General features: G+C 48.0%; 17 protein-coding genes and 3 non-coding genes across 39 annotated transcripts in view; 7 read left to right on the forward strand and 13 right to left on the reverse strand.

The window, feature by feature from the left end:
* The first annotated feature begins 3,119 nt into the window (after positions 1-3,119).
* MRPL41 (mitochondrial ribosomal protein L41) lies at positions 3,120-5,105 on the forward strand. The gene is made up of 2 exons (XM_040405062.1): positions 3,120-3,220; positions 4,369-5,105. Exon 2 carries the CDS (start codon positions 4,379-4,381, stop codon positions 4,784-4,786), a length of 408 nt encoding a protein of 135 aa, XP_040260996.1. The 5' UTR covers positions 3,120-3,220; positions 4,369-4,378; the 3' UTR covers positions 4,787-5,105.
* Positions 5,106-11,143: 6,038 nt separating this feature from the next.
* On the reverse strand, positions 11,144-18,789 carry DPH7 (diphthamide biosynthesis 7). Of its 3 annotated transcripts, none has more exons than XM_040405061.1 (11): positions 18,720-18,789; positions 17,718-17,881; positions 17,496-17,632; positions 16,557-16,644; positions 15,808-15,899; positions 15,558-15,724; positions 15,205-15,277; positions 14,935-15,000; positions 13,057-13,190; positions 12,542-12,979; positions 11,144-11,530 (listed from the first exon to the last, which is right to left on the reverse strand). In XM_040405061.1, the coding sequence occupies exons 2-10, from the start codon at positions 17,856-17,858 to the stop codon at positions 12,588-12,590; spliced, it is 1,290 nt and encodes a 429-aa protein (XP_040260995.1). In that variant the 5' UTR covers positions 17,859-17,881; positions 18,720-18,789; the 3' UTR covers positions 11,144-11,530; positions 12,542-12,587. The 3 variants fall into 3 exon arrangements, with proteins under 3 accessions (XP_040260995.1, XP_040260992.1, XP_040260993.1); XM_040405058.1 differs by having other exon boundaries at positions 13,057-13,223; XM_040405059.1 differs by lacking the exon at positions 11,144-11,530 and having other exon boundaries at positions 12,540-12,979; positions 13,057-13,223.
* Positions 18,790-31,162: 12,373 nt separating this feature from the next.
* Positions 31,163-36,220, reverse strand: ZMYND19 (zinc finger MYND-type containing 19). 3 transcript variants are annotated; one of them, XM_040405776.1, is made up of 7 exons: positions 35,904-36,214; positions 34,928-35,085; positions 34,776-34,835; positions 34,080-34,186; positions 33,856-33,996; positions 32,627-32,807; positions 31,163-31,779 (listed from the first exon to the last, which is right to left on the reverse strand). In XM_040405776.1, exons 4-7 carry the CDS (start codon positions 34,178-34,180, stop codon positions 31,636-31,638), a joined length of 567 nt encoding a protein of 188 aa, XP_040261710.1. In that variant the 5' UTR covers positions 34,181-34,186; positions 34,776-34,835; positions 34,928-35,085; positions 35,904-36,214; the 3' UTR covers positions 31,163-31,635. The 3 variants fall into 3 exon arrangements, with proteins under 3 accessions (XP_040261710.1, XP_040261708.1, XP_040261711.1); XM_040405774.1 differs by lacking the exon at positions 34,928-35,085 and having other exon boundaries at positions 35,904-36,220; XM_040405777.1 differs by lacking the exon at positions 34,928-35,085 and having other exon boundaries at positions 35,876-36,215.
* Positions 36,221-57,450: 21,230 nt separating this feature from the next.
* RPL12 (ribosomal protein L12) lies at positions 57,451-60,539 on the reverse strand. The gene is made up of 7 exons (XM_040442705.1): positions 60,369-60,539; positions 59,012-59,085; positions 58,810-58,908; positions 58,306-58,387; positions 57,981-58,067; positions 57,582-57,694; positions 57,451-57,502 (listed from the first exon to the last, which is right to left on the reverse strand). The coding sequence occupies exons 1-7, from the start codon at positions 60,403-60,405 to the stop codon at positions 57,497-57,499; spliced, it is 498 nt and encodes a 165-aa protein (XP_040298639.1). The 5' UTR covers positions 60,406-60,539; the 3' UTR covers positions 57,451-57,496.
* LOC120978334 lies at positions 58,125-58,250 on the reverse strand. Its single transcript, XR_005774084.1, has one exon. It is a non-coding gene; the product is annotated as a small nucleolar RNA SNORA65 (small nucleolar RNA).
* LOC120978333 lies at positions 58,535-58,661 on the reverse strand. Its single transcript, XR_005774083.1, has one exon. It is a non-coding gene; the product is annotated as a small nucleolar RNA SNORA65 (small nucleolar RNA).
* On the reverse strand, positions 59,164-59,287 carry LOC120978332. The gene has a single exon (XR_005774082.1). It is a non-coding gene; the product is annotated as a small nucleolar RNA SNORA65 (small nucleolar RNA).
* A 249-nt stretch (positions 60,540-60,788) lies between the features above and the next one.
* Positions 60,789-87,446, forward strand: LRSAM1 (leucine rich repeat and sterile alpha motif containing 1). 3 transcript variants are annotated; one of them, XM_040442701.1, is made up of 25 exons: positions 60,789-60,929; positions 66,546-66,653; positions 67,166-67,222; positions 67,862-67,906; positions 68,215-68,292; positions 68,377-68,445; positions 68,580-68,664; positions 71,010-71,131; positions 72,266-72,356; positions 72,434-72,564; positions 72,931-72,960; positions 75,508-75,630; positions 75,709-75,848; positions 76,031-76,075; positions 76,225-76,295; positions 76,617-76,716; positions 77,687-77,774; positions 78,061-78,135; positions 80,379-80,459; positions 84,349-84,444; positions 84,839-84,937; positions 85,018-85,149; positions 85,236-85,308; positions 86,133-86,269; positions 86,693-87,446. In XM_040442701.1, exons 2-25 carry the CDS (start codon positions 66,579-66,581, stop codon positions 86,816-86,818), a joined length of 2,169 nt encoding a protein of 722 aa, XP_040298635.1. In that variant the 5' UTR covers positions 60,789-60,929; positions 66,546-66,578; the 3' UTR covers positions 86,819-87,446. The 3 variants fall into 3 exon arrangements, with proteins under 3 accessions (XP_040298635.1, XP_040298636.1, XP_040298637.1); XM_040442702.1 differs by having other exon boundaries at positions 75,715-75,848; XM_040442703.1 differs by lacking the exon at positions 80,379-80,459.
* Positions 87,447-95,229: 7,783 nt separating this feature from the next.
* On the reverse strand, positions 95,230-114,196 carry FKBP15 (FKBP prolyl isomerase family member 15). Its single transcript, XM_040442700.1, has 31 exons — positions 114,034-114,196; positions 111,558-111,667; positions 111,337-111,415; positions 109,876-109,945; positions 109,686-109,760; positions 109,080-109,178; positions 108,856-109,005; positions 108,556-108,624; positions 107,516-107,659; positions 107,279-107,406; positions 107,136-107,184; positions 106,936-107,055; positions 105,504-105,600; positions 105,305-105,399; positions 104,931-105,036; positions 104,296-104,399; positions 104,109-104,222; positions 103,502-103,596; positions 103,304-103,406; positions 100,926-101,097; positions 100,717-100,853; positions 100,158-100,304; positions 99,974-100,060; positions 99,788-99,889; positions 99,320-99,373; positions 99,143-99,244; positions 98,744-98,851; positions 97,169-97,900; positions 96,912-97,132; positions 96,607-96,694; positions 95,230-96,447 (listed from the first exon to the last, which is right to left on the reverse strand). Exons 1-31 carry the CDS (start codon positions 114,081-114,083, stop codon positions 96,370-96,372), a joined length of 3,885 nt encoding a protein of 1,294 aa, XP_040298634.1. The 5' UTR covers positions 114,084-114,196; the 3' UTR covers positions 95,230-96,369.
* Positions 114,197-114,423: 227 nt separating this feature from the next.
* On the forward strand, positions 114,424-136,985 carry SLC31A1 (solute carrier family 31 member 1). Of its 6 annotated transcripts, none has more exons than XM_040442448.1 (5): positions 114,424-114,531; positions 134,378-134,534; positions 134,734-134,806; positions 135,446-135,614; positions 135,741-136,985. In XM_040442448.1, exons 2-5 carry the CDS (start codon positions 134,415-134,417, stop codon positions 135,940-135,942), a joined length of 564 nt encoding a protein of 187 aa, XP_040298382.1. In that variant the 5' UTR covers positions 114,424-114,531; positions 134,378-134,414; the 3' UTR covers positions 135,943-136,985. The 6 variants fall into 6 exon arrangements, with proteins under 6 accessions (XP_040298382.1, XP_040298383.1, XP_040298388.1 ...); XM_040442449.1 differs by having other exon boundaries at positions 114,431-114,531; positions 134,372-134,534; XM_040442454.1 differs by lacking the exon at positions 114,424-114,531 and adding an exon at positions 115,169-115,187.
* Positions 136,986-139,882: 2,897 nt separating this feature from the next.
* Positions 139,883-151,939, reverse strand: CDC26 (cell division cycle 26). The gene is made up of 3 exons (XM_040405238.1): positions 151,872-151,939; positions 144,568-144,656; positions 139,883-140,348 (listed from the first exon to the last, which is right to left on the reverse strand). Exons 2-3 carry the CDS (start codon positions 144,646-144,648, stop codon positions 140,175-140,177), a joined length of 255 nt encoding a protein of 84 aa, XP_040261172.1. The 5' UTR covers positions 144,649-144,656; positions 151,872-151,939; the 3' UTR covers positions 139,883-140,174.
* On the forward strand, positions 151,940-168,224 carry PRPF4 (pre-mRNA processing factor 4). Of its 2 annotated transcripts, XM_040405240.1 has the most exons (15): positions 151,940-152,017; positions 153,280-153,447; positions 154,330-154,516; positions 154,780-154,867; positions 156,884-156,963; positions 157,666-157,759; positions 158,243-158,337; positions 158,558-158,616; positions 158,824-158,947; positions 161,403-161,492; positions 161,592-161,714; positions 162,056-162,163; positions 162,783-162,901; positions 164,440-164,668; positions 168,212-168,224. In XM_040405240.1, the coding sequence occupies exons 2-14, from the start codon at positions 153,288-153,290 to the stop codon at positions 164,631-164,633; spliced, it is 1,521 nt and encodes a 506-aa protein (XP_040261174.1). In that variant the 5' UTR covers positions 151,940-152,017; positions 153,280-153,287; the 3' UTR covers positions 164,634-164,668; positions 168,212-168,224. The 2 variants fall into 2 exon arrangements, with proteins under 2 accessions (XP_040261174.1, XP_040261173.1); XM_040405239.1 differs by lacking the exon at positions 168,212-168,224 and having other exon boundaries at positions 164,440-164,910.
* A 4,831-nt stretch (positions 168,225-173,055) lies between these two features.
* On the reverse strand, positions 173,056-179,287 carry RNF183 (ring finger protein 183). Its single transcript, XM_040404931.1, has 3 exons — positions 179,151-179,287; positions 176,451-176,504; positions 173,056-173,726 (listed from the first exon to the last, which is right to left on the reverse strand). Exon 3 carries the CDS (start codon positions 173,680-173,682, stop codon positions 173,128-173,130), a length of 555 nt encoding a protein of 184 aa, XP_040260865.1. The 5' UTR covers positions 173,683-173,726; positions 176,451-176,504; positions 179,151-179,287; the 3' UTR covers positions 173,056-173,127.
* LOC120977151 (RING finger protein 223-like) lies at positions 179,234-182,990 on the forward strand. Of its 2 annotated transcripts, none has more exons than XM_040404929.1 (2): positions 179,234-179,360; positions 181,693-182,990. In XM_040404929.1, exon 2 carries the CDS (start codon positions 181,899-181,901, stop codon positions 182,481-182,483), a length of 585 nt encoding a protein of 194 aa, XP_040260863.1. In that variant the 5' UTR covers positions 179,234-179,360; positions 181,693-181,898; the 3' UTR covers positions 182,484-182,990. The 2 variants fall into 2 exon arrangements, with proteins under 2 accessions (XP_040260863.1, XP_040260864.1); XM_040404930.1 differs by having other exon boundaries at positions 179,258-179,360; positions 181,710-182,990.
* Positions 182,991-189,760: 6,770 nt separating this feature from the next.
* On the reverse strand, positions 189,761-208,046 carry WDR31 (WD repeat domain 31). The gene is made up of 10 exons (XM_040404928.1): positions 207,954-208,046; positions 206,243-206,358; positions 205,144-205,273; positions 201,438-201,512; positions 201,206-201,350; positions 200,961-201,061; positions 197,548-197,615; positions 194,418-194,559; positions 192,252-192,414; positions 189,761-191,609 (listed from the first exon to the last, which is right to left on the reverse strand). The coding sequence occupies exons 2-10, from the start codon at positions 206,287-206,289 to the stop codon at positions 191,449-191,451; spliced, it is 1,032 nt and encodes a 343-aa protein (XP_040260862.1). The 5' UTR covers positions 206,290-206,358; positions 207,954-208,046; the 3' UTR covers positions 189,761-191,448.
* Positions 208,047-215,172: 7,126 nt separating this feature from the next.
* BSPRY (B-box and SPRY domain containing) lies at positions 215,173-227,922 on the forward strand. The gene is made up of 6 exons (XM_040405715.1): positions 215,173-215,606; positions 222,241-222,339; positions 224,096-224,326; positions 224,415-224,440; positions 224,764-224,888; positions 226,618-227,922. The coding sequence occupies exons 1-6, from the start codon at positions 215,229-215,231 to the stop codon at positions 227,136-227,138; spliced, it is 1,380 nt and encodes a 459-aa protein (XP_040261649.1). The 5' UTR covers positions 215,173-215,228; the 3' UTR covers positions 227,139-227,922.
* A 1,605-nt stretch (positions 227,923-229,527) lies between these two features.
* Positions 229,528-233,934, reverse strand: HDHD3 (haloacid dehalogenase like hydrolase domain containing 3). Of its 2 annotated transcripts, none has more exons than XM_040405056.1 (2): positions 233,898-233,934; positions 229,528-230,323 (listed from the first exon to the last, which is right to left on the reverse strand). In XM_040405056.1, the coding sequence occupies exon 2, from the start codon at positions 230,305-230,307 to the stop codon at positions 229,594-229,596; it is 714 nt and encodes a 237-aa protein (XP_040260990.1). In that variant the 5' UTR covers positions 230,308-230,323; positions 233,898-233,934; the 3' UTR covers positions 229,528-229,593. The 2 variants fall into 2 exon arrangements, with proteins under 2 accessions (XP_040260990.1, XP_040260989.1); XM_040405055.1 differs by lacking the exon at positions 233,898-233,934 and adding an exon at positions 232,536-232,654.
* A 2,468-nt stretch (positions 233,935-236,402) lies between these two features.
* On the reverse strand, positions 236,403-252,375 carry ALAD (aminolevulinate dehydratase). 2 transcript variants are annotated; one of them, XR_005773846.1, is made up of 13 exons: positions 252,296-252,375; positions 245,883-246,011; positions 245,759-245,809; positions 242,165-242,261; positions 241,750-241,885; positions 241,384-241,467; positions 241,207-241,295; positions 240,139-240,194; positions 239,558-239,645; positions 239,308-239,394; positions 237,317-237,446; positions 236,656-236,921; positions 236,403-236,621 (listed from the first exon to the last, which is right to left on the reverse strand). XR_005773846.1 is itself a non-coding variant. In XM_040405115.1 (12 exons), exons 2-12 carry the CDS (start codon positions 245,993-245,995, stop codon positions 236,860-236,862), a joined length of 993 nt encoding a protein of 330 aa, XP_040261049.1. In that variant the 5' UTR covers positions 245,996-246,011; positions 252,296-252,375; the 3' UTR covers positions 236,403-236,859. The 2 variants fall into 2 exon arrangements, 1 of the variants encoding a protein (XP_040261049.1); XM_040405115.1 differs by having other exon boundaries at positions 236,403-236,921.
* A 9,082-nt stretch (positions 252,376-261,457) lies between these two features.
* The window catches only part of POLE3 (DNA polymerase epsilon 3, accessory subunit), a 22,094-nt gene continuing 657 nt past the window's right edge, over positions 261,458-282,894 (reverse strand). The window contains exons 2-6 of one of the 3 annotated variants that reach the window (XM_040405646.1): positions 267,144-267,159; positions 266,558-266,638; positions 266,154-266,239; positions 265,553-265,671; positions 261,458-261,879 (exon numbers count right to left, since the gene is read on the reverse strand). In XM_040405646.1, coding sequence (XP_040261580.1) covers positions 261,704-261,879; positions 265,553-265,671; positions 266,154-266,239; positions 266,558-266,623 — 447 coding nt within the window. In that variant the 5' untranslated portion in view covers positions 266,624-266,638; positions 267,144-267,159 and the 3' untranslated portion in view covers positions 261,458-261,703. Of the gene's footprint in view, positions 261,880-265,552; positions 265,672-266,153; positions 266,240-266,557; positions 266,639-267,143; positions 267,198-282,894 lie in introns of those variants that run through there. The other 2 variants (XM_040405644.1, XM_040405645.1) reach the window with 2 other exon arrangements.
* C8H9orf43 (chromosome 8 C9orf43 homolog) lies at positions 267,266-280,380 on the forward strand. Of its 3 annotated transcripts, none has more exons than XM_040405641.1 (13): positions 267,266-267,403; positions 268,045-268,216; positions 268,304-268,418; positions 268,700-268,799; positions 268,915-269,015; positions 269,102-269,189; positions 273,859-273,965; positions 274,662-274,857; positions 274,946-275,060; positions 277,891-278,025; positions 278,576-278,685; positions 278,892-279,030; positions 279,492-280,380. In XM_040405641.1, exons 1-13 carry the CDS (start codon positions 267,278-267,280, stop codon positions 279,653-279,655), a joined length of 1,668 nt encoding a protein of 555 aa, XP_040261575.1. In that variant the 5' UTR covers positions 267,266-267,277; the 3' UTR covers positions 279,656-280,380. The 3 variants fall into 3 exon arrangements, with proteins under 3 accessions (XP_040261575.1, XP_040261576.1, XP_040261577.1); XM_040405642.1 differs by having other exon boundaries at positions 268,307-268,418; XM_040405643.1 differs by lacking the exon at positions 267,266-267,403 and having other exon boundaries at positions 267,928-268,216.

Here is a 282,894-nt window from a genome sequence, read left to right on the forward strand (position 1 = left end):
GCTCTATGGATGCTGTCCATAGGGAGGGTATGAGCAGTCTGAAAATGACTGCAGCATAGACTCTGCCTTGGGAGATCAAAGGGTTTCTCCGAGACCGGGAGCTCAGTAGTGACTGACTGCGCTGGACCATGGGTCACCTCTCCTGACATGTCTGTTTTAGTAACTCTGTGTATCATCTTGAGCATCTATTCCTCTATCATTCCTACTAGAAGTTTAGAAATGAATTGCTAGCAGTCTGCCATAAAGGTCCAGCTGGGTGTTACCCGACAATGCCAGCACTGATTGGATGGTGTTGGACAGTGCAGGGACACCCCCTCAACTGGTACCCATTAACTCATGCAAAATCATTTCTAACCTTCTATTAGGAATAATAGAGGAACGGTAGAACATAGAGGCATACGAATAGATGCTCCAGAAAAGTTATTACGTGAGGATGCACAGAGTTATCAAAACAGACATTTCCGGAGAGGGGTCCTCTGAGAGCGTGAACCCATGGTCCGGAGCTGAGCTCGTCGCTGGACCTGATGGGCGGCGTGCCGTCACCGCTGCCGGCCAATCTGTGGTGACTTGTTCCTACACAGGTCACTACTGAGGCCACTGATTGACCTGCATGTAGATGGCAGATTCCGATCCGGCAGCTTGGCGCTGAACCCGAAGCACTCGTAACAGTTTTTCCCCCCAACTTTGGCACCCTGCCACCAACCGTTCCCGGAGAGCCCCTTTAATCCCCCAAGCGATTCATTTGCTCAGGCAGAGTCTATGCTGCCCACCTGCTCAGGCGCTTTTACTGTGGTCACGACGCACGTGTGAACAGAGCCCTGGGGGAGTCCACACCTCGCAGTGAAATCATCTTTTTTGCCACAATTTTGCTATAAAAAAAATGCGATATCACTGAGATATGCCGTAAACCGCAGCAAAACCATAAAAGGCTAAACTATCGGCACAAACCAGATAAAATTCCGTTAACCGTACGGTCATTCACCGCAGCTGACTAATCCGCCCCGGAATCTGCATGTCTTATGTTACACTGCATTGCAAAGGGTGAAATGTACAGGAAAAAATTGATGGCATGCGGATTACGTGTCGGATTTGTCCATCGCAAAAAATATTGTTTGTGCCATGTGACCACGGAGCGTCAGTGAAGCGCTTGCTATTTCTCACGCTCCGTGGTCTCCCGCCGGCCGGCACCGCAATGGATGCTGTCGTCAGGACATAGTGCACATAAGCGCGAACTACGACCTGACGCTCTGTGACATCAGGTCCCAGTGCAGCGCGTGAAGAAGAGGATGGAAGATCTCTGGAGTGTCGGCAGCGCCCCTACAGGAAAGGTAAGTACGGTATTTTAGTTCACTGGCGCTGTGGCTGGGCACTGATGGCTAAGAGGGGGAGTGGGGGAACTGATGGCAGTAGGGGCAGCTGATGGCACTTGGGGGGAACAACTGATGTCATGGGAAGCTGGTGGCACTGGGAGGAGCTGGTGGCATTGGAGGGGGAACTGATGGCACTGGGGGGAGCTGGTGGCACTGCTGCTGGAGGAACTGATGGCATTGTAGGGCGAACTGATGGCACTGGGGGAAGAACTAATGACACTGGAGGGGGAACTGATGGCACTGGGGGAGGAACTAATGACACTGGAGGGGGAACTGATGGCACTGGGGGAAGAACTAATGACACTGGAGGGGGAACTGATGGCACTGGGGGAAGAACTAATGACACTGGAGGGGGAACTGATGGCACTGGGGGAGGAACTAATGACACTGGAGGGGGAACTGATGGCACTGGGGGAGGAACTAATGACACTGGAGGGGGAACTGATGGCACTGGGGGAGGAACTAATGACACTGGAGGGGGAACTGATGGCACTGGGGGAAGAACTAATGACACTGACTGGAGGGGGAACTGATGGCACTGGGGGAGGAACTAATGACACTGGAGGGGGAACTGATGGCACTGGGGGAGGAACTAATGGAACAAGGGAGGGGAAATTGATGACACTGGGGGACGGGATCTGATGGCACTAGGGGGAGCTGATGGCACTGGTGGGGGGGGGGGGAGCTAATTGCACTAGGGGAGGAAGCTGATGGCACCTGGGGATCTAATGGCACTGGGGGGGAGCTGATGGCGCTGGGAGGGGGACTGATGGCACGGCGGGACTGATCAGTTTTGATAGAAAACGTTTTTTTAATACGTTTTTTCTTATTAGAATACTTGATTAATAGTTGGATTAATCAGTAGAATACTTTATTACTAGAATAATCAATAGCTGCAGCCCTAGCTCTCACACATGGGATTTTGGTGGCGTTTTCCGCGCTTTCAGGCTTTTTTTGCGACATTTTTTTTTTTTCGTGGTAAAACGCCAGCTCCACTGAAGGTCTATGGGAAGGACACACAAGCCTTGTTTGTTTGTTTTTTGCAACTGCCATTTTTTTTCATTAGGTGACATTTTTAGTCTTTTTTGCGTATTTTCAAAAATGCAGCATTGCTGGCGCTCTTGGCATTTTTACATCACTTCCTAAAAACGCCATGAAGAAATTACTTGCGTTAAGACGCTGTTGGAAAAAAAAGCCAGAAAAAAATGGCACAAAACAAAAAAAATGCTTGCGCTTATTGTGTTGGTTTTAAAGCCAAATTCATGCGTGTGGGAACCGGGGCGTATTTGCCACGCAGGATTTTGTGTGACAACGGAAGCCATATTTGTTGTCACCCTACTTTCCTTGGGACAGATATAGCTGAGAAACACCTGAAAATTGTTACAAAAAATTTACTGGAATTTTTCCCTAATTTTAAAGAAAAATATAAATTTTAACCAGTCTTTTAGGTCTGTTCTTATGTCCATGGGCACCATTATTTACTATACGCTACTTTATCCGTATTTCTCCTATTTTTCACTTTTACTGAGTTTGTATTATCATGATTTCTATTTTCCCGACTACCGTCTTCGTTTTTTACCTCAGAAAACCCTTGCGCAATTACTCTAGCTTTTCCTTCCCGCCTCTCTTATCAACCGCCTGCCACTCAAAGTCCCTTGACTGGATCGCGCATGCGCCGCTTCCGCCTTCTCCCATAGGCGGTTCGCAAATGGCCAATCAGCGCGTGCCGATACTAATACTGCGCGATGATTGGGCGGATGTTGCGCTCAGAAGGAGGCTTGAAACGCACGGATTTGCTTTGCGGCAGGTTTAGCACGCTGACGTTTTTGCACGGACGGCGCTGTCTGAAGGTGAGAAGTTAACCCTTAACCTTCTTTTCTAGGTGACCCTAAAAATCATCATCTAGGGGCTTATTACGAGTCAGGAGGAGGACGAGGTGATGTGATTTTATCCTGCCCCTAGGATTTGCTCCCCAGACCCTCCATTTATGGTGTGATTAATATCACCCTCTAATAGTCTGACCTTTTTATTTTTTTTCCATTGAATATTGCTCTCTGTTCACATTGGGGCCCCATTCTTGAGAGACGACCTGCAGTTCTCACACATTTATGGCATACCCTATCAACATGCCATGACTGTCCAGATAGGACAACCCCTTTAAGTTTCCAGCTGCCATAGAAATGGCGTGTTTCGGGGGCGACATTGAAATCGCTGAGCCCTGATCTAACTGCTTTGATGCCGCAGTCGTTATTTATTGTGACATCTAAGGGGTCAGCCGCGTAGCTAGCGCTCATCCTGACCATTGCAGTAAAGTTGCAAGAAGTAGTGTAGAGGCAGCACTATGCGGTATCCAGATAATGCGTCTATGTCAATGCAACAGCCTAGCCGTAGGCCCTTGATCCAGGCTTGACAAAGACTGGTGTACAGTCGAAACGTTGCCAATTGTGTCTGGAGGTACGAATAAAGGATCGTTTTGATATTGCGGAATGCTGCCGAAGCCATCTTCTTTTCCATTGCAGTAAAGTGTCAGCTGGACGGTACCTCTCGGGGCTCAGCCAAAACCGTGCGGGGAATGGGCAGTGCATTGCATTAAAGGGGTCCTCCGGGAGTAGAACGCTGATATCCTATCCTCAGGATAGGTCCTCCACATCTGATCAGTGGGGGTCCGACTCGGGGCACTCCGCTGAAGAGGAGGCGGTGCTATGTGAACGCTGCGGCCAATGACGTCACATGGTCAGTCCCATTCAAATAGAAGCACGGCCGCTGTACTGTGAGGAGTCCGCAGCGCTCGCTGTAGCACCGCGGCCTCTTCAAACCGCCAAAAAGTAGGTATGCGGGGCGCCCGATCCCCTACTGATCAGATATTGAAGTTAGGTCATAAATATTGTACTTTTGGTCACCCACCTACGGCAGGAAGGGGGAAGGGGGGTGGTTAAAGGAATTTTTTACGGAAACTTCTTGACATAAAATGGCCGCCCTCACCCTTTTTCTCTTGCAGTAAGCCATTAATGGGGCTGCTTCAGAATCTCGCCCGCGGCTTCGTCCGGGGATCCGACCGAATGGCCGAAATCACTAGCAAAATGGGACCCAAGTCCTTCAACAGGGGTAGAGGAGCCAAGAGGGTGGGCTTCCTGACCTCCAACAAGAAGTTTGTCCGAGTGAAGGAGATGGTGCCCGAATTCATAGTCCCGGACCTGAGCGGCTTCAAGCTGCGGCCGTACGTCTCCTACAAGGTTCCGGCCGTGACCGAGGAAAAAATGACCGCCAAGAAACTGTTCCTGGAAACCGCTGCTCCGGCCATACAGAAGGACATTGAGAGCGGCACCTTCGATCCCAATAACCTGGAAAAGTACGGATTCGAACCCACCCAAGAAGGCAAATTATTCCAGCTGTACCCAAAGAATTACGTCCAGTAGCCGCGATCGGACTGCCATGGTTAACCCCATGTTATAGCGCTGAGTTTGGTAATTAAACGGAAAATACCCAACGCGGCCAACGCCGATTTATTAATGCAGAAACCATAGCAAGCCAGGCATCTCCCCTGGAGCGGCCATGAGTACTACAGCTCTGATCAGGTGACCGGCCGTCCAGAGCGAGAGCCGGTGACTCAGAGAGAGGGCCCGAGCCGTGGCCCCCCCCCGATGGTGTCCACATCCCCTAATACAGGGGTCAGCAGCCTCCTGTTATGAAAGTACAACTCCCAGGATTCTCCTTCCACTTCTATGGGAGAACAGCCACATGCGGACCGCGGACGGTTGAATGGGGTCCGTTCCGCAAAAAGATAGAACAAGTTCTATTTTTTACGGAACCCCACGTTACTCCGGATTTGCGGACCCGTTCGAGTGAATGGTCACAAGGCCGGTGCCATGTGTATTTCTGGACCGCCCTCCATTTGCGGCCCGCAATACGGCCACGGGAGCGCTACGGCCGTGTGAAAGAGGCCTAAGTGTGCATGCTGGGAGTTGCAGTTTTCACAGCAGCTGGAGTGGCGACGTTTGCTGACCCGCACTTATCTCTAGAACAGGGACCCCAAAGTGAACGAGAGCAGGCTGCGCATGCGCTGAATACTCTCCATTCACTATTATAGGAGTTCCGAAATTGCAGAGCAAGCGCAGCCACAGCTCCATTCGCCTGCGCATGCACAGCTGTTCTCCGTTCACTTGGGGGGGGTCCCGTTCTAGAAATAAGTGTGGGTGTCTGAGGTGAGACAACCCCATTAATCTCCCACAGATATAGATAAGGTACGGACATCAGTTTCAGACTGGTGGGGGTCCAACTCTCGGACGCTTGGCTGTCTATATAGCGGCGCCCCCCACTGGTCAGATATTGAGCGCTCATCCCAAGGATCAGCCATCAGCAGTACATGGCTCCTGCACAAAGCTCCGTTATGGCGTCCGGCCAATGAACCTCTATTTCCACACGGCACAACCTTCGGCACTCCAGCTGCTGTGAAACTACAACTCCCAGCATGCAAACATGCTTGGCTGTTCGTCTAACTCCCATAGAAGTGCATGAAGCATTCTGGGAGTTGTAGTTTTAGAACACCTGGAGTGCTCCGCTGCAGATTCGGATATCTGCAATGTATGGTAACTTCAGATCCAATCAATGTCTGCTGCAGTGTGCGGGCAGGAGTTGTTTAACCCCTTCTACCCTGGGCTAGTCTTCACCTTCCTCCCCAGGCCTGTTTTTTTGCTTTATGTGGTAATAACTTTGGAATGGTTTTACTTATCTAACGGATAGTGAGATTGTTTTCTGGCGACACATTGTACTTCATAGTTGATACGGTTGAAAAAAAGACATAAGTCCATCAAGTTCAACCAAGGGATCGGTGGGGACGCGAATCCCAGAAGGAAGTGAGACTCAGATTTCTACACGTTTTCACAAGCATTAGGCCTCATGCACACGAACGTGGTTTGGTTCCGCATCCGAGCCGCATTTTTTGCGGCTCGGGTGCGGACCCATTCACTTCAATGGGGCCGCAAAAGATGCGGACAGCACTCCGTGTACTGTCCGCATCCGTCGCTCCGCAAAAAAAATAGAAAATGTCCTATTGTCCATTTTGCGGACAAGGATAGGCATGGTTACAATGGATCCACAAAATAAACTGATGCCATACAGACGTCATCCGTTTTTTTTGCGGACCGCCTCTGAGAATGAGCCTGTGCGCAGGCGCGATGCGATCCCGGCCAGTGAGGGTGTCGGGCGCATGCGCTGAAGATAGCCGGGGACACTAGTTAGCCGCCCAGCGAAGTGAATATTGATGAGCTGGGCGGCGCTTCAAACGGCAGTTGCGGCGAGGCTGGCTGGGCGCAAGCTGAGGTGAAACACCGCCCCTTGGGCAGATTGAACCCGATTCCAGCAGGTTATAAAACTTCACATTTCTGTAGTTATAAGGTGGACAGGGGGGATACTTACATGATTCTTATACACTTTATAAGACCTGTACGGTCATATATATACCTTAATATGCTTTTTGGCCCTGTCAGTGTCCCTTTAATGTCATTTACTTTTAAGAATTCTTGTAAACCCTTTATAAACCCGTCCCCTGTTCCCGCTGTGACCACGTCCTGAGGAGTCTATCCCACAGATTCATAGTTCTTACAGTAAAGAAGCTTTGACGCTTCCGGAGACTGAACTTCTTCCTCTCCAGTCGGAGGCAGCGCCCCCTTGTCTTTTGAGGGCATTTTACATGGAACAGCTTTTCGCCGTATTTTTTGTACGGCCCATTTATATACTTGTACAGGTTAATCGTGTCCCCCCTTGGACGTCTCTTCTCAAGACTAAATAAATTCAAGTCTTTTAATCTTTCCCCATAACTCAGACCCTCCAGGCCCCTTATCAGTTTAGTCGCTCTCCTCTGTACGTTTTCCAGCTCCAGGGCGTCCTTTCCATGGACTGGTGCCCAGAACTGGACTGCGTATTCCAGATGAGGCCGCACCAGCGCTTTGTAAAGTGGTGATATCACATCCCTGCCCCGCGAGTCCATGCCTCGTCTAATGCAGGACAATATCCTGGTGGCCTTAGAAGCAGCTGATTGACATTGTGCTGTAATATACACCCAAATCCTTCTCTATGAGTGACTCCCCCAGTGTTACCTGCCTTAGGACATATGAAGCACGGAGATTATTACTACCAAGATGCAGAACTTTACATTTGTCCACATTGAACCTCATTTGCCAAGTTGATGCCCAATCACTCAGTGTCCCGGTCAGCTTGTAGTGTATGGACATCTTCCATAGACCGTACAGTACTACACAGGTTAGTGTCATCTGCAAATATAGAGATGGTGCTAGTAATCCCGTCCTCGATATCATTAATAAATAAATTAAATAATAGAGGGCCCAGTGCTGAACCTTGGGGTCACCACTTATAACCTGGGACCATTCTGAATAGGAATCATCGACCACAACTCTCTGGACACGGTCCTTCAGCCAGTTCTCAATCCAATTACAGACTGTACTTTCCAAGCCTATAGAACTTACTTTACCTATTAAATGTCTGAGGGACAGGATCAAAAGCCTTTGCAAAATCCAGAAACACTACATCCACAGCCGCCCCTCTGTCCAGGCTACTACTCACCTCACTACATCCACAGCCGCCCCTCTGTCCAGGCCACTACTCACCTCACTACATCCACAGCCGCCCCTCTGTCCAGGCCACTACTCACCTCACTACATCCACAGCCGCCCCTCTGTCCAGGCTACTACTCACCTCACTGCATCCACAGCCACCCCTCTGTCCAGGCTTCTACTCACCTCACTACATCCACCCCTCTGTCCAGGCTTCTACTCACCTCACTACATCCACAGCCGCCCCTCTGTCCAGGCTACTACTCACCTCACTACATCCACAGCCGCCCCTCTGTCCAGGCCACTACTCACCTCACTACATCCACAGCCGCCCCTCTGTCCAGGCTACTACTCACCTCACTGCATCCACAGCCACCCCTCTGTCCAGGCTTCTACTCACCTCACTACATCCACCCCTCTGTCCAGGCTACTACTCACCTCGCCACATCCACAGCCGCCCCTTTGTCCAGGCTACTACTCACCTCGCTACAGCCACCCCTCTGTCCAGGCTACTACTCCCCTCACTACATCCACAGCCGCCCCTCTGTCCAGGCTACTACTCACCTCACTACAGCCGCCCGTCTGTCCAGGCTACTACTCACCTCACTACATCCACAGCCGCCCCTCTGTCCAGGCTACTACTCGCCTCACTACATCCACAGCCGCCCCTCTGTCCAGGCTACTACTCGCCTCACTACATCCACAGCCGCCCCTCTGTCCAGGCTACTACTCCCCTCACTACATCCACAGCCGCCCCTCTGTCCAGGCTACTACTCCCCTCACTACATCCACAGCCGCCCCTCTGTCCAGGCTACTACTCACCTCACTACATCCACAGCCGCCCCTCTGTCCAGGCTACTACTCACCTCACTACATCTACAGCCACCCCTCTGTCTAGGCTACTACTCGCCTCACCACATCTACAGCCGCCCCTCTGTCCAGGCTACTACTTACCTCACCACATCTACAGCCGCCCCTCTGTCCAGGCTACTACTTACCTCCTCATAAAAACAAATCTGGTCAGTCTGACAACTTCTGTCCTTGGTAAACCCATGTTGGTTGTCACTTATGATATTATTTATAGTCACATACTCCTGTATATAGTCCCTTAAGAGTCCTTCAAACATGTTTCCCACAACAGAAGTTAAACTAACTGGTCTATAATTACATGTAGAGGACCAAGATCCCTTTTATGAATATGGGCACCACATTTGCCTTGCGCCAATCACGTGGCACTGTACCAGTACCTAGAGAATCTTTAAAAATTATAAACAGGGGCACAGCAATGACTGAACTGAGCTCTGTAAGAACTCTTGGGTGTTATCCATCTGGACCTGGAGCCTTGTTCACATTTACCTTATTTAACTTCTCTTGGACCATATCTACAGTTAGTACATCCAGTAATATACTCAACTGTCTAACAGCCCCGGCACCACAGATATCAGCTCCTTACTCTTCATGTTAACGGTAAATTTGGGTCAATATTTTTTTCCTTTTTATTTATTGAAAAAAAAATCTTAATTTTGTAAAATTTTAACTGTTAAGACACAAATACCTCACAATAGTTATTAAACATTCCCGTATGTCTACTTTATGTTGGCATCATTTGGTAAATGTCATTTTATTTTTTAGAATGTTAGAAGCCTTAGAATTTTAAAAGCAATTCTTCAAATTTTCACCACTAATTCAGTTATAAAGTGATTTTGAGGGGGCTCAAGTAATAGAAACCACCCATAAGTGACTCCAGTTTATAAACTGCACCCCTAAAATTATTCAAAACTGTTGGTACCAACTTTGTTAATCCTTGAGGTGTTCCACAAGAAAGGAAAATGCAGGTGAAATTTCAAAATTAAATTTTTGGGGCAGATTTTTTATGTTAATACAGCTTCTTTTTTTTCCTTGCAACACAGCAAGGGTTAACAGCAAAATAAACCTCAATATGCATGACTCTGATTCTGCAGTTTACAGGAACACCGCACATGTGGTCGTAAACTGCTGTATGGGCACGTGGCAGTGCTCAGAAGGGAAGGAGTGGCGTATGGTTTTTGGAGGGAAGATTTTGTTGAAATGGTTTTTGGGGCGCCATGTTGTATCTGAAGAGACCCTGAGGTACCCCTAAAGTGGAATGCTCAAAAGTGACCCCATTTTGGGAACCACCCCTGAAAAAAAAAAATTAAGGGGTATACTCAGCACTTTGACCCCACAGGCATTTATGGAATTTAGAAACACTTGGCTGTGCAAAAGAAAAATTTAATTTCTTCCAATAAAATATCGCTTTAGTCCCAAATTTTTCATTTTTACAGGGGGTAACAGTAGAACAAGCCATTACCCATTTTCTATTGAATACAGCAACACCCCATATGTGGTGGTAAACTGCTATGGGGGCACACCGCAGGACTCAAAAGGGAAGGAGCGCCATATGGCTTTTGATGGATTGGTTTACGGGCACCATGTTGTTAATGAACAGTCTCTGAATCCCCCCCAATCTGATATTGACTGACGGAGGATAGATCATCAATACGGAACTCCAGGAAAATCCCTTTAAGGCTACTTTCACACTAGCGTTCAGGTGTCCGCTCGTGCGCTCCGTTTGAAGGGGCTCACGAGCGGCCCCGAACGCATCCGTCTGGCCCCAATGCATTCTCAGTGGAGGCGGATCCACTGAGAATGCATCCGCCTGCCAGCGTTCAGCCTCCGCTCCGCTCAGTGAGCGGACACCTGAACGCTGCTTGCAGCGTTCGGGTGTCCGCCTGGCCGTGCGGAGGCGAGCGGATCCGTCCAGACTTATAATGGAAGTCAATGGGGACGGATCCGCTTGAAGATGACACTATATGGCTCAATCTTCAAGCGGATCCGTCCCCCATTGACTCTCAATGTAAAGTCTGAACGGATCCGCTCAGACAACTTTCACACTTAGAAAATTTTCTAAGTTTTAATGCAGACGCATCCGTTCTGAACGGATGCGAACGTCTGCATTATCGGAGCGGATCCGTCTGATGAAACATCAGACGGATCCGCTCCGAACGCTAGTGTGAAAGTAGCCTAAGGTTGGTTTGCGGGTGCCCCCTGGGTCATGGGGAAAATTACTTTCAATCTCATCCACTTAGCTTTTCTACAACCAATTTCCCTTTGGAAAATCAACAGCTCTTGAGCCACGCATGGCATGAAATTTTACAATGTGCTCGTCTTCCATGCAGATTTTGCGGTGTATTTGTCCGTGGCTTAAAATTAAGCCACGTGTGGATCCACCCAAAGGCTGTCTGCCTGAGGTCTTCTATCCAGGGGTACTGGACCGAACAAACCACTGCTGGTAACCCCCTTGAACCTTCATGTATGAATCCCGTCCACGGCTCAGGGTTTCATGGACAGAGGAACATTTTTTTTATTTTTTTATTCATATATATATATATACACGTCCGGATGCTGCTGGGTGCTTGGAATATCGCCAGTAACGGCTGCTGGTATACGGCCTCCGATGTTACTTGTCATGCAATCGGATGGCGCTCTCGTCCATGGAGGTAAGTGTCATTATTGCTGATTTCTGTGCGGGGTCCTGATTTACGCTTTCTTTTTATTTTTTTTAAAGGAGACCTAAAGGAACAAATGAAAATGGGAGATAATTAAATGGAGTAGCGCCATACCACACACAACCTTTGGAAGAAGGCAACCAACTTTCTCTAAGGCCTCTTGCACACGAACGTCTTTCCATTCCGTTTTTTATCGGCACGTATACGGAACCATTTCAACGGGTCCGCAAAAAAAAACTGAAGTTACTCCGTGTGCATTCTGTTTCTGTATTTCCGTTCCGCAAAAAAATAGAACATGTTCTATTAGGGGCCCGCTGTTTCGTTCCGCGAAATATGGAATGCACATGGATGTCATCCGTGGTTTTTTGCGGACCGCAAAATACATACGGTCATGTGCAAGAGGCCTAATCCTGTACAACTGACTGCACGAAAGGCTGTTCTACTTAAAACTGCGCTGTAGAATGAATACTTAGACTGTGCTCCCTCCAATAGCTCTCCTCCCATTTTAAGTTTGTTAAAGGCTATGGACACTTTCAGGGCAATCTTTTTTTTCAATTGGTCTTTATTAAAAATGTTCAGCCATTTTTGAGATACAAGGGTTAAAAAATCTGTTTATTTGCAGAATGTCTCAGACTTATGTCAGCTGACGGCTCGTGTGTAGCTCTGATCTCCTGACCTCATAAACACTCATTATGCCTAAACAATACGGCTTACCGTAAATGAGTGTTTATGAGATAAGAGCTACACATGAGCAGTCAGCTGACAGAACTCGGAAGAGACATTCTGCAAATAGTTTTTTTTTTAACCCCTGTATCTCAAAAACGGTGAACATTTGTAATAAAAACAAATTGAAAAAATGTTTTTTTTTTTTTTTTTTTAGCCAAAAATGAGTTTTAAAAAGTTACCCCCCCTCGAAATGTAGTTTTAGCGTGTGACCCCCATCCGTTATCTTAGTGCCCCCAGATTAGACCTCCATAAAACCCTATGGTGATCTAAATTCAGTTCACATAAACCAGGGGGGGGGCTTGGCGGGCCTTAATATGGGTTCTAATATGTGCACAAAACAAAAACGCACCTCAGGAGGTAGCCCATTGTAACGACCGGTGAGCGGCAGTGGACGGTCACTCCGCAGGGTTTAGTCTCTGGGACTGCCACCGCCAAACATGTAAAACGTGGTCATAAAAGGAGCACGTGGCCAGCAGGTCAGTCTGCGCTTGTCCGGGGTCCCCAGTAACCGGACGGTCGTCAGCCGTTCCGCTCGGTTCCGGCACGTATCCTCCAGAGTCGTCCTCCAGGACGACGTCGAAGCTGGCGGTGGGCGACTCGTAGAAGATTTTCAGGTTCTGCATGGATTGCGCCAGCTTCTGACTGCCGACAGGATCCGACTCCACCGCCTTTAAGGACTCCAGTTCTGGACTGGGCACGGAGGCATCCGGAAGAAACGCTCTGGACCAATCGGCTCCGTAGGCCAAGGAGTTGTGGAGGACGTACGAAGACAGGATGTGGCAACCACCTAGAGGGGGCGGCAAAGTGCAATTCATGAAGAATGTGGGGCTAACTGAATCCGGTTCTCCTAATGCTGGGGCTTACCGGAGCCGGAGTCCAGGATGTGGAAGCCACTGTGCATACAAGCGGCCAGCAGGAGGGCGCCGTCTGTGGGGTGCCACTTCAGCCGCCAGACCCCTCCCTGTACATGGGTGTCGGATGTTGGTTGCTTCATTTGCCTTAAGTCCCACACAAGAACGTGCTCGTCATAACTAGGGTCCAAAATGGGACGGGCTTAGAATACAGGCACGTGGGGAGAATTTGCCATTGCGGATTTTACCGTGAATCCGCCATGTATTACTTGTAGATTTATCGCGGGGTGTGAAATCCGCAGCATAAACTGACACGCTGTGGATTTAAAGGCTGTGGACATCTTCGGGGCATTTTTTTATGATTGCATTTTACTCATTTTGGGCTAAAATAGTTCTTTTCAATTGGTCTTCCTCAAACATTTACAGCAGTTTTTGTGATACATGGGGTTTAAAATCAGTCTGTTTGCAGATGTCGCTCCTGAGTTCCGTTAACTGACGGCTCATGTGAAGCCTTACCTCTGATCACCTGACCTCATTATTGGTAAACTCTCTTCAAACTGATTTAAGCCATGTTCTTATGAGGTCAGGGTATGGGAGATAAGGCTTCACATGAGCCATCAGGCGATGGAACTCAGGAACGACAGTTTGCAAAGAGACCGGTTTATAACCTCCATGTATCACAAAAACTGCAGAAATTTTTTAATAAAGACCAATTGAAAGAATTATTTTTTTTTTGTAAGTGACCAAAAGGAGTAAAATGCAACCATAAAAAAATTCCCATAGCCTTTTAATTCTACATCGCAGGTCAATTTCCACCCCTATTTTTCTGCATATTTTTTTGAAAATATCAACCACTTGTTGGTATTGTAATACGCTGCAGATATTCCACGGGAGAAAATCCGCCACATGTGAACATGTGGGTTTCTATCACTTCGTATGCCATAATTAGCTCTCAGACACTAGCGATCCGCTAGTGTCTGCTCTGGCCAACCATCCTAATATAAGAGCTTTTTGGGCAGCCGTTTTGCTAAAAAAATAACTTTTATAAATATGCTAATGAGCCTCTAGGTGCTATGTGGGCGTCATTAGCACCTAGAGGCTCCGTCTACCTTCATACACAGCCACCGCCCAGCGCGTCCCTCCAGCCCGCCCATCTCCTGATGAATGCGATCCTCCGTGTGACGCAACGGACGAATTCTCGCGCATGCGCCGTGCGCGGCTGTATTCGGCGCATGCGCAGAGAATGTCTGACCGCTTCCCTGCTCAGACATCTCCACTGCGCCTGCGCCGATGATGTCATAGTGCTCCAAGGAACAGGCGCAGTGGAGATGTCTGAGCAGGGAAGCGGTCAGACATTCTCTGCGCATGCGCCGAATACAGCCGCGCACGGCGCATGCGCGAGAATTCGTCCGTTGTGTCACACGGAGGATCGCATTCATCAGGAGATGGGCGGGCTGGAGGGACGCGCTGGGCGGTGGCTGTGTATGAAGGTAGACGGAGCCTCTAGGTGCTAATGACGCCCACATAGCACCTAGAGGCTCATTAGCATATTTATAAAAGTTATTTTTTTAGCAAAACGGCTGCCCAAAAAGCTCTTATATTAGGATGGTTGGCCAGAGCAGACACTAGCGGATCGCTAGTGTCTGAGAGCTAATTATGGCATACGAAGTGATAGAAACCCTTTAATGAAACATTGAGCATTTTCTTCCATTCTTCATATTCAATACTCAAGTCATACATCGCCACCTACTGGTCATGTATGACTATGGCATAGCCTGTAACAATTGCAGAACACCAGCAGGTGGCGCTATATATAATATACATTTTTTTTTTTTTTTTTTTTTTAATAGGGCGCATGTCAGCCAACGTGGGGCTGGCAAACACTGCTCACCTTCCTGTAGCCAAAACATGTTCCTGATGAGGGTTACTCTGGATGCTGCACACTCCCATTGAATGCCTGTGAGAAATAAAAACTGATTATATGGGTTGTCCAAGATTAGAAGAACATGGCTGCTTTCTTAAAAACACAAAAACAGCGCCACCCCTGGCCACAGGTTGCGTGTGGTATTGCAGCTCAACCTATTAACTCTAATGGAGCGGAGCTGCCATACCGATCACGACCCATGGTGGACTGGTGTGGCTGCGCTGGAGGGGGTCCTACCTTTTGCTGGTAAATAGTGGGATGTCCGGTGTCGCTCTGGTGTCCCATCCTCTCAGCAAACAGTCATCTCCCCCTGGAATCAGGGACATGCACAGATCGTTAGCCTTGGCGCAAAAGGGAAGGGGTAGCAATTACCTAGAGCAGGGATCAGCAACCTCCGGCACTCCAGCTGTTCTGGGACTACAACTCCCATAATGCCCCATTCACTTTTATAGGAGTTAGAAGAACAGCCAAGCATGTTGCATGCTGGGAGTTGTAGTTTCACAGCAGATCCCCATCCCAGAGCGAGCAGAGGTTGCCATGGGCATCGGCTCTGCGCCCCTTTCACCAATTTCCCTCATATTGGGCCAGACCTGAATAGATGATGTCACAGTTCCAGTAGTTGAAGGCGGCGATCCAGGCCTCGAAGTCGTGTGCCTTCCACTGACACGTGACTTCCACGGACGCCGCCGACTCTTCCACGTGCAGAAGGCTGAGCCGGCCCCGAGAGTCGCTGCAGATGATCTTCACGGGAGAAGTGCTGCGGCGGGAGAAAAATGAGAGACAAACGTTACGACGATTCATCGGCGGCGGCCTCCGGAAAACGGCGGTGCAGGGTCTCACCTCTCTCTCCTTCCTGTGGACCAGTCAAGGGATAGAGCCAGACACTCGTCACCCAAATCCACGCTGCACACGGGCTGCACTCTGGAGCTTTCCTACTGGAAGAACACAGAGACACTGCCGAGGAGAGCCGGCAAGAACAGCGCCACTGCCGTCCACAGGGTACGTGTGGTACTGCACCTCAGGCCCATTAAATTCAATGGAATCTAGTGCACAGTGCCTGATCCTGCTACTCTCAATGGCCGGTTTATGGTACTTAAAGGGGTCCTTACGTATTCTAATATTTCTATATACACCCGTGACACCTATGGATATGTTTTGGCAGATGTTGACAGAAACGTTGTACATTCAGCCTCCTGCAACGTTTAAAGGGGTTAGCCCCTGAACAACATTTATCGGTGGGTGATAAATGCATGATCACTGGGGGTCTGATCACTAGGACAGGGGTGGTCCCTGAGCCCTATGTGTGAATAGTGCCTGCATGACCACCGCTCCATTCACCGCCTATGGGGCGGCCGAGTACAAAGCTCCACCTATAAAAAACGGATTGATCTACGCCACTCAGGGAGCTTAGGACCCTGATCCTCCTGACCAGTGGGGGATCCCACCAATCAGATACCTGTGGCCAGGAGATAAGTGTGTATCCTGAGATGACCCCTTTAAGGACTGCACATCCCCTATAGACTGGCCCTGGACTCCAGTGACGCTTTGCTCCTATATTCCTGCCTGAGGTCTTGATTTCGGGCACTTACCTTTTGGCCTTGTAATCTATACAGCTCCAGGACGCCCTTGGCATTGGCGACACCCAGAACGGGGCTCTCAGAGAGCGGAACGTGGCACCTGAGAAGACAGAATAGCGACCTGGTCATACATAAATCGGATTACATTGCCCTCTATGCTGCTGATAGCCTTAAAGGGGTTGTCCAGGATTTTGATATCGATGGCCTACCCTTCCATTAATATCAGATGGGCGAGGTCTGACACCCCGCACCCCAATCAGGCTGGCGGGGTCCGACACCCTGCACCCCACTGATCCGCTATAAATCTGGTGCCATTTACTTCAATGGCAGGAAAGCTGCAGTTTCCGACTCCGTCCACTGCATGATGGATGGAGCTGTGTAGTTTTGTCGCCGGAGCTGCCCCCAAACAGAAGATCAGCGGGGGTGCGGGGTGTTGGACCCCCACCGATCAGATATTGATGGACTACTTTGAGGAAATCAAAATCCTGGACAACCCATCACCCAAAATCACTCAGGTCCCACCTCTAGAGAGTGGAGCTCCCCCGATCCCATCCAGGCGTCCTCCTATGCATTCAATGGCAGCCTGGATGAGGAGGACCACGACCCCCTTGATGGGATGGGGATGGGGACCTCTGTTTTTGGGATAGGTGCAGTTCCTAAAATTGGGACCTGCATCTATAAGACGTTTAGGCCACAAATGCCTAAAATAGGGAAACCCCTTTAAGCTTGATCATTCTGCTTGCTGTCAGTGAACAGCTGAGAATCCCACCCTGATCCCCTCAGACAATCAGCCGCCAGAGGTAATGAAAGATGTTTTCATTCACTGATAGTGCACAGAGGTCTTAGAGAAATGGATTTTTCACTACACACAGAGAGCCAATCATCAGATTCGGTTACTTGGGGGGGGGGTCTGTGAAAGCGGGGGGGACGTACGGAAGCCGCGCTGCTCACCACTTCATGTCCAGTATGGCGGCTGTCTCTATCTTCTGAACCTCGGTCACTGGAGAAAAGAACTGCTGGGGGTTGTAGTGATAGAGGAGGAGGCGGCCCAGCCGCAGGTGTGGGTTGTCGCTGTCCTCTCCGCTGACCTGGGGGAGGGGAGAGCGGTATGGAGAGGAGACCCGCACGCGGCTTACACTATAGGACGTCATATGGCGTCATGTTCAGACTCACGTCAGGTTCTGGTTTCTTCAGCTGATACGTCCCGCAGGCCAGCACCGTCCCCCAGTCATCCAGCGGGCACCACTCCACCGCGTCCGCGCTGTACTCCGTATCAATCACCTGTAACGTCTGGGTCTTGCAGCGTCCCGCCATCGCTCGGCCTCCACATCACCCCCCTGATAACAACACCGCCGGTTATATACAAGTTATAATTAGAGGTGAGCGAATTTCGTTCACGCTTCGTTTACTGGTAAAAGGTGAATTGCGTTATAGATTCCGTTACCACGGACCACAACGCACTTCTATGACGGAACGCATAACGGAATGGCTTTAGAGGCATTCCGTTATTCATTCCGTCATAATAGAAGTCTATGGGCTGCAAAACGGATCCGTCCCGTTTACGTAATGCAGGAGAGGACTCTAAAGGCATTCCGTCATAGAATTGCGTTATGGTCCGTGGTAACGGAATCTATAACGCAATTCGACTTTTACCAGTAAACAAAGCGTGAACGAATTTCAAAATATGAAATTCACTCATCTCTAGTAATAATGCTGAATATAATGTACAGTGATGACATCACACAGAGGTTATGATACTGTATATAATGTACAGTGATGACATCACACAGAGCTTATGATACTGTATATAATGTACAGTGATGACATCACACAGAGGTTATGATACTGAATATAATGTACAGTGATGACATCACACAGAGGTTATGATACTGTATATAATGTACAGTGATGACATCACACAGAGCTTATGATACTGTATATAATGTACAGTGATGACATCACACAGGTTATGATACTGTATATCATGTACAGTGATGACATCACACAGAGCTTATGATACTGTATATAATGTACAGTGATGACATCACACAGAGGTGTCATGCAGAAGTTATCATACCATACTTATTGCACTAATGACGTCACACTGCCTACCACAGAGCAGTTATAATACCAAACAGAACGTACAATGATGACGTCACAGACAGCCACACTCACCAGCATGCAGCACGTACAGAATCCTGAACTCGACAACTACTTCCGGGTCGACTACAGAAGAGGCTCCGCCTCCACAGAGAAGTTATGGACAAGAGCCTCGTCCAATAGCGTTTCGCCTCTCCTGATTGGCTGATTTTGATCACATGGCTATTATCCGTCTTGACTGAATGAGACGAACCAATTGTCTCCATCCAACAGGATTTCACAGAGAGGTCACTTCACCCGGGCAGGCTGAGCCTTCTAGTTCCACAAGAGTTGACATTTCCAGAAGCAATATTGAAATTGATTCAGATAAACTCTACAGCTCTCCAACAATGACATATCACATCCATTCTCCTTCCCTGTGTATCCATCAGAAAACTTTAACCTCCAGAGCTGCACTCACTGTTCTGCTGGTGGAGTCCCTGTGTACATACATTACATTACTTATCCTGTACTGATCCTGAGTTACATCCTGTATTATCCTCCAGAGCTGCACTCACTATTCTGCTGGTGCAGTCACTGTGTACATACATTACTTATCCTGTACTGATCCTGAGTTACATCCTGTATTATACTCCAGAGCTGCACTCACTATTCTGCTGGTGCAGTCACTGTGTACATACATTACTTATCCTGTACTGATCCTGAGTTACATCCTGTATTATACTCCAGAGCTGCACTCACTATTCTGCTGGTGTAGTCACTGTGTACATACATTACTTATCCTGTACTGATCCTCAGTTACATCCTGTATTATACTCCAGAGCTGCACTCACTATTCTGCTGGTGCAGTCACTGTGTACATACATTACTTATCCTGTACTGATCCTGAGTTACATCCTGTATTATACTCCAGAGCTGCACTCACTATTCTGCAGGTGCAGTCACTGTGTACATACATTACATTACTTATCCTGTACTGATCCTGAGTTACATCCTGTATTATACTCCAGAGCTGCACTCACTATTCTGCTGGGGCAGTCACTGTGTACATACATTACTTATCCTGTACTGATCCTGAGTTACATCCTGTATTATACTCCAGAGCTGCACTCACTATTCTGCTGGTGCAGTCACTGTGTACATACATTACTTATCCTGTACTGATCCTGAGTTACATCCTGTATTATACTCCAGAGCTGCACTCACTATTCTGCTGGTGCAGTCACTGTGTACATACATTACTTATCCTGTACTGATCCTGAGTTACATCCTGTATTATACTCCAGAGCTGCGCTCACTATTCTGCTGGTGCAGTCACTGTGTACATACATTACTTATCCTGTACTGATCCTGAGTTACATCCTGTATTATACTCCAGAGCTGCACTCACTATTCTGCTGGTGGTGTCACTGTGTACATACATTACTTATCCTGTACTAATCCTGAGTTACATCCTGTATTATACTCCAGAGCTGCGCTCACTATTCTGCTGGTGCAGTCACTGTGTACATACATTACTTATCCTGTACTGAGCCTGAGTTACATCCTGTATTATACTCCAGAGCTGCACTCACTATTCTGCTGGTGCAGTCACTGTGTACATACAGTCAGGTCCATAAATATTGGGACATGGACACAATTCTAACATTTTTGGCTCTATTCACCACCACAATGGATTTGAAATGAAACAAACAAGATGTGCTTTACCTGCAGACTGTCAGCTGTAATTTGAGGGGATTTACATCCAAATCAGGTGAACGGTGCAGGAATTACAGCAGTTTGCATATGTGCCTCCCACTTGTTAAGGGACCAAAAGTAATGGGACAGAATAATAATCATAAATCAAACTTTCACTTTTTAATACTTGGTTGCAAATCCTTTGCAGTCAATTACAGCCTGAAGTCTGGAACACATAGACATCACCAGACGCTGGGTCTCATCCCTGGTGATGCTCTGCCAGGCCTCTACTGCAACTGTCTTCAGTTCCTGCTTGTTCTTGGGGCATTTTCCCTTCAGTTTTGTCTTCAGCAAGTGAAATGCTCAATCGGATTCAGGTCCGGTGATTGACTCGGCCATTGCAGAACATTCCACTTCTTTCCCTTAAAAACTCTTTGGTTGCTTTTGCAGTATGCTTTGGGTCATTGTCCATCTGCACTGTGAAGCGCAGTCCAATGAGTTCTGAAGCATTCGGCTGAATATGAGCAGATAATATTGCCTGAAACACTTCAGAATTCATCCTGCTGCTTTTGTCAGCAGTCACATCATCAATAACTACAAGAGAAGCAGTTCCATTGGCAGCCATACATGCCCACGCCATGACACTACCACCACCATGCTTCACTGGTGAGGTGGTATGCTTAGGATCATGAGCAGCTCCTTTCCTTCTCCATACTCTTCTCTTCACTCTGGTACAAGTTGATCTTGGTCTCATCTGTCCATAGGATGTTGTTCCAGAACTGTGAAGGCTTTTTTAGATGTCGTTTGACAAACTCTAATCTGACCTTCCTGTTTTTGAGGCTCACCAATGGTTTCCATCTTGTGGTGAACCCTCTGTATTCACTCTGGTGAGGTCTTCTCTTGATTGTTGACTTTGACACACATACACCTACCTCCTGGAGAGTGTTCTTGATCTGGCCAACTGTTGTGAAGGGTGTTTTCTTCACCAGGGAAATAATTCTTCGGTCATCCACCACAGTTGTTCTCCGTGGTCTTCAGGGTCTTTTGGTGTTGCTGAGCTCACCGGTGCGTTCCTTCTTTTTTAGAATGTTCCAAACAGTTGTTTTGGCCGCGCCTAATGTTTTTGCTATCTCTCTGATGGGTTTGGTGTGTTTTTTCAGCCTAATGATGGCTTCACTGATAGTGACAGCTCTTTGGATCTCATCTTGAGAGTTGACAGCAACAGATTCCAAATGCAAATAGCAGACTGGAAATGACCTCTGGACCTTTTATCTGCTCATTGTAATTGGGATAACAAGGGGAATAACACACACCTGGCCATGGACCAGCTGAGAAGACAATTGTCCCATTACTTCTGGTCCCTTAACAAATGGGAGGCACATATGCAAACTGTTGTAATTCCTGCACCGTTCACCTGATTTGGATGTAAATACCCTCAAATTAAAGCTGACAGTCTGCAGGTAAAGCACATCTTGTCCGTTTCATTTCTAATCCATTGTGGTGGTGTATAGAGCCAAAAATGTTAGAATTGTATCGAGTCCCAATATTTATGGACCTGACTGTACATTACTTGTTCTGATCCTCCATTATACTCCAGAGCTGCATTTACAATTGTGCAGTCTTCTACACTGACATCTGCTGCTATTTGCTGCTTGTTCATGGTCTTTTCTCTGCACGCACACAATCCCCTCTTGATCCTCTGGATCGGGGACTATCAGGCGTAGTGTAGAGCGCAGACTGCAGACTCTGGTTGAGGTTTCTATAACTAAGGGCTCATGCACACGAACGTATTTTCCGTATTATGTCCGTTCCGTTTTTTTTGCGGACAGTACACAGAACCATTCATTTCAATGGGTCTGCAAAAAAAAACAGAAGGTACTCCGTGTGCATTCCGTTTCTGTACTTCCGCTCTGCAAAAATGCATTACGGACAAGGATACGACTGTTCTATTAGGGGTCAGCTGTTCCGATCTGCAAAATACGGAATGCACACGGACGTCATCCGTATTTTTTGCGGATCGCAAAATACATACGGTCGTGTGCACGAGGCCTAAGGATGGATTTTATTCATGAGAACAGAACTTCAATCACTTTCTTCTTTTTCTCCAACACATCTAAAGTGACACGAGCAAAAATGTCCTCCCGTTTTGTGTACACAGCTCCTCTGCAGATCACTGCAAACTAAGGTCACATGACAGTGCAGCTCCTTTATGTCCTCATTCAGACAGCTGTATGTTTTTGATGTACGCAAAAATGCGGATCCGTTTTTTTTTTGTGTACATTTCAGCTTCTCCGCAAAAAACGGCCATATGAATGAGCCCTTACTCTGACGTTCGTGAGACCTCCTGGGTCCTGAGCGCTGTATTCAGTCCCATAGTGATGGACAGAGCGGCAGCGGACATGTCCCATCGCTGCTCCATGCAATCCATGAACATGGGACCTCTGTTCTCATGCAGGTCGGGGGTCCACCGTGTGGATAGGGGGCCCCAGGCGGAGGGGGATCTATACAGTTCTGTGTTGTACAGGTGCCAGATTATCAGACTTCCTGGATTATAGGAATTTCTCCGTGCAAATTGGATTCCTAAGGGGGGGGGGGGGGGGGTGGTTCTAGATTTTACATTGAATTAGACAGTCATGTAGATGGCAGAGAGCGCTGCTCTGCAGGAAAAAAAAAAACGCTATAGTGAACTCAGGACCTACAGCAGGGACGGCCAACCAGCGGCTCTCCAGCTGTTGCAAAACTACAACTCCCAGACTGCCTACAGCAGGGCATTGTAGTTTTGCAATGGCTGGAGAGCCGCTGCTCGGCCGTCCCTCACCTACAGGATATCTGACATTTTTAAAATACACTTTTTTAAGGACTTCTTAAAGAGGAACCCCTCCTGATATTACTAAGTAATTGCATTCCCCGGGACAGTATTATTATAACTGCACTGCATCTGTTTCTGTGTGTCGTTAAAAAATATCGGCAGTCGGGAATTAGAAATAACTGTAGGGGATATGACTAATAACAAGTCACGGGGGGTGACGGTCTACCTGATGAGGTTTATAAAACAGTCTCTTCTGTGCTACTGTAACATCCCAGAGTTATGTTACTAAACTCTTTTTCCTCGCTACTATTTGTTGGTAACATGTGCCTTGTCATCTAATGTGATTTTACATAATATTCCTCACAAATGTGCATTTTCTAAGCCTGTTACATGTATTTGCTGTAATTTCCATGTACACCAGCAGGTGGCAGCAATTTGTTAGCAAGGTCTTAGGTCAGTTTAGCATATCTAGACTGGAATAGTACATTCCGGTTTAGCTCCCCCTCTATGAGCAGAGTGGGCTGGCCCATGTCCTGTCTCATGGGGAGGAAAGGAAGTTAAGTTTAGTGTGTGCCAGCCACCCCGGCTAGGGGAAGGCTGTGCTGGTAGGAGCTCCCAGAAATAGGGATCCCAAACCAGGATCTCGTCTCGGCTGAGACCAAAGATCACCCTTCCCAGTCTGAGCCATTCAGCCTCAACTGGTGACCAGCAAGCAGCATCTCCAGAACTACAGATCTCCAGGACGAGCCATTCCCTGTGAGCAGAACTGTGAGTAACATCCAGAGACCAGGAGAAGCCAAATTCCTCCTCAGCTAGTCAGTCCCATACACAGCAGAAGACATAGATTCCTGCCATATTCTCCAGGCACATGATAGAAGCAGAAGAGATAGTAATCCCTGCCATACATTGCCAATACCTGCTGGGACCCAAGACTATTGCTGTATCTCATGTGGATTAATGCTGCCTCCAGTAAAGACAAGTTGAATTATATTCCAAGTCTGGATCTCATTCATTGCTACCAAGTTCCTCCATTACTCCTACTAGCAACACACTCATTTATTGCAAGTGAGCCAGGAGTCCAGCCGTACCCAGGTAGGAGACACCGTTGACACTATACCCACTACTACACAGAGACATTTCCCCCCTCTGGCATTCCTCACCTGGTATGCGAGTTGCAACACCTTAAAGGGCCCTGAGACTGTACCCTGCGCACGCTGCAATTGGCGTCACGAACAGAAAACAGACTATTATACCCATATCCGGACCCACTGCATATTTTGGCGTCCGGCTCATTGCACTACTACCTCAGCTATTAGAGGTGTTCAAAGAAGCCCAGCGGCTGGGAAGACTCCCTGCCACTATGAATGAAGCGATCGTAGCGGTGATCCCAAAACCGGGAAAAGACGTCCTCGAAGCCGAGTCTTATCGTCCCATTTCTCTATCGCAGGTGGATGTTAAGATTTTGGCGAAAGTTCTGGCCAATTGCCTGAATTCAGTAATAACTTCACTAATACATTTATGCCCAATATGTCGACAGCGGTAAATATTAGAAGATTATACTTTAATATCCAGGCAGGCCAGGTCCACGCCTCAAGTGCGGCGGTCGCATCTTAAGCATTCGACAGCGGGGAATGGCTATACTTAATATTGGGCCAGGATTCATTCACTGGATTAGGCTACTGTATAAGCTTGTCCTACTGCCAAAATCCAAGAGAATGGACAGCTATCGGCCTCCTGTAGATTATATAGGGGGACTAGGCAGGGATGTCCTCTGACGGTGGAACCGTTGGCTGCTGCCCTTAGAAAGGCAAGTCAGGTGGAAGGTATGACATAGGGCACACTAACGGAAAAGGTCGCTCTTTATGCCGATGATCTGTTAGGACTGGTGTTCATCCCTCCCAGCAGCCATGCCGATCATTAACAGTTTTGGGAAGCGATCGGGCTTGACCATTACCGTAATTGGTCAAAGTCGGTGATTATGGCCCTGTCTCCAAATTTAGAAATTGACCCCTGCCACGCAGCAGGTTTACAAGTGGTATCAACATTTAAATACCTGGGCATTCAAGTATCAGCGCAGATTAGTGACTTTGTTAACCTTAATATATTGCCACTCCTAGACTAGTTTAGGCCTCCTGCACACGACCGTATGGCTTTTTCAGTGTTTTGCGGTCCGTTTTTCATGGATCCGTTGTTCCGTTTCCGTTCCGTTTTTCCGTATGACATATACAGTAGTTACATAGATAAAATTGGGCTGGGCATAACATTTTCAATAGATGGTTCCGCAAAAAAACGGAACGGAAATGGAAGACATACGGATACATTTCCGTATGTGTTCCGTTTTTTTTGCGGACCCATTGACTTGAATGGAGCCACGGAACGTGATTTGCGGGCAATAATAGGACATGTTCTATCTTTAAACGGAACGGAAAAACGGAAACTGTTTTTTTTGCGGAACCATTGAAATGAATGGTTCCGTATACAGAACGCAAAAAACGGCCAGTAAACGGGGGAAAAAAGCGGTCGTGTGCAGGAGGCCTTAGGAAGAAAGTTCAGGTTTGGTCTAATTTGCCCTGGACTTTAATTGGTCGCACTAATCTTTTAAAAATGATCCTTATGCCGCAACTTTTATATGTCCTTCATAATGCACCGACTTGGATACCACTAAAAACCTTTTACACTGTTAACGCGATATTCCGTGACCTCATCTGGAAAGAAGGGACACCACGCATAAAGCTACTTTATGTAGATCTACGACCCAGGGAGGTTTGGCTGTTCCAGATCTCAACTACAGCATATTAGAGGTTGGGGTCGACACCGTCGGGGGGGATTGTGCAGCACCTTATTGGCGGTAGATGTAGAACGACAGCTCTGGAGGACGGTGCTTTCTATAAAATGGGAGGACAGTATGGACTGCTGCCTGTTATTCATAAAGTTTGGTGGAAAGCTAGAAACATAGCGGGAATTCGTGGATACACAAGTCTTACTTCAATCTGGCCAAATTATATCTATAAGGAAATAGATAAGGTTCCGAATGCCAGAACCTGGGAAAGATATGGTCTTGACTGAATGTATAAGTTATATACAGAGAAGTCCCTTAAGGCTGGGTTCACACGGGCGTTGCAGGAACATGCACGATTTTTCCGCGCGAGTGCAAAACATTGTAATGCGTTTTGCAAGCGCGTGAGAAAAATCGGCATGTTTGGTACCCAAACCCGAACTTCTTCACAGAAGTTCGGGTTTGGGATCGGTGTTGTGTAGATTGTATTATTTTCCCTTATAACATGGTTATAAGGGAAAATAATAGTATTCTGAATACAGAATTCATAGTACAATAGCGCTGGAGGGGTTAAAAAAAAAAAATATATATATAACTCACCTTAATCCACTTGCTCGCGCAGCCAGCATCTCTTCTGTCTTCATCTTTGCTGTGCACAGGAAAAGGACATGTGGTGACGTCACTCCGGTCATCACATGATTCATCACCATGGTAAAAGATCATGTGACTGACCATGTGATGACCGGAGTGACGTCACCACAGGTCCTTTTCCTGCACACAGCAAAGAAGACAGAAGAGATGCCGGCTGCGCGAGCAAGTGGATTAAGGTGAGTTAAATTTTTTATTTTTATTTTTTAACCCCTCCAACGCTATTGTACTATGCATTCTGTATTCAGAATGCTATTATTTTCCCTTATAACCATGTTAGAAGGGGAAATAATAATGATCGGGTCTCCATCCCGATCGTCTCCTAGCAACCATGCGTGAAAATCGCACCGCATCCGCACTTGCTTGCGGATGCTTGCGATTTTCACTCAGCCCCGTTCACTTCTATGGGGCCTGCGTTGCGTGATAAACGCACAATATAGAGCATGCTGCGATTTTCACGCAATGCACAAGTGATGGGTGAAAATCACAGCTCATGTGCACAGCCCCATAGAAATTAATGGGTCCGGATTCAGTGCGGGTGCAATACGTTCACCTCCCGCGCGGAAATCTCACCCGTGTGAACTCAGCCTAAGGCTCCATTCACACGTCCGTGGTGTGTTGCGGATCCGCAACACACCCGCCCGGCACCCCTATAGAAATGCCTATTCTTGTCCGCAAGCTGCGGACAAGAATAGGACATGTTCTATCTTTTGCGGACCTGAAGATCGGGGCCGCGCTCCGCAAATGAGGTATGCTGACAGCACACTGTGTGCTGTCCGCATCCATTCCGTCCCCTTAGAAAATGAATGGGTCCGCACCCGTTCCTCAAAATTGCGGAACGAACGCGGACCCATTTGCGGACGTGTGAACTCAGCCTCAGAGCTTTGCTTCGCTGCAGCAGGAATACGAGTTACCTAATTCTCTTTTCTATCAGGCAGAGGAAAAGCAGGAGGAGATAATACCTGCTGAAAAACCTCTTATTATAGACCTTACATCTTCTAGAGGGACCACGAAGGGGGTCATTTCGCTTCACTATTGGAGCCTTATGGAAGCGATCCACAAATCTCAACCATTAAAGTTATAGGAGAAGTGGAGGCAAGATGTTACTCACCTATCAGAGGAGCAGTGGGCAGATGTAGTGGAAAACTTTCCAAATGTGGCAGCAAGCGAGGCTCAGAGTCTCTCAACTATTCCTATTACATAGGGCATCGATCGGATGATACATGTCCAGGTTGTGGAGCTCCTAATGCAGACTTGATTCACATGATGTGGAATTGTCCGAGACTTAGACGCTATTGGGTGGATGTCCGGGAATGAATTAATACTGTGTTTCAAGTACAGATTGACTTGTCCCCACTGGTGTGCATATGAGGTCATGTAGGAGACATCCCCATAACTAGCGACTTCAAACCTATACCAAGCCAGGAAGATGATCGCTTTCCACTGGATTGCACCTGATCCCCAACTGGATTGCACCTGATCCCCCACTGGATTGCCCCTGATCCCCCACTGGATTGCACCTGATCCCCCACTGGATTGCCCCTGATCCCCCACTGGATTGCCCCTGATCCCCCACTGGATTGCACCTGATCCCCCACTGGATTGCACCTGATCCCCCACTGGATTGCACCTGATCCCCCACTGGATTGCCCCTGATCCCCCACTGGATTGCCCCTGATCCCCCACTGGATTGCCCCTGATCCCCCACTGGATTGCCCCTGATCCCCCACTGGATTGCCCCTGATCCCCCACTGGATTGCACCTGATCCCCCACTGGATTGCCCCTGATCCCCCACTGGATTGCACCTGATCCCCCACTGGATTGCCCCTGATCCCCCACTGGATTGCCCCTGATCCCCCACTGGATTACACCTGATCCCCCACTGGATTGCCCCTGATCCCCCACTCCTATCACAACTGATAAACTACACATGTAGGTCTATGTATATCAGAAAAGAGGGAACAACTAAAAAAAAATTATAAAATATGGTCTATGTGGATAAACCATTATGATATCCTAGTTTAATGACCTGGGTATAATGGAAATGTAAGACTCCGAAATTTGGGTGATTAATGTCATTATACTGTATAAAACGGCTCCGGATGGTTGCATTGTGTGCACGAGAGGGTAATTTAGGTCAGGATGACAATGTTCGGGGAGCCCGGGGAAGGACCCGCTTCTGCTTTCATGAACAATAAGAAGACGTAAAAATGGACTCTTGAATTCTGATTTATACTGGTCACTATAATGGCTGCAAGATTGGGATGGGGTTACGGGAGGGTCTTGTATTGTAATGTTTACTTTAACTTGCTATAAAATCAATAAATATGATTTGATAAAAAAAAATATATATAATATCGACAGTATCCCCCATAACAGTGACCCCTACAGCACCCCGCCCCTTTAACAGTGACCCCTACAGCACCCCGCCTCTTTAACAGTGACCCCTACAGCACCCCGCCCCTTTAACAGTGACCCCTACAGCACCCCGCCCCTTTAACAGTGACCCCTACAGCACCCCGCCTCTTTAACAGTGACCCCTACAGCACCCCGCCCCTTTAACAGTGACCCCTACAGCACCCCGACCCTTTAACAGTGAAATCAACCCCTTAACACTGACCCCCCCCACTTTAAAATGGGACCTCCCCAGGAGCCCGCTGCCTTAACAGTGACCTCCACAGCAGTTGCCCCTTTAATAGTGGCCCCTTTCACACGAGCGAGTTTTCCGCGCGGGTGCAATGCGCGACGTGAACGCACAGCCCCCGCACTGAATCCTGACCCATTCATTTCAATGGGTCTGTGTACATGAGCGTTGTTTTTTTTCACGCATCAGTTCTGTGTTCTGCATGTTCTATATTTTGCATTTTTTTACGCAGCCCTGGCCCCATGGAAGTGAATGGGGCTTCAGAGAAAAACGGAAGCAAGTGCGGATGCGATGCATTTTTCACGGATGGTTGCTAAGAGATGTTGTTTGTAAACCTTCAGTTTTTTATCACGCGCGTGAAAAACGCATCAAAACGCATTGCACCCGCGCGGAAAAAAACGGAACTGACTGAACTTGCTTGCAAAATGGTGCGAGTTTCACTGACCACATCCGAACCTAATCCATGACGCTCGGGTGAAAGAGGCCTAACAGTGACCTCCACAGCTCCCCGCCCCTTTAACAGTGACCTCCACAGCGCCCCGCCCCTTTAACAGTGACCTCCACAGCGCCCCGCCCCTTTACCAGTGACCTTCACAGCGCCCTGCCCCTTTAACAGTGACCTCCACAGCGCCCCGCCCCTTTAACAGTGACCTCCACAGCGCCCCGCCCCTTTAACAGTGACCTTCACAGCGCCCTGCCCCTTTAACAGTGACCTCCACAGCGCCCAGCCCCTTTAATGCTAGGGCTACATGATGCGTGACATTTTGTCTCAACAACTTTTATAATGATAGTCTATGGTGTTGCACTGCGACATGTGACATGCTGCGACAGTCGCAAAAAATCCACCCGATGTTTTTTTCTGCGACTGTCGCGTCGCGTCACATGTCGCAGTGCAACACCATAGACTATCATTATAAAAATTGTCGCAAGACACATGTAGCAGCGTAGTTGTGCCGTATGTGTGGTGTACCTCCAACCTAAAGCTGACCTGCAGCAGTGAAGATAAATGACTGGGTTGTTATGGAAACCTGGAGTAAAACTGTGTGTATGTGGAGACTAAGGGCCTGCGAGCTTCTATTGGCTGAGAAGGGACATGTGACCGTGTGTATGGAAGTTGGGATATGAAGAGAAAGACTTGCAGGCTTGTAGTGGCTAATGTGGGTCATTTTTTGGGAATATCTCAGGAACGATACGTCCTAGAGAGCTGAGACTCTCTCTCTCTCCCCCCCCCCCCCCCCACCTCCCTCCCCCAAAGATTTCTTTCTATAATCCCTTAATTTTAGTAGGAATAATAGAGCCCAAAATAAGAATAGATGCTCCAGAAATGATATTACATGGGGAATACAAATACTTACTAAAGGGGTTCTCCAAGACCGGGAACCCATAGTCGTTGTTGGTGCAGAGCGTTCCAGAAGCAGCACCGAGGACGTAGAGCCAGTAGCTCGGCACTGGACCGAGACTCTCCTGAGAGGTCTTTCATTTTCTTTTGCACCATGACCTTTGGTTGCTAGTTGTGGAGTGTCCCTTTAATTAGGGATGACCCAGCCTCAGGATCGGTCATCGACATCAGATCGGCAGGGGTCCAACCCTCGGTTAAATGTTGGAAGGGGCCACAGCACTGGGGTGAGGGCTGCGACCTCTTCCTTGACTGGTGACATTATCGGTCACACGGCATACGGGCAGCTCATTCCTAAATGAATGGGCCTGGGCTGCAATACCGACCACAGCCACTATATGAAGGAAGGCGCTGTGCTCGGGGTACTATTATCTCTGCGGAGATTAGGGTTCAGTTATACCCCCTCTTTCTCAACATAGGTGCAATAACAGACTCTGCCACGACAAGAACGGCGCTGTTCCTTCTCCTTCAAAAAAAAGGTCCACTGTGAGCAAGTGATAGGCCCCTCCTCCCCCTAAACCCCCGCCCCAGAGGAAGCACGTGCCAGACCAGACCAGACCAGACAGCGACAGTCTACTTTTCTTTTAATTTACATGCATAATATTCCAGATCCCAAACTTGATGCGTCCACGTGGTTTGTGCCTCGGAGCTGGTAAAGGAAAAATTGGCACAAAATATACGGCAGAACGCCGATCCGGGGAGCGACGGGCGCTCAGACCAAAACATTATAAAAATGGCAAAAAAATAATAATAATAAACAAGAGAACTTTAAATTTACAAACGACATAAATTAGGGGCCCCCGGCCGGAGCGGTCACAGTAGTCAGTGTGTAATACTGGAGGAGCCCCGCTCCACCCGGGGCGGCATTGTCCAGCGTCAGGGTCCTACGCCCCCCAACTCAAGCGTCACAGGATTATCCTCAGTGCCTCTGGGCCTCCGCGACCAGTCACTCGTACGTGTGCAAAAAAACACAACATCCCGGCCTCTATGGACACAGATAATGGATCATGTACAGCAATGGAACAGCCGCGCCGCTCCAGTCACCGCTCGGGGTCCGGCTCGCAGTTCATGATCCGGATCTTCTCCGAACAGTGTTTTTTGTGAGCGGGCCAGTCTTTCTGTTGGCACTGGGTACCACAGTATCTTGCTAGTTGGCATCTACCACATATATTAAATTCACGTAACTGCAAAATAAATAAATACAATTATATTAAAATCCAATTGGGCTGCAATAACAGAGACGGCCATCAATAAGGTGGGGTCGCTGTCTGTGCAGAAAAAACAGCTTACTAACATCACAACTCCGTTAAAAGGGCCAAACAATAACTAGTCAAAACAAATACACTGTATTTTTTAGATTAGGTACCGCAGGGGAGGAGCAAGATAACAAGATTCTTATTTAAGCCCCACCCCTGCAGAACCTGCAATTCGGCATTATACAGCACCATTTAGGTCCCAAGAAGTAAAATCTTGTTTTACCATTAATATTTATAACTCATAACAAAAACAGGTGATAAATGTATGATTGCTGGGGCCCCACCTGTTGACAAGAATTGGGGGCCCCAGAGACCCATGAGTGAATGGATTAGTAGTAACCACTGCTCCATTAACTTCTGCTTGAAAACAACTGGAAAAAAAACTAATGCACTGTGTATTGCCTAGATTAGGTACTGCGGGGGTGGAGCATGACCATAGGGATGTTTTGTAAACCCGCCCCCGCAGAACCTGCAATAGCCATAATGCAGTATAAATGTCAGACAACTTTCAAGGGGATTTCCCCTTCACAATATTTATAACCCATGCACATGACACTTTATAAACATATGATCGCTGGGGGTCTGACTACTGGGGACCCATTAAGAATAGGTGTCTTGAAATAGAGGTGAATAGAGAGGTAGCGATTACTGCTCCATTCACTTCTATGGGCCAAGCACCATCTTGAGTAAACCTGGGGACCCCTGTTCTATTGATCAGTGGGGATTCCTGCTAAAGAGAGACGCGCTCCCCCTATTCCAGGGGCCCTGTACATACCTGCTTCTCCATCATGGTGCATGGGGGGTAGTGACATTCGTAGTAAGTGCAGGAATTCTCCTCTTCCCGGACGACCTCTCCATTGGCGTTGTAGCAGCGGGTGACGTTCAGCAGTGGAAACAAGTCCTCGATTGGGTCGGTGGGGAGCTGCTGTATCGCTAGCCAATAGAGGGACTGCTCCCTAAAAGAGAGTTCACACCCCGTCAGCCACACTGCATTCTCAGGCAGGATTTCCAAAACTTTAACCCCTTCCTGACCTCTGCCATACATGTACAGGCGAAGCCAGGTCTTTAAAAATAGCACGGCAAACATCGTAACCACCGGGATCTGCTGTTTTACACTGCAAACATTTAACCCCTCAGATCCTGTGGTCAATTGTGACCGCGGCATCTGAGAGAGCTTTTCCCTTGAGCGCTGTGTTCCCGAGGACTGTACGTCTTCCCCGCGCTACGTTTGTTCATTGTGGTAGCCTCAGTCTCTAAAGTATTCAAGGCTACCAGAGCAATAGCTTCTATGCATTGTGCATGTGCAAGCATGTAATATATGTACGCAGTAACTGCACCAGCAGAATAGTGAGTGCAGCTCTGGAGTATAATACAGGATGTAACTCAGGATCAGTACAGGATTAGTAATGTATGTACACAGTGACTGCACCAGCAGAATAGTGAGTGCAGCTCTGGAGTATAATACAGGATGTAACTCAGGATCAGTACAGGATAAGTAATGTATGTACACAGTGACTACACCAGCAGAATAGTGAGTGCAGCTCTGGAGTACAATACAGGATGTAACTCAGGATCAGTATAGAATAAGTAATGTATGTACACAGTGACTGCACCAGCAGAATAGTGAGTGTAGCTCTGGAGTATAATACAGGATGTAACTCAGGATCAGTACAGGATAAGTAATGTATGTACACAGTGACTGCACCAGCAGAATAGTGAGTGCAGCTCTGGAGTATAATACAAGCTGCAGAGGGCTCTGTCACGGTCTGGTCCCTGGACTTTTCCCCCTATGGGGCTGGAGGTTCTACAGGGAATTGCTGGCACCATACGTACACCGACTGCGGCACCAGCTATAGCTTTGCTTCCAGTCTCTGGTCTGCAATCTGCAACTCTCTGGCAGTTGCAAAACTACAACTGCCACCTGCAGACGGTCAGTGTGTGCTAGGAGTTTCAGTTTCAGCAGCAGCGCCCTACGTTCAGTGGGGTACATCATGCAGTCATTACCTCTGCTTGCTTGACACTTCTTCCACCTCCGGTTTCCAGCCCCAGGGCGCCAGCTGCAGATTGTCCAGCCTGTTATCCACCGTGATGCCGTTGAGGTGCAGGACCTGGAAGCCGGGAGCGATCCCTCCTTTATGCCTCTGCCTAAAAACAGGAGGAGAAGGTTAAAATCCGATGACAGGGGGAATAAAGTAACCCCCGAAGCGCCAGCATATCCCAGTACTTACCATAATAATTCATGGAGCAGACGCCCAGACCCCCTGCCCTTGTGCTTGTCAAAAGCGTAGGCGAAGATCTTCGCACCGTTCCCGTCAGCGTCCACCTCCATCCGAGCCTGGGGGAGGGGAAAGGAAGGGCAAAATTAGCCGAGTGTTAGAGTGCAGAAGCTCAATGCAACCCCTGCTGGTGAAACGTGGTATTACAGGGCACCCATTAAAATGACTGAGCGGCAGCCGCTGCTCATGGAGGGGAGACCTAGAGGTTCATAACTTAAAGGGGTATTCCGCTAGGTACTAGTTATCCTGTAGCCACAAGGCTATCAGATGGTGGGGTTCCTACAGCTCAGACCCCCACCGATCACAAGAACGGGGCCCAGTAGCCCCTGCTGCTCCCTCAATTGACCATAGCGGCCGGTTACACATGCGCGCGGCCGCTCCATTCATTTCTACGGGAGTTCCGGAGATACTAGAGTACAGCGCTCACCTATCTCCGGAACGCCCATAGAAATGAATGGAGCGGCCGCATACATCTGCAACCGGATGCTCCAGTTATTTTAGGTGAGCAGCAGGGGGTACGGGGCCCCCGTTCATGTGATCGGTGGGGGTCCCAGCGTTAGGAACCCCACCGATCTGATAGTGTGTGGATATGGGATATTTTTTACCTACTGGAATACCCTTTTAAATGACTACAATAAAACTGCTTACTTCAAATGAATAGTTGTCCACCAGCGGGATGTCCTGCTCATCGATTAATGTATACTTTATCTGCAAATAGGAAAAAAAATAAAAAAAATTACAGTTAAAGTCTAGTCACCGGATACCGCAAATTCCCGCCACTTTTTGATTGTCTCTGCTACCTGTCAGTGAATGGAAACATCAATTGATATAATGGATCAGTCAAGACTGGATACAATTGTGACAGATGCTCCGCCGTGCCAATTACTGGGTCTGTGAAGGTTTTCAGCCACTGGAGGCAAACAAGAACGCCCCCCACTCACTGACAGCAAGCAGTGATCTTGAAAAAGATGAGGAATTTGAATATGAAGCGTATCAGAATGCTGCAGTTGGTGTCATGCACTAATGACTAAGGTCCTTAGATGCTGTCAGCTTTGGGTACAGGCACACCCAACATGGGAACAACCTGCGGAGCTTACACAATCTCAAACCTAGCACCACCCAGGGTAACGAGAGGTTAATGAGGCACGAGGACAGCAGCCAAATCATTAGCCAACCCTTCACGATGGGAGTTGTAGTTCTGGAGCCAAATTATACCCCACGGCTCCTGTTGCCCGGCCCTGCTGGGCAGACACAAAGGGCACCTAGCAACTGAATACAAGCTAGTTATCAGCCACTAGGACAGGGTCATGGCCTACAGTGATATAGATCACTAACCAGACAGACGGGGGTGTCAGACCATCCCAAAATCAGATAGGTGTAGACTTACTACCCATCCATTTCCCCCTCCCATCAACAAAAATAATTAAGAAACACATGTACAGAAAGGTAATTCCTGGTGATCAGTGCGCCCCCTGGTGGAGGAGTAAATACATTAATGTATATGCAGTACTCGAGTTGACCACCAGAGGGCGCCCAAGCCTATGCACATTTCCAGTCAGTGCAGGGCGCCACCAAGTGGTGGGTTGAGGTGACAGGCGTCAAAAAAGGCGACATACCCAACTCAAGCCGCTCTGGGGGTGGAGCAAGCTAGACCCCTCCCACCAGCGGGTGTGTCCACACAAGGCGAACGTATCAACGTGTTTAACCTGCCGATTCTACCTCAATAAACCGACAGGTGGGCGACTGACCGTGAGGCGCTCCGACCCCGGCTCTCACCTTGCCGGCCACCCGACCGAGTCGCACGATGCCAAGCTTGAAGTCAGTCATGGTCGGTGTGGTAGGAGGGAGTGACACCACGCACGCCACTGTCCCCCTTCTCGTCCGCCTCGCGCGGTTAAAGCCACGTCTTCGGTAGGCGAAGCCCCTCCCACTTCGACGGTAACGGCCGCCGGCTACGTGAAAGGTCGACCGACCGGGCTCGCCCCGACGCCACACGAGGGAGACCTGGGATGCCACGCACCGCCTCTCCCCCTACCGCGCTCACAGGCGACACCCAGAAGGGGCGGGGCCTGGGACACCGACTGACCAATCAGGGAAGGCAGCGAACGAAAGTCTTCTGCGCGCAGCCGGTATACACCGGCCAATCAGAGCACTCACTGGGCGGAGCCAGTCGCCTGCTTATGACGCCACGAGGGGAAGGGGCGGGGCCGTTTGGAAATCGACGTCAATTTCGCGGGAAAAATAGTTTTTTAAGGCGCCAGCGGGTGACGTCACGGCGGAGGAACAGGTGTCAGGATTTAAAGGGCCAGTACAGGGATAAATCCTTAAAAACATGACTGCAGCCTGTCCAAATTACAACTCCCATCACACAGAGCATGGCCGGAGTTGTGCTTTCAATAGATTTTCAGAGCCTCAGGGTGAGCATTCTGTGTAAGCTTTCAGCCGCTCCCAGACACCGCGACGTACATCCTAAGGTGCTAATATTCGTTAATTTCTAACGATGATTTGTTTTCCCTTAGTCCTAACAGTGGCACAGATGGGGTATTCTGCCCACGTGGACTGGTTAGGACAGGTGGAAATTTTATTGACAAGTGAAAGTAATTAAACAATTAACAAGACCCTCCCATCCCAATAAAGAGGGGGATCAACCCCAGTCCCCTTGTGTAGTTACAAGCAGAAAAAAAGGCAACAATAAAGTATAACTGGGGGGGGGGGGGGTGGATATTTGTGTGCCACTGTTAGGACTGTAAGGCCCCTTTCACACGGGCGAGATTTCCGCGCGGGTGCAATGCGCGAGTTGAACGCATTGCACCCGCACTGAATCCCGACCCATTCATTTCTATGGGGCTGTGCACACGAGCAGTGATTTTCACGCATCACTTGTGCGTTGTGTGAAAATCGCAGCATGCTCCTCTTGCTCATGCTCCTGAGTTCAACATATGGCTTGGTAAATGGTGTCAAGAGCAAGGATTTGGCTTTGTTTCTCATGATAGCTCTACTTGGAATAGAAAGGAACTGTACAAAAAAGATGGTTTGCATCTTTCTCTCAAAGGAACAAATGTACTTAGTGAACAACTCCAAGAATTTGCGAAACAGTATTTAAACTAGGAAGGGGGGGCAAAAGAGTGAAAATAAAAGAGTCCAATTGCCCCCCGAAACAATGCCAGAACAGGTCAGAAGCACAGAGGTTAAGAAATGATAAGCTCAGAGTCCTGTCTACAAATGCTCGCAGTTTAGGTAAAAAAATCAATGAACTTGGGTCAATAATGGCATCTGAGAATGTAGATTTAGTGGCTGTTACGGAGACATGGTTTAATGAAAGAAATGACTGGGACATAACCATACCAGGGTACTCTTTATACAGAAGAGACAGAGAAGGCAAGAAAGGAGGAGGAGTGGCCCTGTATGTGAAAGATAGCATTAAATCTAACCTAATACAAGTTGGTGAGGCCAACATAGAGTCAGTTTGGGTTACCTTGCAGTTTGCTAACCATGCAGTAACTCGTGTAGGTGTGATATATAGACCACCTGGTCAAGTTAAAGAACTAGATGATCTACTAGTTGAAGAAATAGCTAAAATGACAATGAAAGGAGAAGTTATCATTATGGGAGATTTCAATCTTCCAGATATAAACTGGAAAACCAAAATAGCAAGTTCTACCAGGAGTACAGATATTCTAAATTCCCTACTGGGGTTATCTCTACAACAAGTGGTTGAGGAGCCAACCCGGAGGGAGGCCATTTTGGATTTGGTATTCACAAATGGGGATTCGGTATATGATGTCATTGTAGGCGAAACCTTGGGATCTAGTGATCACCAGTCAGTGTGGTTTAATATAAGAACTGTGAAAGAGTCCCACCACACAAAAACAAAAGTTTTAGATTTTAGAAAAACAGACTTTTCAAAAATGAAATTAGTCATAAATGAGTCCTTATCAGACTGGAACGGATTACATGGAGTCCAGGAGAAATGGGACTACTTAAAAGGTGCATTATTGAAGGCAACAGAAAATTGCATTAGACTTGTCAGTAAAAGCAAAAAAAGGAAGAGACCACTTTGGTACTCAGCAGAAGTGGCCCAAATCATTAAAAATAAAAAGCTAGCATTTTGTAATTATAAAAAAACCCAGAGCAATGAAGATAAGGAAATCTACAAGATTAGGCAGAGAGAGGCCAAGCAAGTTATAAGAACTTCTAAAGCACAGGCAGAAGAAAAACTAGCTCAGTCTATGAAAAAAGGGGATAAGACATTCTTCAGATATATAAATGAAAAAAGGAAATTAAAACAAGGAATAACTAAATTAAAAACAAAGGACGGAAGGTATGTAGAAGAGAATAAAGGGCTAGCCGACTGCCTTAATGAATACTTCTGTTCAGTTTTTACAAAAGAAAAAGGAGAAGGACCTCCACTAGAAAGGATGACTAATAAATCGTTTGATGCATGTATCTTTACAGAGGAAGATGTTCTAAGTTTGCTGTCTAAGGTGAAGACAAATAAGTCACAGGGGCCTGATGAGATACACCCAAAATTATTAAAAGAGCTTTGTGGTGAGCTGGCAAAACCGTTAACAGATTTATTTAACCAATCATTAGTAACAGGAGTCGTCCCGGAAGATTGGAAATTAGCAAATGTCGTGCCCATTCACAAGAAAGGTAGTAGGGAGGAATCAAGCAACTATAGACCAGTGAGTCTGACATCAATAGTAGGCAAATTAATGGAAACCCTATTAAAGGATAGGATTGTGGAACATCTAAAATCCCATGGATTGCAAGATGAAAAACAACATGGGTTTACTTCAGGGAGATCATGTCAAACAAATCTTATAGATTTTTTTGACTGGGTGAATAAAATAATAGACGGTGGAGGTGCAGTAGACATCGCATATCTAGATTTTAGTAAGGCTTTTGACACTGTCCCACATAGAAGACTTATCAATAAACTGCAGTCATTGAGCATGGACTCCCATATTGTTGAGTGGATTAGGCAGTGGCTGAGTGACAGACAACAGAGGGTTGTAGTCAATGGAGAACATTCAAAGCAAGGTAATGTTACCAGTGGGGTTCCACAGGGATCTGTACTGGGACCGATTTTGTTTAATATCTTCATAAGTGATATTGCAAAAGGCCTCGATGGTAAGGTTTGTCTTTTTGCTGATGACACAAAGATATGTAACAGGGTTGATGTTCCTGGAGGGAAACGCCAAATGGAAAAGGATTTAGGAAAACTAGAAGAATGGTCAGAACTCTGGCAACTGAAATTTAATGTGGATAAGTGCAAGATAATGCACCTGGGGCGTAAAAACCCAAGGGCAGAATATAGAATATTTGACACAGTCCTGACCTCAGTATCTGAGGAAAGGGATTTAGGAGTAATTATTTCAGAAGACTTAAAGGTGGGAAGACAATGTAATAGAGCAGCACGAAATGCCAGCAGAATGCTTGGATGTATAGGGAGAGGTATAAGCAGTAGAAAGAGTGAAGTGCTTATGCCGCTGTACAGAACACTGGTGAGACCTCACTTGGAGTATTGTGCACAGTACTGGAGGCCATATCTCCAGAAGGATATAGATACTCTAGAGAGAGTTCAGAGAAGAGCTACTAAACTAGTACATGGATTGCAGGATAAAACTTACCAGGAAAGGTTAAAGGACCTTAATATGTATAGCTTGGAAGAAAGAAGAGACAGAGGGGATATGATAGAAACTGCTAAATACATAAAGGGAATCAACTCGGTAAAGGAGGAGAGCCTATTTAAAAGAAGAAAAACTACCACAAGAGGACACAGTTTTAAATTAGAGGGGCAAAGGTTTAAAAGTAATATAAGGAAGTATTACTTTACTGAGAGAGTAGTGGATGCATGGAATAGCCTTCCTGCAGAAGTGGTAGCTGCAAATACAGTGAAGGGGTTTAAGCATGCATGGGATAGGCATAAGGCCATCCTTCATATAAGATAGGGCCAGGGGCTATCCATAGTATTCAGTATATTGGGCAGACTAGATGGGCCAAATGGTTCTTATCTGCCGACACATTCTATGTTTCTATGTTTGTGCCTTTTTCACATAACGCAAGCCCCATAGAAATGTATGGGGTTGCGTGAAAATCGCAAACATCCGCAAGCAAGTGCGGATGCGGTGCGATTTTCACGCACGGTTGCTAGGAGACGATCGGGATGGAGACCCGATCATTATTATTTCCCCTTATAACATGGTTATAAGGGAAAATAATAGCATTCTGAATACAGAATGCATAGTAAAATAGCGCTGGAGGGGTTAAAAAAATATAAAAAATAATTAAACTCACCTTAATCCACTTGTTCGCGCAGCCGGCATCTCTTCTGTCTTCATCTGTACGGGATAGGACCTTTGATGACATCACTGCGTTCATCACATGATCCATCACCATGGTGATGGATCATGTGATGAGCGTAGTGACGTCAAAGGTCCTATTGCTCACAGCACAGATGAAAACAGAAGAGATGCCGGCTGCGCGAACAAGTGGATTAAGGTGAGTTTAATTATTTTTTATATTTTTTTAACCCCTCCAGCGCTATTTTACTATGCATTCTGTATTCAGAATGCTATTATTTTCCCTTATAACCATGTTATAAGGGGAAATAATACAATCTACAGAACACTGATCCCAAGCCCGAACTTCTGTGAAGAAGTTCGGGTTTGGGTAGCAAACATGCACGATTTTTCACACGCGATTGCAAAACGCATTACAATGTTTTGCACTCGCGCGGAAAAATCGCGCATTTTCCCGCAACGCACCCGCCTCTTATCCGGGCCAAAAATATGATGCCCGTGTGAACGAGGCCTAAGGGAAAACAAATTATCGTTAGAAATTAACGATTCCCTTACGTCCTAACCAGTGGCACAGATGGTGATTAGCAAGTAGAAACCCCCATGGGAGGGCTCTCATGCCTGGCGGAGGATAACACTGTCCTGCCAAATGAGGAATAGCTATCTATCCTAGAATCCACTCTATAGTGTGAGATAAAAGTGGAGTGAGAACTCCAAGAAGCCGACTTACAGATGACATCCAGCGGAATCGAGCTTCTTTCCTCAAAGGAAGTAGCCACCGCTCGAGTAGAGTGGGCCTTCACAAACTCAGGTGGCTCCGAACCTTGAGACACATAAGACTCCCGAATTGCCTCTTTGATCCATCGACTGATGGAGGGTTTAGAGGCTTTCCTACCATTGTGGGTACCGGAAAAAAGGATAAGGAACGGTCCAAATACCTTGGACCGTTCCAGGTAAATCTTGAGAAAACTCGAGACATGGAGCCCCTTTCTTCTGAGGAGGGGAGAGGAGCCAAAACTGGAAGAGAAATCACCTGGTTGATGTTACTGAATGAAGGCACCTTTGGAATAAAGGTCGGTAAAAACTTGAGCAGCAGCACCCGGTCTTGCAGGAACTTGGTGTACGGCTCAAAAGCAGAAAAAGCTTGGAGTTCCCCAACTCGCTTTGCAGAAGTGATAGCCAATAAAAAAAAAAGTAATTTTCCAGGTTAGAAACTTGAGCTTCACCTCCTCTAAGGGCTCAAAGGGGGGAGATGATAACCCCCTGAGCACGACCGTTAAATCCCATACCGGGATAGGTTTAACTATCGTAGGCTTTAACCTTGAAGCTCCCCTAAGGAACCTCTTGACAAGGGGTTCTTGAGAAATGGACCTGTTGAGACAGGCCGAGATCGCAGAAGTTTATCCAGACCGTCCTGCAGGAACTGTAGGATGGTAGGTATGGACACATCAGTGGATGACAGTTGACGACTGGAACACCAAGTTGAGAAAATCTTCCAAATTCTTGAATAAGATCTGTTGGTAGCCTCAGATCTAGAGTGCTCTAGGGTTCTCAAGACAGACCCCGATAGCCCTTCTATTCTTGGAAGGGACTGATCAACCTCCAGGCTGTCAGGTTGAAGATTTGAGGAGGTCTGAGTGTCCCCCGACACCAGTACTCTCTCTGGGGGAAGCTTTCAAAATTGCCCCCGACTCATTTGAATGAGTTGGGTAAACCAAGCTCTTTTCGGCCAGTATGGAATGATGGCGATGACTAACGCTTGGTCCTGCCTGATTTTCATCAATACCCTCGGAATCTGGAGGGAAGATATAGGCCAGCCCGAACCTCCATGGGATTGACAGTGCATCTATTGCCACCGGGTTATCCTCCCTGTAAAGGGAGCAATACCTCTCCACCTTGGTGTTGAACCTCGTTGCCATGAGATCGATCTCTGGCATTCCCCACATGAGCGTTATGTCCTTGAAGATGTCTGGATGGAGAGACCACTCCCCGGTTGGAAGACCTCGGCTCAGGCCATCTGCTATCATATTGTGAACTCCGCGAATGTGGACGGCTGATAAGTGGGTGAGGTTCAATTCTGCCCAATCCAATATCACACCTATCTCTCCCCGTAGACTTTGTGACTTCGTGCCTCCCTGCTTGCTGATGTACATTACAGCGGTCATGCTGTCTAACTTTACTCTCACCACTTTGCCTTGAATGCAGGGAGCGAAATGAAAAAGGGCTAGCTTGATCGCCCTGATTTCTAGGAGATTCAATGATAATAACTTCTCCTGAGGTGTCCAGATTCCTTGGACTGTCTTGTCTAGAAGATGTGCTCCCCAGCCTACTAGGGATGCATCTGTGGTAAGTATGATCCAAGAGGGTTGGATCAGGGACTTGCTGTCCTCGAGATGGGTCCACCATCTTAGGGAGGACCGGGCACGATAAGACAAGGAGTGCACGGAATTTAGTCCCAACGGACTGTGATTCCACTTGGCTAGCACCTCCGATTGTAGCGGACGTAGGTGCCATAATGCCGAAGGAACGGCCTCTGCGGTTGATGACATTAGTCCCAACATTCTCATCAAAGTACGAATGGTTACCTTCCGAGGTACTGAGAGAGAGCGGGCTGAATTCTGAACAGATAGCCTTCTTTCGGGAGTAAGATGAATAGTCATTTCCACTGAATCCACCAGGAATCCCAGGAACTTCACTAAGGTAGCTGGTAGGAGCTGGGACTTGTCCCAGTTGATTATCCATCCTAACTGGTGGAGGAAGGCTACAGCCCGCTGAATGTGTCGGGACAGGATCGCTTGGGAAGGGGCTCTGAAGAGCCAGTCGTCCAGGTATGAAATTATGCTCAGACCCTGAAGTCTTAGAGCTGCCACCACGGAAACCACCACCTTGGTAAATGTGTGTGGGGCAGACGAAATTCCAACCGGGAGAGCCACAAACTGAAAGTGTTTTAGGACTCCCCTGATTTGCACCGCGATCCTTAAGAATCTTCTGGACCCAGGATGGATGGGAATATGGAGGTAGGCATCCTTGAGGTCCAAGGTTTCCAGGAAATCCCCTGGCAAGAGAAGATTGGTCACTGACTGGATAGTTTCCATCCGGAAACGCTTGCGTCTGATGAACTGATTGAAGAATCTCAGATTTATGATCATCCGCCAGTCTCCGGTCACCTTGGGTACCAGAAAAATTGGGGAATAGATACCTGCTCCCTGATCTTGAAGAGACACCTACTCTAGTGCCCCTTTCTGAAGATACTCCAGAACGTAGTTCTCCAAAATTCTCTGTTTGCTGGATGGAAGCAATTTTGTTTGAACAAACTTGTCCAAGTCTACCAGGTATCCCTGAGATATAACACGGAGAACCTACAGGTCTTGGATATGAGTCTGCCAAGACCCTAGAAAATGTAGGCGACTGCCTACGGGAATATGGGGAGTTCTGGAAATCCAGTCAGACCGGCAAGGTACCAAGAGCCTCGAGGAGGCCCACAATCAGAGCGTCAAGGACTTCTTGGGGGGCTTAGAGACTCTGGAGGATCTTCCCCCTCTATGGAAGCCCCAATCTCTTTGGGATCTAGGCTGAGGTCCCGAACTGGACCCATACCTCTAGCCCCGACCACGAAAGGACTGTTGGGGAAGGGATTTGCCCTTCTTGTCCGACAGTCCCTCCATTATTTGGTCAAGCTCTGTTCCAAACAGTCTGCCGGCCTTATACGCCATGGCGCAAAGATTGTGTTTGGAAGTAGTATCCGCCTTCCAGGGTTTTAGCCAAAGCGGGCGCCTGCCCGCGGTAGAGAGCGCCATGGACTTAGAACCCAATTTTAGTTGTTGTGGAGCCACACAAAAAATCAATGGCTAGGCCGGCCGTCTTACAAGAGGCCAGAATCTTATCCCTATAGACCCCAGGTCAGACTGATTCTGGGCGAACCTGGTTTTAAGGAAGTTCGCCACTTCAGAAGACGCAATAGCGACAGAGGCAAAAGCCGAGGAGTACACATGCCTAAAGGCACAATCAGCCTTCCTGTCCATCGGATCCTGGAGACTTGAACCGTCGTCCGATGGTACCATGGTCCTCTTGGACAACTTAGAAATGGCCATGTCCACTTTTGGAACTGGCCACCACGAGGACAACTGATCCTCTTTTATCGGGAAGACCGACTTGAACCTATTGGTCAACACGGGACCCTTTTCTGGTTTCTTCCACTCCGTCTTCATTAGAGATAGGAGGGAAGCGTCCACTTTAAAGGCCCCTTAGAGGCGGATGTTGAGGCTTCACCCTGATCAACATCCTGGTCCCCCGACTGGATGGATCTCAGCAGCCGCTGGGCCTTTTCGGGAGGGAAGAAGTAGGCAAAACCGTCTTCATCCTCGGAAGAAGAGGAGAGAGATCAGTCTCTGGTATCCTGACCCGACACCTCCATGGCCCGATGAGGAGAGGAAGGTCTCCGGCGCTTGGATATAAGAGCCTGCTTCAGCTCCTCAATGGAGGAGTTCACTTGACTCATGTTAGACTCCATATAACCCTTTACCCAGTCTACTACATCATGAACCGTAGGTTTCTGCTGGGGAAGAAGCTTCGCCCTACAGGGTGGACATCGGGAATACACATAGTTGTCCTCCAGGACAATCTGGCAGTCGTGGCACTGGAGAAGACGTCTCTTGCCAGGATTCTTCCTGCCAGGATCCCGATCACCGTCCCCGGTAGACGACATGGCTGCCAAAAGAGAAACAGGATTAACTGTTGCGTTAGGCGGAGGAAAGGAAATTTCAAGCAAGAAGGTCTTTTACCCAGAAAAAAAACACGAAATGCTAGAATCAAAAGAAACCCATAAGGGTAATTATAAGCACAAACTGAACAAAGGAACCCGCTGAAAGTGGGAATCCAATACAGCCTAAGCAAAGATAAGCAGAGTAAACATACAACTGCGCTCCAGGAGGCTGACTGACCCTTTAAACCAGCTTTAAATAGCCTGCCTGGCGCCAAAAATAGGCTCCACCCACATGGGGGCAGAGCTAGCGCTAAACCCCCTAAGGCTTTTAAAAATATAATTAATTTATGGGAGGTTAGATCGCCACAGGGGGCGAGAGACGGAAAAGTTATATTATAAAGTAATATAATATAAGGAAAGACGACTGAGACCGGGAGGAAGTGCAAGAGAGGAAGTGACGTCCACTGACGTCACTCCCAATATGGCGGCGCCCACCGGAACAAAGCGGGCCGCCGATACCCGACACAAGCGCACTGCCAGAGGACCGGCAGCGCATGTACCCACGAGGGAGCCCCGCCCCCCGCAGAGAAGAAAAAAGGTACCGCACAGTAGCGCGGCTAGAAAAAAATCACCCTGCACAAGCAAACTGACCCCAACAGGGGTAAGAGCCTGCATAAAGATAGAACAGGGGTCCCCCAGAAAGGGAGGGGGGACCTCCACCCATCCAGAGGACTGAAAAGAACACAAGGGGACTGGGGTTGATCCCCCTCTTTATTGGGGTGGGAGGGTCTTGTTAATTGTTTAATTACTTCCACCTGTCCTAACCAGTCCACGGGGGCAGAATACCCAATCTGTGCCACTGGTTAGGAGGTAAGGGAACCTGCAATTAGTTTATTTATTTATTTTTGTTCTCTACTTAATTGCAGGTTCCTGAAATCCCATAATGACGTCTTATTTCTTATCCTCCCCCCCAAAAAAAAATATTCACCGCGACGAGGCGCGTGGCGATCCCATCTCTATAATAGAGGCTCATATTATCCTCGTGGCGACTGAATCTGCAACAATGTATCATCCTGGAGTTCAGGCTGTTTGGCTTAAATAGAATTGTCTGGATGCGATTGTAGCAAACCTTCAGGTGTGATTATTATTAGGCTACTTTCACACTTGCGTTTCACGGATCCGTCAATAAACTGACTAAACGGAGACAAACGGAAGCCATTCAGATGGATCCGTCTGTATTGCGGATCCGTTTGTCACGTTCGTTTCCATTTTGCCATCCGTTTAGCGGATCCGTTTTTGAATGAGTTGCATCTCTAGGTTCCATCTTCATGTATTCAGATCCCCAGGGTTGACATGCTCCTATATTTCTCCAGGGCTATCTTGTTGAAATTCAAAGCTGGTCCGGCTTTGATAATGGACCACACTTTTCGGACTCTTGTACACGACTACATGCACTTAAAGATGTATAGTGTTCGTTAGCGGGCCATATGTCCCTGATCGTCATTGATCGTGCGTACGGGAGTACAGAGCATCATGATGCTGACCGTGTTGTGCCGCAAACTGGGCTATTGTCCCGCACTCATATGATCTATCAGTGCAAGACTATATTCCCGCGGGCAGCTCGAATTGCACAGAATCATTGTACACTATGATGCTGTGTGCTCTCGTGCGCACGATCAATGCCACTACGGGACATATGGCCCGCTCACGGACCGTATGTCTCTGGGGGCATACAGTCTTGTGCAAGAGGCCTTAAAGGGGTTTTCTCATCTTAGACAATGGGGGCATACCGCTAGGATATGCCCACATTGTCTTGTAGGTGCGGGTCCCACCGCTGGTACCCTCACATATATTGAGAACGGAGCCAAGAAAGTGGATGAGGTCGCACTGCGCCGCCGCCGCCCTCCATTCATTTCTATGGGAGAGGCGTGGTGGACGTACCACGGGAAATTTGTTGTCCTGCAGCAACAGTGCTCCCCGCTCTGTTCTCGATATAGGTGCGGGTCCTACCAATGTTACCCACACCTATCAGACAATGGGGGAATATTCAAGCGAAATCCCCCCATTGTCTATGTGAATACCCCATTAAAAACTGTGTGTCCCTTGTGGTAATCACACTAGTTATATTAGAGCGTCATCGGGAAATCATTAAACGGTAAAATTACAATTTATTAATGAATTCCTGATGATGCTGATGGACCGTGACTCCCACAAGGGCTCATATGAAAGGGCACAAGATTGAACAATGAACAAGCATAATTTCCCATGACCCGTTCTCTAGCATGATCTTAAACTCATGCAACTGCTCGGGCGTCATTGAGTCCATCAAACGATCATGCTTAGCCCATAATGGTCGTTTGGGCTGCGTTGAATCGCCGACTCCGCCCCCTTCCAGCGGCGAATCAAGTCAGCACCAAACTCTTTCTGATGTTCGGCAAAACCTTCTAGAGCGTCGGAAACGACCTCTACAAGGTTCGCATAATCAGTACGATTTGGCCTACCAGATCTCTGCCCGCTCACCAGGGCTCTCAAATTTTGGCGAAAACCTAAGAGCCTCTGTTGAGCGGAGGGATCCGGTAGGGGACCCGGATTATCCTGAGCCGATACATGAGGGACAGGAGGGCTGGCGCTGGCGATCTGTTCTGGTTCCGCCTCAGGAGGTTGTTCAGGCTCCCGAGTGCTCAAAGATGGTTCACAATATCCGTTTGACTGTGGGTGACGCTCATGTTGAGGATATGTCATGTTTTGTCTTAAGCGGATTACCTACTCCTCTAGTGTTGGGGCTACCCTGGCTCACTAAACATAACCCCACCATTGATTGGCAAGCAAGGCAAATAAATGGTTGGAGTGAGTTTTGCAGAGAGAATTGCCTCACGGCGTCTCTTTCAGAGGTTTCTATCATGACTGTGCCATCTTTTCTCTCTGAATTTTCGGATGTTTTCCGAGAGTGGTGTCCAGGAGCTGCCCCCTCACCGGGAGTACGACTGCCCTATTAATCTCATCCCAGGCGCCAAACTGCCAAAATCACGTTTATACAATCTCTCCCAATCTGAAAGAGTCGCTATGCGTACTTATATCTCTGAGAGCCTGAGAAAGGGACACATCCGACCCTCGAAGTCACCTGTTGCCGCTGGGTTTTTTTTTGTTAAGAAAAAAGATGGTTCTTTAAGACCTTGTCTGGATTTCAGGGAGCTGAACCGTATCACGATTTGTGACCCTTATTCGCTTCCTCTGATCCTGGACCTGTTTAACCAGATTGTTGGGGCTAAGGTTTTTTCTAAGTTGGATTTAAGAGGGGCATACAACCTGGTCAGGGAAGGGGACGAATGGAAGACGACCTTCAATACTCCTGAGGGTCATTTCGAGAATTTGGTTATGCCCTTTGGTTTGATGAATGCTCCGGCCGTCTTCCAACATTTTGTGAACAGCATTTTTCATCATTTAATGGGAAAATTTGTACTGGTGTATCTAGATGACATTTTGATATTTTTCTCCTGATTTCAAGACTCATCGGGACCACCTATGTCAGGTCTTGCTGATTCTGCGGGATAATAAATTGTACGTTAAACTGGAAAAATGTGTGTTTTCGGCTCCGGAGAGTCAATTTCTTGGTTTTCTTCTCTCCGCTTCTGGTTTTCTCATGGACCCCAAGAAGGTCCGCACTGTGCTTGATTGGGAGCTTCCTGAGAATCAGAAGGCGCTGATGCGGTTTTTGGGTTTTGCCAATTATAACAGAAAGTTAATTTTTAATTATTCCTCTGTTGTTAAGCCACTCACTGATATGACTAAAAAGGGGGTGGATTTTTCCTCGTGGTCGGTAGATGCGCTTAAAGCCTTTTCTAGTATTAAAGAGAGTTTTGCTTCCGCTCCCATTTTGGTACAACCTAATGTCTCTCTACCTTTTATTGTTGAGGTTGATGCTTCTGAGGTGGGTGTGGGTGCGGTCTTGTCTCAGGGTCCCTCTCCTGCCAAATGGCAACCGTGTGCCTTTTTCTCAAGGAAACTCTCCTCCGCAGAGAGAAATTACAATGTGGGAGATAGGAAGTTGTTGGCCATCAAGTTAACTTTTGAGGAATGGCGCCATTGGCTAGAGGGAGCCAGACACCTTATTACCGTGTTTACCGACCATAAGAATCTGGCCTACTTGGAATCGGCCAAGCGTCTGAACCCAAGACAGGCCAGATGGTCTTTGTTCTTTTCTAGGTTTAATTTTGTTGTTACGGGTTAAAAATGTGAAGGTGGATGCCCTGTCACGTTGTTTTCCGGGAGGGGGGAACTTTGAAGACCCGGGTCCCATTTTGGCTGAAGGGGTGGTCGTCTCTGCTCTTTATCCTGATTTGGAGGCAGAGGTTCAGGCAGCCCAGGCAGAGGCTCCTGATCTTTGTCCCCCTGGGAGGTTGTTTGTGCCTCTCGCTTTACGACACAAGGTTTTTAAGGAGCACCACGATACTGTCCTTGCTGGGCACCCGGGGAGTAGAGCCACAGTGGATCTCATTGCTCGGAGATTCTGGTGGCCGGCTCTTCGTAAGACGGTTGAGGGTTTTGTGGCAGCCTGCGAGACCTGTGCTCTTGCCAAGGTCCCTCATTCACGGCCATCGGGTTCTCTCCTCCCGTTACCCATTCCTTCCTGTCCTTGGACGCATCTGTCCATGGACTTCATTACGGACCTGCCTCGTTCCTCGGGGAAGAGTGTGATTCTGGTGGTAGTCGACCGTTTTAGCAAAATGGCACATTTCATTCCCTTTCCTGGGTTACCCAATGCTAAGACGCTGGCGCAGGCATTTATTGACCACATTGTTAAATTGCATGGCATTCCTTCAGACATCGTTTCTGATAGGGGCACGCAGTTTGTTTCCAGATTCTGGAAGGCCTTCTGTTCTCGCTTGGGGGTTCGGTTGTCTTTCTCTTCTGCTTTTCACCCACAGTCGAATGGTCAGACCGAACACGTCAATCAGAATCTGGAGACATATCTGCGCTGTTTTGTGGCGGAGAATCAGGAGTATTGGTGTTCTTTTTTGTCCCCTGCTGAGTTTGCTTTAAATAACCGTCGCCAGGAGTCCTCTGATAAGTCACCATTTTTTGGTGCATATGGGTTTCATCCGCAGTTTGGGACATTCTCTGGAGAGGGGTCTTCTGGTTTACCTGACGAGGAGAGATTTTCCTCGTCTTTGTCATTTATTTGGCAAAAGATTCAGTGTAATCTAAAGAGCATGAGTGAGAGATATAAGCGTGTGGCGGATAAGAGACGTGTGCCTGGTCCGGACCTGAATGTGGGTTATCTGGTGTGGTTGTCTACAAAGAATATCAAACTGAAGGTTCCCTCCTGGAAGTTGGGTCCTAGGTTTATTGGGCCTTACAAAATCCTGTCTGTCATCAATCCTGTTGCCTACCGTCTTGATCTTCCTCAGACTTGGAAGATCCATAATGTTTTTCATAGGTCCCTATTAAAACCTTATTTCCAACCCACTGTACCCTCCTCTTTGCCTCCTCCTCCGATTGTTGTTGATGGTAATCTTGAATTTCAGGTCTCTAAGATTGTGGATTCTCGCATTATCCGCGGTTCTCTCCAGTACCTCGTTCATTGGGAGGGTTATGGTCCTGAGGAGAGGATGTGGGTCCCAGTGGCGGACATTAAGGCCACTCGTCTCATCAGGGCTTTCCATAGGTCTCATCCTGAGAAGGTGGGCTCTGTGTGTCTGGAGTCCACCCGTAGAGGGAGGGGTACTGTCACCGCCAGCTCTGTGAGAAGATTTGGCAGACGTTCTTCTCTACCTGTTGTATGATGTTCTTTGTTTTGGTTTCACTTTCTCATCTCCTTTCCTTCTCCCAGCTGTCATCTATTTGCACTGATTGTCTCCCTTTATATTCCCTCCCATACTGCCTCACTTTGCGTTTTATACTTCTTCCTGGATTGTGTTCACTGCTGGAGGCTGCTTCTCCTGATTCCTCAGAGAAGTCTGTTTCCTTTATTTGTGTTTCTTGCTGGCTTGACTGTAGGTGACCCTGACTCCGTTCATATTAAGTGCAGGGAGTCGGTGGTCGTGTCCCCTCACTATTATAGGGTTTTCAGGTGTCACATTGTATAAGGTACGAGGGCATGCAATCGTCTACCATAAAGATCTTTGCATGGGCATAGCAGTCAGGGAGAGCTCTAGGGGTTTTATAGGGCTCACCCATATGCTCCTTAGTTTGGAATCAAGCCAGTCGGATGTTTATTTATAAGTTCCAGCTTTCTGCAACACCATCCGCGACAGCAGTGAGTCCCTCCTTGGTGGTTGATGTAGGCCACAGCTGTGGCATTGTCCGACTGCACCCTGATCGGACGACCCTGCAGAAGTGGATTCCAATGGACAAGGGAGAGATAAATGGCCCGGAGTTCCAGTATGTTGATGGGAAGTTTGGACTCCGATGGAGACCAAACACCCTGGACCGTACGTGTGGCGAGAACTCCGCCCCAACCGCGAAGGCTGGGGTTGGTTGTAATGATCGTCCATATCACTGGAAGGAAAAGGATTTCCCCGCCAACAGATGCGCAGACTCTTTCCACCAACCGAGGGCTGTATGCGTTTGGAGGGACAGCCGGATCCGGCGATCCAGAGAATCCGGGGATTTGTCCCAAGATGACAAAATGGCTCGTTGAAAACACCTCGTGTGAAATTGAGCGAAGGGAATGGCCTCGAAGGAGGCCACCATCATGCCCAGCACCCACATGCAATTGCGGATAGACGTATTGCGGCGTTGGAGTAATATGCGTATAGATCTCTGAATGTCCACGCTCTTGTCCAATGGCAGGCGTACCACGGCTGCACCTGAGTCTAGTATCATGCCCAGAAACCTGATTTGTGTGGTGGGAGATAAGCAGGATTTCCGCCGATTGACTATCCACCCGAAGCGGGACAGGGTGCTCAAAGTGATCTGAAGACTCTCCTCGCATTGGGAGACTGTAGATGGTTTGATCAAGATATCGTCTAGATACGGGAGGAGAGTGATGCCCCTGGAGCGCAGAAGACCCAGGAGGGGGGCAAGCACCTTTGTGAACACTCTCGGAGCTGTCGCTAGGCCGAATGGCAGGGCGACGAACTGGTAGTGACATGAATGAATGACAAAACGAAGAAAACGTTGATGAGCGGGTGCGATGGGAACGTGCAAGTAGGCGTCTTGTACCAAAGAGGCAATTACGGAGCGGAGTGACGCCATCTTGAACCGTTGAATGCGGAGGAAGCGATTCACTATCTTGAGGTCCAGCACTGGGCGAACATCGCCTTCCTTTTTGGGTACTACGAAAAGGTTTGAATAGAAACCCGTAAACCTTTTGTGTAAGGGGACCGGAATTATCACGCCCCGTATGAGAAGGGACTGGACTGCTTGGAAGAAAGCAGCCGCCCGACCTGGATCCTTGGGCGGCTGGGAGAGGAAAAAACGGTTGGGTGGGATAGATTTGAATTCTATCTTGTATCCTGATGTCACTACCTCTCGTGCCCAAGCGTCCGATATATGAGTTTGCCACATTTCCTGAAAAAGAAGGAGACGACCCCCCACCTGCAAGGGTGGGGCCGCACCTTCATGCTGAGGGCTGTTTCCCGGGAGCGGAACGAGGCTGTTGCGCTCGCGGACGCCATGCTGGCTCGGGTTTGAATGATGGGCCTTTTCGCTGGTCCTGATTGGGTGGCCTAGATGCAGGTGGGGCCGCCGGACGAGTGCCCGCAAACCTACGAAAGGACTGATAACGGGAAGATGTGACCCTAGGACGAAAGGAACGTTTCGCCTTGGGTTCCGGTAAATGGGTGCTTTTTTCCCCTGTTGCTTCCGAAATAATATCATCTAGCCTGGTACCAAAGAGTTGAGACCCAGCAAAGGGAAGTCTTGAAGGATGAATCCGCCGACCAGACTTTAAGCCACAGTTCTCGGTGGCTAGATACCGCGAGAGCCGAGGAACGGGCGACCATCGTCCCCGCGTCCAAAGCCGCTTCGCAGAGGTACTTTCCTGCCTGCGAAATTTGTACCGCCAAGGACCGGAGTTCCGCCGGAGGAAGATTGGTCACAAAGTCTTGGTTCAAACGGAGGGCCCACTCCGAAACCGCCTTGGCTACCCATGCCGATGCGAAGATTGGGCGTAAGGCTGAACCACTGGCTGCAAAGACCGACTTCGATAGCGAGTCAATGCGCCGATCTACTGGGTCCTGGAGAGAGGAGCCATCCGCCACCGGAATAGTCATGTTCTTTGCGAGGCGAGCGACCGGTGGGTCTACCTTCGGAGGCGAGGCCCATTTTTCCACACAATCAGTTGGAAAAGGGTAGAGCAAGTCTAACCGCTTTGGGACAATGAAGCGCAAATCTGGCTGGTCCCAAGCCTTTGCGACAACAAGGGAAAAGTCGTTGTGTACAGGGAAGGACTTATGGGTCTGCTTTGTACGCAAAAACGACACTCCCTGGTGGCTGGTGGAGGGGAGTTCCTCCTGAACTTGGAAAGTGTCCCGGATAGCTGAAATCAGGCTATCTACCATAGACGCAATCTGGGAAGACTGCTCCAGGTCCATCTCCGTATCTGAATCCGCAATCTCACCATCTGATAGTGCGTCACCTAAAATGGAGGACGTCTGAGATCGGGAACCGGGAGGGGATGCAGAGGCGTCAGCAGAGGAATGACGACCTGATCTGGGACGCTTGCTAGTAAGCCTGCTCCTAGTTTGTGCGCCTTGCGAAGGTGAGGGCTGCACTGTGGGTGATCGCTCTACCAAACGACCCAGTAATGAAAGGGTGGAATGGGAGACTTTGGAGAGGTCTTCTACTGCCCGGGACAGGGACCTTGCCCAGTCAGGTTCTCCACAGACAGAGGGGTCTTGAACTCCTGTGGGTTGTGACAATATGGATCGCTGGAGGGGTCTTCCAGAGTGCCACGGTGGGAAAATAGGCTCCGCCCCCACACAGGTCATGTGAGGAAATGACTGTGAAGAAGCCACACCCCCCCACTCGCATGCTAGGAGCCGCCATGAGACAGGAAGGGGTTAATACAGCGCCAGACATGTTGCCTCAGGAGATGCCTGGAGACTTAAGAAGTGGAGTGGGGAGGAAGAGCGCTGAAGAGGGAGAGATCGGACCGCTCTCCTTGTAGTAGCAGAGCCGCTGCAGCCGACATTAACCCCCGCAGTGCCGTACCGCCGCAGCTGAGGATCGGAGGACGCAGGAGAGAAATCGCTACCCAGCAGACAGGGGTGAGGAGCTAGGGGAGTAATACTCACCTGTCTTCTGTGGACTTCACCCTTAGATGTTCCCAAGCAGGGCCACCCAACGACCGCTGGCAGAAGGCATCAGGGGTCCGGGCAGGATAGGGCTGGTGAGTAGGTGGCCCTATTGCTGGTGGGAAGCAGGGGAGCGAGGCTGCCCTGGTCCACTTGTCTTCTTGGGGGGGAAGGGGGGCAGCAAGGCAGTAGGACAACAGACACCGGCTAGCCTCCCAGGGAGACAGAGACCCCATGCGAATCTGTGCCCCATGAATCTAATAAAATAAAATTTCCAAAAGAGCCATCTAGGGAGGTCTGCCTCCTACAACACTAAGCTAAAAACTGATATGCTATCTCCAGGCTGGAGGGGGTATAGCCTGCAGGGGAGGAGCTAACAGTTTCCCTCCTAGTGGCAGCAGCAAGCTATACCCACGGTCCTGTGTCCACCAATGATATGAGCGAGAAATCTTGCTTTGCATGTAATGAGTCTATATCATGTTAGATTCACCTTTTAAGTTGTATTACTGAAATAAATGAACTTTACACAATATTCAAATTTTTCAAGTTTCACCTGTAGGACGGGTTCTGTGTGCACTCATAGGACGGCAGCCATTTTATTTCTCCTAATGATTGCTCCCCCGACAAAACCAGCCATTATAACTAATGAAAGATATTTGTGTATATACTTATAGTAATATTTAGGTATTTTCTTAATTCCCAGAGAACCCCTTTAAATCGACTGCTGCCCCAACAATCAGGGACCGGTTTCTGAGGTGAACTTATGGAACAGATTGTCACTGCATGGTCCTCAAGAACTTTGTGTCTGGAAGGACCATCAGGCCGGCCAAGGGCTCCGGTAAGGGAGAGTTCACATCACGGTTATTTCTCCGTTGTTCTGATCCGTCAGAAAAGCAAACAAAAAAAAAAAACGGAAAGGAATTCTGTGCATCAGTTGAGCCATTTCCATCACAGATCCGGAAGAAAAAGTGCTGAATGCAGGACTTTTTTCCGTCCTCAGATGGAAACGGCTCAAACAGCTGCCGAATCTGCATAAATGACGCACAGGATCCGTTTTTTCTGACGGATCAGAACAGAAAAATAACAGTGATGTGAAGCCTCCCTAAAACGTCACTCGGTGCTCCTGCTTTGCACTGGACATGGCAGTGCCCGTTCGCTTCTCTACACGTACCACGGTATACCCGACCTGTGCTAGCATGCAGTGTACTCCTATGCACTTCTGGTGGGGGGGTCCTCACACCTTCCTGGCCACAGCTGCTGCAGAACCAGATGTGGACAGCTTCGAGTGTTAATAGAAAATCATAACCCGCTCAGGCGGTGAGGATTTCAGTGCATATGCTTCAGCACCCGTACACTCGGCTCTCCACAATTACTCCCTGAACGCCCAAGTGATGGCCGCTGACCCAGCAGATGTTTTCTGTACAACTCATTCCTGCCAGAGCCCCAAACTGCTGACCGCAGCCGAGGCCGGGAGGAGCAGTCATACACCGCTGAGACACGGACCCATCTCTGGGTGACCCACATATGTGGCGCCTCTAGCTGAACACCCGCTCATTAGTGCACCTGAAGCCTCATGGGTGCATTTTAGAGTCCCTAAGACTAATGATACCCTCGTACAGCGCCAGTCATACGTTGAGGCAGGCGATTAGAACCTTGGGTTTCACACCTATCCTCTCACAATCCAGGACATAAGGCCTGTGTTCCGTATCCTGCAGCTGCAGAAGGACTACAACTCCCAGCCACTGAATACAACATGGCTGAGAGTCAAAGTCAGGGCTACAGGAGCCCCCCGGTGAGGAGACATTTCAATATGGTCAGAGCCTTAGGCCTACTTATCCAGTTAAACCATAAATGGGGGGTACCTGTTACCCCAACAAAACAGGCATGGTATGTGACATTCTCCACCGTGCCCATCCCCATCAGGAGAGAAGATGTTCCCCTGTAGCCCATCAACTCCTACCAGGAAGCAGAACAGATTGTAGGCAGCGCAGAGTATTTAAGCAGTGTATAATTTTGAAGCAGTCATTCATATGAATAAACTAGATTTATGTTAGAGATAATGAGTTATGCAACCTTACAGTCCCTGGACAGAGCACATGCTCGACCACCACTGCATTCAAAGAGTGGACAGGACGCAGGGGCCCCTGGGAGTAGTCACCGGTGAGCTCCGACTTCTCACATCCTGTGGAATGATTGTTAAAGATCTTAATGGGACCCTTAGTAAAATAGGACCCACGTCTATAGCACCCCTAGTAACTTCTGAGCAGAACGTTAAGGACTGGATGTGGGAGTCAAGGCAGCTTAAAAAGGGTTGCAGACCAACTACAGACCGCCGACTGTCGTTACCCACTCTGGCAATACTCGCCCGATCCCTGGCCTCCGCTGCTGGGAGGAGCGGCCATTGACTGGATGGAGCAACAGCAAACCGGAAGAGGGACCCGAGACGAGCGGCAGAGGCCAAGGAGCGAATGAGTCTAGATGATCACCTACGCCCGTCTCCAGTCCACAAAGTAGAGCACAACCCCTTAAAGGGAACCAGTCATCACCTTTATGCTGCCCATGCTAACAGCAGTATAAAGTAGAGACAGGCGAGGCGATTTCAGCGGTCGGTCATTTATAAGTAAAGTGGTTGTCGAGAGCCAACATCACAATCATTGCAGACGGCCTGGAAGAGAGTCCCGGGCACCTGAGAAGAGTCCTGGTTATCCATGATCTCCTGCTGATGACTGACAGTCTTCTAACTAGTTGTCTCCCTGTCTCTCTAGTAGAGAACTGCCAATCACCAGCGGAGAGCAGGAGATTATAATAACCAGGACTCTTCAAGGCCTGGGCTGCAATGATCATGTTGGTTCTCAGCAGCCACTTACTTTTAGCTGAGATCAGCATTTCTGTCACCATCGTAGGCTGCCCTCAGTGAGGTCAGCATAAAGCTGATGACAGGTTCCCTTTAAGCGTCTTACAATTTGGAGACAGTCACTGACAGAAGCCGCTCTGTACGGGCCCCCCCGATCTCGGCCTCGAGATGCCCCATCATATGAACCAAGTCCTTAACCCTTTGTAAATCAAGACAGGACAGATTGTGTGGATCGAAATCTTTTATTGAATGTTTAAGTCCTCTTCATACATTTAGTTCTGTGGGAAAAGAAAAAGAAAAGCCGTCAGGTGACAGAAGTAGCGAGGGTCAGGCGGTGTGTAACAGAGCGACACTTACCGCTGGGCACTCCACTGCGCCGCTGTTAATATCGTCGATGATATCGTGCGGGTGTCTGCCATCCACGTTGCAGCCCACGGACTGTGCTGTGCCCAGGATCTCCTTGATGGTTCCTATGGAGGAGGCAGATTTAAGCGCTCGGTTCTGTGCACCAACTTGCGCTGGGGGCTACGTGGCGACCTTAGCCCTGGCATCCATCACGTGACCAAAGATCGCCACGCAGCAGCGCAGACATCGAACTGAATGGGCTTACAGTGTGACTTGCTGCGACCCCCAGAACCACAAATTGTGATTTTAGGGTTGGAGTAACTGGTGAATCGCTCTGCGACTCCATTCAGCTCGATGGCGGCACAGTTACACCGCAATGCAGCCGTGCACAGACAGTTTGGGGGTCCTTACCTGAAAACTCTCTAGCCAGGGATCGGTGCCTCATCTGACGAGCGATGGCGATCACCTCGTCCATGCCGATGTTGCCGTTGTGTTTGACTGTTAACACAAGCAGAGAGGCGCGGGGTTAGGCGTGGCCCAGACACCACCGGCGTTATGTGTCCCCATCCTTGCGGCACAGAGTCCCTCACAGGTGGAGGGAACCTGTTTCCTAAAGGTGGGATCTTCTCTTAGCTCACCACTGGATTATACACAGTCACATCAGACTGCTATAGTGGCGGGTGGCTGTACAAAGATCTGCGAGGCATGAGGCACCTCGGCGAGTTCATCAACTTACTGTTCTTCTGCTTCTTCCTGTCACGGGGAGGCTCCTTGAGGGCCTTGATGATCAGAGCAGAGGCGGAGGGCACGACCTCAATCTGCAAGAACAAGACGGAGACCTTAGGTTGTGACCAGACGGCTGCATATCACCGGTGACAGCGCCGCACCTGTCCAGTGGTGGTATTGCAGCTCAGCCTATAGAAGTGAATGGGGGTGCTGCACAAGCTGCAGCCCCTCTAAGATGTCCGTGTACCCAGTCTTTCGGCACAAGGTCAATCACATGGGGAAGGACCCTGTTTCCTAAGATGGGGCTTCGCTCTTAGCTTACCACTGGACTATACTAAGTCACTGGAGGACCAGCACAGTGGCGGGTAGCTGTACAAACCCTCCCAAACGTAGTAACCTCTTCATTAACTTATTACCAACCCTAAAAGGGCTAAAATACACCCCCCAGAGGTCATCGCGGGGACTTTAAGACACCCAAAACATGCCCCAGGTCCATCTCGGCTGGACGCGTTACCTGAGCCTGTCTGTTCTGGATGGTCAACTTGATGGTGATCCTCAGGCCCTTCCAGTCACCGGTGGCCTTGGCAATGTCATCACCAACTTTCTTGGGAGACTGGAGAAAGAAACCAAGCATTAGAGTTCATAGCGGAGATCAGCGGTGGCTTTACACATTGGGCGCCGCTTATCCCAGTCCCACATGCACTCAAGAAACTTACCAGACCCAGAGGCCCGATTTTCGGGGCCAGAGCAGAGGTGGCTCCAACTTCCCCACCGGTGCATCTCAGGAAAACTACAACCAAAAAAAAGAAACCAAAGTGAAATAAATGGAGGTTCAGCGCGTCAGGTGCACGCCCCCGACTGGGCACAGACGTGTTCTCCATCTTTCGGCACAGGGCGGTCCACACGCAGAGCAGCCCTGTTTCCTAAGAGGAGGTTGCTATAAGCTCACCACTGGACTACACCAAGACACAGAAGACTGGCATAGTGGCGGGCGGCTAGAGGGCACGACCACCCGAAATACTACTGGGCAGAACCACCTGGTCATCCTAGGATATAATAGGAGTCTCCAGCTATTGTGCAACTACAACTCAAACATGCTGGGAGTTGTAGTCTTATTAACATGCTGCTCAATAGACAAGACATCAAGAGCTGATCTAGTCCTATAAGTGACAACATGGCATTAAAGGGGCGCTCCCTAATCAGGTGATGACTGATGGTCCCACTGCCCCAATCCGGATTTGAACGGCCAGTAATCAGGCGTTCGCAGCCGAGCACTGAACGCCGCCATCTTTGCCAGTCCCATAGACTTTGAATGGAGCCACAGTGAGCACATGCAAACCGGGGACATGAACCCCAGTATTCACAGCTGGAGGGGGTCCCAGCGGTCAGACACCCGGCAGCCACTCACTTATCACCTATCCTGTGGATAACAGAGTATGAGAAACTCATTTAAAGGGGTTTTCCAAGACTTGCGCTGATGACCCATCCCCTGGAGAGGGCCCAAGACCCAGGGACCCCCGTCAATCAGACTGTACCCCCACAGTCTTCTCTCAGCAGTCACATGACCTAGGCACAGGTACAAGTAGTAACCCTAACACCATCAGGAGTAGTAGTAGTGCATCACAATCCTCAACATCCCATATCACTCAGACTACAGGGATACCACTTTCCACGTGTCCCATAGGCTACATTGGAGGACCCCTTGAATAAAGAACCCCCTTTATGTCACCCCCTCTGCCTAAGATATTAATAAGGCCGCCATGTGTTTTACTCTGCCGGTCAGGGGTCTAGAACCCGCGGCGCCCGTCACTCACAATGAGGAATTACCGTATTCTCCTGAGGCGCGGAGCAGGTCACGTGCGCAGCTACTACACCAAATGCGGCATGCGGACAGACGGTAACAACCGGGACTACGGCCCCCTCACTCACCCGCCCGGCGGGATAAGCCTCTGTTCACATTACCCCGGCAGACAAGTACCGTGAGAGCCGCACGCCCAGCTCCTGCGCTGCGGCCTGGCCCGTGGAGGGGGGCTCCGCTCGGCGGCTCACATTTCCCTCTCCCGCCTCACGTACCGACTTTAATTTCGTTGGGATCGAACTTAGGAGGCATGGCTGCGCCGGACTAAAGGCTATCCGCTTCTCTCGGGCCGGTTTCGGTGTCGGATGAACCCGGATTCGGGACGACCGAAGACAAGTTGCACCTCTACCAGCTGGGAAGCGACAAGAGAAAGAGGGTGGAGTTAGCGGGGCGCCGCGTAATCAAGGGCTCGAAGTCTCGCGAGAAGACTCCTTTTGCCCACGCCTGCTGGCGGCCATGTTTGTCGCTGGCAAACCCTTAGTTACGCGACGGGGAGATAAGACGTATAAGTTACGATTATAACCGCCCGGTATCATTAATAATCGCTTATAATGTATCACTTACCCGGTAAATCTACAAATCTTATAACCGGTCTGTTAGAAGCCTTGGAATGCTATGCGCCGACTGAGCGCTAGAGGGAGCCCTGAAAGGGGCGTGCTCTGTGGGTCACGTGACGACGCTTGGACACCCGGAAGAGTCAGATGGCTGGCTGTAGAGCTGGAGGGGCTGACAGGACGGTGAGGGGCTCCGGTGTGACCCTGTAGCGCCCCTCATCGGTGAGTACCGGCCCCCGTCACACCTTACGTGGCGGCTTCTATGGGACTGCTCCTGTCAGTAAAGCTGCTCTGTACTGTGGCTGCTCCGCTTTAGGCTCCTGTATGTCTGGAGGTGGAGGTGGCTTCTTATTCTCGTCATTAGTATTTGTCATGTTTTCTCTATTGATTCTGAGGAGAACTTTTCCCAGTAAAAAAAATAAATAAAAAGCTGAGGGGGAACCAGTTCAAAGAAATGACTGGCACAAAAGTGGGCATCAAAGTGGGCACAGGAGAGTGTCACTTAAAGGGTTAAATGACTTCGGAGAGGGTGACGCCCCGTGTCAGCGGAGTTCAGCCCGGGACAGGTTGTGGGCACAAGAACTGGCATCAAAGTGGGCAGAGGGGCAACTTTTACTGATCTGAATAAGTCTCTGGGGATGAAACGACGTCTCTGGTCTTGGGCCGTGTTCACATCAGGTTTTTGTCCCATGTTTAACGTATACGCATGACGGGCACATTCCAAGGATGCCTCGGACAGCTGCCACACAGCAGCATTCGCCAGCCTAGGGTGGCATTGTAAAAATGCGGTGTAGGTTTTTTTGCCGGTCTGTGCAGGGTGTATCATGGCGGTATTCTACACTTATGCAAAAACGTAATGTGAACACAGCCTTACGCTGCCGATTCACAGAGGCTGATGCCCCACATCGACTTCAGTACAGGTCTATGCCCAGCGCTGGTCCAGGCTGAGCTATTCTGCATGCCAAGTGGGGCGTCACCCTCTTTTTTTGGGCAGCAATAGATCGGTAGGCTGGTGAAGTGCCGAGATAACCCGCCGAATGTCCTCAGTCAACGTTCTCTCTCTAAAAGGTACACTGCCCAAAAATAGCCCCTGAGACACTTTTTTTTTTTTTTTTTTTTTTTTAAAGGGCAGCACTGGCAAGACCCAGTGTCTAATCAGACCTCGCCTTTAAAGGGAACCTGTCACCGGGATTGTGTGCATAGAGCTGAGGACATGGGCTGCTAGATCGCCGCTGGCACATCCGCAATACCCAGTCCCCATAGCTCTGTGTGCTTTTATTGTGGAAAAAAACCGATTTAATACATATGCAAATTAACCTGAGATGAGTCCTGGCCCTGACTCCTCTCACATACAGGACTCATCTCAGGTTAATTTGCATATGCAGCTCTATGCACACAATCCCGGTGACAGGTTCCCTTTAATAGTTTAATGTGAGACGAGTTTTGCAGCAATCCGACATTTCTATGGGGGGGGGGCAGTATTTATTTTTTTCTCGATGAGTGTTTATATCCTGAGGGCAGGCAGCTTAGATACGTGCCGTTTCCCTGCGTGTCCTCATTCTCTGATCCAATCAGATTACCTGCGAACATAACCTCAGGGCTGTTTGTATGTACACCTCCGAGGAATGCGGTATATCTACACGCGTGTACACGTGACACCGGGAGGAAGCTGGAGCTCAGCGGCATGTCACAGGCTAGTTACACAACTCAGCAGACAGTATCACACAGGATAGGATTAGATACACAGCTCAGCAGGCAGTATCACACAGGATAGGATTAGATACACAGCTCAGCACACAGTATCACACAGGATAGGATTAGATACACAGCTCAGCAGACAGTATCACACAGGATAGGATTAGATACACAGCTCAGCAGACAGTATCACACAGGATAGGATTAGATACACAGCTCAGCAGACAGTATCACACAGGATAGTATTAGATACACAGCTCAGCAGACAGTATCACACAGGATAGGATTAGATACACAGCTCAGCAGACAGTATCACACAGGATAGGATTAGATACACAGCTCAGCAGACAGTATCGCACATGATAGGATTAGATACACAGCTCAGCAGACAGTATCACACAGGATAGGATTAGATACACAGCTCAGCAGACAGTATCGCACATGATAGGATTAGATACACAGCTCAGCAGACAGTATCGCACATGATAGGATTAGATACACAGCTCAGCAGACAGTATCACAGAGGATAGGATTAGATACACAGCTCAGCGGACAGTATCACACAGGATAGGATTAGATACACAGCTCAGCAGACAGTATCACACAGGATAGGATTAGATACACAGCTCAGCAGACAGTATCACACAGGATAGGATTAGATACACAGCTCAGCAGACAGTATCACACAGGATAGGATTAGATACACAGCTCAGCGGACAGTATCACACAGGATAGGATTAGATACACAGCTCAGCGGACAGTATCACACAGGATAGGATTAGATACACAGCTCAGCAGACAGTATCACACAGGATAGGATTAGATACACAGCTCAGCAGACAGTATCACACATGATAGGATTAGATACACAGCTCAGCGGACAGTATCACACAGGATAGGATTAGATACACAGCTCAGCAGACAGTATCACACAGGATAGGATTAGATACACAGCTCAGCAGACAGTATCACACAGGATAGGATTAGATACACAGCTCAGAAGACTGTATCACACAGGATAGGATTAGATACACAGTTTAGCAGACAGTATCACACATAATAGGATTAGATACACCTCTCAGCAGATAGTATCACACAGGATAGGATTAGATACACAGCTCAGCAGACAGTATCACACAGCATAGGATTAGATACACAGCTCAGCAGACAGTATCACACAGGATAGGATTAGATACACAGCTCAGCAGACAGTATCATACAGGACAGGATTAGATACACAGCTCAGCAGACAGTATCACACAGGATAGGATTAGATACACAGCTCAGCAGGGAGTATCACACAGGATAGGATTAGATACACAGCTCAGCAGACAGTATCACACAGGATAGGATTAGATACACAGCTCAGCAGACAGTATCACACAGGATAGGATTAGATACACAGCTCAGCAGGCAGTATCACACAGGATAGGATTAGATACACAGCTCTGCAGACAGTATCACACAGGATAGGATTAGATACACAGCTCAGAAGACTGTACCACACAGGATAGGATTAGATACACAGTTTAGCAGACAGTATCACACATAATAGGATTAGATACACCTCTCAGAAGATAGTATCACACAGGATAGGATTAGATACACAGCTCAGCAGACAGTATCACACAGGATAGGATTAGATACACAGCTCTGCAGACAGTATCACACAGGATAGGATTAGATACACAGCTCAGAAGACTGTACCACACAGGATAGGATTAGATACACAGTTTAGCAGACAGTATCACACATAATAGGATTAGATACACCTCAGCAGATAGTATCACACAGGATAGGATTAGATACACAGCTCAGCAGACAGTATCACACAGGATAGGATTAGATACACAGCTCAGCAGACAGTATCACACATGGTAGGATTAGATACACAGCTCAGAAGACAGTATCACACAGGATAGGATTAGATACACAGCTCAGCAGACAGTATCACACAGGATAGGATTAGATACACAGCTCAGCAGACAGTATCACACATGGTAGGATTAGATACACAGCTCAGAAGACAGTATCACACAGGATAGGATTAGATACACAGCTCAGCAGACAGTATCACACAGGATAGGATTAGATACACAGCTCATCAGACAGTATCACACATGATGGGCTTAGATACACAGCTCAGCAGACAGTATCACACAGGATAGGATTAGATACACAGCTCAGCAGACAGTATCACACAGGATAGGATTAGATACACAGCTCAGCAGACAGTATCACACATGGTAGGATTAGATACACAGCTCAGAAGACAGTATCACACAGGATAGGATTAGATACACAGCTCAGCAGACAGTATCACACAGGATAGGATTAGATACACAGCTCAGCAGACAGTATCACACATGATGGGCTTAGATACACAGCTCAGCAGACAGTATCACACAGGATAGGATTAGATACACAGCTCAGCAGACAGTATCACACAGGATAGGATTAGATACACAGCTCAGCAGACAGTATCACACATGGTAGGATTAGATACACAGCTCAGAAGACAGTATCACACAGGATAGGATTAGATACACAGCTCAGCAGACAGTATCACACAGGATAGGATTAGATACACAGCTCAGCAGACAGTATCACACATGATGGGCTTAGATACACAGCTCAGCAGACTGTATCGCACGCAGTCGGTCTGTGGAGCAGTGATGATACTATGTGATCCCCGGGCAGGTTGAGCAGAGGTGAGTTTGTTCTGAGTTCTGGCTGTGAATCACTGGGTGCTGCGGTCACATTAATATACATGTTCTGTGCCGCACCTTCTTCTATGCGATCGCCCTCAATAATTGCAGATTCCAGAATAGTCATTTATTGGGACGTTGTTCTGGTTGATGATTTCTATCTGTCAGGAGAACTTTGTCGGGTTGTTCTAGAAGATTCCCCTGAGGGTCGGTGAGCGGGTGTTCACTTCTCTGCCTTTTCTATCTTACCCCGAGTGGTAGTATATGGTTGCTTCCTCTACATGTTCTAGATTACCCCCGTCTGTTAGTATGCAGCTGTTCCCTCTGCCGGTTCTAGAGTCCCCTGGCTGCCAGAACGCGGTTATCTCCTGTCAGTTCTAGATCACCCCCATATGTTAGTATGCAGTTGTCCCCTCTGCTGGTTCTAGATCCCTCTGTCTGTTAGTATGCAGTTGCCTCCCCTGCCTGTACTAGATAACCCCCCCTCCGGTCTCATAGTATGCAGTTGTCCCTTCAGCCTGGTCTAGATCCCCCTGTCTGTTAGCATGCAGTTGTCCCCCCTGCCGGTTCTAGCTCCCCCTCCCCGTCTCATAGTATGCAGTTGCCTCCCCTGCCTGTACTAAATCCCCCCCCCCTCTTAAAGTATTCAGTTGTCCCCTCTGCCGATTCTAGGTCCCCCCCCCCCCCCGGCTCATAGTATGTAGTTGTCCCCTCTGTCTGTTAGTATGCAGTTGCCTCCCCTGCCTTTACTAGATCCCCCCCCCCCCCCATCTTATAGTATGCAGTTGTCCCCTCTGCCGGTTCTAGGTCCCCCCCCCCCCCCGGCTCATAGTATGCAGTTGTCCCCTGCCTGTACTAGATTACTAGATCCCCCCCCCACTATCTTATAGTATGCAGTTGTCCCCTCTGCTGGTTCTAGGTCCCCCCCCCCCCCGGCTCATAGTATGCAGTTGTCCCCTCTGTCTGTACTAGATCCCCCCCCCCCATCTTATAGTATGCAGTTGTCCCCTTTGTCTGTTAGTATGCAGTTGTCCCCTCTGCCGGTTCTAGGTCCCCCCCCTCCCGGCTCATATTATGCAGTTGTCCCCTCTGCTGGTTCTAGGTCCCCCCCCTCCCGGCTCATAGTATGCAGTTGTCCCCTCTGCCGGTTCTAGGTCCCCCCCCTCCCGGCTCATAGTATGCAGTTGTCCCCTCTGCCGGTTCTAGGTCCCCCCCCCCCATCTTATAGTATGCAGTTGTCCCCTCTGCCGGTTCTAGGTCCCCCCCTTCCCCCCCCCCATCTTATAGTATGCAGTTGTCCCCTCTGCCGGTTCCAAAGTCCCCTGGCTGCCAGCGTCCCCCTGCGGTCTCTGCGCGCCCTGTGCTTGCAGCGGCTGCTGTCAGGGAGTGGTCTGCTGGAGTTGCCAGGCTGAGCTCTGCATGTCTTCTCTTACAGCTCGCTGTCTGTCGGAGGATCGCGCTGCCAGTTATGATGCCGCTGTTCTTCAAGAAGCAGAAGCCGAGCGGGGAGGCGAGAAAACGCCTAGAATATCAGATGTGCCTGGTAAGCCGGCCGCCGCTGATCTCCTGCCAGGAGATGACCTCACTGATGTGGGCTCAGTGGAGCAGAAGAGCTTGCACTCGTTCTCCATCACTGATCGTCTTCTCAGGTTCTGTCACATTTCCAGCACAGTCCAGAACCACCTACCTAGGGGCCCCGGTACTGACCTTCATTGTGTGCTGCCATGGCAGTGATACAGCAGTGCTGATGCAGCATCTGACACTTAAATGAGACCCATATTCTTTTTTATACAAAATGTTGAGCCGCTCCCGGCAGAGGTGACCCAACAGGTGTCCCCTCATCTGCCAAATACACGACCACGGTGAGATGTGTGGTCACAAGGGTTTCCCCCTTTAAGACAGATATAGCAGAGCTGAGGTTGTACTTTTGGTTGAAGTCATGTTGTGTTATTGGTGGGTCTAGAATGACTGCAGGTAAAAGAGATAAATGACAAATTCATCTCTGCTACATCAGTCAGTGTCCGGGCCGACTGAGTTATATTCCTATATTTACAGACGAAGGAGGCGGGAGCGGACGAAATCCTGGACATCTCAAAATGTGAATTATCCGAGGTGTGAATCTAATATCCATCTATTATCTATTATATATTATCTATCTATCATCCATCTATCTATTATATATTATCTATCTATTTATTATCTATCTATCTATCTATTATCTATTATATATTATCTATCTCTTATCTATCTATCTATCTATCTATCTATTATCTATCTATTATCTATTATATATTATCCATCCATCTATTATAAATTATCTATCTATTTATTATCTATCTATCTATTATCTATTATATATTATCTATCTATCTATTATCTATCTATCTATCTTTCTTCTATCTATCTATCTATCTATCTATTATCTATCTATCTATCTATCTATCTATCTATCTATCTCCTATCTATCTATCTATCTATCTATCTATCTATCTATCTATCTATCTATCTATTATCTATCTATTATATATTATCTATCTAATATCTATCTATCTATCTATCTATCTATCTATCTATCTATCTATCTATCACATATCTATCTATCTATCTATCTATCTCCTATCTATCTATCTATCTATCTATCTATTATATATTATCTATCTATCTATCTTTCTTCTATCTCCTATCTATCTATCTATCTATCTATCTATAATGAATGATCACTCCCATCCTCCCGCTCTGTCTTGATTTCAGGTCCCTGATGCTGCTTTCTCCACCTGTCGGGTCCTTCAGAAGAAGGTCAGTAATATCCTCTGCTCTGGGACTATAACTCTCAGCATCCAGGACACGTCTTTGTCCGTTAATTACAGCTCGGAGGAGCCTATATATATATATATATATATGTGTGATGGGAGGACGGACAGCACAGGCTGATAGCAAGAGGTGTGTGGTTACCAGCAGCACAGAGTATTTCAGGATAGGAGCCTGCTGATCTCCTAGGAGGCAGTGACCGGATTTCACCACACTCTACTTAGTGATAGGAGCAGTGTCCCCCAGCAGCACAGAGTGTTTTAGGGAAGGACGTCTGAATGGGTTTCTCTTCACAGGTGTTGATTCTTCACAGCAATTTTTTGACTTCTCTGCTTCCCAAGTCCTGCCAAATCCTGGACTTAGCCGCCTTAAAGGTAGGTACCTACAGCCCCATGTACTGCAGATCACCTACCTTCAGACGTCATTCATCCCAGCCAGTTTTTATTTTTTCCGCTTAGGTTCTTGATCTCCATGATAACCAGATGTCGTCCCTCCCTGCTGACATAGGACTGCTGAAATCCTTACAGGTAAATGAACGGCGACCATGATGTTAATGAAGGGGATGGGGGGGCATTAATAGACCGTAATGGAGGGCCCCTGAGGTGTAAGACCAGGCATTTAAGACTGAGTCTATTTCTATTCTCCATTTTTCATCTCTCAGGTGCTGAACGTGGAACGGAACGTCTTGCGTTCGCTCCCTGATTCCATCGGGGATTTGATCCAACTGCAGACCCTGAATGTGAAAGGTGGGTGCAGTCGTCGAACTCCATGGAAAATCTTCCCTACATAATAAGCAAGGCTTTCCAATAGACGTTGTGTTTCAATTCCTCACCATTGTCTAAAGCTCTGCTTGCTGTCAGTGAATGGAAACATGACTTCCGCACAGAGGCTCAGAACCTTCCTTGCTCACACAGCTGCACATTTTTTTTAAAAAGGGGTATTTCCATCCTGTACATTGGGGACATATTGCTAGGATATCCAATGTCTGATGAGAGCGGCTCCCGCCTCTGGGACCTGCACCTATACTTAGAACGGAGCCCTCATAGCGCCAGAGGGAGCAGCCGCTTTCTTTTCATTTCTATGGTATTGCTGAAAATAGTTGAGTGTTGGCTCAGCTATTTCTGTAAGCTCCATCCATAGGAGTGAATGGAATGGTGGCCGCGCTTGCACAGTTCATTTCCCATTCATTTCACTGGGACTTCCCATAGAAATGAATGGAGGGCAGCCGCGTATGTGTGGTGCGCCATCTAGCACGTTGCGGGCTCCGTTCTAAGGTTAGGTGCCCCTAGAAATATACCCACAATGTCCAAGATGGGAATACCCCTTTAAGCTGGCCGTACACATTATACAATGTGTTCGGAAAGTCTTCAGCCCCTTTCCTCGGAACATAAGTCTTGAGCCCCTTTCCTCGGGACATAAGTCTTGAGCCCCTTTCCTCGGGACATAAGTCTTGAGCCCCTTTCCTCGGGACATAAGTCTTGAGCCCCTTTCCTCGGGACATAAGTCTTGAGCCCCTTTCCTCGGGACATAAGTCTTGAGCCCCTTTCCTCGGGACATAAGTCTTGAGCCCCTTTCCTCGGGACATAAGTCTTGAGCCCCTTTCCTCGGGACATAAGTCTTGAGCCCCTTTCCTCGGGACATAAGTCTTGAGCCCCTTTCCTCGGGACATAAGTCTTGAGCCCCTTTCCTCGGGACATAAGTCTTGAGCCCCTTTCCTCGGGACATAAGTCTTGAGCCCCTTTCCTCGGGACATAAGTCTTGAGCCCCTTTCCTCGGGACATAAGTCTTGAGCCCCTTTCCTCGGGACATAAGTCTTGAGCCCCTTTCCTCGGGACATAAGTCTTGAGCCCCTTTCCTCGGGACATAAGTCTTGAGCCCCTTTCCTCGGGACATAAGTCTTGAGCCCCTTTCCTCGGGACATAAGTCTTGAGCCCCTTTCCTCGGGACATAAGTCTTGAGCCCCTTTCCTCGGGACATAAGTCTTGAGCCCCTTTCCTCGGGACATAAGTCTTGAGCCCCTTTCCTCGGGACATAAGTCTTGAGCCCCTTTCCTCGGGACATAAGTCTTCAGTCCCTTTCTGTCAGGCTCTGTCAGGTTGGATGGCGCCGTCGGTGGACAGCCATCTTCAGGTCTCTCCAGAGACGTTCTATTAGGTTCATTGCTTTGGCTGGGCCACTCAGGGACATTCACAGAGTTGTCCCTCAGCCGCTCCTGTGTTGTCCTGGACGTGGTCTTAGGGTCATTGTCTTGTTGGAAGGTGAACCTTCGGCCCAGTCCGAGGTCCAGAGCTCTGGATCAGGTTCTCATTAAGAATATCTCTGTACTTTGCTCCATTCAGCTTTCCCTCCACCCTGACCAGTCTCCCTGTCCCCCCACCATGCTTCACTGTAGGGATGGTATGGGGCAGGTGATGAGCAGCGCCTGGTTTCCTCCAGACATGATGCTTAGAATTGAGCCCAAATAGTTCAATCTTGGTTCCATCAGGCCAGAGAATCTTGTTTCTCACTGTCTGAGGGTACTTGAGCTGCTTTTTTTACAAACACCAGGCGGCTTTCCTGTACCTTTTACTGAGGAGAGGCTTCTTTCTGGCCGCTCTGCCATAAAGCTCAGATTGGTGGGGGCTGCAGTGATGGCCGACCTTCTGGAAGTTTCTCCCATCTACACACAGGATCCTTGGCGCTCAGCCAGAGTGACCATTGGGTTCTTGGTCACCGTTCTTACCACGGCCCTTGTTGGGTCGACCAGCTCTAAGAAGAGTCCTCGTTCTTCTTCTTCCATGTAAGAATTATGGAGGTCCCTGTGCTCTTGGGAACCTTCAGTGCCGCTGACATTTTTTGCCCCCTTCTCCAGATCTGTGCCTCCACACAATCCTGTCTCTGAGCTCTACAGGCAGTTCTCTCCTCCTCATGGCTCGGTTTCTGCTCTGATCTGCATTGTCAGCTGTGAGATCTTATATAGGACAGGGCTGTGTGTTTCCAAATCATGTCCTATCTGCTGAATTTACCACAGGTGACTCCAAACAAGGTGTAGAAACATCTCAGAGGTGATCCAGAGATGATCTGGGTAACATTTATGTCGGTTTCTTACCAGGGAATAAGCTGAAGCTGCTTCCTCCAACCGTCGGTAGTCTGCGCTGTCTACGTACGTTGAACATCAGCGAGAATAGACTGAGCGAGCTTCCTCCGGCCCTGGCCCATGTCCGCACCTTGGAGGTAATTAATGGAACTTGTGATCCAGCAGTCTGTCCTGTATATCTATCTGTAGGCCCTGTGTGGATGTCCTAGACCCCCTCTATGAGCACAAACACTCATACAGGGGCAGATTGCAGCCGTCCCTTTAATGGCATGGAGGATCATTCACCTAAAACCTGCCTAGGGCTGAGGAATCTTCTTTCTAGTAGTCGTGGGACCCCTAAATACATTTCTCACTGACCAGTCACATCTGCATCTTTCTGGTACAGAGCTCCAAATCCCTTGCCTTGATTTAAGGGCTCATTCACACAACCGTATCTGTTTTTGCAGATCGGAGCGTCCTTCCATATGATCGAAATGCCTATTCTTGTCCACAAAAACTGATAAGAATAGGACATGTTCTATCTTTTCTGAGGGGGCCGCAGTTTTTGAGGCCCCCATTGAAATGAATGGGTCCGCATCCGAGCCGCAAAATTGCGGAACGGATGCGGACAGAAAAATACAGTCATGTGAATGGGCCCTAAATGTGAAAGATACAGTTTGTCTTCTACCACTAGAGGGAGCCTCACCAGTCTCAATGTATGATTGTATGCAGTGAGCTCCCTCTAGTGGACATCCGCTTCCTTATCACCTGCCGCATTTGGTGCAAGGTCATTTCCTAAGCCCACTCCATACACACCACGTACATATGTGTCATGAAGGGGGTTTAAAGGGGTTCTCCGGGAATAAATAACTATATTTTTTTTGCAAGTGCCCCTGCCTCTCTCCATAAACAGAATATTCATATTTACCTGCCCCCGCTGCTCTGATGCTCCTTGCTGCCTCCCCGCTGTCCATGCGGTATTTATGGGCATGGTCACATGCTTCACTGCAACCAATGTCTGTCTTCAGCAGAAGGCAACCTGTAGCAGGTAGGTATGACTCTTTTGTTTAAGAGGCAGGGTGAGGACACTTGCCAAAAAAAATCATTATTTCTGGAGAACCCCTTTAAGGACCCTGGGAAGTCAGGTGACGGACACTGTGGGAGTTGTGATGCAGCCATATTGGTTGTCACCCAGCTTTCCCAGAGATGGATAAGACAACTGCAGAGGGCGATATTAATTCATATTCATTTATTCATTTGTTACAGTCATGGCCTCTCCTCTTTCTTTATAGACCCTGACTCTGGACTCTTTGGGGATGGTCTTCCCCCCAGCCTCAGTGTGCAGCGAGGGGACAGAGGCGATCCAGCAGTATCTATGCAAGGGTAAGCGTGACTTTGTAACTTCGGGGAGTAGTGGATGTATCACGGGTCACCATCACAATCAGATCTTCTCCCCGCAGAGCTGGGCATAAAGTACTGCCCACCCTCCCAGTACCTGCTCTCTGTCCTGGAGAACGACGCCTGCGATGCTGCGGCAGACACAGTAGATGGCGCTCTTTTGATGTCTTTGAAAGAGGAGACTGAATGGCAGGTTGGTATCTGTTGCGGGACAGGTCCGTCAGAGCGGGATAACTATCTATAGGGAAGAGACACCCCCCTCCATTGGTAGAGCATAAGTAATGTAAACTGCACCTGCCTAGCAGCCGTGTTGAACTCGCTCCTGTATATGAGGTCTGTCTCAGTAGTACAGCCTCAGGCTTTGGGCCTGTATCATCCAGTGGTCAGATCTGGGCACATAAGAGACTCGGAAAGTTAAAGGGGTTTCATATATCTCCTTCTGCCACTTTTTCATGTATTTTCCAATTCGTCACCATTTTCAAAATCTCTTCTTACTGCCAGCGAATGGAAACACCTGTTAGTCAGAGCTTGTCATAATCCGGTCTTCTCTGTCTTGCAGAACAAATTTTCCGAATATGAGAAGAGAAAGGTGAGTCGGTCTCTGATAGGATGAGTAAAACCCAGAAGTTTTCCGTTTTTTCCCTGTTTTTAGCCGCTTGATGACCGCCCGCTTTAGGAGGTGCAGGTCCTTAGTCTGGAGCAATGTTTTTTGGCAGTAGAGGGCATGAGCAGCCTGTTATACGCTCCCGCTAAGTGACCGGAATCGGAGGAACCGCGCATCTTGAAGGGTTAACCATTTGATTGGAGGATTAATTGGGAATGGGGGGGGGGTGGATTTAGCTTCAGGCCACGTTTGAGGACTGTGAGACCCCTTACACACCTACAGTCCTGCTGTTAGGGCACACGAAGTGTTAAATGTAGGTGATCGATGTGTGAATGCTGGGATTCCGAGTGCTGGTTCCCCTATGATGACTAACACACGGGGGTCCCTGAGTCTCCTGTGTGAATGGAGCGGTGACTCTCAACCATACAACTTGAATGGAAGCTGAGCTGCAGTACCTGAGAACGGCCACTACATGATGTATGGAGCTGCTCATCAACAGGTCATCAGTCCCAGAAACCCCTTTAAAGGTGTATTCCCATCACATACAATGGGGGCATATCGCCACCTCTGGAACCCGCACCTACAACGAGAACGGAGCGGGGAAATGAACAGAGGGAGCACTGCGCATGCACAGCCGCCCTCCATTAATTTCTATGGGGCCGCCGAAAATAGCCGAGCGCTGGCTCCGCTATTTCCGTCTGCCCCATATAAAAGAATGGGAGCAGGGGCAGGGTCCTCCAGCCACAGCTCTCCCCGCTCCGTTCTCCTTGTAGGTGCGGGTCGCAGAGGTGGGACCCACACCTATCAGACAATGGGGGCATATTGTGGCAATGGGGGCAAATTGAATTATTATATTCTATTACCATATTTTTCGCCCTATAAGACGCACTTTTTCAGTTCGTCTTATGGAGCGAATTCTAATGAGCGCTTTCATTATGGAAGCGCTCATTAGTACAGGAGGATCGGGAAGTGGGGAATGCAGCAGTCCCCGAGCTCTATACTTACCGCTCCCTGGTCCTTGGCCACTCGCTGTGCTGTGACACAGTGTGAAGACGTCGGCTCGCAGTGACCTCACGCTGTGCGTGTCGGGTCACAGCACAGCGCACGGCTAGAAATAAGTAGATTTTTTTTAATTTATTTTATCTGATCTCAGCATGGGGGTCATTCACATGGAGGTCTGATTGGGGGACTTATTAACATTGGGGGTCTGAGCTGAGGTCTGATGAAAATTTCTTCTTTTGTTATTGTTCTCCTCTAAAATCTAGGTGCGTCTTATGGCGAAACATAGCAGTAAATGATATATTATGATAGTATTGTATTATACCAATAAATTATATATTTTTATAGTATTGGATTATATATTTTTATACCAGTATATTATATAATACTATAGTATTGTATTTTATTAAATATTATTATAGCAGTAAATTATAAATGATAGTTTTTTTTATTATATATTAGAATTGTACGGTATTATGTATTTTTCTAGTATTATCATATCGTATTTTTTGGACTATAAAACACATCCCCCCCCCCCAAAAAAAAAGAAAGTGAAGGGAAAAGTGGCTTACAGTCAGAATGCTAATGACATCCGTATGCAGGAGACACAGGGAGTAGTGAGGGAAGTGCTGCACGGCTCTATTCGCCGCTCCCTGGTCTTCTTCCAGGCTTCGCCCTGCACTCTGTCCTGACTGGCTTACAGCGTCAGGATGTAGTGCACATAGGCGCGCGCTATGACCTGACGCTGTGCGACATCAGGTCACAGTGCAGCGTGGACTGGAAGAAGACCAGGGAGCGGCGAGTAGATCGGCAGAGAAGCAGCACCATCCTGAGCAGGAAAGGTATGTTTATTTATTTATATTAACATCTGATCTGAAGCTGATGGGGGTCTGGTCTGAGGCTGATGGGGGGGGGGTGATCTGAGGCTGATGGGGGGGGGGGTGATCTGAGGCTGATGGGGGGGGGTGATCTGAGGCTGATGGGGGGGGTGATCTGAGGCTGATGGGGGTGTGATCTGAGGCTGATGGAGGGTGTGATCTGAGGCTGATGGGGGGTGTGATCTGAGGATAATGGGGGTTTATTCTGACGATCATGGGGGTCTGATTTGAGGCTCATTAGGGTCTGATTTGAGGCTCATTAAGGTCTGATTTGAGGCTCACGGGGGTCTGATTTGAGGCTCACGGGGGTGTGATCTAAGGCTGATGGGGGTGTTATCTGAGGATAATGGGGGTTTATTCTGAGGATCACGGGGGTCTGATTTGAGGCTCACGGGGGTCTGATTTGAGGCTCACGGGGGTCTGATCTGAGGCGGATGGGAGATCTGATCTGAGGCGGATGGAGCATAGGGGTCTGATTTTAGAGTCTGATCTGAGATCTGATGAAAAAATTTTTTTTTCTTATTTTCCTTCTCCAAATCCTAGGTGCTTCTTTTAGTACTGTATTATATATTTTAGTATTGTATTGTATATTTGACATTATTATACATGGGTCAGCATCTTTTCTTCATTTCATCCTTTGCCTTTTTTTTTCCAGGAACAGAAAATGTTAGAAAAACTAGATTTTGAGCGTCGCCTGGACCTGGGGCAGCGAGAACACGCCCAGCTTTTCCTACAGAGTAACTCTCAGAAGAATGAGATCTTACAGACGGTGCGGGAGGTGAGTGCGCGGTGCCCCTGTGTGGTGGCAGGCCCATCATATCGCATATATTGGGGGTCTGAATCTCTGTTTGCTCAGGAGCAGTCGCGGTTGGAGAAGGGTCTGACAGAGCATCATCGTCAGCTGCAGAATGACCGGCAGAAGCTGCAGGAACAGCTCAAACTGATGGAGAAGGGGATCTCGTACCGGATCTCTCACCTGCTGGAGGAGAACCGCAGGTAAGTGCACGTATTCGCATCAATATACACAGAGTATAGGGCATGCCCTATAAATGGCTGATCGGTGGGGATTGCAACGCTCTGCTCCTTCTGTATTTCCCTACAGCGGAGACCACTTTTTTTTTTTTTTTTCATTTTGCAGTAGGTGCGAAGTCTCATTAAATATTCTCATTATTTTGCAGACAAAAGCAGAGCGAGTCTATTCTGAAATCCCTGGAGGATGAGAGGTGGGTGGCAGTAATATACCCAAATCTTCATTATTAGAGCCTTGGGTGGATGGTTATCTATCTGTCTATCTAATATCTATCTCCTCACTATCTATTTATCTATCTGTCTGTTTATGTTTCCGTCTATCTTACACACATCTGCTTTGCAGGATTAAAATGGAGCATCTTATGGCAATTACCCAGGAAGAAGCTGACAACCTACGTCGTAAGGAGGTGGCGTGTAAGTGCTGCCCCTTTCTTCACCTGACACCTCTGTGCTCCAGGATTTCTGCGTGGTGCCATTCAAGTGCCTCTGAAAGCTGGATAGCAAACCCTTCAGTAGCTATATGGACAGCCTTGAGTCTGAGATTCTGGACCGTCATGGGATGCAGTGCTCAATATATAGCATACTGCACCATATCATGTAGTCTATGTGTCCTTTGCAATTGCTACCCTTGCCACCCCCTATAGCTACTGGGTTTCCAATGGCAATAAATCCTGCTCCAACCTGCATTACATGTGTCCTGATGGCATTTTCTTCTCTCTCTCTCTCTCTCTTTAGCTGCAATGCAGCAGATGTTGGTGGAAAGTTACAAGAACAAGCTGCTGCAGGTGGCCATCGAGTCCCGGCGCCGGGAGATGGTTTATCAGACCTGCTCCAGGTGAGATGGAAAAATCCACCACTGACACGAGCGACACGCCCGAGCTGTCAATGATTGTGCAGTGCCTCATCATAAGTCAGCTAATAACCGGCGCATGCTAATGATTAGACTAGGGGATCACTGACTGTCCGTCAATTATTTCCTATCTGTGCGGCCGTGGGGATCGGCTCAGTCGGTGATAAGTGATTTGCAAAACATCCTTATTGTTTACAGCTACGGGACTTAAAGGGAAAGTCTAACATTACTAGAAGAAGCTCTCTCTCTTTGTCCATGGCTTTGGCGACTATTGACTCGTCAGAGGCTTCTCAGGCTAAACATAGCTTTAAAGGGACACTCCGTGGAAAACGTAAACACTGTAGTATGTCTGGTGCAAGGCACGAAGGGCCGAGCATAGCACAGGGAATCTCGCTATGGCATCCTGTGTCATGTTGCACCCCTTCAGGCCATGTACTAGCCCGTGTTCCTTTAAAGGAGTTGTCCTAGGATACAAACGTATACCCTATCCACAGGATAAGGGGATAAGTATCTGATGGCTAGGGCCCCCCACTGATCATGAATGGAGTGGCAGGTCGAGCATGAAATCATCAGACTGCCGGAAATAGCCGAGTGCTGTGCTCTACTTTCTCTGGCAGTCCCTGATACGGGACCCCTGTTCTCTTGATCCGCGGAGGTCCCTGTTGTTACATCAGGATCTTCTATGTTGCGGTGTGGAGGGATCCCTGGTGTGGTGAGCAGTCTGTCTCTAAACCTGCAGCATCTTCTCTGCTTGTCAGAGGGGATGCTGAGCAAGTGCAGTAGCATACTCCTCCTCTGACAAGCAGAGAAGACATAGGAAGTTAGGATGGACGTGCTATAGAACACTAGGAGATTAGGTGGAGTAGTTTGTATGCAGCCTCGGGGGGATCATCAGTAGAGGACCATACCGAAAGAGATTTAATGTCTAATACGTGCCCATTGCCCCTGTTAACAGCTTGGCCGAGATGGATCGCAAGATTCAGCAGATCCAGATGTGGCAGCAACTGGATCAGAGTAAAGCCATCAGCCAGATCCTGCAGGAGGTAAGGAAGACGTCTCTCCATTCACACGACGGCCGTGTCCGTTTTGCAGACCGCAGAGCTCTTGGTCCATGCGGCCGCATCCCAAAATATAGGACATGTCCTATTCCTCGCTGCATCCTGCAGATCGCGGACCCATTGAAGTCAATGGGTCTGCACCGCAGTCCAGGGTGCACGCGGCCAGTGTCCATGTTTTGCGGCCCTCAAAACGGACATGGTCTCGTGAGCGGAGCCCAACCATGCGCAGGTGCAGAAAACGCATAACGGTTGTTAACTCTTTCACTTCCAGTCAGAAATTCAGAAGGCCGCCTTTGAGGCCCTGCAGTTGAAGAAAGATCTGATGCATCGGCAGATACGAGAACAGGTGGGTTTGTGTAGACAAATCTCAAGCAGAGATCTTGAAAGGTGTAAAGAAAACGTAAAGTACATCAGAGATTCTGCAGAACTTTTCATAATACAGCGTTTAAAGGGGTTTTCAGGACATTGATATTCATGGCCTGTCCTTAGGCTAGGTCAGGCATGCTCAACCTGCGGCCCTCCAGCTGTTGGAAAACTACAACTCCCATAATTCCAGGACAGCCTACAGAAGGGCATGGTGGGAGTTGTAGTTTTGGAGGGCTGTAGGTTGAGCATCTCTGGGCTAGGTCATCAATATGGGATAGATGGGGGTCTATCCTGCTGCACCACACTATCATTGATTGCCAGATAGAGCACCATACATTTTGTAGTGGCTGTCCCTGGTATTGCAGCTCTCTCCCATCTACTTAAAGGGGCTATCTGATATGCGTCGTGACCCCATGCGGCTGCCACTTCCGGGATCACATTCCATACATTGGGTATGTGTTCCCAGCCTGAGGTGAGAACCCTTTGCTCCTGCTTAAGTGTGTATCTCTCGCAGCACGAGATTCAGACTCATGCTTGCTCTGCAGATTATGATTCCAGGTTGGGATCACGTGTCCCAATGTATGGCACGCGATCCTAGAAGTGTCGTCTCTGCATGGGACCGCGGCGCATCTCGGATAACCCCTTTTAGGCTAGGGCTACACAGCAACATGTGTCGTCGAAAAGTCGCATGACCTTTTATATAACGATGGTCAACAGTGTCGCACGAAAAAGGCAAAGAATTCGTCCAAGTTGCAGCATGTCGCTTTGCGACACCATTGACTATGATTACAGAAAATGTTGCGCGACATTGGTGCGACACATGCCCTAGCCTAGATGGCACAGCTGCGGGCAGTGTAGTTGCAGTACCTGGCACAGCCACTGGGAACCAACGCAGGGAACGAGGAGCTGGCGGATGGGGGTGCCAGGAGCCTGACCTCTACCGATCTGATCCTTAGGACAGGAGGCCATGAATATTACAGTCCTGGGACACCCCTAAGAGTGGACGCGCGGTGTATTGTGCAGGCTGCTGCCTGACACTGGGAAATACAGTTTTATCGTATCCTCTTCAGTAAACACTTTGGCCCCAGGGTTCAGTAGATGGACTGCGCTCCCCTTCATCGCTGACATTTTAGCATGTTGTTTTGCTCTCCTCCTCCGCCTGGCTTTTGCTCCTTTTTGTTTTATTCTCTCGCCACATCTCTCGATGAAGAAAATGGGGAGAATCTGCCGTCTCCATTGTGGAGGTTATAGGCCGTAGACACGAAAAAGCGATTTTACGTTTAACCGCTACCTCTATGAAGTGCTACCAGTCACCGCCGCTTATCTCAAAATACACAAATCTTTCGACTGGTATAAGTTCTACATGTCCATTCCTGCTTGCTGTCAATGAATAGCAACATTGCTTGTTTGCACCCGGACGCTGAAATGCCCATAAGATCCAATAACTTTTCACCGCTGAGCATTTGCTACAGTTGCATCCAGTCTATTCAGTGTTCTCATAATCAGGACAGGAGAGAGATTTGTGGCGCTGATGTGAAAAGCTCATTGTCTAGGCTGGATCCATTGTAACGAAACCCTCAGCTGTGAGATGTCTGGGAGTAAAGCCTTTGCTCATTGGCTGAAAATTTGTGTATGAAAAAGGCTGCACGTCGCATGACTCAATGTATTTCTATGGACGGCGACTATCCTGCCTCAACCCCCAGTTACGACGTCGCTCTGTAGACACTTCCTGGTAGCTTTTCGGAAGAATTTAGCAGGAAATTGCTCAAATAGCAATTACATGAATCCCCTCCTAACCAGAGGAGGGATCTACTATTGGGCAGATGTATGTTCCTTGCCCCATGAGAGCCAAACCGATTGGGAAATTGTTAGTTAAGCATTTGCTTGGCATTTGAAAAACAGTGCCGCCCCCGTCCTCAGGTTGTGTCCGGTATTGCAGCACACCCCTATTGAAGTGAATGGGGCTGAGCTGCAATACCTCACGCAACCTGCGAACCGGTGCGGCGCTACTTTTGTTTTGCGTTGTATGCAGGTAGCATTAGACGTCTGATGCATGCATTGCAATACCTAACCTAATGCTGCAACCCTGGGAGTTAACCCCTAGGCTGCTGCAGAGGTCCCCCAACACCCCACCCCCCCCCAAAGGCTTTGCTCCATCAGCACGATCACTCCTGATGGTGAGATCCTTTTCATCCGACCCCTGCTGTCTCATCTTCTGTCTAGATTTTATTAATAGAAGCTGAGTTAATGCATCTGACTCAGCTGGAGGTAAAGAGGCAAGAACTGGAAACGGAGGAACTTCAGGTATGTGGTTACCCCGGGAGGTCTGAAAAAAAAATTCCCGGAAGCTTCTTATATATTTTGGTTTTTTGCTGCCTGGGCGTCAGGGGTGGGGGATTTTCCAGTCATTATTAAAGGGATGAGAAAAACATAGCTGCCGTCTTCCAGAAACAGCGCCACGCCTGTCCCCAGGTTGTGTGCGGTATTGCAGCGCCGCTATGTTCACTTTAGTGGAGCTGCAACACGAGATAGAACTCTTGCACAGGGATGGACAAGCCCTTTTAAATGTTTTTCTAGTCCTGTGCATCCCCTTTAAATGCTGCCCTTCGTAAGGACGGCCCGCTGGTGTTATAATAGTATCTTCATATAAGATCAGAATAGCTGGGATTGGGACCAGTGAGGCATCAGGTAGCCAGTGCCTCGAGCCTCACTGCAGCTTCATATTATAATGGTTGCCTCGGGCGTCTTGCTTTCAGTCTTATCTGGTGTCTTGTCCGTTCGTCAGTCTTGTCCTTTCCCGTCACTAACGCTCGGGGGTCTTATGTCTCGTCTCTTGGTGGCCAGACTCCAATGGCAAATTTTAAGGGACAAGTAGAAAAAAAAGTGAATAAAAACTTGAAATTCAAAAAGTTGCTTCACCAAAAAAGTAACGACCAGGAAAGTGTATGGCAGGTTGTCACAGCCCCGCCCCTTATTTCTAGCTCCACCCCTAGTGGAAACTTGACATAGGGAATCTGAACTGATGCATCAAAATACAATATTTTAAATCTATAGTTTTCAAGTCTCGTCATCCTACAGACATGAGGTTAGGTGCGGGGTCCCTTGCATGGTTAGGACCCCCTTCTAAGAAGACTATCTGCTCTGGCAGATGCAGGTTGTCCAGCTGACTGGCCGCATGTTATACTACTTCTGCCCTGTAGTGGTCACTGCAGGGAACGGCGAGGTTGACCATGGATTCCCCTTGCAGAATCAGAGCAATTTCCCACAGGGGGACCTGGAAACCAGACACCGTATTAATATGTTTTCTGTGATGAGAAATCCCCCTCAACTTAAACCTCAGGAAAATAACAGAATAATGTGTCGCCATCTGTGGAGATCCAGAGTATAACAAGAAAAGCACACGGAATGGAAGATGTCGCTATTAATGATGAAAAGAGTTAATACCAATTGATCAGATCCACAGCAGAGTCATGTGTACATACATTCTTCAGAGCTGCACTCACTATTCTGCTGGTGCAGTCACTGTGTACATACATCACTTATCCTGTACTGATCCTGAGTTACATCCTGTATTATATTCCAGAGCTGCACTCACTATTCTGCTGGTGCAGTCACTGTGTACATACATTACTTATCCTGTACTGATCCTGAGTTACATCCTGTATTATACTCCAGAGCTGCACTCACTATTCTGCTGGTGCAGTCACTGTGTACATACATCACTTATCATGTACTGGTACATACTTGACTTATCCTGTACTGATCCTGAGTTACATCCTGTATTATACCCCAGAGCTGCACTCACTATTCTGCTGGTGGAGTCACTGTGTACATACATCACTTATCCTGTACTGATCCTGAGTTACATCCTGTATTATATTCCAGAGCTGCACTCACTATTCTGCTGGTGCAGTCACTGTGTACATACATTACTTATCCTGTACTGATCCTGAGTTACATCCTGTATTATACTCCAGAGCTGCACTCACTATTCTGCTGGTGCAGTCACTGTGTACATACATTACTTATCCTGTACTGATCCTGAGTTACATCCTGTATTATACTCCAGAGCTGCACTCACTATTCTGCTGGTGGAGTCACTGTGTACATACATTACTTATCCTGTACTGATCCTGAGTTCCATCCTGTATTATACTCCAGAGCTGCACTCACTATTCTGCTGGTGCAGTCACTGTGTACATACATTACTTATCCTGTACTGATCCTGAGTTACATCCTGTATTATACTCCAGAGCTGCACTCACTATTCTGCTGGTGCAGTCACTGTGTACATACATTACTTATCCTGTACTGATCCTGAGTTACATCCTGTATTATACTCCGGAGCTGCACTCACTATTCTGCTGGTGCAGTCACTGTGTACATACATTACATTACTTATCCTGTACTGATCCTGAGTTACATCCTGTATTATACTCCGGAGCTGCACTCACTATTCTGCTGGTGCAGTCACTGTGTACATACATTACTTATCCTGTACTGATCCTGAGTTACATCCTGTATTACACTCCAGAGCTGCACTCACTATTCTGCTAGTGCAGTCACTGTGTACATACATTACTTATCCTGTACTGATCCTGAGTTACATCCTGTATTATACCCCAGAGCTGCACTCACTATTCTGCTGGTGCAGTCACTGTGTACATACATTACTTATCCTGTACTGATCCTGAGTTACATCCTGTATTATACTCCAGAGCTGCACTCACTATTCTGCTGGTGCAGTCACTGTGTACATACATTACTTATCTTGTACTGATCCTGAGTTACATCCTGTATTATACTCCAGAGCTGCACTCACTATTCTGCTAGTGCAGTCACTGTGTACATACATTACTTATCCTGTACTGATCCTGAGTTACATCCTGTATTATACCCCAGAGCTGCACTCACTATTCTGCTGGTGCAGTCACTGTGTACATACATTACTTATCCTGTACTGATCCTGAGTTACATCCTGTATTATACTCCAGAGCTGCACTCACTATTCTGCTGGTGCAGTCACTGTGTACATACATTACTTATCTTGTACTGATCCTGAGTTACATCCTGTATTATACTCCAGAGCTGCACTCACTATTCTGCTGGTGCAGTCACTGTGTACATACATTACTTATCCTGTACTGATCCTGAGTTACATCCTGTATTATACTCCAGAGCTGCACTCACTATTCTGCTGGTGCAGTCACTTTGTACGTACATTTGTTCAGTCTCTACTGGACACAGTCAGCGAGCATGTTGACAGACAAACCCCTAACAGCTTAGTTGAACTCCTATAATGCAGTTAGGATGAGAGGTCAGTTTTAGAAATCTTGTTCTCCTCCTTCTTTGCGTCTTTCTTCTGTGTTTCCTTTATGTCCTTAGCTTTGTGTTATTTTTGTTCTTGTCTTTTCAGTTATATGTTTTCTTGTTTTGTGTCACTGGTAACAATAAATCCAAATCTCATCACCCTGATACTAGTCACATATATAGCAGAAGTATGCACGCTCCCGCCATTATGGTTCATTCCCCTTTTAATTCTTCATTTAAAGGAGCAGCTTCTCCTCCTCCTGTGAAATATGCAGATAGTGAAGCAGCTTGTGCTGACTGATAGGCGGCACCAGACATCTCTGTGGTTTGCTTCATTCCATAGTTAATTACATTAACATTTGTTCTGACTTCACAACCTTAGAAGGTGGCGCTGTTGCATTGTTGTCTATGCAATAAAAACTATCCCTGTTGGTGTGGTGAAAAGTGGTACTGCAGGTCACAATTTTGGAGTTTCATTTGGGGTAATGCTTTCTCACACCACTACATGTCTGATTCTTAAACAGATACATATACATTTTTTATACTGTAGGGCTAACCTAGGCCCAAATGCCAATACCCTACTAAAGACCCTACCCTCTATCACAGAAAGTTATGCCTTGGGTACATGAAGGTGAATTGCTCGATTCATTGTTTTTATTTATTTTTTTGCACCATTGCTTCCTATTAGCAGGTCATCCATCAATAGATCACGCTTGACCCACTGCTGCCCCCAGTACCCCCCCCCTCCAATCCCATCTTTGTGCAATATATATAGTCCAATTAGGTTAGGATCCTGCCCCTTCCCCAAGACTAAATTTGCTCCAAAAATGTGTTCGGTGGTCCCAATTACCTCTTGTATTTGACTGTGTTTTTCTTGCACCAGTGGATGATAGCGGAGCAGCGCCAGGCACTAAGTGATCTCCTGCAGCAGCTTCTTAAGGACAAGAAACAGAGAGAAGAAGAGCTGTTGGCCGTACTGGTGAGTTCTTCAGAGATCTTAAAGGGGTCGTCCACTATGAACCATCCTTTTTTGTTAGAAGGGTGCCCCGAAGATTATCTTCTGATCTTAGCTTGTCCTGCAGCTGGAACCTCCATTGATCTTTTGTGATCGGCTGGGGAACCTGGCAAGAAGTGTTCAGTTTCCCTACAGCACCACCGCAGGCAAAATGAAGTATTACAAGTAACCCATTGAAATCGATGGCTAGGTCTTCCAGAGTGAAGACTCCCCATCCCATTAACGAAGAATATGGGTTTTCTACACCAGACAACCCCTTTAAGAGAAAACTATGACCATGGCATGGAAATGTACCCAACTAGTAATTTTGTGGCCACAGTAGGGTAGTCTTATTAATGGAGTATCTTTCTCTCTCCAGATGGAAATGGATGCAAAGAGCGAGGCCAAGCAAGAAAACTATTGGCTGATCCAGTACCAGAGGCTCCTGAATCAGAAGCCTCTGTCTCTCAGACTTCAGGTGGGTTCTAGATCACCTCACACCCTCTCGTCAACTAGTTGATCTTCATTGGAACTCAAGGTTTTGTCTCTGTTTCTTAGGAGGAAGGGCTGGAGCAGGAACTGGTGGACCTTCTCAGGGAGCTTTCAGCCGAGAAGTATTTGCCTATATTTGCCCATCATAGGTTCTGTCTGGAGATGCTGGAGAAGATGACGGCTGCTGATCTCCAGAAGGTAATTGTGCAGGATCTTCTTACGTTTTCATGGCTTTACTACGCTCAAGCAGGATTCTATATGGAGGTGTATTTCTCTCACTGCAGATCGGCGTTGTGGAAGTTGGCTTGCAGATCTCCATTATCGAGAAGGCTCGAGAGATTCGGAGACTCAGGAGAGGTAATTCATGGGTCCTGCTATGTGCAGCCTGTGTAGAGCGGCCATCTGTGGGGCCAGGAGGTTGGCTGGAGACAAACCTTTCCTTTAGACAGGTGATAAATATTCTTAATAGAAAAACACCCTTCAAGGGGTTGTCCGGGTTCAGAGCTGAACCCGGACATTCCCATAATTTCACCCAGGCAGCCCTCCTGATATTAGCATCGGAGCATATCATGCTCCGATGCGCTCCCTTGCCCCAAAAAAGAGCATCGGAGCATAAACTGCTCTGATGCTCAAGTCCGGGGGGCTGCCTTGGTTAAAAATGTAGATATGTCCGGGTTCAGCTCTGAACCCGGACAACCGCTTCAAATACTCTAGGTATAACCGATACTGTGTTATGCCTAGTACAGGATCTGCAGGGGCGGAGAGTGACTGTGCCATGCTCCGCCCCCGAGGTGCTTGCACTAAGCAATAAACAGTATATTAGTTCTGCCCATCGTTTTTCTTCTTGTCTCATAAGGAATAGGTGGGTGCTCAATGGTAGCTAATTTAAAGGGTTCTCAAAAGTGCCATACTCTATTTTAGGGAGAGCCACCGTAAAGACTGATGGTTTGGAAGTAGGACCCTCATCATTCAGACCCTTCTGGTTCCCCGCTGTGTCCTTACAAACATATCAACTGTATTTCCAAAACTGCTTGTTTGCTCCGGTCAGGAGATCTGATCTCTGGATCAGTTTGCACCTTCTAGATCAATTTCCAGGCTCTTTTGTCTGTAGGATCCTGTCTTAATGAGTATTAACGCTCCAGTATGCTGCTGTAATGTGAGTCTTTCTCATTCCAAAACAGAGTCGCCCAAACTGACACCCTCCGAGGTGGGACCCAGCGCCCCCCCAGCCGGCCAGCCCAGCCCGAGCTCTCCTAAACTCCCATTACCCGATGTGGCGAACAGGATCTCTGAGTGCGTGGTGTGCATGGAGCTCGAGGTAAGATGTATCCTGTATATATCATGCAATCTAAGTAGAGAATGATCGGGATGGTTAATGACTGGAGTCATACCAAGTAGTATATGTCACCATCACAGTGCCCATACTCCTTCAGTAGCTGTACACATGCATGCTCAGTTTGGCCGAGCATGCATGTTTTTTTCAGGGAGAAGAAAACTGCTGATAGACACCTCTGTTAGGGGTTTCTCTCATTAAAATTGACTGCGCCCGACCCTTCTTTGGGAGGGAGAGTCGACCAGCCCTTCTGTAATGCTCTGGATTGGCCAACGGTAATCTAACGTACGGGGGTCCTTCCATGCATTGTATGCTAATTAAGGCTCTCTCGGCCAATCAGAAGCAACCACAGGGCCACCCCTGACCAAGGTTGATATTACAAACTCCACGCCGTTTTTTCTTTTTCAGGCCCAAGCGATCTTTCTCCCCTGCGGTCACGTCTGCTGCTGCAGCAATTGCGGAGACGCCCTCCAGACGTGCCCCCTGTGCCGCAGGGACATCAGCCAACGTATTCGCATCTACCAGAGCACTTAAGAACAGAGAAGAGGAGACCGCTGCTGCCCTCCGGCATTACATGAAGGAACAAAATTTGCTGTAAAGACCTGGCTCCCTCTGCAGCGGTAGACTAGTTCCATATGCCACCTCTAGCGATGCTTCTGTAGTCTGCCCCCAGTGGATAGTCACAGTATTGCAGGGCGCGGTCGCGGTTTTGTGACGCCTCTCGCCCCTTATATATTCCTTCGCTCCCTGCGCAGCTTTATTTACTGACACTTGAGTATCTCAGGGGTGAGAGGGGTGTTTCTTTTGGGTCATTTCAGCTCCATATATATATATATCCTGCTGTTTCCGCCCAGGGTTTAAAAAGGCTAAAGCCATTTGTAAAACTGTTTATTTTCTATGTAATTTTACGTGTACGATAGGTTAATTTATTACATTATAGGATGACGTGGAATACGTCCCTGGCTTAGTCGGCTCGGAGGTATCCGTCTGCCTTTGTCCTGCTGTATGTATGAAGGATGCCATGTTGCTTGAGACACCTCCCAAATATTGTATCTAGAGGTTCTTTCCTCCCCCATGAATGAAAGGGGGTAAAAACCCACGAGAAATACTGTGAATGTGAACGCGGTGTTAAAAAAAAAAAAATTAATAAAAATTCCAAAGAACAAAAATTAGGAAGGCGAACGGCGCTTGTGACTACAGTTACAGGAGGTCCTTTAAAGGGGTGTAAATGTCCGATAGGTGGAGGTCTCCTCTCTGGGACCCGCTCCTCTCTCAAATGAGCTGCTATGGGGCTTCCGAAAATAGGCGCACGGGCGCGCTCAGCATAGCAGTGAATGGAGAGGACACCATGTGTGCGCTGCGTCCATTGTTGTTGAGATACAAGCAGGTCCCAGAGGTGGGGACCCCCTTCCCTATCGGACATTTATGGCACATCCATATATCCCATTAATGTCCAGATGGGACAATCCCTTTAAAAGAGTTTTCCGAGACCTATACTGATGACCTATGAGTATCTGATAAGTGGGGTCCGAAACCCTAGACCCCCCCCCCCCTCCGATCACTGGCGCGCCGTAGAGTGGTTGTGCTTGGTATCGCGGCTCAGTCTCATTAACAGCAATGGGGATGAGCTGCGGCTAGGTCATGTGACCAATGAACGTGACGTCACACGGCCTAGGGAAAGCTGCGGCGCTGCTGCTGTCCTGGGTGGTGGACCCCCACTGATCAGATCCAGAGGATAGGCCATTAGTATATAAATCTCAGGAAACCCTTTTAAAGGGATCGTCCCATCTGGACAAGGCGCGTGTCCAGGTATTGGTCCGACGAAGACGCTGCTCCCTGAGAAGAGACAATCAGAAATGAAGGGGGTTTAGCGGAGCCATTTTAGTGATGAGGGGGGGGGGCTCTAGCCTCCGGACCCTCACCGATCAGATCATAATAGACCTCCGGTTCCTGACATCAGTAACGCCCTTTACCCTCCCAATTTTGATCCGCGGAGGGGATTTCGGACCCCTTCCTACGTATGCCTGCTCGCTTCACCGTGAAGCGCCATTTCGTTTTTATCACTTTACCAAATCTGTCAATACAAAGGACAGCGCTGTTAAAAAATGCGTGCCGTCTTACAAGCAGGAGTCACGTTTATGGGGGGGGAATCAGTTTCCCGGACCTGAGGTCATTATAGGGGTCTAGGGGCCATAGAACGCTCATGTGTAACCGGACTCTGCCCCCCTCCCGGACAGCAGGCGAATCATTGACCGTCCAGTTAAACGCTGCAGGAACAGGTGACCGGGGGGAGCATTCTGGGATGCTTTTAACCCTTGAATGGGCCATCTGCCATCCTACATTAAAGAGGTCTTCCATATTTAGGTCACTAAACATTGGCTAATGGGTGTTTTCCTCATTTAAAGGAACACTGCACAAAACGGATAGTGGGTGGGGCATAACACTAGAGACAACCCCTGTTATTATGCCCCGCCTCCTCAGTCCCTGCACTAGGTGTAATAATGCAGTATCACTTTTGCCCGGAGTATTCCTTTAATAAATCCATAGGTAATACCACCCCCATCACATTCTTGTTTATTTGCTCCTACGTTGGTTCCGGTTCCATAATCCCCTCCCCCCCCCGCCGCCACTACGTCTCGCCCACCGTGTATAATCTCTATGCTGTGACCTGTATTATGTCTGTACACTGTGACGTACCCCTTACCTCAAAGCGTGGGGATGTCCCCGACCCCACACCACGTTTTATCCTTATTAAAAAAAAAAAAAAAAAAAAAAAAAAAGTGCCTTTGCATGAAGACTGGAGAGTGTGTTTTCACTTTAAAAAAAAGCACTAATAATTTAAAGGAGATGTGCAAGATTACCAAAACATGGCTGCTTTGTTCTAAAAAAAAAAAAAGAGCGCCACAACTGTGCACAGGTAGCGTGTGGTATTGCAGCTCAGCTCTGTTCATTTCAGTAGCGCTGAACGCAGTGGACAGGCAAGGGGGCTGATTCACAAAGAAAGCAGCCATGTTTCTCTAATCCTGCACAACCCCTATAAGGGCTCATGCACACGGCCGTTGCAGTTGTTGCGCAAAACACGGATACCAGGCGTGTGTGTGTGTGTTCTCCGCGGAATGGAACATCCTGCCCTCTGTAGATCTATCCTTGTCCATAAAAAGGGATGTCTCTGTTTTACAGTAATAAAGTTTATTAATCATACGATAAAAAGTTATACAACTTTTTAACAGACTTTGTGTTTCGCCTTCTCAGCCGGAATCTATGCTTGCTGTCACTGAATGTCACCATTGTTACGTGATGCTGAAAACTAGAGATGAGCGAATTTCCTATTTTGAAATTTGTTCACACTTCGTTCGGTGGTGAAAGGTGAATTGCGTTAACCGACCATAACGCAATTAGAGGCATTCCGTCATAATAGAAGTCTATGGGCTGCAAAACAGATCCGTCCCGTTTCCGTTATGCATTCCGTCATAGAATTGCGTTGTGGTCCGTGGTAACGGAATACATAACGCAATTCACCTTTTACCACCGAATGAATTTCAAAATATCAAATTCGCTAATCTCTACTGAAAACCTGCACGTACCTAAAAACTTCCACAGCTAAGGGTTTGTTACAATTGTATCCAGTCCAGACCATCTTCTTAGGGGCTAAGCAGCCTAACCTCTAGCCTGATACACTGTAACAAACTGAGAACTGGAAAATAGATTTTAATGGCTCTGCTTGCTGTCAGTGCACGGAAGCATGCTTGTTTACGCTCAGAACCTGTCCTGGTGAAATATAAAGCTGCACTACACGGCGAGAAAGCCTTACCCTTGTCCAAACTGGACATTGCAAGATAGGCTTTGTACCTTCAGTGTTACCATTCACTGAAAGCAAGGAAGGAGCTTCAATAACAAAGGGGGGGATATATTATCCAACCCATGTTTGCTACTTTTTAAATTGCACTGTGACTACATTTAGTCGCAATTGACGTTTCTGCGTCTATCCGAGATTGGGGGGGCCGACATCTTTTTTCACACCAGTTTTGTGGCGGAAATGAAGACTGAAATCTACCAGAGATTTCACGGAAGGTGCGCCGGTCTTGATATATCTCCCCCATGGCCTATTCAGTATGAGTCAAAGATCCTGCATCTTGTGAGCGTACAAATATACACCAAAAGCTGAAAAACTGACACCTTCACCCCAGGATCCAGGAACAACATGCTCTTCATGCACAATTAACCACTATGGGCAGGACAACAAAGAATGCAGGAGTCCAGCCAAGGTCCAACACCCCCCCCCCCCCCCCCCCCCGTCCCAAAAAAAACACAGCCTATGGAGTAGTCCCAACGTAAACCAAATGTATGAACACTCATGTCACTTAGTAATAAATCCACCAACCGTGCCTGGTACATGGATTCGAAGTCCACACCACACAGGATAAAATCAACATCTCAAGAAGATTGGAGCAGCCATTCCCTGAACATCTCTGAAGCCAAAGGGACGTCCAAGTCTGGAGAATCGGTCCCAAAGGGAAACTTATGTTAGAATATTCTACAGAAAGCATGGAAACCATACAGAGTGGGAGCTGATTTCCTGAGCAGAAGATCCACTGGTCATTCACGGTCTGGTTGTAGAAGGACTTGGGTCACAGATTAACCCTATTGAGCAGTTTGTTGGGCTCTGTGATTACCCAGTTTCTCCTGGTCCAACAGAAAGATCCTGAAGACTACTACCCTCAATTAGCGGAAATTCCAAATATCAAGTTTTAGCCCAGCAAGGTGGTGGCCATCTTTGATTCATCCTGCTCGGTGATGCTGTATTATGGGACTATAAAGGTTTGCTTTGATAAACTTGAGGTTCCTGATATTCATCCAAGTCCATACCAGGTCTTATCACCAAGAACCTGCTCAAAAGCCTGAAAGATCTCCGTCTCGAGGAATGGTGACAAGGACCCGAGGGGCTAGCGATGAATGGGATGTTCATTAATTAAAGGAGAAGTCAGTACATTTTGGGCAAGGAGATCCTAAGTGAAGCGGGCGCCATGGACCTGCCAGAGCTGGAGGTCCAGATCATGGACAGTCCTGGAGAGTGCACCATATGCTATGAGATTTACAAGAACCCGTCCAAGTCAAGGGCGCCGAAAACCTTACAGTGCGGGCACAACCTTTGCCTGCACTGTCTCAGGAAGTTGGTGTGCCATAGCTTACTGCTGACTTTCGTGGTGTGCCCTTTCTGCCGCAATGTCACCATAATCCCTGAGGAAGGGGTGCAGGCCCTGAAGACTGATGAAGCGACCTTGCGCCGGGCTTCCATGGCCACTATGGTCAGCAATGGCAATGTCGACGTTGAGTCGGAGAGCTCCGGTTGCTCCAGTGGAAGAAATTCGCCATCTCTGTCTGAGGACCATATGCAGTCCCCCCGACCATCCATCTTTACCGTCAGCGAAGTGATAGTCCCCGATGGAGGCCAGCTATGGGGTGGTAGGTACAGGCAAGAAATTCGAAGCACCTATCTGTTGGGAATCACACGGAGGGTTGCGCTCTCTGAAGCCCACCCATCGCCGCCCCCCATGTCTATTTCGGCAGACAGAGTCAGACTCTGCATAGCTTTGGGACTCATCCTGTTGCTGGCCTGCGTTTTCTTCATACTCATATTCTGCAGAAGGTAAGGAGAACCTGGTGACCTGGAAGAACGGTCTAAAGGGGGTTGTGGGGACTGCAGACATCACAAGTTCACCAGAGACTGATGATCATTTTCTCCAGATCATGCTGCACAGAGGTCTACTCCACCAGCTGAGGAAACTTCAACTCGTAGAAGTCTAGACTCTAGAACAGAGGTGCGCAAACCTTTTGAATCGTGGGCCACAATGGGTTCATATATTGAACCCGGGGGCCGGACCAAGAGTAGATGGATGGGGCGCTTGTGTGAATTAATATAAATTAAATTTACATTTCGTAACATTAAAGGTTTAGTTTAATTCAAGGTAGAAAAGCATAGAAAGAGTTATTGTACAAAACTTTTATGCAATGTATTTCTTTCATAACATAGTACGTATAACTGACCTTCAGTTTTAGTGGGAACAGTGTTGTTGGTCTCCCTTTTTTGCTAAGGCATCAAAGTCTCTATAGTGCCCCCCCCATATTGTGCCAGTATATAGGGCCCCCATAGTGCTTCCCCTCTTCTCCATATTGTGCCAGTATATAGGACCCCCATAGTGCTTCCCGTCTTCTCCATAGTACCCCTCCATATTGTGCCAGTATATAGGACCCCCATAGTGCTTCCTGTCTTCTCCATAGTGGCCCCCATAGTGCTTCCCCTCTTCTCCATATTGTGCCAGTATATAGGACCCCCATAGTGCTTCCCCTCTTCTCCATAGTACCTGTCCATATTGTGCCAGTATATAGGGCCCCCATAGTGCTTCCCGTCTTCTCAATAGTGGCCCCCATAGTACCCCTCCATATTGTGCCAGTATATAGGGCCCCCATCCCCCCCCTTCTTGCCACAGTATACTATAAATAATAAAAACAATTAACACATATACTCACCTTATGCTGCTGTGTGTCCCACTCTGTACGGCTCGATGACGTCATCGCGCCCCCCGCCCCGGCCTCTGATAGGCTACAGGCCTAGTGCCTGTAGTCTATCAGAGGAACAGGCAGATGAATACGGAGATGAGCGCTTCCACAATGGAGGAGCTCATCTCCACTCCTGCTGCCTTTGGACAGAAAGGGCCCCCTTTCGGTGCTGGGCTCTGCTGGCTGTAGAAACGGCCCTGGGAGGAAGCATGGAATCCGGAAGCCGCAATCCTCAATCGCCGCCTGAACTCCACCCCGGCTCCATCACAGTCGCATGAGCAGCTCTGCGGGACGGATAAAAAGGTCCGCCGGGCCGTAGTTTGCCCATGTCTGCTCTAGAACATCTATGGTGGTGTTCCCATTGATTGTCTTTGATCTAGATCAAACTAGTTAATAGGTTGTTGCGGGTTTTGAAATATCGATACTTTTGTCCCGTTATCGATACGATACCAGGGATTTTACATTTATCGATACTAGGCTGCCCTACTGCGCAGCCTAGCATCACAGAACATGAGCGCGCTGCTGTCAGCGCGCTCATGTTCCCTCAGGAGCACAGGGGAGAAGGAGTCACTCTCTCCCTCGCCCCTGTGCAGCCGCTGCTGCCAATAAGAAGAGAGCCGGCGGGCGCACTGCTCCACCAATGATAGTAGAGGACCTTTCATGGGTCCAAACATTGTAAGATAACTATCTGTATATGTAGAGCGGCGCCCAGGGATCTCACTGCACTTACTATTATTCCTGGGCGCCGCTCCGTATGCTAATTGCTAGCATCGGAGCAATGGGGAGGAGACTGCCCTTTTTCTCAATGGGCGTTCCTTCTCCCTGGCTGTAGCACTGTCCGATCGCAGCGCAGAGCGCCACAGCCATGGAAAAAGAAAAAAAAAAAAACTCACCCCCTCCCTGGCTGGGGCGCTCTGCACTGCGATCGGACAGCACTACAGCCAGGGAGAAAGAACGCCCATTGAGAAAAAGGGCAGTCTCCTCCCCATTGCTCCGATGCTAGCAATTAGCATACGGAGCGGCGCCCATCGCATAGCCAGCAACCTGCCCCTGACAGGGAGCTGCGATCAGCGGCAGGTAACCCCTCAGGTGCGGCACCTGAGGGGTTAACTGCCGCTGATCTGCTGCCGGCACCCGCCTCCTGTATTAAAGGTTAATTATCATTGGTGGCGCAGTGTAGATGCCCGCCCCCAGTATTAAAAAGATTGGTGGCAATGGCCACAGGGTCCCCTCTCCTTCTCATTGGTGGCAGCGGCAGCTTCTGATCGGAGCCCCAGCAGTGTAATTGTGGGGCTCCGATCGGTTACCATGGCAGCCAGGACGCTGGGGCTCCGATCGGTTACCATGGCAGCCAGGACGCTGGGGCTCCGATCGGTTACCATGGCAGCCAGGACGCTTCGGCTGCCATGGTGATCTCCCTGCTGCTGTGTGCACTATGCACAGGGCAGCAGGGACAGTGTGAGGTCCTATTCACCCTGATAGAGCTCTATCAGGGAGAATAGGACAAGGGATTAAAAGATCCCAGGTTCTGGCCCCTAAGGGGGGAAATAGTTATTAAATAAAAAGTAAAAAAAAAAAAATTTAAAAAATAAATAATAATAATAATAATAATAATAATAATAATAAAAGTATAAATCACCCCCTTTCCCAATTTTACATATAAAATATATAAGCAATAAATAAATAAATCACATATCGCCACATCCAAAAAGTCCAAAACTATTCAAATATATAAAAAAAATCTTCTATGCGGTATCGAGTATCGCAATACTTTTTTTATGGTATCGAAATCTAATCAGAATTTTGGTATCGCAACAACCCTACTAGTTAACCCTTTACTTACCCTAGGACCCTACTGTTGAACTCAGACTGTGAAATTAGATTCTCCCACAACCGCAGGCAAGAAATGACTCGCCAGTCACTACAGCCGCTGTCAGTCAGGTCACTTTCTGTGTCATTGCTATGAGATTTGTTGTAAAAATGAACATGAGGCGACACCAAAACGATTAAAATCATCACTGCCTATGTTGCGTTTTTTTAAATTATTTTTTTTTAACACTTCTCTTAAAGGGGGGCTCCACTTTGCACCATTTTTAGGAGGGTCCCACTGAAGGTTACAGGATCACTGGGAATTTTGCCGATGGCACCTCCAGCAATCGGCTGTCTTCTGTAGGAAGCAGGGCAGCATATGTTGAATTTCCCTGCAGCGCCACCACAGGGGAAGCTAAGTATTGCACAGATCTCTCAATGGGATGTCAGTGTGATGTATGGATGTGTTGGGTCCTCCAGGGAGGTTCTCAGGGACTTCCTGTCACTCGTCCCATTGAAGAAGACTTCAGTAAGCCCTTACTGGCTGAAAGAACACAAAACTGGAGGCAACCAGGAAATCCGACACTGCCGAACTTGTTTTATTGAAGTATAATGTGCTACAGAGTATAAAAACATACAAGGGAACGAGCGGCTTCAAAATCTGCATCTGGTTAGTAACATAAGACACGGAGATGCAGAGCTCCTCGTCACACCCTGCAGAGGTAACTGAACCCACACTACCTCCCGCACTGGATTCTGGGTCACGAGCTCCTTCCGGCAAAGCATTCTGGTTAATAAACTCACTCCTGCAGTGCATTCTGGGTCACGTGCACCTTCCTGCAGTGCATTCTGGGTCACGTGCACCTTCCTGCAGTGCATTCTGGGTCACGTGCACCTTCCTGCAGTGCATTCTGGGTCACGTGCACCTTCCTGCAGTGCATTCTGGGTCACGTGCACCTTCCTGCAGTGCATTCTGGGTCACGTGCACCTTCCTGCAGTGCATTCTGGGTCACGTGCACCTTCCTGCAGTGCATTCTGGGTCACGTGCACCTTCCTGCAATGCATTCTGGGTCACGTGCACCTTCCTGCAATGCATTCTGGGTCACGAGCTCCTTGCTGCAATGCATTTTGGGTCACGTGCACTTTCCTGCAGTGCATTCTGGGTGATAAGCTCCTTCCTGCAGTGCATTCTGGGTGATAAGCTCCTTCCTGCAGTGCATTCTGGGTCACGAGCCCCTTCCTGCAGTGCATTCTGGGTCACGAGCCCCTTCCTGCAGTGCATTCTGGGTCACGAGCCCCTTCCTGCAGTGCATTCTGGGTCACGAGCCCCTTCCTGCAGTGCATTCTGGGTCACGAGCCCCTTCCTGCAGTGCATTCTGGGTCACGAGCCCCTTCCTGCAGTGCATTCTGGGTCACGAGCCCCTTCCTGCAGTGCATTCTGGGTCACGAGCCCCTTCCTGCAGTGCATTCTGGGTGCTCTACCTGAAGGCGCTGACGTCGGATTACATCAAGTGTAGATACCAGTCTGGAGTCAATCACATTATACCAGGACATAGACAATCAGACGAGGATCCCTTGGCGCTGACCTCTGGGGCAGACGTGGCTTTTGTGACAGTTCATGGTTCCTCCAGTTTTCGGGGGCTGGCGCTCTCGTGTGCTTAGGATGTTGCTGTGCAGTTCATTTATGAGGTTCACCTTTAAGACCTGGAGATCACAGATTACCCCAACCAGTCCAGGTCGTCTTCTTCATCGTCGTCTCCAAAGAGAGGAGCCGGGGGAGGATGTCCCTTCATGCTCTAAAGATGGAAGACACAAGTCGGGTGTAGAAAAAGAAAAGTCTTTCCCTATAAGTGACATGACGGAGGCATGAGGTTTGAGATACCCCCATGCCTCATTCAGCCATAGTGGTTACTGACAATATCTTCCATTTAGGTGAATGGGGTGAGGAGACTTACCACTTCCTCCTCTTCTTCTTCCTGCTGTTTCACTTTGGTGGCAGGAGACGCAGCTTCAAACAAGTCTTCTCCATCAGAGTCGGCCAGACTGAAAGGAAACCGATATTCAATGAGCTCAGACACGTTGTGGTGGCCAAGCTGTCACCAGCTCACAGAACCACTAGTAATCACCAGAGCAGGACCAGCCATGGGGTGGAGAAAAGGAGCACCACTGTCCACCTTACAAACCTGGATCGGACCCCCTGGCCACATGACATACTGTACCCCCTGCATCCATAGGGAGGTCTGGGAAAGCCGTAACTAACCTGACATTAGCCGTCTTCTCACCGATGTAGTCCTTCCCCTTTGTCTCAGGGCTCCCCATAGAGCGCAGGGCTGGGAGCTTTTCCTTTGGAGGCAGGGGGCTGCTACTTTCCTCATCACTTCCAAACGGAGGTGGATCTTCCAGTTTCTCGTCCTCCGAGTCCTTGCTCTCAGATAAGGCAGCTTTAGGTTCTTCAGATTCTTCCTTCAGGTCCTCACCAGTTGTTCCAACCTCTGGAGTCGGTTCGCTGACCAGTGGATCATTACTGATAGTTTTCCTGGACTGTAGAGATTCTCCGGTGACCTCCTCCACATGGGTCACAATACTGGACTCTGGCAGATCACTGGAGACCATGTGTACGAGAGCCGACGGGGTGTCCAGGTCCTCCTCGATCACCTTCACCACCTCTTCTTCCTGGTGCTCCTCCACCGCTGTGGAGGCTTCTTGGTTTGGGTACCCATTGACCATTGATTCTTTACTCTTAGAAGGCTCCTCAGTCTGTCCAGTCTTAGAAGGCTCCTCAGTCTGTCCAGTCTTAGAAGGCTCCTCAGTCTGTCCAGTCTTAGAAGGCTCCTCAGTCTGTCCAGTCTTAGAAGGCTCCTCAGTCTGTCCAGTCTTAGAAGGCTCCTCAGTCTGTCCAGTCTTAGAAGGCTCCTCAGTCTGTCCAGTCTTAGAAGGCTCCTCAGTCTGTCCAGTCTTAGAAGGCTCCTCAGTCTGTCCAGTCTTAGAAGGCTCCTCAGTCTGTCCAGTCTTAGAAGGCTCCTCAGTCTGTCCAGTCTTAGAAGGCTCCTCAGTCTGTCCAGTCTTAGAAGGCTCCTCAGTCTGTCCAGTCTTAGAAGGCTCCTCAGTTTGTCCAGCTGGAGCATGTGGCTCAGGGTGTGCCGCGCCTTCATCCTCCTCCTCCTCCTCACCATCCTCCTCTTCCTCCTCACTGCTACTCCCTGCAGGTTGCTCATCCTGAGTTTTTTTGAGCAATTGCAGCGTGGTCGCCTGAAAATTTTTTTATAAAAAATTCATTAAGACGCTCTCCGACCTATACAATTGGAGCCCCTCCAGATTTCAAGAGCTCCGCTTGCTTAGACCCACTGACATAAACAGAACTATAAATGTCACAAATTCCACCCAAATAAGTGGCATACATGGCATAAGCCAAATTTATTTAAAAAGGGGTTGTCTGGGATTTTTAGATTGATGGCCTATCCTCAGAACAGGTCATCAGTATCTGATTGGTGGGGGGTCTGACTCCTAGCACCCCGCCGTTCAGCAGTTTGGAAGGGCTGTGGCCCTCTGGTGAGTGCTGTGGCCTCCTCATGGCTTACTAAGCACAGTGTCACCCATTAGATATCAGCTGTGCTGAGTCTAGGCCACGTGACCGATATACGGTGACATCACACGACTAGGAAGAGGCCACATCGCTCACCACAGCCTCTTCAAACAGCGACGAGTGACAAGGACGGGGTGATGGACCCCCACCAATCTGATATTGATGACCTTTCCTAAGGACGGGCCATAAAAATCTCGGACAACCCCTTTAAAGGGGAACTTCCACCTGGACATCCGCACCCGTCTTGAGAATGGAGACCCCTCATTGCCGCTGTGAACGGAGAGGTGATCGCGCAGGCTTCTCCATTCACTTCTATGGGAGTTCCAAAAATGGATCGGCCATTTTCGAAACTCCCATAATAGCGAATGGAGCAGTCACCACTCTATTCCCAGAGGTGGGACACGCACCTATCGGGCATTCATGCAACTACACATAGCCACACAGGCTGACAGCTCGTACCTAAACTGACCCATTGTAACAAACTCAGGAACCCCAGCAGTGTCCATTACCTTTATGGTGCTCATGATGGTCCCCAGCACCGCCCGGCCGGTGTACGATTCCTCCAAGTCAAACTCCTTCCTGAGGGACTGGAAGACTCCGTTCATGATCTTCTTCACCTGCGGGGGAGAACCAGCAGAACCCTGCATTACAGGCTGCACCCGTCATATTTGAAGAGTGACCCCCAATCTGCAATCTGTGGTTCTCCAGATACTGCAGGCTGCCAGACCATGCTGGGAGTCGTAGTTTACCACCAGCTGGAGAACCGTAGATTACCAGGAAGTATGTGGTTTAATATGTATTTGTATGGCATGTTGATTGGGGGCCCATCTGAAGTAGGGTCCTCCCTAAAGGTTACCGCAGTCCATCCCAGGCCTCACTAATACACGTAAGCAAACATGATGTCTCACCTCCTCGGCAGGATCGCCGATCGGACGCCCTTCATCTTTAAGCACGTGGGCGTCTCCAAGCTGCTGCGTTAACGAGGCAACCTGAGCCTGGAGCTGTGAGCACTGGGGGGGGAAACACGGCACAATCAGCACATGGATCGCGTGTTGTCAGGACGGCTCAGGCGGTGGACGACTTACCTGCAGTCTCAGCGGCTCCAGCTGCGCCGCGCCCTCCTGTAGCCGGGATAATTTCTGCTCATGGCGGTCGGTGGGGATAATACGCAGGCCGGACAGGGTAATAGAGCGCAAATATGATCAAAAAGAATATATAAAAAAAAATAAAAAAATCACATAGCAACTCGTGATACAATGTTACAATCTTAGCGGTTGCTATTGGTTTCGGATTTGATGTCAATATGGCTCTGTTCACATGTGAAGCGCAGGCGCCGTCCATTTCAAAAGGGAGAATACAGCAGAGGGCAGAGCCAGTTCTCCTGTCAAAATGGTTTAATGAAGAGCTGCGCAACTTGCTTGCTGTCAGTGAATGGAAACGTCAAGATGTAAATCCTGAGGTCGGAGGACGGACACGAGGGCACAGCCCACAAGGATGTTTCTATTCACTGACTGCAATCCATGAACCACATTCATCCAAGCCAATCCCCTCACCTCCTCCGCTCGCTCTTTCGCAGCCAGCAGATCGCTTTCTCGTGCGCGGACCTCTCCGAGCTGCTCGTTCAGGGAGGTTATCCGATTCTGTAACTGGGCGCACTGCAAAAGGGGACATAAAACAGTCAGGTGACCCAAATTTTGTGCCACCCAACCCTAAGACTATAGCAGGGAAGCCAGGACCACCTTGTCTCTCAGGGGCTGTAACTGGGCGACCTGGTCCTGCAGCTCCATCACCTGCTCCTCGAGCTCCCGGGAGGATGAGGACGACAGCTTTACACCGACAGGACGACAAGAAAGTAAGTGAACCTCGGGATATCAGAAGAGCCAACAGGGCGACGGAGCCGCCACCACCGTGCCCCCTACTGACCTGTTCAGCAGTTGCCTGCTCGCGGCTTTTCTTCAGCTGCCTCCTCAGGTTCTCCATCTCTTCTTGGAAGGTTCGTCGCAGCTCCTCCTGTTCCTCGTCCGCCCGCTGCCGCTCCTGCAGAGACTTCTTCTTTCTCTCCGACAGGCTCTGCATCACATACGATACAGGTAGAGTAAAATCTCCATGCTTTACACTGCAGCTCTGCTTGTTCACATTGCATGCAGTGAATAACACACAAGCTCAGCTGGCTATTTCCATGACACATTACATGGAGGCTAACCAACCTCTGTAAAGAGGGACCCCCACCCCACCCCTAAAAGGAGCCATCCAAGATTAGAAAAACATGGCTGCTTTTTTTAACCCATTAATAGCGCCACTCATGACCACTGGTTGCGTCTGGTATTGCGACAACGGTTATCCAAGTCAATACAGAGATTTCCAGCAACGGATCAGTTAATAAAGAAACTGTTGCTGCAGACTAGGAACCAGTGGGCACAGGGAGGCGCGAGGTATGGGGTCTGTATTGGTCCATTGAAGGACACTTGTCGAGAGCATTCACCTTGTCAAGATTGTTCCTTTCTATCTTCAAGTCTGAGATCTCTTCTTCTAAGGCGGTCAGCCTCAGCTCCAGGCTCCGGCGGCTGTCCTTCTCAGTCTTGGCTCGGTTTTTGGTCTGTTCCGACGTCTCTTTCATCTCTAGGAATGCAGGAAATCATAAGACTGCCACGTGTCGGACCCCCAGAGGACCCCCGAGGAGCGTGCACTTACCTATCAGCTGTGCCTGCAATGAGCTGAGCTCCACGCGACACTTCTCGGCTTCTTGCAAGGAGGCGGCGAGCTGCGTCCGCAGATCCATCTCCTTCTTCTGGTAGGCTGCAACCTCCAGCTGGAGCCGGGATAGCTGGCCGGTGGCGGAGGCGAGATCTTCTGCTACTTTGACCTGTAACAAGGAGCGGATGGTGAGTGACCCAATAACAGCCATCCTACTGAGGATAAGGCAGCAGTCTGCAATCTGCGGATGTCAAGGCATGATGAGAGTTGTAGTCTTCCAAGGAGGTAGAGAGACCTCTGGGCTGAAGGATTGCACCACTGATCTCAGCAAGACAAATAGTATATGAGAAACCGTAAGAAAGAAATCCCCACAGACCTCACCTGATACCCGCCCAGATCCATGTGCAAAGCATGCTGGGAAAGAGAAAGCGGCGACAGTGAGAACAAGCAAAGCACAGAGCGGGCAGAGAACATACGAGACAGAAACAAGCAGCAGCGGTATTATAGTACATAGGAGGCAGTATTATAGTAGTTATATTCTTGTACATAGGAGGCAGTATTATAGTAGTTATATCCTTGTACATCGGAGGCAGTATTATAGTAGTTATATCCTTGTACATCGGAGGCAGTATTATAGTAGTTATATTCTTGTACATAGGAGGTAGTATTATAGTAGTTATATTCTTGTACATAGGAGCAGTATTATAGTAGTTATATTCTTGTACATAGGAGGCAGTATTATAGTAGTTATATTCTTGTACATAGGAGGCAGTATTATAGTAGTTATATTCTTGTACATAGGAGCAGTATTATAGTAGTTATATTCCTGTACATAGGAGCAGTATTATAGTAGTTATATTCTTGTACATAGGAGGCAGTATTATAGTAGTTATATTCTTGTACATAGGAGGCAGTATTATAGTAGTTATATTCTTGTACATAGGAGCAGTATTATAGTAGTTATATTCTTGTACATAGGAGCAGTATTATAGTAGTTATATTCCTGTACATAGGAGCAGTATTATAGTAGTTATATTCTTGTACATAGGAGGCAGTATTATAGTAGTTATATTCTTGCACATAGGAGCAGTATTATAGTAGTTATATTCCTGTACATAGGAGCAGTATTATAGTAGTTATATTCTTGTACATAGGAGGCAGTATTATAGTAGTTATATTCTTGTACAGAGAAGCAGTATTATAGTAGTTATTATCTTGTACATAGGAGCAGTATTATAGTAGTTATATTCTTGTACATAGGAGCAGTATTATAGTAGTTATATTCTTGTACATAGGAGCAGTATTATAGTAGTTATATTCCTGTACATAGGAGCAGTATTATAGTAGTTATATTCTTGTACATAGGAGGCAGTATTATAGTAGTTATATTCTTGCACATAGGAGCAGTATTATAGTAGTTATATTCCTGTACATAGGAGCAGTATTATAGTAGTTATATTCTTGTACATAGGAGGCAGTATTATAGTAGTTATATTCTTGTACAGAGAAGCAGTATTATAGTAGTTATTATCTTGTACATAGGAGCAGTATTATAGTAGTTATATTCTTGTACATAGGAGCAGTATTATAGTAGTTATTATCTTGTACATAGGAGGCAGTATTATAGTAGTTATATTCTTGTACATAGGAGCAGTATTATAGCAGTTATATTCTTGTACATAGGAGCAGTATTATAGTAGTTATATTCTTGTACATAGGAGCAGTATTATAGTAGTTATATTCTTGTACATAGGAGGCAGTATTATAGTAGTTATATTCTTGTACATAGGAGCAGTATTACGCAGTTATATCCTTGTACATAGGAGCAGCATTATAGTAGTTATATTCTTGTACATAGGAGCAGTATTATAGTAGTTATATTCTTGTACATAGGAGGCAGTATTATAGTAGTTATATTCTTGTACATAGGAGCAGTATTATAGTAGTTATATTCTTGTACATAGGAGCAGTATTATAGTAGTTATATTCTTGTACATAGGAGGCAGTATTATAGTAGTTATATTCTTGTACATAGGAGGCAGTATTATAGTAGTTATATTCTTGTACATAGGAGCAGTATTATAGTAGTTATATTCTTGTACATAGGAGCAGTATTATAGTAGTTATATTCTTGTACATAGGAGCAGTATTACAGTAATTATATTCTTGTACATAGAGGAAGTATTTTATTAGGTATAGCAGTAGAAGGAGATGGATCTGCAGACATGTCACCTCCTTGCAAGAAGCTGAGCTGAATGAGGAGTTCCTATTGGCTGATTGGACACAACATTGCTAATCATGGCGTTTTCCTTTAAATCTAGCATTATTGCTGTGGTAAGGGAATGGTAAATGGCGCTGCGGCAGCTTAGAAATACCTTTTCTTGCATGGCATGGAGCATCTTAGCTTGTGTGCTCTCAGTTGAAGTATTCAGAGAGTCGTTCCTTTGTTCCATTAACATATTACTCTGTTCAACGTACCTGCCGGAGAAGATGCAGATGGTGAATGGAGAAATACAACTGGCAGAAGTCATTCCTAGTTATGGCCTCTAGATGGCAGCACTGCACGTGAATACCTCTGGTTGCGGTTTATAAGTTCCCCGATCTTCACGTTTTGCTCCTCTATCCGGCTGCTCTTATCCAGAACTTCCTGCTTCAAACGTTCATTTTCCTGAAAATGAAACGTACAAAACACTCTGTTAATTGGTGGCCATTTTCCTTTCCATCTGTAGTAAAGGTGCATATTAAAAAAAAAGGTATTTTCCCACCATTAGGGTTTGGCTACAAGGCGATTTTGGGCGCCATAAGTGTGGCGCACCCAGGTATTGCAATGTAACAGGGCAGCCATAGAAACGAATAGGGTCACAGCGCGACTCCCAGAATCTCAAATACTGGATTTTTTGCAATTCTGAGGATGCGGCAAACATGTAAGTCGCACCGTGACTCCATTCGTTTCTATGGCTGCCCTGATGCACTGCAATGCTTGGGTACATGTCACGCACAACATCGACGTATAGCCGAACCCTTACAAGTGATGGCACTCCATCGCTTCCTTGGACCCCCAACAATTGCAGAGCTGTGATTGGTTCCCGGTACAGCTGAGAGACCATTTCCTGCCGACATCTGAGGTCACAGACCTGGCGATATTTCGATGCGTAAGCGTCAGCCCCTGCGCCTTCTCACCTGGATGATACGTTGGATATTATTCATGATCATGGCGCTTTCCATGGTGATGGAGGATATTCCGGGCAGCAGGTGTGAGGCTCCAGCTGAATTCTCCTTATGCATATTGTCCACCTGACAGGCAAGAAGGTGAGATGACAAGAAGCAGAGGTAGCAACAGAACAGAACATGGCGGGGGTCTCCATACCTTAGAGGCCAGGTTGTCTATTTTATCAATGACTTTGCCGATGGCCATCCGGATCTCGGTGCTCTGCTGCCGCGCCTCCGTCATCAGGAAAGAAGTGACATCGCCTGCGGTGGAAGAGACGGAAATACACTGAGAGGCAGCCATGATAACTGGTATATCAGGCAGCAAGTCTGTCACACACGGGGGGGGTAGCCATCATGCTCTCATTCGTCAATACAAGTAGGATGGATTTTGTGTTTGAACTATATGATCTCTGCTTGCTGTCAGTGGAAGGGGGCATTTGTAATAGAAGCTCAAAAGTATCCAAACACGGATTGGCAGATCCTATGGATTTAGGGCTGGCCCACCTGTTGTAAAAGTACAACTCCCACCATGTCCTGCTGTAGCCCGACTCTGCGTGCTGGGAGTTGTAGTTTTGCAACAGCTGAAGAGCCGCAGGTTGGCCATAGAGGGTTCTGTCCTTTTCGTGGCCAGCGCTATTCGCGCTGTCACAAGTGACACAGCCCTTCTAAGGACAGAGTCTACTACTTCGCACAGCTGAGGGTTTGCCACAGTTGTAACCAGGCTAAGCAAATCTTATCAAGTTAACCAAAGCTGCAGTTTCTTAGTTTCGTCACAAATTACACCCTTAGTACCTTGGTAAGTAGCAGGCTGCTGAACGGGTGCAGGGTAGACGGGGCCCACCGGCTGCAGCTGGGATGCAGGGTTATGCTGGTACGTATATTGGATTCCGGTATATGGCTGAAAGATAATGGATAGCGATATCTTATTATTAAGTACAATAGTAGTCCACAGGTTATAATGTAGAAGCATTGCCCTTTTGAAGGATGCCCAGTTGACTGTAACCAGCAGTGATTGGTGAATTAGTAAAATATTAATTAATAAAAAAAATTAAAAATGGTTTATTCTGGATTTTTCCCATGAGGATTGATGCTAATCTGACAATAGAATGTAACCATTGCAGTGCTCAAATCCACCACTAGATGGCTCTACCGTTACGTCCAGTTACCTGGAAGCCGGGAGCGGCCTGAGAAGGAAGGTGCCCCACGGGTAACAAGGCGGCAGATGAGGCGGGGAGACCCGGCACCGGCTGATGCTGAGGGGCTGCAAATGACAGAGGAGATCAGTCCCAAAATGTTCTCAGTCCCGCAACAAAAGAACAACCTGGGGCGGATGAGGGGTGACCGGTGAACACACACACACGTTACCTGGAGCTGCTATATGAGGAGGGTAGCTCATCTGTGGGGTCGGCCGGAAAGGGAGCGGCGCTGCGGGATGTGGCGAAATTCTCTGAGTGTGGGGGTCCTGTAAAAAGTTTAAAGACAATGGAAAAGAAGAATTTTGGTTTCAGGTGGCACGGCTCCTGAAAGGTTATTTCTAATTCAATTTATGTCTCCATTCATAGATGGCAAGCAGAGATCATGAAAAAAAATAATTAAATAAATAAATAAATGGTGATCTGAAACAATGGGGTGAAGATGCGTCGGAATTCTACTGAACACGCCATGCCTCAGGCACCATCAGCGAGGCCAACTGGGAAATAGGTATGGCTTTTTTGGAAGGTGGGAGCGGCTTAAGTTACACCATGTGCCGAAATTTTGGCAGGTGGTATGAAGTCAGACCAACGACCCAAACGTATCACCTTGCATCGGCTACCGTAGTCAATTTGGCGCGTCATCACTGATTATTAGGATTAAGAATAAGGTTAGGTCTACACGACGACATTTGTCGCACGACATTTTGTTGCACCAATGTCGCGCGGCAATTTTTATAATGGCAGTCTATGGTGTCGCACTGCAACATGCGACATGCTGCGACTGCGACGCAACAGTCGCAGAAAATCCATCTCGATGGATTTTTCTGCGACTGTTGCGTCGCAGTCGCAGCATGTCGCATGTTGCAGTGCGACACCATAGACTGCCATTATAAAAATTGTCGCGCGACATTGGTGCGACAAATGTTGCGCCCTATTTGTCGCGCGACAAATGTCGTCGTGTAGACCTAGCCTAAATCTGCACCGATATTTCCATACAAAGGTTGGTACAAGACCTACAACCAGTCACAGCTGATGGACTTGTTGCAATGTATCAGTGTGTGAGCAAAAACTCAGCAAATCTGTTTCCCACCCCGACAGTTTGCTACATTGTGCACATAGAATTTCCAGGACTGGATACAACTGTGGCAAATTCTCTGCTGTGAGAAGCATTGGCTTAGAATGGGTTGTCAGGAATGTCTCAGGTCACTCAAAGCAAGCAGAGATCTTGAAAAAAGAGTGATGAACTGAAAAATGCGAAGTCTATAGAAAGATGTCGGAGGTTCTCTGGGATTGGGAAGCCTCTTGAGGAGAGAAGACACTTGGAGAGCAGCACCTACCCTTCCGTCACTCCTCCGACCTCCTGTGGGCTCCGACCTGTGCTCCTCTTTCTTCCTGTTCAGCTGCATGACGGAGACATAGCCGAACAGGAAGAATCCCAACTGACCGTGACATCAGGGGTGCGGCCGGTCGGGCAGTCACGTGATCCCTGCCAAGACTGTGGTGTCGGCGGAGTGACAGAAGGGCAAGTGCTGCTCTCTACAGGTAGAGGCCCGGAGAACCCCTTTAAGCTTTACAATTGTGTCAATATCAGAAGTCCATGTTACCTCCATTTCTGAGTCACTGGAGTCCGGCTGCGGGGGGGAACTTCCTGCCAGGAAGGGTAACATGGGCTGACCCATTCTTGCCATACGGGAGATGAGCTTTGCCTTCGCCAGGTCTGGATTCTGCCAAACAATGGAAGAGCCAAAGATGAAGAAACACCCAGAATGTATCGGCGCCGAGGGAGGGGAGCGCGGTCACTTACTGCCAGCTGCTCGCTGATGGAGTTGGACTTGGCACGAACATCCGGATCCCTGGAGAAGAGAACAAATGAGTTCGGGAAAGCTTGGGGGGAGTTCTATAACGGCGGCCATGTGGGTGGCACCGCAAGCAGGCGTCTGCACGTACCCGGGTTTTGGCGGCACCGATGTCGGCGGCTGGGGAAGACTCTCAGCAGGAATACTGTCTGTAATGGACACTGGGGAATCGCGGGAACCGATGCTCTGCCGGTCACCTCCCTGCTCCTTCTGCTTCATCTGAAAAGGAGAACGCTGGATATTGACGCTCTAGTACAGTCACAGAGACGTCCGCCATGTTTACCTCCCGAGGCAAATGAATGAAAACCATTCAGAACAGGTCACTCACCCGCTTCACTTCCACCTCGAAGACCAGGGTGGCGTTGGCGGGAATTCTGCCGGTCAGGCCCTGAGAACTATATCCGAGTGCGGGAGGGATCACCAGAAGCCGTTTGCCCCCTTTCTTCATCCCTAGCATGCCATCCTCCCAGGCCTGACGACAAAGAGAGAAAAAGTCACCCATCCTGCAAGACAAGTACTCCGACTGCAAGAAGAGTAGATCAGGGGCTTCAAGGGATTTCCCAGTAAAATGGAATTTCATTTATTTATTTTTATAATTTTCCATTTTTTTGCCACATCATATTTTAATTTCTTTTTTCTTTCATTTGTGTTTTATTTATTTTATATATATTTTTTCCACGTAATTTGTCCCGAACAGGTCACTAAAAGACCTTTGGGAGACAATAGATTTTTTTGCACTATTTCCACTGTAACTGGGGCATCCAAAGCAGCCAGCTGTGGGGGCTGAGCAGGGTCTCCGGACCCTGCAGCTCTGCGCTCCTGTCCCCAAGCGGGGTCCACCCTGCATAGCTCGCCACTCACTTCTACATACGCTTCTGCCTCGGCTCCCCCGCTGTCACTGACAGCCGAGGGCCCGTCCTGCTCCTGCTACAGTGCGGCGCTCATGGCAGAAACACAGCTGATCACACCATCATCTGCGTTTCTGTCCAGGAGGACGGGGGCCGCAAACCTTGGCTCTGGGGGCCGCATGCCACCGGTTGCGCACCCCTCTCCTAGACAATATCTGGGGTCCCCCGACAGCTACCACATCCAGGGCGAGCATGAATGGAGAGGAGGATGCACATGTGCACTGCTCTCTCCATTCACCTCTATGGGAGTCATTAAAAGGCCCCCCCCCCCCCCCACAGAACGCCTGGATGTGGCCCCCAGTACTTTTTCTGGTTAATAGATCTATAGATCCCGGGAAGATGCTGTGCTCAGACGTCAGTAAATTCTCAGCCATTAATGTCCGAGGTGGGCCAACCCCTTTAATTCAGACTATATCACTGCTCAAATCAATTCCATGCAAGACTGGAAAGCGGAAGTCACCTTTATCACTTTTCCGGAGCCCAGCTTCAGACGCAGCAATTTGTCCTTCTGAACGTTGGAGTCGAACATCTAAAAAATCATCAGAAGGAGATAAAGTAGTGAGCGGCGGTAAAATCCAGGGGTCTCCGATCTCCACCACTTCTCTAAATCACCGCAGGAGACCACGTCATTAGAAGCATGAATCCACACCTAGGTCATTGGCTGGACTTCCCCTTTAAGCATCCTATCATGTACTGACTGCTATAGATCACGGGAAGACGCTGTGCTCAGTCACTGACGGACGTCAGTAAATTCTGGTACCTGTCCGATTCCGTGGTTCTGGAGTAACCAGCCCGTGTAGGCCACTTCCATTAAGTCTCCTACTTCTGCTGCTTGTCCATCTCCGGGGAGAAGATCCTGGGAGACCACGGCCTCTATGGATGTGGCGCTGTTAGACTTGGCGAGGCAGACCTGCGACAGGCGTGGTGTGTCAGACACGGCCGATCAGTATACACACACACACACACATTATATACGTGGGTCACCTGTTTACTGAATTCCACGGCGCTCGTCTCAGACTCGAACATAATAGACCAACTCTGCCTCTGGTCATCATAGAAAGCCGCATAGTTATTCAGCTGGACCTGCAGAGAGCAGCAGGCACGTAAGCATCATCTTAAAGGGGTCGCCCAGGGGTACGGCCACTTATGTTCTGCGATCCTAATTCAGAAGTTACGTCCAATTCTCCAAAAGCTGGGTGACAACCAATGTGGCTCCAGCAGGGGTTGTGATCCAAATACATCTCTCTGCAATGACTCTCACCATATGCGTTATGCCCAGGGCAGGGGCGGAGCAGGACAAAAGGACTTCCTGTGTCATGCTCCTCCCCCCTCAGGTTCTGCAGTGGACATAACGAAGGAGACTGACATTAAAGGGTCATTTTCGACTATTTTGGTCGCCCCTCCCACCATATAACCTGAGATGGAGTGACGTTCCAGGTCCTGTAGATCTCCAGATCTGGCAGCTCCTCACCTGGATACGTGACGGCTCTATTTCAGGTCCTAACAACCTGCATTGTTCTATGGGCTCGGAGGAGGAACAATAATACATTGACACGGGGATTACACAGGGTATCCCATATAATGACTTACTGTGAAGACAAATCCCGGATGTATCCTGACTGTGGTGACCGGCTGCTGCTGGCTGATGTAGAGCAGGATTCTGTACTGCAGTATAAAGCAGAGGGGGAGGGGGAAGGGGGTCACAGAGCTGTACAGCCTTCCCGAGGCATCAGGTTATGTATATGCAACACTGCGCCTCCATTTCTGTTCCTATACTTACCTCCTTAGTAGTGTGATTACCCAGAACTGCTGCCCCAAACTTGCCCTGCTTCACGTACTGTCCAGTCACACTGTACAAGGAGAGAGAAGCGAAAACATCAGGCCCAGTCTATCCAGAATGTAACATACAGTTATAACCTGCATTATACTCCAGAGCTGCACTCACTATTCTGCTGGTGCAGTCACTGTGTACATACATTACATTACTTATCCTGTACTGATCCTGAGTTACATCCTGTATTATACCCCAGAGCTGCACTCACTATTCTGCTGGTGCAGTCACTGTGTACATACATTACATTACTTATCCTGTACTGATCCTGAGTTACATCCTGTATTATACCCCAGAGCTGCACTCACTATTCTGCTGGTGCAGTCACTGTGTACATACATTACTTATCCTGTACTGATCCTGGGTTACATCCTGTATTATACTCCAGAGCTGCACTCACTATTCTGCTGGTGCAGTCACTGTGTACATACATTACATTACTTATCCTGTACTGATCCTGAGTTACATCCTGTATTATACCCCAGAGCTGCACTCACTATTCTGCTGGTGCAGTCACTGTGTACATACATTACTTATCCTGTACTGATCCTGGGTTACATCCTGTATTATACTCCAGAGCTGCACTCACTATTCTGCTGGTGCAGTCACTGTGTACATACATTACTTATCCTGTACTGATCCTGAGTTACATCCTGTATTCTACTCCAGAGCTGCACTCACTATTCTGCTGGTGGAGTCACTGTGTACATACATTACTTATCCTGTACTGATCCTGAGTTACATCCTGTATTATACTCCAGAGCTGCACTCACTATTCTGCTGGTGCAGTCACTGTGTACATACATTACTTATCCTGTACTGATCCTGAGTTACATCCTGTATTATACTCCAGAGCTGCACTCACTATTCTGCTGGTGCAGTCACTGTGTACATACATTACTTATCCTGTACTGATCCTGAGTTACATCATACATTATACTCCAGAGCTGCACTCACTATTCTGCTGGTGCAGTCACTGTGTACATACATTACTTATCCTGTACTGATCCTGAGTTACATCCTGTATTATACTCCAGAGCTGCACTCACTATTCTGCTGGTGCAGTCACTGTGTACATACATTACTTATCCTGTACTGATCCTGGGTTACATCCTGTATTATACTCCAGAGCTGCACTCACTATTCTGCTGGTGCAGTCACTGTGTACATACATTACTTATCCTGTACTGATCCTGAGTTACATCCTGTATTATACTCCAGAGCTGCACTCACTATTCTGCTGGTGCAGTCACTGTGTACATTACATTACTTATCCTGTACTTATCCTGAGTTACATCCTGTATTATACTCCAGAGCTGCACTCACTATTCTGCTAGTAAGTCATACATTATATGCATACTGTGGCGGTATACACCGGACACGACAAGGTGCGTGGCGGTTTGTACTCACTATTTATAGGCGTGGACCGCTGTAGCGTAGAGGACGGATGGCGCAGCGCCGGCTCCGGGCGCTTTGGGGGTTTTTGTACCTGGAGAAGTAATAAAGAGACGTGAGCAGAGTGCGGATGTTATTTCTGCTCGGCCCCCGCCCTTCCTCAGACCCCCTGCCGGCTCCCACAATTGCTTCAAAGGTTTAACCCCCCATCCCGAGCAGGAGTCCTGCTTCCTCACCCGCTGGCACCGCGCCCTTCTTCGGCTGCTTTGGCGCCGTGTACTGGAAGGACTCGTTCCCCTGCGCAGAGACGCTCTGGTCCATCCCGAACAGAGAGGCCAGCTTCGCCCTAGGAAATGAACAGAAGAGTCATTGGGAAAGCTGGGTGATCACCAATGCAGCAGGGGCGGCACCCAGCTTTCCGGGAGTCCTGACTGTCAGAGACGTTTGACAGGTGGGAGCCCATCGAGGCATAGCTGGGTCATACTGGTTGCCACTCAGCTTTCCCAGGAACAGATAGAACTAAAACATCAGCAGAAACGACCTTTCCTATAGTTTCATTTCCAAAATCTCTGCTTGCTGGCAGCGAAGGAGAACATTCTTCTTCACATCCAGAACCTGAACAGATCTCATTCTTCTCACGGCTGAGAATCCGTCCCAATTGCATCCGGTCGACACCACCCTATGTGAGCCAAATCCACATCTGCCCTGATAGTTTGTTGCAATGCATCAGTCCGGAGCTGCACGAGGTTGTCAAGACCGGATACAACTGTAACAAACCCTCAGATGAGAGAAGTATTAGGTGTGTAGAGGTCTGATGTTTCCATTCACTCACAGCAAGCGGAAAAGTAAAACAGAAAGTGACAGAACCTTTCATTCTTTTACAATGTATCAGGTAGAATGTATCAGCCTGGAAGCAACAGGGTTGGATGCAAGTGAAACAAACCCTCAGCTGTGAAACATAGGACAGGTTTTTAGTCGCTAAAGTGAACAGTAATGTTCCCACTTCACTGACAGCAATCAGAGATCTTAAAATGGCAATACATAAAGCGCCTATGGTTGCGGCCTCCCATCTGCCGCGTTGCACTGACCCATGCTTCTCGTGCCAGCAGTAGTCGGTCTTCCACGGTCGGGACGCGCTCTCTGCTGCTTCTCCTGGACCCATTTCCAGTGCAAAACTGGCACCAGGGGGCGGCGCGGCCCGGCACCTGCACGTGGTATCTGTCACCTCTACGACAAATTCTACCGCCGAGCCTGCTGCATCCCTGTGCAGCCGGAGAGGAGCGAGGACTGGCAGCAGGAGGTCTGCCCTGAGGTCACTAATGCCGATCATCTGACAGCAGCCGCTCATTTCCTCAATTTCCTGAAACAATGAGGGGCTTGTACCCTGTGCTGACCCTAATATTATACGCAGCCACTAGGGGGCGGCAAAGATCGGTAGATCACTTTGCTGGATAAGTGACCACTAGGGGGCAGAGAGTTCTTTCTTCACCTATGGAGAACAAGCCACCAGGGGGCGATGAATCAATCACTGCCCCATACTCTACAGTGGTAACCAACCCCTAGGGGGCGATGAATCAATCACTGCCCCATTCTCATCACTGATAACCATGCTCATCAGTGATGACCGACCACCAGGGGGCAGCGTTTTCTCCTAAAGCCGCTGGGGCAAGGATCACAGACACACTGCAGATCAGCGATTGTCCTGAAGTTCTGCTTTTTGTACTTCTCGCCATCACTTCCTCCTTGGGACCTGATCCAAGAACATAAGGAGGATGAGGAGCTGAAAGTCTACAGCCATTTCAGATGGGGGGGGCTGACCGTAGAGGTCTCCGCCTCCACGGCCCTGGACTGTGATGCTTACTATTGGCCCGTCTGTGCCCCCGTTATTCAGAGCTGAGCCCCCTTTATTCTAGCTATCACTGGGGCGGGGGGTGTCTCAGCGCACAGACCCCCGCCACGTCTGAAAGACACAGATCAGCGGTTGTCATCCCTGGAGGTCAGTGTTGCCATCAAGCTGCAAGATCTCCGCTATCGGGACGACATCTTCATGTTATTGTATTGGGGAATTGCTCTTCATGCGATTTCCCCATCTGCACAGAACCAATGCTTCCTTGTGGCGCCAATGAAAGGGAACCTGACGCCGGGGATGATTGGCGCGTCAAGGCGTCCATCATGGCAGGAAGGAGCCAGCGGGTGCGCTATATGGAGGCCTGTCTGATGCAGACTGCAAGCACTACAACTCCCAGCGTTACTGCTGTATAGAGTCGCTGGCAGTTGGAGACCACGGCAACCATCAAAATGCAAGACGTGGGCGAGAACGCTTCTATTCACTGACAGCTAGCGGAGATGTTGGCGAAGAATGGATACATAAAGTATATTAGGAAATTTTTTATTTTTTTTTATAATCTGCTTGGCGGAGCTCCAGGGTCCACAGACCGCCACGTGACCGCCATACTGACTGTTTCCGCTGACCGAGAGGGATGGAAATCAGCGGCGCCAATGACACAACCGCTTCTGACATGGTCTCAGGTCATATCGTAGACCTGGGCAGTGTGTAACTACAACTCTCATCATTCACAGACTGCTGGGACTTATAGTTCCACACTGAGACCACAGCCTCAATGGTTTTACTGAATGTCAGTCAATTTACTAACAGGAAGCCTCCTTCACAGTAACAGGGGGGCCCTCCCGCCTCTCTCAAGGGCCACTTACCCTCCAGTAGGGGACAAAAAGTCAGCATCTTCCTCATCTGGCCCAAACATGACGGTGTAGGGTGGTCTAGAGCAGCAGCAGCAACCCCACCGGCAGCCAGCTGCCTCTTCCGGGCTCCCTGACAGTCACAGGGTAGTCAGCTGACTCCCCCCCTCACTCCCCTCTTGTCGTCCTCGCTTTGCCGCTGCCGTAAAGTAAAAGTCGTGAACTGCTAGCAAAAACCTATCACGTGGTGTCTGTCCACGCTGGTGGAACGCGAAAGGCTGCGTCACGCCTCGCTGTGGCTAGCCAATGACCGAGCGACCTTGGAGCGTTGTGGAAGGTGATTGGCTGGGGGCGTGGCCACGACAGTCAGTTCATTGAAGGCTCTAGTAGTAAACCCCGCCCCCGCGGCAGTGGGCGGGGTCTCCTCGGCGGATGTGTCAGAGTCGGCGGAGCTCGGCTGGTGGCTGTGGAAGACGGAGGTGACAGCGGTCACAGAGCGGCTCTGTCGGCCAGGTGAGGGGGCGCCGAGCCTGGCATTGGGCTGGGGGCTGGCTTGTTGGACTTGGTAAAGAGTTGTGTAATGTTATGTGCAGGGGTAGAGTTCCCATTTAATTAGACCCCCCCATATGCCTTTGGTGAGATATTCTGCATCCTGTATTAATGGAGAAATACTCTGCAGGGCTTCACTGGGGGAGTCCTGCTAATTTATTCCATCCCAGGCTGTCCTTGGACTGGGACCCCAAAACTCAATATAAGGGGCGGCCCTAGTGCCTGTGCGCCCCTGACAGCACCCCAGCGTGGTATTAGGTTGCTATTTAGGGGACGTCTCCCTTGCTTTTGTCAAGGTGACATTTTTGGGGTCACCTCGTTCTAGCTTGTTCCCAAGGTATCTGATGGGTGTTGTGGGGTGCCTCATTACTGTATAGAGCAAATGGGGGGGGGGACCCCAAAATAACTTGAAGGTTCCCCCCAATTGTGTCCAGGTTGCTGTTGTCTACTCTGTCCTCTAGTTTGTGATATATTGAGCCCTGCCCCCGCCGCACAGGGAACCCCAATATCGTGACATAAAGGTGCTATGTCATAACAGATCGGACCTGCCCCCGCCATATGACGGAGATGTGGTAATATCGTATGGGCATGATGTGGACGGATATTATCCCGTTAAAGGGGTGGGTGAGTGGACTATAATAGACCGGGTGTTTGATCTCCAGCCTCTGTACTTCCCCTTTAAGTCTAAGGCAGACGTAAGTGAAGATGGGGGCTGCTGATTATGGAAAATAATATTGTGTAATGTGGGGTTTATCCCTTTAAATTCCTGCTGGCTCTGGGGTTATGAGTCCAGGGGGCGGAGTCAGCGAATGATTGCAGGCGCTATGGTCTCAGTGCCACATTAAAGTCATTTTTTTGTTCTTGTGCGTCTTATAATTAGCATTTTTTTATTAAAATATTGCCAGCGGTCACCGCGAAAACAGCGAGTGAGGAAATCAAAGGGGACGTCTGATAGAGATCTGAGCCCCCGTGGCGGCCCGGGAGGGGTGGGCAGAGTTTGGGTTTGTGTGACATTATGGCTGTCGGCCAGGGCTGTGAGTGTCGGTCATCTGATGATATCACCAGGGACCGGCCGTGACATCAAGGACTGTGGACCCGGGGGCGTCACAATGTGACTAGTTTAGTAGGAGGGAATGTAGTGTAATAATATCCTACTGTGTTATATAGGGAGCATATAAAAGTGGCAGAAGTAGTAAGAATGGCGCCATATAGAGCCTATGTAATGCTGCAATACAGTGATTATATAGGAACTTATAAAGGTGTCAAAAGTAGTAAGAATGGCGCCATATAGAGCCTATGTAATACTGCAGTATAGTGATTATATAGGAACTTATAAAGGTGTCAAAAGTAGTAAGTATGGCACCATATAGAGCCTATGTAATACTGCAATACAGTAGTTATGTCTCATGCAATGCTGGTGCCAATAGCAGTAATAATAGTGCCATTTAAAGCCTGTGTAATACTGCCATATAGTATGTGTCTAGTGTCCTATAGGGAATGTGTAACAATAGTACTAAGAATGATGCCATATAGTGCGTATGTAATAGTCTCATGCTCTATAGGTAACACATGAGTGCCACCAGTAGTAAAAATGACGCCATATGGGGCCCATGTCATAGATTGGTTTTATATATCGGGAACTAATATCTATAACATGGGGTAGTGCCAATACTAGTAATGATGGCACCATATAATACTTCCATATAGTGCTTGTATATCTAGTCTTATACAGGGAAAATCTAATTGTTCTGTGCTGTGTAATGCCGTATACAGTCTGTATTTCTGGTGTCGGGTGGAGTGCCGCACTATAGTGCCATTGCTAATAATAATAATAATATCAACCATATAGCTATGCTATCTAATTGCGATAGTAAAGGCTTTATATAGTGACCAAATAATACTGCTATATGGTGTCTTAAGTAATACACAGCCAGGCGGGAGGAAGGTTGTAATGCTGAGGGCGAGTTGCCCCTTTAAGTAGTTGACGGTGGTGACTACACTTGGGTGCAGTTTTCTCTCCCCTCACCCTTGATTGCCCCCAGTAAATACCCCCCTCAGATTTCATAGGTGACACATAGATGGTGCCCACTCACATAATGTGGGGGTTGGTACATTGTATCATCTCTTTGCTGCTCCCTTCCCAGTGCCCACTGATACAATGTATCTGAATCGCAGAGAAAAGCTACATTGTATCAAGTGTCTGCCTTAGATCAGGACTTCGGGGGGGGGCGGCATCACAAGCCCCGTGGCAAATAGGCTTTTTCAGAGCTGAACCCTCCGGTTGTGCCCACTATGCCCTGGCAATAGCTTGCCCCTGGGGGGCCACCAAGAGGAGCCACGTGTCAAAAAAATTGGACTCCTTTGACATGATGGGCACATGGGCACAGCTCCCGGTACAGATGCCAGGCTAGAAGCCCCTTAGCCTTGCAGACGCCTTCTTTCCCTCCTGAAGACGTGTGCAGGAATCTTGGCAGCTCCTTCCCAGGATTAAACCTTTTCGAGTCGCGCTGTACCCCCCCCCCCCCCCTTCCCGGTTGAGGGTCATGTGAGGCGCTTTACTTGCAGGCCGCGGTCATTTTAACAGTCTTATGCTTTTAACCCTTTCCTCTTTGCGTGCAAAATGAGTCCCGTGGCTGACAGCCTGGCGCTCGCCTGGTCCAGATGAAGCGACGCCGGAATATTCCGTAATCAGATCGGGGCGTGTCGCCGTCTGCCGGGCAGCGTGTATTTGCACAGGCGATGGCATGGACGTTGTGCCCTGCGTGTTTTGTTTGGCCCTCGCAGTGTTTGTTTGTTTGTAGCATTTTGCTTTGTTTGTGTTTCTTCGCTGCGCCCGCCGCTGGCACGGAATGGATCTGGTCCTCCGTTCCGGTGTCACCCGCACCAAAAAAATGAAATCTCCATACACAATGATAGTCTGCGCCAAGAGACTGAATAATCCTGCTTGGATTTGTATCTGCTTCTGGAAAAGCTGGGTGAAGACCACTATGGCCGCCACTGCACCCTTTAGTCACCCGGCTTTTCCCGGCTCCTGAATGGCAGACCTATCTAGCTCTGCAGGTTATACATTCCCCAGTACCATACTGGTAATTCTGTTATATGAGAAAGCTGGGTGACAACCCCAATGAAAGTTATATTGATCGTAACCCAGCTTTCCCAGGCTCCTGGGTGTCAGATCTTCCTAGTTCTGCAGTGATCTGTTCCTCGCTTCCATAGTGGACATTCAGGTATATGAGAAAGCTGGGTGACAACCCTAATAGAACCTATGTTGATCGTAACCCAGCTTTCCCAGGCTCCTGGGTGTCAGATCTTCCCAGTTCTGCAGTGATACATTCCCCACTTCCATACTGGCCGTTCAGGGCTATGGGAAAGCTGGGTGACAAGCCCATTGGGAGCTATGCTGATTGTCACCCAGCTTTCTTAGGTTGCTGAATGGCAGATCTTCCTAGGGAACATCCGAATGCCTTGGAAAGAGGAGAACGAGGGCAGATCTTGTGATTTATGTGCATCTAGAAAGAGGAAACAAGCGGACTTTCCTCGCTGCACGTAGGACGCCCGGGAGCAGTCTGTTATATAGTCAGTCATGTGACTCCTGATCACATGACTCTCAGACTACAAGACCCTGGACACCTCAAACTGGAAGGGTATAGCCTCGGCCGCTGAGTTGCTGCAGCTTTGCCAATCTGGGAAAGCCGTGTGAGAGCCCTTGCAGCCATATTGGTTTTCACCCAGCTTTCTCAGAAACAGATATTCCTATAATATTGCATTGCAGGCTATTGAGTGACTGTCCCTTTAAGAGCTGGTAGTGGTAAAGCCTATTTACACGCTTCTGATTTGTAAACTGGACCATACCATTGTGAAATAGAGGGGGGGGGGGGTTGTTTGCATTGCCATTTTGCAACTTGTTTAATCAAAATAATTTGAAGCTTTGTTTGTCACATTTCCGGACAATCTGTCCCCACCTCCCGCGCAGGACCCCCCCTTTTCTATTGACTAAAGCAGAGACTTGTATTATCACAGCGCACCCCCTTTTCACTTTAATAGGTGTCACATCAAAGTTGCATGATGCCGCATTGGCCCAGTGACCTAAGTGTTGATGCTGGTTTGCGGCGAATGGTCTGATTGCGAAACCAGTGAGCTTAAAGTCCACCCAACAGATCTTCTCACTGTATCGTCCTGCCCGGGAACCTCCCCAAATACAGTGCCTTGCAAAAGTATTCACCCCCCCCTTGACTTTTTTTGTGTTTTGGTGCCTCACAACCTGGAATTCACATGGATTGTTTGAGGATTTGCATCATGTAATTTACAGAACATGAACCATGCCCACAACTATCAAGATGTGTTTTTTTTTTTTATTGTGAAGCAACCCGCAAATAAAATTCAGATTAAAAAAACATTAAATTTAAGGCTGTGATGTAACAAAATACAAAAAAAGTCAAGGGGGTGAATACTTTTGCAAGGCACTTGCTTCCTGATCAGATCTGTGCCCATTGTTTTACCCTCGACTGACTGGTCACAAACAATGCAGAAGCCTCATTACCCAGATTAATCTGCAGCCGGGTCTGGACACTGGGCTGAATAATGGGAGTAACGAGGGCCACACTAACCAAGCCGAATGCTAATAGGAGATGAAGGGGCAACCCCGATCACCCTGGGAATCCAGATCCCTGGTGCTGTAATCCCTTCACGTCAAGTATTTTACACTGGAGCTACAGAAAAGACTATAAGGCTGAGTTCACACGGGCGCTGCGGGAAAAGGTGCGGGTGCGTTGCGGGAACATGCGCATCGGCATGTTTGGTACCCAAACCCGAACTTCTTCACAAAAGTTCGGGCTTGGGATCGGTGTTCTGTAGATTGTATTATTTTCCCTTATAACATGGTTATAAGGGAAAATAATAGCATTCTGAATACAGAATGCATAGTAAAACAGCACTGGAGGGGTTAAAAAAAAATAATAATAATTTAACTCACCTTAATCCACTTGTTCGCGCAGCCGGCATCTCTTCTGTCTTCTTAGCTGTGTGCAGGAAAAGGACCTGTGGTGATGTCACTCCGGTCATCACATGGTCCGTCACATGATCTCTTACCATGGTGACGGACCATGTGAGGAGCGCAGTGACGTCACCACAGGTCCTTTTCCTGCACACAGCTAAGATGAAGACAGAAGAGATGCCGGCTGCGCGAGCAAGTGGATTAAGGTGAGTTAAATTATTTTTTATTTTTTTAACCCCTCCAGCGCTAGTTTACTATGCATTCTGTATTCAGAATGCTATTATTTTCCCTTATAACCATGTTATAAGGGAAAATAACAATGATCGGGTCTCCATCCCGATCGTCTCCTAGCAACCGTGCGTGAAAATCGCACCGCATCCGCACTTGCTTGCGATTTTCACGCAGCCCCATTCACTTCTATGGGGCCTGCGTTGCGTGATAAACGCACAATATGGAGCATGCTGCGATTTTCACGTGATGCGTGAAAATCACCGCTCATGTGCACAGCCCCATAGAAATGAATGGGTCCGGATTCAGTGCGGGTGCAATGCGTTCACCTCCCGCCCGTGTGAACTCAGCCTAAGGCCCCTTTCACACGAGCGTGACGGATCGGCTCCGGATGCGTTCAGTGAAACTCGCACCATTTTGCAAGTCCTGTCAGTTTTGTCTGCGATTGCGCTCAGTTGTCCAGTTTTTTTCCACGCGGGTGCGATGCATTTTTGATACGTTTTTCACGCGCGTGATAAAAAACTGAAGGTTTACAAACATCTCCTAGCAACCATCCGTGAAAAACGCATCGCATCTGCACCTGCTTGCGGATGCGATGCGTTTTTCACTGAAGCCCCAGTCACTATTATGGGGCCAGGGCTGCGTGAAAAATGCAGAATATAGAACATGCAGGACTGATGTGTGAGAAAAAACGCTCTTGTGGTCTGTGAAATGAATGGGTCAGGATTCAGTGCGGGTGCTATGCGTTCACGTCACGCAATTCTGTCCGTTACCCCTGATGAAGCCAGATTAGCTGGCGAAACATGTTGGGGGACAGTATTTAATGTTTTAGGCTCTGAGGTCCGTGTCAGTTCCATCAATTAGTGTAGTACCAAATCAGCGGAGAGAGCGAACAGTGTCTGTTACATAGACTTATCTATAGAAATACATATAGGACGGTGCTGTACTGGTCTGCTAATACAGAGTTCAAGTGTGTGACGGCACGGGGAGCGCACCCCCCGCTGACATCGCAGTTACAACATACATGCTTCAGAACGGACAGGGCATCAGATAGTTTTAACCCTTTCTGTAGCTCACATTCACTTCTACTTAGTAATTCTTAACAAAGATAGTAAAAGTTTAGTTTTAATATCTGGGACAAGTGAGGTTTTTAGCGGGAAAACTCGCTCGTGTGAAAGAGGCCTAATACTCCCCCTATGTACAAGAATATAACTACTATAATACTGCTCCTATTTACAAGACTATAATACTGCTCCTATGTACAGGAATATAACTACTATAATACTGCTCCTATGTACAAGAATATAACTACTATAATACTGCTCATATGTACAAGAATATAACTACTATAATACTGCTCCTATTTACAAGACTATAATACTGCTCCTATGTACAGGAATATAACTACTATAATACTGCCTTCTATGTACAAGAATATAACTACTATAATACTGCTCATATGTACAAGAATATAGCTACTATAATACTGCTCCTATGTACAAGAATATAACTACTATAATACTGCTCCTATGTACAAGAATATAACTACTATAATACTGCTCCTATGTACAAGAATATAACTACTATAATACTGCTCCTATGTACAGGAATATAACTACTATAATACTGCCTTCTATGTACAAGAATATAACTACTATAATACTGCTCCTATGTACAAGAATATAACTACTATAATACTGCTCCTATGTACAAGAATATTTCTACTATAATACTGCTCCTATGTACAAGAATATAACTACTATAATACTGCCTCCTATGTACAAGAATATAACTACTATAATACTGCCTCCTATGTACAAGAATATAACTACTATAATACTGCCTCCTATGTACAAGGATATAACTGCTATAATACTGCCTCCTATGTACAAGAATATAACTACTATAATACTGCTCCTATGTACAAGAATATAACTACTATAATACTGCTCCTATGTACAAGAATATAACTGCTATAATACTGCTCCTATGTACAAGAATATAACTACTATAATACTGCTCCCTATGTACAAGAATATAACTACTATAATACTGCCCCCCCTATGTACAAGAATATAACTACTATAATACTGCCTCCTATGTACAAGAATATAACTACTATAATACTGCTCCTATGTACAAGAATATTTCTACTATAATACTGCTCCTATGTACAAGAATATAACTACTATAATACTGCTCCTATGTACAGGAATATAACTACTATAATACTGCCTCCTATGTACAAGAATATAACTACTATAATACTGCTCCTATGTACAAGAATATAACTACTATAATACTGCTCCTATGTACAAGAATATAACTACTATAATTCTGCTCCTATGTACAAGAATATAACTACTATAATACTGCCTCCTATGTACAAGAATATAACTACTATAATACTGCCTCCTATGTACAAGAATATAACTACTATAATACTGCTCCTATGTACAACAATATAACTACTATAATACTGCTCCTATGTACAAGAATATAACTACTATAATACTGCCTCCTATGTACAAGAATATAACTACTATAATACTGCTCCTATTTACAAGACTATAATACTGCTCCTATGTACAGGAATATAACTACTATAATACTGCCTTCTATGTACAAGAATATAACTACTCTAATACTGCCTCCTATGTACAAGAATATAACTACTATAATACTGCTCCTATGTACAGGAATATAACTACTAGAATACTGCTCCTATGTACAAGAATATAACTACTATAATACTGTTCCTATGTACAAGAATATAACTACTCTAATACTGCCTCCTATGTACAAGAATATAACTACTATAATACTGCCTCCTATGTACAGGAATATAACTACTATAATACTGCTCCTATGTACAAGAATATAACTACTATAATACCGCCTCCTATGTACAAGAATATAACTTCTATAATACTGCTCCTATGTACAAGAATATAACTACTATAATACTGCTCCTATGTACAGGAATATAACTACTATAATACTGCCTCCTATGTACAAGGATATAACTACTATAATACTGCCCCTATGTACAAGAATATAACTACTATAATACTGCTCCTATGTACAAGAATATAACTACTATAATACTGCTCCTATGTACAAGAATATAACTACTATAATACTGCTTCTATGTACAGGAATATAACTACTATAATACTGCTCCTATGTACAAGAATATAACTACTATAATACTGCTTCTATGTACAAGAATATATCTACTATAATACTGCCTCCTATGTACAAGAATATAACTACTATAATACTGCCTCCTATGTACAAGAATATAACTACTATAATACTGCCTCCTATGTACAAGAATATAACTACTATAATACCGCTCCTATGTACAAGAATATAACTACTATAATACTGCTCCTATGTACCAGAATATAACTACTATAATACTGCCCCTATGTACAAGAATATAACTACTATAATACTGCCCCTATGTACAAGAATATAACTACTATAATACTGTCTCCTATGTACAAGAATATAACTACTATAATACTGCTCCTCTGTACAAGAATATAACTACTATAATACTGTCCCCTATGTACAAGAATATAACTACTATAATACTGTCCCCTATGTACAAGAATATAACTACTATAATACTGCTCCTATGTACAAGAATATAACTACTATAATACTGCCTCCTATGTACAAGAATATAACTACTATAATACTGCTCCTATGTACAGGAATATAACTACTATAATACTGCTCCTATGTACAAGAATATAACTACTATAATACTGCTCCTATGTACAAGAATATAACTACTATAATACTGCCTCCTATGTACAAGAATATAACTACTATAATACTGCTCCTATGTACAAGAATATAACTACTATAATACTGCTCCTATGTACAAGAATATAACTACTATAATACTGCTCCTCTGTACAAGAATATAACTACTATAATACTGTCCCCTATGTACAAGAATATAACTACTATAATACTGCTCCTATGTACAAGAATATAACTGCTATAATACTGCCCCTGTGGATGATGAGAGCAGTGCTATAGATGCAGAGATGCCTTTGATGACACATTTATAGATGTACAGGTAAGCTGGCACCAGGTGTGACATCGTCGCCTCTCTCTGTTGGACCTGTTCCTGACTAATCCTGCTGCTTGGCATCTGAGGTGGAGATTGTCTTTGCTTCCTTCCCAGATCCTTTATTTCCTTGTGCCCTCTCCAAGCCTTGATACATGTAGGTATAAGGAAGCCCGTGTAGCTGACGGACGGGCCCTGCGGCTGCACATACGAGGACGCGGATCAGGGTTTCCTCTATTTGTTCGGCGACTGCCTGGATAAACACTGAACCTCGAATGTAAAGGGTGCCTGGTGATCCTTCCTTGCGTCACGTTGTGTGGCGGGGCCTGGTTATCCGTCTGCTGGAGCGGGCTCTGCAGGTATCAAGTCGACTTCACGTTCACAGACTTTGAACTTCCATAAAGCTGCTTTAATTGGGGGAGCAATAATGGAGAGCATTGTTTAATTGCTGCGACGTGCAGGGGGTAAGATCATAAAGGACAATGTACGTGCTGCATACAGTGACTTGGCCATTTTTATTTCCTTTTTATTTTTTTGTTAATTTATTTTATTAAATTTTAATTTTTACATTTTTGTATGTTTAAAATTTTCATTTTCCAAATTTTTTTGTTTTATATACATTTCTATATATTTCTTGTTTTTCCTATATTTATGTTCTTTAGAATTTTTTTATTTCTCTATTTTATTTATTTATTTTTTATAAAATTTTATATTTCATATTATTATTATTATTATTATTATTAATAATATTTTTATATTTTTTTTATTTTTTTTTTAGCTTTTCAATTGTTTTTATTATATTTATTTATTTTCGGGCCTGAAAGGGGTTTTCCCTTATACCGATGATTTATTTTCAGGATAGGTCTTGTAAGCTTTCTTATTACATACCAGTCAAGTAACAAGTTGTGAAACTTTTTGGAATATCAGGAAAATGACATCTTAATGATTCAAGGAACGATACAAAGTTGCATGCAGATCAGGTTTTTGTCTAGCGAGGCATTGTGTACTCCTTAGTACTACGACGTCTACATGTCTGTCATGCTGTTTCACATTTAGGAGGTCATCTGGCCAGGGATAGAAAACAGAATGACTGAACCACTTTCAAATTAGATGTCGAAACAGTGCCTCCATGTTTATCAGTATTCTGGTTTGTCTTGAGACGTATGAGAAGATAGGAAGGGAGAAGGTTATGAGAGCTAAGAGCCCTGCCAACCAATATCTGGAACCAAAAAAAAAACATAGTGCTCTTCTGGTCTTCAACCTTTGAGGTACATCGATGGCGTCCCCATTGACCACTAGTATACTGATTTGTCTTGAGACCTATAAGAAGGTTCAGTACAAGGTTGGGAGGGTCTGAGAGCCAACAATCCTTCCAACCAGTATCTGGAACCAAGAAAAACCCATAGTGCTTTACTTCACCCTTTGGCTTGGATCTTCCCGTTGAGTTTAATGGAGCACTAATGTTCTGATCTGTCTTGAGACTTGTGAGAAGGTAGCATCCGTACAAGGAGGAATGCTCTGTGAGCTAAGAGTCCCACCACCCAGTATCTGGACCCAGGAGAAACCCATGGTGTTTTTCTGGTCTTCACCATTTGGCTTGTATCTTCAAGGTATATAGATGAGGTTCCCATTGAGTTTATGGAGCACTGATGTTCTGATCTATCTTGAGATGTGAGAAGGTAGCGTCAGTGTGAGTGGATGGATTCTGAGAGCTCAGAGCTCTACCACCCAATTTCTGGAACCAAGTAACCCATAGCGCATTACTGATCTCCTTTGCCCCTTGGCTTTTTTTCTTTGAGGTACCTCAATGACGTCTCCAATGAATGGAGAAGAAATACTCATGTCTGTGACTTAGCTAGAATTGGATCATGGCGCAAAACTTTCAGAGTTTTGTGGTTCGTTTTGGCCACCAAAGTTCTTTTGAAGGGGTCTTTGCCTCAAAGGGGTTCTCCAGGAATTAAGAAAAAGAAAATACGTAAATATTACTTTGTTATAAATACATTCCCAAATACCTTTTCACTAGTTATAATGGCTCGTTTTGTCTAGGGAGCAATGATTAGGAGAAACAAAATGGCCGCCGTCCTGTTAGTATACACAAAGCCTGTCCTATTCGCACAGCAGGACAAGTTACTTCACAACCCTGAGGTAAAGAGCTGCCTCATCCTCCTCTCCCTCTTACTTGTCAGGGATTATGATCCAGAATACAGATGAGATCTTCAGCTCAATCTCTGTAGTAATGGAGTTCATGAGGAGACATGAAGTACAGAGAGGACACACTGTGTTAATGGGGACTGCAGACATGTGCTGCTGCTCATTAGCCACTTCTGCTTATGAACTCCATTCCTATAGAGAGATTCAGCTGATGACCATATTAAACTGTAATCAGGATCATAATCCCTGACGAGCAGAGAGGAGGATGAGGCAGCTCTTTAGCTCAGTGTTGTCCTCATGTGTGATCAGAACAGGTTTTGTGTGTACTGATCATTTTAAACGAGCCATTATAACTAATGTAAGGTATTTGGGAATGTATTTCTAATGAAGTAATATTTAAGTATTTTAAGTGGGGCAATTTCCACCCAAACTTTAGATGGTGAGGAGGGCAAGATTTGACATGGACATCCTTTCTGGGCTAGACCACACATTACCCCCCCTCTAATCGAACCTCGTTGAGCGGTGGCCATTGTGCCCTCTCCACTAATGTTAATGGGTGTTATAGAGATAGGCAAGCATGTATGGTCACCTGTTCTTGGCTACCATTGCCTTCAAGAAGAGGTTGGGTGATGGAGGAGCCTTAGCTTTCCATGGTATATGCCTCGCCTATAACATCGCCCCGTTGGTGAAAATTCAACAGCACCATGGGACAGTGGGTCAAAGTGGATGTTGTAAAACGTATGTAATGCTGACACGGAGAAAATATGTTTACCCGAGGGAATTACTGATAAGAGAACATTGTAAGTAGTCTACCTGATCTATCTGTAGATTGTCCATGGGTCCTTTGCCGCTCCTCAAAAGCCACTTTTACCTCAGATAGATAAGACCATGCAATTAGACTGGTGGTGACATTCCATAGTGTCAGGTTATATGGATGTAATAAACTAATAAAACTCCATTTTCCATACTTTGGAATGTTCAGTATCCATAGTCTCGTAAGGGTTTGAAGTTCCTTGAAGGCACAATCCTGCCCAGCTTTGTACTTGGAGTGAAAACAAAAAAGATACAATTGTTCAACACTGTAAAAAAAAATTAAATTAATACAAAAAATTATAATCTAATTGGGCATCCTAACCAGGGACTGTCGCCAAAAGCCTCAAGCAGGTCTTCTTTGAAACCAAAATGGCCAACCAGTGCTAGTAGGTCCCAAGTCTCCAGAAGGCACTGGGACTTTGATTTTAGGTTTTTCATAAATGGGTTCCCAAAAAGAGCATTATTCCCCTTTAGTTTTTTTTGTTTGTTTGTGTATTTGATACAGTCGACTTAAACATTTGTGAGCCCTTCAGAATTTTCTGTATTTCTTCATGAACGTGACCTAAAACTACATCAGATTTTCACACAAGTCCTAAAAGTAGATAAAGAACCAAATCAAACAAATGAGTCAAAAATATTAGACTTGTGCAGCAACAACTGCAGCTCAACGTTCCCGGTAATTGGTGATTAGTCCTGCACATCGGTTTGAAACTATTTTAGCCCTTTCCTCCGTTCAAAACATCTTCGTCTCTGCTATGTTGGTGGTTTCCTCCCATGATCTGCTCACTTCAGGTCCTTCCACAACATTTCTATTGAATTAAGGTCAGGACTTTGATCCTGCTGTTCCAGAACTTTACCTTTCTTCCTCTTTAACCATTCTTTGGTAGAATGACTTGTGTTCTTAGGCCTCTTACACACGAGCGTATCCGGATACGTCCCGGTGCATTGCGGCAAACCCGCGCGAGTAGGTACGCAATTGCAGTCAGTTTTGACTGCGATTGCGTTCCGTTTTTATCGCGCGGGTGCAATGTGTTTTGCACGCGTGTGATAAAAAACTGACTGTGGTACCCAGACCCGAACTTCTTCACAGAAGTTCAGGTTTGGGTTCAAGGTTGTGTAGATTGTATGGTTACATGGTGATAAGGGAAAATAATAGCATTCTGAATACAGAATGCATAGTAAAATAGGGCTGGAGGGGGTTAAAAAAAATATAACTCACCTTAATCCACTTGTTCGCGCAGCCGGCATCTCTTCTGTCTTCATCTGTGAGGAAAAGGACCTTTGATGACGTCACTACGCTCATCACATGGTCTGTCACCATGGTGATGGATCATGTGACGGACCATGTGATGAGCGTAGTGACGTCATCAAATTTTTAAATTTTTTATTAACCCCCTCCAGCCCTATTTTACTTTGCATTCTGTATTCAGAATTCTATTATTTTCCCTTATAACCATGTTATATGGGAAAATAATACAAGGGAAAATAAAAGCATTATGAATACAGAATGCATAGTAAAATAGGGCTTGAGGGGGTTAAAAAAATAAAATAAAAAAATTTAACTCACCTTTAATCCACTTGTTCGCGCAGCCGGCATCTCTTCTGTCTTAATCTGTGAGGAAAAGGACCTTTGATGACGTCACTACACTCATCACATGGTCCGTCACATGATCCATCACCATAGTGACGGACCATGTGATGAGCGTAGTGACGTCATCAAAGGTCCTTTTCCTCACAGATGAAGACAGAAGAGATGCCGGCTGCGCGAACAAGTGGATTAAGGTGAGTTAAATTTTTATTTTTATTTTTTTTTAACCCCTCCAGCCCTATTGTACTATGCATTCTGTAATCAGAATGCTATTATCTTCCCTTATAACCATGTTATAAGGGAAAATAATAATGATTGGGTCCCCATCTCGATCGTCACCTAGCAACCGCTTGCGGGTGCTTGCGATTTTCACGCAACCCCATTCATTTCTATGGGGCCTGCGTTACGTGAAAAACGCACAAAGAGGAGCATGCTGCGATTTTCACGCTACGCACAAGTGATGCGTGAAAATCACCGCTCATCTGCACAGCCCCATAGAAATGAATGGGTCCGGATTCAGTGCGGGTGCAATGCGTTCACCTCACGCATTGCACCCACGCGGAAATCTCGCCCGTGTGAAAGGGGCCTTAGGGTCATTGCAGCATGACTCGGGTTCTCTTGAGATTCAGCTCATGGACAGGTGTCCTGACATTTTTCCTTTAGAATTTGCTGGTATAATTCAGAATTCATTGTTCCATCAATGATGGCAAAGCAGGACCAAACCATGATAGTGCCACCACATGTGTCACAGATGGGATGAGGTGTTTTCCTTTCCGCATTACTAATTTAAACCAAAAAGTTCTATTCTGGTCTCATGTGTCCTCGAAACGTTGTCTTTCGTTTTGTCCAAGTGATCTTTATAAACTGCAGACGGGCAGCAATGTTCTTTTTAGAGAGCAGCAGCGTCTGTCTCCTTGCAGTCCTGCCACGCACTCCATTGTTGTTCAGTGTCCTCCTGATAGATGAAGGTTAACACGTGAGAAAGGCTTTTAGTTAGTTGGATTACCTTGGGTTTCTTTGTGATCTTGCAGACGATTACACATCTTGCTCTTGACGTGATCTTTGTTGGTCGTCCACTCCTGGGGAGGGTAATAGTGGTCCTCCTGGGAGGGTAATAGTGGTCCTCCTGGGGAGGGTAATAGTGGTCCTCCTGGGGAGGGTAATAGTGGTCCTCCTGGGGAGGGTAATAGTGGTCCTCCTGGGGAGGGTAATAGTGGTCCTCCTGGGGAGGGTAATAGTGGTCCTCCTAGGGAGGGTAATAGTGGTCCTCCTGGGGAGGGTAATAGTGGTCCTCCTAGGGAGGGTAATAGTGGTCCTCCTAGGGAGGGTAATAGTGGTCCTCCTGGGGAGGGTAATAGTGGTCTTGAATTTCCTCCATTTGTAAAAAGTCTGACTGTGGATTGGTAGAGTCTAGACTTTTTTTTTGAGATGGTTTGTAACCCTTTCCAGACTGATGAGCATCAACAACTCGTCTTCTGAGGTCCTCAGAAATCTCCTTTGTTCATTCCATGATACACTTCCACAAACGTGTTGTGAAGATCAGATTTTGAAAGATCCCTGTTCTTTACACAAAATGGGTCAATGCCTGACACCCGATTGTCATCCCATTGATTGAAATCACCTGACTCTAATTTCACCTTCAGATTATCTGCTAATCCTAAAGGTTCACATACTTTTGCCGCTCACAGAAGTGATATTGGATCATGTACCTTTTTTATTTTTTAATATAATATTTTTCAGATTTTTTTTTTTTTTTTATTTACTATTTTTTTTATTATTTTTTTCTGGAATCCTTTTTCCAGTAATATATATTTTTGGTGATTTCCGACGCCCCTTACGACACAAACCTTCTAAATCGATCGTGTTTTTTTGGCGCGGCAGTGTCCCCATCAAGGAAGAAGCAACGAGGAATCTCAATGTCCTGCCAAAGCGCTGCGGTGTTTGCATACGCTCACCGCGCAGTGTGTACTTTTGGGGAATGTCTGAGCAAATAGTCGTGCGCAAGAGTTCGATCCCATCAAGGAAGAGCGACCAGAGGGTGAAAATCAGATTTATTTTTTAATTTTTTTTAAAGGGGCGACATACAGATGCCTTGTGATTGACTTCTTTTTTTTTTTTTTTTAAATCTACTGGTATTACAGTGTAGGTTATTTATTATTTTATATGTATTTTAAAAAAGCACCTGTTAGCAGGATCAACCCTACTTCCTGGTAGGGTTGACCCTGCTGACTCCTGTGTGCCTTCTTGCGGCTTACCCAGAACAGCGCCATCCATTGTATAGTGGCCGTGCTTGGTATGGCAGCTCAGCTCCATTCACTTCTATGGGGCTGCGCCGCGCCTAGACCAACGTGACCAATGAACGTGACGTCACTGGCCTAGGGAAAGCTGCCAGAAGTACGGGTGCCTTCTCAAGCAGCTGATCGGCGGGGGTCCCGGGTGTCGGGATCAGATCCAGAGGATAGGTCATCAGTATAAAAGTTCTTGGAAAAAGCCGTTTAAATTACGCACACTGCCTGGTAGGGTTAATTCTGCTTTTACTCAGTAGGATCCACTCTACCAGGAAGTAGCTTTTAAAATAATATATATATACAAGCAATAAAATAATAACCTACGCTAAAGTTGATGCTGCTGACGCTCTTTTAAAAAAAAAAAATTGGGGATAAAATATGAGGAACTAAAATATTTCACCCTCTTGAAACAATGTTGCAGGGATTGGATACAAAGTATCGTCTCTGTGTATTCATTTCTGTTTGCCATTTTTAGTGTTATTTAGTTGCCTTTAAGGAGTTAACTCCTTGTTTCCCGTATTCTGCATGGATGTGCCCGGGGCTGGATTAGTAGTCCGGGGTGAGCATGCAGGTGATGACACGGCCTCAGTAGGTAGGGGAGGCGTCTCCTGTGACTATCTAAGCCTCCGTCACCCCGTGGACTCGTCAGATCTCCTCTGGACTGGTGAGCACTGATTTTATTAGGCATTATGTTGTATTGTATGTCTTTTTCTGTATTTAAAGGGACGGTTATCTAGATGTGGGTACACCTGTAAGCTCAGGTATGACTGGGGTGAACTGTCCAGGCAGCTGAGATATAAGGTGCTGTTTTCAAATAGCCCCTGGACCGCTGTAATGTTTAGGGGTAAGAACATGCTTTTGGGGTTCATTATTATAATGTGTGGATTAGGTGGCAATTTTTTTATTTTATTTTTTTAAATAGTATTTAGGAACTGGAAATATATTTAAAGGGAATGTCCACCTTTGGTCAATTCAATTTGATCACGGGTGCGCTCTCTGTCTCTGTCTCGCTGGTATCCCCATCGATCAGCTGTGATGTGTTGAGTTTTCCTGCAGCGCCACCACTGGAGACATGAGGTATTGCATGGCACCCATTGAAATAAATAGACTGTTCATGTAATGCCGGGTCCTCCAGAGTGGAAGCTGTTCTCCAAAATGTCAGAATGAATCCGTTGGGGATTGTAGTCCTTGTATGTTGTAAATCTATATTCCGCCTGTGAGGTAATCTCTATGAATTCCCGGTGATAGGCGTCTTTCCTCCTTAGGTGAGTCAGTCCATTTTAGGCGGACGCTCTAGTTTCCAGGTTGCCCAATATTTTAATCAAGCCCGGGTTGTGTCACCCTCCGTGGCGTCCATGCTGTAACCTGGTAGATCCAGTACAATAAATGCCGCCATTTAGCTGTGACTACTATGGCTATAGAGAGGTGCAGGGGAGCAGCTACCAATGGGATTGCTGCTTTCATTTTTTCACCTGCTCTGGCAAAATGAGAGCTGAGAGCTGATTGGTTGTCATGGGCCACACCTCTGAAGCCGATAGTGGCGCCATCTGATGGTGGGCCAAAGGACTGTGCTTTGCAGTGTTATGTGCACCCAGGCCCAGTGCTTGCTGGAATACATGAGAATAAAATGACCAAAAAAAGGGCAAAAACAGGAAAACGCGACTCGTTGGATGTAATTTCACTAATCGTATTAGGTCTGATTTAATGCGATTATCTATAACAATCGTGATTCGTGAGACGTCCTCGATGCAGCAGAGAACAAGCCCCAGGCACTGACTGATCCTGGTGTACAGTGTAATCAGGTTATGGAGATAAGACCCAGAGGTGGAGACCCTCCATATCCAGAGTGAAGGTGGGGGCATACAGGACAATAATGTATGTACGCAGTGACTGCACCAGCAGAATAGTGAGTGCAGCTCTGGAGTATAATACAGGATGTAACTCAGGATCAGTACAGGATAAGTAATGTATGTACACAGTGACTGCACCAGCAGAATAGTGAGTGCAGCTCTGGAGTATAATACAGGATGTAACTCAGGATCAGTACAGGATAAGTAATGTATGTACACAGTGACTGCACCAGCAGAATAGTGAGTGCAGCTCTGGAGTATAATACAGGATGTAACTCAGGATCAGTACAGGATAAGTAATGTATGTACACAGTGACTGCACCGGCAGAATAGTGAGTGCAGCTCTGGAGTACAATACAGGATGTAACTCAGGATAAGTAATGTATGTACACAGTGACTCCACCAGCAGAATAGTGAGTGCAGCTCTGGAGTATAATACAGGATGTAACTCCGGATCCGTACAGGATAAGTCATGTATGTACACACTGACTGTACCAGCAGAATAGTGAGTGCAGCTCTAGAGTACAATACAGGATGTAACTCAGGATAAGTAATGTATGTACACAGGGACTCCACCAGCAGAATAGTGAGTGCAGCTCTGGAGTATAATACAGGATGTAACGCAGAATCAGTACAGGATAAGTAATGTATGTACACAGTGACTCCACCAGCAGAATAGTGAGTGCAGCTCTGGAGTATAATACAGGATGTAACTCAGGATCAGTACAGGATAAGTGATGTACAGTACTTTCATAGTTTACATTAGATTATATCTGTATATAACAGCGTTCATACTCTTTTTAGTAGTGTTACTCCAAGCAGTACTGGTCAGTCCGGTGAGCCGCGTTTGATCCTCTGTTGAGAAGTTTCCTGATACCGCAGACAAGTTGTCTCTACCTTTTTAGATATAAACTCATCGGCTTCAAAGATCCAATCTGTAGTTCGTGCCAGGAAAATGCAAACACAATAGCCAGGGCCGTCCCCCGGGGCCACTCTTAGGATGGCTCTGGACAGATACTTATCTAATAAGATTGAATTAGTTGGCTCTGCTCGTCGGCTGATGACGTCCAGGTGGAGCGTGTCCCTTATATTATCTCCACCTTCCTGAGATCACTGCAGAAATAAAAGGGTACTCTGCGGTCAGGCTGTGGACTCTGCGGTCAGGCTGTGGACTCTGCGGTCAGGCTGTGGACTCTGCGGTCAGGCTGTGGACTCTGCGGTCAGGCTGTGGACTCTGCGGTCAGGCTGTGGGTTGGTAAGAGAGGCTGCGCCTGGCGGTGACCGCACTGGATCACCATGTCCTTGTAGAGCGCAGACATTCGGTAGAAGGGCTGGTGGGGTTGGTCTTGGCTGCCAAGGTGTGGAATACAGTGGCCAAAACCAGCGGTAAGTGCTGCAGCTTTCCGCCATGCTCAGTGTCGCCACCTGCTGGTTTGCTCATACTTTGTACAAGCATGAGTGGGGGAAGGGACGTGGCAACTGCTGTGGACACATACTTTGCAAGCCCAGTCAGCCAATATTTGTTACATTGTATTCAAATCTTTAGTATTCTACCCACAGTTTGTTATATTGTATTCACCTGGGTAGGATTCTTATTTTGTTACATTGTATTCACCTCTGTTGGGTTGTACTTTTATGTTGTATTTACATCTTCAGGTTTCTAGTTTTTTCCATTGTATTCACACGTGCAGGACTGTATTTACAGTTCGTTACATTGTATTCACGTTTGTAGGATTGTTCTTATAGTTTGTTACATTGTTTCTAAAGAGACTGAGTTGAGGTTTTTTTGTTGTTTTTTTTTGGACATAGGTTAACAGTGGAATAGCTGTTTTTGAAGGCTTCCAAAATGTCCCACAACCACCACACCATGACTACGGCTGATCCCCACAGTGGTCACCACCATCCCACCACGAGTGGACACGACCATGGTGGAGGAGGCGGAGGAGATGGAAGTATGCATATGATGGTAAGTGCTTGTTATTCTTGACCCGTTTCAGATGGAGTCTTTTGGGGCTGTCTGTGGGATCGTACCCCTGTCTGTCCTACATCTTTCATGGTACGCGGAGGCTTCTGTATACTGGTGGGATCTCATGGGGAAGGGGGGGGTGGCCAGGTAAGTCACTGGTAGATGACCCCTGACATCTCCCCTTTGTTTTCCTCCACAGCCCATGGTGTTTTATTTTGGATATGAGAACGTGGAGCTTCTCTTCTCAGGGCTGGTGATCAATTCCCCGGGAGGTCAGTATGTGTGTGATCAGTTACTGGCGCCGCTCGTCCCCACATGCCCATAAACACCCTTCTTCTTGATAACCTGCAGACAATAATAGGGGAGGCAGAGGGAAGCCACATGGCTGCAGGATCAGACTGCATTGTGTTTGTTTGTAGTCTGTCACCATGGAAACACATTGTTCTCCCTAGGAGCTGTATTTAGATGTAGATTTGCAAAGTTGGAAATCAATGGATTGCAGAAGTGCACAAACCCTTAAAATGGGTATTCCCATCTTGTAAACTAATGCTGTATCTCTAAGATATGTTGTCACTTTATGATTGAAGAGGGGGGGGGACCTCTACCGACCCTGAGAAGCACTAAATCAACGTCGTGACCACTTCATTCCCAGGATCAGTAAAGTCCCGAAGGCCTGATCCCCACCAATGATGGCATAGCCTATTACTTTGCAAGATGGGAATAGTCCCTTTAAGCGAAGCAACAGTACAAATCTGATAGTCTGTTACAGTGTATCAGTGCAGGTATAGCTGTGAGGGGTCTAAGGGGGGCAGGGTTAATGTCTCCTGGTTCCTAGCTGGCACATTGCAGTTTTTTTTTTAGGGGGTGAGGCTCATGCTAACCAGCGTCTCTTTCCGCCCTCCCTGGTACAGAAATGGCCGGTGCCTTTGTGGCCGTGTTTCTGCTCGGAATGTTGTACGAGGGGCTGAAGATTGCACGCGAATCCCTGCTCCGGAAGTCGCAAGTCAGTATCCGTTATAACTCCATGCCAGTACCAGGACCCAACGGCACCACCTTGATGGAGACTCACAAGACTGTGGGGTAAGACGTGGGCTGGGATATCCCTTTAACAAGAGTGTTCCTTCATGAGTATCCTATAATGCAGCCCTTTTTATCAGAATGTGGACACTCCCTTTAAATCGTGCTTCATCTTCTTTATGTCCCCAGACAACAGATGCTGAGCCTCCCGCACGTTTTCCAGACGTTTCTTCACATCATCCAAGTCGTGGTCAGCTACTTCCTCATGTTAATATTCATGAGCTACAACGCCTACCTGTGCATCGCGGTGGCGGCCGGAGCCGGCACCGGATACTTCTTCTTCAGCTGGAAAAAAGCGGTGGTGGTGGACATAACTGAACATTGCCATTAACGAAGAACCGCCCTCCCCCAAGGGCTTGAGTGATGGATCATCTGGTGACACCGGCAAATAACTCCACCTCTCACTGACGAGTGACCAATCCAACAGACTCCGCCATTGCCTTCTTATTTTTTTATTTTGTTTTATAATTTCAATATCACCGCGGTAATTAACGTCACGTCCTCGTAGGGAAGGTTTTCTTGACCAGCAATGGATTTCTGATGGAGTGTTCCTTAAAAAAAAAAAAAACTTCCTGTCCATTTCTCTGACCAAGACGCTTCAGATACTGAATGCTTCCCTTAACCAGTAGGGGGCCCCATTAGATTATGTGAAGCTTTAAATTCTAACGTCGAGTAGCTTGGTGGATTCTTATTGGCAATTCCTTGAGACATTGCTTCAGTCCTTATACAATCAATGCTTCTTCTCCTAATTTTGATTCTTCTCTCCATTAAAATTCAGTTTCGATCCCTATTATATGTGATAAGGAAATATTCAGTAATTGAAATCACCAGCTATGTGGATACAGTTAAAGCATGGTTTTCCAGGGGCCCATAAGCTCCTCCCCTGCTTAGTCCTGCCCCCAAGGAGCAGTCAAAAAGTTATATTTATGATTCAGTAATTGTTCCCCCCCTCCGTCTGTGCAGTTCTGTCCAATCATGGTTTGCCAGAGACGTGGAAGCCCCTCCCCTTTTTAGTCCTGCCCCTAAGGTTCAGTCTAAGATCACCACCTAGGTGATTGCAGTCCTATTAGGGTTTGGCAGTGGCATGTAAGCCACTTTCCCGCTTAGTCCTGCCCCCAAGGAGCAGTCAAATATTTCTATTTACTATTCAGTAAGTGTGGGGTCACTGCCTATGCGATTAAAGTCCAGTCATTGATTACCAGTGGGATGGAAGCCCCTCCCCTGCATAGTCCTGCCCCCGAAGAGCAGTCCCCCCCCCATCATTTACATATTCTGACAAGTAGGTGCAGTATTGATAATAGAATTAAGCAGTCACCTAGAAGATGGCCTTTAATATAGACGACTGAAATCTCCATTTTTGAAGTTTCACGTTTTTTTTAAAATCTTATTCTGTTTTCTATATTTTTTTTAGTGTAAAAAAGCAAACATTTTATGAATATGTTTTGATTTATTTTTTTCCCCCCAATAGTTGAAGCCTCAAAAAAAAAAAAAAAAATATTCAATCCTTATAATAAAATATTAATAGTGAACATTTTGCAAATTTGTGTTTTCCAACTTTTTATTTTCCAAGCTGGGTGTGAGTGACATCTTGTGGTAGATGTTGGTATTGCAAATAGAAGCTGTTATTCTGCCCCAATCTGAATTTTGGGATAAAAAAAAAAAATAGCAAAGATTTCAAAGATGTTTCCAGGTATGGGAGGGGACAACGTGTTAATTTGCAGCCATAAGACCTTTATGGTATAGTGATGACGAATCAGTCATGAACTCTATTGAAAGTCAATGGGGGAAGGATCTGTTTTCTATTGTGTCGGAGAAAACGGATCCATCCCCCATTGACTTACATTGTGTGTCAAGACGGATCGGTCTTGCTGCGACGGGGACGCAACCAAACAGAACGGAATGCATTTTGGTGCGTTCAGTTCAGTTTTGTCCCCATTGACAATAAATGGGGACAAAACTGAAGCGTTTTCATCCGCTATTGAGATCCTATGACGGATCTCAATAACGGAATTGAAAGCGCAGATGTGAAAGTAGCCTTACACTTTAAGTAAGGGGGCTCATGCACACGACCGTTGTTGTTTTACGGTCCGTTTTTCACGGATCCGTTCCATATCGGAGGTTTTTTTTTCTCTGAATTAAAGGGAACCTGTCACCGGGATTTTGTGTATAGAGCTGAGGACATGGGCTGCTAGATGGCCGCTAGCACATCCGCAATACCCAGTCCCCATAGCTCTGTGTGCTTTTATTCTGTAAAAAAAAAAAAAAATTTGATGCATATGCAAATTAGCCTGAGATGAGTCCTGTCCCTGACTCCTCTCAGGTTAATTTGCATATGGATCAAATAGTTTTTTTTACACAATAAAAGCACACAGAGCTATGGGGACTGGGTATTGCGGATGTGCCAGCGGCCATCTAGCAACCCATGTCCTCAGCTCTATACACAAAATCCCGGTGACAGGTTCCCTTTAAGTCCTCTTCCATTCCATTATTCCACAAAACATATCCGTATGGTTTCCGTATGCGATCCATTTTTTGCGGATCGGAAACAGTAACTTATTAATCACCAAATACATGAGCAATATGGGCTGGGCATAACATTTCTACAGTATGGATCCGCAAAATACGGATGACAAACGAAAGTGTTGACTTGAATGGGGCCTCGGACTGTGATTTGCGGACAATAATAGGACATGCACTACTTTTTTGCGGAACGGAAACGGAATGCACACGCAGTACCTTACGTTGTGTTTGTGGACCCATTGAAGTGAATGGTTCCGCATACGGTCCGCAAAAAAAAAACGCAACGGAAAGAAAATACGTTCGTGTGCATGAGCCCTAAAGCTGTGCTGCTGTGAAAAAAACCTTGCCATTAGTGTAAAGAATGGTGGTCTCACAATGTATCTTATGCCAGACATCCTAAGCCATATGGACTGTATTGTACTCCAGAGCGGCATTCACAAGTAATTATTTTCCCTTATAACCATGTTATAAGGGAAAATAATACAATCTACACAACCCCGATCCCAAACCCGAACTTCTGTGAAAAAGTTCGGGTTTGGGTACCAAACATGCTGATTTTTCTCACGCGCGTGCAAAAGGCATTACAATGTTTTGCACTCGCACGGAAAAATCGCGCATGTCCCCACAATGCACCTTCTCCCGCAACACCTGTGTGAACCCAGCCAAACAGTGAGTTGCTCAGGGGGTTATCCCAAGACCCCCCTCCTCCCAAAGATTCTTCACTGCCATCATATGCTCAGAACAGCAAGTGTCATTTTTTTTATTTTTTATGGCTGTCCCTACATAGATTTTATTTTCTACTATAATACAACACAGCAAAGTAAAGTGCATTGCAGTATCGATGGAGACAGCCAGCAGAATTCTGATTGCAGCTCTGCATATGGCTTTAAAGGGATTCTGTCAGGAGATTTTACCCCTATAACCTAAACATATGCTCATGTCCGGAGTAATAATAAGAATCCTAAGCTGGCCTTATTATACTTCACAGTGGCTTTATTTGCCCCAAAAACAGTTTTTTATAACCTGTCAATCACTCACTTAAGGTGCCCAAGGGGAGGTCCGTTAATACAGGGTGCCCGGCCGCGCCCCTCGCCACCTCCGCAATCCTATCCGTCCCTCTGCCAGATGCTGAGCTAGGGAAGGCTGCGCTGGGCACCGGACGGCGAGGGGTGCGGCCCGGCACCCTGTATTGACGGACCTCCCCTTGGGCACCTTAAGTGAGTGATTGACAGGTTATAAAAACCTGTTTTTGGGGCAAATAGAGCCACAGTGAAGTATAATAAGGCCAGATTAGGATTCTTATTATTACTCCGGACATGAGCATATGTTTAGGTTATAGGGGTAAAATCTCCTGACAGAATCCCTTTAACTCAACTGCACAGAATACAAAGAATTTAGTGACTTTTATGGGTGCAACTAATAACAGCATCTTGTAGTCTGCAGGTTGAATGTCCCTTTAACCCCCCCCCCCCCCCATACATCATCCTTTAGGGTGCAGATTTTTCAGCATTGTGGATTTAATAAATCTCATTTTAACACTTAATGGCGAGTTCTCCAGAGCAGAAGCAGCGATCAGCTCCCCGGGTCATATCAAAATTATGCACGTTTACTAAAACAGAAGTGTCTGTGATCCTCTGCTGCAAAATAATGAGCGCAGCTCTGGAGGTCATATGAAATACGGTTTGACTAAGCATAAAATATGCATCTGTGATGCTCTGCTTCAGATAGTGAGCGCAGCTCTGGAGGTCGTATGAATTGAAATATGTTTTTTTTATTAAGCAGACATTTTGTGTGTGGGATCCTCTGCTCCAGAATAGTGAGCGCAGCTCTGGAGGTCATGAAATGAAATATGGTTTTACTAAGCAGAAATGATACGTCTGTGATCCTCTGCTCCAGAATAGTGAGTGCAGCTCTGGAGGTCGTATAAAATAAAACTGAATGCACATTTACTAAGCAGAAGTGATGAGCTTGTGATCGTCCCTCCATAAATGGTTCCGAGAATGGAGCCCCAAAGTCTTATCTTCCGCCCCCTCCCCCCAGATGTTAAAATTCAAAGTTTCCAAACTGTGTGGTGTGACTGTTGGGTTTGGGCTGCGGCTTGTACCCGATCCTGTCATGTATGGTCTGAGTCCTTGAATCAGCGCTGAGGGGGGCAGAGGCGGCGTCCTCCGCCTCGCTGGATGACAGGTCCACCTCCTCCCGCTGCTTCTTCCGGCTCTGCAGAAAGAAGACGACACTAGATGAGTAAAAGATCAGACCGAACAGCTGAGGGGTTGTTACAGTTGTATCCAGTCCAGATCATAACAGCAGCAACAATCTCTCCTCTCCTGATAGTTTTGTTACAATGTATCAGTCACAGATGATGGTCTAGACTGGATACTACTATCACTTTAACACCTGGCTACTACACTTTCTTTCTGCCAATATCCCTATTGACACCCGCCACTCGGCCGCCTCTAAACTCCTATCACTCTCTTCCTCCTTCGGCCTCTCACAGTGGTCTTCAGCTCCCACCCACAGAGATGGTCACACTCTGGATCTGATCTTTACCCGCCTCTGCTCCCTATCTAACCTTTCTCATGAGCCTCTCCCCCTATCCGACCACAACCTACTCACCTTCTCCTCACTGGTCTCTTCTGCTGCTCCCCCGGTCCACACACTAACACACCCCCGCAGGAACCTTAAACATCTCGACTTTCACTTGCTTTCTGACCCTCTTCTCCCACTCTCTACCATCTGTTCCCTCCAAGACCCAGATGCTGCCACCACCCTGTATAACACCACAATAAGTACAGCTCTGGACACTGTTGCCCCCCTCACACACAACAAAACCCGAAAAATCAACAGACAACCCTGGCACACCAACCTGACCAAAAAACTCAGGCAAGCTTCCAGGGCTGCTGAGCGGCGATGGAAGAAATCCCATTCTAAAGATCATTTCACTGCATACAAGCAATTCCCCCTCATATTCAAGTCCTCACTTGCTGATGCAAAACAGGCGACTTCTCATCTCTCATATCTTCCCTGTCCCACAGCCCTAAACAACTTCTCCGTCCCCCAGCGCCCCCAACCTCTCCTCTCATCTGAGGACTTTGCCAAATATTTCAAACAAAAGATGGTCAACATCAGAGAAAGCTTCACTACACAGTCCCCACAGACCCTCCACACAACTGCTCGGTCCTCTTCTCCCAAAACCCGCTTCTCCACCATTAGGCCTCTTTCACACGGGCGTTGCGGAAAAATGTGCGGGTGCGTTGCGGGAACACCCGCGATTTTTCCGCGCGAGTGCAAAACATTGTAATGCGTTTTGCACTCGCGTGAGAAAAATCGCGCGTGTTTGGTACCCAAACCCGAACTTCTTCACAGAAGTTCGGGCTTGGGATCGGTGTTCTGTAAATAGTATTATTTTCCCTTATAACATGGTTATAAGGGAAAATAATAGCATTCTGAATACAGAATGCTTAGTAAAACAGGGCTGGAGGGGTTAAAAAAAAAAAAAAAAAGTCATTTAACTCACCTTTATCCACTTGCTCGCGTAGCCGGCATCTCCGTCTGACTCTTTTACTGTATAGGACCTGTGGAGAGCATTAACTATAGTTTAAGGACCTGGGATGATGTCACTATGGTCATCACATGTTACGTCACATGATCTTTTACCATGGTGAATCACCATGGTAAAAGATCATGTGACGTACCATGTGATGACCAGAGTGACGTCATCCCAGGTCCTTAAACTATAGTTAATGCTCTCCACAGGTCCTATACAGTAAAAGAGTCAGACGGAGATGCCGGCTACGCGAGCAAGTGGATAAAGGTGAGTTAAATGACTTTTTATTTTTTTTTAACCCCTCCAGCCCTGTTTTACTAAGCATTCTGTATTCAGAATGCTATTATTTTCCCTTATAACCATGTTATAAGGGAAAATAATAAGGTTCGGGTCTCCATCCCGATCGTCTCCTAGCAACCGTGCGTGAAAATCGCACCGCATCCGCACTTGCTTGCGGATGCTTGCGATTTTCACGCAACCCCATTCATTTCTATGGGGCCTGCGTTACGTGAAAAACGCACAAAGAGGAGCATGCTGCGATTTTCACGCAACGCAAAAGTGATGCGTGAAAATCACCGCTCGTGTGCACAGCCCCATAGAAATGAATGGGTCAGTATTCAGTGCGGGTGCAATGCGTTCACCTCCCGCATCGCATCCGCGCGGAATACTCGCTCGTGTGAAAGGGGCCTTACAGAAGAAGAACTCTCCACTCTACTCTCCAGATCACATCTGACCACCTGTGCACTTGACCCAATCCCACCTCATCCCTAACCTCACCACAGTGTTTATCCGAGCCCTAACTCATCTCTCCAACCTATCACTAACCTCTGGTGTCTTACCCTCTGGTTTTAAACATGCCTCCATTACACCCATCCTCAAAAAGCCTTCACTTGACCCATCTTCTTTATCCAGTTATCGCCCCATATCACTTCTTCCATTTACCTCAAAGCTACTTGAACAACATGTCCATTCTGAACTGTCCTCTCACCTCTCCTCCTGCTCCCTCTTTGACCGCCTACAATCTGGCTTCCAACCCCACCACTCGACTGAGACTGCCCTCACCAAAGTCACCAATGACCTACTGACAGCCAAAACCAAGAAACAATACTCTGTCCTCCTTCTCCTTGACCTGTCCTCTGCCTTCTCCATTACTCTGTCCTCCTTCTCCTTGACCTGTCCTCTGCCTTCTCCATTACTCTGTCCTCCTTCTCCTTGACCTGTCCTCTGTCCTCCTTCTCCTTGACCTGTCCTCTGCCTTCTCCATTACTCTGTCCTCCTTCTCCTTGACCTGTCCTCTGCCTTCTCCATTACTCTGTCCTCCTTCTCCTTGACCTGTCCTCTGCCTTCGACACTGTCGACCACTCCCTTCTGTTACAAACTCTCTCATCTTTTGGCATCACTGACCTGGCCCTCTCCTGGATCACATCATACCTCACAGACCGGACATTTAGCGTCTCCCACTCTCACACCACCTCCTCGTCTCATTCCCTCTCTGTTGGTGTCCCGCAAGGCTCTGTCCTAGGACCCCTGCTCTTCTCTATCTACACTTTTGGCCTGGGACATCTCATAGAGTCCCATGGCTTTCAGTATCACTCTATGCTGATGACACACAAATCTACCTCTCTGGTCCAGACATCACCACCTTACTATCCAGAATCCCACAATGTCTATCTTCTATATCATCCTTCTCCTCTCGCTTTCTAAAACTTAACATGGATAAAACAGAATTCATCATCACACTCTCCCTGGTCAACCAAGTCCGCTGCCTTGGAGTGACCTTGGATTCTGCCCTCTCCTTTCCGATCGCACATCCAAGCCCTTTCCACCACCTGCCGTCTCCAACTCAAAAACATCTCCCGCATCCGCGCTTTCCTCAACTTTGAATCTGTGAAAATGCTTGTACATGCCCTCATCATCTCCCGCCTAGACTACTGCAACATTCTCCTCTGTGGCCTTCCATCTAGCACTCTCGCACCCCTCCAATCTATCCTCAACTCTGCTGCCCGACTAATCCACCTCTCACCCTGTTACTCCTCTGCCTCTCCCCTCTGCCAATCCCTTCACTGACTCCCCATTGCCCAGCGAATTCACTTCAAAGTACTAACAAAAACATACAAGGCCGTCCATAACCTGTCCCCTCCCTACATCTCGGAGCTACTTTCCCGATACACCCCACACGCACTCTCCGATCCTCACAAGACCTCCTTCTCTCCTCTCCTCTTATCGCCTCTTCCCACAATCGCCTCCAAGATTTCTCCCATGCATCCCCCATACTCTGGAACTTGCTGCCCCAACATATCAGACTCTCACCGACAGTGGAATCCTTCAAAAGAAACCTGAAAACCACCTCTTCAGACAAGCCTACAACCAGTGACCCTGCTGCCTCTATACCGCCACGACCAGCTTCACCCGCACCTACTGTGTCCTTCTCGCATACCAGGTAGATTGTAAGCCCTCACGGGCAGGGCCCTCTCTCCTTCTGTACCAGTCTGTAACTCGTCTTGTTTATGATTAGTGCAGTTGTCTGTATCATGTATCTGCACCGCTTATCATATGTACAGCGCTATGGAATGAATGGCGCTTTAATAATAATAATGGACTCTCAGAGGTGCTAAGTATTAGGTAGCTAGTGCTGTGAGGCCCCTAGAGGTTTTCACTCACTGACAGGAAGCAGATATCTTGCAGCTAGTAAGGATTTAATACATAAAGTCTATTAGAAAGCGGGAGAATTTTGCATTGTTTCAGGGAATGTGTTATAGAATGAAGCGGTTTTCTAATGCAGAATTGCAGTGACATTATCCCACCACAGGGTGTCACTGTAGAGCAGATGTTCTGTTCAGGCCAAGGACAGAAGAGGATGGGGGGAGGAGTGGTTGGTGCTTTTCTCACCTCTAGGTCCTTCCGGATGCCCTCAAACTCCTCGATGTCGTCCAGTTTCAGCTCCAGGCGGGTGGGCTTCCTGCGCAGCATCTTATAAACTGCAGAGAAGGAAGAGCGGTTACCGTAGAATAGTTGTGAAACTACCACTCCCATCAGATTTTGGCAATTGAGAGCAGAGCTCATTGTGGTAAACGCTAATTACTGTCCCGGCTATTTCATATCATGTGTGATACTGTCTGCTGAGCTGTGTATCTAATCCTATCCTGTGTGATACTGTCTGCTGAGCTGTGTATCTAATCCTATCCTGTGTGATACTGTCTGCTGAGCTGTGTATCTAATCCTCTCCTGTGTGATACTGTCTGCTGAGCTGTGTATCTAATCCTATCCTGTGTGATACTGTCTGCTGAGCTGTGTATCTAATCCTATCCTGTGTGATACTGTCTGCTGAGCTGTGTATCTAATCCTATCCTGTGTGATACTGTCTGCTGAGCTGTGTATCTAATCCTATCATGTGTGATACTGTCTGCTGAGCTGTGTATCTAATCCTGTCCTGTGTGATACCGTCTGCTGAGCTGTGTATCTAATCCTATCCTGTGTGATACTGTCTGCTGAGCTGTGTATCTAATCCTATCCTGTGTGATACTGTCTGCTGAACTGTGTGTCTAATTAGAGATGAGCAAATTTTTAAAAAATTAGATTCGGCCGCTTCGCCAAATTTTTTGGAACAATTTGCTTTGATACGAATTTTTGCGGCGAATCGCGTTAAAAAACAGCTATTTCCTGGCTGCAGAGAGCCTGTATAGCGGTGTAGAACACTGTGCCTGTATAGTGGTGTAGAACACTGTGCCTGTATAGTGGTGTAGAACACTGTGCCTGTATAGTGGTGTAGAACACTGTGCCTTGCAGTAACACACATAGGGAGTCTGCTGCGGTAGTGAAACAATACTGTGAGTCAGTATGACATGCAGATGACAGGCGTCGCTCTTAGAATCACTGCACACTTCTATTTGGGCAGTCACGGGGCCAAAACTGACCAAATAACTCCAGTGTGAACTCAGCCTTACAGGTTGATGTTAGCGTCAAGAAGAAGCGCACTCCTTTTACACCGTCGTCAGCTGATTCCACATAGATGTCTACAGAACCTGTTCTATTAAACGCTTATACAAGTAGAGCCCCCGACAGAGTGGAGAGGGGGTCAGCAGTAAGTCTGTGTTGACGTCACGGATTATTTTGCCCTTCCTCTGATCCGTCACAACAATAACTAGGGATCGACCGATATTGATTTTTTAGGGCCGATACCGATAATTTGTGAACTTTCAGGCCGATAGCCGATAATTTATACCGATATTCTGGGTATTTTTATTTTTGAGGGAAAAAAAAATTTCCTACACAAATCTGCTGAAAATTAATGTTTATTGTTAACGTGTATTATTATTTTATTTTTTTTGTAAATCTTTTTCATTTATACTTAATATTTTTGTGTTTTTTTTTTTTTTTACTAACTTTTAGCCCCCTTAGGGTGAATAGGATCTGACACAGTCCCTGCTGCTCTGTGCTTTGTGCACACAGCAGCATGGAGCTTACCATGGCAGCCAGGGCTTCAATAGCGTCCTGGCTGCCATGGTAACCGATCGGAGCCCCAGGCTTACACTGCTGGGGCTCCGATCGGAGGAGGAGGAGGGGAGAGGGGATCCTGTGGCCACTGCCACCAATGATTAATACTGGGGGGGGGGGGGGCGCACTGCGCCACCAATGTTTTTACTATTGGGATGGGGGTGGGGGGCGCACTGCGCCACCAATGATTAATACTAGGGGGCTTGGGGGGTGGGGGGCGCACTGCGCCACCAATGATTAATACTAGGCGGCTTGAGGGGGGGGGGAGGGGGCACTGCGCCACCAATGAAGATACCTCTCTTTCACATACAGGAGGCGGGAGCTGGCTGCAGAGTCACATAGCCGGCTCCCGACCTCTATGAACGGCAGCTGCGATCCGCGGCACCTGAGGAGTTAACTACCGCAGATCGCAGCTATCGCTCATAGAGGTCGGGAGCCGGCTATGTGATTCTGCAGCTCCCGCCTCCTGTATATGAATTAATGAAAGACTCATCTTCATTGGTGGCGCAGCGGCCACAGCCCCTCCCCTCCTGTCTCCTCTCCTGCTATTGGCGGCAGCGGCAGCAGCATCACAGGGGGAGGAGACACTGCTTCCTTCTCCCCTGTGCTGCGGAGGGAACACAGAACGAGCTGTCAGCAGCGCGTTCTGTGTTCCCCATACGTTATCGGTATATCGGCAAAATAGATGCCGATACCGATAATGTTCAAAATCCTCAATATCGGCCGATAATATCGGTAAAACCGATAATCGGTCGATCCCTAACAATAACCCACAAAAAACGGATCCTGACTGTTGAGCATCCGCCTTCACTCGGTCAGCATTTGGTCAGTAATCCATCAGTATTGCTAAGGCCAAAAAAAACAGGAGTGGATCCAAAACAGAGATGACACATGAATGGACTATTTGCATGTCTTCTGTGTTTGGGACCATGCAGGCCTCACAGCCGCTACACAGACAGGATCCGCTGTGTGTCTCATTTTTCCTGCCTTCTGACAGATCAGAAGAAGGGTCAAATAAATGATGATGTCAGCCAGGCCAAAAGGCAAAATAGCGGCCCAGTTATGAAGTGGGGAGGGTGGAAGCAGCATGAGAAGTCCACAGAGTGGCCCAATGACAGGGTCTGGAGGTGGCGATAGTAACAGCATCAGGAGACCACAAAGTGACCCGGTAACAGAGTGGGGCAGTGGGTGGCAATACCAGTACCCGCTAACGAAGGTGGGTGAAATAAGGAACGGATGGCAAGAAGAAACCGGTCTCTTTTGTCAAAGTGTTGGTGTGGCACCATGGATGGTCTAGTCTGATGCATCAGGCATTGGTGGGTGGAAATCCTGGCTGATCCTGACAAAGGTCGGTCTCTCCACATTTTGGGTGGACAGGCGAGTTCTCCTTGGGGTAACTATGGCCCCCGCCGCACTAAACACCCGCTCTGATGCCACACTACAGGCCGGGCAGGGCAGCTTTTCCAGGGCAAACTCTGCTAGTTGCAGCCACAAATCCAGTTTGGCTGCCCAGTAGTCCAGCGGGTCTTCAATGTGGGGTGGCAGGGTGCTGTCCCAGTATGCCACCACCTGCTGGTTCAGGTCCTGCTCCAGGTCTAGCTGCTGCTACTGGTGAGTAGTTTCTTCACTAGGCGGGCGAAGAAAGCTGCTCATCAGCGACTCTAGACTCAAGTTGCTGCTGATGGAGCTGGAACTGCTCCTACCCCCCACCCTGCCACAGCAGCCATGGCAGAGGAACGTGAGCGCAGAGGGCCCCCCCCAGGTCTGACCTGCGAGAGGATGGACAATGGCGCAGATAGGCAGCGGCCAACTGACTACATAGTACTTCAGTTTGTCCTCTCTCTCAGCGGGTGTAAAAAGCCCCCCATTTTGGACTGGTAGCGAGGGTCCAACAAGGTGGAGAGCCAGAAGTCATCCCTCAGCTGTCACTACACAAGCAAGTGATCATGCATCGGGCCATTTGGGCAAGTGACTCGGAGGGACTCCCTGCCTCCATCTCCACTGCATACTGCCACTGCGTGTCTGGGTCCTCTGCCTCGTCTTCCTCATCGCCCTGTTGCTCCTCTCCTGTCACCTCTGTAGAAAGACCACCCATTTGGCTACACATTGCTTGTGATCCAATGTCCTCCTCCAGTTCAGCCCCCACAGGGCTTACGTGGCCGTGAGATCTAGGTGCTACGTCTTCAGTCCACTGACCAGCCAGATTTACCAGCATCTGTTCCAGGACATAAAGCAGTGGAATGACGTTGTTCATCCCGTACTCCTGGCGACTGACAAATAACGTGGCCTCCTCAAAGGGCCTGAGCAAACGGCAGGTGTCACGCATGAGCTGCCACTGGCTGACATCGAAGTTACACAGGGGAGTACCTCTGTCCGCCTGTATCATCAAGAAATCGTTTATGGCCTTTCTCTGTTCGTATAGTCGGTCCAACAAATGGAGGGTTGAATTCCAACGGGTGGAAACGTCGCATATCAGCCTATGTTGGGGGATGCCGTTCTGCCGCTACAGTTCAAGGAGGGTGTGCTTTGCGGTGTACGGGTGGCTGAAGTGCATGCAAAGTTTCCTGGCCATTTTTAGGATGTCTTGCAGATGGGTGGAAGACTTCAGGAACCGCTTGACAACCAGATTGAACACGTGTCCCATGCAGGGCGCACGGCTCAGCCCTCCTTGACGCAGTGCCGACACCATGTTCTTCCCATTGTTGCTCACCATGGTTCCGATGAATAGTGGAGCTGAGCCCACAGCATATAATACTTCTCTGGCTGAGGGAGCAGAAAAGGACAGAGGCAGGTTGAGGACAGGTGAGGGCACAGGGCCTGCTCCCGGGCCATGCCAACTAAGGGTTGTGTCTGACGAACCCACCGACTCTTGGCTGGGGGTGTCTGATGTCACTTGGGACGAAGTGGATGACAGAGTCAACCATTCAAGAACCGCTGGTCAAGACACGATCGCTAGATGACACCGGGAGCTCAGGCCCCTCGCTGCGACCCCTTACTCTGCTGCGACCTGCACCAGAAACATTCATTCCTCTGCCCCTCCCCTGTGCAGGGCCGGGCACTTCTCTGTCTGACATCCTGTATATACGCTTTCACCAGAAATAACTGCAGCAGTGACCTGAGAATATATTGTTCTTTTTGTACTGAATAAGATACTAAAGGCTCCAACATAACAAATCGCTGGAAGGACAGAGCTGTATAAGGGCTGCTCAGATCCCCAAATAGTCTTTCCCTGCACTTGTCTTTCCTAGCACTGTCCCTAGCGCCTTCTGACGTCTCTCCCTGCACTAAGACGCTGTGAAATGATTCCTCCCCATCCTTTCCCTGCACTTACAAATCGTTTTTTCCGTTTTTTTTTCATAATGAGGTTTTTCCAATTGCTGTCCCTAGCGCCTCACGTCTATCCCTGCACTCAGAACGCTGGAAAATGTCTGACTGATGGCCGCCGTATTTATAGGGCTGTGACATCACAGGGCTGGCTGCTGATTGGCTGCATGCATGGCATTATGGGTCAGCCCGCCTTCCCAGAGTTCCTTGCCCCATGTCCTCACACGTGTAGCCGCCATTTTAGGAAAATTGCATTCGTTGCGAATCAAATTTTTCCTGAAATTCGGATCAAATTCCACTTCGTCAGCTTCGATTCGCTCATCTCTATATCTAATCCTATCCTGTGTGATACTGTCTGCTGAGCTGTGTATCTAATCCTATCCTGTGTGATACTGTCTGCTGAGCTGTGTATCTAATCCTATCCTGTGTGATACTGTCAGCTGAGCTGTGTATCTAATCCTATCCTGTGTGATACTGTCTGCTGAGCTGTGTATCTAATCCTATCCTATGTGATACTGTCTGCTGAGCTGTGTATCTAATCCTCTCCTGTGTGATACTGTCTGCTGAGCTGTGTATCTAATCCTCTCCTGTGTGATACTGTCTGCTGAGCTATGTATCTAATCCTGTGTGATACTGTCTGCTGAGCTCTGTATCTAATCCTATCCTGTGTGATACTGTCTGCTGAGCTGTGTATCTAATCCTATCCTGTGTGATACTGTCTGCTGAGCTGTGTATCTAATCCTATCCTGTGTGATACTGTCTGCTGAGCTGTGTATCTAATCCTATCCTGTGTGATACTGTCTGCTGAGCTGTGTATCTAATCCTGTGTGATACTGTCTGCTGAGCTGTGTATCTAATCCTATCCTGTGTGATACTGTCTGCTGAGCTGTGTATCTAATCCTATCCTGTGTGATACTGTCTGCTGAGCTGTGTATCTAATCCTATCCTGTGTGATACTGCCTTCTGAGCTGTGTATCTAATCCTCTCCTGTGTGATACTGTCTGCTGAGCTGTGTATCTAATCCTATCCTGTGTGATACTGTCTGCTGAGCTGTGTATCTAATCCTATCCTGTGTGATACTGTCAGCTGAGCTGTGTATCTAATCCTATCCTGTGTGATACTGTCTGCTGAGCTGTGTATCTAATCCTGTCCTGTGTGATACTGTCTGCTGAGCTGTGTATCTAATCCTATCCTATGTGATACTGTCTGCTGAGCTGTTTATCTAATCCTATCCTGTGTGATACTGTCTGCTGAGCTGTGTATCTAATCCTCTCCTGTGTGATACTGTCTGCTGAGCTGTGTATCTAATCCTATCCTGTGTGATACTGTCAGCTGAGCTGTGTATCTAATCCTATCCTGTGTGATACTGTCTGCTGAGCTGTGTATCTAATCCTATCCTATGTGATACTGACTGCTGAGCTGTGTATCTAATCCTATCCTGTGTGATACTGTCTGCTGAGCTGTGTATCTAATCCTGTCCTGTGTGATACTGTCTGCTGAGCTGTGTATCTAATCCTATCCTATGTGATACTGTCTGCTGAGCTGTGTATCTAATCCTATCCTGTGTGATACGGTCTGCTGAGCTGTTTATCTAATCCTATCCTGTGTGATACTGTCTGCTGAGCTGTGTATCTAATCCTATCCTGTGTGATACTGTCTGCTGAGCTGTGTATCTAATCCTATCCTGTGTGGTACTGTCTGCTGAGCTGTGTATCTAATCCTATCCTGTGTGATACGGTCTGCTGAGCTGTGTATCTAATCCTCTCCTGTGTGATACTGTCTGCTGAGCTGTGTATCTAATCCTCTCCTGTGTGATACTGTCTGCTGAGCTATGTATCTAATCCTGTGTGATACTGTCTGCTGAGCTGTGTATCTAATCCTATCCTGTGTGATATTGTCTGCTGAGCTGTGTATCTAATCCTATCCTGTGTGATACTGTCTGCTGAGCTGTGTATCTAATCCTATCCTGTGTGATACTGTCTGCTGAGCTGTGTATCTAATCCTATCCTGTGTGATACAGTCTGCTGAGCTGTGTATCTAATCCTCTCCTGTGTGATACTGTCTGCTGAGCTGTGTATCTAATCCTCTCCTGTGTGATACTGTCTGCTGAGCTGTGTATCTAATCCTATCCTGTGTGATACTGCCTGCTGACCCCAGTGTATCTAATCCTATCCTGTGTGATACTGTGGGCTGACCCCAGTGTATCTAAGCCTATCATAGCTGATACTATCTGCTAAGCTCAGTGTATCTAAGTGTAAGAAGCTCTAGGAGGAGGACGTATCTAAGCCATGGCTTCACATACAAACCCCAGACCAGCCCTGGGCACAGCGCCCTCTTCCGGTCTCCCCCGCCGGACCGGGGCCCCTCTACATTACCTCTCCCGCACTCCTGGCAGCCCCGCGCTCAGCAGTCGCGCTACTTCCGCCCTTTCCTCTGACTTCCGGTTAAATCGTCACTTCCGCACAGCTGACCCGGAGGCAATTGCTGTAACGTGTAGCGGCCGCTTGAAAGCACAGAACAGGTAATTTCCGTGATTTCTCCGGGTTCCTGTCTCGGCTCTCCCGGGACCCCGCGTGTTATGTGACGGGTATTAAGTCTGGGGTCGCAGGAGCCTCAGTTACCCCCCAGATATTAGTTCTCCATCACTGAGGCGTCTTCTTCCAGTTATATCTCTTACTGGGAGAGCTGGGTGAGCACCGACCTGGCTGCCATTACAGGTTGTCACCTGGTTGTCCCAGACTCCTGACAGATAATCCTGCTTTCTATTATATTCTACACCAAAGAGTGCAGAGGCCACGACCGCGGGGGCGTCACTGGCTGCGGAGCCCCTCCAGAGCCCAGACAGGTGGTAAAATAATAACTAAGCTCAAGACGTCCCCAGAAGTAGCAGGAGACTCCGAAAACTAATACAGACCCCAGACCGGGACCCCAAAACTAATTCAGACCCCGGACCGGGACCCCAAAACTAATTCAGACCCCGGACCGGGACCCCAAAACTAATACAGACCCCTGACCGGGACCCCAAAACTAATACAGACCCCCTGACCGGGACCCCAAAACTAATACAGACCCCCTGACCGGGACCCCAAAACTAATACAGACCCCGGACCGGGCCCCCCAAAACTAATACAGACCCCGGACCGGGCCCCCCAAAACTAATACAGACCCCGGACCGGGCCCCCCAAAACTAATACAGACCCCGGACCGGGCCCCCCAAAACTAATACAGACCCCGGACCGGGCCCCCCAAAACTAATACAGACCCCGGACCGGGCCCCCCAAAACTAATACAGACCCCGGACCGGGCCCCCCAAAACTAATACAGACCCCAGACCGGGCCCTTCAAAACTAATACAGACCCCAGACCGGGCCCCCAAAACTAATACAGACCTTGGACCGGGACCCCAAAACTAATACAGACCCCGGACCGGTCCCCCAAAACTAATACAGACCCCAGACCGGGCCCCCCAAACTAATACAGACCCCGTACCGGGACCCCAATACTAATACAGACCCCGGACCGGGCCCCCTAAAGTAATGCAGGCCCCGGACTCCATAAAATGAAACTGACCCCAGACCCCCTAAATAATAAGGTGCTAGATGATACCCCTAAACCAATATAGACACCACCCCCCCCAAAAAAAACAAATAAGGACCCCCTAAGTAAATATAGACCTCAGGGGTACAATATGAATGAGACCTCACTGAGTAGTTTGGCAGACAGGCCATGTGGGAAAGCTGGGTGACTTCTGCTGAGGATTCTCCCCTCTGTCTTCATCCACAGATCCAGACATGTCGGACGATGAGGGCGCTCCTGTGGTGAAGAGGTCTCGTATTTTCTATGGCAGCCTGGCGGATAAAGAGAAGGAACGGATCACCAGGGGGGAGTTTTCATTGGGGAGAACGGCGGTAAAGGCCGGGATCGAGGCCGGGAACATCAACATCGGAGGAGGTGACCGAGACCTTCCTGATACCTCACTGCTTCAAGGGTGGAGAGTGACCCTAATCCGGGTGGGATGACCAGCTCGGCAGCTTTCTCATAGGCTGTCTTTGTGCTCCAAATCCTCACCGTTTTCAAGATCTCTGCTTACTGTCAGTGAATGAAGGTATTCCTGTTTACATCCCGAGGCTGAAAATACCTCATTATTCTCCCAGCTGTGGGGTTGATACAATTGTATCCAAACTAGACTTTGTCACTCCAGGCTGATACATTTCACCTGCGCTGATACATTGTAACAAACCATCAGGACAGGTGAGCTGTATACTGTTGATGTGTATGGCTCACAGAGGATTATCTGGACTGGACACAATTGTAACAAACCCTCCGCTTTGAGAACAGGGCAAATTTAGCTTCTGGATGTAAATGAGAATATTCCCTTTTACTGACAGCAAGCAGAGATCTTGAAAGTGTTGACAAATTAAAACACAATGTCTATTAGAAAGATGCAGAACTTTATTTTACGATGATTGAACTTTATTAGACTGTTGTACTTTGGGGGCTTGACGGAAATAAGGACCCCAAAGACAAGTCAGATCAGCGGGGTGGAGGCTCGTCCTTGCCCCTGGTGGCGTCACAGCGATGGTGATTGGCGCGGGACGTCCTAGTCTCATTCAGCCGCTGATTGGGCCATGTGACTCCCACTACTGAAGGCATCTGCATCCTTATGCTGCATAGTGTCAGTCTGCACTGTGGTTCTGTCATTCTATTCATAAACCAGGAAGACCTTCATGGACAGAACAGTAGGTCACGTGCTGATAGTAGGGTGTTGCGGTTGAAATTAGACTTGTGATGATCCTTTTGGGGAGTATCCCTTTAATTCTGCTTCCTCCTCAGGGGAGTCCTTCGACCTAGAGGAGCACATCAGTGAGAGGCAGGCGGAGGTCCTCGCCGAGTTCGAGCGTAGGAAGCGAGCGCGACAGATCAATGTGTCCACTGACGACTCGGAGGTGAAGGCCTGTCTGAGGGCCCTCGGGGAGCCTATCACTCTTTTTGGAGAGGGGCCCGCGGAGCGGAGAGAGAGGTGAGAGAACAGGGGGTGGTCTCTGGTAGAAAGGACCCTCTAAAGTTTTGTTTTCTATTCTGTCATATACTTTGTGCTCGCCATTTTCAGCACCTCTGCTTGCTGTCAGCGAACACCCACTCTGATCATGTCCGACTTGTTAGTGTATCCGAGCTGTCTCTTGTGTCAGTTGGACATAATGACAGCAAGCAGAGATCTTGAAAATGATGAGGAGTTGAAACACAAGTTGCAGAGAATGATTAATTAACCGTTCTACTCTGCAGGCTGCGAAATGTCCTCTCCGTGGTCGGCACAGACGCCCTGAAGAAGACGAAGAAGGAAGATGAGAAAGCCAAGGCATCGCGTGAAGAGGTACAGTGTAGGGCGTGTTCACACAGGGGATTGTACTGGGGGTGTTATACTTCACAGCTGTACTCACAGTTCTGCTGCTTCATAGGTGAAATTTCCCAGCATTACCTGCTTGTTCAGGGTCTGCTAAGTGGTAGCTCCGGTGATTTGCATTCTGGGAAGTGTTGTATTTCCCGCCCCCCTTCCTTCCCCATTATAATTAATAGGAATACATCAATCATCAGTATGTTTATCTGTAGTAGTAAGCAGCGGAATAGTGAGTGCAGCTCTGGAGTATAATACAGGATGTAACTCACGATCAGCACAGGATAAGTAATGTAATGTATGTACACAGTGACTGCACCAGCAAAATAGTGAGTGCAGCTCTGGAGTATAATACAGGATGTTACTCTGGATCAGTACAGGAGAAGTAATGTATGTACACAGTGACTGCACCAGCAGAATAGTGAGTGCAGCTCTGGAGTATAATACAGGATGTAACTCAGGATCAGTACAGGATAAGTAATGTATGTACACAGTTTTCCACCAGCAGAATAGTGAGTGCAGCTCTGGAGTATAATACAGGATGTAACTCAGGATCAGTACAGGATAAGTAATGTATGTACACAGTGACTCCACCAGCAGAATAGTGAGTTCAGCTCTAGAGTATAAGGCTGCGTTCACACGGGCGAGATTTCCGCGCGGGTGCAATGCGGTAGGTGAACGCATTGCACCCGCACTGAATCCGGACCCATTCATTTCTATGGGGCTGTGTACATGAGCGATGATTTTCACGCATCACTTATGCGTTGCGTGAAAATCGCAGCATGCTCTATATTCTGCGTTTTTCACGCAACGCAGGCCCCATAGAAGTGAATGGGGTTGCGTGAAAATCGCAAGCATCCGCAGACAAGTGCGGATGCGGTGCGATTTTCACGCTAGGTGACAGTCTATAAACTGTATTATTTTCCCTTATAACATGGTTATAAGGGAAAATAATAGCATTCTGAATACACCGCGGTGATGGACCATGTGATTGGAGCATGTGATCTGACATCACCAAAGGTCCTTTAGCCCATAGTTCATCTTTTGAGAAGTAAAGAAGAGACCGGGAACTACGCGAACAAGAGGAGGAGGTGAGTTAATTTTTTTTATTTTTTTTAACCCTCAATTGATCCCCTACTAAGCATTCTATATTCAGAATGCTATTATTTTCCCTTATAACCATGTTATAAGGGAAAATAATAACATCTACACAACACCGAACCCAAACCTGAACTTCTGTGAAGAAGTCCGGGTCTGGGTACCACAGTCGGTTTTTTATCACGCGCGTGCAAAACACATTGCACACGCGCGATAAAAACTGAACATCGGAACGCAATCGCAGTCAAAACTGACTGCAATTGCATTCCTACTCGCGCGGGTTTGCCGCAACACACCGGGACGCATCCGGAACTAATCCGGACACGCTCGTGTGAACCCAGCCTAACAGTCGTAAGTTATAAACTCAGCAATGTCTGGGGAGGGAAAAGTTGCACAGTAGTAATTGTCTAATAGACTTTCAGTTTCAATTCATCACCGTTTTCAAGATCTCTGCTTGCTTTCAGCAGATGGCTACATTACTCATCTGATTTCCTGCTGTGTATCAGTCGGCACAATCCTCTGTGAGCTAAACTCTTCTCCAGCGCACATCTTTCTCCTGTTCTGATACTCGGACGTGACATGTCTCAGACAGGAGTGCAGGCTGTGATCTCGCAGAGGGCCAACTAGATCCTCAGCGTAGCAAACCTTCCATCTGTGGTAAATGTTCGTGGCCAGGAGGGTGCAAACTAGAATCTGTCCCTTCACTGACAGCCGGCAGAGATCTTGAAAATGGCAAGGAACCGAAACAAAGTATATTACAAAGTTGTAGAACATTTCCTCGTATGATGATTAATTTAACACTAGATGATCCCGTTAAGAAGAGCAGAGTCTGAAGCCTCAAAGCTGCATTGCATTCTGGGAATCTAAGCTGATGGTGGCTCCTTTATGTTTCCACAGTATCAGCACACCTGGTATCATGAGGGGCCCAACTTGCTGAAAACCGCACGACTGTGGATAGCGCGATATTCTTTACCACGGTATGTAGAATAATTGGTAGTATCGCCCCTAAGGGGATTTTCCAGGAATTTGCCTAGCCCTTATGTGATGCTTTCTGCTCCTGGCCGCGCCGGTCCTGCTCCCTGGCTCCATTGGGAGAGTTTCCTGTTCACTTCCGGCCGGGAGTCGGATAAAGTCACGTGCGCCGCTGCAGCCATTGACTGGTCCGCAAACGTGATGTGCCGCTTGGGGACGCATCACTGCTGAGGCCAGTCATTGGCTGCAGCGGTGCGTGTCACCCAGTCCATAATCTAGCTGGCAGATTGTTAGGCAGAGCCAGGGAGCGGAGCAGCAGGGAGCAGGGGAGTGTGATTATTCATTAGACAGGGCAAAATCCTTGAAAATCCCTTCAAAGGAACACTCCAATCAAAGCTTCTACACCATGTTGTGTCTAGTATGGGGCCCTCGAGGCGGAGCGCGACACTCGGATTCTTTCCTGCATAACGCGGCGTATCAGATTTGTTCGGAGTGTTCCTTCGGTTTTGGAATGGAAGCGACCATGATGCTGGTTGCAATCCTACTGCAGGGGTCGGCAACCTCCAGTAACTCCAGCTGTCGTGAACTACAAGTCTCAGCATGCTCTACCCACTTCTGTGGGCGTTCTGAGAACAGCCATGCTGGGAGTAGTAGTTTCACCACTGCCGATCCCTGATATACTGCATACGTGTCTGTTCCCCCTGCAGTGCCGCACAGCGACTGGAAAACGCGCGAGAATACAGGCACATCCCAGAATCCATCAGAACATCTCAGAAACAAGATCTGAACAATGATCTGCGAGTGAGTAGGACGGAGGGCGGACGCGGTTATTTGAGGCAGCCATTTTGTTAGCGGAGTACTCCGTCACTTGCAGATTTAAATATGTAGAGTTTGTGCAGTATCGGGAGATATACTTTGTGCTGCAAGATCTCTGCTTGCTGTCAGGAAATGAATATAGTTTAGTTTAAATTCAGCTGCAAACCAGACCTGACCTTATGCACAGTTGAGTGTTTGTTACACTGTGCCAGCACAAGAGCCATCAATTTTCCCATTTAGGACAGGAAAGAGATTTGTGCTGCTGTGTTTAGTACATTGTAACAAACCATCCGTTGTGTGAGCTGGATGGAAATGAGTGTTTCCATTTACTGACCACATGCAGAGATCTTGAAACCGGTGACAGACTGCAGCATTTCTGCATTTTTGGGGCACGGATTTGTTGGTTTTGTGGGGGAACGATCATCCTCTTCTTGCTCAAAGTGCTGAGGTTCTTTTCTTGCTCCGCAGTCCGTGAACAATTTCTGCAGTCAGATCGGAGACGATCGCCCTCTGTCCTTCTGTCACTTTAGTCCCAACTGCAAACTCTTGGCGACGGCGTGCTGGTAAGTGAGACTGTTCCTTTAAGACTGACCGATTGCTGTCAGGAGGTACATCTGTATGACCGGCCTGGCTGCAACAAGGTCTAACCCAACTTCCCCTGTGTCGGACCCCCCCACCGATCAGATACTGATGGCCTAGCCTCAAGATAGTCCTATCCGTTCCAGATTTGCTCCGTGACCTCACGCGCCAGTCGTAGCTCACATCTTGGATTTTTCTTCCCAGGAGCGGACTCTGCAAACTTTGGTCAATTCCAGACTGTCAGCCCATACGGACTTTAAGAGGTAAACTGGGGCCTAGAGGGGCAGAATAGGATGTACGGGGCAAGCGGTGATCTCCAGCTGTTGGGGGCCTATACCTCTCACCATGCTGGGAGTTGTAGTTTCCCGCACGTTTGGAGAGTCGCAGGTTGGGGCTTATGGCGTTACAGGATACGTGTGAGACATTCACTATAGGGTTAATACAGTCAGGATTTCCTTTTTATTCCCCAGGGCACAACACAAACGTAGGCGCCATAGTCTTTCATCCCAAGTCCACGGTGTCGCTGGATGAGAAGGACGTAAATCTGGCGTCCTGCGCCGCGGACGGGTCTGTCAAACTGTGGAACCTGGAGAGGTGAGCGAACTGTGTGCGTTACGGGAAATCCAGGGCGCTATCGACCGTTGTGGGGTTAGGATGTGTAGTGCTGGTGCGTCTTAAAGGAACACTACAAGCTGTGGTTTTCCTAATGCAGGATCTGAGGAGGCGGAGCATGACACAGGCAATTTGTCATGCTCCGTCTCCTTGCGCTAGTTTTCTGCGACACGTCGCCATATAGCTGTATCCTTTTTTTTGTTGTGCGAACATACATCTCCGTGTAGCCCTAGCCTTATACATACTTTATTTTTCAATTTCTTGGCACTCGCTGTCATTGAATGGAAACCTTGATTATGGAGGGCCTGTTACAAGTGAGAGCACGCTGATACTGTAACGATCCCTGCCCCATGTTTGTTCACTGTTAGCAAGCAGAGGTCTTGAGACACAGATAGTTGCAGAATCCAGTGACAGAGCGTGACTCATCAATCCAGAATCGCTGTGTGGAGCTGCGCCGTGCCTCAGGGGCCCCCCAGGGTTTTGTACGCTGCAGGTGCCTACCATGGGTATAGGCTGGGCCTCCGGGAATCGGTTTTACTATCTTGTACCTGCATCTTGAGTTCTGTTTTCTAAGGCATTGATGTTTGAGAGAGAAAACCACCCACCACAGTCACATAAAGCACCGTGACCCTTATAGGATGGTTTCCCCCACATCGTCCTTGTGTCTTTCCCATGTGGCCCCCGTGTCTCTTATGTGACTCCTCAGCATTGTGTCCTGCGGTAGTCCCCATGTGTCTTCCATGGCCCCTATAGGGTGGGCTCTTTTCCTAAGCTGTCCTGCGTGGCCCCCATAGAGCTACTCCTATATTTCTCCAGTGGGTTGCTCTTCTAAGTCATGTGGCCCCAATAGAGCAGGCTCTTATTCTGAAGCTGCTCCTATGGCCTCTATAGAGCGGGATCGTCTCTTGAGCTGTCCCGATGACCACTATAGGACGTATTCTTCTCTTGTGGCCCTTATAGAGCAGGATCTTCTGAACTGCCCCTATGTGTCTCCTGCTCAGCTGCCCCTGTGGCCCTTGTAGAGAGCGTTGCCCTTTCCTGCAGCTGCTCGGATTGTGCCGTTAATCCCGAGGACAATAAGCTCATGTTGTAGCTGAGTAGAGATGGCAGGTGCTCCTCAGGAAACAAAAGGAATGGAAGACTCAGCTCCTAAGCCCCCCGGTCATCACGGTGCCACCCGACTTCTCAGGACATAGACATAGTCATAAAGGGGGGGTGATAGATTAAAGGGTTATTCCCATCTTAGACAATGGGGGCATATCGCTAGGATATTCCCCCATTGTCTGATAGGTGCGGGTCCCGCACCTACAAGGAGAACTGAGCCGGGGAGAGTTGTGGCTGCAGGACGCCAGGTTTCCCGGGGTCCGTCCACCACCAGGCGCAGCTTCCCCCCCGCCTCTACCATTGACGTGAATGGGAGCGCACCGCGCATGCGCGGCTACAGCTCCCATTCATTTCTATGGGGCCGACTATTTTCGGTGGCTCCATAGAAATGAATGGACGGCGGCTGCGCATGCGCAGTGCGCCCCCTTCTCAAGTTTCTCCGCTCCGTTCTCCTTGTAGGTGCGGGTCCCAGAGGTAGGACCCGCACCTATCAGACAATGGGGGCACATCCTAGCGATATGCCCCCATTGTCTAAGATGGGATAACCCCTTTAAATGACATTTTTGGCTCTGAGCGGCGGCTGCTTTCTTCATTTGTGTCTTTCCTGAAGAGCAGCGAGCCCATCCCGTTTAATATGATGGCGGACGCGCTCTCATTATAGCTGCCGATGAGTATTTTTCTGGCTTCTCCTCGTTAAGTAGTAAAACCTCCGTCCCTGAAGGAGTAATTAGCGCCAACGCTGGGGACGGGAACCGTTGTCCTGGTGAATGATCCCCGCAGGGAACAGATGATATCGCCCTCTACCTGCAGACCCTGCAGTCGTGTGCGCCTCTGGCGCTCGTACCCTGCAGGGAATGGAATCCTCTAGATGGGAATAAGCGTACAGGCACCGGTATCGCTGAGCTTAGCCGCTTATCCCGTCAGCACGTGGATCCTTTCTCTGATTAGTTTGGATCCACAGAGCGGAGTATCGGTGATTTCTTCTGCATATGCATTAGAAAGGGCCGGATGGTATCTTAGGATCATTTAAAGGGAACGCCCATTATTGAACACCGTTTAGTTTCTTCCAGTCTAAACAGGTCCAGCTTTTGTGCCAGGGCCTCCACTAGGGGGAGCTGTCTACTGTTCTGTTGAACTCCATAGTAAAACAGTCTGCAGTACGCTCTTTAGCTCCCACTTGTGGTGGCAGCAAGTAGTCAGAATTTTGTCATCTTAACTCTTTTATGGAGCTCTGACTGTAACAAAGGAAAATGACATGGGGCTTAAAGGTGTGCTTCCCCTGTATAGAAATCCCAGCTGATACACGCAGTGATCGCTTTGTCTCTTTCTGCAGTGATGAACCAGTTGCAGATATTGAAGGACATACTGTGAGGGTGGCGAGAGTGACGTGGCATCCATCTGGGCGTTTTCTGGGCACCACATGGTACGTAGGACACCGAATATTGAGTATACAAAGGCCTCATAACCAAGGGGGGTATTTACATTATTATTATTTTTTTTTTTACCCCCTTGATCTCTTTAGCTATGACAAATCCTGGCGCTTGTGGGACCTGGAGGCGCAGGAGGAAATTCTGCATCAGGAGGGTCACAGTAAAGGAGTATATGACCTCGCCTTCCACAGCGACGGCTCCCTCGCTGGTACCGGGTAAGAGACACGACCATATGATCACGAATGCCCACGATCTGAGGCGCAGCTCATCCCGATCACAGATGTAATGCACGGGATTGGCAGGAGCCAAAGGTTTAGGATCGCTGACCCTCACTTCTGCCTTCTACCAGGGTGGCATTAAGCAGGATTGGCGCGGGGATTTGTTTTGGTAAGCTGCACCCTGTCCCAATGGGAGGACTCTCCTGACTGGTGGAGATTCACAGGCTGCAGACCGTTACTGTACAGGATGATGCAGCCATGACTAGTAGTCGCTGCATTGCCGGGGGATTGTGGGAAATGCCTGTTTACACTTATTTTTTTGTTCTCTCCTTACACAGAGGTCTGGACGCCTTTGGGCGAGTGTGGGATTTGCGGACTGGTCGCTGCATTATGTTCCTGGAAGGTCACCTCAAGGAAATCTACAGCGTCAACTTCTCCCCTAATGGGTATGGTGAAAAGCACAACCGTTCCTTTTAAATCCACCATTAAAGGGGTATTCCAGCTCTACCCGGTTATCTTCAGCGCACCCATAGAAATGAATGAACGCTTTTTTTTGACCAGCCGCTCCATCCATTTCAGGGGGTGCTCCAAGGGGTACGTGGCCCCTGTTCTCGTAATTGGTAGGACCCCCACCAATCTAATATTTATCTTTCTGTAACCAGAATACCCCTTTAATGGCCTCGTCCCACTCCATTCGCCTCTATGGGACTGCGGAAAACAGCCAAGCAGAAGCGCTCTATCTCCGAAAGTCTCACAGAGTCGAATGGAGCAGCGGACACGCATCCTTCAATTGGACCCCCGCCAATCAGACATGTATCCCCTACCCTGTAGCTAGGGGATAAGTTATGGGATAACCCCTTTAACAGGACTGAATTAGCAAGGCCTCCAGGTTAACAGTCCAGTATAAAACAAGACCCGCTGCTCTCGTTTCGGTCTCGCGGTTGATTCTCTCGGCTCGGTCCTGAGATTTCCACTTATCTTGGATTCTCGGATGCCAGATTAAAGGAATGTTCCTGCAGGGAGTCAGAGATCCAGTCTTCTTACCGGCTTCTTCTTCTCCGCCAGGTTTCACATTGCTACGGGCAGTGGGGACAACACCTGTAAAGTGTGGGACCTCAGGCAGCGCCGCTGCATCTACACCATCCCAGCGCACCAGAACCTGATCAGCGCAGTCAAGTTCCAGCGTAAGTACAGGGGGTTACACTCAGCAGCTGGCCACCGCATCTCTCCAGGTACTGCAGAGCTACAACTCCCATCAGGCCCTGCCGGCCATCATCAGGACATGGGGGAGAGTTGTTACGGTGCCACGCGTTATTTTGTATAAACTTTAAAAAGGCAAAGGAGGATCCTGCAGATTTGGAGAACCCGTGGCGCCTCGTCCTTCCACTACGTGTGGATGGTAGTTGAGTCTCAGCCACTTGTATCGTGCTGTAAATCAGTGCAGAATCTTTACCGCCATTCAGCAGCTTCTGAACCCATCCTTGGGGTGGATTCGTACACGGTGGATTTTGGCGCAATACAAACGAGCGCAAGATCAGGGGAGGCTGCAGATCTCCTAATCCTAAACCTGTCACGTCACCCCTTGCCTTACGTAAGGTTATATCCATGTATGCAGATTCCAGTGACCCTGTAGGAAACGGACGGAGCAGCTGCCGGGCCTGGTCTGAGAGCGCCATCTTGACTAGCCGCAAGAGTGGGGTTTGCAAAGGAGTTGCTGAGAGGGGGGCTCCGTTCAAATATTCGCTGTGAAGCCCAGTCATTTCTAGCTACGCCACTGTATTAGAGGAAATCTATAAAGACCACTTTATTGTAAAATGGAAAAAACAACTTTTAGGCCTCAGATTCGCGACCGTTCGGCTAAAAAAGTGCCCTATACTTGGCCGCAAAATGCAGACCCATTGAAATAGACGGGTCTGCAAAAAATGCAGATGCCCTACAGACAGTATCTGTATTTTGAATGGTTGTGTGCGTGAGGCCTAATCTTCTACGCTGTGATCAGAGTGGGTTAAATTACAGGCCCAAAGCCTGAGGCTGCACCACTGAGAGGTCTCGAGGACGTGCTCTTTCTGTTGTCACCAAATCGCCGTCTGCACGAATCGTGCTCTTCAAGGCTACAGGTAGAGGATTTTGGATCCCTACATGACGACGCTGCGGGTGACGAGTTAGAAAGAGTGCCTGTTTTAAGGATCTCAGTAGTGCAGCCTCAATATTTGGGCAGGGACCTAAACGTTTGTTCTGGTTGGAAGGATAACTTCCGTTTGGAGCTGCTGTTTATACAGCAAGCCCCATATATAATAGCTCCCCTTGCGCTGTAGGGAGCCTTACTGGTACTGTGCACCCACATAGTTGCTTTCACGTGGGCAGCATATGCTCGGTGGTGTAGCTTATAGACGGGTCCAGTTCTGCGACATCTACGAGCTACCCGTGGACAAGAGATGACGAGGAAGACTGGTCAGTAAGATATGGATGGCCTGAGGATAGGCCAGAAATATAAAAATCCTGGACTGCCCCTTTAAACTATGACTTTTTGGTTGCCTGCAGCCGCCACAAGGGGGAGCTCTTTGTACAGGTTTTTATAAATTGTATTGGAGACAACAAACACTCCCTCTAGTGGCGGCTGCCACTATTTATTATTGGGAAAGCCCAATTATCCGAAGCTCGCCCGTCTGCCCAGTTTGTGGTTGTGACAGATTCTCTTGACCTCCGTTCTGCTTCCTTACAGCCACAAACGGACACTACCTGCTGACCGGAGCATACGACAACACGGCCAAGATATGGACGCACCCGCTGTGGTCTCCTCTGAAGACGCTCGCCGGTCACGAGGGGAAAGTGATGGGCGTGGACATTTCCTCCGATGGAGAACTAATCGCCACCTGCTCCTACGACAGAACTTTTAAGCTTTGGATGACAGAATGAACATTGGGCACAGAAGTCGCGCGATCTCTCCGGCTGTTGTGAAACGAGCGAGCCCAGGACAGGCTGGTAGTTGTAGTGCTGCAAAGGCTGGAGCCTTACATAGGAGAGCATCTTTTTTTAAATTTTTTTATTTTTATTACGCTTAACCCCCTAGTGACCAGCCTGTTTTCGGCCTGTCTTCCTTTTTTAATCGTCGCCTTCCAAGAGCTATAACTTTTCAATTGTTATGTCTATGTAGCCGTATGCGGGACAAGCTGTAGTTTTTAATTGCGCCATTTTGGGGTAGACATAACTTTTTGATGAAGTTTTATTAACTCTTTCTTGGAGGGAGATGGGGGGGAACAGCAATAGTGCCAACGAGTTTTTGTCCATTTTTAGGTATAAATTACAGAATATCTTTATTCTCTTGGTTAGTCCGATTACAGCGGTACCAAATACGTGTTTTTTTTTTTTTGTTTTTTTTTGCAATAAAACCCTTTTTATAAAAAATAAAAAAAAATCATCTTTTTGCATTGCCGTTTCCCAAAACCTGTAACTTTTTTATATTTCTTACTTTGGAGCTGTACGAGGGCTTGATTTTTGCGGGACGACTTGTAGTTTTCATTGGTATCATTTTGGGGTAAATAACACTTTTTGATGGCTCGTTATTAACCCCTTCACACATTTTGTCTTATGCCACATCCCCATGTACGTGTTCTGATCTGCAGGGTGCAGGAGCTGTGCCCGATCAGGGGCACTGGCCTGGTTGTTACTGACAGCCGAGCCCCTGCTGTATCCGCCGAATCGCTGAATAAGCCAGTGTCGGCGGTTTAACCCTTCTTTTGCTGCGATCGCACTTTGGTGACAGAGGGCCGATGGTTGCTATGGCAGCCCGAGGCATTACGTATCGGAGCCTGCCATCTACGGAAGCCCAGGAGATCCAGCCCCCAGACTGCGTCCCCTAGGCAACTGTCGGCGTCTTACACTGTAATACAAGCATGTATTGTACCGCATTAAAACAAGAATCAATCCCTGAAACGTAGGTCCATAGCGACTGGCTCTATAAAAATGTCACAGGTGAACGCTGTCCAGTGTTGCATTAATTTTTCGCCAAGATCTTGCATTGATGATGGTGGAGTTTGACCGCTGCGCAAAGCCTTCTCCAGCACATCCCAAAGATTCTCCATGGGGTTAAGGTCTGGACTCTGTGGTGGCCGATCCATGTGTGACAATGATGTCTCCCTGAACCACTCTTTCACAATTTGAGCCCGATGAACCCTGGCATTGTCATCTTGGAATATGCCCGTGCCATCAGGGAAGATCCATTGATATAATAACCTGGTCCTTCAGTAGGTTCAGGTGGTCGCTGACCTCATTCTTGGAGCACATACTGTTGCTGAACCTAGACCCGGCCAACTGCAGCAACCCCAGATCATAGCACTGCCCCCACAGGCTGGTACAGGAGGCACTGGGCATGATGGGGGCATCGCTTCATCTGCCTCTCTTCTTACCCCGATGCGCCCATCAGGGTAAATCTGGACTCCTCAGACCACATCACCTTCTTCCATTGCTCCAGAGTCCAATCTTTATGCTCCCGAGCAAATTGAAGCCTTTTTTTTCTGGTTTCCTCACTGATTAGTGGTTTTCTTACAGCTTCGCAGCTGTTCAGTCCCAATCCCTTGAGTTCCCTTCGCATTGTGCGTGTGGAAATGCTCTTACTTTCACTATTAAACATAGCCCTGAGTTCTACTGTTGTTTTTCTTCGATTTGATTTCACCAAACGTTTAAGTGATCGCCGATCACCATCATTCAGGATTTTTTTCCCGCCACATTTCTTCCTCGGATACGATGGGTCCCCACTATCCTTCCAGTGTTTGGACAGTTCTTAACCCAATGTTAGTAGTTTCTGCAATCTCCTTAGATGTTTTCTCTGCTTGACGCATGCCAATGATCTGACCCTTGTCAAACAGACTGACATCTTTTCCACGACCACGAGATGTGGCTTTCGACATGGTTGTGTAAGAAATGTGAAGCAGCTCATTGCACCAGTCGGGGTTAAATAACTTTGTTGCCAACTGACAGATAATCGCCCATGCAGTAATTATCCAATAGGAGGCTCAGAACTATCTGCTTAGTTAAATCCAGGTGGCGACTTTTTTTTTTGGACAGGAAGTGTATTTGATATTGTTGCGCCCATATCAACATGATCTATCCTGTCAGGAGAACTCCTTAAAAAAACTAAAAATATAAACACTGTCAGAACAGCCATTTTGTGGTTACCTTGCCTCACTAAAAGCGTAATATTGAGCGATCAAAAATCATCTATACCCCAAAATACACTGCTCAAAAAAATAAAGGGAACACTTAAACAACACAATGTAACTCCAAGTCAATCCCACTTCTGTGAAATCAAACTGTCCACTTAGGAAGCAACACTGAGTGACAATCAATTTCACATGCTGTTGTGCAAATGGGATAGACAACAGGTGGAAATTATAGGCAATTAGCAAGACACCCCCAATAAAGGAGTGGTTCTGCAGGTGGTGACCACAGACCTCTTCTCAGTTCCTATGCTTCCTGGCTGATGTTTTGGTCACTTTTGAATGCTGGCGGTGCTTTCACTCTAGTGGTAGCATGAGACAGAGTCTACAACCCACACAAGTGGCTCAGGTAGTGCAGCTTATCCAGGATGGCACATCAATGCGAGCTGTGGCAAGAAGGTTTGCTGTGTCTGTCAGCGTAGTGTCCAGAGCATGGAGGCGCTACCAGGAGACAGGCCAGTACATCAGGAGATGTGGAGGAGGTCGTAGGAGGGCAACAACCCAGCAGCAGGACCGCTACCTCCGCCTTTGTGCAAGGAGGAACAGGAGGAGCACTGCCAGAGCCCTGCAAAATGACCTCCAGCAGGCCACAAATGTGCATGTGTCTGCTCAAACGGTCAGAAACAGACTCCATGAGGGTGATATGAGGGCCCGACATCCACAGGTGGGGGTTGTGCTTACAGCCCAACACCGTGCAGGACGTTTGGCATTTGCCAGAGAACACCAAGATTGGCAAATTCGCCACTGGCGCCCTATGCTCTTCACAGATGAAAGCAGGTTCACACTGAGCACATGGGACAGAAGTGACAGAGTCTGGAGACGCCGTGGAGAACGTTCTGCTGCCTGCAACATCCTCCAGCATGACCGGTTTGGCATTGGGTCAGTAATGGTGTGGGGTGGCATTTCTTTGGAGGGCCGCACAGCCCTCCATGTGCTCGCCAGAGGTAGCCTGACTGCCATTAGGTACCGAGATGAGATCCTCAGACCCCTTGTGAGACCATATGCTGGTGCGGTTGGCCCTGGGTTCCTCCTAATGCAAGACAATGCTAGACCTCATGTGGCTGGAGTGTGTCAGCAGTTCCTGCAAGACGAAGGCATTGATGCTATGGACTGGCCCGCCCGTTCCCCAGACCTGAATCCAATTGAGCACATCTGGGACATCATGTCTCGCTCTATCCACCAACGTCACGTTGCACCACAGACTGTCCAGGAGTTGGCAGATGCTTTAGTCCAGGTCTGGGAGGAGATCCTTCAGGAGACCGTACGCCACCTCATCAGGAGCATGCACAGGCGTTGTAGGGAGGTCATACAGGCACGTGGAGGCCACACACACTACTGAGCCTCATTTTGACTTGTTTTAAGGACATTACATCAAAGTTGGATCAGCCTGTAGTGTGTTTTTCCACTTTAATTTTGAGTGTGACTCCAAATCCAGACCTCCATGGGTTAAAAAATTTGATTTCCATTTTTTTATTTTTGTGTGATTTTGTTGTCAGCACATTCAACTATGTAAAGAACAAAGTATTTCAGAAGAATATTTAATTAATTCAGATCTAGGATGTGTTATTTTTGTGTTCCCTTTATTTTTTTGAGCAGTGTAGTACCACTAGTAAACTATCCCGTAGTTTCCAAAACGGGGTCACTTTTTGGGAGTTTCTACTGTAGGGGGGGCTTCAAATGCGACATGGCAACTTAAAATTATCCCAGTGAAATCTGGCATCCAAAATCCATATGTTGCTCCTTCCCTTCTGCACCCTGCCATGTGCCCGTACAGCAGTTTATGACCACATATGGGGTACTTCTGTAAACTGCAGAATTAGGGTAATAAATATTGAGTTTTGTTTGGCTGTTAACCCTTACTGTGTTACAGGGAAAAATTTTGACATTTTCATTTCCATTTTCCTTTCCTAAAGGGTTCGTCTCACTTCATCCAACAGCATTTATTATGTGGAGGAAATTTAATACAAGGCACTTACTAATGTATTGTGATTCACCATATTGCCTCCTTTGCTGGCTGTATTCATTTTTTCCGTCACATTATATACTGCTTGTTTCCATGGTTACGACCACCTTACAATCCACCAGTAGTGGTCGTGCTTGCACACCATAGGAAAAAGCACCAGCTGCTCTGGTGGCCGGCGCTGTGGCACCGCACATAGGCTAGTGCTTTCTCCTATAGTGTGCAAGCATAATAAATCCGTTAATTCTTCTGGAACACATAAAGGGTTAACAAAGTTTGTAAAATCAGTTTCGATTAACTTGGGGGGTGTAGTTTCTAAAATGGGGTAATTTATGGGTCATTTCTACTATGTAAGACCCACAAAGTGACTTCATAACTGAACCAGTACCTAAAAAAAAAAAAGTGGGTTTGGAAATTTTCTTTAAAAATGTCAAAATTGTTTCTAAAATTCGAGGCCTTCTAACGTCCTAAAAAATAAAATGACATTTACAAAATGAGGCCACCATAGGAATGTTACGTAATAACTATTTTATGAGGTATCACTATCCATCTTAAAAGCAGAGAAATATACATTTTTGAAAATAGAGAATTTTTCAAAATTTTCTGTAAATTTGGGATTTAAAAAAATAAATAAAGGTAAAACGTATAGGGGGAGATTTATCAAAACGGACGTAAAGGAAAACTGGTTTAGGGGCCCATAGCAACCAATCGGATTCCAGCTTTCATTTTTCCCCGATTCTTTGGAAAATGAAAGGTGGAATCTGGTTGCTATGGGCAACGAAGCCCGTTTTCCTTTGCAGCAGTTTTGATGAATCTTCCCCATTGAATCAAATTTACCACTAACATGAAGTACAATGTGTCACGAGAAAACAGAATCGCGTGGATAAGTATAAGCGTTCTAGAGTTATTACCACGTAAAATGAAACGCGCCCGATTTGCAAAATGTGGCTTGGTCCTTATGGTGAAAACTTGGTCTTGAAGGGGTTAAGTTTTGTGTTTTTTACTTTCACACTAGCGTTATTCTTTTCTGGTATTGAAATCCGGTAAAGGGTCTCAATACCGGAAAAAAAACGCATCAGTTTTGTCCCAATGCATTCTGAAAGGATGTCTTCTGTTCCGTCCCTTGTACGGTATTTGACCGGACAAAATCCCGGAACAATACCGCACTTGGAGATGTATTAACGCCGGATCCGGTACAAAGTGTGCCAGAAAATGCTGCATCGCCGGAGGAGCTATTTTTGCTTTTGATCTTTAAATTCCGTTATTCCGGATGAGACTGATCCGGTATTTCAATGGATCCGGAGAAAAAAAAGCTTTCCATTTGTACACGGCTTACCGGATCCAGCAACGGAACTGCCTGCCAGAATCAAAAAACGCTAGTGCAAAAGTACCCTAAATTAGCAACTCTGGCTTTTTATTTTTTTACGGGCTTTATCGTATGGGATAATTTACATGATATTTGTGTAGTGCTGGTTGTTACAGACGCGGCCATACCAAACGTGGGGGAGATGTTATTTTTTTCATTGAAAAGTGTTTTTTTATTGGAATTGTTAAAAAAAAACAGGCGATCTTTTAATTGCTTCTATAATACAACGCACTATCCCTACAGTGCATTGTATATTAATGTCAGTGCTTTACTGACATTGACCAGCAGAGAGGTGCAGCCTGCTGGGGAGCACTAGAGGCAGGCTTGGGGCCTACACCAGGTCCCAGCCTGTGTATACACACATCGGCACCCCGCGATCGCATTTGCTTTCTGCCGATGGGTGACGGAGGGAGTCCACTCCCTCTGTCACTGCTTACATGCTGCATGTAAAGGGTTAAACAGCCCAGATCCGCACTCATGCCGGTCCAGGCTGTTAGAGCAGGAGCGCTGCACAGGGAACTCGTGCAGCGCTTAGATTTATTTTAACCCCTTAATGACTACCCATACGCCTTATTACGGCGATCACTAAAGGGGCCTCAGGCTGGGCCGCCTTTTTATGGCGGCCCAGCCTAAGGCCCCTTAGTGGTCGCCGTAATAAGGCATATGGGTAGTCATTAAGGGGTTAAAATAAATCCTTCCTTTTGAATTGGAGGCTGGACCGGTCTTCTCTCTTTATCTTAAAGGGGATATCCAGGAATTAATATTGATGACCTATCCTCATTATAGGTCATCGATATAAGTTTAGCGGGGGTCCCGGGACCCCCACCGATCAGCTGTGACATCGGCCTAGTTGCAGCTCAGTCCCATTGAAGTGAATGAGGCTGCTACACAAGATACGGCGCTGTGCTTGGAAAGCTGCCAGGAGCCCGCAGCGCTCGCCAAAGCTCCCTGAAACAGGCGATCGGCGTGGGTGCCCCCTCCCCAATGTGATAATGATGACCTATTCTAATGATTGGGTATCATTATCGTTTCCTGGATAACCCCTTTAATGGGAGCTCCCCAGGATTAATAAAACATGGCCGCCTTCTCTTTAAAAAAAAAAAAAAAAAACAGCGCCACACCTGGCCACAGGTTGTGTGTTGTATTGCAGCTCAAGCCAATTCACTTCAATAGAGCTGCAATATCGAACACAGCCAATGGACAGGCGTGGCGCTGTTTCTGGAAGAAAGCCGCCATGTTTTTCTAGTCCTGCACATCCCCTTTCACAAATTCTTACCTGTTATAAGGGAAATTCTACCTTTCGTAAAACTCCACACTAGGGGTGCACCGAAATTTCGGCAGCCGAAAATATCGGCCGAAAATGCACCTAATCCACTTCGGCCGATATTGTTACATATCGGCCGAAAATATGGGGTGTGGGATTTGTCACCCACCATCTGCGGGCGGGCGGTTTACTTTGTCACTGCATCTTTATTTTACCTTACAATCGTGAGGCTCCAGTAACTAACAACTCTGCAGGCAGAGCGGAGGCCGGCGTAACGTCACTTACTCACGTGACGCGCCTGCTCCGCCTCCTTCATTCATAAAGTGGGCGGAGCAGGTGCGTCACGTGAGTAAGTGACGTTACGCCGCCCTCCGCTCTGCCTGCAGAGTTGTTAGTTACTGGAGCCTCACGATTGTAAGGTAAAATAAAGATGCTGTGAGCAGCAGGGCCGGGGCTGTTATGGGTAGGGGGGATCGGTCTATGGAACTGCTATGGGGAGGGGGGATCTGTGCACTGCTATGGGGAGGGGGGGATCTGTGCACTGCTATGGGGAGGGGGGATCTGTGCACTGCTATGGGGAGGGGGGATCTGTGCACTGTTATGGGGAAAGGGATCTGTGCACTGTTATGGGGAAAGGGATCTGTGCACTGTTATGCCCATAACAGTGCACAGATCCCCCTCTCCATAACAGCGCCACCCACAGATCCCCCTCTCCATAACAGCGCCACCCACAGATCCCCCTCTCCATAACAGCGCCACCCACAGATCCCCCTCTCCATAACAGCGCCACCCACAGATCCCCCTCTCCATAACGGCGCCACCCACAGATCCCCCTCTCCATAACGGCGCCACCCACAGATCCCCCTCTCCATAACGGCGCCACCCACAGATCCCCCTCTCCATAACGGCGCCACCCACAGATCCCCCTCTCCATAACGGCGCCACCCACAGATCCCCCTCTCCATAACGGCGCCACCCACAGATCCCCCTCTCCATAACGGCGCCACCCACAGATCCCCCTCTCCATAACAGCGCCACCCACAGATCCCCCTCTCCATAACAGAGCCACCCACAGATCCCCCTCTCCATAACAGCGCCACCCACAGATCCCCCTCTCCATAACAGCGCCACCCACAGATGAATTTCATTCATGAAAAAGAATTATTAATAAAATCATTAAAAAAAAAGTATTTTAAAAGTATTTGGGCAAAAAGGCAGTTTCGGTTTCGGTTTCGGTTTTCGGTCAAGGGCATCCTGAATTTTCGGTTTCGGTTTCGGACCAGAATTTTCATTTCGGTGCACCCCTACTCCACACGGCATGAACTTACCTGTAGAATATTGAATGCTGCTCTGGATGTGACTAGAGTACAAGATAAAGCAAAGTTACACAACATTTTATGAGGATTCAAAGTACAAAAACTGTTCCTTTATTGGTTTGCCGCGGCCGCCAGGTATAACGTAGGGTCAGACTATACTGCAGAAGGTTTATTAGGAATGCTGAGCGTATTCTTTATAATGGTATGTACAGGGTATACGTGTTCTACCAAAGTCATCGTCTTCCAAAATGAGCGCATCTCAGTAGATCCCATTCCACTTTGTGGGGGTCACCGTGGTCCCCACAGTAACTTGCGGGTCCAGAAAATGGAAAAGATCAGCAGCATACTGACCAACAGCATAGTCACCATCAGGTAGGAGAACATACGGAATTGGGGGTTCCGCAGACACTGCCAGGAGTCGTCGTCAGAGGGAATAGTGGTCGGGGGCGTCGGTACCTGAGTTTGTTGAGTAGCATACGTGGACTCCGTGTCCTGTCCGCCGCTGAGTGTATAGACTGAGGGGGGACGGTGAAAAAAGTTCAGTCTCCGGGTGTCTCTAGCAGAGAGTCCGTGCTTCTGCGGCTCCAGTTTGAGGTGGCCGAGGACGGCCATGTTGGTGGGGAGGTCGGTGATCACCTGGTCCAGGCGTAACATGGTGGTGTGGCGGCACAGCGGGCAGTGCAGGCGGTTCCTTGCCTGGGTTACGAAGCTCAGGTGGGCCAGACACTCCATGCAGAAGGTGTGCTGGCAGCTCAGGAGTTTGGGGGTGCGGAAGGTATTGTTGTATGGATTCCAGCACACGGGACACTCGGATTCCAGGTCGGGTTTGGAAGCGTCCGCCATCTTTTGTGGGTCATCTACAGCTCAGGATTCGGAGCGAGCCAATTCTAAAAACGTACAAAAAACATGAAATGAGGCTTGAGGCCACCCCCACCCTTATTGCACAACCCCCCAAAAACCGCACGGCACCTTATTGTAAAGTCATTAGATATTTATTTACATCCAGTTACAAAATTAGGCCTCGTGCACACGACCGTATGCATTTTGTGGTCCGCCAAAAATATGGATGCCGTCCGTGTGCATTCCGTATTTTGCGAAACGGAACAGCCGGCCCCTAATAGAAAATTTCTCTCCTTGTCAGTTATGTGGAAATTGTTTTGAGGAACAGACATACGGAATGTACACGGAGTAACTTCCGTTTTTTTGCGGGCCCATTGAAATGAATGGATCGAACACGGATAAAAAAAATACGTTTGTGTGCATGAGCCCTTATGGCGAGCCAAAGTTTCGGTCCACCAGGACCTTGTGCACGGCCTATGGGCCAAAGAGAAGATGTGGGATTACTGGATGTCGATATCCAGCTGGAACGCTGAGATCCAACAACCCCACATCTTCTGTGGCTTAGAGGCCGTGGACGAGGTCTAGGTGGACAGAAACGTAGGACTGACTTACTGACACCCGTGGCCCCTGTTTGCTCCACACTATTGGGTCGATCACCGTACCACCATATGTGATCTGTGGAGGGCCAACCATACTCTTTTTTTGCAACCCCGAAAAACTACTATGAACTTTGACCACCATAAGGTCTAAACTATCTCTGTGTCCACAGAACTTTGCTCCCATTACGCAGCGGTGACCGCGACCATCTGCTCAGGAAGTGCGGCAGCAAGGTAAACATGGGGAACGTTCTCTGCAGCAGAACTGAGCCGGGGAACCCCAATAAGGAGATGAGTCATTGTGAATTATCTAAAATATGGGGGTTCAGGGAAACATGCCAAAACTGGGGTGGGGGGGGTGTGCAGCAGGACGACGACACCCCAACACTGGGGGGTGCAGCAGGACGCCGACACCGAGGGGGGTGCAGCAGGACGACGACACATCAACACTGGGGGGGTGTAGCAGGACGACGACACGCCAACATTGGAGGGGTGCAGCAGGACGACGACACGCCAACACTGGGGGGGTGCAGCAGGACGCCGACACCGGGGGTGTGCAGCAGGACAACGGCAAGCCGACACCGGGGGGGGGGGGGGGTGCAGCAGGACGACGGCACGCCAACACTGGGGGGGTGCAGCAGGACGCCCACACCGGGGAGGGTGCAGCAGGATGACGGCAAGCCGACACCAGGGGGGGGGTGCAGCAGGACGACGGCAAGCCGACACCAGGGGGGGGTGCAGTAGGACGACGACACCGTGGGGGTGAAGCAGGACGACGACACGCCGACACCGTGGGGGTGCAGCAGGACGACGGCACGCCAACACTGGGGGGGTGCAGCAGGACGACGGCACGCCAACACTGGGGGGGTGCAGCAGGACGCCGACACCGGGGGGGTGCAGCAGGATGACGGCAAGCCGACACCAGGGTGGGGTGCAGCAGGACGACGGCACGCCAACACCGGGGGGGTGCAGCAGGACGACGGCACGCCAACACCGGGGGGGTGCAGCAGGACGACGGCACGCCAACACCGGGGGGGTGCAGCAGGACGCCGACACCGGGGGGGTGCAGCAGGACGACGACACGCCGTCACCGGGGGGGGTGCAGCAGGACGACGGCACGCCAACACTGGGGGGGGTGCAGCAGGACGCCGACACCGGGGGGGTGCAGCAGGATGACGGCAAGCCGACACCAGGGGGGGTGCAGCAGGACGACGGCACGCCATTACTGGGGGGGTGCAGCAGGACGACGACACGCCGACACCGGGGGGGTGCAGCAGGACGACGGCACGCCAACACGGGGGTGCAGCAGGACGACGACATGCCGACACCGGGGGGGGTGCAGCAGGAGGACGGCACGCCGACACCGGTGGGGAAGGGGGCAGCAGGGGGGGCGCACGCTGACACCGGTGAGGGTGCAGCAGGAGGACAGCACGCCGACACCGGGGGGTGCAGCAGGACGATGGCATGCCGACACCGGGAAGGGGGGTGCAGCAGAACGACGGCATGCCAATACTTGGGGTACAGGACATTGCAATGTGGGGTCCTAGATACAAGCATTTGATTCGATTACAGAGCCCCCATACCTCCATCCCTGCTCTCCCGTGTCTCTGTGAATCCGGATCTGAGCCCCGAGGCAGCAGGATCTCCCCGTCCCGGGATCAGGGTAAACACTGTGACTTCCGTGTACAGAAGGACATTCTCTATACGTGGCTGCACCGCAGGGTCGGGCCCAGGTTTACATTCGGAGGATAGCGCCACCGGGGGCAAATGACGGTACAGAAAACCTGTTCTACCTTTCAGACCCTCCGGACAATGAGATGATCATGGTGGTGGGGGAGGGCGACCGCCGCTGAAAACCTCGGAGGCACAGGGGGCAGTGCCACACGGATAACACCCGCTAGTGTTCTCTGTGATCAGCCACGTCCGGCCGCCAGAGGATAAGCTGACCGGACATGAAGGCTGATAACAGAGGACAATAGACGGCGGTCACCTGTCCTGTCGTCAGCCTCAAAAAGTCTAAAATGGCTGATAACAGAGGGCAATAGCGTTCAGCCGTCCTACAAGACCGTGTAACTGCTCACAATCCAAACCAGCAATCACTCCCATCATCCACATTACACGACTATGATAAATATCCACTCAACATGAGCAGCGCTCATATCTGCAGGCTATCACCTCACGTGAAACAATGGCTGCTTTCATCTCGAGGCCACGGGATGCACCGACCACCTGTGATGTGATATGTGAGAGGCAGGAAAGGGTTAAACAAAGTGACCGAAGCCGGGAACCTCCAGACATGAGAGAGACAGACACCGAAGTGAGGAGAGAAGGGAGAGAGCGCCTGACACCGCGCAGGTGAGGGAGGTGAGCGCTGAGCAGAGGGCGGGAGCACGGCTGTATCTAATCCTATCCTGTGTGATACTGTCTGCTGAGCTGTGTATCTAATCCAATCCTGTGTGATACTGTCTGCTGAGCTGTGTATCTAATCCTATCATGTGTGATACTGTCTGCTGAGCTGTGTATCTAATCCTATGTGATACTGCCTGCTGAGCTGTGTATCTAATCCTATGTGATACTGCCTGCTGAGCTGTGTATCTAATCCTATCCTGTGTGATACTGCCTGCTGAGCTGTGTATCTAATCCTATCCTGTGTGATACTGCCTGCTGAGCTGTGTATCTAATCCTATCCTGTGTGATACTGCCTGCTGAGCTGTGTATCTAATCCTATCCTGTGTGATACTGCCTGCTGAGCTGTGTATCTAATTCTATCCTGTGTGATACTGTCTGCTGAGCTGTGTATCTAATCCTATCATGTGTGATACTGTCTGCTGAGCTGTGTATCTAATCCTATGTGATACTGCCTGCTGAGCTGTGTATCTAATCCTATGTGATACTGCCTGCTGAGCTGTGTATCTAATCCTATCCTGTGTGATACTGCCTGCTGAGCTGTGTATCTAATCCTATCCTGTGTGATACTGCCTGCTGAGCTGTGTATCTAATCCTATCCTGTGTGATACTGCCTGCTGAGCTGTGTATCTAATCCTATCCTGTGTGATACTGCCTGCTGAGCTGTGTATCTAATTCTATCCTGTGTGATACTGTCTGCTGAGCTGTGTATCTAATCCTATCCTGTGTGATACTGTCTGCTGAGCTGTGTATCTAATCCTCTGCTGTGTGATACTGTCTGCTGAGCTGTGTATCTAATCCTATCATGTGTGATACTGCCTGCTGAGCTGTGTATCTAATCCTATCATGTGTGATACTGTCTGCTGAGCTGTGTATCTAATCCTCTCCTGTGTGATACTGTCTGCTGAGCTGTGTATCTAATCCTCTCCTGTGTGATACTGTCTGCTGAGCTGTGTATCTAATCCTATCCTGTGTGATACTGTCTGCTGAGCTGTGTATCTAATCCTCTGCTGTGTGATACTGTCTGCTGAGCTGTGTATCTAATCCTATCATGTGTGATACTGCCTGCTGAGCTGTGTATCTAATCCTATCATGTGTGATACTGTCTGCTGAGCGGTGTATCTAATCCTCTCCTGTGTGATACTGTCTGCTGAGCTGTGTATCTAATCCTCTCCTGTGTGATACTGTCTGCTGAGCTGTGTATCTAATCCGGTCCTGTGTGATACTGTCTGCTGAGCTCTGTATCTAATCCTGTGTGATACTGTCTGCTGAGCTGTGTATCTAATCCTATCCTGTGTGATACTGTCTGCTGAGCTGTGTATCTAATCCTCTCCTGTGTGATACTGTCTGCTGAGCTGTGTATCTAATCCGGTCCTGTGTGATACTGTCTGCTGAGCTGTGTATCTAATCCTGTGTGATACTGTCTGCTGAGCTGTGTATCTAATTCTATCCTGTGTGATACTGTCTGCTGAGCTGTGTATCTAATCCTATCCTGTGTGATACTGTCTGCTGAGCTGTGTATCTAATCCTATCCTGTGTGATACTGTCTGCTGAGCTGTGTATCTAATCCTGTCCTGTGTGATACTGTCTGCTGAGCTGTGTATCTAATCCTATCATGTGTGATACTGTCTGCTGAGCTGTGTATCTAATCCTCTCCTGTGTGATACTGTCTGCTGAGCTGTGTATCTAATCCTATCCTGTGTGATACTGCCTGCTGAGCATCTAATCCTATCATGTGTGATACTGCCTGCTGGGCTGTGTATCTAATCCTATCCTGTGTGATACTGTCTGCTGAGCTGTGTATCTAATCCTGTCCTGTGTGATACTGTCTGCTGAGCGGTGTATCTAATCCTATCCTGTGTGATACTGCCTGCTGAGCTGTGTATCTAATCCTATCCTGTGTGATACTGCCTGCTGAGATGTGTATCTAATCCTCTCCTGTGTGATACAGTCTGCTGAGCTGTGTATCTAATCCTCTCCTGTGTGATACTGTCTGCTGAGCTGTGTATCTAATCCTATCCTGTGTGATACTGCCTGCTGAGCTGAGTATCTAATCCTCTCCTGTGTGATACAGCCTGCTGAGCTGTGTATCTAATCCTCTCCTGTGTGATACAGTCTGCTGAGCTGTGTATCTAATCCTCTCCTGTGTGATACCGCCTGCTGAGCTGTGTATCTAATCCTCTCCTGTGTGATACAGTCTGCTGAGCTGTGTATCTAATCCTCTCCTGTGTGATACCGCCTGCTGAGCTGTGTATCTAATCCTCTCCTGTGTGATACAGTCTGCTGAGCTGTGTATCTAATCCTATGAAATATAACTACGACATAAAGTGCACGGTGATGTAACTGCAGGCTACACCGGTTTGTTTACTGATTGTTACCATGGAGACACATAGATCTGCATAGGAGCTGCAGGCACAAGACGGTTGAGGACTTTAATTGTATATTCCTATCAGAGCGGCGCGGTCTTACCTGGTTGCACAGAAGGATAACGTGCCACGCTCTCCCTTCCGGATGTGGTCGGTCTCCCCTCCAGGCAACGCCGCCGCTCACGTCCTGCATCTTCTGGAGATGGCGATGGAGGGAGCACCAAACTTCTGGGCAAAAAGAAGACACAGTCAATGGCATCTGATATCTGTGCGATAATACAATGGTGCCGCCTGCTTGCAGAGGGAATATTTGGTAAGTAAACACGCCGGCAATCCACCGGATGATATCGCAGTAGCTGAGCGTGCCGCCGCAGCCGCTTATTACCTCCATTATAGCAGATAAGGAGCAATCAATGGAGGACAAGACGGTCATCTGTCTCCACCTACTGGTCACACACTGAACTGCACTAGACCTGACAGCTTATAATAGTGCTGGAGCGTTATAAGAGCAGCGAATATCAGTCACGTGTAAGTAAATGTCTCTGGAGACAAAGTCATCATCGGGCAGAGACTTCCTGGCACTTATCTCACCGAACAGCAATACAGTCAACTGAGAGCAACAGGCTGTATTCAACCGCACAGAAAAACACATTTGTGACACTTGAGGTACAGGATAATGACGCTGACACTCGGGGTACAGGATAATGACACTGACACTCGGGGTACAGGATAATGACACTGACACTTGGGGTACAGGATAATGACACTGACACTTGGGGTACAGGATAATGACACTGATACTTGGGGTACAGGATAATGACACTGACACTCGGGGTACAGGATAATGACGCTGACACTCGGGGTACAGGATAATGACACGCTGACACTCGGGGTACAGGATAATGACACTGACACTCGGGGTACGGGATAATGACACTGACACTCGGGGTACGGGATAATGACGCTGACACTCGGGGTACAGGATAATGACGCTGACACTCGGGGTACAGGATAATGACGCTGACACTCGGGGTACAGGATAATGACACTGACACTTGGGGTACAGGATAATGACACTGACACTTGGGGTACAGGATAATGACGCTGACACTTGGGGTACAGGATAATGACGCTGACACTCGGGGTACAGGATAATGACACTGACACTTGGGGTACAGGATAATGACACTCGGGGTACAGGATAATGACGCTGACACTCGGGGTACAGGATAATGACACTGACACTCGGGGTACAGGATAATGACGCTGACACTTGGGGTACAGGATAATGACACTGACACTTGGGGTACAGGATAATGACGCTGACACTTGGGGTACAGGATAATGACGCTGACACTCGGGGTACAGGATAATGACACTGACACTTGGGGTACAGGATAATGACACTCGGGGTACAGGATAATGACGCTGACACTCGGGGTACAGGATAATGACACTGACCCTGGGGGTACAGGATAATGACGCTGACACTCGGGGTACAGGATAATGACACTGACACTTGGGGTACAGGATAATGACGCTGACACTTGAGGTACAGGATAATGACGCTGACACTCGGGGTACAGGATAATGACGCTGACACTTGGGGTACAGGATAATGACGCTGACACTTGGGGTACAGGATAATGACGCTGACACTCGGGGTACAGGATAATGACGCTGACACTCAGGGTACAGGATAATGACGCTGACACTCGGGGTACAGGATAATGACGCTGACACTTGGGGTACAGGATAATGACACTCGGGGTACAGGATAATGACACTGACACTTGGGGTACAGGATAATGACGCTGACACTCGGGGTACAGGATAATGACACTGACACTCGGGGTACAGGATAATGACGCTGACACTCGGTACAGGATAATGACGCTGACACTCGGGGTACAGGATAATGACACTGACACTCGGGGTACAGGATAATGACACTGACACTCGGGGTACAGGATAATGACACTGACACTTGGGGTACAGGATAATGACACTGACACTCGGGGTACAGGATAATGACACTGACACTTGGGGTACAGGATAATGACGCTGACACTCAGGGTACAGGATAATGACGCTGACACTCGGGGTACAGGATAATGACACTGACACTTGGGGTACAGGATAATGACACTGACACTCGGGGTACAGGATAATGACACTGACACTTGGGGTACAGGATAATGACACTGACACTCGGGGTAGAGGATAATGACACTGACACTCGGGGTACAGGATAAGGACACTGACACAGGTGCAGGTGACATTTCTGTGCTGCTGACGGCCCCTTTGGCGCACAGAGAAGGCAAAATATGTCAGAAAAACGAAATTACCAAAATCCTCCCAATAATTCTGATCACCATTTCAACCCCTCCTAGGAGCAGGTGACTGGTCTAGTGGGGAATGTGCCCCCCCCCCCCTTTCCTTTTAATTTAAAGGGACCTTCTGTCGATGCTCTGACACATGGCTGACATTTGCATCTGGCAGTCCTATGTAAATGACGCCTTATCGTGGATCTGAGCAGCAGATTAGATCTCATGCAGTAGCGATGAATACTATGTGCGGTGTCATTGTCACCGAGTAACGTGATCCTATGTCACGCCAACACAGTAAGTAAATATTGTCACTAGGCACGGTGTGAACACAGACCAGTCTGTCACTGAGCCTCCGGGACCGCTCCCTCCACCACAGTCCTACACAGGACCGCCTGTGGGGACGTCTGCTCTCCAACAGCTCAGAACATCCATCGTCTGGTCTCAGGAAGACATCTTCAATGCTATCAGGACCGAGTTCTCTGAAGTCCTGCGATCCTCGTTGAGCTTTCTTCTGCCCTCGGATGAAGGACATGGAGCCGGAGCATCCAGTGCCCGAGTGCCCGATTTGCTTCGTGACGTACGACAACATCTTTAAGACCCCCCTGCTCCTGCCCTGCTCGCACACCTTCTGCATGGAGTGCTTGTCCAAGCTTTGCATCTTTCAGAAGGAGCTGGAAACGTTCTGCTGCCCCATGTGCCGGGCAGTTGTCACCATCCCACCAGGGGGCGTCCCTCATCTACCCCCTAACATGGGCATTGTATCCCGCTTCCCGCCGTGGTTGGGCGAGCTCCAGAAAGTGTGGATGGAAGGGTCTAAACTGTGCTGGAAGAAGGACAACGGCCAGAACTGCGTCACCAGCACGCAGAACACGTTGGCTCATTTCCCACCGGGACAGGACGAGAACATGGTCATCAGCGTCTTTCTCCTGAGTCCTGCCCAACCACATTTCTCGCGTCCTGGAGATCTGGTGATTGTCCCGCGGCAGCCTCATTACCACCGGTGCGACCTGATCCTGCGGAACTACGGCTGCATCTTGTGGATCTTCATCTGCTGCATCCTCATGCTGTTTTTCGTGGTGTTCTTCCCCACGTATTTGCTCCATTGACTCGGTGGATCTTAGGTGGTCCACCACTCTTCATTGGGAACTCAAGATGTCAACGTCCCACCGGCTCCGGACTCTATCAGAGACAGTTTCCAAAGAACTAGACATATCTGAAGGACGTATATATCCCATCATCCAGGGTGATACACCCCCGCATTTACAGATGGTATGGACCAAATAGGGAGAATCCATTCCCAGCTTCGGCAGTCACCTATTCATCCGTAACGTACTTTTATTTGGTTATTATACGGTTATCAAAAGTAAAATATAAGAGTATAATCTACAGTCGGTTCTGATTTCTATAAGGCCCTATGCACATGACCGTGTCAGTTTTGCGATCTGAAAATCGTGGACCGTAAAATATGGACGCGGTGCATGCGCCGTACACATTTTATTTGTTTCAATTGGTCCACGGTCGGCATTTTGTGGACCTTTTCTATCTTTTTGCGGAATGGACATACGGATGCGGAAATCACACGAATCCTCCGTCTGCTTTCTGCATTTGTATCTCCATTCCGCAAAAAAGATACAACATGTCCTATACCTGTCCGCAAAATGCAACACCAAATTTGGCGGATCCGTGATTTGCAGACCGCAAAACGGATACGGTCATGTCCGTGAGGCCTAAGTCATTGCGCCACAGTCACTCTAATACACAAATGTCACTAAATAAAGAAAAAAAAATCGTATCGGTGCAATTTTGTAGAAAATTCTTTGTCACGTCACACGTTTATTAAGCCACACCCTTTCACTTAAAGGGCAACTCCATGCAAATCCTGAACGTCCTTTTACTTGCCCCTGAAGTTTCACTTCTCTTTAAGGGGTATTTTCGTCTCCCACACCTCTGGGACCATGTCAAGAAAGAGGGACCCCGACCCTCGTCCCAGCCAGAGAATGAATGGGGAGGTGGTGACTTGCATAAAGGTATTGGGCAACTGATAGACCAGTCGTAGGGTCAGCTCATCAGGCAGGACGGGGGGGGCGGGACCCACATTTTCAACACTGGTGGGACCCGAACGAATATGAGTGACTTGATATGGGAATACCCCTTTAATGGGACTGCCTATGTTACTTGGTCAATCTGAATGGGTGGCATGTAATACTCCATTCCTCCTGTAGGGGCCGTTGTACCGGAAACATATAACCCATCACACCATCCACCGGCCATAGCAGCGACTTATTGAGGAGGATGAAACAACCCCTTTAAAAAAGGTAATAGGTAGAGAAAAACAAGGTTGCTTCTTTCCAAAAAACCAAACACAGCGCCTCACATGCCTGCAGGCTGTGCGTGGTATTGCATTTCAGCCTCACTTCAATGTAGCCGAGCTGCAATACCAAAAACAACCTGGGGTGGTGTTTCTAAAACTTTATAAAGCCTGCGCTGACCATGACAACCCAGAAAGTGTGACAACCTCTCTGGGCACTGTAATGACAGCCATATTAGTTGTCACCCAGCTATCCCAGATCAGAATGAAACCAACAAGGTGAACAGACTTGTCAGATGAGGGCCATCTGTCCTAGAAAAACATGGCTGCTTTCTTCCAGAAATGATGCCCCATCAGTCCATGGGTTACATCAGGGCCAAGCTGCAATACCACTCACAACCTGCAGATATGTGTGGCGCTGTTTTTATTAAGAAAGCAGTCATGTGAATGACTGGCAGCCTCTGGGTGATTTATTGCCGATCTGTCCTGCAGAATACGCTAATCCACGACACTTATGGTGACCCGAGCGCCCCAATGGCAGCCATTAGCGACTAATGAGTAACTGCCCCGTCCCGTCTCTCCAGCCGGAGAATGTGCTCAACTAGTGTTTGATGGTTTCCTCCGGAGACTCTCATTGTTCTCGTCCCCAATTGTTTGTGTTGCTATGTGATGAGGGAAGGACGGGCGGCCGGAGAACCAGTCTTGGCTCAAGGCTGAATGAAACCCGAAGCTGATTGTTGGTTACCAAGTAAAGGCCAGGAGCTACGTCCATACAGAGATAGCAGCAGAGCAAGAGCTGAGGAACCAGAAGGTCTCGTGTAGAAGTAACAGAGCTGCAGGATGGACAGAAGGTAAAAATGGAAAAGAAACCTCACGGTCCAAGACAGGTGAGAACCCAAAGCTTAGGTAGAAAACCTCCCCCAGGGCACGGTGATAGAAGATGACTTTGTGTCTCCTCAGGTTAGAGATCCAACTTAGAGTCTCCTATTCTGAACCTGGAGATCTGGCTATGACATGGCCACCACCACTCCACCTCCAGAGGATCCTGAAGGACATCTCACCAGCTTCCTTGAATGTCCCATCTGCTACGTTTCCTACGACAATGCCTTCAAGACGCCGCTTCTTCTCCAGTGTTCTCACACCTTCTGCATGGAATGTCTCTCCAGGCTTTGCCTGTTCCTCAAGAAGTCTCAGGAATTCCCCTGCCCCTTGTGCCGAAGCTTGGCTCAGATCCCAGCGGAAGGGGTGCCGAAAATGCGGCCCAACCTAGACGTCGTGGCCCAGCTTCCGCCCGAAATGCAGACTCTCGAAGAGGTCTGGGCGGACGGATACAAACTGTGCTGGATGAAAAAGAATGATTCTTCGGAAGGTAAAGGATCTCTGGTGACTTTGCATCTTCTGACCAACGGTGGTGAAAACCGGCCTGGTCCTGATGGGCTAATCTCCACTGAGCAGAGCGGCTGCCGGGCTTTCTGCAACAGCTTGTGGGGCATGGGGATCACCATCCTCCTTATTGGCCTCCTCCTCTTCACCCTTCTGTTCTTAGCCATATATCTCAACCAAAAGTGATGCTGACCTATCATCTGGAGATGTTGTGGAGTCCATTATAATATGATCTCAGCCTAAAATGGTCGGGGTCCTTGAGCTGTGGCTCCCCAAGGTCCTTCAGTGGAGCTCACAGACCCTCACCAATTTTGGAACAGAAGAAGAGACATTTTGATGGGGTTCCCTTTTACGTAGACAGTAATCTACTGGCTGGATAATATACATTTCATACTGATGGATGGACTGGGTCCTGTCGGGGGTCCCAGCTGCCGGCTCTCCACCGATCAGACATGCTCACCCTCCCTAGAATGTCTCATGTAGACTCTCCTGCTCTATGTTTGCATTTAATGCCCATTTTTATACATTTTGCTAATAAAATATATGGGATGATATGATGTTGGTGCAGGCGGCGGACTACTGTAGTAACTCCTGTCCACATACCCGCTATTAGGGCACATGGACATCATCGAGGAGGTCCTCCACTCTGTATTCCCCTCCTGGTGGACTCAAACCACCTTTGCGGTGCATGGATATCCATTTATTTCAAAGGCCTCCATGTAATGCAACTTTGCCTGGCTGGCCAGGGCCTACCCCAGCAAGATCAGCTGTCTGCCGGGGGGCCGACTGAAGTGGTCTCTCATGACAGCCCCTTTAAAGACCTCCGGCAATCAAACTTAATGGAAAATGAGTGCAAAGCTAAGGGTATAAAGTGACTTCAGGTGTTCTCCTCTCCATTTGATCTGTGGGGGGCTCACCTCTGGGTCCCTGCTGATCCTCTAGAAAAAAAAAAAAAGGGGGGCCTCTGGGTTGAGAGTATGGGGCTTTACATCATTCTAAGGGTCCCAGTGCTTGGGCCTCCCCTCAATGACCCCAGTGATCAGCTGTAATCCGTGAGGACACCTGGCAGTAAGTGTTCAGTTTTTCTGCAGTGCCCCCACAGGGGAAGTGGAGTATTACAGTGTCTATTGCTATCAATAGGCCTTCCAAATTCCCTCCAAATGGGCTTTCTGCACTGCACGCCCCCTCAGTCCGTGTACTCCAGACCCCGGTCCCTTTCATTTTCTGTTTGGTTTGCGTGTGATCAGGCCGATAGAAGATAACCAGATCTACGTGGACACCTGACAGGTAACATCAGCCTGTTTCACTAAGGAGCGGCTTGTGTTACTAGGTGTGTGCCCGTGGAGTGAATAGGGTATAATTAGGGCAAGACGAGGCTTGTAGCAGCCGAAGCAGGACATTCATCTACACAATAGATGGATGTGGAGCAAACACCGGGCCGGCCGGCTGCACCTTCATGCAAATCACACTCCTCGACTGTGCAACGCTGCTCGGCATTGTGGGAGAAGCTTCTTTATGGCAATGGAAAAAGACCGAGGGGAAGGTACAGATCAGTTAGACTTTGCTGGAGGAATTAGCAATGGCTACCGTCACCCGCTGCGGAGCCACCGAATGCACAACCTCAGCCACCATGGAACCTCCAAATGCACACCCCCAGCCTCCGCAGCGCCTCCCAGCCACCATGGAACCTCCAAATGCACACCCCCAGCCTCCGCAGCGCCTCCCAGCCACCATGGAACCTCCAAATGCACACCCCCAGCCTCTGCAGCGCCTCCAAATGCACACCCCCAGCCTCCGCAGCGCCTCCCAGCCACCATGGAACCTCCAAATGCACACCCCCAGCCTCCGCAGCGCCTCCCAGCCACCATGGAACCTCCAAATGCACACCCCCAGCCTCTGCAGCGCCTCCAAATGCACATCCCCAGCCACCGCAGCGGAGCCACCCAAGCCACACCACCAGTCGCTGCAGAACCTCCCCAATGCAAACCCCCAGCCGCCGCAGAGCCACCCAAGCCACACCAGTCGCCGCAGAACCTCCCCGATACACACCCCCAGCCTCCGCAGCGCCTCCCAATGCACATCCCAGCCACCATGGAACCTCCCAATGCACACCCCCAACCGCTGCGGAGCCACACCACCAGTCGCCGCAGAACCTCCCCAATACACACCCCCAGCCGCCTAGAGCTAAACATAAAATCAGATGCAATACAATCTGCATTCCTCCCTGCCCCCCATACAAATTAGATATCAAATAATGAGACAATGCCGCCAACTAATTGTAATTGCATAAATGATAAATAATGCATCCATCAGAGAATATGGAATCCTAGTTTGCGCCCTCTGCTGACGGAAGAACATACTACAATGTAATCATCCCTGCGCTACAGTTATGCATGACCTGAGAAGTTTCCTAGTGCAAGTGTGTAATTCTGTCACCACTAGGGGGAGCTCACTGCGCATGAATGTATTATTGAGTTCAATGAGAGCTGTAAGAATCCCTATGCGGCGAGCTCCCTCTAGTGGCCACTGCTGGGATAGAGAATTCCATCACTTAACAGATACTAACCCAGAACCACTACGACCATCAATACTCCTTCTTCACCGAAGACCACCGGAGGTATACGGTATCAGCTACTAAACCACAAGGTGTATGCTTGGGATACTATCAATAACTCCATGTCAACGTACACACCACCGCTCCATGGGGCAGTATGGCAGCACTTGCAGACCGCCGTCCTCATGATTGCTGGGGGTCCCACCGGTCCCGTGGATAGGTGATAAGTGTTAATATTGGAACAAGACTGTGCCGTGAACATAGCTGCAACTTTCTAATGCTTGATGTACAAATCCCTTGCCATCTTCAAGAACTCTGCTTGCTTTCAGGGAATGAGAATGTTCCTATTAACAGACAAAGACTGGAAAGCTGTCCTGACCTTGCTCTACTCTTTGGTCTAATCAGCCACGCACCTCGGCTGCCTGGGCATCGGCTTTCAGGTTCCGGAGGTTAACAATGGTGTTTTCATTCATTGACAGCAAACGCTGTCACTGAATAAGAACATTCTTGTATGCATTCAGAGGCTGTAAACACGTCCTGGCCTAGCTGTGCTCACACAGGAGCAGTCTGTTACAGTGTATCAGTGCCTCATGCACACGGCCGTTGTTTTGGTCCACATCTGAGTCGCAGTTTTGGCGGCTCGGATGCGGACCCATTCACTTCAATGGGGCCCCAAAAGATGCGGACAGCACTCCGTGTGCTGTCTGCATCCGTTGCTCTGTAAAAAGAATATAACCTGTCCTATTCTTGTCCGTTTTGCGGACAAGAATAGGCAGTTATAGCAGTAACTGTCCGTGCCGTTCCGCAAATTGCGGAACGCACATGGACGCCATCCGTGTTTTGCGGATCTGCAATTTGCATGAGGCCTAAGTCTCTCTCCTGCCATGGACATGGACAGCTCTTCCCTTCACAGTAACAAGCCCGCGAGCAGTACTAAGACAATAGACATTTTAAATGCTTCCATTCACTGACAGCAAGCAAGAGACCCTAGAAAACGGAGATACAAATAAAAAGATGGCTCCAGGCGCCAGGGGCCCGGTCATGCTCCAGCTAAGCTCTGTAAAGGGGCCCTTAGGGCAACAGCCACAAGTGGCGTAAAAGCTGCACGGAGCAGCCGCGCACCGTGGAAAACCACCGCACGTAAATTGACATCCTTAGGATTAAAAATCTGCATAAAGCGTCAATTCATCTGCAGAGTAAAGGGCGAGACCTGCTGCAAACTGGCAGCATTGATGCACAGAAATCCACGCCATCCGGTACAGATTTCAGCACTGCGAATGTGAGCGAGATACACCGCGCATTTTCCACTGCGGCCGTATTTGTGGGGCACCAGTCTAGTACACTTTTCGGCATTACCTTCTCTGGGGTCCAAGTCCCTTCCGGTCGTGCTTTGTTCTTGAATCTTTGAACAAAACATCTGCCGCAAGTAACGTACAGGCCACGAGTAATCTACTTTAATCTGCGATATTCACAACACGGACCCACGGGGGCATAAAACATCACAACGTAGACATTTCTGCAGCACATGGCGGACGCGGCCCTCACCCCGACCCGTAGCCGGACTGTAGGGTGGAAAATGTCAACGTTACATCCTCTAACCAGAACCAGTATAAAAACGACAGTAAAATCCCCGCGACCCGATGCTGGATTATCAGGAACTCTGGTTTATTGGACGCTTAAAAAAAAAAGATAATAATAATTAAAAAAAAAACTAATTGCGCCACCCCTGTCCGTGGCTTGTGTCTGGTATTGCAGCTCGGCTCCATTGGAGTCGATGGGGCAGGGCTGCAATACCACACACAACCTGTGGACAGGGGTGGCGCTGTTTTTGGAAGAAAACTTTAGAATTACAAATCATTGACGTTATACAATTTTTCCAAATTTGTTTGTAATTACAATTTCTGTAAATCTGTAATGTGCCGGTGTCTCGAGAGCTTACCATTTATATCCGCGTGTGGAGGGGTCACATCCTTTAGGGGCAGGCATGCTCAACCTGCGGCCCTCCAGCTGTTGCAAAACTACAACTCCCACCATGCCCCTTCTGTAGGCTGATAGCTGTAGGTTGTCTGGGAATGATGGGAGTTGTAGTTTTGAAACAGCTGGAGGGCCGCAGGTTGAGCATGCCTGCTTTAGGGCATGTGGGTTTCTCCTGCGGATTTGCATGTAATAACCGCCGTGGGTCCGCAGACTGATTCGCTTGATTCAGTCGGCACAGAAGCCGCGGCAAAAAGGGTCAAAGGTTATAGGGTGTGGAAAGAAATTTAAAAAACACGATATAATCTATGGCACAGATTTCTCATCATAAACAATGGGAGGAGGACTTCAAAATGGCTGCCTTTAAAAGTCTTCCTTCCCCTCCCCTCCCAGTGGGACCAGTGAAGGCAGCTATACTTACCTGCTCCGCAAACACTGCGTCCGAGCTCCGTGGCCGTCATCCTCCAGACTTCTGGTCCCCGCATGTAAACTTCCTGCACAGGTGGGATTGAGAGCACTGCTACAGCCAATGGCTGGCCTCTGCGGTGACCTGTCCCCTTACGACATGTCACTCCTGGGTCACATGCTGAAAGGAGACAGGTCACCGCTGAGGCCAGCCATCGGCTGCAGAGGTGCATACAATCCCATCCGTGCAGAAAGCTTACATGTGGGATCTAGTAGTCTGGTTGAAAGGGAGACAGAACTGAGCGGCGAGGACTGGGCGAGTATAGCTCCCTTCACAAGTCAGACTGGGGCTCATTAAAGGGCATCTGTCAGCAGTTTTGTCCCTATGACACTGGCTGACCTGCTCCAGGTGCGCTTGGCAGCTGAAGGCATCTGTGTTGGTCCCATGTTCATATGTGCCCGAAATGATGTTTTATTATATGCAAATGAGTCTCTAGGACCAACGGGGGCGTTACCGTTACACCTACAGGCTCTGCTCTCACTGCAACTGCAGCGTTCTCTCCATTTTGATTGACAGGACCAGGCTTTATGACATTTTCACTGCTCACATATGAACATGGGACCAACACAGACGCCTTCAGCTGCCAAGCCCACATGTAACAGGTCAGCCGGGGTCATAGGGACAAAACTGCTGACAGATGCCCTTTATCCCCATGGAATATGCGCTGTGTGCACATACCCTAACGATACAAAAACTTACCAGACACCTTCATGGATTCAGACATTTCACTTTTTTTTTTTTTTACAGGGTCTAAAAATGTATTCTACATTGATAACGCTGCCCCACAGAGATCAGTGGCTGCCTGTGATCCCTGGAGCCGCTGATGATCTTGGGAGTACAATAAAACAGGAGACGAACAATCCATCTTCGGAAACTATTTTGGCGCGCGCCGACGAGTGGAGCGGATTCTTCTTGTCCTATTTTACCCAGGAAACAAGCAGCCACAGAGGTGCCGGGCAGCCCCTGATCTAGTCAGCTCCAGTGCTTCGATGGCCGTCTAGGCGTTGTGTCCCGTCTGATATAACAATTGGATCATGTCCAGAAAATACACAGTAGTAATCCACATACACAAACATATAAAAAGAAAATTCTACAAAAAATACTTCACAACTTTTTGGACAAGCGACTGTACAAATCGATCAAGTGCGCGGTTACTAAGGGAAAGAGCTTCAAGTGTGCGGACGGGTCACGGACAGGCAGTGCTACATCTCTAGAAGGGTAAGTACGGTGGCTCAGAGAGGACAAGCTCCATGCAGACGCCCGCCCAATGCCAGGTTTGAACCCAGGGCCCCACTGAGCAGAGCCGCACAGGAGTGCCATAGTCTTGTGTGTTCCCCGTCAGTCCGCAGAAGTGCTCGGGGGCGGAGAGGTGGGATAGCGCCACAGTTAGAACTTTGCCACCTGCCGCAGCGAGGCGCCCCTGCTGCAGTCTATGCGCAGAGATTGAATTCCTGAGTTGAAGCTGGCACACAGGATGGATGTGTTATCGCAAACTGCCAAAGACGAAAGGGGCCCCGAGCCGTCCAGGAACAGGCTGCTCAGACACGCTTTTGGAGAGAGGAAGAGAGAAGCAAAGTAGGAAACTTTCAAACCACAAAGTTATAAAGAGCAGCTCCGCTTCAGAAGCTAATATCTACAAAATAAACACTCAACATCGCATTCACGTCCCCACACTCCAGTCACAGCCGAAGCAGCGTACAAAATTCCGCAGCTAGCATTGTGGGAATGTAGTCTTTCCGCATGACTGAACTACATTTCCCACGATGCAACTCAGCAGAGCAAATAGGACAAAATACTAAAAGGTCTACAAACGCTTGATGTTAAAGGGGTATTCTAACTTTAGAAATTGATGATAATATGCCACCACTTTATAAAGGGTAGGGGTCCGTCCTCTGGGATCCCCACTCATCCTGAGAAGGAAGGGGCCTCAGCGATGTTTACTGCCCTGCACGACGGGGCCCCAGGGGGACTGCAGCACAATCCCATTCAAGGGAATAGGACCAGCAGCTTTACTATGGCGCTGAAGTGCAAGGAAAGCAACGCTAAATCAATGCCGTGGCCCTCTCATTCTCAGGACTGGGGAGGGTTGACCCCCGATCATCAAGTGATAGCATATCACTGGGATATTATATCATTTTATCGGAAGCGAGTACCCCTGTAAGTTGAGATATAGGAGGCCAATCACATACCAGCAGAATCCCGCTCCCAAACCTTCACAGTGCAGTCATGGGATGTGGTGGCCACTAGCGGGGTGTCCGACATTCCCTTCGGAAGGAAAATGCAGGACGTGGTGCTTTGCAGGTGCCCCTTATATTCACACACTATGTCTTTCGTCTGGCGGAGGTCCCACAGCTGTGAAGGAGACATATGGCTTCATTATAGGGTTGCACCGGGTATCGAATTATTGATACCCAATCAATACTTTTGTACTGGTATCAGGATTTGCCATTTACCGATACTAGGCTGCGCTACTGCACAGCCTAGTATCAGAGAACATGGCGCGCGCTGAGAGCAGCGCGCGCCATGTTCCCTCAGCAGCGCAGGGGAGAAGGAGAGACTCTCTCCCTCCCTCCCCACTATGCCGCTGCCACCAATGAGGAGAGAGAGGGGCGGAGGAGGGGAGGGGCTGTGGCCACTGCGCCACCAATGAAGATAATAAATGTTTAATACAGATACAGGAGGCGGGTGCGGGCGGCAGAATCACATAGCCAGCACCCAACCTCTGACAGGGAGCTGCGATCCGCGGCAGTTAACCCCTCAGGTGCCGCACTGATCGCAGCTCCCTGTCATAGAGGTCAGGTGCCAGCTATGTGATTCTGCCGCCGTCACCCGCCTCCTGTATTTGTATTAATGGATTAAAAACATTGGTGGCGCCCCCCCAGTATTAAATCATTGGTAGCGTCCCCAATTTCCCCAGTATTAAATCATTGGTAGCGCAGTGCGCCCCCCCCAACCCCCCCAGTATTAAATCATTGGTGGCGCAGTGTGCCCCCCCCCCCCCCAACCCCCCCAGTATTAAATCATTGGTGGCGCAGTGCACCCCCCCCAACATTAAATAATTGGTGGCGCAGTGCGTCCCCAATTTCCCCAGTATTAAATCATTGGTGGCAGTGGCCACAGGGTCCCCTCCCCTCCTCCTCATTGGTGGTGCAGTGGCAGCGGTGCAGCCCCAGCAGTGTAAGGGTCCATTCACACGTCCGCAAATTGCAGAACAATTCCGGACCCATTCATTTTCAATAGGGCCGCAAAAGATGCGGACAGCACACAGTGTGCTGTCTGCATCTGCACTTCCGCTCCGCAAAAAAATAGAACATGTCCTATTCTTGTCCGCAGACACGGACAAGAAAAGGCATTTCTATTCAAAGTGCCGGCCATGTGCGGTCTGCAAAATGCGGAACGCACATGGCCGGTGTCAGTGTTTTGCGGATCCGCAATTTGCGGACCCTAAAACACTTGCGGATGTGTGAATGGACCATTGTCCTGGGGCTCCGATCGGTTACCATGGCAGCCAGGATGCTACTGAAGCTGTAGGGAGAGTGTGAGGTCCGATTCACCCCAATAGAGATCCATCAGGGAGAATAGGACAAGGGATGACAGATCACAGGTTCTGGCCCCTAAGGGGGGAAATAGTTATTAAATAAAAAGTAAAGAAAAATTTTTTTTTCAAAAAATACACCAAAATATTAAGTATAAATCACCCCCTTTCCCAATTTTACATATAAAATATATAAACAGTAAATAAATAAAACATATTACATATTGCCACGTCCAAAAAGTCCAAAAAGTCCAAAAATATCTCCTATGCGTGAACGCTGTAACAGAAAAAAAAATTAATAAAAACTGTGCGATTCGCCATATTTTAGTCACCTTGTCCCCCCAAAAAATAGGATAGGACTGTTCGATTATGGGTCGGACATTCCATAAAATGCGGAATACACGCTGCTTTTTTGGTGTTTTATTATTTTTTTGCGTGGTATCGAATGGTATCGAGTATCACGATACTTTTTTATGCTATCGAAATCGAATCAAAATTTTGGAATCGTAACAACCTTAGTTCATTAAAGCTGAATTTAAGTTCCATCCACTGGAGATGCAGTTGAATATAAGCGATTGCTCTCTGTTAGCAGCCATGGCTCCCTGTAATGTATGGGAATGACAGGATTCCATACATCTCCAGGGCTGAGAAGGGCCACACGCACACACACTAGCCTGCTGGTCCGCCATATAGTTGGGGGAGTTTATAGAGATTTTACTTGTGGTCTTCCCAGAAGATGAACGGGATAAGTAAATCTGTAAAACAATCACCCACCTAAAAAAGCCATCAACACCCCCGGCCCGTGGTATCAATGTCTCACCGTGGCTTCACAGCCCTGTCCACCGAATCCATTGCTGCTGGTCACACAGTAATGGCCATCTTCACTGACATCGCAGTGCATCTGAATGTACTGCTTCACAGGGAACGTGTGCGCCACCTGCAGGTCACGGGTGTCCCAGAGACTGGAGAATGTAGAGAGATGAATGCTCATATGAAGAGATCAGTGAAGAAGCTGCATTACATGTGCAGGAGAGCCGGCCTTCCTTTCATGTGAAATGTACATCTTGGGTAAATCTAAGGGATGTCTTTTGCCATTTCTGAACGCTGGAGCAGAGGCAGGAGGTCCAACTGTGACCACTGAGAGTGAGAAGTTGGGTATCCTGGCTCGATTACTGGGAAAGTAGAGGAGGTGCCCCGCTGCCACTACCAGCGAAGTAGAGGAGGTGCCCCGCTGCCACTACCAGCGAAGTAGAGGTGCCCCGCTGCCACTACCAGCGAAGTAGAGGTGCCCTCCTGCCTCTACCAGCGAAGTAGAGGTGCCCCCCTGCCTCTACCAGCGAAGTAGAGGTGCCCCCCTGCCTCTACCAGCGAAGTAGAGGTGCCCCCCTGCCTCTACCAGCGAAGTAGAGGTGCCCCCCTGCCTCTACCAGCGAAGTAGAGGTGCCCCCCTGCCTCTACCAGCGAAGTAGAGGTGCCCTCCTGCCTCTACCAGCGAAGTAGAGGTGCCCCGCTGCCACTACCAGCGAAGTAGAGGTGCCCTCCTGCCTCTACCAGCGAAGTAGAGGTGCCCTCCTGCCTCTACCAGCGAAGTAGAGGTGCCCTCCTGCCTCTACCAGCGAAGTAGAGGTGCCCTCCTGCCTCTACCAGCGAAGTAGAGGTGCCCTCCTGCCTCTACCAGCGAAGTAGAGGTGCCCTCCTGCCTCTACCAGCGAAGTAGAGGTGCCCTCCTGCCTCTACCAGCGAAGTAGAGGTGCCCTCCTGCCTCTACCAGCGAAGTAGAGGTGCCCTCCTGCCTCTACCAGCGAAGTAGAGGTGCCCTCCTGCCTCTACCAGCGAAGTAGAGGTGCCCTCCTGCCTCTACCAGCGAAGTAGAGGTGCCCTCCTGCCTCTACCAGCGAAGTAGAGGTGCCCTCCTGCCTCTACCAGCGAAGTAGAGGTGCCCTCCTGCCTCTACCAGCGAAGTAGAGGAGGTGCCCCGCTGCCACTACCAGCGAAGTAGAGGTGCCCCGCTGCCACTACCAGCGAAGTAGAGGTGCCCTCCTGCCTCTACCAGCGAAGTAGAGGAGGTGCCCCGCTGCCACTACCAGCGAAGTAGAGGTGCCCCGCTGCCACTACCAGCGAAGTAGAGGTGCCCTCCTGCCTCTACCAGCGAAGTAGAGGTGCCCTCCTGCCTCTACCAGCGAAGTAGAGGTGCCCTCCTGCCTCTACCAGCGAAGTAGAGGTGCCCTCCTGCCTCTACCAGCGAAGTAGAGGTGCCCTCCTGCCTCTACCAGCGAAGTAGAGGTGCCCTCCTGCCTCTACCAGCGAAGTAGAGGTGCCCTCCTGCCTCTACCAGCGAAGTAGAGGTGCCCTCCTGCCTCTACCAGCGAAGTAGAGGTGCCCTCCTGCCTCTACCAGCGAAGTAGAGGTGCCCTCCTGCCTCTACCAGCGAAGTAGAGGTGCCCTCCTGCCTCTACCAGCGAAGTAGAGGTGCCCTCCTGCCTCTACCAGCGAAGTAGAGGTGCCCTCCTGCCTCTACCAGCGAAGTAGAGGTGCCCTCCTGCCTCTACCAGCGAAGTAGAGGTGCCCTCCTGCCTCTACCAGCGAAGTAGAGGTGCCCTCCTGCCTCTACCAGCGAAGTAGAGGTGCCCTCCTGCCTCTACCAGCGAAGTAGAGGTGCCCTCCTGCCTCTACCAGCGAAGTAGAGGTGCCCTCCTGCCTCTACCAGCGAAGTAGAGGTGCCCTCCTGCCTCTACCAGCGAAGTAGAGGTGCCCTCCTGCCTCTACCAGCGAAGTAGAGGTGCCCTCCTGCCTCTACCAGCGAAGTAGAGGTGCCCTCCTGCCTCTACCAGCGAAGTAGAGGTGCCCTCCTGCCTCTACCAGCGAAGTAGAGGTGCCCTCCTGCCTCTACCAGCGAAGTAGAGGTGCCCTCCTGCCTCTACCAGCGAAGTAGAGGTGCCCTCCTGCCTCTACCAGCGAAGTAGAGGTGCCCTCCTGCCTCTACCAGCGAAGTAGAGGTGCCCTCCTGCCTCTACCAGCGAAGTAGAGGTGCCCTCCTGCCTCTACCAGCGAAGTAGAGGTGCCCTCCTGCCTCTACCAGCGAAGTAGAGGTGCCCTCCTGCCTCTACCAGCGAAGTAGAGGTGCCCTCCTGCCTCTACCAGGGAAGTAGAGGTGTCCTGCTGCCACTACCAGGGAAGAAGAGGTGCCCTGCTGCCACTAACAGGGAAGTAGAGGTGCCCTCCTGCCACTAACAGGGATGTAAAGGTGCCCTCCTGCCACTTCCATGGAAGTAGAGGTGCCCTGCTGCCACTACCAGGGAAGTAGAGGTGCCCTGCTGCCACTAGCAGGGAAGTAGAGGTGCCCTGCTGTGACTATGGGGAAAGTAGAGGTGTCCTGCTGCCACTACCAGGGAAGTAGAGGTGCCCTCCTGCCACTACCAGGGAAGTAGAGGTGTCCTGCTGTGACTACCAGGGAAGTAGAGGTGTCCTGCTGTGACTACCAGGGAAGTAGAGGTGTCCTGCTGTGACTACCAGGGAGGTAGAGGTGTCCTGCTGTGACTACCAGGGAGGTAGAGGTGTCCTGCTGTGACTACAAGGGAGGTAGAGGTGTCCTGCTGTGACTACCAGGGAGGTAGAGGTGTCCTGCTGTGACTACCAGGGAGGTAGAGGTGTCCTGCTGTGACTACCAGGGAGGTAGAGGTGTCCTGCTGTGACTACCAGGGAGGTAGAGGTGTCCTGCTGTGTACAGAGCAAGTGTAGCTCAGGCTGAGCATTTTATTTTTTACTACTAGAGAGGAAGGGGGGAGTGAGGAGGAAAACCACAGCTGTAACCACCATCAGGAATTGTATTCAGAGGTGTAAGGCCTGGCTCTCCTGGGCACCATGTAAATATCGTAATGGATGAAATCACTTTTCCTATAAGAGTAGATCTGTAGCATTAGAGCCACCCTATAAATTAACTGTATAATTACCGGGTGCTTTTATCCTCCGAGGTCTGGACGACGTAGGACTCTCCGGGAACCCAGCACAGGTGAGTTACCTGCAGGAGAGAAAGCAGACATCAGGATCCTCTACCAGAACCCACCATGTGGACCCCCCGCTGACCGACCCGTGAATGGAGATTTAGGGTAGAGCTACACAGAGATCTTGGTCATGCAACAGCTGTCCCAAGTGACACGGTGTAGCAGAGCAGCCATAGAAGTGAATGGGGTTGCAGAGACTGAACTGCCCTGCTACACTGCCATACTTTACAGTGAAGGTATCTGCACTGAATACTCCCATCATGCAGCAAACTGTGCATCCAGAACGGACTATGTACACACCACAGCCTTGAAGCACACTATTCACTATATACTTTTTTTTTTTTTTTAACAAACTTTTTTTGTGGGGGATTTTTTTATTCTATTAAACTCTATTAAAGAGCATCTGTCGCCATGTCCAGGCGTCCTGCCCGGGAGGGTTGATCATGGTGAGTGAAATGAGCCATCTCTCTGCCATTGGTATTATTATTTTTAGTTCTATGCAAATAAGCTGCTCAGAGCACCAAGGGGCTGGCTTAGCCCCTCGGAGCACCGCTTCACTTCCACCTCTCAGTGAGATTGACAGGGCCAGGCATCCTCACTGCTCCTGAAACCTCCCGCATATGGCGGCGGCAGCACCATTGACACGTGTGCAGCGGAGATGAACCCCCGCATGAGATCTTCACTGTGCTGACGCATGCGCCATATTTATGTATATGGGGGGCATTTTTTAGTCTTGGATAACCCCTTTGAAGGGAATTTCCATAGAAATGAATGGAGTGGCTGCGTGCACAGGGTACGGGCTCCCCGTTCTTGTGATCGTTGGGGGGTCCAAGCATCCATCTTGTGGATAGGGGATATTTTAACATAACCAGAATACCTCTTTAACTTCAGGAAGCAAACTAATCACTTCACTGGGAGATCTGGCGACATTTGCCATGGGCACCCTACAATGACACTCTAGTGCACCAATGGGCTGACAGAGGAAGCCCCCTCATTACATGCCACAGTGGCTACTGACCACTGCATCTAAGGGGTTAAATGACTGGGATTTGAGGTACCCCCTGTATATTACAGTCAGCACACGTTGCTGATGACACTGGTACAGCTCCTGTGCCCATGCCAGTCACTGAATGTACCATTACGTGAGAACTTAATTCACACATAATGGTGCATCCTTTGTGAAAAGAAGTTAAAGGGTGTGTGTGATCGGTGGAGGGTCCCCGGGATTTCCAAAATCAGAAAGAAAAAAAATGGCATCATTTGAGTGGACGGCGGTGAAGCGCTGCAGCCCCCTTTGCTCTGCTAATGAGGCCAGGGCCGGCCTTTGGGGTGTGCGGGCTGTGCGGCCGCACAGGGCGCCATAGTAACAGGGGCGCTGGGCGGCCGACAGCTCGCAATGTAATATGCGGCAGGCGAGGCTGAACTTGTGTTCTCCCTCGGGGCGCCCCCTCCATCTCCCCTGTCTGACCTGCCTGCTGCCCCCGCCGCTGCCAATAAGAAGAGAGACAGGAGGAGGAGGGGAGGGGCTGTGGCCACTGCGCCACCAATGAAGAAAACTGACCTGAAATACAAATACAGGAGGTGGAATCAAATAGCCGGCACCCGACCTCTGTGACAGGGAGCTGCGATCAGCTGCAGTTGAGTTAACCCTTCAGGTGCGGTACCTGAGGGGTTAACTGCCGCTGATCGCAGCTCCCTGTCACAAAGGTCGGGTGCCGGCTATTTGATTCCGCCTCCTGTATTTGTATAAGAAACGTTGGTGGCACAGTGCGCCCCCCCCCTCCCCCCCAACACCCCAGTATAAGAAACGTTGGTGGCACAGTGCGCCCCCCCAACACCCCAGTATAAGAAACATTGGTGGCTCAGTGGGAAGTGCCAGTGAGGGTTAAAAAATTTTTTAAAAAAATTAACTCACCTCCTCCAGTTGATCGCGTAGCTGCCGGTCTCCTGTTTTCTTCAGGACCTGTGGTGACGTCACTGAGCTCATCACATGACCCATTGCCATGGTGATGGATCATGTGATGTATCATGTGATGAGCACAGTGATGTCACCACAGGTCCTTTGACAGGTCATGAAGAAAGAACAGAAGACGATCAATTGGAGGAGGTGAGTTAATTATTTTTTTTATTTTTTAACCCTCATTGGCACTGCCCACTGCGCCACCAATGTTTATTATATTGAGGGGGGCGCACTGCGCCACCAATGTTTATTATATTGAGGGGGGGCGCACTGCGACACCAATGTTTATTATATTGAGGGGGGGGGCGCACTGCGACACCAATGTTTATTATATTGAGGGGGGGCGCACTGCGCCACCAATGTTTATTATATTGAGGGGGGCGCACTGCGCCACCAATGTTTATTATATTGAGGGGGGGGCGCACTGCGCCACCAATGTTTATTATATTGGGGGGGGGCGCACTGCGCCACCAATGTTTATTATACTGGGGTGTTGGGGGGGCGCACTGCGCCACCAATGTTTATTATACTGGGGTGTTGGGGGGGGGCGCACTGCGCCACCAATGTTTATTATATTGGGGGGGGCGCACTGCGCACAACGATGGGTTAGGGAAATTTCACAGCAGAGTGCGCATGCGCTGGGAGCCTCGCCGGCGGTTAGGGTAGGGAAAAATTATGGGCCAGTGCACAGGTGCGGTGATCGGATGGATGTTCTCAGCTGGACACCGGCCGACACTGCGCATGCGCTGGGAGCCTCACCAGCGGTTAGGGTAGGGAAAAAGCACTGACCCGTACGTAATTTTTCCCTTCCCTAACCGCTGGTGAGGCTCCCGGTGCATGCGCAGTGTCGGCCGGTGTCCAACTGAGAACATCCATCCGATCACTGCGCCTGCGCACTGGCCCATAGTTTTTCCCTACCCTAACCGCCGGCAAGGCTCCTGGCGCATGCGCACTCTGCTGTGAAACTTCCCTAACCTGTCGTTGTGCGCCTGCGCGGCGCTGCACACCTCCTCACGTCATGTCCGGTGCGACCGGAAATGACGAAGGTAGGGAAATCTCACGAAGTAGGGAAGTATAACATTACACCGGCCTTTGGGGTGTGCGGGCTGGTAACTACTTGGTTGGATAGTCAGCCAGCCTATGCCATGATGCCAGCAACAAGCAGTGTTTTTTGTTTTTTTTGGGGGGGGGGGGGGGGCGCCACAAGGTTAGCTCGCACAGGGCGCCTGAACACCTAAGGCCGGCCCTGAATGAGGCCCCCACCAATATCACACGGATGACCTGTCCTGAGAAACACTTCTACAGGCAGGTCTCTACAGAATGCTGGATGCTGCTGCCCCCTGCTGGACAACTGCAGTAAAATCCCCTCCTCGTGCTGTGTGAATGCACAGCCTAAACCTACCAGATTTCTGGACACGGCGGCTTTCAGCAGACATTGCCCGGACTCTACGTCCCATTGACACAGGGTGTTGTCTCGAGACCCCGTCACCAGTTTGGCACAATCTGCAAACAACAGAAAGAAATCAGTTCTCCCAATTTTTAGGCTGAAGCATCCCGGCCACAAGTGGGGGGGGGGGGGGACGCAGAGGCTAGCAGATGTCCCCCACATATCCCCATTAATAACCACACGGAGGAGCGAGTACTGACCAGGGCTTACTGCCAATCCAGTGACAATTAAATGATGTCCCATGAACTTCTGAGCGCTGCTGGCTTTACAGTGCAGGTCCCACATGAGAACCGTCTTATCCCGAGAGGCGCTGAATAAACGGTTCGATCCGAACACGCAGCTGACCTGTAGGGTGGAGACACAACACGGTCTGGAGTACGGGCGTCACGACCCCATCTATAAACGCCATCTCCACCCTTGTCACAAGATTACCTTCGACACCTCTCGCTCGTGCCCTACAAACCTCTTCAGGGCGGTGCCCGCCCTCCAGTTAGACACGATCACAGCCTGTGAGATGGAAAAGTGGCACCGTTACGGCTTGCAAGCACCAAGTTTAGCAGGATGAGGTCGGATGGATTCTGTTCGCCGGGTAAAGGGCGATCAGACCCTGATAAATGACTGATCTGCATAGGGATCAATGCCTGTGTCCGCAGACCTCCATAAGTGACAACCCCTTCTATGCACCGCAGACCAGTTTGTGCCCCCGCCCAAAATTTTAGACCATTTCCCATTACTGACATTCATCATTGTTTTTTACAAAATAAAACCACTTTTTTTATAACCTATAATTATTCTTTTTTAGTCCCACTAGGGGGCCTGGCTCTTATAATACACTGGTATACACTGTACATCAATGTATTACGGCCTACAAGGCAGGGGCGGATTGGGAACTAAAGGTGTCCCCCAAATGGACAGCGGGTGGGGCAGCACACGTAGGCAGGGTCAGCAGTACCATAGCACAGCACAAAGTACTGGGGGTTATTTACAGATTGCGACAATTTCGGCAAAGAAAAAAGTCTGGAACTTGATTTGCGACTTTTTTTTTTACTTGATTTTGCGCCGTCGAGTAGCAGGGGCCGGAGCTTCGGCACTGATAAATTTGCCATCTTTTATGCCTTGAAACAGGCGTTAAAAAAGAGTGAAAAGTACAGCAATCAGGGCTGAAGTAGCACCTAATTATGAGACCTGAGCCTCTTCCGAAGGCCTCATGCACACGACCGTATGTGTTTTGCAAAAAAAGGATCCGCAAAAAATATGGATGACGTCCGTGTGCATTCCGTATTTTGCGGAAAGGAACAGCTGGCTCCTAATAGAATAGTTCTATCCTTGTCCGTAATGCGGACAATAGGACATGTTCTATTTTTTTTGCGCAAACAGAATGCACACGGAGTAACTTCTGTTTTTTGCAGACCCATTGAAATGAATGGTTCCACATACGCAAAAAAAAACGGAACAGACACGGAAAGAAAATAAGTTTGTGTGCATGAGCCCTAAATCAGGCGAATCCTCCGGCAACGCAGGGTAAAAACAAAGAGCAGCATAAAGAGCCAGTCTCTGTAAATGACCCCCCTGCCTCAGGATTACCAAATACCACAGTGCAGCACAAAATGCTGCCCCAAAAGCTGCCTTTCTGTGGTGGCCAGCACCAGCCGCCACATCCTGTCCTCCTCCTCCTGACCTAGGCCACAGCCCAAGCCCGCCCTACCTTCAGCTGTCCCCGTCTGCTGCTGTCCTCTTCTAGCCTCTGACCTGAGAAGTCTGCATCACTGTGCCATTTGTACATTGCCTCATACAGCGGCCTTCGAGGGTGAATGGCAGGGGAGTCCGGCGGGTGAACAGCCTGTCACATCCATCCTGCCGCTAGTTCACGCGTGCCCCCGGACTGCCGCTCCGTCCCCATTGACTATAATAGGGGAGGAGTTCCGGTGGCAGCACAGCAGCGCACACCGAGAGGCAGCCGGACTAAGGCTGGTTTCACACGGGCGTTGCACAATTTTTCCATGCGAGTGCAAAGTGTTTTAATGCGTTTTGCACGCGTGTGAGAAAAATCGGCATGTTTGGTACCCAGACCCGAACCCGGACTTCTTCACAGAAGTTCCGGTTTGGGTTCAGTATTCTGTAAATTTTATTATTTTCCCTTATAATATGGTTATAAGGGAAAATAATAGCATTCTATAATACAGAATGCTTAGTAGAAGGTCACTTGAGGGTTAAAAAATAAAAATGTATTAACTCACCTCCTCCAATTGATCGTGTAGCTGCCGGTCTCCTGTTCTTTCTTCAGGACATGTCAAAGGACCTGTGGTGACGTCACTGAGCTCATCACATGGTCCAATCACATGGTTCATCACCACGGTGACGTCACCACAGGTCCTGAAGAAAGAAGAGGAGACCGGCAGCTACGCGATCAATTGGAGGAGGTGAGTTAATTTTATTTTTTAACCTTCAATTGACCTTCTACTTAGCATTCTGTATTAAAGAATGCTATTATTTTCCCTTATAACCATCTTATAAGGGAAAATAAAACAGTGAATAGACTTTCATCCTAGCAACCATGCGTGAAAATTGCACCGCATCCGCACTTGCTTGCGATTTTCACGCAGCCCCATTCACTTCTATGGGGCCTGCGTTGCGTGAAAAACGCACAATATAGAGCATGCTGCGATTTTCACGCAATGCACAAGTGATGCGTGAAAATCACCGCTCATGTGCGCAGCCCCATAGAAATGAATGGGTCCGGAATCAGTGCGGGTGCAATGCGTTCACCTCACGCATTGCACCCGCGTGGAAAACTCGCCCGTGTTAAAGAGGCCTAAAACTACGACATGCAGTACTTTTAGTCCGGCTGCCTCTCGCCGTGCTGCTGCCGGAACTCCGCCCCCGTCCCCATTATAGTCAGTCAATGGGGACGGAGTGGCAGTCCGGGGGCACACGTGAACTAGCGGCAGGACGGATTCGACAGGCTGTTCACCTGCCGGAACAGCCTGCCGGACTCCCCTGCCGCTAGTGTGAAGCTAGCCTTAGTTTGCGCATTAAAAAAGTTGCATCTGTGCAGAGAAATGTCACACGTCTCCAGGAAAGTCTTCACCACTGAAAACAGACGAAGAAAAGTACACCAGTCCTGGGGTGAAGTATAAATTAGGCCTCATGCACACGACCGTGCCGTTTTTTGCAAAACGGAACGGGCGGCCCATTGTAGAAATGCCTATTCTTGTCTGCAAAACGGACAAGAATAGGACATGCTATTTTTTTTTTGCGGGGCCACGGAACAGTGCAACGGATGCGGACAGCACACGGAGTGCTGTCCGCATCTTTTGCGGCCCCATTGAAGTGAATGGGTCCGCACCCGAGCTTCAAAAACTGCGGCTCGGATGCGGACCCGAAAAACGGTTGTGTGCATGAGGCCTTAGACTGTTTTTGCAACAAATTCAGGCACAAAAAAAGGCGCACCTACGTAAATAGATCGGAAAAAAAGTTGCAAAAGTTTGAAAACTTCTGACTTTGTCTTAAAAAAATCCAAATAAACAAATGAGACGCAAAAGCCTCCAAAACAGGCGGAATTTCAGTAGTAAATGCGACTAAAAAAATAAGACTGTCTAAAACTGCATTTTTTGGACAAAAAAAACAGGCGCAAACACTTCAGTAAAGGTGTCCCCATCATTTTTCGACAACATGTTGTCCTGTTTGCAGGCGTAGTGAGACACACATTTTTTGGAGGTCTTTTTTGTTTCTTTCACCCTGTTTTTGCTGCGGGAAGATGCTCCTAATTTATGATGGGGTGTGCGCTTCGTCATAAATCAGGCGCATCTTTGGTAGTCCTTGCGCCTGCCGGAAAATCTGAAGTTTTTTTCAGCAACATTTACGTTGGTTTTTTTTATGTAAAATTTATATATTTATCAGGGCTGGAGCCTGGCCCCCGCCACTACTATGTAAATGTTGTCACGCGGGCGTTTAAAAAGCCACAAAAAGGAGGTTGTGCAATAACTTTATGCCAAAAAGAGGCATAAAACGGTTAGTAAGTGACCCCCAGTGTCTCCGTAATCTCTGCCCGGCAGAAATCTGAGCCCTGCTGTGTTAATTACAAGGCAGAGCCGCTCGGAGCGCAGCTGACAGGTATCCATTGCAGTTAAGCACTTACCTTGTCTTTGCCGCCTGACACACAGAGGTCCGATTTCAGAGCAGCGATGGACGTGACGGCGTCATTGTGGGCCTGGCTGTGCTGCTGGATGGCCTGCACCGGCGCGCTCTCCTCCACATGACTGTCGGCCCTGCGTGCGATGTATAATACTGTAAAGGCACGAGGCCATGGATGATGCACAATGCTGCAGTCTATGGAGTGGTGTGCGGGAGGCAGAGCTACATACCGCGACCCCCAAGATCTCGGCTGACATACAGCGCAAGTGGTGCGGTTTTTTTTTACGAAGATTTTGCGACTGCTTCCCCATTAAAATCTGCTTAACCTATATGACGGCCGCTGGTTTTATCGGGAATCTGTGCCGCAGTTTACACGGCGTGGATTTAAAATCCGTATCACAAAAAAGAATGTGTGTCAATTCCTGGCTCTACCAGGCTGAAAGCGCTTTGGGTAGTCACGGATTAGCCCCATTGTAACTTAAAGGGGTATTCCTGTTGTTTGAAGTTATCCCCTATAACTATTAGATCAGTGGGGGTCCTTCTGTGGGAGCCCCCACTGATCATGATAACAGGTGCCTCGTACCCCCTACAGCCCCCTTGAAATGAAGAGAGTAGCCGATCACACGTGCGTGCAGCCGCTCCATTCAGTTCTATGGGAATTCCTGACCTAGTGGAGCGCTGCACTCGGCTATCTTCGGCACTCCCATAGAAATGAATGGAGAGTCCGTGTCCCTGTGCGACTGGCTGCTCTGTTCATTTCAGGGGGTAAGGGGCCCTGTTCTCGTGATCGGGGGAGGGGTGTTCCCAGAAGTAGTACCCCCGCCATCTACCATGTGAATAGCGGATAACTTGAAACAACCAGAATACCCCTTTACAAGGCCAGGGTCGGTCTTGGATTTCGGCAGCAGGTTTCATGGCAAAAATACAATCTGATTTACCGTATCTGATGCAGATTTGCGCCCTTAGATATTTGGAACCACGATGCAATGGGACATTACTGAAGCGTCGCTGCGTGGCGGGTGACAGGGACACATTCCATACTGAGCCCGTGACCCCCAGTTTTTACCATCGCTGGTTGAACATTGACCCAGTCCTACGTTTACCTGTATTTGGAGCTGTTCCGCTTGACCTTACTCTGGAGTTTTCCCATTATCCTGACTGGGGGCGGATGACAGGAGTCGGCGAAGCGATAAAGACATCAGGATTCCTGAGCTGCGGCCTGTCAGGAGGAAACACGAGAGGTGAACGTCCGATAATCTGGAAACGCCAACGTGCGGGCCTTGTATATGGAGCGGACAGGTATCTGCTCATCATCAATGGGAGCAACACAATATTCGGGGTGTCCATGTGAACCCCTCAGCTTAGGGTACTTTCACACTAGCGTAAGGCCTCTTGCACACGACCGTATGGCTTTTTCAGTATTTTGCAGTCCGCAAAAAATATGGATGACATCCGTGTGCATTCCGTTTTTTGAAGAATGGAACAGCTGGCCCCTGATAGAACAGTCCTATCCTTGTCCGTTACACGGACAATATTAGGACGTGTTCTATCTTTGAACGGAAATACGGAAGCATACAGAGTACCTTTCGTTCTTTTTGCGGATCCACTGAAATGAATGGTTAAGTATATGGAACGCAAAAAACGGACCGTAAACGGAAAAAAAAAACGTTCATGTGCAAGAGGCCTAAGAAGAATCTGGCACTGCCTGCCGGATCCGGAAATCCGTATGCAAACGGATATCCGGTGTCATCCGGAAAAAAACAGATCTGGTATTTATCTTTTTTCACATTTTTAAAGGTCTGGGAATGTGCAGATCGGGAAACCGGATCAGTTTTTCCGGAACACTGGATACCGGATCTGTCATAATACATTTCAATGGAAATCCGGCAAGTTTTCCGGAATTTTGGCTGGAGAAAATACAGCAGCATGCTGCAGTATTTTCTCCGGCCAAATACCGTAAGAGGGATTGAACTGATGCAACGGATTTCTCTCCATTCAGAATGCATTAGGATAAAACTGATCAGTTTTTTCCGGTATTGAGCCCCTAGGATGGAAAACGTTAACGCTAGTGTGAAAGTGCCCTTAGCAATGCCCCCCAGGCTCCTGCCACTGATCGACCACAAACGAGAACTTATGGAAATAAAGGAAGCGAAGCGACATAATGTGACCCCCGGAAACCAGCAGTTAAAGGGAAAGCACCAAAAACATCCACTGACGCGTCATGTAGACTGAAAAACGGTCATGGGGATCCACCATCTTGGGGAGCGAAGATGGATAGATCTACTTACCTGTCTGTCTGTCTGTGATGTCTTCGGGGGATCAGTGACTCATTACAATCTTCTTCCAGGCTTAGCAGATTACAGACTATCCAGATTACGGATGCTTTGCGGTATTTTCCGTCCGCCCTCTTAGTTTTCGGTGGGTTAATCAGTGATCACACACAACAGATAGGGACAGACAGACGAGGCGCGGCGGCGGTGTCTCTCACCCGGCATTATGTTGCTATGGGAGACGGTAAATCTCATTAGGATAAACGGCGTCAGTCTGATTGACGTGACCCCTCTGGGTCGCCCGCTGTGGGGAGAGGAGGGCTCAGGGGGGCATGACAATATATCACCTGCGGGGGCCACTGGGAATCAAATAATCATCTATTTATCACCAGCGCTGGAATATCCCTTTAATAACAGGACAACTGTAAAGGGATATTTAAAGGGATATTAGGTAAAGAATAGATAGACAGGGGATGACTCGGGCGGTGTTCACACACATGTATCCAGGACACTGCGGCATATAAGGGGACACACTGTACATTACCTCGCTCGGCGCCTCTAGTTGCCCCTGGGGCTTCTCCATCCTCCACCACCTTCTACCGCCGTCTCCCTGTCTCCTTAGAGACGCGGCGCCGCCGGTTACCAGGGACCGAGCGTCACCTGGAAAACCCTCCCCGTCGAGCCAGACACATTGGTTCCGCCTCTTACAGTTCGGTGAATGTCCCGGTGCCCGAGGGCAGTTATTACCCCCCTGACCTGACATATTCCCTGAGCTAAATAAGAATTCCTATCCTTACAGTCAGTGAGGAAGACGTGCTAAACTGGTGCAACCAATCGGATTTCATTATTAAAGGGGGGATCTGACAAATGAGAGCTGCGATTTGATTGGTTGCTATGCCCCCATGTAATATAAATACCTCCATTGCTGCCCCACAGAATTGATAATGTCCCTATTAGTGCCCCAGTAATAGAAATGCCCCCATTAGCGCCCCCCCAGTAATAGTAATGCCCCCATTAGCGCCCCCCCAGTAATAGTAATGCCCCCATTAGCACCCCCCCAGTAATAGTAATGCCCCCATTAGCGCCCCCCAGTAATAGTAATGCCCCCATTAGCGCCCCCCCCCAGTAATAGTAATGCCCCCATAAGCGCCCCCCAGTAATAGTAATGCCCCCATTAGCGCCCCCCCAGTAATAGTAATGCCCCCATTAGCGCCCCCCAGTAATAGTAATGCCCCCATTAGCGCCCCCCCAGTAATAGTAATGCCCCCATTAGCGCCCCCCAGTAATAGTAATGCCCCCATTAGCGCCCCCCAGTAATAGTAATGCCCCCATTAGCGCCCCCCAGTAATAGTAATGCCCCCATTAGCGCCCCCATTAATAGTAATGCCCCCATTAGCGCCCCCCAGTAATAGTAATGCCCCCATTAGCGCCCCCAGTAATAGTAATGCCCCCATTAGCGCCCCCCAGTAATAGTAATGCCCCCATTAGCGCCCCCATTAATAGTAATGCCCCCATTAGCGCCCCCCAGTAATAGTAATGCCCCCATTAGCGCCCCCTATTAATAGTAATGCCCCCATTAGTGCTCCCAGTAGCGCCCCCCCAGTAATAGTAATGCCCCCATTAGTGCTCCCAGTAATAGTAATTCCCCCATTAGTGCCCCCCAGTAATAGTAATTCCCCCATTAGTGCCCCCCAGTAATAGTAATGCCCCCATTAGTGCTCCCAGTAGCGCCCCCCAGTAATAGTAATGCCCCCATTAGTGCCCCCCAGTAATAGTAATGCTCCCATTAGTGCCCCCTAGTAATAGTAATTCCCCCATTAGTGCCCTCCAGTAATAGTAATTCCCCCATTAGTGCCCCCCAGTAATAGTAATGCCCCCATTAGTGCTCCCAGTAGCGCCCCCCAGTAATAGTAATGCCCCCATTAGTGCTCCCATTAGTGCCCCCTAGTAATAGTAATTCCCCCATTAGTGCCCCCCAGTAATAGTAATTCCCCCATTAGTGCCCCCCAGTAATAGTAATGCCCCCATTAGTGCTCCCAGTAGCGCCCCCCAGTAATAGTAATGCCCCCATTAGTGCCCCCCAGTAATAGTAATGCTCCCATTAGTGCCCCCTAGTAATAGTAATTCCCCCATTAGTGCCCTCCAGTAATAGTAATTCCCCCCATTAGTGCCCTCCAGTAATAGTAATTCCCCCATTAGTGCTCCCAGTAGTGCCTCCAGTAATAGTAGTACTGTCACGGTCTCTCCCCTGACAGGGGTCAGAAGATCTAAGAGACTGGCTGCCCGTGATGTGATCTGACAGCCTCTCTGGTTTCACTGGTTTCTGTGTGGTTGCTGGTTATGACCGCACCTCTGGTCTCAGGTGTAGCTTAGTGGTCATTCCAACTCCTCCAGTTAGTCTGGTCTCACCCATCATGCTATGCGGTTGATAGCTCCTTTCTGGTTGTGGAAGTGCTGGTGCTGGTTCTCCTCGGAGTTCCTGCTCGTCCGCGTACTTCGGAGTTAAGTGTCTCTTCCTTATTTCTTGTTTGTGGTATTCCCCTATCTCTTGGTATTAGGCCTGAGGGAGTCTCCTGTTCCTTCAGCTGGGAAGAAACAGGACTTATTGTCCTGACACTATTTCCAGGGCCCTTTAGGGTCAGATAGGGCTCTAGGTTCCTGCGTATGAACATTCCTACCATCGAGGTCTGTTCATACTGATAGTAGTCAGGGCTCGGTTCAGGGATTCTCTAGGTGGTGACCTTTCCCCTTTCCCTAGTTTCTAGGCCTAGTACCTTTTCCCTTCCCTCTTGTGTTCGGTGTGGAGTTTCCTACCCACACCGTGCCGTCACAAATGCCCCCAGTAACAGTAATGCCCCCAGTAGTGCCCCCCAGTAATAGTAATGCCCCTAGTAATAGTAATGCCCCCTAGTAATAGTAATGCCCTCTTTAGTGCCCCCTAGTAATAGTAATGCCCCCTTTAGTGCCCCCTAGTAATAGTAGTGCCCCCTGGTAAAAGTAATGCCCCCATTAGTGCCCCCTGGTAAAATTAATGCCCCACCAGTAATAGTAATGCCCCATTAGTGCCCCCAGTAATAGTAATGCCCCCATTAGTGCCCCCAGTAATAGTAATGCCCCATTAGTGCCCCCAGTAATAGTAATGCCCCCATTAGTGCCCCCAGTAAAAGTAATGCCCCCATTAGTGCCCCCTGGTAAAATTAATGCCCCACCAGTAATAGTAATGCCTCATTAGTGCCCCCAGTAATAGTAATGCCCCCATTAGTGCCCCCCTGCATTAATGAGCGCCCACAATGGAAGCCTCATTAGCAACAGACCTTGTAGGAAAATACCGGCAATTATATAAACGACCGGCACCCGCAGGGCCACTAAATTACCGGACAGGTGGCAACCCTATGGAGCCCAGACCGAAACAATATTTTCCCAGCTTGCTGTCTTTAAGCATGGCCCTATGTCAGAGCTGACGGATCCCACTGACGGGAAAATGTCACCAGGGTGCCTAGTATGCATAACCACCAATTTTGGCGGGAACGGTCCACCATCCTATGTGTATGTGGGTGTGCCGACTTTCCCGGATATCAGGGGAAAGAAGGGTCAGACAAATTTCAACATGCCCGATCCTCTGTCCTTGCAGCATCAGAGATGCTTATTCCCCTCTCCCCGTTGAGAACACATGCATGCTCGGCTGAACCAAGTATGCATGTGTATGCACAGCTGCTAACAGCCCCCAATTTTCTGAGACAATCCGGCAAATTCGGGTTTGTCCCAACCCAGGTGGGACTTTTGTAGTTCCCAGCCGCTTGTGGACACATCACTGTGGCCAGTGATTGAACCCTGTCTTGAATTTTGCATGTCCGGTACCAGAAGGAGCTGGACCGGACCATCGGTGCCGGAAGAGAGCAGTGGGGAGCAAGCAAGCGCCTTTCTTATGTTAGTTACAGCGATGTCCAGGGACTGTATAAAATTAGGTTTAATGTGGACGACCCCTTTAAGACAACCCGATTAAAGGGGTTATAAGTGACTAGAAACAGAATCTTTTTTCCATAAATAGCGCCACTCTTGGGCATTGACCGGTATTGCAGCTCAGTCCTATTCATTTTAGAGGGGTTGTCCAGCCATCCCCCGCTATTCCCGCATTGCCTGGGTACCATGTGCACTTGGCAGCTGAAGACATCTGTGTTGGTCCCTTGTTCATATGTGCCCACATTGCTGAGAAAAATGATGTTTTACTATATGCAAATGAGCCTCTAGGAGCAACGGGGGCGTTACCATTACACCTAGAGGCTCCGCTCTCTCTGTAACTGCCGCATCCTCTGCATTTTGATTGACAGGAGCAGGTGTGATGGCCTTTTCCCTGCCTGGTCCTGTCAATCAAAGTGCAGAGGGTGTAGCAGCTGCAGAGAGAGCAGAGCCTCTAGGTGTAATGGTAACGCCCCCGTTGCTCCTAGAGGCTCATTTGCATATATTACAACATAATTTTTCTCAGCAATGCGGGCACATATGAACATGGGACCAACACAGACGCCTTCAGCTGCCGAGCGCTCATGTAACAGGTCAGCCGGCTTCATAGGGACAAAACTGCTGACAGATGCCCTTTAAAGCTGCAGTACCAGACACAACCTGTCGACAAGAGTGGTGCTGTTTTCAGTCACATTCCTTAGTGTGAACACGCTCTGCCAGGGATGGGTTGGAGGGTAAATAGTTAACGGGCCCCCTCTCAGGTTGTCATATGACTGGTCTCGTCGCTGTCATCAGCAGGTCCTCCATGTTTGGTTGTCGTCGGCTCTGACGCTGTCTGTGTAACTGGTATAACGTGTTCAGCCTGACTTACCGGTGAAGGAGAACGGAAACTACACGACTCCTACACCGCAGTGACTGGAATATAAAGAGGGCGGCCATTTAGTGTCATCGGATCTACATTAAGTTCGTTTAGAATCTGCTGTTGGTAAGTGGAGACCGTCAGCAAGCAGATCTCGTATTCTTACTATGATTATATATCAGTGCTTGATACTAGGGACCAAGCGGTGGGTTGGATTGGGTGGGCTGCCTCATGAAGACAAGCCGCCTCCAGGGGTCCGGCTCCTGTACCCCCCAGGTGATCAGTGGCTGTAATACATAGACGCGCCAGAGAGGGAGCTGGCGCTCCATACATCATCCTACTTGCTGATGGTTTCCATACAAAGTTGATTTTACTACTATCTACAGAGTGATACTGAACGGAAAAAAAGAAAGTGTTTCCTAGTCAGACGCATCTCTAGGAAAGCTAAATCTGACAACCTACGATTGCCATTCCACAACCGCCAGGTTGTCAGCAATCGACTCTTGAAACCTGAAAGTCAGATTTGAGTAGTGATGCTGTAATGTTGGAAAGGAGCCGTGTACCTGTATGTAGCAGGCAGATTGGCTGTCAGGAGCCTGGGAAAGCTGGGTGGCCATGACATCACAGGGCGTTCCCCCACTAGGTACTGTACATACTGGTGGAGACGGAAACATGAGAAACTCCCATCATCACCAGCACTCCCCAGCCTGCCAGCCGTGCTTGTGAAATGGAGATACTGGTAACCTTATCATTTTACTGGGAGAACTGGTAAAACGCGTTGTCCCTGACTTACGGAAAACAATCATAAATCCCATCCCAGAGACCTTCATAGAACAATGTGTCCATTCACTGAAAGCAATCACACCCAGCTTTCCTAGAGTCCTGAACAGCACATTTTTTGTAGTGAATAACCCTGGCGACTGATGGTAAATAGGTAACCTAGTCTGGGGGCAACGTCCTGTACAGCGCCCTGACCTCCGGACATGGCCGCAGCACCCAGATAGATAGATAGACAGATATCTATTAATAATAGCATAAGACTGGAACTCGGCCGAAAACCTTAACCTGATGGACCCCAATGTAAGTGAATAGGATCTGTCAGGATGGGCCGGGATCAGCTGGTGACATTGGGCCCTGACCAGTGTAGTCATCTGTGACCATTCACATTTCGCAGAAATTTTAGCAGTTTTTTCGCAGATCGAGCGGGCGTGTCCTTTATATACACATCCCTCATGTCACTGAATAGATCTGCTCTGGTAACATTGTGTCCTGCAGCTCCAGTCTCTCCAGCTGTGGTGGAACTACAATTCCCATCATTTCTCTTGCAGAGATAGCATGCATTCAGCAGTCTGCACTCATTGGTCACCATACATTATCCTATCGGGGGCGTCTACTCCAGAGCAGAACATCTGACGGCTTCTGTTATGGGGGGAGTCACCTCCGGAGCAGAACATCTGACGGCTTCTGTTATGGGGGGCGTCTCCTCCAGAGCAGAAAATCTGACGGCTTCTGTTATGGGGGGCGTCACCTCTGGAGCAGAACATCTGACAACTTCTGTTATGGGGGGCGTCTCCTCCAGAGCAGAACATCTGACGGCTTCAGTTAGGGGAGGCGTCTACTCCAGAGCAGAACATCTGACGGCTTCAGTTATGGGGGGCGTCTACTCCAGAGCAGAACAACTGACGGCTTCTGTTATGGGGGGCGTCACCTCTGGAGCAGAACATCTGACAACTTCTGTTATGGGGGGCGTCTCCTCCAGAGCAGAAAATCTGACGGCTTCTGTTATGGGGGGCGTCACCTCCGGAGCAGAACATCTGACAACTTCTGTTATGGGGGGCGTCTCCTCCAGAGCAGAACATCTGACGGCTTCAGTTATGGGGGGCGTCTACTCCGGAGCAGAACATCTGACGGCTTCAGTTATGGGGGGCGTCTACTCCAGAGCAGAACAACTGACGGCTTCTGTTATGGGGGGCGTCTCCTCCGGAGCAGAACATCTGACGGCTTCTGTTATGGGGGGCGTCTCCTCCGGAGCAGAACATCTGACGGCTTCTGTTATGGGGGGCATCTCCTCCAGAGCAGAACATCTGACGGCTTCAGTTATGGGGGGCATCTCCTCCGGAGCAGAACATCTGACGGCTTCTGTTATGGGAGGGCATCTCCTCCGGAGCAGAACATCTGACGGCTTCTGTTATGGGGGGCATCTCCTCCAGAGCAGAACATCTGACGGCTTCAGTTATGGGGGGCATCTCCTCCGGAGCAGAACATCTGACGGCTTCTGTTATGGGGGGGCATCTCCTCCGGAGCAGAACATCTGACGGCTTCAGTTATGGGGGGCATCTCCTCCGGAGCAGAACATCTGACGGCTTCTGTTATGGGGGGGCATCTCCTCCGGAGCAGAACATCTGACGGCTTCAGTTATGGGGGGCATCTCCTCCGGAGCAGAACATCTGACGGCTTCAGTTATGGGGGGGCGTCTCCTCCGGAGCAGAACAACTGACGGCTTCAGTTATGGGGGCGTCTCCTCCGGAGCAGAACAACTGACGGCTTCTGTTATGGGGGGCTTCTACTCCAGAGCAGAACATCTGACGGCTTCTGTTATGGGGGGCGTCTACTCCAGAGCAGAACATCTGACGGCTTCTGTTATGGGGGGCTTCTCCTCCAGAGCAGAACATCTGACGGCTTCTGTTATGGGGGGCGTCTCCTCCGGAGCAGAACATCTGACGGCTTCTTTTATGGGGGGCGTCTCCTCCAGAGCAGAACATCTGACGGCTTCTGTTATGGGGGGCTTCTCCTCCAGAGCAGAACATCTCACGGCTTCTGTTATGGGGGGCGTCTCCTCCAGAGCAGAACATCTGACGGCTTCTCCTTGGTAACTTTGTAGCAAGCTTTCAGCTTTGTCACCACTTGGCTCCTCCCAGGGGAGGAGTCTCCCTCTACCTGAGGAACAGGTGCAAGGAGCTCAGGCAGCTACCATACCTAGATCTGTTCTCTCCAGGGTCCAGGATGTCCTCTGCTCCTGGAGACCCTCAGCCTCCGCTGTGGGTGATCACTGGATCTCATTCCTGGGGTGGATCTGAGAAGCTGGACAGCCTTCAGGACCAGAAGTCTCCCTTTGCTGTGGAGTGGATCCCTGATCTGGCCACCTTATCCCTGGAGATCTCCAAGGAGGAGACCATTAATCTTGAAGACCACCCATCTCTTGATGAGGAGCAGCAGGGAGCCACAGACCCCTCGGTGGTGGACACCTGCAGGCAGCATGGACAGCAGCTCAGCCTCTACTGCTACCAGGAGCAGAAGCTCATCTGTGCCCAATGCAAATCCCTGGGCAGCTGCCAGGCACACAGGACCAAGTCGGTGGAAGAAAGGGCATCTCAGATCCGGGTGAGTAGTGGTCCTGGCACCCCCACTGCATTGCAGAGCTATGCCCCTGTGGTGCCACCCTGCAGTGCAGGCGAGGGTTAATGCTGGAGCACCCTTGTGTGGAGGCTGGAGGGGGGGGGGGGAGTGAGCCGCAGCAGAGACCTGACTCATTGCAGAGATTGTGTCTTCTTGGTATTCATAACCTTCTCTCTGTGCCAAGCAATCCTGGCAGTGCCCATGACTACAGGTGCGGGCGTGTCCTTTGTATGGGGGTTCATATCCCTAGGAAAGCTGGGTGACCTCCAGTGTGAATTCACAGGTGGCAGATTTGTGGCAATTGATCTGAATGATAATAAGCATTAAATATCTGCACTGTGCCCAAGGGCATGGGGGGCAGCACGTCATGTCTGGGCAGATTTATCATTCAGGACTCTAGGAAAGTTGGGTGCCGGTCTATTTAAAGATAGGGGGAGGGAGAACGGGAGAGGAAGAGAAGGAATGTCACTGATTTCCTTTCACTCACGTCCTGGGTGCACGCCCTGCACGCTGTATACTTCATGTAATAAAACCGCCAACTACTGCACCATAAGATAGCCCTCCATAATAGTGCCACCAGAATAGAGACAGCCACGATGACCTGCATAACAGTGCCACCAGAATAGAGACAGCCACGATGACCTGCATAATAGTGCCACCAGAATATAGACAGCCACGATGACCTGCATAACAGTGCCACCAGAATAAAGACAGCCACGATGACCTCCATAACAGTGCCACCAGAATAGAGACAGCCACGATGACCAACATAACAGTGCCACCAGACTATAGACAGCCACGATGACCTGCATAACAGTGCCACCAGAATATAGACAGCCACGATGACCAACATAACAGTGCCACCAGAATAGAGACAGCCACGATGACCAACATAACAGTGCCACCAGAATATAGACAGCCACGATGACCTGCATAACAGTGCCACCAGAATATAGACAGCCACGATGACCTGCATAACAGTGCCACCAGAATATAGACAGCCACGATGACCTGCATAACAGTGCCACCAGAATATAGACAGCCACGATGACCAACATAACAGTGCCACCAGAATATAGACAGCCACGATGACCTGCATAACAGTGCCACCAGAATATAGACAGCCACGATGACCAACATAACAGTGCCACCAGAATATAGACAGCCACGATGACCAACATAACAGTGCCACCAGAATATAGACAGCCACGATGACCTCCATAATAGTGCCACCAGAATATAGACAGCCACGATGACCTGCATAACAGTGCCACCAGAATAGAGACAGCCACGATGACCTCCATAACAGTGCCACCAGAATAGAGACAGCCACGATGACCTGCATAACAGTGCCACCAGAATATAGACAGCCACGATGACCAACATAACAGTGCCACCAGACTATAGACAGCCACGATGACCTGCATAACAGTGCCACCAGAATATAGACAGCCACGATGACCAACATAACAGTGCCACCAGAATATAGACAGCCACGATGACCTGTATAACAGTGCCACCAGAATATAGACAGCCACGATGACCAACATAACAGTGCCACCAGAATAGAGACAGCCACGATGACCAACATAACAGTGCCACCAGAATATAGACAGCCACGATGACCAACATAACAGTGCCACCAGAATATAGACAGCCACGATGACCTCCATAATAGTGCCACCAGAATATAGACAGCCACGATGACCTGCATAACAGTGCCACCAGAATATAGACAGCCACGATGACCTTCATAACAGTGCCACCGGAATAGAGACAGCCACAATGACCTCCATAACAGTGCCACCAGAATAGAGACAGCCACGATGACCTGCATAACAGTGCCACCAGAATAGAGACAGCCACAATGACCTTCATAACAGTGCCACCAGAATAGAGACAGCCACAATGACCTCCATAACAGTGCCACCAGAATAGAGACAGCCACAATGGCTCGGCAGCAGTGTACGGAGGTGCCGAGTCGGGAGCGTGAGAAGCCGCGTGACACGCCAAACTGGGAGGCGTCAGCGAGCCCAGACACACTGAGGAAGGAAGAGAGCAGGAGGCAGTCAGAGATACCCGCTGAAGTTTAGAGGAACCCCTCCCCTGGTCTTCCCGCCAGTCGGCCATCTTCCCTGCCCTCCACTACCCAGTAAAGACGGAGGGGGATAGCGCACCAAGTAGCAGGCGCCTGCCTATGATATGTACTCAGCGAGCCCTTGGCTTCCCAACCATATACTGAGCCTGGACGTTGTAACTGCCCTATATATGACTGTAACCAGCAACCCAGGGAACAATAATCCCTCAGCAAAATAATACCAGGGACCTATACAGGAATATACTGAGCCTGATATTGTTACAACAGACAGTTAAGTACCCTGACACAACAATGGGTCCACAAAAAACGCAGAGCACTGCAGAAAAACTGCAGTGGAAGGATCGCGGTCGCCATTACCGCAACGGAACGTCCATACCAGGGCAAGTACGGCATCAAATACACCAACGCCTACAACATCCCCTGGGGAGGACCAGGAAGAACTCGCCCAAGTCCTGGGCGCCATAATGGCATGTAGGACATCCCTAATGGGGAAACTAGATGAAGTTAAAACTTAAAATTCCCGGACTTTTCCATGGAATTGCAAAAACAGCAAGCCACGTTCATGGAGGTTAAAAGACGACTGAGGGGAGCGAGCATCCCATATTGCTATCCTGCAAGACTTAGAGTGGTGGACGGAGACAGGGCAGTCTTCTTTTCCTCCCCTGGAGGAGCGTCAGAGTGGTTGGCCCTACGAAGAAGATCCCCCCAAGACGCTGAGACTCTCCTTATTTCCAGGGTCCGGCCGCCAACCGAGGACAACAACTGGGTTCGCTTTATTTGCCTCAATTCTGCTGATCACATACCGTTGTATGATTGCACTCTGTGTTTGTCTAGCTAAGGTTGTCTTAATATCTACAAGCCCGCATGCTTCTGCCGATAGTCATCGCCGCCGGAGGCATCCCGGATTTACTGGCCAATAGTTTGGGGTAGATACCAACCCAAAATCTAAGTGTTTTCATAGAAAGCAAAAGTTTAAGTTCTGAACTGTGTTTTTCTGTTTGAACTGAAATGAATAATGTTTTATTGGTTATATAGTAATGATGCACACCAATACACCCGCTGCGCTGCGCTCCACCTATGACAAACCGGCTGCCTTGAAATCCATGGCTGAGCTGGAATGTCAGGGGTCTGTGAACCCCGCAAAGGTGCTTGCCTTTATCAGAAATTCTAGCCCACAAATTCAATGTCTTCAAGGGACACATCTCACCAATACCACCTCTAAGGCCTCTTTTACACGGGCATCACGTGTGAGGGCCGGATAGGATGTGGGTGCGTCGCGGGAAAATGCGCGATTTTTCGATGTGAGTGCAAAGCGTTTTAATGTGTTTTGCACGCACGTGAGAAAAATCGGCATGTTTGGTAGCCAGACCCGAACCCGGACTTCTTCACAGAAGTTCAGGTTTGAGATCGGTGTTGTGTAGATTTTATTATTTTCCCTTATACCATGGTTATAAGGGAAAATGATAGCTTTCTTAATACAGAATGCAAAGTAAATGAGGGATGGAGGAGTTAAAAAAATAATTATAATTAAACTCACCTCATCCACTTGTTCGCGCAGCCCGGCTTGTCTTCTTTCTTCTTCTTTTGAGGACCTGGGAGGAAAAGGACCTTTGGTGACGTCACTGCGCTCATCACATGGTCCATCACCATGGTGATGGACCATGTGATGAGCGCAGTGACGTCACCAAAGGTCCCTTTCTCCCAGGTCCTCAAAAGAAGAAGAAAGAAGACAAGCCGGGCTGCGCGAACAAGTGGATGAGGTGAGTTTAATTATAATTATTTTTTTAACTCCTCCATCCCTCATTTACTTTGCATTCTGTATTAAGAAAGCTATCATTTTCCCTTATAACCATGGTATAAGAGAAAATAATAAAGATCAGGTCCCCATCCCGATCGTCACCTAGTCACCAAGCAAATCGCACCGCATCCGCGCAGAATACTCGCCCGTGTGAAAGGGGCCTTACACAGTTCTACCGAGGGCCATATAAAACCAGCATAACGACTTCGGAAATAGAGATAAGTGCCTCTCTGGAAAGTTCACAGCAGAACAAAGTATGCAATTAGACCAACCGATTATCCTAGAAGAAATCAGATCTCAATAATGGGAAGTCACCTGGGCCCGATCCAAATACACGAAGGGACTATAGCTCCGTGACTACTGGCCACCCTCCGTGCAGCTCTGGAAACAGGAGAATTGCTGGAGTCATTCATGGAAGCAACCTGATATTTTATTACTCAACAGTCCATTCACACGTCCGCAAATGGGTCCGCATCCGTTCCGCAATATCGGACCCCTTCATTCTCTATGGGGCCGGAAGAGATGCGGAGAGCACACTGTGTGCCCCAAACCTCCGGGCCGCGGCTCGCAAAAAAATAGAACATGTCCTATTCTTGTCTGCAATTAGGGTACTTTCACACTAGCGTTTTTGTTTTTCGGTATTGAGTTCCGTCATAGGAGCTCAGTACCGGAAAAAAACTGATCAGTTTTATCCTAATGCATTCTGAGTGGAGAGCGATCCGTTCAGGACGTCTTCAGTTCAGTCACTGAACGGCGTTTTGGACGGAGGAAATAGCGCAGCATGCTGCGGTATTATCACGGTCCAAAATTCCAGATCAGTTGCCGGATCCGGCATTAATTTACATTGAAATGTATTAGTGCCGGCATTAAAAATACCGACATGCCGGCGGATCCGTCCTTCCCGCAGGACGGTAAAAATGTGAAAAAGAAAATAGAAACGGATACTATGTCTGTGTGACAAACGGAGAGACGGATCCGTCTACAAATGCTGTCCGTTTGCATGCAGATTGCCGGATTTCTGGCGATGGAACTGATTGCCGGATCACTCTGCCGCAAGTGTGAAAGTAGCCTAAACTGGGGTAAATGGGTGTCTATGCCTCTGGACAGGCCCATCTCATGTGGAGAGGCTGAAGGTGGTGGATACATTCAAATATCTTGGGGTAATTATCACTAATAAACACTCCCGGACCCTGTCGCTCATTATTCATCCCTTAGTTGGTCATATAAGGAATAAACTACTAAATTGGAAGCCCGTCCACAGATTGGCGCAACTAACCTGGAAGGAGGCCAAAACACTAACCCAATCCACGGGGGTCACGTCTGAGTGATCCGGCAAAACGTATGCCAACTGATGGCATTTGTAAGACTGATCAGTCTGAAAAATGCCTGATCCGTCTTACAAACGCATTGAAATGCTGGATCCGTCTTTCCGGAAAAACGGATCCGGCATTTTTTTTTTTTCACTGTATTTTGAATGTCGGATCCGGCACTAATACATTCCTATGGAAAAAAAAAATGTCGGCATTCAGGCAAGTGTTCAGTTTTTTTGGCCGGAGATAAAACCGTAGCATGCTGCGGTTTTCTCTTTTGCCTGATCAGTCAAAATGACTGAACTGAAGACGTCCTGATGCATCCTAAGCGGATTACGCTCCATTCAGAATGCATGGGGATATGCCTGATCAGTTATTTCCGGTATTGAGCCCCGAGGACGGAACTCAGTGCCGGAAAAGAAAAACGCTTTCGGAAAGTAGCCTTACCTGTCTATATTTTTAAAGGAGTCTTTATTCATGGCACGTAAATGCATTGCCCTGAGATGGTGCGGTCCCAATACGCCAAACCTGTCTATGTGGAAACGACAAATAAACCAAATTCTTTCATACATAGTGCTAGTGTTTAAACAGCGCAATAAACTACGAAAATTTGACCGGGTCTGGGGTTTGTGGCGTGAAATTATGCTAAAGTGGAACTCCCCTTTAAATAGATATTAACGTGGACTGTCCCTTTAAATGGGAGAAAAAGCTCAGTATGCTTGGAAAACTCCCAGCAGGAATGTGGAGCTGGTTTTCAGATGGGAAGGGGGGAGAATTTTCGTGTCCGCTGTGACAACAATACCGCGTTCTCTCCGTCTGGGGCGGGCACAATGGACTCTTTATACCCAGCCTGAATTCCTGGCTCTTGGAGTGTACAGCACCGAGCACCTTGGGAGTTGGGTTACCGACCCTGGCTTGTGGTGACGATTGACGGGTATCAATTTCGTGTAGCAACTGATCACCGCACCGAGCCAGATTATATCAGTAATCTGTTATACCGGAGGGGGCGGAGCATGACACAGAGGTTCTCTGTGTCATGCTCCACCCCCTAACTCACTGCATTTTATGTTTTTATTGAAAGGGATTCTTATAATGGAAGGCTTTACCAATTGTTTTAATTTGTCACCGTCCAAGATCTCTGCCTGCTGTCAGTGAAAGAGAGCATGCGTGTTTACATCATGAACAGACAACGCAGATGCAGGGCTCGTTACAGTGTATCAGACCTTCTGCGGAAGAACCCTGGAGTCAAACACGATCGGCGCAGGGTTTTCGTGAGATTGTTTCTATTCACTGACAGCGTGCAGTACTGAACATGTCAGATCTGGGGTTAACCCCGTCGCGGAGATTCTCCGTTGATCCCTCTGATCTGCGCTGCTGTCAGAGACGATACTAATGAAACGCTTTCTCCCCCAGAACAAGATAGTCGATCAGTGCGAGAAGCTGCAGCTACAGACGGCTGGGATTGAGAAGTATCTCGCCGACTCGCTTCCAGCCAAGATCCCACGAGTGGCGGTAATTATAGGTCCTTAGAGGGCGGTCACAGCCTCCTTATACTGTGCTCTGTGCACATCAGTGTCATAGCCGTGTGACCTCAGGACAGTAATTGGGCAGCACTGTGTACATACATTACTTATCCTGTACTGATCCTGAGTTACATCCTGTATTATACTCCAGAGCTGCACTCACTATTCTGCTGGTGCAGTCACTGCGTACATACATTACTTATCCTGTACTGATCCTGAGTTACATCCTGTATTATACCCCAGAGCTGCACTCACTATTCTGCTGGTGCAGTCACTGTGTACATACATTACTTATCCTGTACTGATCCTGAGTTACATCCTGTATTATACCCCAGAGCTGCACTCACTATTCTGCTGGTGCAGTCACTGTGTACATACATTACATTACTTATCCTGTACTGATCCTGAGTTACATCCTGTATTATACTCCAGAGCTGCACTCACTATTCTGCTGGTGCAGTCACTGCGTACATACATTACTTATCCTGTACTGATCCTGAGTTACATCCTGTATTATACTCCAGAGCTGCACTCACTATTCTGCTGGTGCAGTCACTGCGTACATACATTACTTATCCTGTACTGATCCTGAGTTACATCCTGTATTATACTCCAGAGCTGCACTCACTATTCTGCTGGTGCAGTCACTGCGTACATACATTACTTATCCTGTACTGATCCTGAGTTACATCCTGTATTATACTCCAGAGCTGCACTCACTATTCTGCTGGTGCAGTCACTGCGTACATACATTACTTATCCTGTACTGATCCTGAGTTACATCCTGTATTATACTCCAGAGCTGCACTCACTATTCTGCTGGTGCAGTCACTGCGTACATACATTACTTATCCTGTACTGATCCTGAGTTACATCCTGTATTATACTCCAGAGCTGCACTCACTATTCTGCTGGTGCAGTCACTGCGTACATACATTACTTATCCTGTACTGATCCTGAGTTACATCCTGTATTATACTCCAGAGCTGCACTCACTATTCTGCTGGTGCAGTCACTGTGTACATACATTACTTATCCTGTACTGATCCTGAGTTACATCCTGTATTATACTCCAGAGCTGCACTCACTATTCTGCTGGTGCAGTCACTGTGTACATACATTACTTATCCTGTACTGATCCTGAGTTACATCCTGTATTATACTCCAGAGCTGCACTCACTATTCTGCTGGTGCAGTCACTGTGTACATACATTACTTATCCTGTACTGATCCTGAGTTACATCCTGTATTATACTCCAGAGCTGCACTCACTATTCTGCTGGTGGAGTCACTGTGTACATACATTACTTATCCTGTACTGATCCTGAGTTACATCCTGTATTATACTGCAGAGCTGCACTCACTATTCTGCTGGTGGAGTCACTTTGTACACCCATTACTTATCCTGCACTCATTCTGAGTTACATTCTGTATTATACTCCAGAGCTGGATTTATAATTCTGCTGGTTGCTGGAATCAATCAGCTCAAGTGGCTGAGCGGAGCCTATTCTTCCTATAGCAGATGCTGTATAATGTATGCAGCAGAGAAAGTTCTGTGTACACACTGAACCTGCAGGGAAAGCTGAGAGATTGCTACTGTGAAACACGCAGAATTATGAATGCAGCTGTGGATTCAATCTGCAAAAAAGAACATCATTCAGTGGGGAGGTGCTAAGTTGACGATTTGCATCCGCTCTGTTAGAGAGAACTGATACACTGTAACGAGCCCCGCACCTGTGTTACAGAGCAGGGCCAGGTCTGCTCGCGAGATGATCATCCAGCGACTGAACTTTATCCGCAACGTGTGTGACAGTGAAGAGCAGCGCCTCCTGGAGGAGATCCACGCTGAGGAGGAGCGGGCACAGCAAGGGGTTCTCACCCAGAAGGCCCACTGGACGGAGTCCACCAAGAAGCTGTCCGGGATCAGGAACTACCTGGTGGACATGTTGACCAAGATGGACGACCTCAACCTCATTGTACGTAATCATCTGTGAAGATTCTGGATTAAAGGAATTTTATTGGAACATTTTGTTGACTTTTTTTTCCTTGTCTTCTTCTCCCCAGGTCACCGAAAATAAGATGGAGGACAGGTCAGTGTGTTCTATATCCACCACTGTATAAATGGCTAAAACCGCCATACTACTGAAATCTCCGCTCTTCAGTGATTACGTCAAATGTCCACTGCTTCAATGCAGGCGTATGTGTCTCCATGGTAACAGACTACAAACAATCCTGATCCCTTCTACTCATCCTCTACTTCTGTGTGTGGTATCATGGGTCTGCATAGGAGCTGTGTACACAAAACTGGAGGAGGATTTGTAAAAGAAGAATATTTCCAAAGTTGTCAGTGTTTGATGTGACGGCGGCCATTGCCTTCATCTTTAATCATGTGCAGTCTGCCTTCCCTCTGCAGAACAGAAGAAGCAGAAGGAATTCTGGAACCTCAGGAGTCGGAAAAGTTAAACTTTAACATGGATTGTTGTCAAAGTCCATTACTGAACAGATTGTGGGCCCTGTCTGTCCTCTGCTACACCTCCGGTCAGTATAAGACACTATACCGTCATATATACTCTTCTCCTGTCCTCTCCTACACCTCTTGTCAGCATAACACACTACACCTTCTCCCGTCCTCTGCTACACCTCCGGTCAGTATAAGACACTATACCGTCATATATACTCTTCTCTTGTCAGCATAACACACTACAGCTTCATATATCTCCTTACCCTGCCCTCTCCTACACCTCCTGTCAATATGAGGCACTACACCTTCATATATCCTCTTTTCCTGTCCTCTCCTACACCTCTGGTCAGTATAAGACACTACACCTTCTCCCGTCCTCTCCTACACCTCTGGTCAGTATAAGACACTACACCTTCTCCCGTCCTCTCCTACACCTCTGGTCAGTATAAGACACTACACCTTCTCCCGTCCTCTCCTACACCTCTGGTCAGTATAAGACACTACACCTCCTGTCCTCTACTACACCTCTGGTCAGTAGACACTACACCTTCTCCCGTCCTCTCCTACACCTCTGGTCAGTATAAGACACTACACCTTCTCCTGTCCTCTCCTACACCTCTGGTCAGTAGACACTACACCTTCTCCTGTCCTCTCCTACACCTCTGGTCAGTATAAGACTCTACACCTTCTCCTGTCCTCTGCTACACCTCTGGTCAGTAGACACTACACCTTCTCCCGTCCTCTCCTACACCTCTGGTCAGTATAAGACACTACACCTTCTCCTGTCCTCTCCTACACCTCTGGTCAGTATAAGACACTACACCTTCTCCTGTCCTCTCCTACACCTCTGGTCAGTAGACACTACACCTTCTCCTGTCCTCTCCTACACCTCTGGTCAGTATAAGACACTACACCTTCTCCTGTCCTCTGCTACACCTCTGGTCAGTATAGGACACTACACCTTCTCCCGTCCTCTCCTACACCTCTGGTCAGTATAAGACACTACACCTTCTCCTGTCCTCTCCTACACCTCTGGTCAGTATAAGACACTACACCTTCTCCTGTCCTCTCCTACACCTCTGGTCAGTATAAGACACTACACCTTCTCCTGTCCTCTCCTACACCTCTGGTCAGTATAAGACACTACACCTCCTGTCCTCTGCTACACCTCTGGTCAGTATAAGACACTACACCTTCTCCCGTCCTCTCCTACACCTCCGGTCAGTATAAGACACTATACCGTCATATATACTCTTCTCTTGTCATCTCCTACACCTCTTGTCAGCATAACACACTACAGCTTCATAAGTGCTCTTACCCTGCCCTCTCCTACACCTCCTGTCAATGAGGCACTACACCTTCATATATCCTCTTTCCCTGTCCTCTGCTACACCTCTGGTCAGTATGACACCACACCTTCTCCTGTCCTCTCCTACACCTCTGGTCAGTATGACACCACACCTTCTCCTGTCCTCTCCTACACCTCTGGTCAGTATGACACTACACCTTCTTCTGTCCTCTTCTACACCTCCGGTCAGTATAAGACTCTACACCTTCTCGTATCCTCTCCTACACCTCTGGTCATTATAAGACACTACACCTTCTCCCGTCCTCTCCTACACCTCTGGTCAGTATTAGGCACTACCATCTTCTTCTGTCCTCCCCTACACCTCTGGTCAGTATGACACTACACCTTCTCCTGTCTTCTCCTACACCTCCGGCCAGTATAAGACTCCTTACACTGCACCACTGATGAGTATCTTCTACTGTAGCCTCAGAAGATGACCGGACATTTCTTATTTTTAGCTTGTGAAAGCCTCACGTTTGATGAGAAGACCATGAGCCCCCTCCTCGCCTTATCAGACAACAGCCTTAAGTTCCTTCACAAGAAGGCAAAGAACTATCCAGATGGACCTGAAAGGTTTGACCACTGGCCCAACTGCTTGGCAGTAGAGTCTTTCCAGAAGGGCATCCACATGTGGAAGGTGAACGTGGAGACATGTTGTGCCTACAAGCTCGGCATCACCTACAGAACCATCGCCCGCAAGGGCTCAGGCAACGACGCCCGGTTAGGATACAACCCGGTTTCCTGGATCTTCTCCCGTTACGACAAAGACTTCAGTTTTTCCTACGACTCTCAGCATCAGACTGTAGAACTCCTGAAGGGTCCCAAACAAGTTGGCGTCTTGGTGGACATGGACGCTGGAGAGCTGATCTTCTTTGACCCTTCCTCTTGTGTCATCCTGTACAGTCACCAGACAACGTTTACCTCTCCGGTCAGTCCTGTATTTGCCGTGGCCGACGAGAGCATCAGTCTCGAGAAGTGACCTGAGACGGAGGAGGTACTTATGGGCATATAAGAGACTCTAGAGTTTTATATAATGTATGTGAAGTTGTTACATACGTAAAAAGAGCACTCCACCCAAAGCTCAGTCTTCAGTTTGGATTGGTTCTCCAGAAGCTGGACCATACCTGGTGTCTATCCAATGGTTGGATATGGTTGGCCTGTCATGGTCCCCTAGTGCCTTCCTTGTCTATGGTTGGTGATGTCAGACATGGGATCTCACCTTGGACCCCAGGATGGCATTGTAGCCAGGTCCAAGATGGCCACGCCACAGAACCCAACGTAAATCTTGTGTGACTCCATGGGTATTACCGCATCTACGGTCCATAGCTCTCAAGACCCCCCTTTTCTTTTTTACAGGAACAGCGCCACCCTTGTCCACAGGATGTATCTGGTACTGCAGCTTATCCCCAATGAGGTGAATGCGGCTGAAGTGTAATACCAGAAACAACCTGTGCACAAAAGTGGCGCTGTATGCTCAACAAGAAGGGACTTATCCCTGTTCAATGCGGAACGTCTGAACGACTTTCCGTTGACAACAATAAGAGGTGGAATACGTGCGGTAAGTTAAATGCTGACTGCAGCAATGTCAATAGGGCTGGCTGACCATATGACGTGTTGGGGGGGTGTCCCAACTTTCCTCCCACACCAGAGGATCATGGTCATGGAAAAGGAAGGATCGGGCTGTTGTATTTCAGCATGCCCTATCCTTAGTTCTCATGGGAGATAAGACGCTGCCAGATGTGTCTGGCAGCGGTTACTCCCCTCTCCCCCATTGAAAATGCAAGCTGAGCTGAGCATGCATGTGTATGGGGGGGGGGTCTGGTTCAGGTAAGTGCATCAGAACATGTGAACTGTTTATCCGATTTGACAGGAACGTGGTCAGTGGATGGCAGCGCAATATTTTTTGTAAGTTTGGCGTCCATCAAATCGCCGTTGCCCGGAGCATTCCATACGATATGACGAATGTCCGAAGATTTCAGAAATTCTTCAAAGAATATTTGCACAAAATGTATAAAAGCTGTGTGGATGGAATATAAATTATACCGTTATAACACGTGCCGAGTGACGTCACTTTTGTACGTTATATACTGCGCTCACTTCTCACGTCACACATTACGTTTAAAAAACGTGGGGCCCCCTCTTAGTAACGGCAGGGCGCCATATGCTGGCACATCCATTCGACCAGCTCCCGTCAGGGGCCACGAGCCAGAACCTGGTTTACATCTGTAGTTTACGCAGCGACTGCGCTCCTGTAACGCCCCCTGTTCACGTGCCCAGCAGATAACGGCCGGCTGAGGTTACTCGGAGCCGCATCACGTCCCTAGCCGTGCGTGGGAGCGCCATGGACTTTGCACCCTTGGCACAGAAAACTGCAGCGGACATATTTAAAGGGACCCACCAGAAAAATATGCAGAAAATCCAAGCTTCTTAGTCGTATCTGTTTCTGGGAAAGCTGGGTGAGGAGACATGAATGCTACAGATCACCCTTCTTTCCTAGATTCCTGAATGGTAAATATGCACAGAATTACAAGAACAGTGGGCGGGTGACAACCTCGATTGCCACCAATAGGGGAAGGGGGGGCCACCCAGCTTTTCCCAGACTCCAAAAAGGCAAGTATACCGCCCTCTGCTCCTGTTACACTGAAGTCTCAGAAAGCTGGGTGACAACTAGTGTAATGGCAGCCGGCTGGGAAATCAGGGTGGCAACCTATCTTGCCACCATTACAAGGGTTGTCACCCAGCTTTCCCAGACTCCAGAAAAGCAAGGATACATCCCACTGCTCTGTAACACGAATACTAGGCATATGCGCCATTCTGGGAAAGCTGAGTGACAACCCCTTAAATTGGTGGCCAGACAGGTTGTCACCTTGATTTTCCATCTGGTCATCACCCAGCTTTCCTAAACTCTCTGAGTTATGGCCTCCATTATAGTCTCCAGAATGGCAAGTCTACATTCCTCTGCTCCTGTTCTACTGTATGACTGAGCATATTGTCTACTCTGGATTCCGGGAAAGCTGGGTGACAACCAGTCTGTCCACCATTAAAGGTGTTTTCACTCAGCTTTCCCAGACTCCAGAAAGGCAAGGATACATTGCACTACTCTGTAATACTATATAACTAGACATATTTGCCATTCTGGAGTCTGGAAAAGCGGAGTGACAACCCTTGGTGGTGGCCAGACAGGTTTCCCATCTGGCCACCATTACGGGGGGTAGTCACCCAGCTTTCCTAAACTCTGATTAGGAAGTATTCCAGGAGCAGGGGGATGTATCCTTGCTTTTCTGGAGAGTGAAAAAGCTGGGTGACAACCCCTGTAATGACAATCAGAAAGGTTGTCACCCCGATGGGATATCATTTTTCACACATTATTTGATTGCTTGGATTTATTGGAGAACCCCTTTAAGACGAGTGAATTATGAGCCCCCCCCCCCCTGTTATTTCATAGCCCCTCGTAGTCTGGGGAGGAGCTGATCCAGGGACTGGATCACGTGATCTGGAGGGACGTCGTCCCTGAGACGGCCCTGGAGGAGGAGGAAGCTCAGCATCCCGGCTTCTCTTGCCGCCTTATAATCGTTCACATAGTCGTCCCCGACGTGAGCGGCGCCCTGCGGCGGCACGCCCCCCAGCTTAAGGGCCTTGTGAAAAATACCTAAATCTGGTTTAGCCACCCCGACCCTCTCGGAGGTCAGCACAAAATCAAAATGTCCGTCTAAGTCAACCTGCCTGAGGATGTCCTCCAACCTCCGGTCAAAGTTGGAGATCACCGCCATCTTGAGGCCCAGTTCACCGCATTCTTTCAGCACCTCGCGGGCGCCTGGTAGCACCTCCCAGTACTTGGCGGTGCTGAAATCTTGGTAGAGTTTCTCGGCCAGGGGTTGAAGGATCTTCTTGTCCTGGATGCCGGCGAGGCAAAAGGTCTGAGACACCACGTCCAGCCACCACCGGTGGGAGGTCATCCCCTGGGACAGGCCATAGTTGGGGAAGAGACGGCAGTGGTCGCGGTACGCTTGTCGAAAGGAAGATTCCAGGGCGGCGGAGTCAACTTGAAGGCCTCTGCTTTTGGCCTCGGCCTGGTACTGCTGACCAACGGGAAGACGGAGACGGAGAAGAGTGTCTTTCACGTCCCACGTTAGAAGCCGGAGCGTCATCTTCGGTCCTGCAGATCTAGGAGACAGCAGTTAGTTGCAGTGTAGCAGAGTTACTATTTAAAGGGCCAGTAACACTATAAATTCTAAGATATCACTCATAGGTTCTGGACACAGGGAATGACACATTCAACTTGTGTGAATGATTACAGGCTGGGTGCCCCTTTAAGGCATTCGTGAAAATGAGCGATACTACAAAGGTGCGAGACGTTTCTGTCTCCCGGCGATGAGAGAAGGTGGAGCAGTCACCTCTCCTAAATTACACGCACGCCCTGGAATTCAGTCGTGTCCATCCGCCTCATCCATTCATTTCAGGCAGATTCTCTTCACCCCCGCCTCCCTGCACAATTTCATGATCCCATAGCCAGCTTATCCCCTCCCTGCCACGATGGGCGCAATATGTACACAGTCCATAGTCAATGCCAAGGTGTAAATATCAATGCATAATACGTGCCCCAGAGGATTAACTGTTCGAGAACCAGCTCAGGTGCAAGCCCTGACACCTTCCCTGCACCCATATGTACATACGGTCTATTGGCAGCGTCCTACGCAATATGCACAGGCTGGGATTTGTGGAACTACAAGTCCCAGCATGTGTGAACCACTGATGTAGAGTGAATTACACTGAGCTGCAATACCAAGTACGACCACTATACAATGTATGGCGCTGTGCTTGGAGAGCTGAGAGAAGGAGTGCTGCTGCCTTCTCAAACAGCTGATTGGCGGGGGTCCCGGATGTCAGACCCCCAACGATCAGATACTGATCAGTAAAAAAAATCGCAGAAAACCGTTTTAAGTTAAAGGGGTATGCTGGTAGTTAAAAGCTATCCCCTATCCGCAGGGCATTAGATCAGCGACAGGACCCCCAACTCTCAGAGCCCCCCAAAATGAACGGAGGGGCAGGTTGAGCATGAGCACTGGCGCTCCATTCATAGCTGAGCGGTGTGCTCCCATAGAGTTGAATGGAGGGGCAAGGTGTGTGTTCAGGGGGCTCCGAGTGGTATGGGGGGGCCCATTCTCATGATCAGTGGCGGTCCCAGCAGTTGGACCCCTGTGGATAGTGTACAACTTGTAACAGGTGGAATAGCCCTTTAAGGGGCTCTAGGGTAATCTGTATTGGGGGGGTCTGGTCTGGGGTTTGATTTTATATTCTGGGGGACGGGTCTTAGGAGTCTATAGGTTTGGGGGCTGTATTGATTTAGGGAGTCTAGGGGTATCTGTATTGAATGTTATTGAGGGGCTCTGTTATTTTGGGGGAGGGGGGGTCTGTGTTTATTGAGGGGCTCTGTTATTTTGGTGAAGGTGGGGGTCTGTTTATTGAGGGAGTCTGGGGGAAGGGGGGGGTCTGTGTTTATTGAGGGGCTCTGTTATTTTGGGGGCTCTGGGGAATGGGGGGGTCTGTGTTTATTGAGGGGCTCTGTTATTTTTTCGGGGAAGGGGGGGTCTGTGTTTATTGAGGGGCTCTGTTATTTTGGGGGCTCTGGGGGAGGGGGGGGTCTGTGTTTATTGAGGGGCTCTGTTATTTTAGGGGAAGGGGGGTCTGTCTTTATTGAGGGGCTCTGTTATTTTGGGGGCTCTGGGGGAAGGGGGGGTCTGTGTTTATTGAGGGGCTCTGGGGAATTTGTATTCATTAGTAATTAGTAATCTAAAAGAATAAATATTTTATGCAACTCGCAAACTGCGCCTCCTTGTACTCGCCATTTTTGGAAATTCCCTTCTAAAAAGTTAGCAATTATGCTCTGACGCTGGGGTCAGCAGCCTCCCAAACGCCAATTGTTGTAAAACTACAACTCCCAGCATGCTCCATTGACTTCTGTGGTAGTTCCAGAGAACAGCTGAGACGCGTGCATGCTGAGAGTTGTAGTTTCACAACAGCTAGAGTGCCGGAGGTTGCTGACTCCATGTCTCATAATTAGAGATAAACTAATTTCAGGTTATGCAATTCGTTCACGCGTCGTTTGGTGGTAAAAGGTGAATTGCGTTATGGACTCCCCCTGCATAACGGAAACGGGACGGATCCGTTTTGCAGCCCATAGACTTCTATTATGACGGAATGCCTCTAAAGGCATTCCGTCATAGAATTGTGTTATGGTCGGTGGTAACGGAATCCATAACGCAATTTTGCTTTTACCACCAAACGAAAAGTGAACGAATTTCAAAATGTGAAATTCGCTCATCTCTAGTCATAATCTGAGAGGGAAACTGGGGTAATTTGCACTAATACCCCATACCTCCCAACTGTCGCAGATCCGGCGGAACAGTCCCAGATTTTAGCGGCTGTCCCGCGGTCACGGAACGGCTAAGGTACGTCCTGCTCTCAGCTGATTGTAATGATGAAGCGAGGAGCCGTGCCCTCGCACATCGATCTGCAGAGCTGTGTAGGTGCTAACTACTGTGAGGGGGCACCTATCTGGGCATAACTACTGTGAGGGGGCACCTATCTGGGCATAACTACTGTGAGGGGGCACAACTACTGTGAGGGGCACATACCTGGGCATAACTACTGTGAGGGGGCACATACCTGGGCATAACTACTGTGAGGGGGGCACATACCTGGGCATAACTACTGTGAGGGGGGCACATATCTGGGCATAACTACTGTGAGGGGGCACATACCTGGGCATAACTACTGTGAGGGGGGCACATATCTGGGCATAACTACTGTGAGGGGGCACAACTACTGTGAGGGGGCACCTATCTGGGCATAACTACTGTGAGGGGGCACAACTACTGTGAGGGGGCACATACCTGGGCATAACTACTGTGAGGAGGCACATACCTGGGCATAACTACTGTGAGGGGGCACATACCTGGGCATAACTACTGTGAGGGGGGCACATATCTGGGCATAACTACTGTGAGGGGGGCACATATCTGGGCATAACTACTGTGAAGGGGGCACATACCTGGGCATAACTACTGTGAGGGAGCACACACCTGGGCATAACTACTATGAGGGGGCATAACTACTGTGAAGGGGGCACATATCTAGGCATAACTACTGTGAGAGGGCACCTATTTGGGCATAACTACTGTGAAGGGGGAACATATCTGGGCATAACTACTGTGAGGGGGCACATACCTGGGGATAAGTACTGTGAGGGGCATAACTACTGTGAGGGGGCACAAAGGGAGAATAATTACTATGTGGGGTATGGGTGTGTATAGTTATGCTTTGTGCGGAGTTAAAGGTGTGGCCTAGTATGAAAATAATTGCTGCGGCGAGAAATGTGCGTCGCTAATATTGTCCCTCCTTGTGGTTTTCAGAAGCTGGGAGGTAATAGGTATGCGAATACGGTTTGTGTCTTTTCTTGTGGTGATTTTTCTCCTACTCCCCGTTGTTGTGTGAGCACAATGTGACATCTCCTCACACCCCCCTGTAATCACTGCTATGTGTGTGCCAACAGGGAGTCTGCACTAAAAACCAATCAGATCACAGCTTTTATTCTCTCTGCGTATGCCCCGTTATAACATGTCGCGACCGGATTGGTTGCCACAGGGAACACGCCCCCGCCCCATGAACACCCCCTGTCCCCGAGTATCAGTGTGCGAACCCTGTCACATGACCTCCCTGCTCCCCCGACCTCACTCACCGGAAGCAGCTCCCGGAACTGTGATGAGAAGACTCTGGTCCGGCTATATAATCTTCCCCCGGGAAACAATCGTTTTGAACTATGGTTCCGCCCATTCCAGGCGATACCGCCCAGTAATGATATGCCTATGCATTAAACAACCTTTCGCACACCTAATTCATTATTGCCTTAGAAATGTACTAAACTATTTGGAGTCATTTTCCAGAATGTGTTAGAGAAATGCTTAAATGGCAATTCCCTGACATAATCAGAATAGCTATTGCTGGAGAAGGATCCATATCTAGAATTCTAGCAGGATTTTCCACATATGTCTGGACCCCATGTGACACATAAATTGAGGGTTATCACGGAGTGATCGACATTTAGTCTATTTTAGCCCTCCATCATAGGTATACCTCCAAAGAGCAGTAATCGTGGTGGGTATTTATATCTGTAGTACCTATATATAAGCACCTTTCTACAGTGAGTATATGAATATATACATACCGCTCCATTCATAAAATTCTGGTTAAAAAATTGCTTGTTCAGTTTCATGAATATATAATTGCAAGATCTCTGCTTGCTGTCACTGAATGACAGAATTAATGTTTGCAGCCTCACCAGACGGCCATGATCTGGATGCATAAATCCTGGCCTGACAACGGGTCTGATGATCCAAACTAATTTCAGCAATCCCTATGATGCTGGGGGTCATCTACGGGGGGGGGCTGGGATTCGCAGATGTAACACGGATGCCAACATACACCCACATTAAGGCTCGTCTGACCAGTCCTGAATTAGTACTTCTTCACAGCTGAGGTTTTGTCACAAGTACATGCAGTATGAGAACATGACTCTCTGTCCTGACAACGAAGGGGCCGCAGCCAAGGCGTCACATGAATAAATAGGTGGAGACGCCCCCATGCATGGGGCTAGAGGGCTAAACCAATACTGGGGCCTGTTCGTCCTGAGGCATGGAGGGGGTCCTAGAGGTCAGACCTTATGATTAGTTCACAGAGGAGAGGCCGGACCTCCACCGATCAGATATCCTAAACCTATAGACTGCCGTGCAATTTCCGGCGCTCCATTCACTTCTATGGGGGTTACAGATGGCGTCTGCTCTGGAGTGCCATTGCTACCAGGTACCCACTGTTTCATACAGCAGCCACCCGGGGCTAATGCCTGTGGTCGGCGGTAATGCCAATCGCAGACATTTAACTCCTCAGATGCCGTGTTTAAATGTGACAACATTTGAAAGGCAAAAAAAACCCGGAAGCGCGCACTTTCCAGGCAGGAACACCGTCCCCTGGCTGAGATTGGGGAAGACGTTCCAATGAAGCAATAAGCCAGAGCCTGTACTAGGCCTCTATGCCTCAGGGCTCATGCACACGGCCGTATGTATTTTGCGGTCCGCAAAAAACGGATGACGTCTGCGTGCATTCCGTATTTTGCGGAACTGAACAGCTGGCCCCTAATAGAACAGTCCTATCCTTGACAGTAATGCGGACAATAATAGGACATGTTCTATAACTTTGCGGAACGGAAATACGGAAACAGAATGTAGCTTCCGTTTTTTTTTTTTTTGCGGTGAATGGTTCCGCATACGGTCCGCGAAAAAAACAGAAACAGCAGCAGTGAATTCTAATCGCCTTACTTCCCCAGTAAAATTGAATAAAAAGTGACCAAAAAAAAAAAGCCCTACACCGCCCAAAACTAAAGACCGTCCTGCAAAAAATGAGCCTTCACACAGCTCTGTAGACGGAACTATTAAAAAAAAAAAGTTATGGGGGTCAGAATATGGCGAGGAAAAAAAAAAAAAAAATGTTTTTCCAAAGTTTTTAACGTGGTATCGCTGTAATCGTACCGACCTGGAGAACGGAGGGCACAGTGAATGCCGTAAAAACAAAACCCATAAAACTGTCGCAGAACGGCATTTTTTTCCCCCAATTCCATCCCATTTGGAATTTTTTTCCTGCGATATTAAATGGTCCCATTAGAAATAACAACTTGTCCTGGAAAAAGACAAGCCCTCATACGGCTATGTGAACGGAAAAATAAAAAAGTTACGGCTCCGGGAAGGCAGGGAGTAAAAAAAAAACGGAAAATCGCAAAGGGGTCAGTGGTGAAGTGATGGGTCCGTTGTGCTGCATGAACCTAGATAAGCAGCAGTCACACAAAGGGGAGATCGCTGAAGAGAGGGTAAGGATGGGCTGTTAAAAATCTGGTTGTGATCAAGGAAAGAAAATCGGCATAAAAGGCATAATATTAATAAATCAGACGTTTATCAGATTTTAATTTTTATTTTATAAGCCGAACCCCACACAGAGTCGGCCATCTTGGTCACGTATGAGCCGCAAATAGGAGAAAACCGGAACACAATGCGGTAAATGAATACTATGGAGACGCTAAAAGCAAACCTTAAAATCAATAACAATAAAAACTTTATTTAAAAAAACAAACAATGACATCCAAAACTGATCTTTAAGGTTCTGAATGTCCGATTTTTTTTTGGGGGGGGGGGGGGGGGGGGGGGGGGGAAGGTGAGAAAACACAATTCTTGAAGGGAAACTCTTCTAATAACCGGGAGATTCCCATGGTAATCGTGGACTAGGGATGTCAATGAAGAATCTGCTCAGGCAGTTGCTTAGCAACGGGTGATGCAGACGGCGGGTGACTACTCTGGGTCTGCACACTATTGTACAGGCCTGGTGCAGTCACTCACAGATCACAAGTACTGGCGGTGCGCTCATTTACACCGGCGGTCGGCGCTTTTTCTCACAGCTGCCAGAAAGGGAGCAAGATGGCGACCAGGACACAGATCGGATATTGTGCCATTGGCACCCAGCATGAAGGGGTTAATAGTACTCTCAGTGCAAGTCTACCCTAGCGAGACTATCCCAGTACAATCTGGATCTGAGCGCTGAAGCCCTGGCGTCGGATCTCTAGGCTGCACATGGATCCGGGTACGTGGGTTCTGTCCACCTCACAGTTCCTTCACCCACTTGAGGAGTTGCGGGGCGTAATAGGTGATGATGATGTCAGCGCCTGCAAGAGAGGTAATCAAATCATTCAGTGCATCGGGGGACATATGCAAGCTTTATTTTTAAAAAAAAAAAGCGCCACCCCTGTCCACAGGTTGTGTGTGGTATTGCAGCTCGGCCACACTTCACTGTAACAGAGGTGAAATACCAGGCACAGCCTGTGGGAAGGTGTGGCGCTGTTAGTGGAGAAAACCTGGATGACAACCAACTTCAGCAAATCCGTCTACGTATCCAGTGCTACATCCCCTTGCTCTTGTACCGCTGCATTACCAAGCAGAGTCTGGCAAAGCCGGGTAGAACAGCAGCTAGGTGGCAGTCACCAAGTTTCTCCAAAAAAAGATAAATCCAGGACTCAAAAGTTTTTGAGGTCACGGATCATAATATGTCCATTATACTCACCCGCTCTCCTGAATCCAGTCATGGCTTCTAATACCGCTACCTTGAGGTCAAAGGCTCCGGCCTGTGCTCCATGCCACAGCATGGCATACTCCCCCGACACGTGATACACGGCTAGTGGGAGGTCAGGGTGCTGAAATAATGGAGGTGGGACATATTAGCTTCTATCATTACTGGAAATGACGTGTATCTTCATCATCATGACATTTTCAGGTCCATAATTCTGCACTGATTAATGTAATGATGTCTTTCTGATACAGAGCTCCGAATCCCCTGCATAGGCAGGTTTTATGATAAAATTCTGCGACCTGCAGTGAGCTCCCCCTAGTGGTGACAACAGGAAGACAGTATGCAGTGAGCTCCCCCATAGTAGTGACAACAGGAAGACAGTATGCAGTGAGCTCCCCCTAGTGGTGACAACAGGAAGACAGTATGCAGTGAGCTCCCCCTAGTGGTGACAACAGGAAGACCGTATGCAGTGAGCTCCCCCTAGTGGTGACAACAGGAAGACAGTATGCAGTGAGCTCCCCCTAGTGGTGACAACAGGAAGACAGTATGCAGTGAGTTCCCCCTAGTGGTGACAACAGGAAGACAGTATGCAGTGAGCTCTCCCTAGTGGTGACAACAGGAAGACAGTATGCAGTGAGCTCCCCCCTGGTGACAACAGGAAGACAGTATGCAGTGAGCTCCCCCTAGTGGTGACAACAGGAAGACGGTATGCAGTGAGCTCTCCCTAGCGGTTGCTGCAGGCAGACAATTTACAGTGAGCTCCCCCTAGTAGTGACAACAGGAAGACAGTATGCAGTGAGCTCCCCCTAATGGTGACAACAGGAAGACGGTATGCAGTGAGCTCTCCCTAGTGGTGACAACAGGAAGACAGTATGCAGAGAGCTCCCCCTAGTGGTGACAACAGGAAGACAGTATGCAGTGAGCTCCCCCTAGTGGTGACAACAGGAAGACAGTATGCAGTGAGCTCCCCCTAGTCGTGACAACAGGAAGACAGTATGCAGTGAGCTCCCCCTAGTGGTGACAACAGGAAGACGGTATGCAGTGAGCTCTCCCTAGCGGTTGCTGCAGGCAGACAATTTACAGTGAGCTCCCCCCAGTAGTGACAACAGGAACACAGTATGCAGTGAGCTCCCCCTAGTGGTGGCTGCAGGCAGATAGTATGCAGTGAGCGCCCCCTAGTGGTGGCTGCAGGAAGACAGTATGCAGTGAGCTCCCCTTAGTGGTGACAACAGGAAGACAGTATGCAGTGAGCTCCCCCTAGTGGTGGCTGCAGGCAGATAGTATGCAGTGAGCTCCCCCTAGTGGTTACAACAGGAAGACAGTATGCAGTGAGCTCCCCCATAGTAGTGACAACAGGAAGACAGTATGCAGTGAGCTCCCCTAGTGGTGACAACAGGAAGACAGTATGCAGTGAGCTCCCCCTAGTGGTGACAACAGGAAGACGGTATGCAGTGAGCTCCCCCAAGTGGTGACAACAGGAAGACAGTATGCAGTGAGCTCCCCTAGTGGTGGCTGCAGGCAGATAGTATGCAGTGAGCTCCCCCTAGTGGTGACAACAGGAAGACAGTATGCAGTGAGCTCCCCTTAGTGGTGACAACAGGAAGACAGTATGCAGTGAGCTCCCCCTAGTGGTGACAACAGGAAGACGGTATGCAGTGAGCTCCCCCTAGTGGTGACAACAGGAAGACAGTATGCAGTGAGCTCCCCCTAGTGGTGGCTGCAGGCTGACAGTTTGCAGTAAGCTCCCCCTAGTGGTGGCTGCAGGCAGATAGTATGCAGTGAGCTCCCCCTAGTGGTGGCTGCAGGAAGACAGTATATGCAGTAAGCTCCCCCTAGTGGTGGCTGCAGGCAGATAGTATGCAGTGAGCTCCCCCTACTGGTGGCTTCAGTGAGTAGCACTTTATGAAGTAACTCTATTGCCATGCTTTTCAGTATCTGAAAATCTGAGCGCCTTAAAAACCTTACAGGTGAAGACGGAGTCTTACCTTATTCTTGACTTCTCTAACAAGGTCCAAATACGGCATTCCAGGCTTCACCATCAACATGTCGGCACCTTCACGTACATCACGGTCCTGTCCAGGTGAGAAAGCATGGTGAGAAGACTATGGGTGTAGGAGTCCTAGCTTAAAATAAAAGAAACATGAAGTACAAAGAATCCTCATCTATCCGCCGTTCACTATATTCTCTCTAGGACCCCCGTGCCCAGATCGGGATGAATATGGTCGCCCTCCTTACCACCGCCCTGCTGGCCAGTCCTCTTGCGCCAGGAGGTAACTGGTAACATTTCCGGTCTCCGAATGCAGGTTTGGACTGAGCCGCGTCTCTGTAATTGAAAGGGAAAAAAAAAAAATCTATATATATATATAATTTTAAAAAAAACAACATCGACCCTATGACAACACCGACGGTACATGCTTTTATATTAAACCCAGCGCTGATTGTTTCTCAGCTACTCCAGTATAAAGTCCACCATCTCACAGCTGGGACGCCTTCCAGACTCTTAACCCTTTATGCCCTGGAGAGGTTAGACTGCTGCAGGCAGCAGAGAACGTGTAGAAGAGATTCTCACTATCTTGGGGCCCGGTCCTGTAATTACGTTCCCGACCCCTCCGTTACACCCCACAAACCAGTTTGCCATGTAAATACATAGAGAATTATCGTCAATGTGACCTGTGCTGCTCACAAACACCTCTCATATGTCACCGCCGAAGGCTTTCTCCCTTATCCCCCCACATGTGCATGGTGGGAACGCGGAGGGACAGCTGACCACATGTGGCCGACAACTATCTAACCCATACGGCCAGCTTTACACATACCTGAATGGGCCGTAGAAGCAAGAGGCAAATTTTGCGCTGTAACTCAAGACCGAAACCTGGGTTATAAAAGAAAAAATATATATATATTTTACTATTAATATTCATCATTAATAAATTCTATTTGAAAATCCCCTTAAAGGGTTCATCCCTGGGGGCCTTTTGGTGAGAGGCCTCCAGCTTGGCCAGACCTGTGGAGGGAATCCTACCTACCTGATCACCGCAAGGGGTCTCCTCACGTCAACATCTGGCCGCTTCGGTGACGTGTCCGCCAGTGTCAAGACGCATGGAGGACATGTCATAGCAGTAGCCACCTCACTCGCATCAAACCAAATGTTGATGGATGGAGACCAAAGAGGTAGAAGGAAGCAAAGGAGCTGGAACCTAGTGGCAGGGATCAGGTAAATATGCTTCCCTCCACAGGTCCAGGCCATGCCAGGGGTCTGCCCAAAAGGGGCTCTAGAGTGAACAACCCCGCCAACATAGAAGCATATCCCCTATCTACAGCAAAGGGGATAAACATCTGGCCGGTGGGGGTCCCACCCCTAAGACCTCCATCGAACATGATAAGGGTCACGAATCCCCCAAATGAAGGAGTGGCAGGCGAGCATGTGCGCTGCTGCTCCATTTATGGGACTACTGGAGACCCGGCAGTCCCTTGGAGAATGAATGGAGCAGCAAGGTCCACTGCCGCTCCATTCACTGGGAGGACTCCCCAATGATCAGAAGCATATCCACTATGCTGTAGATAGGGGATATGTTAATATGTGGGCACAACCCCTGAGATTTCTCCAGATACGACGCCGCTCTTGATCACAGGCTGTATCTGGTATTGCAGGTCAGCCCCATCACTTGACAACCGTGACATCTGAGGCCAATCATTGCAGGGGGGGGGTGTCAGCAGTATGTCGCAGTTGACACCCACTGCGGATGGTGCTGGCACAGCATCTCAGCCTCTGCCGTCACAGCGCAGTGTGGTGCACCCATGCAGTCTTATTACGGTGCAGTGCAGGAAGGTTATGACCCAAAAAGCGTAGGGAGTGGTCTTTTATATGGAGAACACAGACTCACCTTATTCCCAAAGTCATTGGATATTAACGCCTTCTTAATGGCTCCAATCCTCCCATCCATCATATCGGAGGGCGCAACCACATGACACCCTGCGGCACAGAACAAGAAATGGGGTCTGAAAACACAGTAAGGGAGGACGGAAACTTAAGAGATAAAATAAAGGCTTCTATATGTTACCTGCACGTGCATACGCCAGAGCTACCTCGGCTAGTCGCTGACAGCTGGCCTCGTTCTGGAGGCTGCCATCTTCTCGAAGGATTCCTACAGGAACCAAGGATGTGTGAGTTATACAGCAGAGACAGCTCCAACCCACCCTGCACCATCGCTCTGATCCCTAACACGGGGCTAATAAGGGCGCTGGTGCTTTTCAGGATTAGAAAACATGGCTGCTTTCTTCCAGCAACAGACTAGAAACCTGTCCATGGTCGCGTCTGGTATGGCAGAAGCTGCAATACCACCTACGACCTGTGGACAGGGGAGGCGCTGTTTTTGGAAGATGTGGACATTGATTCTAATCCTGGACATCCCTAGGCCTAGACTCACCACAGTGTCCATGGGAGGTGTAAGGACACAGGCAAACGTCACAAGCGATGAGCAGCTGGGGAAAGAGACTGCGGATCTTCCGGATAGCCAGGATGGCCGGTGTGTCGTCTGCATCAGCTGCTGATCCTCGATCATCCTGAGAATAGAAAAGGATGGTGTGTGATTGGTGGACGTCTGATGACTGCAAGAACAGGGAGTCCGGGTGTCCCCCAAATAAATGGAGCACCAGTCTGACACTCCATTCCTCTCTATGCGACTGCTGCAGAGTGTCAGGGACCTCCAATCTTGTGATTGTAGGGGTCCCAGTAGTCAGAACCCTACTGATCAGGATCTGGGTTAGATGATAACCAGGTGATAACCTGTTATGTTTCCTTTAATGAATAAAATAGAAAAAAAGGACTAGGATCGCCATTACCTTTGTGACGTTGCTCGGGACACCAAAGATCAGAACGCACTTCAGGCCATCCTCCACAAGGGGGCGCAGCTTCTCCTCCAGCTTGTTCACTCCATATCTGAGAAGACAAGTACAAAGATCTGCACATACCAGTACACGTGTCATGTCCCACTACAGATGAATGAGGACATTACCATGTGGTTCTATATCAGAGCCAAACAGCCGGCTCCTGGCTCCAGAAGTCTTATCTGGGAGGGAGGAGAGCAATGTGCACACACAGCAGATATCGTCTCCTGCACTCTACAGGCAGCGCAGCAAGAAGACTGACCCTGACCTACAGAGCTTACAGTCCAATTCCATTCATTTATTATACAGGGTTCTCCCTTTAACCTTTGGCAGTATAGATTTGTGAGCCCAACCTACTGGAGCTCAACAAAGGTGCCATAGAGCCTGGTAATGCGATCGACCCACTCAAAAGCATCTTTCCATAACCTGGAATTTCGAGCACAGAGCTACATGGGGAAAGTCCTCATCTCATCACCTCATACAGTGGAGGAAATAATTATTTGACCCCTCACTGATTTTGTAAGTTTGTCCAATGACAAAGAAATGAAAAGTCTCAGAACAGTATCATTTCAATGGTAGGTTTATTGTAACAGTGGCAGATAGCACATCAAAAGGAAAATCGAAAAAATAACTTTAAATAAAAGATAGCAACTGATTTGCATTTCATTGAGTGAAATAAGTATTTGAACCCTCTAACAAACAAAGACTTAATACTTGGTGGAAAAACCCTTGTTTGCAAGCACAGAGGTCAAACGTTCCTTGTAATTGATGACCAAGTTTGCGCACATTTTAGGAGGAATGTTGGTCCACTCCTCTTTGCAGATCATCTCTAAATCCCTAAGGTTTCGAGGCTGTCTCTGTGCAACTCTGAGCTTGAGCTCCCTCCATAGGTTTTCGATTGGATTAAGGTCCGGAGACTGACTAGGCCACTCCATGACCTTAATGTGCTTCTTCTTGAGCCACTCCTTTGTGGCCTTTGCTGTATGTTTTGGGTCATTGTCGTGCTGGAACACCCATCCACAACCCATTTTCAGTTTCCTGGCAGAGGGAAGGAGGTTGTCGCTCAGGATTTCACGATACATGGCTCCGTCCATTTTCCCGTTAATGCGAATAAGTTGTCCTGTGCCCTTAGCAGAAAAACACCCCCAAAGCAAAATGTTTCCACCCCCATGCTTGACGGTGGGGACGGTGTTTTGGGGGTCATAGGCAGCATTTTTCTTCCTCCAAACACAGCGAGTTGAGTTAATGCCAAAGAGCTCTATTTTGGTCTCATCAGACCACAGCACCTTCTCCCAGTCACTCTCTGAATCATTCAGGTGTTCATTGGCAAACTTCAGACGGGCCTGCACATGTGCCTTCCTGAGCAGGGGGACCTTGCGAGCCCTGCAGGATTTTAATCCATTGCGGTGTAATGTGTTTCCAATGGTTTTCTTGGTGACTGTGGTCCCTGCTAATTTGAGGTCATTAACTAACTCCTCCGGTGTAGTTCTAGGATGCTTTTTCACCTTTCTCAGAACCATTGACACCCCACGAGGTGAGATCTTGCGTGGAGCCCCAGAGCGAGGTCGATTGATGGTCATTTTGTGCTCCTTCCATTTTCGAACAATCGCACCAACAGTTGTCACCTTCTCTCCCTGCTTCTTGCTAATGGTTTTGTAGCCCATTCCAGCCTTGTGCAGGTCTACAATTTTGTCTCTGACATCCTTGGACAGCTCTTTGGTCTTTCCCATGTTGGAGAGTTTGGAGTCTGCTTGATTGATTGATTCTGTGGACAGGTGTCTTTTATACAGGTGACTAGTTAAGACAGGTGTCCTTAATGAGGGTGACTAATTGAGTAGAAGTGTCTAACCACTCTGTGGGAGCCAGAACTCTTAGGCTGCGTTCACACGGGCGAGATTTCCGCGCGGGTGCAATGCGGTAGGTGAACGCATTGCACCCGCACTGAATCTGGACCCATTCATTTCAATGGGGCTGTTCAGATGAGCGATGATTTTCACGCATCACTTATGCGTTGCGTGAAAATCGCAGCATGCTCTATATTCTGCGTTTTTCACGCAACGCAGACCCCATAGAAGTGAATGGGGTTGCGTGAAAATCGCATGCATCCGCAAGCAAGTGCGGATGCGGTGCGATTTTCACGCACGGTTGCTAGGAGACTGTCTATACACTGTATTATTTTCCCTTATAACATGGTTATAAGGGAAAATAATAGCATTCTGATTACAGAATGCTTAGTAGGTGATCAGTTGAGGGGTAAAAAAAAAAAAAAATAATTAACTCACCTTCTCCGTTTGTTCGCGTAGTTCTCCCGGTCTTCAGTTCTTTAAAAAGATGAACTATGGGCTAAAGGACCTTTGATGACGTAAGATCACATGCTCCAATCACATGGTCCATCACCGTGGTGATGGAGCATGTGATCTGACGTCACCAAAGGTCCTTTAGCCCATAGTTCATCTTTTTAAAGAACTGAAGACCGGGAGAACTACGCGAACAAACGGAGAAGGTGAGTTAATTTTTATTTTTTTTTAACCCTCAATCGATCACCTACTATGCATTCTGTAATCAGAATGCTATTATTTTCCCTTATAACCATGTTATAAGGGAAAATAATAACATCTACACAACACCGAACCCAAACCTGAACTTCTGTGAAGAAGTTCGGGTCTGGGTACCACAGTCGGTTTTTTATCACGCGCGTGCAAAACACATTGCACACGCGCGATAAAAACTGAACATCGGAACGCAATCGCAGTCAAAACTGACTGCAATTGCATTCCTACTCGCGCGGGTTTGCCGCAACACACCGGGACGCATCCGGAACTAATCCGGACACGCTCGTGTGAACCCAGCCTTAATGGTTGGTAGGGGTTCAAATACTTATTTCACTCAATGAAATGCAAATCAGTTGCTATCTTTTATTTAAAGTTATTTTTTCGATTTTCCTTTTGATGTGCTATCTGCCACTGTTACAATAAACCTACCATTGAAATGATACTGTTCTGAGACTTTTCATTTCTTTGTCATTGGACAAACTTACAAAATCAGTGAGGGGTCAAATAATTATTTCCTCCACTGTATATATATTATATAGTTTAATTTATGTTCTGTATTATACTCCAGAGCTGCACTCACTATTCTGCTGGTGCAGTCACTGTGTACATACATTACTTATCCTGTACTGATCCTGAGTTACATCCTGTATTATACTCCAGAGCTGCACTCACTATTCTGCTGGTGCAGTCACTGTGTACATACATTACTTATCCTGTACTGATCCTGAGTTACATCCTGTATTATACTCCAGAGCTGCACTCACTATTCTGCTGGTGCAGTCACTGTGTACATACATTACTTATCCTGTACTGATCCTGAGTTACATCCTGTATTATACTCCAGAGCTGCACTCACTATTCTGTACCTTCGCAGCTGAAATCTTCCAGCATTCCCTGCCTGCACTCTAAAGTTCTTATTCCATGGGGAATACAAGTGTTTACATGCCAGGAGGTTCTAGTCCTAGGTATAAAGTCACATTAGTCAGCGACTACTTACCTAGCTTGCCCCGGCAGACTGTTGATCGGCTCCACCGCATCAGCATTATCCCTGTAATATAAATGTACAGTGAGACATAAAGTACAATACAACCACAAGACAGCGACCACTAGACGCCACTCACGTGATGAAGATGGGGTACATGAGATTGGAGGCATTGAGGCTGGTCGCCGTGGTCTGCCAGGCCCGGAGGACGGGGTGAAAGTACCCACTGTGCAATATGGAGTCCACCGACATTCTGTGCGTAAAAGAGCTGTAAACCAGAAAGCAAAACTTGTGAGGGGGTGGACTGTTCATTACAGCTGTATGAATAAAGTTTTCAGAAAATGAAAACACAATAGTTGCTATGGGCAACCACTCCTGCCCCTTTTTTAATAAACTTTATTTATACAGTCCAGTAATACCGGAGGCCTAATATAGTAAAAAGTGGCAATCAATTTTGTCCCTTCTTCAATAAACTTTATTTATAAAGCCCCACAATGGACAACATTCATGTACGGATGATCCTCCCATTGCAAGGAGAAGAATATGACCCTGAATCTGAGAAAGACGGTAGATTATTCTGGTTTATCAGACGTACAAGGTCGAGAAGGGACCTTTATCTAACACAGACAATCAGTTTAAGACTAAACATTTGTACCTCTTTCCCTTCTCCCCAAAAAATAAATTTAAAGGGGAACTCCATTTTTTTAATATAAGGGAAGAACCCATTCTAATAAATTAGTAGCGGCTCCCTTCTATACATCTGGTTCCATCTTTTGCTAGGTTTGTCATCTAGGGACACCATAGCCATATGTCCTCCACCTGAAAGGAAGCAAGAAGCTGGACGCTTCCCAATATTGGAATGAGGATTTTTATTTTTTTTATAAACATGGGTTCATCTCCTCCCCATCCAACCACGAATTTATACCGCAGCCACTACCCCTTTAATATCTGTGGTATTTGGAAAGATTACAAGTGAGGCGTCCGCGGGGCGAGCTGGATGGACGGCCATCAGAGGTTACAATGTGAAGGTCTCAGATAAGAGAAACGCTGAGCGCGGGGACCTGCACTAATGGAGGGAGAGCACGCTTTTCATCAGGGGGGGATTATAATAATGGAGGCCAAAATATATAAACAAATGCAAAATGTATAAAAATGGCGCCTACGCTCAGGATTACATTCCTAGCTGTGTTGTAAAAGCATACAAACCCCAATCCAAATAAAACTACTACGACCACACATGTAACTGTAGTAGATATGGGGGCACTTCATACGCCAGTCTCCCACCAAAGAATGCTGAAGCACCCTGTGCCAAATTTAAAGGGATAGTCCCATCTTGGAAATTGGGGTCATGTCGCTAGTATATATACACACACACACACTACAGAAGACAGTATTCTGTATATATATATATATATACATACACACACACACACACTAGAGGGCAGTATACTGTATATATACTACAGAGGACAGTATACTGTATATATACACACTATAGAGGACAGTATACATATACTACAGAGGACAGTATACTGTGTGTGTGTGTATATATATATATATATATATATATATATATATATATATATATATATATAAAGAAAAATGGCGGCACTGGCTCCAGAGGAGAGGTACGGGTGCACGTCTCAAGGGGAATGGACTTGTAAACCCAATGAATAAATCCAGAAAAAAGAGCGGCACTCCGGTAAGTAAAAGCAAGTGAACCCTTTATTCACCCAGGTGCTGCAACGTTTCGGCTCCAAACATGAGCCTTACTCAAGCTTGAGGAAGGCTCATGTTTGGAGCCGAAACGTTGCACCACCTGGGTGAATAAAGGGTTCACTTGCTTTTACTTACCGGAGTGCCGCTCTTTTTTCTGGATATATATATACACTGCTCAAAAAAATAAAGGGAACACTTAAACAACACAATGTAACTCCAAGTCAATCCCACTTCTGTGAAATCAAACTGTCCACTTAGGAAGCAACACTGAGTGACAATCAATTTCACATGCTGTTGTGCAAATGGGATAGACAACAGGTGGAAATTATAGGCAATTAGCAAGACACCCCCAATAAAGGAGTGGTTCTGCAGGTGGTGACCACAGACCACTTCTCAGTTCCTATGCTTCCTGGCTGATGTTTTGGTCACTTTTGAGTGCTGGCGGTGCTTTCACTCTAGTGGTAGCATGAGACGGAGTCTACAACCTACACAAGTGGCTCAGGTAGTGCAGCTTATCCAGGATGGCACATCAATGCGAGCTGTGGCAAGAAGGTTTGCTGTGTCTGTCAGCGTAGTGTCCAGAGCATGGAGGCGCTACCAGGAGACGTGGAGGAGGCCGTAGGAGGGCAACAACCCAGCAGCAGGACCGCTACCTCCGCCTTTGTGCAAGGAGGAACAGGAGGAGAACTGCCAGAGCCCTGCAAAATGACCTCCAGCAGGCCACAAATGTGCATGTGTCTGCTCAAACGGTCAGAAACAGACTCCATGAGGGTGATATGAGGGCCCGACGTCCACAGGTGGGGGTTGTTCTTACAGCCCAACACCGTGCAGGACGTTTGGCATTTGCCAGAAAACACCAAGATTGGAAAATTTGCCACTGGTGCCCTGTGCTCTTCACAGATGAAAGCAGGTTCACACTGAGCACATGTGACAGACGTGACAGAGTCTGGAGACGCCGCGGAGAACGTTCTGCTGCCTGCAACATCCTCCAGCATGACCGTTTTGGCATTGGGTCAGTAATGGTGTGGGGTGGCATTTCTTTGGAGGGCCGCACAGCCCTCCATGTGCTCGCCAGAGGTAGCCTGACTGCCATTAGGTACCGAGATGAGATCCTCAGACCCCTTGTGAGACCATATTCTGGTGCTGTTGGCCCTGGGTTCCTCCTAATGCAAGACAATGCTAGACCTCATGTGGCTGGAGTGTGTCAGCAGTTCCTGCAAGAAGAAGGCATTGCTGCTATGGACTGGCCCGCCCGTTCCCCAGACCTGAATCCAATTGAGCACATCTGGGACATCATGTCTCGCTCTATCCACCAACGTCACGTTGCACCACAGACTGTCCAGGAGTTGGCAGATGCTTTAGCCCAGGTCTGGGAGGAGATCCCTCAGGAGACCGTCCGCCACCTCATCAGGAGCATGCACAGGCATTGTAGGGAGGTCATACAGGTACGTGGAGGCCACACACACTACTGAGCCTCATTTTGACTTGTTTTAAGGACATTACATCAAAGTTGGATCAGCCTGTAGTGTGTTTTTCTACTTTAATTTTGAGTGTGACTCCAAATCTAGACCTCCATGGGTTAAAAAATTTGATTTCCATTTTTTTTTTTGTGTGATTTTGTTGTCAGCACATTCAACTATGTAAAGAACAAAGTATTTCAGAAGAATATTTAATTAATTCAGATCTAGGATGTGTTATTTTTGTGTTCCCTTTATTTTTTTGAGCAGTGTATATAGATAAAGGTAGAGAGGTGTGGGCAGCACAGCTGTCTGTAGGGTACGGTCGGAGTGCCAGCGGCTGTAGAGGCGATCCACCTCCAATGTATATAAAATGAAAAAATTCCACAGCACATCCAAGGCGTAAAAAAGTAGAAAACGGCTTTATTCACCAGACCCGCGACATTTCGATCCGCTCACAGGTCACTGCTTGAGAAAGATCCCAGTGAGCGGATCGAAACGTTGCGGGTCTGGTGAATAAAGCCGTTTTCTACTTTTTTACGCCTTGGATGTGCTGTGGAATTTTTTCATTTTATATATATATATACACACACACACACACACACACACACACTACAGAGGACAGTATACTGTATATATTATATACTACAGAGGACAGTATACTGTATATATTATATACTACAGAGGACAGTATACTGTATATATATACTACAGAGGACAGTATACTGTATATATATATACTACAGAGGACAGTATACTGTATATATACTACAGAGGACAGTATACTGTATATATACACTACAGAGGACAGTATACTGTATATATACTACAGAGGACAGTATACTGTATATATACTACAGAGGACAGTATACTGTATATATACTACAGAGGACAGTATACTGTATATATATACTACAGAGGACAGTATACTGTATATATATACTACAGAGGACAGTATACTGTATATATACTACAGAGGACAGTATACTGTATATATACTACAGAGGACAGTATACTGTATATGTACTACAGAGGACAGTATACTGTATATATACTACAGAGGACAGTATACTGTATATATACTACAGAGGACAGTATACTGTATATATATATATACTACAGAGGACAGTATACTGTATATATACTACAGAGGACAGTATACTGTATATATATATATACTACAGAGGACAGTATACTGTATATATACTACAGAGGACAGTATACTGTATATGTACTACAGAGGACAGTATACTGTATATATACTACAGAGGACAGTATACTGTATATATACTACAGAGGACAGTATACTGTATATATATATACTACAGAGGACAGTATACTGTATATATACTACAGAGGACAGTATACTGTATATATATATATACTACAGAGGACAGTATACTGTATATATACTACAGAGGACAGTATACTGTATATATACTACAGAGGACAGTATACTGTATATATATACTACAGAGGACAGTATACTGTATATATATACTACAGAGGACAGTATACTGTATATATACTACAGAGGACAGTATACTGTATATATATACTACAGAGGACAGTATACTGTATATATATATACTACAGAGGACAGTATACTGTATATATACTACAGAGGACAGTACACTGTATATATACTACAGAGGACAGTATACTGTATATATATATATATATACTACAGAGGACAGTATACTGTATATATATACTACAGAGGACAGTATACTGTATATATACTACAGAGGACAGTATACTGTATATATACTACAGAGGACAGTACACTGTATATATACTACAGAGGGATCTGGATAGATTGGACTCTTGGGCAGATAAGTGGCAGATGAGGTTTAACACTGATAAATGTAAGGTTATGCACATGGGAAGGAATAATGCAAGTCACCCGTACATACTAAATGGTAAAACACTCGGTAACACTGACATGGAAAAGGACCTAGGAATTTTAATAAACAGCAAACTAAGCTGCAAAAACCAGTGTCAGGCAGCTGCTGCCAAGGCCAATAAGATAATGGGTTGCATCAGAAGGGGCATAGATGCCCGTGATAAGAACATAGTCCTACTACTTTACAAATCATTAGTCAGACCACACATGGAGTACTGTGTACAGTTCTGGGCTCCTGTGAACAAGGCAGACATAACGGAGCTGGAGAGGGTCCAGAGGAGGGCAACTAAAGTAATAACTGGAATGGGGCAACTACAGTACCCTGAAAGATTATCAAAATTAGGGTTATTCATCTAATTACTATGTATAAATATATCAGGGGTCAGTACAGAGATCTCTCCCATCATCTATTTATCCCCAGGACTGTGACGAGGGGACATCCTCTGCGTCTGGAGGAAAGAAGGTTTGTACACAAACATAGAAGAGGATTCTTTACGGTAAGAGCAGTGAGACTATGGAGCTCTCTGCCTGAGGAGGTGGTGATGGAGAGTACAATAAAGGAATTCAGGAGGGGCCTGGATGTGTTTCTGGAGTGTAATAATATTACAGGCTATAGCTACTAGAGAGGGGTCGTTGGTCCAGGGAGTTATTCTGATGCCTGATTGGAGTCGGGAAGGAATTTTTTATTCCCCTAAAGTGGGGAAAATTGGCTTCTACCTCACAGGGTTTTTTTTGCCTTCGTCTGGATCAACTTGCAGGATGACAGGCCGAACTGGATGGACGGAGGGATTTTTTAAGCCTTATGTACTATGTTACTATGTAACTATGGCGCAGACTAAAAACGGCGAAAACTCTGCCGGAAAACTGTTGTAAACCGTTCAGCACCAATGATATTCCTTTCCCTTGATAATCCAGAAAATCGAATAATCCAGCACAGCGCTGAGGAATTTCACGAGACTGGACGCAGGCGACTAAACCGTCTATTAATCTGACACAGGATTTATGAAACCAGTTTGTTAATCCAGAAAACCTGAAATGCAGGACAGGCGTCTGATAATCCAGAACCCACGGACGCCTTAATAAACGGAATGCATCGTCACATGACTGCGCGCTAACCTGTCCATTTCTCAGGGGAACATTCTTTACAAAGGGGAACAATTACTGGGGGTCCATGGCTGATCACCATGGTAACGGGATTTAAAGGGATTGTCCATTTCAGCCAACCACATGAAGGTATTGGCAAGAGCAAGATGCAGCTTCGCACGGACAGCCCCCCCCCCCCCCACGACCCCTAATAAATGACACTATTCTGAAATGCCTGTATGAGCTGCTGCTGTGACACTGCACTTTCCCTCGCAGGGGTTAATAAAGTTTGTCTTATGTTATAATGCATCCCCCATGATGCACTGCAAGGACACGTACAGAGCAGTCTCTACCCCACCGTGTACAGAGAGCCCCCGGGTCACTCACCCTCACCCTGCAGCAGATCACAGTCCTCTGCTCCACTCACATGTCACCCACACACATCTACCCCGGAAACTGCCTGTGGCCCGCCCCCTCATTACCATACGACACGCCCTTATGACAGACTGACGACACCCAGTGGCCACCTTTAGGTACTGCAGCTCCAGAACAGCTATTGCAAACACAAGGAAATTCCTCAAATCAAAAAGTAATTCTTTAGTTTATTATTTGTCTATCATATGCATCTGTCTATCATGTCACCCCCCACCACTATGCTGGCTGCTCTGACGGCCACAATGAGGATTTTACGCTTTATTAGTTGCACTCCTCTCCAGCTGTGGGCTCCTCTGCTCTCCAGGGACTGATTGACAGCATGCTCCCTAGTCAAGAAAGGACTACTACTCCACAGCCGGAAATCATACTGCAACAAACCATTGGCGAAATCCGGCAGCAAATACGTCAAGTATAAAATTCTCAAGTTTGAGAGCGACAAGTGCTGGGAACTCGGCGTGAAGGAAGCCATTGCGATTCCCCCCTTTACAGGAGGTTAGAGGAATATGGGGGCAGCGGGGCGGGGCGAGGACAAAACGGTAATGTTCTGCACGAAAGGGAGCAATTGCTGGTGTTCATAGATGATCGCTGCCACCATGGACTTAAAGGGATTGTCCATTTTAGCCAACCATAGGAATGTGCTAGAGCATTGGGCGCCTAAAGCGGCTGCCACAGGAATAGCCGCTGAGCAAGGGGTGTCCGTGCGGCTTCTCCTTCGAGAGATCAGCATAGTGATAGTGCCTTGAAAAAGTATTCACACAACATTTTTTCACCTTACACCCACAAACGTTAATATATTTTATTGGGATTTTATGTGATAGATCAACACAAAGTCCTCCTTTTTTTTCCGTTTACTAGCCGTTTTTTGCGTTCCATATACGGAACCATTCATTTCAATGGTTCCGCAAAAAAACGGAATGTACTCCATATGCATTCCGTTTCCGTATTTCCTTCCGTTGAAAGATAGAACATGTCCTATTATTGCCCGCAAATCACGTTCCGTGGCTCCATTCAAGTCAATGGGTCCGCAAAAAAAACAGAACACATACGGAAATGCATCCGTACGTCTTCCGTATCCGTTTTTGCAGAACCATCTATTGAAAATTTTATGCCCAGCCCAATTTTTTCTATGTAATTACTGTATACTGTATATGCCATACGGAAAAACAGAACGGAAACAAAAAACGGAACGGATCCGTGAAAAACGGACCGCAAAACACTGAAAAAGCCATACGGTCGTGTGCAGGAGGCCTAACTCTAGATGTTCTGTGAAGGCCTCAGAGGTTTAATTAGAGAACATCAGTGATCAAACAGCATCATGAAAACCAAGGAACACACCAGACAGGTCAGGGAGAAAGTTGTGGAGAAGTGTAAAGCAGGGTTATAACCAAGCTCTGAACATCTCACGGAGCACTGCTCAATCCATCATCCAAAAATGGAAGGAGCATGGCACAACTGCAAACCTACCAAGACATGGCCGTCCACCTAAACTGACAGCCCAGGCAAGGAGAGCACTAATTAGAGAAGGAGCCAAGAAGGTCCATGGTCACCGTGGAGGAGCTGCAGAGATCCACAGCTCAGGTGGGAGAATCTGTCCACAGGACAACTATAAGTCGTCTGCTCCACAAATCTGGTCTTTATGGAAGAGTGGCGAGAAGAAAGCCACAAGCCATGTAGGGGACACAGAAAACGTAGAAGGGGCTCTGGTCAGATGAGACCAAAGGTGAACTTTTTGGGGGGCTGAATATAAATGCACGCCGCAGTTTCCAGATTTTTAGTTATTAAAAGTTTTAAAAACCTTGTATCATTCACAAACTTGTACCTTGTGTTGGTCGATCACATAAAATACACTGAAGTTTGTGGGTGTAACGAGAAACAATGTGGAAAAGTTGAAGGGGTGTGAATACTTTTTCAAGGCGCTGTATGACAGCACATCACTAGGATGGGTCTCTGCGCTGCCCCAGGTGAATGGGTCCGACTACAGCCCCTTCTTTCTCAGGAATGGTGGGGGGTCCCACCCTAATCACAGATGGCCTAGCGCAGCCGCTCCCAGGGGCCCCCTTCTATAAGGGACACAGAACAGGCCTGTCACCCACAGCTTGGCATCTATGGGCACAGCTTCCGGGAGCGGGCGTGGTGGCGAATCTGTGTAGAGACAGGAAAAACGAGAACCAGTTCTTGACGTTGATAAACCCCAGGAACCTCTGCTGGGAGTGATTGTCCAAACACGTGAACCCTCAGGGCGATCGGCGTCTGACTCCCATCTTGAGTTGACACAGCAGCCATATTGGTTGTCGTCCAGCTTTCCTAGCGCCCCACACAGGCAAATTTTATTGCTAGGAAAGGGTTCGGAGCTACAACCATTGTGAAACTACAACTCCCAACATGCCTGTGCATGCTGGGAGTTGTAGTTCCACAACACCTGGAGAGCCGTTCCTGATCCCTTCCATTAGAAAAATGGGCTGACAACCCCTGCGGCAGCTGAATGGATGGCCATCGGGGGGGTTGTCATAGCCGATAAAAAGGAGCGGGGAGGATGTGACACTCAGAGTCCTGGGAAAGTTGGGTGACCACTACCGCGGCGGCGGCCATCTTAGTTGTCCCTCAGCTTTAATTTTTCCACAAAGTTCTCATTAAACCTATTATATATTTTTTTCTCTTGATAAATCACGGAGAATTTAAGGAATTTGCTGACGGATGGAAACACATTTGGCTCAGCCGACTGGATGTGAATGCGCCCGGATCAGCAAGCGTCTGCTCACATTATACACAGATGGACGGGCAGATACGAGATTTGCCACGCTAAACGGGGAGCTGAAAAGACATCTTCCCTTACGTCCTAACCAGTGGCACAAATGGGGTATTCTGCCCCTGTGGACTGGTTAGGACAGGTGGAATTTTAATGAAACAATCAAAAAAAACCACTGACATGCACACGCCCTCCCTGCCCCCAATAAAGAGGGGAGTGACCCTCCAACCCATGTGTTTTTTTCTGTCCTGCGGACAGGACGGGACGGGTGGTGCACTCCTCCATCCTTCGGTTTTTTCCCCCCTTTTTTTGTTTAAATCTCGGGGGTCTTGTGTGTTCCCTTGGGAGCGGCTCCGCTCCCCCGGTGCGGCGGAGGAGGTCCTGCGGTTTATGCCGCTCTTTGCCGCCCTTGTTGAGAGCCCTGCTACTGTGGGGCTTACCTTTTCTGAGCTGGGTGCTGGAGTGGCGGTGGCGGCGTCCCGCATGTTTGGCCGGGCGCCGCCTTCCGGCGGAAGTGACGTCAGGTGTTGTCACTTCCGGGTTTTCGCTCCGGCCGATTGAATCGTCGGCCGGAGGTGTATTTTCACGTTATAAGGCCGCGGGGGGCCTTTGAATGCTTCAGGGTCCCTCTTTGGATCCAAAATATATAGTTTTTTCTTTTAGTTAAGATATAAAGTCAGAGGTTTACCCCGCCCCCTTTGTGGCGGGGCTTCCTTTTTTGGCGCCAACAAACCCTATTTAAACTGGATGAAGCTCCAGGTTCAGTCTCCTGGAGCGCAGCTTGCTGTCAACCTTGAGTGTGGTTTGGTGCTAGAGTGTTGTTACCTCTGTGTGCTGAAAATCTTCTTGTGCTGATTTATATAGAGCTTGCTAGGATCTTCTGGGTAAAGATCCTGAAGCTTGCGATTAAGCACTGTTTTCTTGAATTTTGCTAAATTCATGTCTCTTTTTAATTTTCAGCCATGTCGTCTACCGGTGACGGTGAGCGAGAGCCCAGCAGGAAGTCCGCGGGCAAGAGGCGCCACCTGCAGTGCCATGACTGTCAGATCGTCCTGGAGGACTCTTACGATTTCTCCCGGTGCCCATCCTGCAGGGTCAAGACCCTCCCCCAGCTGGAGCCATCTGTCCACGACGTGGTCGATTGGGTGAAGGGGTACATGGAGTCCAACATGACCCAGGTCAACGCCTCCATTCAGGAATTGAAGAGTGCCCTGGTCTCCAAGCGTCATCGTCCCTCCTCCCCCCATCGTGCTATGGAGGTCTCGGGGGGTCAGGAGGCGAGAGAGGGTTCAGCCTCTTCCTCCTCGGATGAGGAGGATGGTTTTGCATATTTTTTTCCGCTGGAGAAGGCCCAGCGACTACTAAAATCCGTCCGGTCGGGGGACCAGGACGTTGATCCGGGGGAAGCCTCATCCTCTGCCTCTAGGGGGCCTAGGGCCTTTAAAGCAGATGATTCTCTCCTGTCTCTGATGAAAACAGAGTGGAGAAAACCAGAGAAAGGTCCAGTGTTGACCAAAAGGTTCAAGGCGGTGTTCCCGGTTACAGAGGGTCAGGTATCGTCCTGGGGGCCTGTCCCCAAAGTGGACATGGCGATAGCAAAATTATCCAGAAGGACCCTGATCCCCTCAGACGACGGGTCAAGTTTGCTGGACCCGATGGACCGGAAGGCGGACTGCGCCCTTAGGCGCGCTTACTCCTCGGCCTCCGCTTCCGCCTCTGTCGCTATTTCCTCGTCCGAAGTGGCGAATTTTCTAAAATCTAGATTTTCTCAAATCCAGTCTGACCTGGACCAAGGGGTCTCTAGGGACGACATTCTGGCCTCATGTAAGACGGCCAGCCTAGCCATTGACTTCTTGTGTGACGCAGCTCCACAACAACTGAAGCTGGCATCCAAGACCATGGCTCTTTCAACCGCGGGCAGGCGTCGGCTTTGGTTGAAACCTTGGAAGGCCGATACGACCTCAAAACATAACCTTTGTGCCATGGCTTATGAACCCGGCAAACTCTTTGGTGCAGAGCTGGACCACATAATGGAGGGACTGTCGGACAAGAAGGGCAAGTCCCTTCGCCAGCAGTCCTTTCGTGGTCGGGGCAGGGGGTATAGTTCCAGAGCGGAACCGCAACCCAGACCCCAGAGGAATTGGGGTTCCCGTAGAGGAGGAAGATCCTCTCGGGGTTCTAGACCCCCCCAAGAAGTCCTCGGCGCTCTGATTGCGGGCCTCCTCGAGGCTCTTGGTATTTAGCCGGTCTGACTGGAGATCTCGGGCCCCCTTCTCCCCACATTCCCGTAGGCGGCCGCCTACAGCACTTTCTACCTTGTTGGCAGGATCATATCCAGGACAGTTGGGTCCTGCGTGTAATTTCTCATGGCTACCTTGTAGACTTGAGCAGTTTGCCTCTGGACAAGTTTGTCCAGACAAGGCTTCTTCCCAGCAACAAGCAGAAGATTCTAGAAAGCTACTTGCTAGAATACTTCCAGAAGGGGGCCTTAGAAGAGGTTCCTCTCCAGGAGAGGGGAACAGGTATCTACTCCCCAGTTTTCCTGGTACCCAAGAGTACCGGTGGTTGGAGGATGATTATAGATCTGAGGTTCTTCAACCGTTTCATAAAACAAAAGAAGTTCCGTATGGAAACTATCCAGTCAGTGACCAATCTTCTTATGCCGGGAGATTTCTTGGCAACCTTAGACCTCAAGGATGCTTATCTCCATATTCCCATCCATCCTGGGTCCAGAAGATTCTTAAGGATCGCGGTAAACATCAGGGGGGTCCTAAAACATTTTCAGTTTGTGGCCCTCCCATTTGGGATTTCTTCAGCCCCACACACTTTCACCAAAGTAGTGGTCTCTGTGGTGGCCGCTCTAAGGCTTCAGGGCCTGAGCATAGTTCCATACCTGGACGACTGGCTCCTCAGAGCTCCTTCCTAAGCGATCCTGTCCCAACACATCCAACAGGCTGTTACATTCCTACATCAGTTAGGATGGATAATCAATTGGGACAAATCCCAACTTCAACCAGCCACCTCGGTAAGGTTCCTGGGGTTCATGGTGGATTCAATCAGGATGACAATTCATCTCACTCCCGAAAGAAGGCAATCCGTGCAACAAACAGCCCGTTCTCTGTCTGTACCAAAACAGGTAACGATTCAAACGTGGATGAGGATGTTGGGACTAATGTCTTCAACCGCAGAGGCGGTACCTTGGGCATTATGGCACCTACGTCCGCTCCAGTCGGAAGTATTAGCCAAGTGGAATCACAGTCCGGTGGGACTCAATTCCGTGCTCTCCCTGCCTTACAAAGTCCGATCCTCTCTGAGGTGGTGGTCCCACCTCACGGACGGCAAGTCCCTGATCCAACCCTCTTGGATCATACTTACTTCAGACGCATCCCTAGTAGGCTGGGGTGCGCATCTTCAAGACAAAACAGTCCAGGGAACTTGACACCTCAGGAGAGGTTATTGTCATCGAATCTCCTGGAGATCAGAGCAATCGGACTAGCTCTTCTTCATTTTGCTCCCATCATACGAGGGAAGGCAGTGAAGGTACAGTCAGACAGCATGACCGCTGTACTGTATATCAACAAGCAGGGAGGCACGAGGTCACAAAGTCTCCTGAGAGAGATAGGGGTGATTTTGGATTGGGCAGAACTGAACCTCACCCACTTATCAGCCGTTCACATTCGCAGAGTTTACAATGTGATTGCGGATCGTCTGAGCCGAGGTCTTCCAACCGGAGAATGGTCACTTCATCCAGAGGTCTGCAAGGAGATAACGCTCAGGTGGGGCATGCCAGAGATCGATCTCATGGCAACGAGGTTCAACACCAAGGTGGAGAAGTATTGCTCCCTTTACAGGGAGGACAACCCGGTGGCAATAGATGCGCTGTCAATCCCATGGAGGTTCAGGCTGGCCTACATCTTCCCTCCAATTTCCTTGATACCAAGGGTCTTGATAAAAATCAGGCAGGACCAAGCGTCAGTTATCGCCATTATCCCATACTGGCCGAAAAGAGCTTGGTTTACCCAACTCTTACAGATGAGTCGGGGTCAATTTCTGAGGCTTCCCCCAGAGAGAGTACTGGTGTCGGGGGGCACCCAGGTCTCCTCAAATCTTCAAATGTTCAACCTGACGGCCTGGAGGTTGATCAGTCCCTTCCAGGGATAGAAGGGCTATCGGGGTCTGTCTTGAGAACCCTGGAGCACTCCAGATCAGAAGCTACCAATAAGGCCTACTCCAGAATCTGGAAGATCTTTTCATCCTGGTGTACAAGACATCAGCAAAGATCCGCTGAAGCTTCCATCCCGATGATCCTACAATTTCTTCAGGACGGTCTGGACAGGGGGCTATCACCAGCTACCCTTAAAGTGCAGATTTCAGCAATCTCTGCTTGTCTCAACAGAGCTATTTCTCAAGACCCCCTTATCAAGAGGTTCCTGAAGGGAGCCTCAAGATTAAAGCCTACAGTAATCAGATCTATCCCGGCCTGGGATTTGTCGGTCGTGCTCAGGGGGTTATCATCTCCCCCCTTTGAGCCCCTAGAGGAGGCGGGATTCAGGTTCCTGACCTGGAAGATCACCTTCTTGTTAGCTGTGACCTCTGCAAAACGAGTTGGGAAACTCCAGGCTTGAGCCATATACGAAGTTCCTACAGGATCGGGTACTTCTAAAATTTTTACCTACCTTCATCCCAAAGGTTCCTTCCTTTGACAATATCAATCAGGTGATCTCCCTACCAACTTTGGCTCCACCCCCCTCCTCTGAGGAAAGAGGGCTCCATACCCTCGATATTGCGAGATGTCTTAGGATTTACCTGGAACGCTCCAAGGTATTTAGGAAGGATGAAAACCTCCTTATCCTTTTTTCCGGTACCCATAAGGGGAGGAAAGCCTCTAAGCCCTCCATCAGTCGCTGGATTAAAGAGGCAATTCGGGAGTCTTATATGTCTCAGGGCTCGGAGCCCCCTGAATTTGTAAGGGCCCACTCTACTCGAGCAGTGGCCACTTCTTTTGCAGAGAGAAGCTCGATCCCATTGGACGTGATCTGTAAGTCAGCTTCTTGGAGTTCTCACTCCACTTTTATCTCACACTATAGAGTGGATACCAGAATACATAGTTATTCCTCATTTGGCCGGACAGTGTTATCTTCCGCCAGGCATGAGGACCCTCCCATGGGGGTTTCTACTTGCTAAATCCCCATTTGTGCCACTGGTTAGGACGTAAGGGAATCGTTAATTTCTAACGATAATTTGTTTTCCCTTAGTCCTAACAGTGGCACACAAATTTCCCCCCCTATATTTATTAAGTGAGATTATGGTTGTCTACTTGTAATAACACATGGGTTGGAGGGTCACTCCCCTCTATATTGGGGGCAGGGAGGGCGTGTGCATGTCAGTGTTTTTTTTTTATTGTTTCATTAAAATTCCACCTGTCCTAACCAGTCCACAGGGGCAGAATACCCCATTTGTGCCACTGTTAGGACTAAGGGAAAACAAATTATCGTTAGAAATTAACGAATTTCCTGGTTCTGTCGAGTCACATGATTCCTCTGGACCAATCAGCAGTTCTGGAAAAGATCACCTGATGCATTCTGTGTGCAGCTCTTTTTTCTAAGGAGACCAGGACCTTTTTATCACACGGTCATAATCAGTGTTGCTGACTGGGCGGGAGGGGGTCATGTGACCCCACAGAACAAGGAAGTGTTCTCTTCTCAGCCCCCCATGTGGCATTTTAGGGGCATCTGGTACTTGGTGAGTGAAGGAGGACTAAGCCGCAGTACCACCCACCACCTGAAGACTGTTGTGGAGCTGGTTTTCGAAGGCCGCCATGTTTTCTTCCATCCTAGACAATCCCGTTTGGCGGATTTCTTCATTGGAAACTGGAGCCTCAGGCTTCTGTATACGACCCACTCATTCAATGGGCTAATCCACATGCAGACGCCCACTGTGGTCCCCCACATGGCCCCTCTTGGCAATCATCTGTGGCCAAACAGCAGTGCCACTGAATCGGGACCAGATCCCCACATCACACATTCCCCGACATGTATTTTGCTGTGTGAACAGAACCCTAAGCAAATAAAAACAGAAAGCCCTGCAATAGCACCTTTAAGATTTCTGCTTGCTGTCAGTGAAAAACCCTCACGAAGCTGAAAAGACCTTCTAGCCATGATCTGGCCATCTTCTAGCACAGCAATATTTTTGGAGGTCTTGCTTAGTATAACAACCCCCCCCCCCCCCATGTGTTTACTGGCACCAGGTCCGCAACGAGTGTTGGCATCACCTGTTGTGGGACTACTACTCCCAACAGGAGAAGCACAGTTGCAGATGAGCAGAGTTGGGCGTATGTGTAGAAGACATAAATAAGACACAACTCGATCTAGAAAACAGACATCTACTCCATGTTTATTACATACACAATCTCCTGTACAGGCCTCAGCCGTGTGCACCGGCATCTCGCACTACTACTCTCACCCTCCTCTCACTTGTGACTTCAACCAGACCACAGAGGAAACCACAAGAGCAATGGGTCTGACGGGTGAGGGGCTTCACCGGACACAGTGCCAGCACCAACACAGTCACCGCAAAGGGCCCCAAAGTCCTGCTGCATGTAGGCGCCGTCCATCTCAGTTCTCCACCTCCTCCTCTTCTACAACCTCAACCTCATCCTCCTCCATCTTCTCCTCCTCAGCCTCCTCTTCCCGGCTTCTCTCTGGGTCGTCTCCGTCCGCCTTCTTGTCTTTACCATCTTTCTTTTTCGAGCCTGTGGCTTCTTTCTTTCCTTTCTGTTCCCGTCTGTATGCTGGGAGGTGGAAGGAAGAGGGTGAAGACAGAAGGAACTGACCAGCACCTCTACAGTCTAAGGCAGGCATCCTCAAACTGCGGCCCTCCAGCTGTTGCAAAACTACAACTCCCAGCATGCCCGAACAGCCTACAGCAGGGCATTGTGGGAGTTGTAGTTTTACAACAGCTGGAGGGCCTGGTCTAAGGGCTCATGCACACAAACATTTTTTGTCCGCATACAATGCGTACTTTTTGCGGGTCAGATACAGACCCCCTCACTTCAATGGGGCCGCAAAAAAAACAGTGCCCCACTTATCTAAGGGCTGCGTCTGGTCCTGCAGTTTAGCCCCATTCATCCGTTTTCCTAATCTTACACAAACCCTACAAAGAAATTCTCGTTACCGAATGGGTAGATACCGCACCATGCCTAGGCCCAAGCACTGCTTACCGGAAATGTCTCGTCAGGATAACCCTTATTCTAAATGAAGACGAGCTGTGCGATCTGCAGACATTTCTGAGGACCCAGCGGGTTCTGCCGACCCACCTTCATTACACATAACTCATCTTTAGGACAAAGTTGGTAATAGGGTTATTATTCTGAAGTTACGTGGATCGGCTGCTCGGGAAGCCCATCACGCGTCGCTCCTCCTCTGAAAATCCACTTGCTACTGACGTCATGTCCTTTACCGGGTTTCTGGCCCGGGCTATGGATGGGACCAGAACCTTTTCCTCGTGCATGGACAGATGAGGTGGAGTCAGGAGTTCAAGGAGAGGAGCCGTGCTGGCCCCGGCCACGTCCCGTCCATAACCCAGGTTGGAAACTTGGTAAAGGGCGTGACGTCGACAGAAGCAGGACCTTCAGAAGAAGGGAGGCATGAGACCGTGATCCACACGACTTCAGAACAGTGAGGCTACTTTCACACTAGCGGTTTTCTTTTCCGGCATTGAGTTCCATCCTAGGGGCTCTATACCGGAAAAGAACTGATCAGTTTTATCCCCATACATTCTGAATGGAGGGCAATCCGTTCAGGATGTATTCAGTTCAGTCTTTCTGACTGATCAGGACGGAGATAATACCGCAGCATGCTGCTGTATTATCTCCGTCCAAAATTCCGGGAACGCATTTTTTCCCATTGAAATGCATTAATGCTAAATCCAGCATTGCAGTCTGCGCATGCTGAGACCGCAAAAAGTGTAAAAAAAAAATAAAATGACGGATCCGGCATTTCAATGCATTTGTCATACGGAGCAGAACCCTGATCGGTCTGACAAATGCCATCAGTTTGACGGATCAGGCGCCAGAATCCTCTGCTGCAAGTGTGAAAGTACCCGAAGCACATGACAAACTTTCTCCTACAGGCGAGTCGTGTGTAATTAAAGGGGTTGGCCCGTCTCAGACATTGGTGGCATATCAGTAGGATATGGTCATCAGTGTCAGATGGGTGCAGGTCCCAGAGGTGGCACCTTCACTGGTCTCCAGAACGGGGCACCAGAACTGAACGGAGAGCAGCCACCCTCTGTTCACTGCGATGGAAATCCCAAAAATGGCCAAGCACGGGATCGGCCATTTCCAGCAGTCCCATAGCTGTGAATGAAGCAGTGGTGCACTCCCCATTCACCTCTACCGAGTGCGCTCGCCCAGCTGTTTTTGGAACTCCCATAGCGGAGAATGGAAAGCATGCCGCACATGTTCTCTTCTTTACTTTGGGGGCCCCATTCTGGAGATTGGAGCCTCTGGGACCCGCACCCATCTGACACTGATGACCATATCCTACTGATATGCCACCAATGTCTGAGACGGGCCAACCCCTTTAATTACACACGACTCGCCTGTAGGAGAAAGTTTGACATGTGCTTCGGGTACTTTCACACTTGCAGCAGAGGATTCTGGCGCCGGAACTGCCTGCTGGATCCTAGCATATCGCTAGGATCCGAACCCTGATCAGTCTGACAAATGCCGTCAGTGTCCAAGATGGGAACAACCCTTTAAAAGGTGGGTTTGCAGAGGGTCCCAACCTCCAACAACAACAACCTCCATTCTGCCACTGTTAAATGGGTGGCATTTTGGATTACGTTTGACTTTTCGTTCTATTTTTGGGGGAGGTGAAGAGTCCAAAAGGAGATTCAGACATTGATATTTTTTTTCCTGTCACAGCGTTCTATACCGACCAGCAGTAAGCAACTCCTATAGATCCTCCTTCTTCCGCAATACCGGATTAAAACGCAGCCACCATTCCTTCAAAAAGGAAATCAACATTGGGCAGACCCGCTGGTAAAAGCATTCAATAGTTTCCTCTTTCACCATCGCATATACATATAAAATGCTGCCCAATGTGGATTTGCTTTTTGAAGGAATGGTGGCTGCGTTTTAATCCGGTATTGCGGAAGGAGGAGGATATATAGGAGTGTACATGCAAAATATGTTCTCACCCCCCAGCCATCTGCTGTCAGATAGCAAGGGAGAAAACCCTCCAGGGGTCCAGGCTTCAAGGAGGCCCCAGGTGGATAAAGTCACACCTCTTCCGAGAGGATGTAGCAGGAAAACTCCCGTCAGGAGGTCTCAGCCCAGGACCAGATCTATCACTTTCCCACAGACATGTTGGCACTGACATTTCATAAGGAATTATGAATCGTCCGTCCATCCCAGGCATAATTCGGTTATCTGTTTGCGATCCTGGGGCAAAGGCGAACATCCACGAGGTCCTGGCTTGATGCTAGGATGCCAGGGAAGGGAGATATACATATCTCCCCACAGAAACCAAATAACTGCACCATGTTTGGACTCTACTTGTAGCCGGAACCCATGCGCATCTGTTGGTCCCAGACCTATCTCCCTGTGACCTTCTGGTCTGGAGCTATGAACCCTAAAGGGTTATGTTGGTCATTTAAGGCCAGCCCAGAAGAGGGGGAGTGGAGCCTTCCCAGAGGAGGGGCTGGATACAGTTTAAAAGGCTTGTGCCAGCAAGCGGGCGTGTCTTTCTCTGAAGGAGGGTCACATTGTGCCATGTGTTTAGAGGGACCTGCAACCAGCTTCCATCACTGCCCTCCATGTGAATACAGCAAAGGACTAATCATAACCAAACTGAACATTCATCTACCCGGTAACTGACTTGTACTCTGTGTATTCCTGTTTGTACCATATTACCTCTATTTGTAACCTCAGACCACTGTGTATATTCTTTGTGTATACTGCGTTATATCTAGTGTGCCCTTAAGGCGATTAAATATATAATTTAATCTTGTGCTGTCTGGTATCTTGATAACGAATCCCCGCGTCCGTGTTTCGGTCTAGTTATAAGCTACCGCGGGTTGGTTTCTCACCCTATATAATGCCGTTAGCGGACTGGGCTTATATCAAACAAGAAGCTGGTGGAAGGCTCTCTCGGCTTGTTGCCTCTCTGTGCCCGCGTGGACAGGAGGAGTCTGTGTAAACTGTACCAAGCTGACCTTACCTGCTCCTTCAGGAGGGCGTAACGTCACGCTTTGGTAACAAGTGACCATACTGCGTCTCGTGAGCTCGACGGAGATGGCGTCAAGCGGGCACGAGGCGTGGTATCCGTCACAGGCCCTTCGAAAATAAGACTCGGTGAACGGTCACTTTTCTCCTTACCTCCAGAACCAGCGCTAAGCTCTGCAGTGGTTGGAGGATTACTAATTGAGGTCAATGGGAATCTGCAGTCTGGAGCGCTCACCTTCTAGCGCCTCTTTTAACGGATCAAGGAAGCGCTGGAACTCCATCTCCTCCATGGCGGACAGCACGTCTGTGACATTCAGCGTCTTCCTCTTCCCCTTCATTGCAAAATTATTGGCGCTGTGAACACAACAGGAAAGATCAGGGTTAAACTATACCCTATAAGAGGGTTTCTGGCCATCTTCTACCTATGGAACTTCTGATGGGAGACCACCGAGATGGGGACATATGTCATAGGGGGCCGGACCAGTGGACACGGTAAATCCTAGCCAGATACCAGGCTATGCGGCTTCTCCACGTATCTAATCTACGTACTGTGCGAGTACATAGAAGGTACACATCGGGAGATCCTGCAGACAGTATCTCCGATGGTTCTATGCTGAGGGATGGAAAGATGGTGGACGTGGCGTAGAGTCTAGATCACAAACCTCGTGACACGAAAGGAAAACCCACCAGGGTCACTGTATGGACTGGACGGAGGTCCGAGGCTCTCCTCTCTGTACTGGCAGATGGAGGGGCTGCGTGGGTGACATATCCCACCTTGCCTCTGCCAACATAAAGAGGACAAACATCACTGCGTCACGACGTGGGGGAACACTCACCAGGACGTGGCATACAACACAAAGACGCTGGCTGCCCGCGAGATGGAACTGCGAGCCTCCTTGGACACGTTCACACCATCTGGAAGCTGAAGAAAGAAAAAGCACGTGGCGGATCAGATACTGATGCCTTGTGGGTATTCTGATTTGAACACATTAACTGTAAAGCGGTGGGGGTCTGACCGGTGGTCCCACGTGTACTCTGCCGCAGATCGTCCCATCACGATGGGTAGGCGGCGGGCATGCTCCACTCACAGGGCACGGGACCCTCATGACTCGTAGGGTCCCACCACAGTGGATAGGAGGTAACGTGTTCCGATCAGAAGTTCCCTTTAAATGAAGATGGTGGAGGGAGGAAGGCAGCAGGGGCGCGCCACCCAACAACCGCCCGCAGCGACGTCACTTACGGCTTCTTTAATGATCCGCGTGATAACGGCGGTGGGTAAATTGAGATCCTCCGGTCTCTCCGCCATCTTCTTCGGCTACACCTACAGGAAAACATGGCGGATGTTAATTTTACACCCTCTTATAGAAACGCGTCAGATGTGCTCAGGGCGGCCTGAACGCTAATAATATAACCAATGAGATTACAGGGCGTTGTTGCTTAGCAACCATGCATGCATGCACTGGGTGACAACCGCGGGTCACCATCTTTCAGTGCCGGAAGCGGCTGTCACCAATTATTCCGGAGCGCTCTACGCCAAACAGAGAGACCGCTGCCGATACGGACAGGGACTAACAAAACGACTTTAAAAATGGCGCCACCTTACGTTTATGAAATTACCATAAACCGCTAACTATTCTTACAGTGAAATCCCAATCTACAAAATCGTCTCCGCACACTCATCAAACACAAGCACCCTGCAACTAAGGCACTACAAATCTCAGCATGCATTGCACACAATATATTGGGAGTTGTAGTTCCTGCCAAGCTGGAATCCCTTAAAAACAGCCACCACGCACCCTCCCTGGGCTGTCATTCCCATTACAAACCAGCTTAGATCCAACTCTGCCACAACCTCAATTCCGCGCCAAGAACCCAACTGAAGCCGCTTCCGTGCACCACGTGCTCTGCAGTCCCCCGCCCTTTCGCATGCGTTTCACCGCCGCGCCGCCATCTTCCTGTGATGCGTTCCAGGTACAAGCCGCCATTACGCGTCAGGAAAGAACGACCAATCAGCATGAGCGAGGCGGGGCCGCAGCAGCGTGAAGGCGTGCCGGCGTCCTGTGTTGTCATGGTGACCAGAGCGCGGGTGAGTTGTTAATAATTACCGAGCTCGATGTCTGGGTATTGGGGGGTGGTGAGGAGAGGGTGAGAGGAAATGGGGGGCTGTATTAACATGGATCGGCCCACTGCTTGCTGGGATCTGTAGTCCCCTCTCAGACTGAGTGCTGCGCTGTGTTCATGTGAATAAAGCTTTATAATTGTAGAATGAAAAGAACTTCTGTAACTTTCTAAAAGACAAACTGGTGTAAAGTAGAACTGGCACAGTTGCCCATAGCAACCAATCAGATTCCACCTTTCATTTTTCGGAGCTCCTTTTAGAAATGAAAGGTGACATCCGATTGGTTGCTACAGGCAACTAGGATAGTTTTCCTTTGCACAGTTTTGATAAATCAGGGCCTTTGGGTTTCAATTTCTTGCCATTTTCAAGACCTCTGCTTGCTGTCAGGGAATGGAAACTTTATTTTTATTTTACACCCAGAAGCAGAGACCTGATCGTTCTCACAGCTGAGGGTTTGTTACAGTTGTATCCATGTAGTTTTACCTGCACTGATACATTGTAGCAAACGAGCATTATAGCTGTATACAGCAGGGGATGCTGCTCGGCAGGGAATATGTACCACCCAGGACCCCTGGAGAGCTGGGTTCACGCGGTGCGGTATGTTTCAGGCCCCACCGGACGGTCCACACACAGCGCAGCGCATGGAGCTGGATGAGACGGTATGTCAGCGCCCCGCGTGCCCACATCCGCAGTGCTGGGTGACCTTGAGGAGGATCGAACAGGGAAACCCTCGGTACCGGCCGCCCCGATCCATCTCCAGACCTCGCTCCCAAGATGACGGTACAGTCTGCACTGACACCTAGGCATTACGTTCTCATATATAGGCGGTGCTGGCTCATAGAGCGGAAATGCATTAACATTCATCAGCAGGCGGACTCCCGGTCCTGAGCGTCACCACCCTGCTGAGCAGCCGGACCCCCCAGGATGGAGGCGACATGGGGGAGCGCAGCCCAGGAGTCCCCCCTACTACAGCCTACAGCATGTACAACAGCGCTGCCATCTGCAGGCCTGTCTGAGAACTGCATCTATCTATCTATCTATCTCCTATCTATCTATCTATCTATCTCCTATCTATCTATCTCCTATCTATCGTTCTATCTATCGTTCTATCTATCGTTCTATCTATCTATCTATCTCCTATCTATCTATCTATCTCCTATCTATCTATCGTTCTATCTATCTATCTCCTATCTATCTATCGTTCTATCTATCGTTCTATCTATCAGTCTCTCTAGTAATCATGTTTTCTGTCTGTGTTCTTAGTATGGAGAAGGTCTTCTTTCCAGGTGTAAATTCATACAGGAATATCATCGCTCCTTCAAGACTGTCAGGGTCCTGCTTCTCTTCCAAGAAGTCTCAGAAGGTAAGTGATGTGAACCGAATAAGAATAACAAGATGGCGGTTCGTTGCCTTCCCGGGAGTCCTGGGGAGCACATACTTATACAGGTGCTGCTACCCACAATGCATTGCTCTTCCAGGTGCAGATCCTTAATCCCTCTTTTCAGAATACAGAGAGCAGAGATGTGACCATGGTGTGGGTGCCGAACGCCCAGCGCCAGCCTCTGCGGACACAGGACCGGTGGGTACGGCAGACCCTCATATATATATCTACATAGCAGGGGAGCAGGCGTGCGGAAATAAATGTTCTGTCCATTTTATTCCTAGAGAAAAACCTATTAAAGTTTGGATCAAAGATCTTTCACTAAAAGATCCACCGGGAGGAACGAAAAGAGAGAAGCAAAATCCACATCTGGTGAGTCCTGTACATAGAGGGCGGTATTATAGTAGTTATATTTCTGTACATAGGAGCAGTATTATAGTAGTTATACTCTTGTACATAGGAGGCAGTATTATAGTAGTTATATTCTTGTACATAGGAGCAGTATTATAGTAGTTATATTCTTGTACATAGGAGCAGTATTATAGTAGTTATATTCTTGTACATAGGAGTAGTATTATAGTAGTTATATTCTTGTACATAGGAGCAGTATTATAGTAGTTATATTCTTGTACATAGGAGCAGTATTATAGTAGGTATATTCTTGTACATAGGAGCAGTATTATAGTATTTATATTCTTGTACATAGGAGCAGTATTATAGTAGTTATATTCTTGTACATAGGAGCAGTATTATAGTATTTATATTCTTGTACATAGGAGCAGTATTATAGTAGTTATATTCTTGTACATAGGAGCAGTATTATAGTAGTTATATTCTTGTACATAGGAGGCAGTATTATAGTATTTATATTCTTGTACATAGGAGCAGTATTATAGTAGTTATATTCTTGTACATAGGAGCAGTATTATAGTAGTTATAGTCTTGTACATAGGAGGCAGTATTATAGTAGTTATATTCTTGTACATAGAAGCAGTATTATAGTAGTTATATTCCTGTACATAGGAGCAGTATTATAGTAGTTATATTCTTGTACATAGGAGGCAGTAGTATAGTAGATATATTCTTGTACATAGGAGCAGTATTATAGTAGTTATATTCTTGTACATAGGAGCAGTATTATAGTATTTATATTCTTGTACATAGGAGCAGTATTATAGTAGTTATATTCTTGTACATAGGAGGCAGTATTATAGTAGTTATATTCTTGTACATAGGAGCAGTATTATAGTAGTTATATTCTTGTATATAGGAGCAGTATTATAGTAGATATATTCTTGTACATAGGAGGCAGTATTATAGTAGTTATATTCTTGTACATAGGAGCAGTATTATAGTAGTTATATTCTTGTACATAGGAGCAGTATTATAGTAGTTATATTCTTGTACATAGGAGGCAGTATTATAGTAGTTATATTCCTGTACATAGGAGGCAGTATTATAGTAGTTATATTCTTGTACATAGGAGCAGTATTATAGTAGTTATATTCTTGTACATAGGAGCAGTATTATAGTAGGTATATTCTTGTACATAGGAGCAGTATTATAGTAGTTATATTCTTGTACATAGGAGCAGTATTATAGTAGTTATATTCTTGTACATAGTAGCGGTATTATAGTAGTTATATTCTTGTACATAGGAGCGGTATTATAGTAGTTATATTCTTGTACATAGGAGCAGTATTATAGTAGTTATATTCTTGTACATAGGAGGCAGTATTATAGTAGTTATATTCTTGTACATAGGAGCAGTATTATAGTAGTTATATTCTTGTACATAGGAGCAGTATTATAGTAGTTATATTCTTGTACATAGGAGCAGTATTATAGTAGTTATATTCTTGTACATAGGAGCAGTATTATATTAGTTATATTCCTGTACATAGGAGCAGTATTATAGTAGTTATATTCTTGTACATAGAGGCAGTATTATATTAGTTATATTCCTGTACATAGGAGCAGTATTATAGTAGTTATATTCTTGTACATAGGAGCAGTATTATAGTAGTTATATTCTTGTACATAGGAGCAGTATTATAGTAGGTATATTCTTGTACATAGGAGCAGTATTATAGTATTTATATTCTTGTACATAGGAGCAGTATTATAGTAGTTATATTCTTGTACATAGGAGCAGTATTATAGTATTTATATTCTTGTACATAGGAGCAGTATTATAGTAGTTATATTCTTGTACATAGGAGCAGTATTATAGTAGTTATATTCTTGTACATAGGAGGCAGTATTATAGTAGTTATATTCTTGTACATAGGAGGCAGTATTATAGTAGTTATATTCTTGTACATAGGAGCAGTATTATAGTAGTTATATTCTTGTATATAGGAGCAGTATTATAGTAGATATATTCTTGTACATAGGAGGCAGTATTATAGTAGTTATATTCTTGTACATAGGAGCAGTATTATAGTAGTTATATTCTTGTACATAGGAGCAGTATTATAGTAGTTATATTCTTGTACATAGGAGGCAGTATTATAGTAGTTATATTCCTGTACATAGGAGGCAGTATTATAGTAGTTATATTCTTGTACATAGGAGCAGTATTATAGTAGTTATATTCTTGTACATAGGAGCAGTATTATAGTAGGTATATTCTTGTACATAGGAGCAGTATTATAGTAGTTATATTCTTGTACATAGGAGCAGTGTTATAGTAGTTATATTCTTGTACATGGAGCAGTATTATAGTAGTTATATTCTTGTACATAGTAGCGGTATTATAGTAGTTATATTCTTGTACATAGGAGCAGTATTATAGTAGTTATATTCTTGTACATAGGAGCAGTATTATAGTAGTTATATTCTTGTACATAGGAGCAGTATTATAGTAGTTATATTCTTGTACATAGGAGCAGTATTATAGTAGTTATATTCTTGTACATAGGAGCAGTATTATAGTAGTTATATTCTTGTACATAGGAGCAGTATTATATTAGTTATATTCCTGTACATAGGAGCAGTATTATAGTAGTTATATTCTTGTACATAGAGGCAGTATTATATTAGTTATATTCCTGTACATAGGAGCAGTATTATAGTAGTTATATTCTTGTACATAGGAGCAGTATTATAGTAGTTATATTCTTGTACATAGGAGCAGTATTATAGTAGTTATATTCTTGTACATAGGAGGCAGTATTATAGTAGTTATATTCTTGTACATAGGAGCAGTATTATAGTAGTTATATTCTTGTACATAGGAGGCAGTATTATAGTAGTTATATTCTTGTACATAGGAGGCAGTATTATAGTAGTTATATTCTTGTACATAGGAGGCAGTATTATAGTAGTTATATTCTTGTACATAGGAGCAGTATTATAGTAGTTATATTCTTGTACATAGGAGCAGTATTATAGTAGTTATATTCTTGTACATAGGGGGCAGTATTATAGTAGTTATATTCTTGCACATAGGAGCAGTATTATAGTAGTTATATTCTTGTACATAGGAGCAGTATTATAGTAGTTATATTCTTGTACATAGGAGCAGTATTATAGTAGTTATATTCTTGTACATAGGAGCAGTATTATAGTAGTTATATTCTTGTACATAGGAGCAGTATTATAGTAGTTATATTCTTGTACATAGGAGGCAGTATTATAGTAGTTATATTCTTGTACATAGAGGCAGTATTATATTAGTTATATTCCTGTATATAGGAGGCAGTATTATAGTAGTTATATTCTTGTACATAGGAGGCAGTATTATAGTAGTTATATTCTTGTACATCGGAGGCAGTATTATAGTAGTTATATTCTTGTACATAGGAGCAGTATTATAGTAGTTATATTCTTGTACATAGGAGCAGTATTATAGTAGTTATATTCTTGTACATAGGAGCAGTATTATAGTAGTTATATTCTTGTACATAGGAGCAGTATTATAGTAGTTATATTCTTGTACATAGGAGCAGTATTATAGTAGTTATATTCTTGTACATAGGAGCAGTATTATAGTAGTTATATTCTTGTACATAGGAGGCAGTATTATAGTAGTTATATTCTTGTACATAGGAGCAGTATTATAGTAGTTATATTCTTGTACATAGGAGCAGTATTATAGTAGTTATATTCTTGTACATAGGAGGCAGTATTATAGTAGTTATATTCTTGTACATAGGAGGCAGTATTATAGTAGTTATATTCTTGTACATCGGAGGCAGTATTATAGTAGGTATATTCTTGTACATAGGAGCAGTATTATAGTATTTATATTCTTGTACATAGGAGCAGTATTATAGTAGTTATATTCTTGTACATAGGAGCAGTATTATAGTAGTTATATTCTTGTACATAGGAGGCAGTATTATAGTAGTTATATTCTTGTACATCGGAGGCAGTATTATAGTAGTTATATTCTTGTACATAGGAGCAGTATTATAGTAGTTATATTCTTGTACATAGGAGCAGTATTATAGTAGTTATATTCTTGTACATAGGAGCAGTATTATAGTAGTTATATTCTTGTACATAGGAGCAGTATTATAGTAGTTATATTCTTGTACATAGGAGGCAGTATTATAGTAGTTATATTCTTGTACATAGGAGCAGTATTATAGTAGTTATATTCTTGCACATAGGAGGCAGCATTATAGTAGTTATATTCTTGTATATAGGAGCAGTATTATAGTAGTTATATTCTTGTACATAGGAGGCAGTATTATAGTAGTTATATTCTTGTACATAGGAGCAGTATTATAGTAGTTATATTCTTGTACATAGGAGCAGTATTATAGTAGTTATATTCTTGTACATAGGAGCAGTATTATAGTAGTTATATTCTTGTACATAGGAGCAGTATTATAGTAGTTATATTCTTGTACATAGGAGCAGTATTATAGTAGTTATATTCTTGTACATAGGAGGCAGTATTATAGTAGTTATATTCTTGTACATAGGAGCAGTATTATAGTAGTTATATTCTTGTACATAGGAGCAGTATTATAGTAGTTATATTCTTGTACATAGGAGCAGTATTATAGTAGTTATATAATCTTTTCAGATGGTAATAAAAAAACAGAAGAAGCCCCCTACTGGTGGATGTCCTGTTAGTCTGTCACTAGTTGGATCTTCTCCTTTACCACATACAGAGCACGTTGTGGCAGTAAGGTAGGGATATTTGCTTTCTCTCCTCTTTTACCCGACTTTGTCTCCTTGTTATGTCTATCTTTGTACATGTATAACTTGAGTTGTGCAGTTTGACACCAGCAGGGGGCGGCCATGAGGACATGATATTCCTGCACGTTTTCTTCAGATTATTTGCCGGTGGGCATCTTGACCTTTTATTAATTCCTTGGACATTAAAGGGAACCTGTCACCAGGATTTTGTGTATAGAGCTGAGGACATGGGTTGCTAGATGGCCGCTAGCACATCCGTAATACCCAGTCCCCATAGCTCTGTGTGCTTTTATTGTGTAAAAAAAACGATTTGATACATATGCAAATTAACCTGAGATGAGTCCTGTCCCTGAGATGAGTCCTGTATGTGAGATGAGTCAGGGACAGGACTCATCTCAGGTTAATTTGCATATGTATCAAATCGTTTTTTTTACACAATAAAAGCACACAGAGCTATGGGGACTGGATATTGCGGATGTGCTAGCGGCCATCTAACAACCCATGTCCTCAGCTCTATACACAAAATCCCGGTGACAGGTTCCCTTTAAGGACTTTCAGGAGGTCAGGAAAGTGATAACGGAGCGTTCCTTCGTGCTCTAGGTCCCTGGGGACAATATAAAGGACAGTCGGGTGGAATAATTCTGACTGTCCCGCTCTTCTTCTTGATTTTAACGGCTGACTTTTCAGGGATGTGCAAGAACAGCCTGAGAAACCATCAAAGTGCCGGAGACGACTCCAGGACCAGGGGCCAATCACCGATTCTCCATCTTCTCCACCTTACTGTGGGATAATAGCGAAGAACCGGCGGGTGGTCCTCCATGATACCAGAGAGAAGCGCCCAGTCCTGCCCCATACTGGCCCAGTGTACAGACTGGACGAGCAGGTCGGCTCTGCCGTTACTAAAATCACTGTCTGATATGATGGCCCGCTCTCTGTTATCAGCCCTTTCACACTGATTTGGACTCTTCCAGCGATCGGCGTCACCCAATGGCATGGAGATCAACATGGACAGAATCAGGAACCAGTATTACCTGTGGAAGAAGTACAGTCACCTCGCCGCTCCCAGCCACAGAATCAGACCGCCAGGTAATCAGCGGTTTTCTCACGTCCAGTCGGCCCTGTTCACACTGGGGGGTGCAGTATACCGTATACCGTATATATGTATGGGGACTTTGTTCACACTGGGGGGTGCAGTATACAGTATACAGTATATATGTATGGGGACTTTGTTCACACTGGGGGGTGCAGTATACAGTATACCGTATATATGTATGGGGACTTTGTTCACACTGGGGGGTGCAGTATACAGTATACCGTATATATGTATGGGGACTTTGTTCACACTGGGGGGTGCAGTATACAGTATACCGTATATATGTATGGGGACTTTGTTCACACTGGGGGACGCAGTATACAGTATACCGTATATATGTACGGGGACTTTGTTCACACTGGGGGACGCAGTATACAGTATACCGTATATATGTATGGGGACTTTGTTCACACTGGGGGGTGCAGTATACAGTATACCGTATATATGTATGGGGACTTTGTTCACACTGGGGGACGCAGTATACAGTATACCGTATATATGTACGGGGACTTTGTTCACACTGGGGGACGCAGTATACAGTATACCGTATATATGTATGGGGACTTTGTTCACACTGGGGGGTGCAGTATACAGTATACCGTATATATGTATGGGGACTTTGTTCACACTGGGGGACGCAGTATACAGTATATATGTACGGGGACTTTGTTCACACTGGGGGGTGCAGTATACAGTATACCGTATATATGTACGGGGACTTTGTTCACACTGGGGGGTGCAGTATACAGTATACAGTATATATGTATGGGGACTTTGTTCACACTGGGGGGTGCAGTATACAGTATACCGTATATATGTATGGGGACTTTGTTCACACTGGGGGGTGCAGTATACAGTATACCGTATATATGTATGGGGACTTTGTTCACACTGGGGGACGCAGTATACAGTATACCGTATATATGTATGGGGACTTTGTTCACACTGGGGGGTGCAGTATACAGTATACCGTATATATGTATGGGGACTTTGTTCACACTGGGGGTGCAGTATACCGTATACCGTATATATGTATGGGGACTTTGTTCACACTGGGGGGTGCAGTATACAGTATACCGTATATATGTATGGGGACTTTGTTCACACTGGGGGGTGCAGTATACAGTATACCGTATATATGTATGGGGACTTTGTTCACACTGGGGGGTGCAGTATACAGTATACCGTATATATGTATGGGGACTTTGTTCACACTGGTGGGTGCAGTATACCGTATATATGTATGGGGACTTTGTTCACACTGGGGGGTGCAGTATACAGTATACCGTATATATGTATGGGGACTTTGTTCACACTGGTGGGTGCAGTATACAGTATATATGTATGGGGACTTTGTTCACACTGGGGGGTGCAGTATACAGTATACAGTATACCGTATATATGTATGGGGACTTTGTTCACACTGGGGGGTGCAGTATACAGTATATATGTATGGGGACTTTGTTCACACTGGGGGGTGCAGTATACAGTATACCGTATATATGTATGGGGACTTTGTTCACACTGGGGGGTGCAGTATACAGTATATATGTATGGGGACTTTGTTCACACTGGGGGGTGCAGTATACAGTATACCGTATATATGTATGGGGACTTTGTTCACACTGGGGGGTGCAGTATACAGTATATATGTATGGGGACTTTGTTCACACTGGTGGGTGCAGTATACAGTATACCGTATATATGTATGGGGACTTTGTTCACACTGGGGGGTGCAGTATACAGTATACCGTATATATGTACGGGGACTTTGTTCACACTGGGGGGTGCAGTATACAGTATACCGTATATATGTACGGGGACTTTGTTCACACTGGGGGACGCAGTATACAGTATACCGTATATATGTATGGGGACTTTGTTCACACTGGGGGGTGCAGTATACAGTATACCGTATATATGTATGGGGACTTTGTTCACACTGGGGGACGCAGTATACAGTATATATGTATGGGGACTTTGTTCACACTGGGGGGTGCAGTATACAGTATACCGTATATATGTATGGGGACTTTGTTCACACTGGGGGACGCAGTATACAGTATACAGTATATATGTACGGGGACTTTGTTCACACTGGGGGGTGCAGTATACAGTATACCGTATATATGTACGGGGACTTTGTTCACACTGGGGGGTGCAGTATACAGTATACCGTATATATGTATGGGGACTTTGTTCACACTGGGGGGTGCAGTATACAGTATATATGTATGGGGACTTTGTTCACACTGGGGGACGCAGTATACAGTATATATGTACGGGGACTTTGTTCACACTGGGGGGTGCAGTATACAGTATACCGTATATATGTACGGGGACTTTGTTCACACTGGGGGGTGCAGTATACAGTATACCGTATATATGTATGGGGACTTTGTTCACACTGGGGGGTGCAGTATACAGTATATATGTATGGGGACTTTGTTCACACTGGGGGGTGCAGTATACAGTATACCGTATATATGTATGGGGACTTTGTTCACACTGGGGGACGCAGTATACAGTATACCGTATATATGTATGGGGACTTTGTTCACACTGGTGGGTGCAGTATACCGTATATATGTATGGGGACTTTGTTCACACTGGGGGGTGCAGTATACAGTATATATGTATGGGGACTTTGTTCACACTGGTGGGTGCAGTATACAGTATACCGTATATATGTATGGGGACTTTGTTCACACTGGGGGGTGCAGTATACAGTATACCGTATATATGTATGGGGACTTTGTTCACACTGGGGGACGCAGTATACAGTATACCGTATATATGTACGGGGACTTTGTTCACTTTCAGATCAAAGAACAAACACAACTCGCAGATCCCACAAGTCAATGGCTCCTGATCAGCTCGGCCACGTCGGACTGTTCCCCCACGACCCGGATTCTGCCCTCAGTTACTACAATTCACAAGCCTTGGAGACCCCCACAGGTACTGGGATGACTGGGGACCATATTCCCATAGACAAATTATGGGAGATTTGAGGTACATGGCGCCTCATGCCACCATGACCGTCCTGCTGCTCGATAACTTGATGGTATTGGGATTACCAATGTTTGCTGTATTACATCTCGCCATGATGGATGGTTATAGCCTTAGTTTATTCCTCCCTCTATAGTAGGAGCGGCAGCCATATTGACAGGACGGCCCACATAATACTGCCATCCACTATCAACATTCCCACGTAATACCTTTATCCAATGTCCTCATCCAGTGCCTTAATATTGTAATACTTTGATCTAGTGCCCACAAAATACATCCATACAGCTCCCACGTAATGCCTCCATCTAGTGGCCACGTTGTACTGCCATCCAGTGCCCACATAATACCTCCAACTAGTGGCCACCTAATACTTCTGTGTAGTGGTCATTTATTACTGCTGCCATCCAGTGCCCACGTAATGCCCATATAATACTGCCATGACCACACTGACTCTTTGCCGTGTTCCTAATGTAAGGCGTAACCTTCATGTCACCCATAGGGTCTGTGGTTTGCGACACAACGAGGTCGCCTGACTCCGAGAGCAGAAATTCTCCATCTTTGGGTGTATTTTCTCAGAGGTCCTGGACAGATGAAGAACCTTCTAGAACAGTAGGTGGCTCCGCAGGGCGGTAGATTATGTGGTACATCAGGTATTTGGCAGCAGAGTCAGGCAATGACAACCTGATGGCCATGACCTTGTTGAAATGGAGATAGTCAGCCGCCAAAAGGAACCGCTGGGGATTTGTGACTGGGACTTGTAGTTCTTCTGTATTAGTCGTTAGGTTGTTCTAATCTTCAGCTTGATGTTCTTTCAGCCAGAAGAGACAGACGGCAGCAAAGGAGCCGAGCAAGAAATCCCCGGAGCGAGAAATGAAGAGGCGCAGCCGGGGACAGTGACAGAGGCCGGGGATATGGCTGCTCCCCTCCCGCCTCAGGCAGATTACATTAGTAGCAGTGAGTGCCCTCTACTTATTATATAACCCACATAATACTGCCACACAGTGCCCACCTAATGCTGCCACACAGTGCCCACCTAATCCTGCCACACAGTGCCCACATAATACTGCCACACAGTGCCTACCTAATCCTGCCACACAGTGCCCACATAATACTGCCGCACAGTGCCCACCTAATGCTGCCACACAGTGCCTACTTACCATTAACATCAAATATATATGTAATGTTTTAATACAGTGCCTGTGTAATACTGCCACACTGTGAGTCTTCGAGCATGCTGCGATTCAGTACCCACATAATACTGCCACAAAAGGCCCACATATCAGCGCCATAGAGTGCCCACATAAAACTGGCATACAGTGCACAAATAATACTGTTATACAGTGCTTTCAAATTCTTCCACATAATTCTGCCATACATCGATCGGATGATTTTCTGTGATTTTTTTCTATACACAGAGTCAGAACCGAGCGATGTCCCTGGAGACCAGGAATCCATCATACCCAATACCTCCGATGGTCCTCCAGAATCCACGGGGGAAAGTACCGATGTGCACGAAAACCCGGAGCAGGGCGCGTCTTCTCCACAACCCAACCCGCCTCCCCCATCCCCCTTGTATTAACAAGCTGCACTACCCTACAGTGCACGATCCGTACAGTGTCCTGCGGTAGGTGACACCATACAGGGCGCCTGCACAGTACCAGCGGGCTTCATACACAGGACCTGCAGCTCTCAGGGCATGCTGGGACTTGTAGTTTTGCAGCAGCCAGACAGCCCTAGGATGCAATGCTCTGCTGTAAAGTGAATCCATTGAGCTAGACATGTAATGTTTCATGTTGAACACTAGGGGGCAGCACTGTATAACTTGAGACACCGTACATTGCTGAGAGCTCACTGTCCCATTATAACGTCCCCTCTGGTCCAGCATCTACAGTGGGCGTCCCTCTACTTTCCCAGCCTCCTCAATAGTCATGGGGATGTAGGGAGAAGCCATTTCCCTACGCGCAGGGTTTACAATGTACCAGTCTCAGTTCAAAGCCCCTTGTCGTGGCCGTTCGTACCTGTCAGGGAGACGTGCACCGGACCTCAGACCCCCTTCAGCGTGATCGAAAAGAGAAACGACCAATCACAGCACAGCTTTCAATTCTTATAGGGCTCTTCAACAATGAAAGCCGTGCTGTGATTGGTTGCTATGGGCAACAAGGAGAGTTTCTCTATTAGACTGTTTTCTCAGATCTCCCCCATTGTCTGTAGCAATCAGTGATCCCTAAGGGCCCTGCTATCGGGCCCCTGTATGTGCAGCTTCAGGGCTGTAAGGAAATGCCAATTTCAAATAAAACTTGTTGAATGAAAAGATTTATTTCTCTCAATTGTTTCCTCTGAATAGAAATAGATATGAGATAGATATGAGATAGATAATAGATAGATATGAGATAGATAATAGATAGATATGAGATAGATATGAGATAGATAATAGATAGATATGAGATAGATAATAGATAGATATGAGATAGATATGAGATAGATATGAGATGGATATAAGAGAGAGAGAAAGATAGATATGAGATAGATAGATAGATATGAGATAGATAGATAGATAGATATGAGATAGATAGATAGATATGAGATAGATATAAGAGAGAGAGATAGATAGGTAGGTAGATATGAGATAGATAGATAGATATGCGAGCAGACTGTGCCAGCAGTGCGACCAGGAGGCCGTGGAGGACGAGGCTTGTTTCCTGCTGCGGTGCCCCAAATACTCAGCAGTGAGGGAGACTCACTTCAGGAGACTGTCTGATCTCTGCCCAGACTTCACCTCCATGGAGGAGGAGGAGGAGGAGAGACTCTCCATACTGCTGGGGGAAGAGGAGAACACAGCGGCCACAGCAGCACAATATATTACTGCCTGCCATAGACTGAGAGGAGCCTGATATACCATGGACTCCTCTCCACCCTGTATAAGTTCCCATCCCCCAACCCTACCCAATTATTTCCCACTTGCTTTGGCAATGCTAAAATGTATTTAGTCCTGCCAATAAAGCTGATTTGATATGAGATTATGAGATAGAGAGATAGATATATATGAGATAGATAGATGGATAGATAGATATAAATAGAGAGGAGATAGATAGGAGATTATGAGATAGATAGATAGATAGATAGATATGAGATAGATAGATATGAGATAGATAGATAGATAGATAGATAGATAGATATAAATAGAGAGGAGATAGATAGGAGATTATGAGATAGATAGATAGATAGATATAAATAGAGAGGAGTGTCATATGCCATGTACCTCCACCCTGGGTGTATCTCCATTCTCCATGCCAACTCCCACTTGCTTTAGCAATGCTAATATGCATTTAGTCCTGCCAATAAAGCTGATTTGAATTTGAGATATGAGATAGATAGTGTAGGAAAGCGCAAGGGGCCGTCATTGACGGAAGATATGTGTCACTGAGGTTCCTGGCCTCGGTGAGGTAAGAGCCGGTCATTTTAAGTGGCCGCGGCAGTTAGTGCTGACTGACACTATTGATTATTTAGTGTGGCTGTAAAGCTGATCTGGGCCGGCTCTTACTGGGAGCAGCCAAAGTGCAGGGTGGGTGGCTGTTCCCCCCCCTTTCCAGGCCGGGTTTTAGTTAGGGATATAAAACTCAGCTGGGGGTGGATTATCCTACATCTGACAGTGGAGCTTTGCCAGTCTCTGTGTTGGGGCCTTAGAGTTTGGGTCGGGATAAAGGCCTGCTATATTGTTTGGTGAAAGCACGTGGACTTCTGCTTCACCCAAGGCCTTATGTGTTGCTGCCTGGTGTGAACAAACACCAGACTCAAGGTGACAGTTTTTTCCTTGAAACTGACTTTTTGTTGTCACTTTCCTTATGTGTGAATAAAACACTGAACTGTTTAGGTTAAAGACGTTGTCGTTGCCTCTGTACTGCGTCCGCTAACCTGCCTACCAGAGCGAATCCCCACAGTAGATAGATGGATGGATAGATAGATAGATAGATAGATAGTGTGGGGTTTCGCTCTGGTAGGCAGGATTAGCATATGCGGTTTAGAGGCAACAACAAGTTCTTTGGATCAAACCGTTCAGTGTTTTATTCACACTTTAGGTGACAAAACAAGCCGTCATAATCAAACAAAAAGTCACCTTGCGGTGTTGGTGATAATTCGCACCATGCGACAATTCTGCCTCAAATAGTCCTTGCTGACAGCAGCACCAACCTGTTTTCACACCAAACAGGTAATAACCCTTCATCCAGACACAAGGCTCCCAGATCCCAACACAGAGACCTGGCTTCTGAGCCCAGCTGCCTATTTAAGGACAGCCAGGTGCTGCCAAAGCCCGGACCGGAACTTAAAATCCGATCCGGTATTTGATCTCACCTGGCTGTAAATCAGCCCAGCAGCACATGCTGGGAGGAAAATACCTGTTTTCCCAGACCAAACCTCTCACTGTGTCACATACCGTTCCCCTTTGTTCAACCCCTCAGTGTATCTGGGACAGGGTATCCTTGTTTCCCTGTAACCGGCCTGCCCTGTGTTCCACCAAAAACTTAAAGTTTTCTAGGGAGAGAAACCATCTGGTGACCTGGGCACTCCTGTCTTTGGCCTGGCTCATCCACTTGAGAGAGGAGTGGTCGGTCGCCAGGCGGAATTTTCTCCCCAATAAATAATAGCGGCGAGATTCTCGTGCCCACTTGTTAGCCAGGCACTGTCTCTCCACTATACTGTACCTGGTCTCGGCTGGGGTGAGCTTACGGCTGAGGAAGACAATGCAATGCTCCTCCCCGTTGACCTCCTGAGACAGTACAGCACTGAGGCCTACTTCGAAGGTATCGGTTTGTGCTATAA

This window comes from Bufo bufo, chromosome 8, assembly GCF_905171765.1.
Source record: "Bufo bufo chromosome 8, aBufBuf1.1, whole genome shotgun sequence".
In the NCBI taxonomy this organism is placed as follows: Eukaryota; Metazoa; Chordata; class Amphibia; order Anura; family Bufonidae; genus Bufo; species Bufo bufo.

Bases quoted from the DNA above. Each gene is read 5' to 3' on its own strand.
- ZMYND19 (XM_040405774.1), bottom strand. From the start codon at position 35,954: ATGACTGACTTCAAGCTTGGCATCGTGCGACTCGGTCGGGTGGCCGGC. The intron at 34,836-35,903 runs GTGAGAGCCGGG...TCCTATTTGCAG, and splicing joins TCGGTCGGGTGGCCGGCAAG to ATAAAGTATACATTAATCGA. The intron at 34,187-34,775 runs GTAAGCAGTTTT...CCCCTCCCCCAG, and splicing joins TGGACAACTATTCATTTGAA to GCTCGGATGGAGGTGGACGC.
- MRPL41 (XM_040405062.1), top strand. From the start codon at position 4,379: ATGGGGCTGCTTCAGAATCTCGCCCGCGGCTTCGTCCGGGGATCCGAC.
- C8H9orf43 (XM_040405641.1), top strand. From the start codon at position 267,278: ATGCGTTCCAGGTACAAGCCGCCATTACGCGTCAGGAAAGAACGACCA. The intron at 268,419-268,699 runs GTACAACAGCGC...CTGTGTTCTTAG, and splicing joins CCTACTACAGCCTACAGCAT to TATGGAGAAGGTCTTCTTTC. The intron at 278,026-278,575 runs GTACTGGGATGA...TGTCACCCATAG, and splicing joins AGCCTTGGAGACCCCCACAG to GGTCTGTGGTTTGCGACACA.
- BSPRY (XM_040405715.1), top strand. From the start codon at position 215,229: ATGTCCTCTGCTCCTGGAGACCCTCAGCCTCCGCTGTGGGTGATCACT. The intron at 215,607-222,240 runs GTGAGTAGTGGT...TTTCTCCCCCAG, and splicing joins AAAGGGCATCTCAGATCCGG to AACAAGATAGTCGATCAGTG. The intron at 224,889-226,617 runs GTCAGTATAAGA...TCTTATTTTTAG, and splicing joins TGTCCTCTGCTACACCTCCG to CTTGTGAAAGCCTCACGTTT.
- LOC120977151 (XM_040404929.1), top strand. From the start codon at position 181,899: ATGAAGGACATGGAGCCGGAGCATCCAGTGCCCGAGTGCCCGATTTGC.
- LRSAM1 (XM_040442701.1), top strand. From the start codon at position 66,579: ATGATGCCGCTGTTCTTCAAGAAGCAGAAGCCGAGCGGGGAGGCGAGA. The intron at 68,293-68,376 runs GTAGGTACCTAC...TTTTCCGCTTAG, and splicing joins TGGACTTAGCCGCCTTAAAG to GTTCTTGATCTCCATGATAA. The intron at 68,446-68,579 runs GTAAATGAACGG...TTCATCTCTCAG, and splicing joins GACTGCTGAAATCCTTACAG to GTGCTGAACGTGGAACGGAA.
- HDHD3 (XM_040405056.1), bottom strand. From the start codon at position 230,307: ATGACGCTCCGGCTTCTAACGTGGGACGTGAAAGACACTCTTCTCCGT.
- FKBP15 (XM_040442700.1), bottom strand. From the start codon at position 114,083: ATGTTTGGGCCAGATGAGGAAGATGCTGACTTTTTGTCCCCTACTGGA. The intron at 107,056-107,135 runs GTAAGTGACCGC...ATTGTTTGGCAG, and splicing joins CCATCAGCGAGCAGCTGGCA to AATCCAGACCTGGCGAAGGC. The intron at 96,448-96,606 runs GTAAGTCTCCTC...TTCCATCTTTAG, and splicing joins AAGAAGAAGAGGAGGAAGTG to AGCATGAAGGGACATCCTCC.
- SLC31A1 (XM_040442448.1), top strand. From the start codon at position 134,415: ATGTCCCACAACCACCACACCATGACTACGGCTGATCCCCACAGTGGT. The intron at 134,535-134,733 runs GTAAGTGCTTGT...TTTCCTCCACAG, and splicing joins ATGGAAGTATGCATATGATG to CCCATGGTGTTTTATTTTGG. The intron at 134,807-135,445 runs GTCAGTATGTGT...TCCCTGGTACAG, and splicing joins GGTGATCAATTCCCCGGGAG to AAATGGCCGGTGCCTTTGTG.
- PRPF4 (XM_040405240.1), top strand. From the start codon at position 153,288: ATGTCGGACGATGAGGGCGCTCCTGTGGTGAAGAGGTCTCGTATTTTC. The intron at 156,964-157,665 runs GTATGTAGAATA...TTCCCCCTGCAG, and splicing joins GCGCGATATTCTTTACCACG to TGCCGCACAGCGACTGGAAA. The intron at 158,338-158,557 runs GTAAGTGAGACT...TTTTCTTCCCAG, and splicing joins CTCTTGGCGACGGCGTGCTG to GAGCGGACTCTGCAAACTTT.
- DPH7 (XM_040405058.1), bottom strand. From the start codon at position 17,858: ATGGCGGGACGCTGCAAGACCCAGACGTTACAGGTGATTGATACGGAG. The intron at 17,633-17,717 runs GTGAGTCTGAAC...CCCCTCCCCCAG, and splicing joins TGAAGAAACCAGAACCTGAC to GTCAGCGGAGAGGACAGCGA. The intron at 15,900-16,556 runs GTAAGTGCCCGA...TTCTTCCAGTAG, and splicing joins ATAGATTACAAGGCCAAAAG to GAAAGCTCCAGAGTGCAGCC.
- RPL12 (XM_040442705.1), bottom strand. From the start codon at position 60,405: ATGCCTCCTAAGTTCGATCCCAACGAAATTAAAGTCG. The intron at 58,909-59,011 runs GTAAGTTTCTTG...TTCTTTCTCCAG, and splicing joins AAATCGGGCCTCTGGGTCTG to TCTCCCAAGAAAGTTGGTGA. The intron at 58,388-58,809 runs GTAACGCGTCCA...TTGTTCTTGCAG, and splicing joins TCCAGAACAGACAGGCTCAG to ATTGAGGTCGTGCCCTCCGC.
- RNF183 (XM_040404931.1), bottom strand. From the start codon at position 173,682: ATGGCGGACGCTTCCAAACCCGACCTGGAATCCGAGTGTCCCGTGTGC.
- ALAD (XM_040405115.1), bottom strand. From the start codon at position 245,995: ATGTCGGTGGACTCCATATTGCACAGTGGGTACTTTCACCCCGTCCTC. The intron at 241,296-241,383 runs GTAACATATAGA...TCTGTGCCGCAG, and splicing joins TCTGGCGTATGCACGTGCAG to GGTGTCATGTGGTTGCGCCC. The intron at 237,447-239,307 runs GTAAGACTCCGT...CCATTATTTCAG, and splicing joins TTAGAGAAGTCAAGAATAAG to CACCCTGACCTCCCACTAGC.
- WDR31 (XM_040404928.1), bottom strand. From the start codon at position 206,289: ATGGGAAAACTCCAGAGTAAGGTCAAGCGGAACAGCTCCAAATACAG. The intron at 201,513-205,143 runs GTAAGTGCTTAA...TCCATCTCACAG, and splicing joins TGTCAGGCGGCAAAGACAAG to GCTGTGATCGTGTCTAACTG. The intron at 201,062-201,205 runs GTCAGTACTCGC...TGTTGTTTGCAG, and splicing joins TGGATTGGCAGTAAGCCCTG to ATTGTGCCAAACTGGTGACG.
- CDC26 (XM_040405238.1), bottom strand. From the start codon at position 144,648: ATGCTGCGCAGGAAGCCCACCCGCCTGGAGCTGAAACTGGACGACATC. The intron at 140,349-144,567 runs GTGAGAAAAGCA...TTCTTTCTGCAG, and splicing joins GCATCCGGAAGGACCTAGAG to AGCCGGAAGAAGCAGCGGGA.